At 38.0% G+C, this 288,358-nt stretch overlaps 1 protein-coding gene across 2 annotated transcripts; it reads right to left on the reverse strand.

Annotated features, from left to right (window-relative positions):
• Window positions 1-13,163: 13,163 nt before the first annotated feature.
• COL15A1 (collagen type XV alpha 1 chain) lies at window positions 13,164-218,572 on the reverse strand. Of its 2 annotated transcripts, XM_020995603.2 has the most exons (39): window positions 218,238-218,572; window positions 218,064-218,146; window positions 148,164-148,711; window positions 138,210-138,284; window positions 135,947-136,027; window positions 131,775-131,976; window positions 129,057-129,169; window positions 126,108-126,245; window positions 113,298-113,351; window positions 110,403-110,480; window positions 108,315-108,425; window positions 106,510-106,635; window positions 102,967-103,029; window positions 100,822-100,857; window positions 100,205-100,336; window positions 95,265-95,333; window positions 90,947-90,982; window positions 90,730-90,831; window positions 86,671-86,736; window positions 82,657-82,692; window positions 78,029-78,082; window positions 75,461-75,529; window positions 74,201-74,236; window positions 70,677-70,730; window positions 70,514-70,573; window positions 59,518-59,586; window positions 59,363-59,404; window positions 48,088-48,133; window positions 44,906-44,995; window positions 44,588-44,637; window positions 44,362-44,463; window positions 35,949-36,093; window positions 30,934-30,998; window positions 23,253-23,381; window positions 22,793-22,852; window positions 19,743-19,802; window positions 19,101-19,286; window positions 15,466-15,581; window positions 13,164-14,594 (listed from the first exon to the last, which is right to left on the reverse strand). In XM_020995603.2, the coding sequence occupies exons 1-39, from the start codon at window positions 218,246-218,248 to the stop codon at window positions 14,381-14,383; spliced, it is 3,807 nt and encodes a 1,268-aa protein (XP_020851262.1). In that variant the 5' UTR covers window positions 218,249-218,572; the 3' UTR covers window positions 13,164-14,380. The 2 variants fall into 2 exon arrangements, with proteins under 2 accessions (XP_020851262.1, XP_078008787.1); XM_078152661.1 differs by lacking the exon at window positions 74,201-74,236.
• Between the last annotated feature and the right edge of the window lie 69,786 nt (window positions 218,573-288,358).

Raw genomic sequence — 288,358 nt, forward strand, 5'->3', positions numbered from 1 at the left:
AGGAAATCAGGTTTTCTTTCTTTTCCATCTTAGGCGACTTGAGTGGAAGATATGTGCAAAAGGAACAAACAAAAAAGGATTTAAAATTTATATTGCACTTTAGACCTAAAAACAAAGTAGAGAAAGACAAGTAAATTTCATTTCAATGTAAAGGAACACTTTCAAACAGTTATAGTCCACTATATCTAAGCAAGACCAGAACAACTGCCTCCTTCCCTACCCTACCTCTACTCTCCTTTCCACATCTTGCTTTGGGCAGAGTATTCAAATCAATACTACTTTCTAGGTTGGGCATGAACACTGATTGTCTTATGAATCAAATTACCTTCCTAGAGTCCCCAGTTCAACACATCCCTTCCTTGAGGGTAGGGATTCTCATTTTTGTATTTCTATTCTCAGTACTTAACACAATTCCTGGCACAAAGTGAGTGCTTAATAATTTTTTCATTCATTCATTCATGCATTTGGACACTTGTCCAATGGGGAAAGGATTTTTTTTGTCTTTTTTTTTTTAGGAGGTATTAAGTTTCCCTTATCTAGAGGCTTCAACCAATAACTCACTTCATAGAGGGATTTGTGCTATTGTGTGGTGCTTTCTATCTCTAATATTCTAAGTCTCCAGGACCCTACCCTTCAGAGGAAAGGCAGCATATTGTAGAGGAAGGAGTATTATGTTTGGAGTCTAAGACAATGGCCTCCAAATGTTTTGATAGGGGATTTTTATCAGTAATTTTTTCCTTTGGTGGGTATGTTTGGGAAGGGTAAGGAGGGAAAAGGGGAAATTTCTCCATTACACCTTCCCAGCTAACTCCATGGCTACCCAAGTCTGAGTTCTCTTATATTTGCCCAGAGAGAATGACTTCTGACTTAGAAGTTCAAAAGCTTGCATGATGGGAGGTTGTGGAGTGGAAAAGTATTGGGGCATAATGGGTGAAGATTGGAGCTGTGGTTGGCTGTATTGGAGATAAAGCCCATGATTGGCTATTACAGGAAGGGTAGGGAGCAACCAATATGCCCTCTGTTCATCACATACCTTTTGAAGTCATGCCAATCTTCTCCTTTTCCCTAGATCACACTTTGAAGATCATTGGTCTTGAGGATATTAATTCAAATCTCAGCTCCCTTTGTGACTTACCTTGGGCCTAGTCATTTAATAGTCAAGCATTTATTAAGCACAAAATATGTGCTGGACAATGTGGTGAGCAATGAAGATACCAAAAATGTCAAAAACATAGTCCCCACCCTCTCTCAAGGATCTCACATTCTAATTAGGGAGAAAACATGTAAATATCTATATGTATCCAATATATATACAGAGTAGATAAAAGTTAATCTTAGAAGGAAGTCACTGAGGGCCTTCCTTACCTTTCCAATTTTATCATGCCTTTTTGTTGTTATTCAGTTGTATCTGACCCTTCATGACTCCATTTGGAATTTTCTTAGCAAAGATACTGGAGTAGTTTGCCATTTCCTTCTCCAGCTCATATGAAAGATGAGGAAACTAGGTAAATGGGGTTAAGTGATTTGCCCAGGGTCACACAGCTATACGAGGCAGAATTTGAACTCAGGTCTTCCTAACTCCAAGCCTAGCACTCTATCCACTGAGCCACCTAGCTGCCCCTTATTACACATTACTCCCCATCAGTGTACTCAGTGACACTGGCTTCCTTGTTCTTCATTCTAGCCACAACATCTTTCTGCCCTTGCTGAGGGGAAGGTGGGGGGGGGGAATAGGGGGCAAATAGCACTGGCTGTCCCCTATGCTTTGGAATACTCTTCTCCCCCACCTCTGCCTCCTGGTATTCCCAGCTTCAGGTCCCAGCTCAAGTACCCACTTTTGTAAGAAATCTTTCCTCAAATCCCTTAATGCTAAGGCCTTCCCTCTAAGATTATCTCTAATTTATCTAGTCTATACCCTCTTTGTACATTATATGTTGTCTCTCCATTAGACTGTGAGCTCCTTGTGAGCAGGTACCAGGTTTTGTTTTGTTTTTTTCATTTCTTTGCATCCTCAGTGCTTAACACAGCACTCTGGTACATAGTAGGCACTTAATAAAAGTTTGTTGCCTGAATTGATCTGAGTCAGTCAAGTCAGCTTTACTCATCTGTATAATGAGTTTAGACAAAGTGAATCTAAGATACCTTCCTGTACATACATGAGGGGGCCATCTCCAGTTGTCCTGACCTATATTTTGCCACTAGACCCAGATGGCTCTGGAGGAGAAAGTGAGGCTTTTCGCCTTTTCCCTCCTTACCCTTCCCAAACATACCCACCAAAGGAAAAAAAAATGCTGATAAAAATCCACTATCAAAGCATTTGGAGGCCATTGTCTTAGACTCCAAACATAATACTCCTTCCACTACAATATGCTGCCTTTCCTCTGAAGGGTAGGATCCTGGAGACTTAGAATATTAGAGATAGAAAGCACCACACAATAGCACAGCCCTCCCTCACTTAAATCCAATTCACTTGCAAGTCATGGCATCACCTTCCTGATGTCATGGTCCTCTTTGAGAATGAAGGACAAACAACAATACTTACATAATAAGAAAAGGTATTCTCCAGGAGTCCTAATGGGAACCTCCTTGTAGATCTATATTTGTCCTTTAGCAAAGTCCCATATTTCTGAAGATTTATCTTACTTACTTCCATGCACGTTGAAAGAATTATGCCATTCCCTTAGTGTTCTTCCTGCACCTTTCTCCTGACCTTTTCTTCTTTTAATAGAGGTTGGGAAAGATTCACTATAATGACAAAAGAGAGGTTTTGGAAGGAGAAAGTATCTTTACATGCCACAACTGGGCTCTATTACTTCATTTTCTTGTTCCCTTATATTTTTGTATTGTCCTTTTTGTTTTACCACCAAAACTAATAAGGAGGATGTATAACATTTCAAATGCCATCCTTCAAATATCGATTTCACCCCTGGGATACAGGATATTTAACAGGCTTTGCTGCTGCTGCTGCTACTGCTGCTATTATTATATCTGATCCCTGGTTATTTTATGTGAGTCAGTTTTGGGAAGATTTTTTTAAATAACTATTATGAAGAGCTAGAGCCATATTTTATAGTATATTATAACACATACAACAAACCTTTAGGAGAAAGTATGCTTTTCTGAGCTAGTGGCTGCCAACTCTAGTGCTTCCCCATACTTTTCTTCATCTAAGATGTGTTCCTCTTATCCAAGGTGGAGCATTCTGAGACTTCCCTGGGCCTGAGAGGTCACCATATATATCAAGGCAGCTGTAGCCATCTAGTTCTAGTCATGCTTCACAGTCATATTCCTGCATTGCCACACTCTATATATACTCTTCCCCTCCCCCTTCCACTTCCTACTCTGGGCACAGTAATCAAGCCAGTACCGCCATTGCTCCTGGAAAGGACATGTGAATCAGTCACCCCTGGATCAACTCATCCTCTCTGATTCCCCAGACAGAAACTCCCTTTCCTACTCATCATCCCCCTATATGTTTTGCCTCCCCCTATTAAAATGTAATTTCCTTTAGAGGAGGAATAACTGTCTCTTGTATGTGTGTGTATGTATCTATCTATCTTTCAGTGCCTGGCACATAGTAAGTGCTTAAGTGCTATTCGTTCATTAGTTCATAAGTTATATGAGTGCAGGTGGTAGTGCGGGAGCATCTAATACATACACATACTTCTATATCTGTATTTAATGGTCTGTCTTTTCCAGAAGTTTCTCCAGATGCAAGTGCTAGATCAAAAGAATAGGATAGAGTTGAGCTCCTTTACTTGTCTATGGCTATAGATTACCACTCAAAAGTCTACTCCTTGCCTGTTTCTCAACTTCTTTTGATGGGCTACAAAGAGGTCCTCTCTCAAAGTGTGTCTCAAACAAACTAAAATAAGTACTTTCTTCACTCAATCAGTGTTATGGCTCAGCATTTTCTCATCCAATCAGGAAACATGTCCATACATATCATCCTCGGAAAACCTATCCCAGGCTTGGGTGGAAGTGAGATTAGACATTTAGTTATTCATTCATTTTAGAGTTTTTGGTACACAAGGAGAAAAACACTAGGCTGAGGCTGGAACTATTGTGGAGTAACCAGGAGTTTGTCCCAGTTATCATCATATACAATTACATATTGTAGTAGAGGAGATCCTTCCTCACCCCAACAGGCCTACTCCCTCCTTAATTCCTCTAATGGACTCAGGCTACCAAACTCCAGGGATCTGTGGCTATCATTGAGGATAGAGGTGTAAGGATATCTTATAAACTGTCATGAGAGGACACCTAGAAGGTCTTCTGTCTGGGTGAGGCACATTTTCCCAGGCATAAACTAGCCTGAGGACACACTCCACTCTCGGACTCCTGGGATTAGCCCATAATCAACTTCTGGGATCTGTGGCAATGGGTGGGGGTGGGGGACACGGGATATTCTGCTTCTACCTGCTGCTATTCTTCCCTCCTCCTTTCAGTTCCCCAGCTATTGTTGTTTGTCCATTTTTGAAGGGGTGCAATGACATCTAGGGTGATGTCTTGACTTTCATATGAATTGGATCTTAGTGAGGCAAAGTTAACACAAAGTCCTCAGACTCATTCTCTCTTCCTGAATCATTGAAGTCCACTGGCAGGACAAAAAGCAAGACAACTGGTGATGGCCCAGAATGTAGTGCACGACCTTGGCATCTTCGGTGTCTGACAAAGCTCTAAGCACTTCACAGTGCCTGCTTCAGCTACCATAATGGCCATTGGAACAAATTGTTCTTAGCTGCTTATTCTGCTGTGGAAAGTCCTAATGTGCTTGAGGTACACATCCCCCTAATTCACCTACAGATTTGAGGTCCGTCAGTTACCCTCAACCTGGTTTAGCCAATCTACTAGATAATTTTAGCAGGATGTGGCCACTGTGCATACTACAGCTTCTTGGACCTACAGGTCAGATGGATGGTGGATGGTGGATGAGGAGCCCTGAAAAAGACTTGGCAAGCCCTTACACTAGAGGTACTAGTCCTCCCTAAATACTCTGGTAAACCTTGCACTAACTCTTCCCAGTCCTTTGATCTCCATTTTCTTTGTGCCATCTGGATAGCAATTGTGCACTAGGAAAAAGAAATCACTATATTTTGAGTCAGACATCTGAGTCCGGATCATTATTCTTTCCCTTGAGATCTTGTTCAAGTTATTTTATCTCTCTGGGCCTCAGTTTCCTCCAAGGAATTTAGACCAGATGACCTAAAAGTTTCTGCCTAGCTCAATCTATGATCCTGTGATCCCAGATTTTTTCCTCTCTAATTCCTTACATCTTCTGGTGCTCACTGAAACCTAGTTTTTTCCTTAAGACAACACAACCTTTTGTACCTTCTCCAGGGCTGGTTGCTCCTTCTTTCATACTTCCTTATACACATACAGGGGAAGGACTTGGCATACATACTGCTTACTCCTCAGCACCACTTTCAGACTTCCCCTCTACCACCATTACCTGATAGTCACCTCTCCTCTAAACTTCACTCCATCCTGCAGGAATCCTTGTTGTTATCATCTGTGGACTTTCATATTACTCTCTCTTCATCCTAACATGTACAGTACCTGAATCACAGTCTTTTTTATTCAGACCTCTGCCCTGAACTATGCTGATGGGCTGCAAAGAGGTTTCACCAGACTCTACCCCTCTCTCCTCCCTTGTGTCTTCACTTACCTACAATAAAATAGGTTAGCCTTAACAACAGCCTAGAGGTCTCTCTCCTACCCTGAGGCTACCAGTAACCAGCATAAAAGCAGGAAAAGTTTAGGCTTATTAGGGCTATAGACAGCAGCTACTTCTTTCTTGTCCCAACAGAGAGACTAAAGGCGTGTACATAAGAAACTCTAAATTAAGTATGTAGGAGAGTTAAATCAGAATAACCAATCCTTTCAAGATGGAGAGAATCAGGGAAGGCTTCATGGAAGAGATGGTACCAAAATTGGGCCTGGAAGGAAACAATTTTAACAGATGGTCTGCATATTGAAGTAGGGAGTTTTGATAAGGAGGAAGAGTACCCATTAAAGTCATGGGGTAAAATATGTACATATGCTCCAAAGTGGGAAAGGTCAAAATGGGATTAGGGAATGACAAGTAGTCAAGTTTGTAAAAGGACTTAGTATGAAAGATCTAGAAAGGTAGGTCAGAGCCAAATTATTCAGTGCCTTGAATGTCAGAGTACAGAGTTTGTACTGAAGACTATTGATGGGCCAAAGATTTATGGTGCATCTCAACTACTGAGTGCTGATAGAGCCATACTGGTCAGTAATAAGGACATGATCCTGGAGAGATGAGTTGAATACTTCTATAGTGTTCAATGATGACAGACTGTCAAAAACCAATGCTGAAGTCATTGATAGGATACCTCCCAATGAAGACTTTTGAGCAAGGGATGACACAATTAGATCTTTTTCTTTTTGCTGTTGATGGTAACAGTTTAGTTTTGGTTAGGAACTGTAATACATAATGAATCTGGGGAACTCCTGGAGTGGGGACTCCCTCTATTAACGCAGATTGGTTTATTCATCTGAAACTTAACAGTCTTAGAGAGTTGCCAAGGACTGGGAGAGGTTAAGCGATTCCCCATGGCCACTTAACTAGTGTGCATCAGAGGGAGGGTTCCTATCTCCAAGACCAGCTTTCTATGGAGAATTTAAAAGTCACCCAAAACTTCAGTAATGAGGGGAATACCATAAAGAATTATTATCTGACACTGACTTCCTCCTTCATGAACACTTTGTAAGTAGCACTTACTATGGAACATACTGGTATCAGAAAGAAATTAGAGCTTTCTTTGTACGTAATAGGAAGAAGAAATTTGGGTTAGTTTCTTGTAACTGATTCTGTTACACAAATGTAATAAAAAAAACCAAACATTTCTTTTTATATAAGTGTAAACAAAACCCATGTGCTTTAAGGCACAAAAGGTCCAGTTTAATTTTTTGGGGGGGTGGGGTGATCAGGGTTAAGTGACTTGCCCAAGGTCACACAGCTATTGTGTCAAGTGTCTAAGGCTGGATTTGAACTCAGGTCCCCCTGACTCCAGGGCTGGTGCTCTATCCACTGCATCACCCTAGTTGCCCCTAAGGTTAATTTTATTCTTTGGTCAGGGAGAGGTGAGGAGAGAAAAGGAGTGTCACATTTCTTTAGCTTGAGCTGCCAATGAGAAACCTGGGGGTGGGGGGAGAAAACACCAAAAACCTTTAATTGGATGACCTAGTTATAGCAGCAACAACTCCATACTTGCAAACATGTTGGCAATACTATACATTTTTTTTTGGTAAGTGCCATCTGTATAACTTAAAACACAAATAGCTTCAACTGGAAAAAAATATATATATGTATAAAATAAAAACCCTAAACCTATCCGCCTGTTATGTAAAACTGTGTCTGTTGTTGAGAGAGAAAATTGGAGAACGTAAGATAAATGACCCTAGAGTGTGACAGGATCCTTCATGGAAAAGTTTGAAAGGGTTCTGTCCTCTAAGGAGGACTGAGTAATGATTGATCAAAGGTCAATGGGACACAACTATCTTGTCACCCTAGAACTAAGGAATGTCCTAGCTTCCTTCTGAAACTAGAGGTATGTTCTCTAGTTTAAGGTAAATGGCCAATATGAAATTCCTTTCTTTTTCTTAAAGAAAAAACATTAACATTTGCTTTTTTGCTGCACTCTAAGAGCCATGAAACTTTTCCATCTGAATCGGAGCTGAAACCTTCCACATGGTGTTATCTCTCCCATTAGAAAGTGAACTCATTGAAAGCATAGACTATCATTTCTTCTTCTATCCCTAGATAGCACTTAGCAGAGTGTTTTGTACATATAAAGTAAGCACTTGATAAATGCTATGTTCACTTAATCTCAGTCTCAATCTTTCTCTTTCTCTCTGTTTTTAGTTTTTTCTCTGTTACTCTGTCTCTGTCTCTCCATCTTTTTCTTTCTCCATCTCTCTTAGGCAAGATAATATTTGTGTAACTATTGTATATTGTGTATTGCACAGTGCTCGGCACATGGTGGATGCTACATATAAGCTATCATCATCATCATCATCATCATTATTATTATTATCCACTTCTATCTCTGTCTCTTTGTCTCTCAGTTAAATAAGCTAATGTTTCATTGCTTTCACTGGTCTTTCAAAAAAATAACTCAATCAGTTTTCCTTTTGCTTTTAGGTTTTTTCTCATTTCTCCTTTGATTTATCAATTTCTTCTTTTGATCTTATTTAATTTGATTTTTCTATATTTCAATTGTAAACCCAAATCATTAATCTTTTTTCTTTATTATTGTTGTTGTTAGGCAGTTAGGAGGCACAATAGATAGAGCTTTGGGCCTGGAGTCAGAAAGTACCGAGTTCAAATATGACCACAGAGTCTTACTACCAAGGTGGCTCTGGGCAAATCACTTTACCTGTTTTTGCCTCAGTTTCTTCAACTTTAAAATGGGGGTAATAATGATGCCTATCTTGCAGGTTGTTGTGGAGATCATATGAGATGTTTGTAAAAAGCATCTAGCATAGTACCTGGCACATAGTAAGGCCTATATAAATGCTTATTCCCTTCCCTTCCTCCTATTATAAGCAGTTAGGTAAATCAATTTGTCTCTAAGAACTGCTTTAGCTGCATCCCATACATTTTGATATGTTATACTATTGACATTATTTTTAATATCATTTTTATCATTTTCATTATTTAAAGTTTGACTCATTCTTTAACAAATAATGTCTTAATCCCCATTAAGGCATATTTTTTTTTGTCTGTGAAGGCAATCAGGGTTAAGTGACTTGCTCAGGGTCACACAGCTAGTAAGTTTCTGAGGCCAAATTTAAACATAGGTCTTCCTGACTACAGACCTAGCACTGGATCCAGTATGTTACCAGCTGGTTCTAGGAAGGCTTTCACAGATGATATTCTATAGTAGACCATACGTTAAGCCAGATATAATTGTCCAAAAGGTATAGAGCAGTATATTTATTGTTTGTTGCCCGTAGAAAGTATTTGATTTGATAGAGTATAACTCTGCTTTAAGGGCTCTCCTAAAACAAGGTGTTTACCCTGAATATTAAGAACACGCAAAAAAAATTTCATAGATACTACAATAAATGTAACTTTATTCAACTACCCTTTAGTTATTACTATATTAAAATGGAAGTAGATCCTTGGTTCTTTGGACTTTCATTTATGGTTTGATCAATTCAATTTTCTGAGATCACATTTAGATTCTCTTTCTGTTTTGTTAACTTGGGCATTTTATATTCTTTTGTAAATAGTTATCCATTTCATTAAATTTTCAATTTTGTTGGCATATAATTGATACAGTAATTTCTGATCATTTTTGTTTTTTATCTCCATTTTTTGTGAATCTTATTTTTTATTTTAATAACTTGATTTTTCTTTCTCTTTAAACAAAATTTATATTAGCTAATGGTTGGTCAATTTTATTGGTCTTTTATGAAACCAGTGGTTAAGCTCAGTAGCCTTTTCATTTTAAATATTATTTATCTCTTCTTTAATTTAAAATATTTACTTTTTTGACTAGTTTGAGGATTAATTATTCATTGATTTTCCATGGTTTTAATAGTTGCATGTTCAATTCAATGAATATAAATTTCAGTCAGAAATTTTCTTCTAAGAATTGCATTAGCTGTTAGCTAAATTAGCAATTAGCTAAATTGCATTTAGTATACTACCAGTTTTGGTATGTTATTTCATTGTTATACTTTCTTTAATCTAACTATTTATTATTTCTATTATTTTTCTTTGACTCTTTCAGAACAGTATTAGTTACTGTCCATTGAGACTTGTGTTTCTTGTTCTTATTTGTCTCTTGATTATACTATTTTTGTATTAAGGTCTTTAAAGGATGCATTTCATATTACTGCCTTTCTGAATATATTTCTAAATTATTTATGCACTAGAATATGATGCTGAAAATAGTTATAATCCCAAAAAGCTATTCAATAATTTTAAGAGATCTAGTATAAAATTACAAAATTCTACTTAGAACTCTATTGTATTATATATCTGTTCAATTTTAAGTCCAAAAATGCTATATTGAGGTCACCAAAAACTCTTCCCTTGCTTTCTAGGTCTTTTTACATTTCAGTTAGCTTTTCCTTTAAGTACATTTATCAGAGGTTACCAAACAGGGGTACGTATATTTTCAAGAGAAGCTTATCAAAGAGAGCACAGGGAATATTTCATAAATAACTTTTTGCTTCTTGCAATACTCCTACAGTAACAGTTTTAATGAAAAAAATTTTTTTGGATGTAAGAGAGAAGGTTGAGGAGATGGGAACAGAGTGGGAATGAGAAGAAACATAATGCATTTGGAAATTTTGAAAGAGACAAAAAAGTAATATCTGCTGATCAAAACCAAACAGATATGGTGAGAATATAAAACTCTTAATAGTAAGCTAGGAAAAAATATGCAATGATGGCCTAGTAAAAAAAATGAGGTCTACAATAATCAGAAACTTCAAATTGATTTCCAGCTATTGAAATTACACAATTTTTTGTGTATCATTGGAGAAGCATATCCCATTCTTACTAAAAGTGTTCATAAGGCTTAAATTCTGTTTATAACAACTTATCTCTGTGAATCAGGATTCTCAGTCCCAGTCTCAATAAAATATAAAGCAAGAAATAAACCAGAGACTGAATATGAAATGCTGGTATCTCTTTTAAAGAGAAAACTGTTACATGATAAGAAACAGAATCAAGGGTCTCACTAATTTATTTGACTGTGTTAAAATAAATATTTAGCAACTTTATGAAGCTAAAATGTTATTATGTACCAAATAAAGTTTTTTTTTAAAGAATCTTTTTTGTGTGCATATACATGGTAAGCTCTGGAATTTATTTCCTTTTATATTGAAGAGAGGATATGGGAAATTTACTGAAAGCCAAAGGGTAGATAATTTTAAATAATTCAAAAAGTCTAGGTAATTACCAGTGGTTTGATAATGAAAGAGGGAGAAAAGGCCATAGTTTCCCTCTACTCTTACTTAAGAGTCATCAAGGTAAAAGACCTAGCCTAGGTTTTCAAAAACAAAACTAGTACTTGTTGTAATTTGGGCACCATAAGTAAAGGTCATTCAATCATAGAAGTGAGGAGTGGGAGGAAGAAGGAACCTCATCTTTCCCTGGGCTGAAAAAGGGATGGCTAAAAAAGAAAAAAAAATAGCAACAGAAATACAATAAAATAAACAGAGGACTGGGATGTGATGGAAAAGGAGAGAAAAAAGAGATAGAGGGTGAAATTGAAGAGGGGACTTCATATGAAAGGAATTAAACTAATTATAGGGCTGATTAGAAGGTGAAAAGTAGGTGTGGGTTGAAGCAAGACTGAGTGATTTGGCTTTATTCTGGAAAGGGAAGGGGAATTGGAAGGATAAAGACTGGGATCAGATGGTTCCAAATGATAAAATCTGCAGATACCTAGTGTTGTTTGCTTGGCGCTCTCTCTCTCTCTCTCTCTTCTCTCTCTCTCTCTCTCCTCTCTCTCTCTCTCTCTCTAAGAAAAAATATAAAGGGATTTGATAGAAGGAAAAGTGAACGTAGCAATAAAAATCAATTTGAATGGGATAAACTAGCCTATGAAACAAGAAAGTTGCACAATGTACTAGAAAGCAAAATCCACCAATCTGTTGTAGGTGAGGTGGGAGATTGACATACATGCTTCGAATGTCCAGAATGAGTCCAGGGGACGAAACATAGAAAGTGGAGCAATTACTTGACTCACAGTCAATATATGCAAGTGGGCTTTAAAAGAGGACCCGACAAGTGGTTATATACTCCCACAATAAGCTTTCATCATACTATCACTCTGAGTCCTTTTTCTATTGTCCATAACTAACCACTGACCAAATCTATGAAATATCTAATACACCTGTCCCTTTGTCACTTGCAACACCTAACACAGTACTAAGCATATAGTAGGAATTCAGTACTATTTGCTCATTGATTTTAGGTACACAATTGGAGAAAGGCATAAAGAAATGGACATGAGGCACATTATGGGTAGAATCCACCTCCTAGAAGAAGTGGAAATACAGGAATCAGCCAACAGGACTGGAGCTAGAAAGAATGTAAGAAGTAAAATGGTAATGGAAAAGATGGATTTTGAAGGAGTCTTTGAAAAACCAATTCAATTTGCTCAAGCGGTCAAGCTCAGCGGAAAGTAAGAATATATGATATGATTAATAGGAAAACAAGGTAAAGAAAAACAATTTTAAGGGAAGTACTAATAAATGGACTAGATATTACAATATAATGGTTAGGGTGTTGAACTTGGAATAAGGAAGAAGTGGGTTTAAATCCTGTCTCTGACACTTTTTAGCCATGTGTTCATGGGTAATCACTGAGCCTCAGTTTTTTCATCTGTAAAATGGGCATGATAATAATAGCTGTAGAAACTGCTTCACAGGATTATTATGAGATTTAAATAATATAATTTATATAAAGCATTTTGCAGACTTTAAAGTGCTATAAAAATGTAGGAAGAGGCTTAATAAAAATAAGGGCTTGTTTAAAATTTTACCAGGATGGATGATAGAGTCACTCACTAACATCCCATGTGAATGAATCTATCAGATGCTTTATTCTGGGCAGCCTGAGTGAACTGGGTACCTTGTTGATCGACTGACTTTGGATGGGGGCAGGGGAGGGAGTACTGAAGTGAAGAAAAGGAAGTAGAAAGAGGAAATGTGGGGAGCCTTAGGTAACATTCTTCATAATTTCACCTTTCTAAACAATGCTCATGGAGGAAGCTGGCATTGAGAGGCCTTCAAATATGTGGGCAGTTGCAGAGACATTTTCTAGGAAGACAAGTTTGAGTAGAATTTCCAGGAGTTTTGCTTCCTCCTTCATCTTGTTCTCTATTTCTTTAGCCACTAATCTTTGTTTAGCAGAAAACCATTAGAACTGGAGATACCTTTTTCATCTCAGTGAGTCCTAAGCAGGGGAAATCCCAAGAGAATTAGAGAAATGCAGTGGGCTGAAAGTCATGAGACACTAAAGACGCCAAAAAATTCTAATGTTTACCAGTGTATGGTGAATACAGTATGTAACAAAATTGGAAGTATCAATAAGAACTGGAGTAAATGCATGATCAAAAAAGATGATAGTCTAGTTACATAGTTAAAATAGAGAATAAGTGATAGGCAACCTGTGTGTTCCATTGGTATAATTGTGATATTGGGAGAAATGCTCCCAGTATGTTGGAGTGTTCTCACAGGCAGAACTCATGGGACAATGTGGACACATAGCATAGGTGGGCATGGATGGGTTGTGAGCTGCATAGATGGAAGGAATACACATCTGAAGGAGATAAGATATCTACTTGAGTTTTTGCACTCTGGGATTCTTTTACTCTCCAAGTATACAGTTCTATATGGTTTGAAAACCCCTCAAAAGTTTATTTCCACATCATAACAATGAAAATATGATATTTGGAGAGAACATAGGATAATCTTGGAAAAATGTTTTTATGTTAATTCAGATGGAAAAATAAAACAGTATTTTATATATCTATATGTGCATGTATGTTTACCAGCAAAGTAATTTGTATGGAAATTCTCATTTCGCTAAAAGTATTACAATTCAAGAGTTGTCAAATACAAGTCACAAAATCATTTTTAAAAGGAGGAAGGCAACATCTATTTATAGTCACATTTCTCATTCAAGATGCTTTGGAATTTCAACTTTTCCAGCAAGTCAGTTCGGTTATGGTACATGAACAAATGCCACACTAAGCTATGATTATTTTAAAAAGTAAGCCTGCTAAAATATGATGGCAAATCGGTAATTCTGTTGAAGAAAATGAACACTTACTGATAGCATTTAAGAATAAAAATTAGCTAACTTTTAGGGGTTTTCCCCCCTCTTTGTGAACAATAGCAATTATAAATGATGGATGCATGATAAGGAATGAAACATTTGGTTCACATATAACTTAAAATGGGATAATGTTGCTAAAATTTTGTTAAGAAAACATGAAGAGTATCTGACACTCAGCAGAGACAGTTACAATGAGAAAACAATTTTCTTGAGGAGACAGTGGCATGAAAGCAGCTGTGTTATTGCATGGGCACATTTCTGGGCCTACATTGATTTGCACACTTATTTTTGATGTGTGCAAGAATGTTTTCTTGTCACACCACTTGGGGAATCCTTGCAGATCCTAGCACCAAAGTATAAATCAGATTTTGTCTTTTATCTGAGTTCTTTCTATGTTTTTAGTACTGAGTGTACTGAGGTATGTTTTCTTTGGTTACTTTAGTAATAAATGTGCAATTAAAACACAATATATACATCATTAAAATCAAATTTCAGTGTCCACTTTTTAGGTAATAAAATTGTCAATTTCTTCAGTAGGGTAGATGGTTATCATTTTCTTACATCAGTCATAAAGCTGTTTTCAATACATAAAACAATGAGCTTATTAGCACAACTATAGGTTTTTTGATCCAAGATTTTTCCTGTGCTCAGTGGTGATGCGTTTCCTGTTACAGCTGTATCTGCTGTTCTCCAGGCTTCACAGTAGTTGCTTACCAGTCGAATTCCATTTGTGTTGGAGCCATGCCATATTACCTTCTGAGGCCTACAGGAGAATTTTGTACAGTTATTTCTAGAAATGGTGCTTTATCAGTGAATTGACATCTTGAAGGCTAAGGCAAAGCTATATTAAATTCTCTACTATCCATATGTATATATGTATATGTATACTCTATACACGTATATATACAATGGATTTCTATGAGGATTAGCAATTTTCAAAAGATTAGCATTTCATCAAATACATGGGACTAAAACCATGTTGAATATACTACATTTTGTTAATCCAAATATAGGCTTCCCGAGAAGAAAGGCTGCCTGCCCCACTTAAATGAAGGGAAAATAGTTTTAGACAAAAAAGGAAATCATTATTTAAAAGTATTTAATGCAAAATATTTTAAAACATTATTATCAATTCATTTTAAGGTGTTTCAGCCATTTTTAGTATCATGGTGCTCTTTGTTTTTCTCACTTTAATTGTTATTGTCATCTATGGCAGTAAGAGTGTAATTATAGACCCACTTGAGTAAAATTTACAAATGAAATGTAATCTAATTAGGACCAACATGGTGGTTTTTTTTCTTTTAATCAACTCACTGAGATCTTGCAGTATTTGGTGTGGTGCAGAGAAGAGATTTAATTTAATAACTGAGGATTTGTGTTCAAATACTGGTTCTGCTATTCACTATCCTGAGTAAGCCATTGAATCTTTTTGGGACTCAGTTTCCTCTTCTGCAAAATGAGGAAGACTTTCAACCCTACAGTTTAAAATCTATGATTGTCTTTATCAGCATCACTTGTCCTTGTACCAGACAAACTCCAAAGTGCTAACTGATAGAGCTGTCCAATTGATTGAATGCCAGATAAAATAGCATTTAATGTATTTGTTAGGGCTTCTCAGTATAAAAAGCACTTACCATGATGGGTCTGTCATAACATTCCGGCCATCAAAGGAATATATTGGAACGTTGTTATTGAATTGACCTCCATGGCCAGAAAAAATGGACTCCCAATTATTGAAAAGTATTTCTCCCTGCGGAAATCAAAAGCAATATTTTAACATTTGGAGCTTAACTTTGAGTTTTAATAGCATGGTATAAGGATTGAATTAATTTTCAGCTCTCAAGGTACTCAAGGTACAGTGCAGAAACAAACTATGATCTGTTTCTAATAAGATTTTGAGTTATTTAGATTTGAAGGATACTAGAGGGTCCTGTTTGTCTAAAACTTTCTTTCACCAACCTGTCAAGATGTGGCTTCTAGTGCTCCCTGGAAGGCTTATCTCTCTTGCTCTGATATAGTCTGGAGTGACTGTCTGGAATGCTCTTTCTCCTCAGCTCTGTCTACTGGCTTTCCTGGCTTCCTTCAAGATTCAGCTCAAATCCTACCTTCTGCAAGGGGCCTTCCCCTCAGCCCTCCCATCCTCATTGTTTTCCCTCCTCCTTCCTCTACTTCCTCTACTTTGAATATCTCTTGTAGGTATACAATGTTTGTATGCTGTCTACCTCATTAAAATGCGGCCTTTTTGAGAGTAGGCACAGTGTATTTGTCTCTCCTACGTATCTCCAACTGCTTACTTGGCACATAGTAAGTGTTTAATAGATGTTTGTTGACTGACTGATTAAAAATATATACCTTGTTAGTCATTGACTGTTCACAGCACAGTATATCTTCTGGTAAGAGAAGAATTCTCCTAGCCACCCACTTCTTCCTTATTTGTGCTAATTTCTAATTTGTGCTAATTGCTAAACCCTACCTAGTCATTGTTTGATGGCTCAGAGTGAATGTGAATAGAAACTTTCTATTTTGGGCACAAACCCTGAGGGTCTTTCCCTTCCAGATTTTTTTTTCCCCACTAGGCAAAAGTGGCCATTCTTTACCTCATTTCTTTACCTAGTCTTAATCATTGAATGGGTGTTGCCTCAGTCAAACTAAGACCTGTTAAAGACCTTAGCTTAAAAAGGCCAAGGTCTCCTACTGCATCAGGGACCATCTCCAGTCTTGCTGATCTATACCTTGCCACAGGATTCAGATGGCTCTGGAGGAGAAAGTGAGTCTGGTGACTTTGCACAGCCCTTCCTCACTTAAATTCAATTCACTTTCATGTCAAGGTCCTCAAGACAAAGAACAGCAACAACATCTTCAGGGCAGAGGATAAAGGATTCTCCTACTCACCCACTTCCTCCCTATTTGTGCTTATTTCCTGGACTTCTGCTTCTCCTCATGAACTTGATGGGTTTTGAACTCCTTTTCTACACTACTTCATAATAACCCAAATATATAGAATTTTAGTTGACAATGAACTTTGCTTACAACAGTTTCTTGAGATAAATAGTTTGTGCTCTTATCTTCAATTTACAGATGAAGAATCAAAGACTCATAGAGGGTGAGGGACATGCCCAGTGTCACATAGCTAATAAATGTTATAGCTGAGACTTAAACTTGAGACACCTAATTCCAAGTCTATTATTCTTCCCATTATTCCACATTCCCTCACCATCCAGGACTCTTGGCTATTCAGATGCTTGAAATCAATATGATACCAGTCACTCCTGTGATTATTCTTTTCATAACTCCTAGGTAGGGGTTGTCTTATTTGGAGTTCTATAACCTATACATTTTTGTGCCAACAAATGCAGGGGAAAATATGTTAATTGTGCAAATCGGCTATTTAAACTGGAGCTTATTGGCCTCCTTGGTCCTACACAAAAGGGCTAAAATTTTAAGTAGAAAATTTTATTGTAAATTAATCCATTTAAAAAAGACTTTTTGTTCTTTTGAATTTAAAGTTGATTATTGTTCTTGTTAAAAAATTAAAAAAAATAAAACTAGAAATTAAAAAAAACCTGAGGGGCCACATATATCTTTTTGGTGACAGAATAGCTTCTTTACCCTTATGTAACCCAATTTAGAGTCAACTTTTACCCCTATACTAATTGAACCCAGAAAATGGAATACAGTATGGATGGGAAGTACTTCCTGGCAAAAAACTGAGAAGTACTGTTCATAAAATCACAGATTTAGAGCAAGAAGGGACCTCAGAGATTTTTGAGTACAAATCCCCTATTTTTAATGTAACTCAGGGCTCAATTCCATTTGCATAAGACTCTTCTAATTGATGGAGAAGGATTCTCTACACTCCAGGCCTGCATGAAAGTTACCTCTAAGGTGGCTTCTTCCAGGATTCTTTCTCTTCCTTTAGAGAATTTGGAATCTTTTGTGTCCTTTCTCAAAGCTGGAAGCTTTATGATTTCTCCTTTCTCAACCTCTTACAAATTCCAGCCCTCAGAGCATCAAAGTCATCATTCTTTACCAATGAGTAGAGTCTTAGGCAAATAGGCTTGAACACTGATTTACAAAAAGATAAGGAAACTGAGTCTGAAATAGGTCAAATGACTTGCCTGGTCTCAGAAAGCTAACGAGTGTTTGAGAGGGATTTGAACTCAGGCTTTCTGATTCCATGTCCAGGGCTCTGCCCACTACACTTTACTGCCTTGCTTCTTGGTTTCTTTGGGAGGCTCTTGAAAAAAAAAATGCCTTTTCTCTGGTGTTCCTCTTTCTTGTGAAACATCTCCAACCCACCTGGGCTGGAGCACCCAGGTCACAAGGCTGGGACTTGTCCTCAGAAAAACTCAAGGGGATGGCGGTGTTGTTGCATTTGTGCCTTTTTTTACTTCGGTGTGCCACCCCCAAAGGGAGTCAGAGTGTCTGTGATCATGCTTGGAGTGTGAATTTACTCCTTCAAAGATTTTTTTTTAACAGTTATTTTGCATTGCTCAAAGAGCTCTGAATTCCCACTCACTTTCCTACTGAGGTTGAAGGGGCCAGAAATATGACTGGCTAGCTTCCTCAGACAGGGTCAAACAACAACAAAGACCATCTCTAAATTTATAAAAACTCTACCATCTTAAGCACCATAGATTACTTTGGCCTGTTTTACAATTTCTATTCATTGCTTTGTCCTGAGTTGAATTAAAGGAAGGCGGACTGGCTGAAATACCAGCCAAACTGGACTTTCAGCTCTTCCCTGATTCTGTCCTTCATCATTCCACCTCTGTCTGTACATGCTGTCCAAACTCCATGCCTGCATTGCATCCCCTCTCATGTCAAATCTTCTTTCTTTCAAGGGCTAACTCAGGTGCCACCTCCTCTACAAAATCTTTCCTGATTCCCTTGAGGAAAATGATTTCTCTCCTCTTAAATTTTCTTGCTAGTACCCTGCTCTTATGTACTTATCATATTTTACATTGCATTATACTTGTGTATGTGTCATATTCTTTCCCTCCCCACCTTCTAATGGATTATAAGCTCCTTGAGAACATGGACTGTAATATTTTTTTTCTATCTTCATATTTCCAGAACCTGGCACAAAGAAGGTGCTTGGTAAATGTTGAATTGAATTGTCCAATTAAATCTGGGATTTAGGTGCAGGATTAGTGGGGTGGGAGGGTACACAAGAGAGAAAATAAAAGAAACTTTCTGGGACAGCAGTTTTGAGGTTTAGTGGCAAAGATTTTATAGAAACAATTGACAAAAAGAAGTTCAGTCTTACCTTAAGGTTAACTATTGGCAGGTTGTAGCTGTCTGCTTTTCTCACAATTGTGGACAGATCTTGTAAATGGGATGATAAGAAAGCTCTATAAGTGGACAATAAACCAGCAGCCTGGGCCTGCTGAAAGCACTGGAAATCGGCTCTAATGTCCCCAGAAAAGGGCATATTCAAAGCAACTAGGCGGAGCTGAAAAGCCAAAAGGAAATTTGAGCTTAGAACATGGACAGCTGGGCTCTGGTACTGACAGCCACGTGTTTTATTCCTTTAAAAATGCAGGTCAACTTTTTGCTCTTGATTGTGAGACCTGGAACTGACTGTACGGGCTGTGGAAACATTCATTAAAGTTAGATTTCCTTTCAGAATCCTCTCTCTTCACAGTATTTCAATTCTGACTTATAATATTTCCATTATTTTATTCCAGGCTCTTCAGGGCCAAGCTTGGCATTTGCATACAACCAGGGGTGACACTATTGAATTGATTTCATTTATGTTTTAGCAGAAGTGTAAAAGGAGAGCCATGCTGAATTGCCATTATATTTGTTCTATTGTTGGAAAGGAAATGGAGTCATCTCAAGATGGCAGTGGGAAAAAAGCTATGTCATGGATACACCAAGCCGACAGTTCTCAAACACACATACTTACTGCTGGTTTCTCATAATTGGTATTTGAAGCTGGAATTGGTGGAGGCAGAGGTTGCTGAACCTGTCATTTAAAAGATGAAAATAAATGTTTTTGTATCATTATTTTGTCATATATTTTTGAAGAGTTTTATTGATTTTAAAATAATTTTACACGAATCATTTCCCCTTTACTCTGCTTCTGCATTCTCATTGTCAACAGATAATGCTTGATTACATCTGATAGATTACTCTATATTCCATATTGTTAAGAGGAACAGTTATATGACTTGCCTAAGACCACACAGATGGAGTTGAGATTTGAACCCATATCCCATGACTATAGAATTCATGTTCATGTGCTGGACCATGCTGCTCTACTGTCTTTATCTTTGTACCTCTAGTATTAAAAAATAATATGCATTGGAATCCAGTGGCAAGACATAGGTCAGGACAGCTGGTAATGGTCTTGGATGCAGTGGGAGACCTTGGCCTTTTTAAGCCAAAGTCTTTCCCCGGCCTCAATTTGTCTGAGGTAACACCCATTCAGTGGTTAAGGCCAGGTAAGAATTAACTTGGACTCCACTGGACTCCAATGACTCTGGAGAAGGGAGTGAGGCTGGTGACTTTGCACAGCTCTGCCTCACTTAAATCCAAGTCAAGACATCATCCTTCTGATGTCATTAGTTCTCTTTGAGAATGAAGGCCTAATAACAACAAACAAGTATGCATATAATAAATGTGTGTTTAATTAAATCAAATAACACTTTATCAATCCTAGATTCTCTTCTCCAGATTTGCTCGGGTTTATCAATGTCTCTCTTCAAATGTGGTAATCAGAACTGAAAATTGCAGATGTGAGCTGATAAATACCTGTCAAGTAAATGAATGAGTGGCCATATAATGTATATGTTACTTTGGGACATAGTGATCTCTAGACTTGTGATTAATATTAAACAATAATAACAGAGAAGAGGTGATTGTGGAAATTTAAGATAATATAATGTTGGATATATAGTAGGTGCTCACTTAACACTAGATGGACAGATTTATAACCATCTCAAACCCATGTCCAAACAGAACTCATTGGCTTAAAAAAACCTTCCCTGCTTTCTAATTTTCCCTATTACTGTTGGGGAGGTGGGGTTGTATAAAGGAAGGCAAAAAACATGGTGTGTACCCTCAGGAAACTTGCAGTCTAATAAGGGCACCACCATCCTTCCAGTCAACCAGGCTTGCAAACTTGGTGTCATCTTCAACCCCTGACTCACACTCCCTCCACATAACCAATCTGTTGTAAAATCTTGTCAATTCTATGTTTAAAGCATCTCCCATATATGTCCTCTACTCATATACCCTGGTATAGGTTTTCATCACCTCTCATAAGGACTATTGTAATAGCCTTTTGATTGGTCTCCTCCTCCTATGATTTTTCTAAAACACAGGTTGGACCATGACATCTCTTTCTACTCAATAGATTCCAGTAATTCCCTGTTAGTCTTAGGATCAAACAAGCTGGCACAAGCTGGTCCCTTCCCATCTGTCCACTCTTTCATTTTACACCCTTGTACATTCTTGTACCCTTTTACTCTATGATACAACTATACCGGCTACTTGCTGCTCCTTACATACAATTTCATATCCTGACTCCATGCCTCTGCATTAGCTGTTCTCCATGCCTGGAATGCTATTCCTCCTCACCTCCCATCTCTTTACAATTTAGCTCAAATAGTGCCTTTTTCAGAAAGCTTTTCATGGTCTTCCTCCCACTTCCCTCCCTTCCTTCATCCCTAACCCTCAGACCTCTGAGATTATCTTCTAGTTTTACTTTATATATCTTGTATGTACAGTCATCTGAATATCATTTCCCTTATTAGATTATAAGCTGGGGGGGGCAGCGTGGCACAAATAGCTTTTTCTTTTTTTGCCTTTCTTTGTATCCTCATAATTAACATAATATCTGGTACCTATTACGTGTTTATTAAATGCTTTACTGGCTATCAATGAAAAGAAATGATGCATATGAATAATTTGGCAAACCAAAGCACTATATAAATAAATATGAGTTAGCATGAGGATGAAGAAGAATGTAAAGCTTCCCCTGTTTGGAGGGAGTGTAGTGAACTATGACAATGCTATGAGAGACAGCATTAGTGTGGAGGTTAAAGGGCCCACCCTAAAAGTCAAAAAGACTTAGATTCAAGCCCTATCTCTGAGATGCACACACACACACACACACACACACACACACACACACATTTACTGTGTAACTATGACAAACAACTTAATTTTTCAGTGCCCCAAATAGTACCTTAAATTACAGACTGTTTTACATTGGTAGAGTGAGGTTTCCATGCCAGAAGCTCTCTACACCAATGAAATTACATATTGCCCTTCCCCCAAACAAATGAACAAGTAACTAGTTATAGTGGAATGACCATTAGATTTGGAGTCAGAAGTTGTTGCTGTTCAGTCATTTTCAGTCATGCCCACCTCTTCATGACTCCATTTGGGGTCTTCTTAGCAAAGATACTAGAGTAGTTGCCATTTCCTTCACCAACTCATTTTTACAGATGGGGAAACTGAGGCAAACAGGGTTAGGTGACTTACCCAGGGTCACATATCTAGTAGGTGTCTGAGGCTAGATTTGAACTCAGGAAGATGAGTCTTCCTGCTTCCAGACTGGTACTCTATCCACTGCACTACCTAGCTTGGGGTCTGTTCCCTACTGCCACTCTCTGTGTGACCTTGGGCAAATAATTTTTACTTTTTTGAATCTCAACTCTTTTATTTGTAAAATGAAGGGGTTGGATTAGATGATCTCTTAGGTCCCTTCCAGTTCTAATATTGTTTCTCCAAAGTTCCAGTTCTAGGTGATTTGATGGACACTCAACTGTCCATGGCACATCTAACTCAGTTCTTTTCAGTTGTATTCATGACCATGTTCTGCATAATCAAATAAGCCATAAACTAAACCATATAACTGGAAAGACTGCAATATGGTGACTCAATGCTTATTTATCTATATCTGTATCTATGTTTATTTCTGTATTATCACCAACTATTTATACTTACATTGCTGGAAAATGCAGGAGGTGGTGGGCTATCAGCAGGAATGGGAATAAGCTCTCCAAGCTGAAACAGAAATAATGAAGGAAATAATTAAAACAAAATGAAAACTATACATGTGCATGTGTGTACAGGGATAGGGAATGGTGATTTCACTGGCACAGGGAAATTCTAGATGAGAAAATCCTTCTAACAAGTCAAATTGGGCCCTTCTTTTCAATGGACAGCCTTGGTGCATTGCCTAGGGTACTAAAATATTCAATCACTTGCATCACATAGATATTACATGTCAGAGGCAGGATGTGAACCCAGGTCCTTTTCACTTCAAGGCTAACTCTCTATCCACTAGACTATGCTGCCTTTCTATTAAAAAGGTTACAAGTAAAATTCGCAGGACCATCATTTTAGATGATAGGCATTGTAACTATTTCATTGAAAGGAAAATGGGAAGCATAAAAATAATTACCTGTAATTTTTTCCATCCATTTCTTACACGTATAAAAAAGTCTGCACTTTCACTTAAATAGATTAGCGTGCCTTCTATCACCAAATGAGCATTTTGCATCATACTTTCAATATTTCCGAATGTTGTAACCTGTAAGACATTAGAAGAAACCATGTTAAACAGTAATAACCACATTCTTCTATAAAATTTGAGATTATATATGAAAGAATGAAATCATCACTTATTTTTCTTTTATTTTATTTTTGGTGAGGCAATTGGGGTGAAGTGACTTGCCCAGGGTCACACAGCTAGTAAGTGTCAAGTGTCTGAGGCTGGATTTGAACTCAGGTCCTCTTGACTCCAAGGCTGGAGCTCTATCCACTTATCTGCCCCAAAACAAGCATTGAGCAATTTCTATGTTGGAGTTCACATTCTAATGTGGGAGATAGCACATATGGAAGATTTCAGCTACAAGTCAAATGGAAAAGTCCTGTAGACCTTTGGGTGCAGCAGCAAAGCAGGTGTTAGTGCCTTTTCCTTAATGTCATTTCCACTGGTAGAATCTCATCAATTTCTAATAGATTTTTATTTCTACTCTAGAGATATTGAGGTACTATATAGTTATTAAGCTCTATGAACAATGTTATTACTGAACACTTCTAAACACATTAAAGTTGAAATTAGCAAGAATAGTGTGATTATCAGGGAAATGCAACAGAGAAGAAAAACACAAAGAAATATAAAAAAGAAAAAGATACTTAGGGATAGGAACCTAAAGAAGGCCTATGATAGGGAAAAGAGCCAAAGATATTTAAATGCTAATTCTCAAAGTCCTAGAAACTGTTGATAACCTGGAAGAAGCAGTTAAAAGTCTGTTGTTATTGAGGCCTTGCTTCCCAGGCCTACTACCTGTAGTTACCTGCCATTCAATATTTCTCTGGCCTAAGGCCTGCACTGAGAGGTCAAGTGTACAGAACCTTAGATAAGGAAGGGCCCATAGTATAACTTTTCACTCTGTGCAGGAATTCTGATACCTATCCACAAGATCTCTTTCCTGAGTCTCCTACTTGGTAGGTAGTGCTTTTTCCTTCTCTCCTAAAATAATTTGTATCAATTTATCTCTACATGTGTATATGATAACCCCCCCCATGTAAGTTCTTTGAGAGATGGGACTGGGTTTTTTTTGGGGGGGAAGAAGGGGGTGGCTTCATATTCTTAGCATCAAAAGAATATTTTGACATAGTAGGTGATTAGTAAATGCCGAATTGAATTGAATGTTTGGAAAGAACACTTAAGTAGAAGGTTTTAAATTCAGCTCTGCCAATAACTAGATAAGTGCATCATTTAACCTCCCCTTCTATTTACTCATACGTAAAATGGTGACAGAATTGCCTTCTTTCCCTATTTCATAAGACTATTTATTATATGGATCAAAGGAGACATTATAGCACTATAAAAATATGAGGTATGATGATGATAATGATGAGGAGGATGTTTCATAGAAACAGGTTTGGGTGGGGGAGCAAGCAATTTTGGCAGATTATTGAGTGGGAGATGGAAAACAAAGCAAACCCTAGAAAGGTGGGGCTGGTCCATAAAGAGTATTGTGGATAGTTAGAAGATATTTGTCAAAAGAAAAAGAATGCTGTCTTAGACTAAATTAATAGAAATACAATGTCTCTATCACATTGGGCCTTGTATTGGGCAGTTACCCCTTCTGGGTTACTGTTTCCAGTTTAGGATACTAAATTACAAGCAGGACTTTAACACACTGGATTGGATTCATAGAAGGAGGGTCAGTATGGCAACCCATGCTATATAAGAGATAGCTAAAGTAGGGACATTGGGCTTGGAGAAGAAAAGATACAGGGGTGGGGGGGCAGAGATATGGCTGCTGTCTTTATAGGGAGGAGCTTTATCCTTTTTTTTTTTTGCTACGGAGGACGGAATTAGGACCAACAAATATAAGTTACATTGAAGCCATTTCAGTTCAGTATAAGGAATAATTTTGCAACAATAAAAACTATCCAACAATAGCATTATCTGCCTTTCCAAACTAGTGACAAACCTGTTATTGGAAGAGTTTAAGCAGAAGAATGTTATCAAGAGGATTGTGCATCTGGTAGAAGGTTAGACTACATGGATAAGGACATTTCCAACTTTGCCATTTTATGATTCTAAAATCATAAAATTTATGATTCGCCTCTTTTTCCATTCAATGTTTTTCCTTCCCTGTCTCTTGGTTGACTTGGTTACCAAGCCCTTTTTCTTCCTCTATTTCTGTGACATTTCAATAGAATTCAAGTACACTTTCTCATATTATTTTACATATTGGATGAAGTTTTATGTTTCCTGTTCTAAATTTAGAAAAATCATTACATTGAAACTTTTTTTCTATTTTTTTCCAAATGCATTTGCTGCTGCCTTCAAAATAGCCATAAGGAAATTAAATTGTATGGTCCTTATTAAATTTTTTTTTTTTTACTGTGGGACAATGATTCTTCATTGAAAAAAGTTTATTTACCCCTAATTTATACCGAGAGTATAGTACAGGCGTATTTAACTTAAGGATCAGGTTTCTGATCATAGAATCATAATTCTGAAGCTGAAAAGGAGCTCAGAATTCATTTAATATAATCATCTCATCTTATTGATGAGGAAAATGAAGCCTACAAAGGAGAAACGATTATGCTCTAGTTAACACAGGTAGCAAGTTAGCAGAGCTGGCATTTAAATCCCAGGCCTTTGATTCCAAATGCAGAGTTTTTTTTTTCCATTCTGTCTCCCAAGACTTAAGCTCACAGAATAGCAGTGATTCAAAAGTTTAAAAAAAAAGCCATCATCTCTGGCAGCAAAGAAAGTATGCCTGAGCAGCAAGGCAACTTGAAACTAGTCAAGAAGAGCCAAAGACCTGATGAGTCCATCTGACATTTTGTTTGTTGACCTCAAGGAAGGATGCATCACTGTAGTGTGATGGCTGTGAAAGTCAAGCCTCTGACTCCAAAAACCCCAAACCAAACCAAAACAACAACAGAAATGTCACTGCCCGCCAGAAAAATAGAGAAGGAACCAAAAAATAAAAAAAGGAGATAGAAAATTTAAGCAAGAAGAAAAATAGGAAATCAGAGAGGAAAGAGTGAGCCAAATACCAGAAGCCCCACACAGCAGAAGCCTGGGCAAAGATTAGAAATGGGAATTGAGGCAGCAGGCACTCTGACAGCCGAGGAGAGAAGAAGCTGGGAGATAGAATTTTTTTTTTTTTAAAAAGCTAGAACAGCTTGGCAGTATACGTATGGGCAACTACCTGAATACACCTAAGTAATCTCTAAGAATATCACTGTGTCACACTAAAGGACACCTCTGCAGCATCTGGGAATGGAGGCTTTTAGTGAAGGGCACTCAAATCTTATTGCATTCAATAGTTTCAGAGAACATTATTCCATTCTGGTGATACCTCGCTGAAGTCATGCCAAACAGCCTAGTACGATGATTCTCAAGGGTTCAAGGGCATTCTCTGAAATGCAGAAATAGACTAGACCAAAACAGATTATATTTCTGTAGCATGTAAAAAATGTATGTATACAAAATATGACATTAAAGCATCTACAAACAGAAGATCTGACTCACGTGTTAATTACTGACAGCCATTTAACTCTAATCTAGTGAAAGGTAAAGTGTAGAAGGTTAAGAAAGTTTTTCTAAAACTTAGAAGAGAAAATGAAGATCTATACATGGCTTCAAAAGGGCAAGCATAAAAAATGTTAATGAATCAGTACAATACTGCTTCATTTATACTATGGCATCATAGAATAGTAGATTTAGAACTGAAATGGAACCTTGGAGAACATTGGATCCAACCCTTCTCATTTTATGGATGAGGAAACTGAGGAGGCTGAGACCATTTAAGTGACTTGCCCAGGGTCACAGAGTGTCTAAGGTAGGATTTGAATTTGGGTCTTACTGACTGCAAGCCCAACACTCCAGTGTTCCATTAAACCATCTGACTGCCTCTTACAAGAATTCTTGGTCAAATTCACTACTTCTTCTGCTGAGAAATCCTGGGCAGGAAATGGACCTAAGTTAGAGTACCTAGACCAGATTTTATTTGCATTGTTCTAGCAAAAGATCTGAGGGTAACTCTATGGCCAGCCCCATCCAAACTGAGAAAGTAAAAGATAAGTAAATGTAGGACTGAGCCATGTATATTTTTGACAGACTGGCTTTGCCACTTCAAATTGAGATGGCACTGGAAAGCAATCAACCAATCCCCAAACTTTAGTATAATGTTGTGGCTTTTAAAGAGAACTCATTTGTGAACAAAGTTTATCTCTGAACACTTTTATAATGCTGATGAAACTGGTCTCATCTGGTAATGTTTCTCCCATTACAAGTGCTCCTCCTGAGTTTAACAAACCAAGTGCGAACAAATCAGCTGTTCTGTATGCAACAGATGTTCCTAAAGTGATTAGAAAGTTTCAATGTCCTAGAAGCTTTTAAAGTTGCACATGTTTACTTCTTGCTCTTATAGAGTACACCAATGCATAGATGAACCAAGATCTCTTTCCTTCTCCTCCTCCTACTCCAGAGTTTTTTTTTCATGGTCTTTGGAGGTGGCTAGATCATTTCAGGCAGATATGACCCGAGGGCTTGCCAGAAAACAGACTGGGAAGCCATTCTATTAAGTTCCTCTGTAGAAGGCAGGATTAATGGCTGGTAATTAACAGCAGGGCAGCTAGGGGATGCAGTGGATAAGACTGCTGAGCCTGGAGTCAGAAAGACTCATCTTCCTGAGTTCAAATGTGATCTCAGACCTTACTAGCTGAGGGATTCTGCGCAAGTCACTCAACCCTGTTTGCCTCAGTTTTCCTCATCTGCAAAATGAGTTGGAGAAGGAAATGGCAAACTACTCTGGTATCTTTGCCAAGAAAACCCCAAACGTAGTCATGGAGAGTCAGACATGACTGAACAACAACAAATGAACTGTGGGAGGTGGTGTGGTAGAGTGAAAGATTGGCTCTAATCTCAGAGTAGCTGGGTTCAAATCCTGTTTCTGATGCTACTACCCGTGTGATTTTAGAAAGTCATGGAATCTGCCTAAGTCGTAGTTGTCTCACACAAACAATGAAGGATTCTCATCAATGACCTCTGCGGTGTCCTCCAGCTCTGGAGTGATGGCTGTATTTTTGCTCTCTTCCCATCTCCTAGTGTTACTGAGCTCCTTGAGAGCAGGGATTGTTTTCACCTTCTTTGTCTCCCTGGCACCTAGCAAGCCCTTAGTAAATGCTTGTTGACTGACTGAGTGTTTCTACTTGTGGCCCAGAGTGTCATATGAAATATGGCCCAGAGTGTTATATGAAATATCTTTACAGAAATCAGTTCTTTAGGAAACTGATTTATTACACAAACACTATTCAAAAATTTTAATCTCATTATAGCATTTAAGATATAACTTTTGATGTTTATGCCTGGAGTTGTGTTAATAATAGAATATTAAGGAAAGCTGATGTAAATTGAGATCTGGTGTCATGCACAGAGAAGTACCATAAACAATATATAGGTTTGGGACTATGTTCTTCTTAAGAATCTTAGTACAAATTCTCGAAATGGTGAGTCATATTCCTTCTGAATCTATCAGCAAAGTCAACACAAATGAAGTATAAGGATGGCATAAACTGATAAGAAGAGGTCTATGGTCAACAGTGTTGGTGATGCAGAAATCATAATGTTTTGTATGTTGCCACTAAGCTGAAGGACATTGATAACAACATCAAAGGAGAAGCTTTTCTGCAGAGAGAGAAAAGGTTGCTTGGGGAAGGTTGCTTCAAGCCTGTGAGCCTGTCATGAAGACAGAAGAACCTTGAGAAGCAGTGTAGCAGTTAGAACAAGACACTAGGTATCAGAAGACCTAGATTCACCTTCTGGCCTTATTTACTAGCTTTGTACTTTGGAACAGGTCACTCAACCACAATCATTCTAACTTTCAAAATCTGAGAAATGGAAATAGCAATATTTTTCCTGTCTTCTTCACAGAATCAAATGAAATAGTCTATACAAAATTGTGTGGTAATTGCAAAGATCTATTAAAATTATTATGCATTATGGATACAAGACTAAATCCTTCTTTTTGTTATTGCATTTAATGTAATTCTTTCCACAGGCTATTTCAATGTAGGTCTGCTTTCATTTTTTTTGTTTGTTTATACTGTGCTTACATGGAAATTCCAGCAATGTATTAATTGAAATAATATTCTACTACAACATAACAATTTATAAGCTTCATGGGCTTGTAGCAACAGAGTGATACTATGGTACATGGTGCAATGTAAAGAATAATGGCTTAAAGTCAAAAGACCTGAGTTCAAATCCTATCTCTGTCACAAACTAGCTGTGTTACCCTAGGCAAATCAATTCATCCCACTTTTCTCATCTTTAAGATGACAGGAGTGGACTCAATGGCTTCTAACATCCATTTCAGTTCTAAATCTATGACCTTATGACCTTCTTGGACCTTGGTTATCTCATCTGTAAAATGAGGGGGTTGGTCCATAAAAGGATTTGTTCTGTGAAGTTTAGATTCAGTCAAAGGGCTGCACCTGAAGACTTAGAGGGCCACATGTGGCCTCAAGGCCACAGGTTCCCTACCCCTAGCCTAGACAGATCACATTTAAGCTCAAAATCTTTGACCTTGTTCGCTACCAGGATCCTGTGAATCTCTCTTTTTCAGAAGTACATTTTCTTCTTTCTCTCTCACTCTCAGCCACTTTTGGTCCATGATATAAAGATGGCTAAGTTTAAGAACCATGTCATCCATAACCAGTCACAAAAATGACATGGAAATGGCAGCATAAAACCTATCTCACAGTGTCTCTGAAAGGGCCTCAGGTTTCTGAGATACATGCACATTGCCAAGAAACACAATAAGAAGGGGCTGAAGAAGATGCAGGTCAACAACACCAAAGCCATCAAGGTTCAAGCAGAGGCCATCAAATCCCTGAGCACCAAGGCCTCCAAGGTCAAATTCCTTAGGCCCAAGATTCCCGAGGTCAATGTCTGGCACACCAGTCCCAAGATGGTACCAAGCATGTAGGATTGGTACCAAATGTCCGTACCCTAGTATCATGAAATCTAAGGTCACCAGAACCACTAACTGAAGGCTGCCAAGCCCACTGACCTCACGGTCACAAAGTCTGACACCAAGGTCACAAGTCTGGTTGTAAAGCCACCACATCTGATTCTAAGGTCATAAAGCCCAGAGATTACAAGGCTGCTAAGCCTACTGACCCCAAGTCTGCCGAGTCCACCAGCCCTAAAGGTGCCAAACCCAAAGATGCTGGGGCTAAAGCTACCAGTTCCAAGTCTTCAGAATAGATGCTTCAGGACAGAACTACTTGTTTAAACCCTAAACCACCATTTTTTTTTCAGTCAGGGTATGATTATTCACTATTTTCTACAAATAAAGGAAATGGTGAGTCATTAAATAAAAAAGAAGTCCATTATCTCTAGAAATCAACAAAATAGCCAGGAAATAAGTCACAGTCATGAGAAGATAACTTTAGAACTCTGGGAACTTCTGGTCCTTTTATCATCAAGTAGATTCATGTTCTTGACATTCTTCAATAGTAATCATTCTCAATATAATCCCATTGATAAAAAAAAAATTAAAACACAGTTTTTCTCATTGATTACATAAATGTTAACTGACCAGGTTTCTGGATCCTGGAAGTCCTGGCTGGCCTGGAGGGCCAGGTGGGCCTGGAAGTGCCACAGCTGAAATAAAACAGAAAGTTTATATTACATTTCTCTCCTCTTCCTCTCTCTCTCCCCTTTCTCTTCCTCCCCTCTCTCTCTAAGCCTTTAGTTTAAGTGTCGGGGGCCTCATGGGATTGAAATTTGTCACGTTATTCTAAGCATGCTCCATAAGATACAAATATCCCATCAACATTCTGATGGTTCTTTCCACATCAACTCTGTGGAGGGAAACAAGAACAGTACAAAGAAAAATATCTTAATGGATCATTCCAAATTAAATTGCAAACATTCAGGAAAGATTATTTTCTGGATAATTGTCAATGAGACTTTGAGAAGAACAACTTATCATTACTATTAAGACTTTCTTCTATGACATGTTAAAAATGACTTGAGGCCAGGTCAAATAAATCATCTGAAGGAACTGGGAATGTGTATTCTGAAGAAAAGAACATCGATGGGGAGAATGACTACTGTCTTCAAATTTCTAAAGGGTTGTTAAATTGGAAGAAGGATTAAAGTCAGCAAGTATTCATTAAGCACTTACTATGGGCCAGGCATGGGACTAAACACCAGAGATACACAGATACAAAAGAAAAGCAAAAACCCAGTTTCTGCCCTCAAGGAGCTCCCATTCTAATGGAAGGGAACACGTGGGAACAACTATATACCTACAAGGTATACAAAGGGGAAGTGATTCTGTTTGCCTCCTCCTCTGACTAGTGAGTGGTTCCTCAAAAACTCCATTTGAGGAAGTCCCTTGCCCTGTGTTTACTTGCTAACCTGGCTCAGAACCTGACTCTGCAGAATACTTCTCCACCTTGTTCACAAACTTCCTCTTCTTATGTTTCCCTATTTGAATGTAAGAGAATAGAGAACATCTCTTTTTATTTTTATTTATCTATCTATCTATCTATCTATCTATCTATCTATCTATCTATCTATCTATTCATTCATTTATTCATCCATCCATCTATTCATTCATTCATTTATTCACTTATTCATTCATTCATCTATTCATTCATTCATTCATTCATTTATCTATCTATCTATCTATCTATCTATCTATCTATCTATCTATCTATCTATCTATCTATCTATCTATCTATCTATTTATTTATTTATTTATTGGTGAAGCAGTTGGGGTTAAGTGACTTCCCTAGGGTCACACAGCTAATAAATGTCATGTGTCTAAGGTCATATTTGAACTCAGGTCCTCCTGACTCCAAGACTGGCACTGTATCCACTGCACCACCTAGCTGCCCCTGGAACTATCTTTTTTGCTTGTGTTGTGTTCTTAGTGCTTAGCACAGTGCCTGTAACTGCTTAATAAATGCTCTCTTTCTGTCTCAATCTCTCTCTTTGTCTCTCTGTTTCTGTCTCTGTCTGCTCTCTGTATTCCTCTCTGTCTCCATCTATCTATCCATCCAGAAGGCAGAACAAGAACCAGAAGATAAAAATTTCAGTGGCAGAGACAGAACATAAGAAAAAAATATTCTTGCAGTTGGAGCTAGTAAAAACAAAAAGACAAAAACAAAAACAAAAAACACAAACCAAGAACAGATTGCCTTGGGAGGCAGAGTTCACTGTCACTAGCAGTTTTCAAGTGGAGGCTGTAGGACAAGTTATTGGGGATATGTACATGTCACATAGCCATATAATATAAATACAAAGTAAGTTAGGGGAGAGAGGCAATAACAGCTTCGGGGATCAGGAAAGGCTTGATGTATAAGGTGTCATTTAAACCGAATTCTGGATGAGGCAAAGGGTTCTAAGAGTCAGAGGTGAAGAGGGAACGCATTCCAGGCATGCAGGACAGCTAGTGTGAAAGCATGGAGATAGGAGAAGCTATGTCACATGTGATGAACAGCCAGAAGTTTGGCTGGGTAGGGATGGTATAAAGGAGATTCTGAGCTCCTATTGGAATGGCCCATACCATGACTACTTCTCTTTCCTTTTCATCTATCATTCTCTTCCAGAAACACATTGAAAAGATCTGCAGTTTCCTCTCTGTTATTAATGAGGCATCTACAGAGTAAGGAAAGCCGGCAGCTGAAAGGAAGGAGAAGTGTGGCTATCATGGAAAAGGCTGTCAAATTGCTTCCTTTATCCTTCTCCTCTGACTTCTGGCTTCTGTTCCTTTGTGGAAAAAAAACATGAAGTAGGGTTTGGGACATCAAAAGCTCCTAGTTTGATTAGTTATGAAGACAGACAGAGAACCTCCAACTGAGAGGACATACCAGGATGTCAGTAGTTGCAACACAGGTAAGGAAAATTCACGTTTAGGGCAGATGCCATTTTTTAAAAGGTGTGGTTTGTTTGCAATTTTTTAATAAATAAGCACTGGTCTCTTGGCAGGAACTTTTTTGTGCATATTTTCCTAGGCTAACACTGCTTGGGCCTAATACTGAAGACTCCCACGGATATGAAAAGGGGAACTGGGTGTTGAGGATGACAAGAGGGAAGACAGTAAACACATCCTGCTGGCACCCTGCATTTTGCCTGGTGTTTGAGTTCATGGAAAAATGGTACTGTAAACAAAGCCCATCACATGAACTCATCTTTTTCTCAAGGAGCGATGGGGTAATCTGCTGGGATAGTTTCTGTCAAGGGCACCACCATCCTGCTAGGCCCCCAGATTCACAATGTCAACATTTCCCTGGACTTGCCACTCTCCCTTCACTTCACATATCCAACCAGCTACCCAATATTGTTTCTTTCTCCACAATATTCCTTGCATCTGCCCCTTTCTCTTCACTCATTCAGACCACACTAATTTGGGTTCTCACCTAGACTGTTATGGCAATCTTCTGATTGGCCTCTCAAGCTTCAAATCTTTCTTTGCTCCAATCTATCTTCCGCCCAATTGCTAAAGTGACTTTCCTAAAATATAGGTCACTGTTCTGCTTAATGAACTCCAGAAATGCTCGAGTATCTCCAGGATCAAATATTCTCTAATGTGTTTGGCTTTTAAAGCCCTTCACAATGTCACCTCAACCTATTTTTCCAAGTTTGTCATATACATCATTCCCCTTCTTAAACTCTATAGTCCAGCCAGACTTCTCATTCCTCACATGTGACATACCCTCTCTGATTTCCATACTTTCTCACTAGCTTTCCTCCTCCATGGCTGGGGTGCATCTCATCCTCACCTCTGACTCTTAGAACCCTTCACCTCAAGATTTTCCTGACCCTCCCAGCTGTTTGTGCCCCTCTCCCTGAACTCATTTTGAATTTATTTTATATAATTATGTGATCCTGGACGAGTCACCTAGACCTCCCTCATCCTTAGTTTTCTTATTGGCAAAAAAAGATATGAGCACCCTCCTCACGGGATACTTGTGAGGATCAAATGAGATAACATAATGTAAAGCATTTTGAAAACATTAACATGCTATATAAATGCTAGTTATTATTATTATTATTTTAATATACATATATGTTATCTCCCCCGATAGATGTAAGCTCCTTGAGGGCAGGGATTGTTCAATTTTTGTCTTTTATCCCCAGCACCTAGCACAGTGCCTGACATATAGTAGACTCTTTTTGTTTTGTTTTGGTTTTGGAGGTAATGGGGGTTAAGTGACTTACCCAGGGTCACACAGCTAGTAAGTATCTGAGATCAGATTAGAATTTGAATCCTTCTGACTCTAGGCCTGGCATTCTATCCACTGCACCACCTACTGCCCATAATAGACTCTTAATAAATGATTGACTGACTGATATTAGAAATTGGAAAAGCAATCTGTTTTTCAAAGTCACTTCTAAATCTAAGATTCTTTTAGCCTATGAAGTTGCAGAAGACTTCATTGAGTACCTACTCTGTGCTGTGGGGATACACAAAGAAATATAACAAACAACCTTTACTTTGTGAGAAGCTAATAGTAGTGAATAGAGAGCTGGCCTGGGAGTCATAAGGGATACAGCTTCAAATCATTCCTCTGACACATACTGTGTGACTCTAAGAAAGTTCTTCCAGTGCCCCCCAGGTTACACTCTAAAGCAGAGAAGGTGCCCTTCTTCACCGGTAGAAGTCTTCCTTACTGGGAATAATTTATACCAAAGAAATCATAGGTCCAGTTTCCCTCCCCCCCCCCCAAATTGTCTGATTTGGAGAAGAAAGTTATAAGTACTTGAAACAATTGGATAATAAGTGGATGTATAATAACTTAAGTTATCTGGAAATAGTGAAATTCAATAGGAATTTGAAAAAAGAAGATAAATCAAAAAAATTATATTTACATAGTACTTTACAAAAAATGTTTTTCTCAAAATAGACGAGTGAGCTGAGTAGTGTATTATTATACTGTTTATAAAGTCCTAGTGCAAACTGCACTTGAGCCCTGAGCTCTGAGCCACAGTTTGTTAAAGAGGAAGTGGCTGGGTCATCTTTGCGGTTTACTTAATGGTTGATATTACTTTTGTTTATTATTTTCGTTTTCATTTTTATTTCTATAACTTAAAGAACGGTATCTAGACACAAAGACAGGAAGTCTAAGATATCTATAAACTGCTAAAAAAAGGGAAGTTAAGAGTGTGCTCTACATTATGTAAATGTGTGTATACACAAATGTCTGGAGAGAAAAAAAATGGTATTTAAACCGTCAGGCAAAAGGTTATATGTTATCAATTGATTCATGTTCCACTGATGTTTTTCACTCCAAACCAACTCTAAGCTGAAGATTAATTGAAATAGCCAGAGAAGACGTAGTTTTTATTGCTAATATTTGCATAAAATATGAAATTATTCTAAGATCTGTATATATGAATCCTTTGTTCATAACAATATGACTGTCCATGATAGAATGGAGTTTTTAATCCACCTGTGACTATAAGAGTGACATTAACAAAGATAACACAGGCAGAACATCCATTAAATAGCACGAGCATTTATTAAATACCTATTGTGTTCTAGGCATCCGTGATGCAAAGACCAAATGAACCATAAATGAAGTGATGACTTTTACAAACCTGATCCCAATATTGCTGGAGGTCCTGGTGGACCTGGAGGTCCTGGAGGTCCTGGGGGTCCATGAGCTCCATAGCCAGGAGGCCCAGGCAAACCTGGGGCCCCAGGGGGGCCTCTGGGTCCAATGACAGCATCACCTTTCTGGCCCTAATATGGCAAACCCACAGTGACAGAGGAAAGGACACAATTAATCACCTTGACATTTTGATTTCTGAAGTAACTCATCTTTTAAGGAAACTGTTTTAAATTTCTCACTTGAAAACTTCTATTTCCCACAAGAAACGTGGTAATCAAACATTCACTAATGACCTCATGAATATTTTTTTCCCTCCACCGTGACAGTGGTCAAACACCATCCGAGGCACCTGTATTAATTAGGGCTAACGTGACCGTCCAACGAGTCTGAAGAGGCGGTAACAGGAGGTATAGCACATGTTAGCAAAAAAATTCAATTGAGTTGTTACGTTTGTACGGGAGCTTGTCACGCGCAGTGCGCATGCTCAGATCCCTTAACACGGAGGCTCCCTATTTCCTGATGCTCCCTCTAAGACGTGGCAGGGGGGTCAGGCCTGATTGAAATGGTTGCTTTCTTTCTTGGGCACTCCTTTCTGCTACATCCAAGGAGTGAAGACGCAGTTCACTCTCGGGCGTCACTGTGAACTGAACTAGGAGTCACTTAATCCCAATTGCCTCCAAAAACAAAACACAACAAAAAGAGGGGTATCCAGGTATAAGTGAGCGCCCTTTCCTCACTTTTACTCTGGTTCTGAGAAATGGACTGGGTGTTTGTCCTGCTTGGCTTATCCTTCTTGGTTTTAGACGCTGGAGATAAACCCCACCAGACTGAGGAGTTCAAGCTCTGCTGACCCTGGAGCCAGAACTGCAGGCAAGGTGGTACAGGCAGACGGGCCAGCAGGAAAGCCCCTAGAAGTCAGGGTGCCTGCGACTGGAGCCCAAATTGGTTTTGGGATTTGAAACTGGGACTATGACTTATAGGAACTAAGCTATGCTATTTGTATATTTGTTGTTATGCCTTTTGAAGTAAATATTCCTTTCTAAAAACTAATCTGACAGTTAGAGGCTACATGAAACCAGGGTATAAGGGACCACCCCAGCCCTTGGGGAATGTCCACTGGTAGGGGCTGAAATGATTTGCAGAGAATCTCAACACCCTCAGTCCCCCTAAAGGGTACCAGAGAACAAGGAGAGGGGCAAAATGTAACACACCTGGCTTCCAGGCAGTGGGGGCCAGAGCGTCAGTGTTACGTGTTACAGAAAACATGGTAGAGTAAAAAAAGAGGAACTGAAAGCAATACATACACACTGACTCTAACTTGGTAAGTGAAAGCAACAACACTTGACAAGAGCTGAGACTCATGTTCAATAGCTAGGGGTTTTTTTTGTCTACACTTGTGATTTCATTGGTATAAGGAATGCCAGACAAAGAAATTTTCTCTACCAAAGCCACTGGTTTGTGATTTAGAGCTTTGGAAGTTTGCTTGGATCATTGGAAGGTTAAGTGATATGTCTGAGGTCTCCCAGGCAGAAGTAGGACTTTTTCTAAGCCTTCTGATTTGGAGGGCAGCTTTCAATCCAGTAGGCCACATTAGTACACTCCATTGTTTCTTTCTTTCTTTCTTTCTTTCTTTCTTTCTTTCTTTCTTTCTTTCTTTCTTTCTTTCTTTCTTTCTTTCTTTCTTTCTTTCTTTCTTTCTTTCTTTCTTTCTTTCTTTCTTCCTTCCTTGGTTTAGGCAGTGGGGTTAAGTGACTTGCCCAAGGTTGTGACAGCTAGTGAATGTTATGTGTTTGAGGCCAGATTTGAACTCAGGTCCTCCTGAATCTAGGGCCAGTACTCTATGAACCATGTCACCTAGCTGCCCTATTGTTTCTACATTATTAAATGAACATTCATAGCTTTTGTTTCATTTAACAATGAGGACGTAATGGAAGTATTTGGTTTTATATGCAATTGCAATCACTTTTGCATGTTATTTCCCCGAATTGTTTTAATTTTTTTGTGTGTATGTTTTCTTTTGTTCTTGTTTATATCTATGAGTGCTTACACACTTGTCACTGGAAGTTAAAACAATTAATTAAAAAAAAGAAACTGTAGCACTTTCTTAACCCCATCAGAGAATGATGGATAATTTTTAAAAAAACTTTAAAGTTCTCTGCTGTGCAATAGAAGCTCTTGATTTAAGAGTCTCTTTAAAAACAATTGGCTTAAGAAGACAGAATCATAATTCACTTTAGGGCTAAACAAAAGAAGAAATATTTGTGTTCTTTAGCTTTTGATTCTCACCCAAGAAGAAGCATTTCTCTTATGAAACTGTTGAAAAATGTAGTTTGGGGAAAACTTTCTTTAGGTAATTAATGGACCAGTTAGGAACCTGAAGCACCCACAAGAATAAACAATTATGGATACTTAACTTGACAGTGAAGAGAGGAATGAGTCAGCTTGCCACCCCCCCCAACTTCTTTTCACTCTCAGTGGAATCAAAAGAAGTTATTTTGAGGAACCATCCCAGTTATAAGCCTGTTTATACAAGAGGTAATAATTTATCTGTCAAATTACATGAGTTGCAGTCTCTTATGAACATTTTATTTACTTATCAGCAATATTAGATGTCAAAAATAATGACACAAAATGAGAATGTGTAGCAACGCATCTATTTAATGATATACTCTTCAATCTTTACTAAATTCAAAATAGGAACAGGGACAGGATAGACTACTGGAAATAAATATGTCCTCTTCAATCTCTAATTAGATAATGCATACAAATACAATAGAATCATGGAAAGATCTTTGCTTCTATCACTGTAAGGATCTCTTGGGGTTGAAAATTCCAGGTAGATACAGACTGTAATCCATCTTTGACTTCACAGATAAATCCTAGGAAGTTGCCAGAGGCATATCAAGGTTAAATAACTTGCCTAGGGTCTTGTATCCAGTAAATGTCTGAGGCATGATTTGAACCCAGGTCTTTCTGACTCCAAGCCCAGAACTCTATCCGCTGTGCCACTAACTCAATAGATGATGGGTAATTATGCAAAATTATTTTATCTAATTTCAAAAGACCAGTTATGTCGGTCAATTCTCCAGATACCAAGGCTTGCAAAGACTTGAAGAGTCAAGATGCTTACATCACCTATTAGAGGAGTGTAGCCACGAAGTCTTGAGTTCAAGACCTACCTTTGCCCCACATTGGCTAAGTAACTGTTGGCAAGTCATTGGACATCTTGGAGCTCTAAGCAATTGTCCAAGGCTACAAGCTTCAGAAAAGGCACTGAGCTTCCTCACCTAGGAGTTTGTTAGACCAGTAAAATCACAAGTCAAGTTTCTATCCCCTATACTGCCCATGATTTCTTATGATATTACATGAGAACCACTAAAATCCATATTATATCATTTACAAGAAATTACAGTTTTATATGGGGCAACCAACTATCAATGAATTCTATGAGATGCAACTCCAACAAGGGGATTCTTAACCTCAGAAGTTACATGTTTTCATTATGTTAACCCTACATGAGCTATCTTAAGATGGCTAAAAGGAGGTGGTATGTTTAATTGGCCAGCTAGGGAAGCTCAACAAGCAAGTGATTTTCTGCTGCAAGGAATCAGCATGGCAACACAAAAGGAAAGGCACAGTTGGATAATGTTAAATTCATTTCACACGTCTATACTAAATGTTTGGTCCTCATAAACCCAGCTCTCAACTAGCTAGAAATGTGAAGGAATTTCGTGTTTCAGATTTGTGTTGGATTAGATGATTTCTGAAATAATTTTCAGCTCTAAAATTCTGTCAGCTCTCTCAGTGGAGGTCTTGATTACTCCTTAGGACTTGGTAGGCTCTAATCAAAGTCTGTGTATCTGCCTAGTAAAGGGCTATCCTCATTGGTATCTGGTATTGCTTGTCTGGCAGCATGTTCAGTGACAGGTTTAATAAAGAACTCATTTTAAGGCAATTGACAGGAAATACTTCTGGCTGGAGGTCCACATAATTGTAGATAGATTAGGAAACTGGGTATCACCTCCATCTTGCCTTTGAATTTGTTCAGAAGACTGATGGGTCAAATGGCTAGGCCCAGGTGAAGTAAAGGAGGCATGGGCTAGCCTGAAATCTTATTTAAGAGTTAAGTTTTCTATTGAAGAATTCAGCCTGGACCTACAGGGTGCCATTTTTCTCAGTTAATTGCTGGCAGTTAGTTGCTATTAATTACATTTAATTGTTGCCAGGTCATATTGGCAAGATGGAAATTTTCTCATAAGGTTTTCTGCCTGAAAGGCATGTTAAGAGGCCATAATACTCTCTAAGTGTGCAAGGACTGTTCTTTTAATCCAAATTGTAGTATATTGAAATCACTGGAGATGCTAGCATTTAATTGGGCTTTTGAGAAACGGTCCCACAGCTGAGGCCCACTTAAAGGCAGTAGAGATGGAAGCAACAGGCCTTTTATCCAGGCAGAGTCTCAGGAGGAAGGGAAGTTGACTACCAGAAATCCTTTACAATGTAGATACAGATCACATAAGGTCGCCAATGAGCCGAGTTATTTCTCAATATCGAGGTAAGTAAAGTGAGAAGGGATAAGAAGATAACTAAGCTGTGGAAAAGATCCAAGAGGGGGAAACCAAAAAGCCAGTTAGGGTCTGGCAGAGAGTGAGTTGCCTTGAAGGGAACAATAACAATAGCAATAATAATTATAATAGTAGCTAATATATATATGTATGTATATAGTGCTTTAAAGTTTGTAAATCACTTTACATGTGTTAGCTCATTTTTTTTTTGATCATGTGGTGCAAAGAAATCAGAGAGACAGATGGAGATGGATATTCCTTGGCAGGTTCAGCTGCCTTTTAACAACCCTAGGCAGCTCTTGGATCCTGTCTGCTTGGTGTTTAAAGGGACATGAGCCTTAGTACCTGGCTGGATTTTGAAGACTCTGCCCTAGGGCTGATCTGATCTGATTAGTGAGGAAGTATAGCTCACTCTACCTAGCCAGACCCAGAACAGACCATATTTCACATCCCAGTCTATTCCAGGCATTTTCCTGCTATCTACTCTGTACCCTTTTGGTATTGTGGAAAAAGCCCTGGCTTTGAAGCCAAAGTAGCTGAGTTTCCCTATTAATCGTGCCTCTGACACTTATTGCCCTTATGATCATGGGCAAGTTAACCTCCCTAAGGTATGATTTCCTCATCTATAAAATGAGGACTATATGGCCTCGGAGGTCCTTTCCATCTCTAGCTGTAGGATTTTATGATCAATCTCCCACTTTGAGGACAGTAAGAAAATCAGTAATAACATTGTATATGGAAAGAGGATGTCAATCAACTACCCTATGCCTTCACTTACTATCCTTGTGACTTTCTAGACCAAAGCACCTTTCCTTGGCCTTTACTCCTTATATGTTTTCTCACTTTTTTAGAGTGTAAATTCCTTGAGGGTAGGAACTATGCTTTTCTATTTGCACCCCTACATTTAATCCAATGTCTGGCATGTAGTAAGCAGTTATTAAATGAGTTTCATTCATTCACTCCTGCCGGCTGCTGTAGCAATAATTGGGCATGCCGCTGATTTGGGACTTAGCAGATACTACCTAGTATTGTCATTTCCTTTATCTATGAGTCCTGTGTCTCCAGTTGGAATGTAAACTCGTTGTGGACAGAAACCCATCTTATTTATCTTTTCCAGAAAATAGCAATGGTATCTTGTATGTTGCAGATGTTTAAATGAATATTTGATGATCATTATTACATCTTGAATTATAAGTAACTGCAGAAGTCCCTAAGCTTTGTGAATCATTCTAAATCATATGTATAAATTTTGTGAATACTTTCACAATGATAATGTTGACATTTTGAAACTAAAAAGGCAAACCACTAACTTGATTGTATTATATCTTCACAATTATGGTTTTTTTTTTGCTGGATTTGGCAGCGTGGACCCAGATTTGGAAAGTGATTGCTCCTTTTCAGTTTCCCTAATTGGCCAGGCACCCCATAACTCCTCTATTAAAAAAAAGCATAGAATCTCAGCTCATAAAGGGACCTTAAAGGCCATCTAGTTCCAACCCATACCCACACAGGGATCTCCTATATATAATCTTCAACACGATATCATCCATTCCCTATTTGGTGACCAACTTGTGGGACCATGCTGGGGGACACACAGACAAGGCAAACCACCATTTTAAGGAGAGTAGGAGAAAAGGACTCAACAACTTTTTAAATGTGAGCATATATAATGATATTTATGTGTTGCTCCCTTTAAAATGAGAAGGGCTAGCAACATTTTCAACAGTTTGGATCCTGTTTCATTGTCATCCACAAATCAACCTGTATTTGTTGAATGCTAATTATGCTCAGCACCGTCTTAGGTCATCTCCTGCTTTTGCTACATAATTGGCCCACTTCCTGTTATGACATATTGCAAAATATGTTTTTTAGGCTGCTTCTTGTGAAATAAGTCATTAGTGGCAATATGCTACAGTCAGTCTTCTTATATCCACCATGTATCTTTTCATTGTTCTTTGTGTTATCTTTAGTTTGAGTTCTTCTGAAACCAATGTATTACATGATTTGTGGCTATGTGGCATTATTAAGGATAATATGGGTTTTTTGTTGGAGAGCACATTGAATCACTGACAGTCTGTGCAACTTTTTTGATGTAATCCAGCCCCCTCTTTTCCTATTCAATTCCAGACCCATTTTATTGTCTTTTTGCAATGTCTGTCCAGTTCATAATGAGGAATAATAGATTCACTCGCTGGGGTATCTATCTGTTCAATTGCATCTCATTATCTGGGCAATATGCATTTGTTGCCTACTTTTGAATGTGGATTAATGCTATTAGTAACAGTAAATTTGGGTATTTTGCCACCATTCCCTTCTAGAGTAAGTGAATGACATTTTAAAATATTACATGATAGTTTATCTTTTATAGGTTTCTCACAGTCAGAATTTTGCCTTACACTCTATGTATCTGAAGGAGGCTTTCTGATGGCCCAGAAAATAGCGATAAGATAGTGTTGAAACTACCTAGCAAACCTAGGTGACTAAAGCATGGGATAAGGTTAGAGAGAATGGTGGGGCCTCATAAATCACATAGTAAGTAATCAAAAAGAGGAAGCCTATCAGTTTTGGTCTAGACTCTGCTGTCTAGTTTCTGTTTGACACAGTTATTTAGTCTAGTTCCTTTTGGGAAAATGATTCCTGTTTTGTATCTAGAAGTTCTATTTAACTAGAAATTCTATCACTATGGAATAACTACTTACACAGTATTGAGCCCTCCAACCCCCCCCCCCACTTTTTTTGCAACTAGTCTGACATTATATTTGAATTTTTTTCATCCTAATTGACTTCCTTTGGGTTAAAGTGTTTTACTTTTGTTTATCATATAGAGTTCTGATTTGGGGGCTCATTAGTTTCCCCAAAATCAATAATACTAAACCACTTGCCCTTTTTTTTTTCAAACCACCATTATTCTCAAGGTCATGGCTACATTGTTGGGAATCATGAGACACCACAATTTCAGAAGAAGAAAAATTTCAGAGGACACAAAAGGCAATGGAGAAATGCATAGTGGGTATAAATGACCCATAGCACATTACCAGGTCTTGGTTTGTGTGCTGGAAGTGACCTAAAACATATTATTGAAGACATGTGTGACCAGAAGAGGAGGTAAACTGGTTATGTGATGAAACTGATGGATACAAAACACTGCACTAGGTCCACAAAACAGTGAAAAGAGCATTAGACCTAGAGTTAGAGGATCTAGGTTCGAAAGCTGACTCTGCAAGTTGTTATACACATGACCTTGGACAAGTCATGTAGGCTGTTTTGTGCTGTTCAGCTGTTTCACAGTCATGAATGACTCTTTGTAACTGCATTTGGGATTTTCTTGGCAAAGATACTGGAGTGGTTTGCTATTTCTTTTTCCAGCTCATTTTCCAGATAAGGAAACTGAGGCAAACAGGGTTAAGTGACTTGCTCAGGGTCACACAGCTAGTAAAGTACCTGAAAGCTGGATTTGAACTCAGGAAGAATTTAAGTCATATAACCATCTGTAAAATGAGGGCACAGTCTCTAAGATCCCTTCCAGCTCTAAATTTATTATCCTATAATTCTATGATATTAAGAGAACTGTAGTGAAGTTTCTGGGGCATTAGGTAAATCCTCTATGGAAGATTTACAGAAAGACAACAGAATAAGAAAACATGGACCATTATTATCTGCATTATCCATTATTATCCATTATCTGCACAGATGGAAAAGATATTTCACACTAAAGAGATTGTGAATCTATTGAGGTATTTGCCTAATTTCTAATTATTACTAATATGATATATTGTTTCCAATGAGAAAATTGACTTCATCATGGGAATATGATCTTCAAGGGATATTACTTACCATTTGTCCAGGACTTCCTGGCAGTCCGGGGGGGCCGGGCATAAAAAATCCGCCATTGGAGTCTCCTTTTTCACCTTTGATCCCTTTGTTTCCAGACTCACCCTCAAAGAAACACCATTGAGAAATTTAAGGATAAAGAATAAAATGAGTGAAATCTCATAAGCCCAGTGACTCTTAAGTAATGGTAGTTAGGCAGAGAGCAAATATTAAGTGAAGAAATAAGTACCTTCATTCTATCCATAAAGTGTTTCAAGTATGTAACAGGAATTGGGGGACCTGAAAAAAAACATCAAAAAAGACAATTTGTATTTCATTTCTAATTTTTCTATTTTTTTTCTATTTTTTTCTAAAATTTCTATTTTAGAAATACTAAAAATAAATCTAGTAGGTAACATTTTAATTTTTTGTAGTTTGTATACCACTAGAATGTAATATCAGCCTTAACATTAAGGGTTAATAGTGGTTGCAATCTCAGCTCTAGCTCAGTTGCATTTCTCAAAAAATGAGAATAAAATAACATAGTCTAGGATAACACTTAAAATACCTGGTGGTCCTGGTTCACCTTCATCTCCTTTTTCACCCTTTGGGCCTGGTTGCCCAGGTAGGCCCCAGGAGCCTTTTTCTCCTTTAACACCTGACATTTAAAAACATGCAGAAAATAACTTTAATTCTCTGTGAAATAGTCACAGAATATGGTGGGGTTTTCAAAAAGGGGATCATAAGCAGGTGCCCATTGATTGAGATCTGGCTAAAAAATTTCATTGCATGAATGTCATGGATTATTACTCTAACATTAGAAATAACAAATATGAAGAGTTCAGAGGCTAAGCCAAGAAATCAATATAAACAATGTCTATAACAATATAAATGGAAAGAACAAAGAAAATAGATTGAACAATAACAACAATAATATAATGACCAAGCTTATCCTTCTCCCTCTTCTACCTCCCCCCCATTAGAAAATTCTTCGAAATGAGGGGAGGGTGGAAAGAGAGAGAGGTTATATGTATAGAATATTGCATATATGTATTTTCTGGTTTGGTTGATAAGTTTTGTTGAGGTACCTTTTTTCCTTCTCTATCACAATTTTTTAAATTTTTGTCATAACAGATAAGCTAGGTTGGGAAAAGTGGGGGAGAGGAGGAGAGGATATATTTAGAAATTTAGATATGAAAACAAAAGATACCAATAAGAAAGAAAACAAAAAAATGGCACCTACATATATATAAAACAAAGTTTTCTTTGTATATGAAAGTCTGGATTTACAAAAATAAAACCCAAAAAAATTAAGTGTGGTTTAGTGGGGAAAAGCCCTAGAAAAATTCAGAATTCTTCTATCATTTATTATGTGAGCTTATCCCTGTCATATTACCACTTAAAGTTTTCATTTCTTCACCTAATTTGCAATTCATGAAATAATGAATGCGTGCAAAATGCTGTGATTATTGTTATGCTGATGTTGTTACTGAGTAATTCTTCTGTTTAGGGAATAGTTCTCTATGGGATCCTTTTCTACAATCAGCTTCCATAATGCACAATATGATGATTTACAAAAGTTGAGTCCACATAAAACTTTTCAAGAGCACTATAGAGATAGGTCATAGGAAGGACTGCTTAGACGTCATCCACTCAAATCTCCTGACTTTGCAGAGAAGGAAACTGAGGCTTGAAGAGATGAAATGACTTGCCCAAGGTCACAGAAAATGATCTGTCACAGAGCTGGTTTATGAATCCAGGTCCTGCAACTCCAGCTCCTGTATTCCTCTAAATGGAATTCTCAGTCATAGTTTCCATTTTCATTAACATTTTAAGTTGCTCAGAGAATGATTTATTTTAGGTCATGGATCTATTTAAGTGTTTATCCATGTACAGAGCAGAAATAGGTAAGAGATTACAGTTTGCATTGAACAGTGTAATTTCAATACTTCATTTGGTTGAACACTAGTGTGAGTTGACTTGCAATGGAATTGTTTTAGAGGAAATATTTATGCTTTAGTTTTGAGATAAAGAATAGTGCTTTTGAAAATATTGAACCATTTAAAAATGTTGATGGATTGGTTGAGTGCACGTATCTCTAGATAAATTTAAATGAGTTCATTCTGCTTTGTATTCATAGATATTGCCACCCTTTGAGCAAATGGGCATTGCCCATTTTGTCTCTTTACCCAATGGAAAAAAATAGAATTGGTCTCTTGGAGACTTTTAACATAGGTTCCATGACAAGAGTTAGTTTATTCTCCTTAGTGTTTGTTGCTGGCATATTTTCAGTTTCATTATCTACCGTTATTCAGTATCCCATCCTCTCATTAACTCTGTGCCTTGAATGTAATCTTTCCTTCTTCACCTTAGAATCCTTAGCTTCCTTCAAAACTCAGCTCTACAACTACTTCCTATGTGAGGCTTTTCCTGATCTCAGCAGCTGCTAGTTCCAACTTCTCCCATAATACATACACACATACACGCATACACACATGTGTGTTTATACACACATACATATATACATGTTGCTGTTCAGTTGTTACATCCAACTCTTCATGACCCCATTTGGAGTATTCTTGACAAATATACTGTGTTAGTTTGCCATTTCCTTCTCCAACTCATTTTACAGATGAGGAAACTGAGACAAACAGGGTTAAATGGTTTGCTCAGGATCACACAGCTAGTGAGTGTCTGAGGCCAGATTTGAATTCCAGGCCCAACACTCTATCCACTGTGCCACAAAGCTGCCCAGATACAAACACACACACACACACACACACACACACACACACACACGTGTGTGTGTGTTGTGTGTAGATATATGTGTAAGCTTATATGTCTACATGTTGTCTCCTCTCCTAGAATGTAAGCTTTTTAAAGGAAGAGGTGTTTCATCTTTGTCTTTGTATTCTAAGTGCCTGGCACCTAGTTCAAGAATGCTTATTAATTGATTGATTCATTATTATTTTGAAGAATAACAAAAGAGTGTTGACAGGAATCCACTGGGGAAAGTTTTGAAGATTCATCCTGATAATGAAGGTACCTACTGGTAAACCAAGCCAAAAAAATGAACTCAGATAATCAGACCTAGTGTGGAACAAACAATAGATACGAGCAATTCATCCTACTGCAACACAGAACTGAATATGACCATAAATATAATCTATTTTTTTTTGCTTTGTCCCAGTCATTATGTGCTTTGTTTCTTTGTGTTATATTGCCTCCCACTTAGCAATTTCCTCAATGGCCCCACTATCAACGTATATTTATCATTCAATCAATAAGCGTTTATTAAGCACCTGCTCTGGTCTAGCTAGCATTGTGCTGAACCTTGGGGATAGAAATACAAAGAATGAGGCAATGTTTCCTCTCAAGGAATTTACGTTCTGACAGGAGAGATGACAAGTATATACAAAGTATATGTAGAATAAATGTATAGGGATTTTATACAAATACATACAAGGTAGTTCAATACAAAGTAATTTGGGAACAAGACCACTCGCAGTTGGGGACAATCAGGAAAGGTTTCCTGTAGAAGGTAGACCTTGAGCTGTGTTTTGAAAGGAGAGGAATGTGTTATAATTGCTTGGAAATGGTATGTGGTTTCCCCCTAAGGAGACCTTTGAAATACATAGTCATTCACTGAATTCCTTCTAGATGCATTGAACAAACAGAAACACTCTTTCTCTTAGCTATTGAAGGCTAACACATACATGACAAATATAAAATGGATAAAAAAGTGAGTACCATGGAAAGTTATTAGTTCTTGATTCCCAGGATGAGTAGGATTGACCTAAAGAGAGAGAAGAAGGAAGCACTTTATATTCAAGATAGATCTTTACTTAGTGTAATGTTATTGTACATCTGCAGAAGTAGATTAAGTTCAGCAAACATTTAAAACTTCATTCATATCAAACTAAATGCTGTTCACATGCACAGCCAACCTCATAGTTTGAGTTATTGTGCTAGGTGAATCCTCAGGGATTCACCCAGAAACCTGCACTCTCTGTCACATGCCATGCTCTCAGTAAAAGGACATATCATGCAAAGTGACACCCTGTGACATCCAGGTTTATTGTTCAAGGGATTGAGCAAAGGGGAACCTGGAAGCTTTTAGATAATAGATCTTTTTTTTTTCTTAAATCAAATCTGGTCATTATGCTTTTCTTTTTAAAATGGATTGGATATAGCTGAGAGTTCTGCCAGTTCTCAAGAATTTTTCATCAAATTATTTAGCACTGTCTTCTTCATCTTGACATAGAGAAAGAGACATTTGGAGATAGCCATAACATAGTTTCTTGACTGAGCCCCTGGTTTTCTGTTCAGATAGCTTTCCGCTCCTTTGTTTTCAGAGTAACCTACATACTATGGATTGGTTCTGGCCCAATGAAAAGCAACCAGTCTGCAGAGTAGAAATATATCCAGAAATGACAGTGATAGGAGAAAAACCTCTTTTATTCCTTGCTGAGTTATATTTTAAACCTCCATAAAGTTCTCATTCTCTCATTGTCAAACATCTTATATCATTCCTAGACTGCAGTGAGTTTCTTAGATGAGACTTTTCTGAGTCAATCAGCATCTCCACATAACAATGCTAACTTTTCCTTCAAGAAACATTTTACCTTTGCCTTTTTATTAATAGGCATTTTAATGGCATTTGCTTCTCCTGTATGACTCCTGAAGGGAAAAGTAGTATATGATATTTGCACAATTGCAAAATGCGCATCTAAGTAGTTATATTGGATATTATATCAAAGTACATTGAGTATCACATCTCCTCCCACTTACCCTCTTCCATAAGAGGCCTACTGGCTATATTCAACTCCTTGCCAAATTTGGACTGCATGGTTAAACTCAGAGTTGCCCTCAGCATCCTAGATGCTCATATCCACTTTGATCATCTTTGTCAGTCAAACCAAGATCAAGCCAAATCCTGTTTGATTTCTCTGTGTGGAAGAAAGCAATAGAAGCAAGAATGGGAACAGCTACTCTGACTCTATTTCATACCAACTAGGAGGATGTGGTTGATGAAGTAGAAGCAATGGGAACCACGGGGAAAAGTTACCGTGTTACTCCAGAATTTGTGGTAGTCAAAAAGGAACCACTGGTTATAGGTATACGTATACCCTGGGCTTAAGTTTTTTTTTAACTTCAGAAAAATAATACAGATGATTATATGGCCTGAGAGTCTAAAAGCAAAGCTGGCATAAGGGATATAGGAGGCTCTCAGGAAAAAAAAATGACAGTAGAAAACAGAAATGACCACAAGAAGAAAGAAAAGGAAGAGGTATCTCATGAATATAAGGAGTGAACGTCTCATCTAATGAATTTAGATTATAAAAAAGTATATACAAAAAATGGAAAGAGAGGCACTTAATCAGAGATATATATTAAAAAGTGGTATAGAATCAAAGAATTTTAGAATCTCAGGGGTAGAAGAGACCTGAAAGGTCATCTTGTCCACTGTTATATCTAATGCATTGATGCCTCTACAATGCTGCCTATGTAGCACTCCCTCAAAGACTGCTTCCAGCTTATATTCACAGGTGACTAACCCTAGGTTCAAGTTACCCTGTGAGCCTGCATTCCTAAAAATAGGATTCATGAGCCCCCACCAGTATACTTACCCTTAACAGACAGTCAATAGACACAAACAGCTTAAAGCAGAGGTATATACTAAGATGAGATCCTAAGAATAATATTAACAAAACACTTTCCCCATTAGCCTGAGATGTACCATTCTGCCATTACATGTAGCATATGTGGAGAATATTGGGCATACACAAAGAGCATACTGTTACTCTAGTACTAGTACATTAGTTGAGAGGCACACATGTAGGAAACATGTGTGATCCAGACAACTCAGAACTCTCACTAAAGGATGCCAATGTCCTTTCCCTTCTCATGGCGTCTTTATACTTCCACCTCTAGATATAGCCTTTCTGCTGGATAGGTCACTCAGCTCAGCTCGCTGAGCCTGTTTTCCTCTGTAACTCAACTTTGAAGGCCAAGACTAGTTCTTTTCTCAACTCACAGAGCTCATACTCCTCAAATCTGTGGCTGGGCTGTATCTGCTTCTTGCTAGGTATAGCTTCTCCTACTCGGCAAATAACTTCATTGCAAGGCATGCAGTTCCAGATTTTCTTCAGGGAGAAGCCTCTGAAGGGATGGAAAGACTCTGGGAAGAAGCCATGCAGAGGAGTTGGTATCTTGGTCATGTCTTTGTGTCTAGCTTATCACAGTAGAGACTTCAGTGATTCCTCTTGGGCAAGATCTGGAACTTTCTCTCTTAGTTGATCTAAGATACCTCTCTTTCAGGTAGAGATAATTTAGTCTGTGTATTGTTGAGTATATTCTCATGGGTTTATTTATTGTTCTCTATGTATGATCTTTGTCTAACTGGCATTTGATGGGAAGGGAGTCAATCCATGGATATGTAGATTGGGGCACTCCTTCCCTGTGAAGGGATACTGATGAAGAGCACTGCTTGAACCTAAAATGATTTTACCTAGACTAATAATATTTAGAAAGTGAATAGATATATTCACTCGGTGAATATATGTCAGTACTCCCTTTCAGAGGAGAGCAGATTGGTTAGCCTTATAGCCTTGATCTTCTGCTTCCCTTCCTGGAAGGAATTAAAGCCTCCCTTGGAAAGGTGAATGGAAGAGACTTTAGAAACATCTATTTACATCTCCCTGCAGGTTCCACCTAAATAGACTTATGTGGACATATATAACCTATGCAGACAACACACATACACAGACACATTTTACATCAGAAAGATATTTAAATACATTTTTAAGTTGTATATGGACAGCTGCCCTTTTCCTTTCCTTTCTCCTCTGTGTAACACTTCCACTCTGCAACATCCCAATAAGAGTTGGTCATATTTTCCCTTCTCCATCTTAGATCTTGTAGAGTTTTTTTTTTTCTTTTCATTGAAACTTTGTTTTTGTTTCCTTTAGGAATACTTCTCATTGCCCCTAACTACCTGGATTATGGAAAGGCACTCTTCAAGTCTCTTTACCTTCTTTTCAAGAATCTACACTTGGAACACAGAAAATAGTCACTTGGCTGTGGTAGAAAGCAAATATCAAGGGCAGCTAAGTGGTACAGCCATGGTCTTGGAGTCAGGAGGATTTGAATTCAAATCCGGACTCAGACACTTACTAGCTGTGTGACCCTGGGCAAGTCACTTAACACCCTTGCCTCCAAAAAAAGGAAAAGAAATATAAATATTTAATTGATGCAAATAATTGTATCAATTTTCCCTGTGTTCCAAATTCACTTATTGGATTGAAATCTGTCCCCTTTTAACTTCTAACTTTTGGGTTCAATGCTCTCTAGAGCTACCAAAAAATAATAAAATCCCCCTTTGATGTGACTTTGGTTCATTTCACTCCCCACCTTAATAGCAAAGTCTCTAGCATTCTTCTTTGTTGGGTCATGGTGAATAAATACCATCTGCCTTTTCTCTGCTCCAGAATTCAGATTGTGTGTCCCCATATACAGCCCACAACTCTTACTGAGTTTTCTTAGGACTGGAGATAAACATATGAACTGTGTTTCATTTTTATTTTCAACTTCCAACATGCCTCCAGGCAGCTAGCATCTAGTTCAGGCTAATTGCATTAAACCTTGAAACTTGGGCCTCTCTCAGGCACTTAAAAACACTGTAGGAGGAGGGTGATTATTGTCCTGCATTCCTGCCATCAGGACAAAAATTTCCTGGCCTCATTTTATATCATTTGAAGCATTTGCCTTCCTCCTTTTGAAAATCAGGACAAATCTTTGACCATCTGCAATCTTCTGCTACCTCTCTCATTCTCAATGTTTTCTGATTAAATCACTGACAGTTCAGTAATCACATCTTCATATTTCTTCAGTATGTAATTCATCTAGGTCAAATGACTGGAATTTATTTAGAGCAAACAGGTATTCTCTTACTATCTTTTCACTAACCTTATGTTTCAACTGTTTTATAATCATCCTTCATTTGACTTTTTTAATTATAAAGAGCATTCCTCCAGATAGGAAAAGGTAAAAGCAAAATAGATGTGTTTCTGCTTTCTCTTATTTATTAATATCATCCACCTGACCTCAAGCAGTGAACCTATCAACAACTTCATTAGATTTAGCTCGGAATGTCTTTTGAACATTTAAAACTTAAATGTACCCTCAAATAATTGAAGTATATCAAGCAATCAATAACTAGATCAATAAGCATTTATTAAGCAATCAAAGAGATATGACAGATTTTCCAAAATTTCTGAGAAAATTCTGACTAATACCAGTATCACTTGGCAGTTAGGTGAAGCAGCAAATAGAGCACTGGGCCTGCAGCCAGGAAGACCTGAGTTCAAATTCTGTTTTAGATGCTTACTAGCTATGTGACCCTAGGCAAGTCACCTAATCTCTATTTGCCTCAGCTTCCTCAACTGTAATATGGGGATAATAACAGCACCTATCTTGCAGGGTTGTTGCAAAGATCAAAGGAGATGATATTTGTAAAGCACTCAGCATAGTGTCTGGTATGTAGTAAGCACTATATAAATGCTTCTTCCTTTTCTTTCCACCTCACCTCCACTGGAGTGTGTGAGAATCTTTGGTTGTTGTTGTTGTTGTTGTTGTTTTAGGCAATTAGGGTTAAGTGACTTGCCCAGGGTCACACAGCTAGTAAGTGTCAAGTATTTGGTCTGAGGCTGGATTTGAACTCAGGTCCTCCTGACTTCGGGGCCGGTGCTCTACCCATTGCACCACCTAGCTGCCCCAAGTGTGTGAGAATCTTCAGGGGTGAATAACTCAAAGTAATAGAACTCATTCGATTATGAGTTTTGGTTTGTTTCTGGAAGGTAGGTCACTGTGACTTGTATTTCCCATCTTTGATTTGCTCTTTCTTTTCCTTACTTTATTTCCCAAGACAGCACATGTGTAACTAGGTACCCTAAATGAGGATTGATATTTAGTTGTTTATAACATCTTGAGATTGTCTTTGACTGAGATGTCCCGATGGCAAAGAGATCCAGATGTGCTGAAATATCAGCTAAGAATTGCCAGAGATGTTAGGAGTCTGCTTGTTTATCTATCATTGGAAATAGCGTAATTATCAACTGGCACTTTTAAAAAATCACAGAATCTCAGAGGCCATGTAGTAAAGTTCAAAGTGCAACAAAAATCCACTCCACAATATGCCAGATATATTTATGTATCAATAGATATGTATGTGTGTATCTACATCTATCCCCAATAATTTATATATCCCATATATCTAGTATATATTAAATGTATTTATATTTATCACTAGTATACCTATATATTACATATATTTATTTATAGATATCCAGTATATTTATATGCATCTATTATATTTGTATATTTTATATATGCATATAGGTATATTTACCTATTCAATGTATTTATACATATTCAGAATATTTATATATATATATATATATATATATATATATATATATATCCCATACGTGTATACCCAGTGTATTTATATATATAATATATTTATTTATCTCAGTATATATACATATACATATACATATATAATCTATATATCTATATCTATATCTATATCTGGTATTTTTATATTGTTCTTTAGTCATTTTTCAGTCATGTCTGACTCTTTGTGACCCCTTCTGGGGTTTCTTGGTAAAGATGCTGGAGTGATTTGACATTTCCTTCTCCATATAGTTTTATGCATACCCAACATACTTACGTATATCTAATATATATACATACATACACAAATATACACACATGCATACATATCCAGTACATAATATTGGATATTCCTTCATAATAACATTCTTCGATAATATGCTGGAGTAAGGAGGGACACACTAGCTCCCTGGGCAGCCAATTCTAATTTTGGGTGGCTCTGGTTGTTAGGAATTTTTTCATTACATTGGGCTGAAGTCTGTCACTTTGCAACTCCCATCACTGCTCCTAATTCTGCCCTCTGGCACCAAAGAGTTCAAATCTCATCTCTCTTCTGCATAGCATGCCTTTAAGTATAGCTATCATTTCATACCTGTCTTCTTTTTCTAGGCTAATATCCTTGATTTCTTCAACCAATTGTCATATGGCATGAACTGGAGATTTTGTTTTTTTTTAAGCCACATTTGTCACATGGCTCTGTATATGCATCCACTTACTATCAATGTCCTTCCCAAAATACAGTACCCAGAACTGAATACAGCACTCCAAAAGTGATCTGACCAGGGCAAAGTTCAGTGGGACCATCTTCTCCCTTTATTAACTCAGATCGGATTGATTAGTTCTCTGTGCAAACACATTGGTCTGCTTAACCCATTTTCCCCTTTCCACCCCATATGAATAATGTGTCTTCAGAATTTTATTCTTGAGAGCTGACTTCCATGTAAAAATTTTGCTCACAGAATCTTCTCTGCCCTTTCTCAGTATCCTTTAAAATCTGTTCTCTCAAAATATAGAATATATGACTATTCCTGGCTCTTCTCTCACAAATTCTTAGATGAAACTGTCACTTCCTTGCAAGGTCCCAATCATCTCCATCCTAGCAGATAGTTTTTGCTTGCCAATGAGAATCAATCCAGAATAATAGTTTTCCCATTTCTTACTCCATTTTTGAAGGATCAATCATTTTTAAGGCAAGCCAAGAAATTATTAGCTGCTATGCTCTTGACAAAAAGAGAGCTCTAGTAGGTACTGAGATAATTTGAGTCCTCAATCATTACTCTATCATGCCTCCATTTCAAGGCTGTGATCTATTTCCCAAACTCTTCATCTCTTATTTCAGACCAAGTGATCTGTACCACTTTCTGATGACAATATTGCACCAGTTTCTGTCTCCTTCGATTTTCACTCAAATGCTTTCTATCATACTACCCTTTGTCCCTTCTAGTTTCTGGATGTTCTCATGTGAGGATATATTCTTAAAATACAATGCCACTTCTCATCCTCCTCACCCTTGCTCCACCTACTCTATTGAATGATGTCTGAGCCACATTGCAGGCATAGGTTCTATCCCAATAAATCTTAGGGATACCTATGAAGTTAAATTTGTCTGTTATACTCTCTAGTTCATTTTGTTATCTATACTTTGTGCATTTAAAAATAGTTTATCAATTTTTTTAGATGTCATCTCCTATGAATTTCTGGGCATCTCTACTGTTAATCTTTTCCTTATATTGTTACTACTTTGTATGGTGGATGATACATAGGCAATTTCCTTCCTCCCTTTTAATTTTTAGTTTCTATTTGATTTTCAAGACTCCAAATAACTATTTTTTTTTTAGCTAACACTTGTTAGATGCACTCCATCACTATCTAAGAACCTATCATCTTATATTTTAAGCCACGGTCCAGAAATACAAAATCTGTTCTCAGATAGAATTTTCTTAACCAACTGTTCACTTCCCAAATCTGCCTTTCTGTTCTGAAGTACTTGGTCTTCAATGGGTAGCAATGATGAAAATGCTACCTATGTGCCTAAAGCCTTCACTTTTTTTTTTTATGACTTTATAATCCTTAGCAATGCATTCTAAATTCCTTCTGGCAGTATGGGCTTGTGCCTAAGTGTATTGTAGATATGGACAGTAGTTGTCAGATGTGACAAGCCTTGGGATGTCTTTTGTTTCATCCTGGATACACATTCTGGAAAGATGTCAAGCCTCTCTATGTAAGGTTACCTTGTTATCTTTTAGCTATTTGGGATAGTCATATGATAATCTGCACCTAAATTCTAGCCAGAGCTTTAGGTATTGGGTAAATAGGCAGCAAAAAACCATGTGATTGAATTGAAATGATGGCTTTTTATTGTAACTTCTTTGTTTCAACATGTCAAAAACCTTCAATAGCTTCCTGATGCATTTGCAATAAGTAGCTATTAGTTTCTTTAATGAAGAACCCATCAAAATTGTCCCAAAGTGTCACAGAGTGTATCAGGAGACAGAACATCCTTCATCACTGGTGGTCTTTAAGCAGAGTCTGGTTCAGTGGTGTCAGACTCAAAAAAATACATCCCTGTAGGCCGTATTATTGACTTAGAAAACCACTAATGAACATTATCTATGTTGTAGTGCATTTTTATTTATTTTGTTAAACACTTCCCAATTATATTTTGATCTAGTACAGGATGGATTTAGGAGTTTTGTGGGCTGTGAATTTGATACCTCTGGTCTAGATAACCATTTGTCCATAATATTCTAGAAAAAATTCCTGTTCATACATGGGTTGGACTATATATCATCTGATATTCCTTCCATTTTGAGATTCTGTTATTCTATGCAGTTAAAATTAACCAGAAGTGCCTGACTCATGTCCTGTGGGTTGCAGAATTCCCTAATATGGCTTGAGCCAGATTAAAATTAATTAAGAAATGTTTAACAAAACAAATAGAAATGCAACATAAATGATATTAATTTGTACTTTGCTTAGTCAATGTGCCACTGTAGAGATCTATTCCTATTTGAGTTTGACTCCACTGAACTATATTCTTCTTGACTTGCTATCTATGAAAAAAAAAGAATCTAATTGGCTATATTTCTCTCTTCCAGACAAGAGCCAAAAAATGAATATGGGCAAACTTTGCTTTTATAAGAAGCCTGAATTCTAACCATCTGAGTCTGGATCTATTTTAGGGTAAGAAAAGTTCATGTTGTAATTCACAAATCCCATTTCTTACCTCTTAAACCCAATCTGTCCCAAAGTCACCAAATGTAATTTCTAGCTTTGATAAACACTTTAGTTTTCCCAAAACATCTCTTTTCCACTTCCTGACCCTAAACTCTACTTTCAGGGAATCTCCTTAAGTAGAACTTCAAATGTTTACTAGATTTCAAGCTCCTTACTCATTCACATCCTGTGAGGCAGGGACGAAAGAGAGGAATCTGGATCCTGGTATGTATGACGATCTTTCCTTTCTACCATAACAAGCCTTGATAATCATCAATCTTAAAAGGTAATGAAAATAGCTGATTTCAACAACACTATGAGATAGTTAATTCAAATAGCATCATCCTCATTTTACAGATGTGAGACTGAGGTAGAAAGAGGTAAAAGTGACTTGCCCAAGATCATACAACTAGGAAATGCCTCCAAGCTGAGATACAAACTAAAGTCTGATTTCTAGATCAGTATGTTTTCCATTACATGATATCTTATGTGATGCCATTAGAGTTAGGAGGGAATGGTGAAAGAATACGGTGGTGTTGTAGTTACCCAAGCGTGGAGGTACCCAAATTTCTAGCTTTGCCCTAAATAAAGCTATGACTTAACCCACAAATATTTATTAAATACCTCCCAGGCACATAGCTCACTGCCTTGCTAAAGCATGGTCTAAAACAGTGGTGGGGAGCCTGTGGCCTCGAGGCCACATGTGGCCCTTTAGGTCCTCAAGGGTGGCCTTTTGACCACACTTGATCTTTGACCTTAAGGATTTGTTCTGTGAAGTTTGGATTCAGCCAAAGGGCCATCCTTGAGGACCTAGAGGTCACTTGTGGCCTTGAGGCCACAAATTTCCCACCCTGAAATTTATGTATGGGGAATTGTATGGCTTGTCACTGAAGGACTTATTGTTCAGTCATGTCTGACTCTTTGTGACGCCATTTAAGGTTTTCTTGGCAAAGATATCAGATAGGTTTGCCATTTCTTTCTCCAGCTTATTTCATAGATAAGGGAGGAAACTGAGGCAAACAGGGTTAAGTGATTTGCCCAGGCCCACATAGCTAGTAAGTGTCTGAGGCCAGATTTGAACTCATGAATGGGAGTGCTCTTGACTCTAGACCTGGCACTCTATCCACTGTGCCACCTAGCTTCCCTCACTGAAAGACTTGTGCTCCGACAAAGCAATATACCTCATGAAGATTCAGTTTCCAGAACAATTTGCTGAGAGTATCTATATTACTCTGAACAGGAAAGCACGGGCATGTGTTTGAGGAGCCCCAGGTTGTTAACACACCCATGTTTACTGTGAAAGCTTCTCTGCCATTTGCTCCCCATTCTCTATTTCGACTAGGTTTGGGAGGCTTGATGACCTCAATGGAAGCCTAAGGGAGTAGAGAGAGAGACAGACACAGACAGACAGACAGACAGACTGGAGTCACTCCCTTTCTAAGATCCACTGTCAGCTCTTTCAGCAGAGTGGCCAATTAGGGGAATATTTCAGTCATTTCCAAGCACAAATCCTTTAGCACTGAGCCATACAGACCTAAACCCACACATGCTCCATGGGGTGTGGCCCTCATTACATTTTATAAAATTTGTACAGCACAACTCTGGCATAAAAAGGAAAAGCATTCCTTCCATTTATTAAGCACAACTCGTGGCAGTTTATATTTCCACACTGAGGAAATCATGGATCATTGCATGAGTGCTGAAAATGGGCACTGAAGCACCATGTCCTTTCCTAAGTTCCCTGGTATTTTATGAAGTATATACCTGTGACAAGGCCATTCATTTAAATCACGGACTGGTCTGTAAAATCAAACAAGCACTCTGCTATTTGATATATAGACAATCTTTACTATTTAGCTGGTTTATAGATATTTATGAACTTAAAGCAATGAGATGGAACCAAATAGCCAAGATTTTTGTCTTATTTTAAGAGGGAAAATGTCCAAATTTGTGATCATCCTCCCTAATCTTTTTATTTGGCTTCTTTATGGTGGAAAGTAAAAGGAGACAGTACAATGAACTGTGAAATTTTGCTTTAAAGCTCCTGATGTAAAATATATCTGCTAAGATTTTTGTGTTGGTTTTAAAATCTTTTTTTGGCAGTACTTGCACATATATAAAATTATATATGCATAAATGCCATTTTATATTATCTTAAAAGCTTCTTGCTGCTTAAAGATACATACTGGATGCAAAACATTTTTGAGGTAGACTCCAAATCAAAAAAGACAGTGAAATAAAGCATAAGAGGACTGAGCTATAAGCATGGAGCATGCCATTTCTGCATTTTTTGAGGGGGGATGGAATTCATGCATGGTCAATGCCTGTGGTTAAATGAGGTGGGTCAACTTACTGGTGTTTTGCAGTGAGGTCTGGGAGAAATTGGGAAAACCGTCTGTTTGAGATTGAGAGGAAAGATAATTCAATAAATACATGTAAATATGCAATGTATGTTCTGCTTTAATAAAAGTCAAGGGAGAAGCCAAGTGATCTGGTGGAAGTACTCACTCCTTTGATGTTAATCACAGCTCCAGGTGGTCCAGGAGGCCCTGGAGGCCCAGGCAAACCAGGTGGGCCCTAAGGAATAAAAGGAAAGGAAGCTGATTATTCAAAAACCTCTGGGAAGGGAGGAAGGGGTTTCTAAAAAATAAAAATAACAAACAAAAGAAGGGGAATCATTGCTGAAGAAGGACTAGAACCAACGAATCTTCCTTATGACCAGGCGTAGATTACAATTTAGGAGAGCTGAGGAACTGTCCCTGCACTATGTCGATAACCTTTGAATCGGTTTCCTAGCCTTTGGTCTCTCCTCCCTAGAGCAAAAGTCTGGCTATGGCGTTTCTTTGTTCAAGAAGTATCAATGGCTCCCTGCTACTTCTAAGATAAGATCCTAGAATTATAGACCTAGGGCTGAAAGAAACCTCAGGGGACATTTAGTCCACCCCCCCTCATTTTACAGATGAGGAAACTGAGACTCAGATCCTTGACAAAGTTTCACACAGGTGGCAGAAGTGAGATTTGAACCATAGTCATTTGATTCCAAATCTACTGATTTATTGAACATATTGGATAGAATACAAACTCCTCTTTCTGGTACTTAGAGCCTTCACCATCTGTCCCCTACCTATGGATTTTAAAGTCTTCATCATCTATCTCCAACCTGGTTTTGTAGACTGATTTCATGTTAATCACTCATCTAGCTGAGTTAGTCTATTTCCTGCTTCCCATACAAGGCAATTGATCTCCCTCCCTCTCCTATACCTTTGCATAGGTTGTCCTGTTCTCAGTGTCTGGAATGATCTCCCTCTTCGTTTCTGGCTTTTGGAATCTTTAGTTAATTCAATTCAACAGAAAGCATTTAATCAAGATTCAACTCAAGTGCTGCCATCTTGATCCTCTCATTTTTTTTTGTGCTTTCCTGTCACTATGAAATTTATTTGTATATATTTTGCAATGATCTATATGTGTCCGTATTGTTTCCCTCCTGTGGAACATAAACCCCTTGAGGGCAGGGACTTTAAAAAATGCATTTGTATCTCTAGTATAGTTCCTGTTAATAAATACTTTTTGAATGGCTAATATGGAAATATGTTTTGCATAACTTCACCTGTGTAATGGGTATTGTATTGCTTGCCTTCTCAATGAATGGGAGAGGAGCTGGAGGGAGAAAGAAAATTTGGAATTCAAAATTAAAAAAAAATGAATGTTAGTAAATGAATTAATGAAGGCTTATGGAATGAATGATTAGATGATCAAGAAATGAAGGTCCCTTGGGAACTATTCAAGTTTCTAGGTGTGGGACTGTCCAAACTTGGCGAGCTGGAATGTTTTAGGTTCTGTGTATGTTCATATTAAATGTGAACAGTTACAAATCTGCCCAGATCAAAATTACGAACTGTAGGTTTTTATTTTGGAAAAAAAATAGGCCTTTGAAATATAAAATCTATGTGTAACAAATTTCTCTGAAATCTGCTAAAATAATTAAAAATATGGAGGAAGCTTCATTGAAACCTGTGAAAAGTGATTGAAAATACGGCTAATGCAGAGCTTTTATTAGTTTTCATTTTGTTACAAAATGTCCAGAAATTATTTATTTCTTAAGCTCCATTGATGTTCTCCCCTTCTAACCATTAATTTGCCTCAAGTCTTAGAATTCTTGGCAAATATATGGTATTATTCCTATGGTGTTATTTCTAATATCTATCCATTTCCTTGACATTTATAGTGGAAGCTGTTTTGACAAGGTCCAGATTTATTTTGCTTCTTTATAACTGCACAAGAGGATTGCACCGACAAGAATAAGTGAAGAAAAGATTAAAGGAAATTTAATTCATCCTCTAATTAAAATAATACAGGGAAATCCGGCTAATTTTTGGAGTGATTGGTTTTGGGAATAAACATTAATTTTAAAAGGAGTTTAGTGCAAGAGAAAAAAATTTTTAAGGCAACTTAGATCTTAAAATGAGAAACAGAGGTAACTTCTAGTGTAGGATTCCCCAAAGGGCAACGGGGCTTTTACCTCATGGTTTCTGGGGAAACCTGGACTTTTCAGACCAAGGTGTGGGTGTGTCTGGAGAGTGGAGGAGAGAAAAGAAGATGAAAAAGGCATTGAGCAACAGTGGCCTTGGGCTCCTGGAAACATAGCCTAGTGACCCAGCATCGTGGGAATTTTCTAGAGTTGTGTGTGGGTGTGTTTTCACATGCATAGAATGAGGGGGAGGGCAGAGGAGGGAAACAAGGGAAGAGGGGAGAACAGCAGTGACCTACCAACCCTGGAAAAACCATTTAGTACCTTGGCATCATGATTATTTTCTGAGTGGTTTTTTTATTTGTTTGTTTTTGCAGTGTTTGCCTCTGATTATTTCTTATGTAAAGATCACTGGGGAAGAAAATAATTTTTAAAATGCATGTAAGCAATTTAGTCAAGTTTATATGAGAAATATTTTTTATAGATGAATTAACCCGAAGAAACTGATACAGCCTCTTAACACATAGAGGTAGACTATCAGGGTTCTTCAAGGAAGTAGGCTGGTCTGGCAAGTGACTTGTCAGTGCTCACAAGGGTCTATCTGTGGAAGAATAAGAATACCTAAACATTTAAATAGTGCTTTTAGTGTCTGAGGTAGAATTCAAACTCAGATCTTCCTGATCCCAAGTCTATACTATCCACTGCACCCATCTAGCTGCCTATGTAGGAGAAGGTAGGAAGAAGGGATTTTCATTCGCATTTAGGGCCCCTAAGTATTTTACTCTCTGCTGCTGGTTTGCTGGAGTAGCGGTCTCTAAGGTAGGGATGGGGTATACCTTAGTCTCCAGCCGGCCATAGTTTGATCCAAAGGGGTGGGTTATCAATCAGAGAGGGGAAAGATAAGTCATACCCTCCTTCCTTCTCCTCAAACACTCCACCCAGCTGTGGAATTGTCTCCAACATTAAGTATACTACTTCCTTCAATCCAATCATTCACCTACCATATTTGGCTTTCCATGGCTATGCTGAGCAAGGGCACCTAAGGACAGGAAGGCTGCCAATGCTGCTTCCCAGACATAAACAGACCCTTTGTAAGTATTATTAAGTAAACAATGAAGTCCAAGTGCTGGGTGGTGGAAAAAGTCAGCAGATGTGAACTCTAGTTCCAGCTCTGGAACTACCTGTATGCCCTTGGGCAAGTCAATTAATTGTTGGAGGTCTTAGTGTCTTCATCTTTATAATGAAGGTGATGACCACATTGCTAATTAAGCTCAGTTTAGTGCTAATGTCTATGAAATTAATAAGTATATTTGTTATCTAATTATTTTCATTTAAATTTAATTTTATTCTAGAAACTGTGAAAGAGAAATATGGCCCCCAACAAGATCTAATAAATTTCAATTTCAGGGGATCCATAGGTACACCAATGGAAGCTTCAGTCAATTTGTCATCCTTGATATATGAAATTAATACAGAATCCCATACTACATTACACACTGTGGTCATTTTAAGGGGGTAACATTCTGAATGTATGCAACTTAAAACAGTACATAGATCTTCCACCAATTTTCTCTGTATAAATATAAATGTTTTCTAATTTTGATAAAAGATCAGGCAGAAATCAAAGGACAATGGACTTTAAAAAATATGACAAATCAGTATCACTTCATGAGAATCCTTTTCTAATGCCTCATAATGCTATATATAACATAGATAATATATAACTATATATACTATATATAACACATGTAATATACATATTATATATTATATATAATATATAAAACAGGGCACAAGCAGAATCAAATATTCTGACATTGGAAAGATTTCAGTAAGCCCACCAATGGACTACTTGTCTATTATCTGAGGACCAATTCAAGGCAAGTCAACAAGTATTTTTAATTATTGATTAGTGAAGACTAGTCTCACCAAATTCAGACACTGTGTTGGCTATAGGGATTTTTTTGGTCATAAAAACTTTCAAAGATTGTCTACCAAGTTGTGGAGGAATTGAGATTTGCATTAGTTGGGGGTGGGGGTGGGGGGCAAGGGAAGGGGTAGGATGGGAGGGAGAATCCCTGAGCAGAATTCCTTGAAATACAAACCTGTTCCATCAATTGTGTTCTTCCTCTCATTTAGAAATCTGTCCTGATGTGTCTGTCTATAAAGGTCAGATTGAACTGCTAACATTATAAGACCTATATAAAACCAATTTAAACCACTAGGATTATTAATTATTATCTGAACTAAGCAGATTAAATAAACATATTCAAAGAAGAATTAGTTTGCTGCCTTTCCAAGCCATACATAGAATCATAGGATCGTAGATTTAGTGTGACAAGGGACCTTAGAAGCTATCATGTCTAATCTCTTCATTTCACACATGAGGAAACTGTGGCCCAAAGAGATAAAGAGATTTCCCCAGTCTTATTTACCTTTTAAGTGTCTGAGGCAGTATTTGAACTCGTGACTCCCTGAGTCCTATAGTGTCCTATCCATTATGCCATAACTGCCTCTCAAAAAAGAGTCCTTAAAGTTTAGGTGCTTTCTACTGGGTCACTGATTTATTTATTCCGTTTAGAATAATTGAGAAGTAAATTGAACTCTCACTCTAAATCACACCCTTTCAGAGTGTGTTGACTTTTCAGTGGGTTTCTAATTCATTCGTTTGACAACCACTTATGTGCAAAGCACTAGAAAAGGAACTGAAAGGAGATTCGTAGCTAGAAAATGAACCCTGTGTTGAGCTTACAATCTAGCATGGAAGATGTAAGACATAAACCAAGATGCATTATTATAAAGGCACAGTGCTACTGTAGAAGGGACGCTGGACTCAGAAGCTCAAACACAGAGTTCCAGTCCTGTCTCTGCCACTCACTAGTGTGTGGCCTTGAAAAAGTCACTTCCTTTCTCTGGGCCTCATCTTTCTAATCTGTAAAAGGAGAGTGTTTGGCTAAGTGACTGTAAGGTAGGGTTTAATGAGGGTCTTCTCTAGGGTGTTGGCAGTAGGAATAGAGATGGGAGTGGGGTGGTGGTGGACAGATGTGAATTTCTCTTGTGGGCACATTAAACTACCTTAGATTCAACAACAACAACAACAACTAGGGGCAGTTAGGTGGTGCGGTGAATATCCATCCTCAGACACATAACACTTACTAACTGTGTGACTCTGGGCAAGTTATTTAACTCCAATTGCCTCACACACAAAAAAAACCCCAACAAAAAACCCAACAACAATAATATAAAAACACTATAATGATATAATATAGAATTATTATCAACACACAATTATACTAATATATCAATTAATAATTACCACATATTACAAAAAATTATGATAATTATAATATATAGATAATATAAATACACTATAATTATAACATAATTATAATTCTTTAATAATGTACCATATTAGATACTTATCATTGTAATAATATAATTGTGTGTTGATAAATATGATGCAATTATAATATCTATTATTGTTAATTATTAGTATTAAATAATCTAAGGTCACTTAATGTGTCCAAAAGAGAAATTCACATCTGTCTACCCTCCTACTCCCATCTTTATTCTCACTGCTGACACCCTATTCAAAATAATCATAATTACTATAAAAATAAACATTTATATAGTGCTTACTTTGTGCTAGGCACTATACAAAGTGCTCTACAAATAGCATCTCATTTGATCCTCAGAACAACTCTGGAAGGTAGGTGCTATTTTTTTTATTATTCATGTTTCACAAATAAGGAAACTGAGGCAAACAGGATTAAGTGACTTGTCTAGGGTCACACAGCTAGTGAGTGTCTGAGCTGAATTTGAACTCGGGTCTTCCTGACTCTAGGCTCAACACTTCATCCATTGGGCCAAAATACAGCAAGAAAAAGAGGATTGAAGCTCAGCGTGGCAGAGATCATTCAATGTATTATCCTGGACTAATGTCTTCACTGAGTGTATTATCAAGTAAATTAGATACAACATTAAGACCTCAAGTAAAGACTAAAGACCTCAAGGTCTGAATTCTTATTAAAGAAGCATAACATATGAAATGTGTTTAAAATATAACTTCAAAATTTGCTGAGCAATTATCTGGCTATAATGAAAGCTGTTAACCAAGTTCTTGAACCTGAAATACAGTTTGGTTAATATATGTATATACTAGGTAATGAAGCTATTTTCAAGGTATATGACAGTTTCAATAACTTCCAGGGTGCACCTTCAAGATGGAGAAGCCGCTTAGGATTCTGGAAAGCTCATTGGGTTTGAAGTTTGATGACCTGGCTCTGCTTCTTTCTGGCCATATGACCTAGAATAGGTTACTTAAGCTCTGTAATTCTCATTTTCCTCCCCTGTAGAATGAGTTGGCTTAGATGATTTCTGAGCTCCTTTCTGCCCCTGAATTTATGTTCTACAAAAGTAGGAAAGAACAAATGAGTTCAGACTATTAAAATAGTCATTTGAAGGTAAAACCTAATGTAAGACCACAGATTTAGAGCTAGAAGGGACCCCCTTTACTTCAGAGATGAGAAAAGAGGCCCAGAGAAATTAATTGCCTTGTCCTAAGTCATATAGGTAATAAATAGGAGACCTGGGATTTGAACCTATGTCCTTTGACTTCCTTCCATTACTCTTTCTAGTAGACTACTAATCCTTACATACTTTATAGTATGTAATGGAATAATTGAAGTCTCCTTCAGATACCATTTGGGATCAAAACAACAGTTTCTTATTTGCATTGTTACTCAAGTATTTTCTGGCACAGAATTTACTGGAGAAGAATCATAGAATACTAGAACTATAAAGGATCTTGGAACTTGTTTTGATTAATACTATCCATTTTTAGTTGGGATCTATGACATCAGTCATACTTTCCATTTTATACATCAATAATCAATTAATCAAACATTTATTAAGTGCCTTCTACATGCCAGGTACTGTGCAGTAGGCACTGTGGATACAAATCAGAGATGACATCGTCCTGCTTTCAAGAAGTTTACGTTCTACTAAGGAGAGGTTAAATACACACACAGTAAATAGATAAGTAAATGTAGTATGTATGCAAAATAAAATAATGATGAAGTTGGGATGCAGAGGACTGAAATAATTTACCAGATGTCACTGGTACATTAACAAGAATCAGGACTCAGATAAGCACTTATGATTCGAGTTGCTAAGTCCTCTCAAAAGTTATCAAATATGTTGCAGTAACTTAGAAAAGAGTGAAATTCGTTTTTAATGGAACTGACTATTGTTTTAAATTGGCTCAGGGTGTTATACTATGCTATGTATCATCCCAGTTAGACCTAATTGTCTGAATGGAAATGTTCTAACCTCAGGGAACCTGAGAGTATAGGGATTGACAGGAGCCAGGAGGGCAAAGAGCTGATTTTTTTTTTACCAGAACCAGCAGAGGGCAGCAGAGAGCTACCTGAATCAGGGTATAAATGAAGGCCAACCTTGTTCTTACTGTGGGCAAACTCTTGACTGGGGTCATGGTAAAACAGAAATCAGTAGACTAGTGATGCTGGGAATCTGGATAGCTGGAAAGAAGTGGGGTATTGCTCTGAGTCAGCAAAGCCAAGAAGAAGGTCCAAAGAGTGAAATTTGGCCGAGGCCCAAGCGGAAGCAATGAGAATAAGTTATCGAGTGGGCAACACAATTAAAACTGACGAAATTCCTGCAGGTGGTTTGTTGGCATCAACCACTCTGCTCTTTAAAAGGACATCTCCCAGCTGGCTCCTGATACATAGCCAGGTTCTGACAGGTACTAAATAGGGCCCTTTTCGCTAACCTAGAATGACTAGGTTATTTATGGTTAGAATAATCCAAGGTGAAGAATGCCAAAGCCAACCCAGTGAGCTATGACTTGTAGCCAAAAAATAAAAAATAATAATTTGGCAAAACTAAACTATAAACCATCAAGAGGAAATTAGGCATTGGAATCAAGTGACCAATTTGGTGTCAACAAATGCAGGCATCAGGATTTGAGGGGGAAAAGAATCAGATTATCAAGAAAAAGCTAGGAACATAGGAATCAAGAGGAGCTGGGGAATGGACTTGGAATTGGGTAATGAATGCAGGAAATCAGGTCCCCACTAGACAGAAAATACTTGGAAGCCTTTATTCCCTGGTTCTACCTGGTGGAACATTGTATATCCCGAGGATAATTAATTTTTACTCAGCATCCCTAACAGCTGAAACATCTAAGCGGCCAGATAGAGTTCATAATGCAGATTAAATACACACTGAAAGAAAGCAGAGGGAAGGTACTCTACGTTTTTTTTTTAAACTATGTTATACCTGATAGATGAGGCAAAAGGGGCTTTGCTATTAGAAAGCTCTTCTGTCTATCTTTGGGTAACATCAACTCTTCTACTCTCTTCAAAGAAATACGGAGCCATGAGCTTCTCTGTTATGTGTTTGGAAGTAGGTTCACTGGATCCATTTCTCTTTAGACACTTATTACTGTGTGACCCTGGACAAGTCACTTAATCCCTGTTTGCCTCAGTTTCCTCATCTATAAAATGAGCTGGAGTAGGAAATGGCAAACCACTTTAGTTTTTTTGCCAAGAGAAGCCCAAGAAGGTGTCATGAAGATTCAGACATGACTGGAAATGATGAAACAATAACAGACCTTGGAGTGCTACAGGAAATATTCGGTGGCTAGAACCCAGACAAACAACTTTGCTGAAGCTGTGAGGGTGTTGAATGAAGTTAGTGAGTATGCATGGAGTTATTTGAAGGTCACAGACAAGAGTTTCTGAGCTTAGGAGCTTTAATAAGATACAGAGGAGAAGGTAGCTAGTACCACTGCACCGGTCCCCACTCTGAAGTGCATCTTCAAGAAGAACTTAACTTTTGTAAAGAATAGGATCTTTAAGTTCTGATGCTATTTATTTGCAAGCCCTTCTACTAGACTAAGTTCCTTGAGGGCAAGGGCTGGGTTTAAAAAAAATCAGTCTTGTTATCCTGAGAGAGGCAGAATCACTTAGTAGATAGAGGTATGGCCTTGGATTCTGGAAGACCTGGGTTCAAGTCCTGCCTCAGAAACAAACACATTTTGTTACCATAAGTAAGTCACTTAACCTCTCAATGTCCCAAGAAACTTTCTAAGATTTTTAAGCTGCAGGTGAGAGGAAAAAGTTTTGGCATTCACAGTCTTCTCCCCCCTCCCATCCCTACTTCTTCCCCTCACAGTGTAACCCCATGAATGTGTTAAGTTTGAGGAGACACATATATGTATACATATGCATATATATGTATACATATATATGTATACATATGCATATATATGTATACACACATGTATGCCTTCAAACCTAACACAGTGCACTGCACATAGTAGACACTTAATATATGTTTGTTGAATTAGTCAAACTCATTGAGCACATACAATCTGTAAATCACTGGACTAGGCAATGGGGGGGTACAGTGGGAATACAAAGAAGAAATGTATAATCTCTGGCCTCAAGGATCTTAGAGTGCTGATGGGGAGAAAGGGTATACATTCATTTAAATGTCTTCTTTACCACAACCTTACCTAAACCCTGGCCCGCTTGTCCAAGCTTTTCACTGAAATTCACCCTCAAACTGGCCCCACCACCCTCATATGGGGAGAAAGCATTAGAGATCTATCATGAGGCAGTGGAGGTGGTGCAGTGATAGGGTGCTAGGGCTGGAGGAAGGAGAACTTATTTTGAATCCAGCCTCATTCACGTACTAGCTGTGTAACCCTGGGCAAGTCTCACAACCTTTATCTGCCTCAGTGTCCTGATCTGAAAAATGGGGATAATAATAACACCTTACCTCCCAGAGTCGTTGCGAGGATGAAATGAGATAGGACTTGCAAGGCATTTTGTAAATCTGAAATGCTAGTTGTTATTATTGCTTTGAACAAGACAGTTCCAGAAATATGCTGAGAATAAAAAATAACATGCCAAGGTGGTAGGAGTGAGTAAACAATGAGGAGACAGACACGAGCTAACATAGATCACTGGCTTAAGAAGTTCGACAGCAAAAAGAATGAGAGATAAGAAATAGCTTGAGCGATATAGGGTCAAGTGAAAGATTTTTCAAGATAGGGGAGATTGGAGCATATTTGAAGACAGCAGAACAAGAGCCAGTTTTGGGGGGCATTGTTCAGTCATTTCAGTCATGTCTGAATGGGGTCTTCTTGACCCCATTTGGAGTGTTCTTGGCAAAGACACTGGAGTGGCTTTGCCATTTTCTTCTCCAACTCATTTTACAGAGGAGGAAACCAAGGTAAACAGTTAAATTCTAGTGTCTGAGATCAGATTTGAATCTGATCAGGAAGATGATTCCAAGCCCAGTGCTCCATCCACTGAGTCACTTATAATTCAAAGGGACTGTATAGAGAGGGGGTATTTGATGGAAGGCAATTTTGGAGGGAGGAGTTATGAAAATAAGGAAGAACATTGATTTAAAGTTGGAACACACCTTAGGAATCATCTGAAGTACAACCACCTCATTTTACAGATGAGGAAACTGAGACTCAGAGAAACTAAATGATTTGTCTATGATTATACAGAAAGTAAGTGGACCAGCTGCTATTCAAACTCAGATTCTCTAACTCCAAGTGTAGTACTTTTCCACTTTTCAGCCTTAGAAAGGAAAAATACATCTCCTTTGAGAGAGGAAGAAATAAAGACAGGCTTGATGTAGCTATAGAGATATTCTGAAGTGGAATGGAAGGCCAGTGGGGGAAATTCATCTCTTAAATCTTGAGTCGTCTTTAGTCTTTATTCTTCTAGGTAGGGTAGTGAGAAGATCTGTCTGCTAAAGGTGAGGCAGGAGGGAAGCATTGATGCTTGAAAAATATAGAATAGGTTTGGAAAAATCACTGTGGGGGAATAAGCTAAGGAATGAGCAAGGGGCACATAAAGGCACTGACAAGTAGCAGTGAGGGTCTAGTTGAACTGGCATATCATGTCTTTGAGACAGAGTTCTCATTCCATAAAGACTGGCTTAGTGAGATAAAGTCTCATCACGTAAGAAATAGTACCCAGAGGTACTTACTAATAGCACTACTCCACGTTCTCCTTTGGCACCTTTCAGTCCATTTAGTCCAGGCCTTCCCTGAAATTTAGAAAATGGGGTTTTAGCATGTACTTTTCTTTTAATTATGTCTACATTCACAATAATTGTCACAGACTTAAGTTTGTGAAATACTGATACTTACTGGTCGCCCTGGGAAACCGAACTCTCCCTTATGTCCAGGCGGTCCTTTGGGCCCCTGTGGTCAAAGTAAAATGCATTATTCGTTAAGAACAGAACTTACATTTTGTGGCACATTACTCACCTACAGAAACTAAGGCTGACGTTTCACTTGTAGACAAAGGGGCAAAGAAAGAAAAAATCCACTAAACTCTAAAAAGTTAGTATCCATATAAAAGATGGAAAGGATAGAGGATTGTCTTTGAGGGGAAAGAGGAAGCTAAAGAGAAAAGAAATAATGAAGAGAAAATGTGAAGATACCCTCTTGGGACATGAAATCCATTCCAAAACACACACACACACACACACACACACACACACACACACACACACACACACTGTTACTGACTGGGTTCTCATGATCAGTAAGTTTGACCTCTGGTCCCCAAATTAGTACAGGGCATGAAATATTAGTATCCATAATTCTCAGTTAATTTACAAGTTTTAAGTAGATGAATAAAAAATATATAATTGGTTCTGACATGTCATTTCATCAATATAAGGAACTTTTGAGTATGGAAACCCCCTTTACTGATAGGCTCATTCAGTCCTCTATTACTTTCAATTTTAGGCCATTGCCTGGGACACAAAAAGTTTAAGTGACTTACCCTTAGTCATATATAGTTAGACAATATTAGTCTAACTATATTAGTGATAGTACTTAAACCTAGGGCTTCCTGACTCCTATTTATGATGCCATGCTGCCTCCGTGAAATGAAAATTACCCATTACCTATTCTGAGATTACACTTATTTAGACTATTCATAAATTTATTACATTGAAAAATCATACATAATTCATGAAAGATGAGCCAGTCTACCCATGATCAATGCTCAGAATACAAATCACAATTATGTAAAAAGCTAGTTTAGACAGACACGCAATCTGAGGAAAATTTCCAAGACAAAACAAGCAGTTACTGGATAAATGTGGAGGCCAAGAGTTTCCGTGGGTAAAAAATCTTTCCTCTAGGAAGCACAAGCAAATTCTCAGAACCATGTGGAGGCTTCTCATTATGGCCAGAATCATGGCACATGATCTAAATTCTAGTCTAAATCATGATGGAATGGAGAAGGTGGGTCAGTCAAGGCTTTTAGTTCGCTATAGCTGAGGAACTTTTCACCTTGTGAAGGATTTACCAAGGTCAAAGAGAAAGAATGAAGTTAATTGGTTCCCCTACGTTGCCATGTGGTAAGCATCACCTCAGCCAGGCTCCAATAAAATGAAGCTGTACCAGCATTTGGAATGCAAGCATGTGGACAAGCTATTTCTAGCTTGGACCTGTTGCTTGGATGTTTTGTCATCAACACAAAGCTGTCTGAATTCAAATTAATCTGCCCCTCTACCCCATCTGATGCCTCCAATGTGATGCCCCCTCCCCCTCCCCCAACTCACTTCCCTATTTCTATTAAAGAAAAGGTAAAAGGTTAGTATGTATTGCTTATCTCCCCACTGCATTGGAAGCTCCTAGAAGGGAGGCATCAATCTTATTTCTCTTCTTATCTCCCTCAGAGCCTAGCCCAATGTTTTACATAGAGTTTGGCACTTAAGGTGCTATGACTTGATTTGGTTTGAATTAACTTGAGGTAAGGTAAGAGAAGTCAAGAGTATCAGTTGGGAAGGAAGCACCAAAGCTTTGGCAATTTGGTATCAACGTCCCTTGGCCTCTCAGTTCCTCCCATAAGGAGGAATCTTTTCTGATTACTCTTTCTGCTTCAAGGCCCAGGGATGGGTGAGTGGCCTCAGAACATGTTCTCAGAAATTTTCTGTGGACTAAAGTGAAGCCAGCTCTCATCAGTGGCCACTAAACCTGAGCTGAACTGACCATCTTAGAGCGTGCCTCCCATTCCCTTTGGCCACATAGAAGTTCATGCAAACAAGCATGAACCTATAAAGATGGCCTTCTCTCCAAGATGGCAATCGAAAGCATCGGCACACAAAGCAACACAAATATTCACAACGCAAAGGAAGAGCAGACTCAGCCACCAGACCCTGCAGAATGGCCTTCTGTATAGGATGATAGGAGATAGAACTCTGAACTTTCTACCAGATGGCGGACTAGTTTCTCTCTAATTGGCACTAAGAGTTTGTGTTGATTCCTCTAGAAAAGAGACCTGTGACCAAGAAGTCTGAGAACTTCTTATCAACTGTAGCCACAGTTAGATGACAGAAAGGGAGTTACACCTACAGGTATTGTATTTGTATCCACAATGCTTAGCACTGGGCCTGGCACATAATAAACCCTTAGTAAATGCTCTGTCTCCCTGCCTATCCATAGGTAATAAGTCATGTGTTGGCTTTTAACACAATGAGAGCATTATCATTTAGATCCTACAAGGAAGCTAGTTGACTTTGGTGCCAATATTGGCATTGAGACCCAGGCCAGACTAAAGGTCAAAGGGTCTAGCCCTTTTTTACCAACGAGACCTGAGTCTCCCATTAATATCACATATCCATTCTTGAACAATTCAATCAACATCCTCTATGGATATGACTAAAGTATTGGCAGAAAGGCTCATCCAGAGGGAGGCACAGGAGCACAGTCAGTCTACTCCCACAGAAGTGGTGTTCACTGGAGTGTAACATCCCTCCCTGCCCCTCCCTGCCCCCCCCCTCCCAATGCTGGACACACACAGAAATGGGTGACATCAGGGGATCAAAGCTGCTACAGGGCAGGGAAAGAGAGCAGCAGGAAGCAGAGACAGCAGATAAACTCACTGGAGTGAAGCTTCAAGCAATGCAGTATAGCAGAGGCAGGCTGGCTGGCAAATCAGCCCAGGGGATGGCAATAAGGTATGGGGTGACGTTTGCAAGCAAAGGCTTCCATTCGGCTCTGAATCTCAGGAACTGAGTGAAAACACAGTGACAGTCCACACTGCCATAGCTGAAAATCAAAGGTCGGCGTTTAATGTAGAAAGGCCAGTTGGTTTTTTCACTCTCTCTCTCTCTTTGTCTCTCACTCTCTCTCTCTCTCTCTCTCTCTCTCTCTGTCTTCCTTTCTCCATCCCCCACTTCACACACACACACACACACACACACACACACACACACTCTTATTCTTTTCAGCCTCATCCATACGCAAACAGTGATCACTAGCAGAAATATTATCTTTGAATTTGAAGGACAGCATTTTCTAAGTTAATGTTCAATTCCAGCAAGAGGCTGATGTTTAAAAGGAATCACTTAGCTTCTTATTCCACTGTCCTTCTGTATGGGCCTAGATGAATTATTTAAGAAATATAGCAGCTTTAGGAGATGCTAGTTCTCACTGGGGATGTTTGCATAACAAGAGCATTTATGTTGGAAACAAAAGTAAAGACCAGTGAGATTTAGCACCTGCTTTAAGTATTAATACTTTTGATGAACATTTAGGTTGTTACAAATATACTCTTGAGTCTTTGTGAATGATAAAGGCTCATCAACAATTCAGCTACATTGGGAATGATGTTTGAAATACTGTCATACAGTTCACTAAATGTTTTCTCATACCATTGGCCCTGGTGGTCCCTGAATTCCATTTTCACCCTGAAAAAAAAGCTTGAGTTAATCATTCCATTCCATTTAGCCAGCATATATTGGACATATACGATGAGTCAGGTACTGGGCTAGCTAGGTGCTGGGGAGTCAAAGAGAAAACAAAAAAGGCCTTGCCCTTAGGGAGCTTATATTCCACTAGATAATATAGCAAATGCTCAGATAAATATATGCAAAATAATAATATGCAAAGGAATAGGAAATGCAAAGTAATGGGGGTAGGACAAGGTGAAGGAATCAGGAGAGGCCTACTATAGAAGGTGGCATTTGAAGGAAGCCAGGGATTCCACAAAGTGCAGGCACAGATCCAGGAGATGTACTATCATTATAACATGGCCTTTTGCAGCATGAACCATTAAATGGGCAAGTTTGGCAGGAGTGTAGAGTGAATGAAGGGGAGTAATGTGCAACCAGTCTGGAAAGACTGGCTAGAGCCAGATGGTGAAAGACTTTGAAGGCCAAACAGAGGAGCTTGAAATTCACCCTAGAGTCAATAGAAAGCCACTGAGGCTTCTTGAGCAGGTGAATGACATTGTTGAACCTACCTCTTATAATTTTTGCAGAATATAAATTTTGTAGAATTGGGGGGGTACATTGGATAAGGGAAATACTGAAGATAAGGAGTAAATTAAGAGGATATTATAATAGTCCCAGCAAAAGGTGATTAGGGACTGAACTAGGATGGTCGTCCTATGAGTGGGTAGAAGGGGATAGATTCTATAGATGTTGAGGAAGTAAAATCAGTGGGAGTTGGCAAGATGGGAGAGGGGTGGAGAGGGTAAGGAAGAGGAGCTGAGGATGACTATGAAGCTGTAAACTTGGGCGATGGCCTCAACAGAAATAGAGAAATTAGGAAAAGGGGGGAGGTTGAGTGGTTTGGTGTGAAAATATTGAACACTTTGAATTTCAGATGCCTATGTGACATCTAAGTATAGATGTCCAGCAGGAAGTTGGGGATGTGGGATTGCCACTCAGGAGACAGATGAGAATGTATGTGTAAATTTAGAAGTCATCTTCATAAAGATGGTACTTGAACTCTGTTGAAATCATCAAAAGAAAAGACAGAAGAGGGCCTAGGACAGGCATCAAAAGGGATATGGCAGCAAAGCAGACTGAGGGGAAAATTTCCTTCGGAGAAGCTTTATTTAAAACACCAACAAAAGACAGTCAACTCAAATGCCCATGTAAAGTCAATAAATCTGGTGAGACCTTTACCTTTTTCCACATCAACCTCTCAAGGGGAATATCGCCAGCAAGAATGGTTCCTGGTTCGCCCTTCTCACCCTGAAATGCAGAGAACTTTGTGAGGAAGCCGCTTGGGTCATTAAAAAAAATATTTACCTCACACAGTTCACATAACCAATGGCAGGCTCCAATATGTATAACATCTTTTTTTAAAAAAATTATTGATGTGTTTTGTTTCTACATTATAAACCTTTACTAATTATTGTCACTCCATGAGAAGTCTCTTGTAACGAAATAAAACAATTAAGCAAAACCAACAAGATAATGATTTCATCTGAAAGTGCTTATAACACTACATATCTGTAACTACCCCATTTCTGTATTTTAAAAATTGTTTAAAAAAAAACTTGACAGAAATTTATTTCCTCTCCCTCCTGTCCTCTGCCAAAATAAAAGAAGAAAAAAAAATTCCTTGTAACAAATATGCATGATGTATGATACTATTTTGATTTTTAAAAATTAAAATTTTCTCCCAGACAGCCCTTAATCTCATGTCCGTTTGAGGAAGTTGGTTTCTTCCACTTGGCTGCATAGAAATGGAGGAAAAGGAATTTAAGGTTTCTGCTTCATTTTCTTCCTTTCTGCCTTTCTCTTCTACTTAGCATTAGACTTTAATTAGATTTTAAGCAAATTCACTAATGATTATTTTAAATTTCTACCACTGAATTAAGAAAGGATGCTTATTTCCCCCCTGCTCTATTTATTATTTGTTTGAAAATGCTTGATTTAGCAAATAATGCTTCTCCAGATTCTGTTTTCTTCTTTATAGATCTAGAGCTAGAAGGAGACTTATAGTCCATCAAGTATATCCCCTACATTTTACAGAAGAGGACTGAGGCATGGAGAGGTGAGATGACTTGCCCAGGGTCACACATCTTGTCAAAGTCAAATAGGATTTGAACCTAGTTCTCCCTGATATAAAGAATGGGCCCAATCCATTCTGTCACCTGTCTTCCTTAACAAGTGGTGTTTTGACTCACTGGAGTTGATTATTCAACAGATGGCATCACAAAAATTTATAATACCTAGGAATTCAGGAAAATGTTGCATGTTTTTCTCCAGTATCTCTTAAACAACTTGTTTGTAGTCTTTTCTATTCTGTTTTACTTCCTGACTCTCCTTCCCATGTGTACATGGCTTTCATAGGTTTCTCTTTTCTCGCCCTTCTCAAAACTTAATAAATAATAATAAATGTTTAATAAATTTGTTGTAATTGATAAACATTTCATTATAATAAATATATTATTAATAGATATCAATTAATTGATTGAAAGCCATTGTCATGAAGGAATTTGATACCAGTTATACTAAGATATAAATGGTAAATAAAGTATAATATATTGTTTCTTTCAGGGGTATTTATTCATTTTAGTTTTAAATATGAAACCAATCAATAAAGAATATGGAACCTAAGTTATCAATTGATGTTAAAGGGCAGTATAGTACAGTGGACAGACAAAGCAAGGGAGATCTGAATTAAAATTCCACCTCTGACACGTACCATCTGTGTGACCCTGGACACCTGTCTATGCTCTAGATAGTTTTATAAGTTTCAGAGAAGGTGCCAGCTTGCATTGGTAGAGGGAGATTTTTCATCTGGGAGTTCCTTAGGCAAAGGAATTCACAGGTCCAGTTCCAGTCACTAAACAAAGACAAAGCTGGTGGGGGAGGCTTTGGGAGTCAAGCTACACTGCATTCTTTTTATGACTGCACCATGACTACTTCTAAGGTTGACTCTGACACTACCCCATAGAATGACAGTCATATCTTCCTCACTTAGATGTTAACTCCCTCCCCAGTCTTTTCCTTCTGTTTTCTTTTGGTTTTCAGAAGAATGAAATTAGCAAGGAAGGAGGGCACCTCTATGCACTCTGGGCATTGAGGGCATTCCAAAGCCTGGTAGATGCCTGGCCAGGGCCGCTTCAGAAGCTAGCAAATTCCTTGTCCCTGGACATCGTCAGCTGGAGGCAAAAGAATTGCTTTGCAATGATGCTTAAGAAAAGGTTGTGCTTCAACATGAATAAAATGGAAATATGTTTTACATGACTGCACATACATAATCTATATCAAATTATTTGCCTTCTCAGTGAGGGAGGGAGGGGGAAATTTTGGGTCTCAAAATTTTAGAAAAGTGAATGCTAAAAATTGTTTTTACATGTAATGGGAAAAAATAAAATATTAAATCATTGTGGGGGAAAAAGGGAATAAGAAAGAAGAAAGATTTGCACTTAAAAGTAGGAACTGGACTAAATGACCTCAGGAGTCTCAATGCCACTTTTCTATGAATTTATAACAACAGCGCTATCAAACTCTAGACAGGGCTATAATGAATGAACATTAACATTCAAGGTAATAACGTCTGGGTAAATGACTGCTTGTTATATTACTCATTCTATTATCCATTTGCTTTCAAAACTATAAGACCATTAGTACGACAAGATTGGAAAAATGGAAAATAATAGATGATTTCAACTAATTTTGGATTATCTTACAAATTCCTGAGAACAGCCATAACTTCTGCCTCTATTTCCTTCTTACCTTTTCTCCTGGCAACCCTGGAAATCCAGTGTCACCTTTTGGTCCCTTTGGGCCCTGTAAAGATATTATAAAAGGAAATTAATATCCTTTAACTATCTGGAAATAATTTGTCGAAAGTAGAAAAAAAAAGAAAAAAGATCATCAATCATATGAAAGCTTGGGAAAATTATAGTATTATTTTGATTTTAAACTGGATTTTGGAGGAAAGAGTTCTAGACTAGGAGTCAAGAGAGATCAGTTCTGGTCCTGATGTTGCCAATAATTAGCTGTGTGTACTTGGCTTGTCAAAGTCTAAGAGCCTTATTTATTTATCTATAAAATTAGGGGATTGCGTTGTCTACCTCCTAATAAAGAATTGATAAATTGGGGCAGCTAGGTGGCGCAGTGGATAGAGTACTGGCTCTGGACTCAGGAGGACCTGAGTTGAAATTCAGCCTCAGACACATAACACTGTGTGACCCTGGACAAGTCACTTAACCCCATTGCCTAGACAAAAAAAAAAGAATTGATGGATTCAGAGTATAGGTTGAAACTCTTTTCCTTTCTTTCCTTTCTTTATTTCACATGACTAATGCAATAATTTTTTTCATGACTATGCATATTTGTAATGAGTTTTGTTTTTCTTGCCTTCTCGATGAATGGGGAGGGGGAAGAGAGAGAATTTGGAACTGAAAACAAAATAAAAATTGAATTTTTAAAAATGAGGGGATTGGATTAAATGGTCTCTTGGGTCCTTCCATTTCAAATGTGCCACTATTGTAAAAAAAATCTATTGAGGAAGTAGAGTTTGGAAGTATTGCATCTGATCATGACAACCACATTAGCTTTTGAGATGGCATTAAATTTGAATTGTATTTAGTTCTAAAAGTCTATATTTTGCTAAAGATCATCATACTACTAAGAGCTACTTAGTACATAAGTGTTAAGAATATAATTTTGATGATAGGATTATAGACCCAGAAGAGACCTTAGAGGTTATTTAGAAAAAGTTCCTCATTTTAGAGATGAACAACTTGTCATCATTCAGAGAAGTTAAATGACTCTGCCCCAAGTCTCACAGGTAGAGTCAGGATTTGAATTCAGGGCCTGTGACTCCAAGGTCAATGCCCTTTCCACCTCATCATCTTTGCTGATAAAATTGTGGTTTCAGTAATGATGATGACGATGATGACTAGTTTCAAGGTTTGTAAAGCACTTTTTAAATATTATATAATTTTATCCGCACAACCCTGGGTGTGGTTGCTCATTCCACTAGTGGAGAGCACAACCATATCTTCTTATCCTCTGTGATCCTCAACTATAATCTTTCAGTAAGTATTCCACAGATGATTTAGGCAGTGTGCTGGAGGCCCTTTTTCTGGTTCTTTTAATACTAGAAGGGTTTCAGAGCATCATGTAGCCTGCTTTCATTTTCATTTTGTGACTGTCCCACCTTTTCCAGCCCTATTTACTGTTGTTCAGTCATTTCAGTCGTGTCCAGCTCTTGGTGACCCCATTTAGGGTTTTCTTGGCAAAGATACTGGACTGGTTTGCCATTTCTTTCTCTAGCTCATTTTACAGATGAGGAAACTGAGGCAAATAGGGTTTAGTGGCTTGCCCAGAGTCACACAGCTGGTAAATGTCTGAGGTCAGATTTGAACTCAGGAAGATGAGTCTTCCTATCGGAAGGCCCTGTACTCTATCTACTATGCCACCTAACTGTCTGATAGGTCTTTGATAATGACTTCCATGCTACTCCTTACAGACAGAGACAATATGATGCAACATTTTAAACTTCATCTTTCTAATGCACTTTGGCCATTTACAATTCTAACTCATTTGGGTCTATGGTGTACATGATTCCCAGTGACAAAACATCATTGAGGAAGTACTGCACTTAGAGATAGACTTCACACTCTCATTACTATCCTCAGTTGCCTCTGTCCCTGTGATTGTAGGGGTAAAGGGCAGAGCAGGGTAAAAAGCAAGTCCCAAAGCTTCCCTTTAAAGTCAGCTCTTCATTTCCCTCCAGTTGCAATGCTTGGTTATGCCCTAATGCTAGACATCTTCTTGCCCCTCTATTCTTTCCATCTTCCTTTTGAGCATTGTCTTTCTCCATTAGATTGTAAGCTCTTTGAGGGCAAGGACTGTCTTCCTTTTTCTTATTTGTGTACCCAACACTTAGCATAGTGCCTGGCACACAGCAGGTACTTAATAAACATGCATTGCATTGTATTGTATTGTCTCCCTATCTGTTGGTTCCTTCCTTCCCTAATGCCTAGAATATACCCAAATTTCCCTCATCCATTAAAACAAAACAAAACAAAACCTTCCCTAAACTCTGCCTTCCCCCACAGTTATCATCCTATATTCTCATCTTCTCAGCTAAACTCCTTGAAAAAAAAAAACATTTGCACTCAGTGCCTCTACTTTTTCTTCTCTCACTGAATTTTAAACCCTCATCATTCAACTGGAACTGCCTTCTCTGAAAAGACCTATTATCTAACTGCCAAATTTAATGACCTTTTCCCAGTCTTATTCTTTCTGGACCTCTCTGCAGCATTCCATACTGCTGACCACCTTGTCATCCTAGATAGTCACTTCAACACAGATGCTCCTTGGTTCTCCTACATTTCTGACCCTTTCTCAGTGTTCTTTGCTGGCAGGTAAACTACTGCCAATGGTCCAAATTTGCTGCATCTGTTTTTGAATAGCCCTAGCTAAGAATGGTTTTTACAAGTTTAAATAATGTGTTATCGTATTTTAAAATGTAGAAACCACCTGAGCTCTCTGCTGTACAAAGACAGATAAGGGGGGTTGGTTTTTGCCCCCCAGCCTATAGTTTGCTCACCCCTGATTTGTATTACACACACTAATTCTTTCCTACTAAGGTGGACAGAAGGGAACAGATGTAGGTGGGGCCAACTATTAACTCTCAAAATAGAAATAAACCTCATTTGGCCCCGCTTAGTCTGAGTGAATTCAAAAGTGACTCCTTTTTGGATCACTCCATTCTTTTTAAAATTCTCACAAAATATCTATTTATTAATCTGTCCTAGAATTTTGCTGGGTATTATCCTTGTCAAGGTTACTAGCCCATAGTTTATGAACTACATCTCATTTTTCTTTTGGAAAATCAGGGCAACTTTTGCCTGTAGCTAGTCTTTACCACCTCTTCCCTGTTCCACAGTTTCTTACAGATGATCAGCACTGGCTTTGAGGTCACATCTCCAAGTTCTCTGAATTTCCTGGAGTATAATTCATCTGAGTTTAGAGACTTGAATTTGTTTAAAGCAGCTAAATGTTCGCTTACTATTTTTTCATCTGTCTTGGACTTTAATTCTCTTTGAGAGAGAAGCCGCTTTATTCTTTAGAATTTGAAGATCCTTATACTTGCTGAATACAAAGAACTAGTTTTGCCTCCTCTATGTTACCTATTGCATGGTCAGTTTTTTGGGCACCTAACCTTTCTTTGGTCCCCATTTTGTTCCTGACACCTCTTCAAAAGCTCTACGCCCCTATACCTTTTTCTTTCTTTTCAAATAATTCTTAGCTCATTCATTCTAAGCTTTAGCCTTCATGACATTCTTACAGGACACTGACACTTTGTTGTTTTTATACTATTAGAACACAATTATATCACAAACTTAAGAATTGGAAAGTACCTCAAAGATCATCTAGTCAAACCCCTATCTGAATCATCTCTCTGTTCTCTTGCAATTTCTATGCTTATCTTGGATTTAATTACATGGTAATCCAAGTCCCCCTTTCTTCATCTGTAAAATGGGGCTTTCTTCATCTGTAGTACTTGTCTTGTAGGGTTCTTGTGAGGCTCAAAGAAGCTAATATAGCATATCCCAAAAGTCTTAGGGCAAATGTAAGCTTCAATAAGCTTATTAATTTAATAAACCAAATAATAATTATATAATAAAATCATATAACTTAATAATAACAATTTCATAAGCTTATCAAAGCTTGAATTTGTCTTAAGACTTTTGGGACATGCTATTTATGTAAATCACTTTATAACCTTAAAACATTAGGATGAATAAATGTCTATCAATATAGCTATTATCATTATCATAGTTATTATTGATATAGTTGATAATGTATATAAAACACTTTGCAAATCTTAAAGTCCTAGAAAAATTATTAATTCTTAAATATTATAAAATAAACATATATTTTTATTACATAGTTAATGATGTATGTTAAATATAATGTATGTAAAGCACTTTGCAAAGCTTAAAACACTATACAAACTTTATTATTAGCCTTTAAATTTATGTAATAAAATATATTATTAAATAGTTAATAAAGTAAAAGATAATGTATAAAACACTGCAAACCTTAACATCTATAAGTTAATATTAGCCCTTAAATAGATATAATAAATATAGATTATATTTATTAATATATTAATAATGCATGTAAAAGACATATGTATAACACTTTGCAAACCTTAAAACACTATACAAAACATTATTATTAACCCTTAAATATTATACAAAAACATATTATTACATAGTTGATAATGTATATAAAAGATAATGTATGCATAAAACATTCTGTAAATTTTAAAATATAAGACAAAGGCTTTTGTTATTTTAGTTAATTATTAGTTCAAATTTAAGGGTCATAATGCTTACTGGGAATCCTGGCAGACCCGGCTTTCCCTGTGGTCCCTGCAATACACCAAAAAGAAATATGTTACAGGATTTTCTAGGACTAAGAAGCGAAGCCATTCTCATTCTGTTCATAGCCTTGATTATATCTTAAAAAAAACTGTTACATTATTAGCAATGTTATCAACAGAAGCTGAAAGAAAAATAGTCTGGGAAGGGGTGATGACATGGGTGCAGAGGACAATCCAATATATGTACAGTTTATGTCAGAAGGGATGGACTATTTTTCAGTGAGTGCCAGCCATGACTCCAAACCAGCAGGAAGGTTGGGGACCTTAGGAATGGGATTCCCTGGTGATAAGACTTCAGGGTAGGCATGAATGAAGATGTGGGGTCACACTAGACTGCAGAGGCCAAGGGAGGAAGCACATTGTTTAAAATTGATACCCTTAAACTAACTACAAAGGACCTAGGAAGGAAGATGCTGTACACCACCAGAGAAAGAACTGATAAATAAGATATATGTATAGTATGGTTTTACATGCACACATATGTATGTCTGTATGTCTGTGTGTATATAGACACACACACACATATATATACACACACATACATATATACATATTTATTTGTGTTTATTTGTAGCCTCTAGGGTAGAAAGGGGAAGGTGGGAGAAAAAAAATAATAAAAGGTGCATAACAGAGAACAGAAAACTTAAAAGGAAGCACAGAAAAGTAGGGTAGCTTTGAAAACAATATGTAAGATTTGTTACATAGTTTTTTTTTTAAGTAAACAGTCTGAAAGGAAAATTCATCATTTTACATTGAATCCTCTGTCTATGTTGTGCTGTGTACATGGAAATGTTCTTTTTAATTTTGTCTTCTTATATTTAAGTTCAAAATGAATAAAATTTTAAAAAAAAATTTGTACTTTAAGTTGACCTCAAGTATAAGTACCTCTGTGTACAAACTGGATATTAATGCTAATTAAAGAGTCCAATATCCTTTGGGATACAAACTCGTATTAAAGTAGGTAAGAGATGTAAATTATTCTAATAAGCACAGGTGGGACTGGGATGATCCACTTTCCACATGAACATGAATGCCATTCTAGCTTAACTAAGAAAGTGGTCATGATTTGAAGGAAAGTATGGATAAATAAGGTTAATTCACTGGGAATATAGCTATGGTGATTCAGATCTGATTGTTCACTGCCAAATACTCAGAGATGTTTCTCAAATCACTTTGGGGATGATATATGACACGGAGTGAAAATTGTCAGATATGAATAATAGTCAGCCCTTCAACTCTCTTTTCTTCCTAGCTACTATGCATTTAACTACATAGTATTTATCCTCCATTTATGCATGTACTAGTTTCCAATTACAATATGAATTCCTAGTTTTTGGTTTTCTGAAGAGAATTATGGTGATTGGTAACAATAAGAGGTTCATCCGTTTTCGAAGAAAGATTGGTATGATGTCAATATTTGCATACTGGCAAGACACTGGTCACAAAGACTCAAGAAATGAAAAATTTCTCTGATTGTCTCGAGGATCATGAGCCTTGGTGATCAGCAGAATAAGATTGCCTTTTGTAAGTTCAAGTTGACTGCTGAAGATATTTAAGATTAGAAAATGAATCATTTCCACAGAAAAAATGTTACTGGGGACAAGGTATACTCCGTTATAAAAAAAAGAGCAGACCATGTGTGAAACACATGTTGAGGTCATAACTGCTGATGGCTAGTTTATCCACATCTTTTGTGCTGGTCTTAGCAAAGAACGCAACATCCAGATCCATATGACTTCTTTGCCTAGTACCAACAAGTTTTTCCAATTTGTAAGAAAATTATGGAGATCATAATTTGGGACATGCAGACAAATAATTTGAAAGAAGTTGTCAATAAACTGATTCCAGATAACATTGGAAAAGACATATGAAAGACCTGACAGACTATTTACCCTCTCTGGAATGTACTGTATTTGTTTAGCAAAAGAAAAGCTCAAATTTAAATAGGGAAAAATAATGGAATTTTTATGGGGAAGGTAGTGGATCTAAAAAAAAAACCTTCTGGAGATGAAATAGGCAGGAAAGCTGAGGAATATAAGCACCCAATTCAAGAATCTGTCTAAAATAACTTCTAAAAGTTGAAAAATAAAAGTTTATGCTGCAAAACCAACAAAAGAATACAAATTCCTTAAGAGTAGGAATTGTTTCATTCTTTGTTTTTGTATCCCCAGTGCCTAGAACAGGACCTGGAACATAGTAGTAAGTGCTTACTAATTGATTACATCTCAAGATTATGACTTACAGCAATAAAGAGTGTGAATATCACCACCACCAGAAATCTCCATTGTGTGTTAAAGGAGAGAGAAGAAGCTGTTCTATGAAGTGGCTTTTTCCATTGCTTTTGACTCTCCTATCCTCTAAATGTGTCTCTGCTTCTCTTTCCATTTCCTGCTGAAAAATTCAGCCAGATTTTCAGGCATTCAGCAAGTACTTATTAAGTATGTACTATTTGTCAGGCACTGCGCTGCTTCCCAAGAATACAAAGACAAAAGTGAAATAGAACCTGCCCTCAAGGAACATATTGGTCTCTCTCAATTTACAATTTGCTATGTAATAGACATGGTATACTTTTTCAATAATGGCCAATGGGTACTTTAAGGATATTTCCATAATGTCAGATAAGACATTAATAATACTCAGAATAATTTGCATTTTGAATAGGAATCTGAAACTGTCATTTAAAAATGAAGCTTTTTTTACATCCTTCTTTACTATTTGGTTTTGTCTAATTTTTCTTTTTGACTATACCTTGAACTTCTAAAAGGATTTCATGCAAACTAATCTACTGATATACTGGGTTAAATAGCCTCTCCCACAGAGATTATGAATATGTTACTATATTTTAAGAGGGATCTTTGAAGAGTGTGATCAGACTAACAGTTTAAATGTGATTCTGGAGTTTGATAACTATGATAGCTGGAGAGAGACTGGATGAGACACAGAGATAAGGAGCTAAGAGAATTTCTTTCCTGAGAGACTGAGTTAATATTCAAGGAGAAACAAGTCTGAAGAGGCATTTCCTGAGAGCAGTGAGTTTCAGTCTTATCTTGAGAAGAAACATGATGAAGAGAATCCTTGAGTGATTTTGGCTATTATCCTGAGAAAGCTCAATGGTTGGCTGTGTTTCCAGTATTTAAAAGTCAGCAATAACAGTAATGATTAAAGTAAAGTAAAGAATGCAAATAATGATTTCTTTTTTGTTATTTGTTATGCTGTTCATAAATTATATAATAGTAACCGTGATGGTCTGGCTGGGAAATTAGGGAATCTGATGTCTGTCTGTCTGTTTCTCTCTCTCTCTTTCTCTCTGTCTCTCTCTCTCTCTCTCTCTCTCTCTCTATATATATATATATATATATATGTATATATATATATATGTATATATATATATATATATATATACACACACACACACACATATACATATTATATATACATACACATATATGTGTGTGTATACGTATATGTATACATACATATACTGTTAATAAATTATATAGTAGTAACCATGATGGCCTAGCTAGGAAATTAGGGAATCATACACACACACACACACACACACACACACAAACACACATACACACATTATATATACATATACATGTATATATGTATATGTATGTATTGATATATGAAAGCTCATGGGAAAAGATGTTTATTTTTTATTTAACAATATTTAAAAACTGGAATGGGAGCTGAGTTGAATAATTAATTAGAGATTTTGCAATCTTAGTAATTTATAAGGAAATATCAAAATATACTCTTTGATTGCCTTAATGTCTAGGTAAAGAATGAATAAGATAACAAGTCAAGTTTCAGGTAAATAGGGATAATGATCTCAATTAGGCCACATGTGGCTGATCAGTCCTAAAACTCTGTTATATTTGAGGGTCTTAAGTCCTGGTACATTACATTGAGTATGAGCATCTAAACATGAATGTTGAATTTTGTAGTTTTTTATACTTACCGGTGGGCCAATTAGTTCAGGAAGTTCAGCCATATTCTTCATTCCATCAGTGTCATTGAGAATTGCCTAAAAAAGAAAAGTAGAGTGGATAAGAATATGTTACATTTTTCTTTTTTTTGTTAATAAGAATAATGACTAATGTTTATATTGTACTTTGTGGTTTGTGAAGCCCTTTACATTGATTATCTCACTATCTCACCTCACAACAACACTATGAATTGTGTACTATTATTATCTGCATTTTACAGATTAGAAAACTGGGGCCCAGAGAAGTTAAGTTACTCAGGATCCTAGAGCTAATAAGTGCCCAAAGCAAGATTCAAACTAAGGTCTTTCTGACTCCACATTTAAAACTCTATCCAGTATGCTACCTAGCTACCTCTTTTTGCTAAATTCAATTAAAAAAAAAAGACAGGCTTTCAATAATATACCATAAGTCACTGCCAATTCATTGATGCCACCTGATTATTTTAAACAATTCAGGTATTCCATTTTCATAAATTTCTTCTCATGAATTTTTCATTCACTCTTATTTAATTACATTTAAGTCCTGATTTGTGCAAACAATGAATCCTATGAAGTGGCCTCATTATTTGAATTCTCACCATATGAAATTACAATTATATGTAAAATGTTATCATTGTTCCAGAGCAATATAATGAAAATTTTTTAAAATAAAATTTTATCTGTTTATTAATGTAATATAATAGCAAAGTATTTCTGATTCACTTATAATGAAGTCATAATATTTATAGAAAACAGTTTTTAAATTAAAAAATTTAAAATTACTGAATACTTAAAGATAAAACTACACTGAGAATAAGATGAAAACATCATTATTGTCATGCCATGTCAGCATAAGCTGAACTGTCTTTTCTTTTCTTTCTTTAAATCTTCATATTTACTGGTGTGTACATCCACATCTTGGTAAATTTACATTTTCAAATTCCTATACAATGAACCGAGTAAAATTGGATGACCTGGGCATTATCTAAAATCAGCAATGCTTTAAACTTGATATTGCTGTCCTTGCAATAGATTTCAATAGCTGGGCCAAAATTACTAGAAGACCAACTTTCAAAAATAATTTTAATCACCCATGGTTTCTTATTTGACCCCAGAGAACTAGAAGTAATCCGTATGCCTCACAGCATAAGGATTTCAAGACTGATAAGCAAGACTTTCTTTTTTAAATTTAAAATGCCTTTTCTCTCAATAAAACCATTAAATACTTTAAATCCATTTTGAGGTTTTTCTCTAGAAATATAAGTTCTGGAAAACATCTTTTTCTGGAATAAGCCTGTTTTATCCACATTAAAAGTTTGTTGATCAACGTGTCAATTTTTTCTTATTAAAACATCAAGACATTTACCTGCCATCTATAATGTTCACCTCTCTGGTAATAATAATAGTAATATAGCAATAATACAGTAGTAATAGTAATAATAGTAGTAAATAGTAAGGATTAAATAGTAAAATAATAATAATAGTAATAATAATGACTAACATTTATATAGCAAGTCATTACATGCTAGATACTATGCTAAGTGCTTTACGATTATTATCTCATTTGATCCTTACAACAACCTTGGTGGTAGGTACTATTATAAACTGCATTTTGCAGATAAGCAAACTGAGGCAAGCACAGGTTAAGTGACTTGCCCTGGATCACACACCTAGTAGGTATCTGAGGCTTGATTCGCAAATAAGTCTTTCAGGCCCAGCACTCTTTTCACTGTGACACCTAGAATGTTAATTCTAACATTATACAATTGAACTCGATTTTTAGAAATTGATTGAACCAACCAACACTTGCTGTAACAATTTCTTCATTACCCATTTCACTTCAATTTTCTTTCACTCTCTTAAATAAATTTGATGCTTTTGTCTGAATGGCAGCTCTGCTAAGAGGAATGCACTCTTGGTTATAGTCCTCAATCCATACATCTAAAGAATGGTCCATTTCTATCACTGTAATATTTTCATTCCTCATGGTTGTTTGTAAACCACAAAAAAGCTGATGCAACTGTCTTTTTCTTTTGTTTCAGCTGTATGTTGTACATTATTCTGCACCACAAATTTAGTCATTCCAACATCTCAGTTTATTTAGAGTTCCTATGCCATGGGTTTATGTTATTCAATTACAATACATTTTTGTTTTAATGTAATAAAAAGCCTCTTCTTTTCTGCACACAATATATCCATCTGAAATATTTTCTTCTTTGTCTATTTTGTGAAGGGTTTTAAAATTAACATGATCCCATTCAGACAAAATGTTAGGCAAGTGCAGATTGATGCTAGATACTAAGCATGTTAAAACTCTAAACTAACACACACACATGTCACATTAACCAAATTTTGGCTTGCCTTAAATGTGACCTGGCATAATTTTATAATTCACACTAAATCAAATTTTGCATTATTCAAAATAGCATTGGTCTTGACATAGCTGTATTTTGTTTTTGTCTGTTTCATCTCTCCCATGGTAACTCCATTGTTATTCTAGTAGTCATTGTTAGCTTAGGAATTTTATTTATCTTAATGTCATAAGGTAGAAAACACTCTGTAAAATATGAAGTAAGATATGTAGATATCAATACATATGGAATTATTTATAATTGTATCTATTCAAGTTATTCCACTTTACCTACTTCTTGGCACATCATTTGGTCATCTGAAATATTGAGTAAACTCCTCCATCAGTTTCCACTCCATCATTTTTTTCCATTTGTGACTTTATATTTTAGTAGAGGATAGAAAGGTGGACTCAGAGTCAGGAAGATTTAGGTTCAAATTCTGCCTGTGACATATACTGACTGTGTGACCCTGGGTAAGTCACATAACTTCTACATGCCTCAGGACAATCTCTAAAAGCATAAGTTGCTGAGCAGGGACTGATAATACTTATTGGTAGGGGATGCTTCCCCACAAGGAGTTCGCTAAACCAATAACATTATGGGTTTGATCCAAATAGTACCTTAGACGTGTTCTGTGAATGTTTTAAAATTTGATTCTGAAACAACATGCTCAATTCTCTCCTTAATATCCATCCATTCATTCCTTTATTAAATAGACACTGTGATGGGTATAGATCTCTTGGTTGTATTTCTCCATTGTATCTTGGAGATTTGGGTGTTTGTGGACTCACCTCTAAGAGAACTGTTTTCACCAGAGAGGTCCCTTAGGTTATAGCGAATCAAAGAGATTACCCCAGGGCTTATGCAGTTACAATGTGACAGACTGCTGATAATGCATGCTAAAGATGATAAAAAAAAAAGATTCTTTTCTTTTTGCTACACTGAAAATAAAGATGTAATTTTTTCCCCCATCTAAGTTCATGGACTCCTTCCCTGCCCTCCCCAAAATCTATCCAAGCATCTGTGGACTCCAGGTTAAGATAGAAGAACGGAAGATAACAATGGAGGGAAGGCAGAAGTATGTCTTGACTTTTGCTGGTTGGGTGGTGGGAGTACTCATCAGGGAGTGTTAAATTTTATTAAAGATGAGATGAGAGCACTATGGTTCAGTGAAGAACAGCATATAGTATTATCTGTATAATTCTGTTCAGCTCCCTTTCTTTCCTTTTCCTTTATTGTTCTCATATTTTTGTTACTTTTCACCCAACCTGTCATATCCCCACCCCTGGCACACTACTTTCCTTTCTCTATAGCTTATCTCCTTTCTTCTTTCAAGTGTTTTTCAATCCTGGTCGAAGAATCCAACTAGCCAGAAGATCCAAAGCTCAAGAATGGAAATAGATGGCCTGGGCGTGGTTTTGCTTTTCTTCTTTCCACCACCCTACTACCCCAAAAAGAGTGAAGGGAAGTGAGAGGGAGAGAAAATACATGCATGTTAATTTTTTAAAAAATAATTTTAAAGAATAGGCAAAAAGATACTGAATAACAGATGGCTTCAGAATGTCTTCTTGCCAAAGGTAGAAAGCCCATGCTCAATGAATACTTAATCAATGAATGAATAAATTTTTTTTTAAAAACCTTTGCTTACTTCAGTATGTATTAAATGAAGGAAAACATCATGTGAAGAGGCTGAGATACTCACTGTGGTCACAGCAACAGTCTTTCCTGGTGGTCCTGGTGGCCCAGGTGGCCCAGGTGGCCCAGGTGGCCCTTTTAAGCTATCTCCATCACGCCCCTTTTCACCCTGGTTCCCAAAAGAAAGGATGTCAGAGAAAATAGTCATTGACTTCACATTTGCATAATGTAAATCAAAATGATAGCCAGAATTAAATCTAACCCTTTGGGACCCGTGAACTTACCTTAGGCCCTTGGTCCCCTTTTTCTCCTTTTGGTCCCTGTAGAAAATAAAAAAAATAAATTTATTGAAAGCTTTTCTGAGACCTGTTATTCTTTCCTCCTTCACCCCTCTATTTGAGGGCCTCATTACCTTTCTTCTGGAGTATGGAAATATCATTCAAATATCTAACATGAGATCTCCTCTTCACAATCCATCCTACCTGTACCTACCAAAATAATCTTCCTAATATATGTGTCTGTCTAGTTCCTTCCATGGATCAAAAACCTTCAATGATTCCCCATTGGCTATAAGACAAATATAAACAACTTAAGCTTGGTGTTTAAGGCTTCATCAGCCCATATGTAGTGTACTTTTCCAGGTCTACCCTTATGCCATCTACACTCCAGCCAAATTAGTTGTTTAATGATCTTGTCTTGCCCCTTCCCATGAGACAATTTGTGTGACCTCTCTCACATTAGAAGCAATCAAGCAAAGCTGGATGATCATTTTTTCCTAGATTTTGGCTTCTACTTTGACTGGGAGGTTAGATAAGATTACATCTTCTAGCACTAAGATTTTATGGTTCTATTTCTATGGTTCTGAGTCCATAATTAAACCTATTTATCTTTACTCCCAAACTAGGTCCTCTCTACCCAAAGGTGGCAAAAGCCAATTATTAAATTTTCAGCATGAGCATTTATACCTAAGAAATAAACAAAGAGTACAAATGAGGGCTTGATTTATTAATTAATTGGTTGTCTAAACTTAAGAAAGTAATGGAGAAAATGTTAATAATGAAATTTAAACTTGAAAGTGTGTCATATACTTTTTTTTTTCTTCACAGAGCTGGTTGTTAAATATTATCAAGGTGCACCCCTTTCTCTACCTTTTCCGTTTCCATCAATGACTATATCATTCTCCAAATTCTACAGACTCAAAACTTTGGAATCATTTTTTATTTTTTGCCTTTGTCTGTTTTTGCCTTTCTTCATATTGCCAGAACTGAGCAGTGTGTCTGGCACATAGCAGGTGCTTATTAAATGCTTATTGACTTGATTTGACTTGAAGTGTCTTTGATATCTCTTCCTTTCCATTCCTAGTTATCACCCTAGCATAGGTCTTCATAGCCTTATGCCAAAATTTATTGCAATATTCTCCAAACCAATCTCCTTTCCCAATCTCTTTTTTCTTTAATCCACATAAACATTGACCTAAATAAATATTCCCTTAAAATAATTTCATCAAGTCTATCTTTTATTAATTAAAAAAAGTCTAATGGCTTTCTATCTCCTCTATTGAATCAAAATACAGGATTTTGGATTTAAATCCATTATATTTCATCTTGTTAGTTTTGTCTCTTTGTTGTCCTGTAGAAATCTTTCAGAAATTAGATATTCAAGGCTATCCACAATATAGCCTCACTCTCTCTATCACCCGATAGTTCCCAATGTGAACATTCATCTCCAGCTAATGTTGTTTACTTGCCTTCACACAAATAGGCCATTCTTATCTCTGCCCCTTGGTTCATGGTATTCTCTTTGTCTTTCCCTTTCTATCTGCCTCTATCTCACCTCATCCTCCGACCCTAATCTCCAATTTTAGCTTGTTTCATGAAGTTTCCTCTGATCACTCCAGCTTGTAGTGATTTCTGAATTTGAATGACACAATTTGTATAAATCATTCTGCAGATGATCCAAAGATGAGAAGAAGAGCTGATATGTTTGATCACAGAATTAACAGTAATAGTATACATTTTATAGTGCCTTAATATTTACAAAGCTCTGGGAAATGACTGACAGAGATAAAATATAATAAGGGGTAAACTAAAAAATCATATATTATGGTTCAAATAATCAGTTGTAAGATGGAGGAGACCTGACAATAGCAGCTTATGTTTTGGAGGTTTTTTTGGTTTGTTTGTTTGTTTTGGTGGTGGTGGAACATTAAGGATGTGACAAATTCTGCTTTTCTCCAAGCTTGTTCTAGCTTTAAATATGGCTTGTGACTAAGAACTGTGATATTCAGGACCAGCCTAGTCTTCGATCTCCAGTGACTGGACCATTTTAAGACCTGTCTCTTAATCTCTATAGCCCCAGTCAGTAGCTTCCTATCAAAATATCGCACAGGGAGCCCACTAACTCACAAGTCACTGTACATTGTTGGACAGTGTTAATTGTCATAAACGAGTTCCATATTGGTTTTTTATTGGACCTGTGATTTCATCAGTACAGGGAGTTCCTAGTTAGGGACTTCCCCTACCAATGCGGATTACAGTCATTCTCTTTAACTCATAGCCCCTAATTGAGAAGTTAAGTGAATTTGCTCTAGGGTCACATAGCCAGTATATGTCAGAGATGGGACTGAAACCCAGGTTTTGCTGACCCCAAGGCCAGCTCTCTTGTGACTATATTATGATGTCTCTTCCTTTTTTCTTTCTTTTAAAAATTTTTATTTTATTTTTAATTTATGGAATATAACAAGCATTTCCATAACATGAAACTGCAAATCCATTATGTACAACTTGCTATTCCTTTTAAATATATCATGAAGATACCATGTAAATTTCTTCCCCACCCCCCTTCCCCTCCTTTTTCTTTTATTAGAATGAAACCTGTAACTTCCATCCTATGGTTCTAGTTTGATTCTTTGGAGCCACAGATGGGATGTCTCATTTCCTTTCTACACAACAGCTCTTTAAACATTTAAAGCAAGGAATATGTTCTTCTAAAGCCTTCTCTTTTCAGGCTAAACAGTATCTAAACCCTCAGAGTTCAGGACCTGGCCAGGAGAGAGAGGTGTATATTTACCACACTGAAAAGGGATGGAAGGACTAGTCAGTAGATAATGTCAGGACAATGTTCCTTGGGAAGACTGCTCTGTGAAGAATGTTCATATCCTCAACTGACTGCTCTGAAGGGAATTTCCCGAAGGTAAGATAGGGAAGGAGTTAGTCAAAATGGCCAACAAAGGGCCCTGAACTTTTTGCTGAGATTTTAAGGAAGCGGTGATATAGGTCCCCTACCCAATGAATGGAATGGCCGTTCCACTGAATTGCTTCAGGTATTTATGCTGGGGTTGATTAACTGTTTATTAACTCTTCCAGATGCAAAAAAAAAAAAGTTCTTAGCCACTTGCTAGCAGCTTTATTAACTCTGCTGAATCAGACTAATGACAACTCTTGAGATTAGCTTCTTAGCTCAGAAACCCTACCTGATTGTGGGGCCTCTTCTTAGATCATCTCTTTTGTGTGGCTAGAAATGAGGAATCCCAGATGAGAAAGAGAAAAACAAAAAAGAGAAAAGGCCTGCCTGTCTCAGGACTCAGGAAAATTATCAGGTCTGATCTATGAGTGTCTGATCTAAGGGGCATCAATCCAGGTCAGTTATCCAGGGGCACTTAAAATAAGCACTTAAATTTTACTAGCTCATGTCTGCTTTTCAGGAGACAGATACATCATAGACAGTTTCTAAAGCAGCCCAGACTATGAGCTTGGGAGACATTTCTGAACTAAAGGGTCAGATCAAATGACAGGATTGTTTAATTAACATTTATGAGCTGGGGATGTTTATAAGCAATTCCTGGTGGTTTCCCCCCCCAATTAGAAAATAGCTAGGTGATGGTAGAGTTATCAGGAAAGCAATTGACCAATATGGGTGTGAGTTTCTTGAGGGTCTACAAGCCACAGGTACTGTTTACATGGTTTTTCCCCTGGGGGCAGAAGGAGTGACAAGGACCAGTAAACTCCGCTTTGTAGTTTACCATGAAAATTGGCCTTCTCTGCTTTATGGAGGTCATAAATCCCTCCTGGCAGTTACCAGTGCCTACATCCTTGTATTCTGCACTGTCATTCTTCTTCCAATAATATTTAATAACCTCAATAAAAGGGCAAGTATATTAAATATGAGAGTAAACTCTGGGAAAATAGAAACTAAAAGCAGCTGGTTCACTGAATATGGTTTTCACCTTGAAAAGCACTTCATTTAATTCCTGCAGACAGAGCAGTATTTTTTTTTTGGCTAGAGTATGTTTTAGATAATCTACCCATCATAAATTAGATGGTACCTTCCATTTAGGATTTCAAAGTTCTATGGATTCTTATCCCATAAATAATAATAGTGCCTTTATGAGGTAGTAGTAGGCATTATGGAAATTACGCAGATGGGAAAGTAGAGGCATAAAATAGGCAAGTTATTTACAATAACTAGTGAATTATGGATAAAGCCAAGGCTTCTCCCTTCTCTTGCCAGCTTCCTGTCTACAACTCTCAAGTACTATGCACAGAGATCCTATTTCTGAAGAGATCAGGTCACTTAGAGTTCTGATTTTCAAAATAAACTTACAGTTGGCACTGTTGGTCCTGCAGTTTTGGGTTCACTCAACAATCTAATGCTTCCAGAGCCTTCTATATCCTAGGAAAAGAGAAAGAATGATATATGATCAAACAATAAAAACTGCTTATCAGTTAGGCCTACAATTTTTCCAAAATTGTCTTGCCTGGGACAGCTAAACAGTGACAGCCACCAGTTCTGGTGACCAGCCCTGGAATGTGGAGGGCACATGACATAGTAGATAGAGAGCAGTCCTTAAATCCCAGAAGGCCTGGGTTTTAGTTCTCCAACACACACTAGTTATGAGGCCCTAGGTAAGTGATTTAACCTTTCAGTGCTTTAGGTAACTCTCTAAACTATATATTACAGCGAAGATGTGGCCCTGCATTGGCATTGGTTTGTTCCTTATACCAATGAAATCAAAAGTCTAATGCCTATACATATCCTTGTATCACTCAATTGAGTCATTCACCAAAGGAAAAAACTGGGATATTGTTGAAAGTTTAGGATAGAAAGGCTGCTGGAGACAGAATGTGGAGAGCCTTAAATGTTACATTAAAAAAAAAAGTTATTTATTTGGTAGGTACAGGGGAGCCCCTGAAAGTTTTAGAGCAAATAAATGAGATGGTGAGCCCCATGGGCCCTTGGAGGGGTGTGTGTGTGTGTGCACGTGTACATGTATGTGTGTGCATTTGTGCATGCATGTATGTACACACACGTACACATGATGTCCAGAAATATCAGTAACATGAAAATAAAAGGCAGTAATAAAACTCATTAAAATAAAGATGATTAGGTCTTTGTCGTGAAGGATGATTGGACAGGGAAGAGAGATTAGAAAGAAGCAGTTATAAATAGTTAAGAACCTTATTACCAACATGAAGGCCAGGAATCATTTTACTCCCCATCGTAGCTGGTCTGTTCTGTCCTACCATTACTGGCCGACAAGGGGAATGTAGAGCAGGAATATTTGTTAGAGAAGAAAAGCTCCTGCTGTCAAGTAGTCAATTAGACTAATAATAAAGTGAATAAAGCACCTTACTTGGAGTCAGGAAGACCTGATTTGGAAGCCTGCTTCAGACCCTGGCTAGCCGAATGACTCAAGGCAATTGACCTCTCTCCTCTCAGGTTCAGTTTCACTTGTAAAATGAGGTGGTTTGGACTTGGCCTCTGAGGTTCCTTTCAGCGTTAAATCTATGATCTTATGACTGGGGAACCCTCTGGCAGATTCGGTGATTTGCAAAAAAAAAAAAAAAGATTCAGACCCAGGTAAGGGCATTGATGCAATATTTACTGTTCCCAGGAGACTCCTCAGATGTGGGGATGTCTGTGTATTCCTCCAGATGCAGATCTGTGGAAAGGTGCCCAGGATGATGTGTGTAGTGTCTGTTTCCCTTTCCTGTCATGCATTGCGTATGATGCTATGGATATGCATATAGTACCTTGCTTGTGGCTGGGGGTCAGATAATAGCACAAACAAGTCTGTGACTTTGAGGCTTCAAGCTGATAAATTTTGAGCTAGAAGAGCCTGTGGGGTGGGTACCTGGTTGGAGATAGGCAATGAATAACTAAAAATCCACAACTAGAGTTGAAGTAATAGAACAAGATCAGATATGTAAATTTAGGAGTCGTTTGCATAGGAGCAATAACTGAAATTATAATAACTCATATTTATGTTGATTTTGGAGACTGAATGTCAGCTATCCTTGGCAATATCATGGTTAATAATAATAATAACAGGTAGCATTTATGGCATCCTTTGAAATTTGTGAAGGGCTTTACAAGAGGTAGGTGACATTATTATCCCCATTTCTCAGATGAGGAAACTGAGGCAGACAGCATAAGCAACTTACTTGCCTAAGATCACACAGATAGTGAGACTTAAGCTGGATTTGAATTCAATTCTTCCTGACTCCAGGTCCAGTTCTCTATCCACTGCACCACCAAGTTACCTTCTAAGTGTTCTGAAATGTGCATGCGTGTGTGTGTGTGTGTGTGTGTGTGTGTGTGTTTTGTCATCTTTGATATTATGTCAAGAGAACTAGAAGAAAGCTCCCACTAAGCACATTGGGTGGTCCTTCTGTGGAGTATATGTGAGGAAGATGGGAAGGTATGGATAAGAATTACTCAGAATGAGTAGGCGTGGATGGGTTGTGATATCCATTAGAGAAAGGAGTTGTCACACTGATGACATCTCAATCTGTCATGTACTGAAGTTGACTTTGGGATGTCTAAAAGGTGAAGGTATCAATGTAACTGTCAACATAGGGATCGGGCAAAACTGTAGAGTGGGGATAGATGCACTGAATACTCCAGGTAAGGGATTGGAATGGCCTCTTTTATTCCAAATAAACCATTAGATCAAACATTTGTACCAATGAGAAAAATCATAGGCCACTATTTAATTCCCTCTTAGCTACATAGAAAAGTGGGTAGAGTATTGGACTTGGAGTCATGAAGATTGGAATTAAAATCCTCCTTCAGATGTTTAGTTAGCTGTGTAACCCTGGGCAAGTCCTTTAAATTTTCCTAGCCTCAATTTCCTTATCTGTAAATCCTCAGAATCCTGTTCTGAAGATTAAATGAGAAAATATGTGTAAAGCCCTTCCCAAACCTTAAAGAGCTATGTAAATGCTAAGTGACAATATTATTAATAAAAACAATTAGGCAAACAGTCCTTTGTTTAAATCTAGAATAAGCAGAAGCATGTGGATGAGGCAACTTTTTCCAGCCTCTCCCTGCCTTCTCTTTCCAATCTCCTTCCTTCTCTTGGCAATATGGGGGCTATTTGGGTGATGTTTGTGGTTGAGGTTGATTAGGCAGCATATACAGTATAATAGCAACAGCAATGATAACAGCTAGTAATAATATTCAATTCAATTTAATATACATTTATTAAGCATGTATTACATGTGAGGCACTATATAAGACGCTAAGAGTACAAAGACAAAAATGAAATACTACTAGTATTTATTCCTGGTTTGAAAAATACTGTTCTTAAAATAACTCTATGAAGTTGGTACTACAAATACTATTGTCCCCATTTTTAAGATGAGGAAACTGAGGTTCAGAGATGTTAAATGATTTGCCCAAGATCAAGTGTAGTAGTGTCAGAGGTAGGGGTTGAACCCAGATTTTTCGATTCTATTATTCTGCAGAGAAAGGTACCCTAGACAGCCCCTTTATGGCTCTGTCTCTTGCTAACCCTGGTACTCATATGTTCCTTGTACTATTTTGTCAGACTAAAGTGGGGTAAGGACATGGTTCAGTCCCATTCTTCTATGCCCTTAATCAAACCCAGGTTTGAACAGGTTTAAAAAACTCTTGTCCATGATACCATTAGATGGAAGTTATTAGTCATGGAAGACTCATGGGAATAGTATCCTGTTCTTAAGTCTAATCATGATATAATAACAGGCTAAAGGATGGATGCCTAAGGAGAAGTAGAGGAAAAGAAAGGAAATGATTCTCATTTCTGCATTATCCTTGCAGGAGAGGCACAAGGGAATTGCTCTGGACTTATTGATGCTTCAAGAATTCATGTGTTATTCATCTGCATCTTACATCCCTTGATGCAGACTGGAGCACCTAACTCTAAGACTGAGTAGACAGTTTCATAAATGGCTGTGTCCAAAAACCAAACACTTTATGACCTGGGTGATAACATAGTGACAAATCTCTCCAGCTTTAACCAAGCTATTCCTCAGATGAGAGACGTGCAATCCGTCAGCAGGACCATAATCCAAGTTCACCTGGTTTGTGCTACTTCTTAGAGCTTACATTCAAATTGCATAGCCTTGGAGAAACCAGAGTCTACTTCTATGCCACAATGTGCATTAGAAGAAGATTTCAATATCCTGTTACACAGTACATAATTTAATTAAAGGGCCCACAACAACAACAATAATAATGATAATAGCTGGGATTTATCTAAATATTTTATGGTTTGCAAAGCTCTTTATATATAATTTGATCCTCAGCACAACTTTGGAAGGTAGATGCTACTATTAGCCCCATTTTAGAGATGACAAAATTGAGGCAGACAAAGGTTAAGTGACCTGCCCAGAGTCACATAGTTAGCAAGAGTCTGAGGGAGGATTCAAACTCTAGTCTTCATGATTTCAAGTCCAATACTTTATCCCCTGTCCCACCTCATTGCCTCAAGTTACCATAACAGAACAATATGCTTATTCTCATAAGGTGAATGAACACTTCCTTTTAAAGTAGTTTTTCATATCTCAAATAAGCTGACCAACCACAGATAAAAAGAATCTAGAAAGCACTTAGTTTTTACAATTGATATCCTATTTCAACTTTAATCCAACTAGTTTCAGGGAAGACTGCAATGACAAAATCCACAAATATTGTGTTCCCAAAGATTACTTTTTCTATACATAACAGTAGTTAATTGGTGGCATAAATAGTTGACTGGCAGATTTTTAATCTGTAAATTAAGAAAACCTAACAGAATCTGAATAGCAGAATGTGTACAATTAGTCACACAAAAAAGCAATGCTAGTGGGGACATTTCACTCCATGTGAACACATGAATGGAGCAGAGCTGGCGGAGCCTTCCTACAGTCAGATCATGCTATAATCCATGAAGAGATTAGGGGTTAGGTGTGGGAAGGGCTCAGAGATAAAACTGGAGCTAATTTGGAGATGGCTTCAGGCAACTGGCCTAATGCCCAAATCGGGATTTGGGGACATTATAGAATCTTGTATACAGTATGTGCTTAATAAATACTTGTTGAATTAGCTGATGAGGTTTGAAGATGATCACAAAATGACTAACCAGAGCTTTGGTTAGGGAGCAAGACCTAGGGAAAATGAAATCCTACTCCAGTTAGTACTAGTACACCAGAAGTGAGAAAAGAGAGTGGGTGAAATCAATCTTGTTTATTAAATTTCATCATTCTTTCATGCATATATAATTAAAAAAGAAAGATTACCTCAAATCCAAGGCCCACTCCACAGCTGGCTCCAGGGGGCCCAGGAGGACCAGGGAGGCCAGGGGGGCCAGGCTCCCCAGCAACCCCATCTTTCCCTGGGGGGCCTGGTAATCCTCTTTTTCCAGAGTCACCCTGGAAGGCAAAGATTGATTACACTGAAAGGAGCTTAAATCAGTTGCTGAAACCATATAATATTTGCCTGGCTTGAAAAATTATTCCTTGACTTAATTAAGTTGACAAATTGTATTATAGCTGTTTCCTAATTTTATAGAATATCTGAATTGTTCTTCCCATGTTCACTGGTAGACAAACTTGTAAACTAACTTGAATACATTTGTGGAAGAAATGGCAAGGAAACTATGTAAATATTTGTGACAAGTTTTTCTGTGATTTTTGTTTTCAGTGCTTGGGATGTCTTTCTATGCTACTCTACATGGATGGGTTACAATTTGCATGGTTATTAGGAACTCCTGAATCAGTGAGATCACAGATTCGTTTGAACAGTTGAGTCCATTATATTTGACATTCATACTCATGATACATATGCAATTATATCCTGAACATATGACAATTTTATAAAATATCGGAATTAGACTATAAAGATATCCCTCTTTTACCTTTTCACCAATGGAGCCATTAGGACCTTTTTCACCCTGAAAAATAAAAGGATTCCAATTAAGTCAACATTAATAAAAGAATGAGTTGCTATGAATTTTTGAGGATTTATAACTAAGTTCCCACTGAATGAAGACCATCCACTTTTATAATATCCCTGAAAAAGAGTCATCCAATTTCAGATTCAACAATAAGGAAGGGGAGGGAAAAGGAACAATCATTTATTAAGCACCTACTATACGCCAGGTACTGTGTTAAACGCGTCATAAATTTTATCTCATCTGAACTTTATAACAACCCTGTGAAGTAGGTACTATAATTACCTCCATTTTACAGTTAAAGAAACTGAGGCAGACAGAGGTTAAGTGAGTTGCCCACCGTCATACAGCTAATGCATATTTGAGACCACATCTGAACTCAGATCTTCCTGACTTCATCATCAAGAAACTCTGGGAAATTCAAGATAATCCACCTAGCTGTGGTAGAGTACAGTGAAAAGAATAGTGGATTGGGGCCATGGACCATGATGTAGAGTGCTGGTCCTGGTGTCAGGAAGATCTGGATTCAAATGTTGACTCTGCGCTTACTAGTTTGTAGTCATGGGCAAGTCACTTAATGTCTCTTTTTAGTTTCATCGTCTGAAAATGGGGAGTATCCCATAACACATATCTCACATGGTTGTCATGGGAGGCTAGGGAATTCATGCAGGTAAAGAGGTTTTTTTTCAAATCTTTAAGGGATATAGGTGTCAGATAATATTACTCAAGTTTCCTATTACAAAATGACTGAATTTAATAGCAAGTCACTTTTTTTGTTTAGCACTTTATAGTTTATGTAATACTTTCCTTGGAATAACCCTGTAAAGTAGTCAAGTACCATTTTCTCTAAGGTAGAGATGAGAAAACTAGGACTTACTGAGATGAGAAGACTTGCTCAAGGTCACGTTGTCAGAGAGTAGAGGCTCAGATTCTTTAAATCGAGAACTCTTTTGTATTCACTTGTATTAGAAAAAGTCTCTTCAAAAATCACTTAAGGCTACCTTTTAAAGATCTCAGTACAAGGACATAGATAGGGCAAGAGATTTAATGCTGAAAGAGAACTTAGTGGTCATCTAGTCTAGGGCTTTTAAAACTTTTTCCAGTCACAACCCCTCCAGTACTTCTTAAACTGTGGGTCACAATCTTATTTCTAGTCCAATGTCCTAATTTTATAGAAAAGACTGAGCTTCAGAGAGGTGAAATGAGTTGCTTAGGGCAAACAGTGGTGCCAGGAGAGAGATGAGAAGGGAGAGGGGAAAAGAGAGAGGGGTGAGAGAGAGGAGAGTGGGAAGAGAAAAGACAGAGGGAAAAGGAGACAGAAAAAAGAGAGAGAGAGAGAGAGAGAGAGAAGGAGACAGAGGGAAGAAGAGAGAGAGAAAGAGAGAGAGGAGAGAGGGAGAGAAAGAAGAGAGAGAGAGAGGGTAACAGAAAGAAACAAAGAGAGGGAGGGATGTAGGAAGAGAGAGAGAGAGAGAGAGAGAGAGAGAGAGAGAGAGAGAGAGAGAGAAAGAGAGAGAGAGAGAGAGAGAGAGAAACAGAGACACAGGGAGAGGATGGGTTGAGAGAGGGGAGAGGAAGAGAGGGAGAGAAAGAAGTGGAAGAGAGAGAAACAGAGAGAGAGAAAAAGGAAGAGGGAGAGGAGGGAGGAAACAATGTGTGCATTTAGGAGGTGGAAAGATAGCATTTAGCTCATAAAAGTTCTATTTATTTTACAGGAAAAAATATGGTATTTATGAAGTCAGTTCTACAAAATCAGACAACTTTTTTCTTTTTACTCCTGAAAACTTAAATTTTCATGAAAACAGAGTTGATTTAACTTTTAAAAAACCACATTCAGAGCTTCCATATATAGGCATCATGGAACAGAGTTGATAGTACCTCTCACAAGTAGTCTCCATCTGCTCTGATCTTATATGGTGTTCTTTTGGTTTGTAGCGCCTACACCTCTCGCAGTTGCTAAGAGGAAGGCATTTTGTAAACTTCCAAGCCTGAAGAAATATGAATTACTATATTTGTTATTACAGGCAAGACTATTGCCAAATTCCCAACATTTGGAAGCCTCCTTTGTTTTCAGTTTTATTTGTATTCACCCTTTGATCACAAGCTTACCTTTTCTCCTTTCATGCCTGGAAGGCCAGCAGCTCCATTAAGTCCTGGATGACCATCAGGACCCTATTGAATCAAAATAATTTATGAGACCAAATCATCCCTTATAAAATAAATGAATCATTGTGATCAGACCTAAAACAGGCTTTGAGATCAGTTAACCTGCCAAGGTATTTGATGTCTTCAATGCTGTATTTTAATGTTTTGCCTGTAGGGGCCTTAATCATTAAATCACTGTAAGAGACCTTACCAATGGTATATAGTTCAACAGATGAAGACCTAGAGAGATGAAGAAACTCATCCAAGTTCACCTAGATAAGAAGCAGCTAAGTTGAGATTTAAACCTAGGACCTTTAACCACAAATCTAGTCTCTTTCCACCGTACAACGTTGCTTTTTGCTACTCTGTTTTTATTTCCACAATAATAACAGCCACATCTACAGTAGGTGGAGCCACTGGCTAAAAGGTTTTAAATAAAAATATCGCTTTGGTGACTTTATACAACAGTAAAAAAAAAATAGTTTGGAGGCAAATGTACAGTTTGTGAGATGGGTAGTTCTCTATCCTGAAAACAGCTGATTCAACAGGTCTCTTTGGGTACTGAGCAAAATGTGGAATCTCAGAAGAAAAACCTTGAAGTTAAACCTTAACCATTTTTTAAAAAAGAAAATCAACAATTCCTTATAAAGATAGTTATCTCTTTGTGATCTGCTATACCTTTTTATCAGTTTGGTTATGACTCAGACTTAGGGGGCTCTTCCAGATGGGGAAATACAGTCAATAGAGTTCAGTTGTCTTAAGGCAACTTAGTCTTTGGTTTTTACTTGAAAACAAGCGAAAAAAAATCTTGGGATTGGGACATCAATAACATACAAAAAAAATCACATAATGCCCCCATTTTTCTCCTTTCAGAACATTTTAGATCTTTGTCATAAACACTGTCAACTCTAATACCATCTGTAAATGGAGTAATTTCTTATTGCTTTTCAGCTCCTTTCTGTTTTTCTTGGTTGTGTTGCAAAATAGCTTTGTTTCATTTAAAAAAAATCCAGTTGTAAAATACTGGGTCATGTAGCTTCAGATGCCAGTACTCATTAAAACGCTGAGTCATGTGACATTAGTTCACTCAGAGTGGATTAATTAGAATCAGCTGGGGAAGAGGCAGTACCAGTATGTGTTGTTGGTATAAAAAATGGATCATAAGCTCTGATTAAAAAGGGTCAAAGAGGAGGAGATTGTTTTGGAAAATTAGAAAGAGCTGAAAGTTATACAGAAGCTGGTTGCTCTACAAAGTAACAAAAGTATGGATAAACTGCTGAGACAATGTTTTGCCATGTAAATAGGAAGGAAATATTAATATGATGGCTTACAATAGGATTAGCTTTTCCAGAATTCAGGATAAGCTGGGACTGATAACACCAAAACCAAAGAGAAGTCCAAGGAAATATGAAGATAAACAAGCAAACATTTGAAACTGAAGTTTAACGTTGTGGTATATGTTTGTGATAAAATACATGGTGAGAAGGATGGTTTCAGAAAAACCTAGGAAGACTTACATGACCTGATGCAAAGTGATGTGGGCAGAACCAGGAGAAACACTGCATACTGTAATAGCAATGTTATAATGATCGACTGTGAAAGAATTAGCTATTCTGGTCAATACAATGATCCAAGACAATTCTGAAGGACTCATGATCCACCTCCAGAGAGAGAATTGATGAATCTCTGAGTGCAAATTGAAGTATAATTTTTTCACTTCCTTTATTTTTCTTGCTTTTCTTTTTGCAACATGGATAATCTAGAAATATTTTTCATGTATAATTGATATTATATGGCTTGCCTTTTCAATGAGTGGGGGAGGGGCTAAAGGCAGGGAATTTAAAACTCAATTTTTTTTAAACGTATGTCAAAAATCAATAATTAATAAAAATTTTAAAAATCTGGAATTTAATCACAGTTGATAATACCCTATCCTTTTTACTCAGTTCTTTTCACTTATTGTAGGTGGCATTACCTAGTTATGAAGAAATAAATCAAATTCCTTGATCAATCAGCAATATTTGGAGTGTTATAAAAAGAGGGAAATGCCTACCTCTTTAAGACTGCAAACATTAGCCATGAAAATATTTATCCTTGTTCTTCTAAAGATAAGCCAATCTGAAAATTGGGATATGGCAGCTGGTTGCTTAAGGAGGAAGGCATTCTGGGTTGGCTAAGGGACCTTAGTCTGAAGATTTTATAACAGAGTGAATATTAGAAAAATCAAAATGAAAGAAAGGCAATAAGAATGGTCTAGGCTAGACTAACTGGGAATAAGTACAAAGGGAATTAATTTGAGGTATATGGAATCCTAGAATGTCAGAGCTAGAAGGAGCCTTGAAAATCGACTGATTGAACCCACCGATACTGAAACCAATAAAAGAAGTTACCTGGACAATATTACATAGCCAATTAGTGACAAAACTAGAACCATTAAGCCAGGGTTCTTTCCAATCATACCATATGGCCAAGAGGGCTCATCAACAAATTTAAAGTACTCTATTAATCTGAATAACAAAGTAAATTAGATAACAAGTAGAAAACTTGTAAGAGAGCAGCTAGCTGCCTTTGATCAGTGAAGATGAACTACATGCCATAGTACTGATAAATTAGTGAATAGAATTGCTAGGTCAACATTAGTGATAACCTGAGAAAGTATGAAGAAGAGCAGAAGAATTTCAAAAATGGAAAAGAGCAACTGTCCCAATTTTCTAAAAATGGACAGGAATTGAGTCTGAAAAGCATAGGCCAATGAATTTATTCCTGGAAAAATTCTAGACCACAATATTAAAGGGATAGTTAGGGAACATTTAGAAAAGGAAGCAATGATTGCAAAGATCCATCACAGATTCAACAAGAAAAGTCATGGCAAACTAAACATATTTCATTCGCTAATAGAGTTACTAAATCAGCTGGGCTTAGAGCATGCTATAGTTAGAATTTTAACCTGGATTTTATTATCATAACTTTTACTTTTGTTATTCTGAGTTAGATAAATGTCAACAAATACGAATTTTCATATACAAAGAATGGAAAAAAGAGGATTATATGTAATGTATGGATTTCTGTTCCATACAGCTTGTATTTTTAAAAAAGTGTATGATAAATATGACACCATCTCAATGCTGCCCTGCTTGTCTGTGTATTACTATGAACTTTGTTATATTCTTTGCATTCTTAATGCTCGAATGATATTCTTTTCTTTCTTTTCTCCTTAATTTTTTGGCATCACCAGCCCTAGCACTCCTCTCTCCCCCAATACGTGCCCCACCCCTCATAACAAATGGACATAGGCAAGGAAAAAAGAAACAACCTGCACATTGACCATGTTTCATTCTGAACCTAGATCAACTAACTCCTTGTACAATGCTTGTTTCAAGAACATCACAATCCCTTCTATCTCTTATTTTCACCAGGTAATCTAGAAATTCATCAAGTAATCTAGAAATGACTTAAGGTGCTGAATCAACTGAAAGAAAGCATGTGTGTGTGATTTCTTATACTCACTGGGGGACCTGGTTCACCAGTTGGTCCATCTTCTCCAGGTGAACCAGGGGGTCCTATATATAATTCAGATCCTGGTTCTCCTGGAAGACCTGGTGATCCTGGTGGCCCAGGTGGTCCAGGAGGGCCCTGAAAAAACAACAACAACAACAGCAACAACAGAAATAATAGTAGAGAGTTGCTCATCAGTTATTTCAGTCATGTCTGACTCTGTGACACCATTTGGGGTTTTTGTGGCAAATGTATTGAAGTAGTTTGCCATATCCTTCTCCAGCTCATTTTACAGATAAGTAACTAAGGCAAACAGGGTTAGGTGACTTGCCCAGGGTCACACAGCTAGTTAGTGTATGAAGCCAGTTTTAAACTCAGGAAGGTAAGTCTTCCTGATTCCAAGTCCAGTGCTCTATCCACTGTGTCACCTAGCTGTCCCTATTAGAGAGCATCGAACAATTTTTAAAAAAATCAATTAACCCAAATGGTCAGGGCATGAAAAGCTCTGGTTAATTACATTTTAACTTTCATAGAGTCAGCATTTTTTGTTTGAGCTATTGTCAATGAAAATCTTTCTAAAATATAGTAGTCAGCTATAGGGATAATCAGAAAGTAAAGAAATAGGTGGAGCAGAAAAGGCAAAGAATCTGGAAGGTGGCCTTGTACCTGAGATGAGAATAACTTTACATTACGAGATCTAGCAGCCAACTGAGCAGGGGGTGGGGGAGGATAGTTCTGGGATGTCAAGGAACTCCACTTAGAAGCTAGGACTGGAGGAAAGTCAAAATTGTAGAGAGAGATTTGAGAGTTGTTTCTGAATTGAGGTGATAATTTAAATTCCAAAAGTTAATGAGGTAGTTTATAAAAAGAGAGGAAAAAAAAGCAAAAGACTAAGCCTTGATGAAAACTCACATTTAGAACACAGAAGAAAGAAGAGATAGAGTAAAAGAATAGTAATAATATATAATAATAGTATAATAAATAATATCATACATCATAATATATAATATACATTATATTGCATGTTATATTATGATATATTAATAATATATAATAAAAGCATAATATTAATAATAACAGAAGTAAATATAGCTACTGTTTACTTTAAGGTTTACAAATAATATCTCATTATTCTCACCCTGGGAGGCAAGTGCTATTTTTACCCCCATTTTACAGATGAGGAAACTGAGGCAGATTATAGTTAAGTGACTTGACCAGGGTCACACAGCTAGCCTGAGGTCACATTTGAATTTAGGTTTTCTAGGTATCAGGACTAACACTCTACTGCACAACCTAGCCACCCTGAAAAACCAGAATAATATATCATCTCAGCAGATAAATGGAGAGAGAGGGTTTATCAGAACATAGATTTAGAGCTGCAAGAGACCTTTGAGGTCACTGAGTTCTCATTTGCAAAATAAGGAAGCTGACAAACAGGGCGGATAGGTGACTTGTCCTCTGAGGACAAATCCACTGTTCTTTCTACTTTACTACAATAGATCCAATAAAGTTTCAATAAGGGGACAGGGTTAACAAATGCTACAGGGAGACCAAGGCAAATGAGACTTGGTCCTGATATGGAGATATCTATTGCAAGAGAGTGGAGGAGAAGAAGCCAGATTGTAAGAGAGTAAGAGAAACAGTAGATCATGAAGAATTAGCCTACTTCATTGGAGAAGTTTGTGAGGGGCGAGAAACAGAAATGCTAACAAGTAATGCATGTCATGTTTTTATCAGTTTAAGTTTCATATACTAATATTGCATAAAGGCTTGGTTTAGTCAATCCGTATTTGTGTATAATTTGGATTCATACTTACTCTTAGCAACTCTCCACTGCCTTCAAAGTGAACAGAGCTGGAGTCAGAACCAGAACCGGAGCCAGAACCAGAGCCAGAACCAAAGCCAGAACCATCAATCTCCATTATACCCTGTGACCAAGAGAAAGTATTTTAAAAACTTGGATAAAATCAGTACTTTGTAAGATTGCTTATGCTTCTGAAAAAAAAAAACAACACTTGGGTCATTTCGATATTTAGACAACCATCTAAAAAAGAAACCAGAACTTTAACAACAACTTATTGATATTTTACTTTTTTTTAATTTTTAGGCAATTGGGGTTAAGTGACTTGCCTAGGGGGTCACATAGCTAGTAAGTGACAAGTGTTTGGTCTGACACCGGATTTGAACTCAGGTCCTCCTGACTTCAGGGCCAGTGCTTTATCCACTGTACCACCTAGCTGCCTTTGATATTTTACTTAATAACGATAAAAAGCATCACTTTGAAGCACTAATAGGAAGGCAAGTCTTATTTAGTTATTCGGTAACTATTTATTAAACTCCTACTATGGACAAGTAGCTATGGAGTACCCCAAGGAGTTAAGTCTGGAAGCAGTCTTGAATCAGAATATCTTCCCTTCCCTGGCACAAGACAAAGTGTTACATGATGCCAGAAGAAGATACCTACTGACAAGATACACTGAGGAAGACTTCACGGAAGAGGAAGCATTTGAACTTGACTGAATAGTTAAGTCACACAGCCAGTAATCTCACTGGCTGTACTTTGCTTTCCACAGAAGTCCTGGTTATATCTACTTTTGTAGGAATGATTTTTTTTTGCTCTCATATTAATAGTAAATTGTTAAAATTGGGGAGATCCTAGGTTTTTCCCCCTGTCTTATTTCCTTGTCCAATTTCTCAAGGACAGGGCTGATGGAAGATAGGCTTAATATTCTCCCCATTCTGGGTACTCCTACTTTTACCCAACTAGCTCAGGCATGGCTGGGGGATATAGATTCTTTGTCTAGATTGCCCAAGGCTGGGGGTACTCTACTCTGAGTATAGGGATAGTCACTCTGGCCAGGAGTGAAATAACATCATTCTCGGCCCTCATAGGAGTGAACTCACTTCTCTTTGTAAAGGCCATCTCTCATTAATTGTTATAACCAATCAGAGTTGATTGTCACCCTCAGGAACACCTCTCTTCCATTGCATATAAGCTGTAAGTCCTGCCACCATGATTGTCTTTGGCATTTGAGAATTGATCCTTAATAAAAATGCTGGCATTATTAATAAAATGATTAAATTACCTGGAAATTATGTCTCTTGAACTTTTCAAATGCCACACACTTTGATTTGTCTAGTATCCTTTAATGTGGAACTCTGTCAATCTTAACACCATCTGGAAGTCTTAATGTACTATTTGCCATGCCTCCTTCTTGTACTCATGTAAGCACTTAATAAATGTTCCATCTACTTATCTATCTACCATGTTTATTTCTTCCCTCAAAGTCTTTAATAAATTATTTTCTCTTATGATAAACATATTATTCTTTCCTCATTAGATTTTCCTGCTAAAGTGTTCAATGATTTGACCATTCATTATGAATTTCATGAATATGCTTTTAAGAAGTAAAACAATTTACAATTCTCAAGATATTGTATATAATACACAAATAAAGATGTGTACAAATGCATATGTATATACATTTATAAAGGTATACTTCATCCTCAAAACATTTCTTTAAGAAAATTAAACAGATTCCAAAGATTTATGAATACATGCTAGATCTAGCTATATATCTATGTATTTCTCATATATGGAAGATATGATATAATATGATATAATCTCAAGAAGCTGTAATTAGTCTTTTTTTTGGCGTGTGTGAGGCAATTGGGGTTAAGTGACTTGTCCAAAGTCACACAGTCAGTGAGTGTTATGTGCCTCAGGCCAGATTTGAACTCAGGTCCTCCTGACTCCAAGGCTGGTGCTCTATCTACTGCACCACCTAGCTGCCCCTGCAGTCAGTCTTAAAGGCAGATACATGGAGTTGATCAAGAAACTCTTCATTCTTCCCTTCTTTTACTTTCATGATAATTACAGAATACAACACAGATAAGAACCTCACCAATGTTCCAGGAGGCCCAGATGGTCCAAGGGAACCTGGAAACCCAGGAAGACCTTGTTGTCCTTCGCCAGGATCACCCTAAAGGGAAGGAAAGTCAACAGAGTTTAGACTTCTTCCACTTTCCCAGTCTTTCATTTAGACACTTCATCTTCAGAAAGGGACTAGTATTCAGGTATTACAGATCCTCAGGCAAGAATCTCTCCTAAGTTTTGTCAATTCTGCCTACTGACTGCCTTCCCTCAAACCTAGAACTGACCCTTATCATCACTAACTCTTCCAATTACTTATTTGAAAAGAATGGAGAAAAGAAAACAGATAAAAACCATTATCCCAGAATGCTTTAGGACTGTTCATAACAGATAATATGGACTGAGAGTTGCTTTCATGGCGCTCCCTTAACTTCCTAACTCTTGCCCCACATAACTTTACTTTTTTTTTTTCTCCACATCGCTTTGTTATACTTCTTGGATTCCTGCCAGTTAGGGATTCATTTGTGTTAACAAGCAAGAGCAGACAGGGAGGTCAAAAAAATAGCAATGACCAACTTCATGCATTTAAAAATTTTGGCCAGGGCTATTTACTTATTTGTGTATTTGGCTAAGTAGTTATTTACCAGAGAAAGTGAGAAGAAAGTTCTATTTTTTTCTCTGCTTTTTTAGGGTGAAACCTTGACAAAGACTATCTGAAAATCTAGCTATATTAGAATCATTCCTCTTCTTTGCCCTCTGACACCAGCATGATGAAGTCAGGCTAAGACTATTAGTTCAATATGCTCAGCCACATTATAGGTTAAGTAAGTTTTGGTCAGGTAATCAGATAATTTTTCATTACTTTTACCTTTAGGTTCCAGAACATATTTTTCCCCATAGAAATAAAATCCCTACTTACAAATGAACTTTTGACAAAACTAGTTTGTGTGCTGGGGACTCACTAAAGTTCTACAAGACACGAGCTTATAGACCTTTGTTGTATAGAAAGGACTCCTCCATCCTATACATGCCCAACTGATGATTTGAACCTAAATGCTGGACTTTAAATTTTTGCCTATTCAATTTCACCTTGTTGGTTTTACTTGTGGGGTGGCTTTTTTGGGGCCTATTTAATTATGACTGCTGAGATTCATTTCATAGTGTCTGGTTTGTGGTTTTCATGACCCTTCTAATTATGTGTATAAGGATATGTCTGTTTCTTAGAATTTTGTAACTGCAAGTGTTATCTTTCCTCACTGAAGAATGTAAATGAAATGATATTGCTTATAAGAAAACATATGCATACACCCATTTCTATACTGCCAAATTGATCGTTGAGGCCTTTCTCCCTCTGCCCCTCCCTTGTTGGGATTTTAGTGTATTAGAAGTTTATTTCCATTTCCTCCTTTGATACTCATTTGAGACAACAACCCAAGAATGGTCTCCAGGCACTGACCAGACAATTTAAGAGGCAGTACTCCTGGGAAGGCCCTTCTGCTCATAATAATTGGTTGTCCTGTAATTTTATTTGCTTCTTGCTTTCTTCTGTTTTTACCCCAGAAATCAGCTGAGGTTGCCTTCTGTTTCTCCAATTTTACCTCCATAGATATGTGTCTATTTGGGTCTAAACATCTCATAGCATCTAGGATCATAGATCAGGTCCTCCACATGCCCCTTGTTATCTGACTCTGAGGAAATGAAGAAACATTCCAATCTCATACTCTCATTTCACTCAACCGGTTGAGCTCCCAAAGTGTAGGTTTGAAAGCAGAGGAAATAGATAATACCTCATTCCCCAGCCATCACCATCCTAAACCAGGTGGAGCAGAAACCACTGAAAAGTGGGGAAATATCTCTAACACGTGACAGAATTGTAACTTCTCCTATACAAAAGGGAAAGCTGGGAAGCTGTCTTGAGGGTGCTGCTGGATCATCTACCCCCATCTAAGTGCAGTTATGAAGGTCCACTTTTTGTTTGGACATATAAGTCCTGTTCCTGTTCCCCTCTCTAGGGCAAATACTAAATTATAACATAAATCTCTCATTTGGAGAGGTATTTACCAACTATAGGAATCAAAATGGGTAGGAGAAACTGATCATGACCTCTTCCCATGTTAAAAATCTTTTACAGAAACTCACCCCAGAAGCTCTCCTAACAATTGTTTCAGTGAGTGGCTCTAATTTAGTTGCACAGAGATGTCATCCTGCTTCTTCTTTGTTTCACTTGTTGTTGTTTGTCCTTCATTCTAGAAGAGGACCATGACATCAGGAAGGTGATGCCATGAATTGCAAGTAAATTGGATTTAAGTGAGGGACAGCTGTGCCAAGTCACCAGTCTCACTTTTTCCTCTAGGAACCATCTGGGTCCAGTGGCAAGATATAGATCAGCAGGACTGGAGATGGCCCTGATGCAGTGGGAGACCTTGTTTTTTTTAAGCTAAAGTCTTTCCCAGATCTCAGTTTGACTGAGGTAACACCGGTTCAGTGATTAAGGCTAGATAAGAAATGAGACAAAGAACAGCCTCTTTTACCTAGTCAGAAAAAAAAAAGACCCTCAGGGTTTCTGGCCACAACAGAAATAATTACTATTTACATTCACTCAGAGCAACCAGGGCCCCAACAATAGTCTTGGCTTGGGCTGGGACCTATTGTTGGCCCATCAGTGAGAGCCAGAGTGATTTGAATTTAAGACATGGTCCTTAAGAAAGTGAAGTTTCACTGATCAAAATTTACTTTCCTTTGGGCACAGGGTCTGCAGGTAAAGGTATGACACCCTATGTAGAAAGAGGGAGAGGAAGGAGGAGACAGGAGAGGAGAGAAAGAATTATGAATTTGGATGAAGTTCATTAAATTGATATTTGAAAAAGCTCAAGGCAAAAAACTCAAAGCAACTTCATTTTTCAACACCAGCTCCACACACACATACCTTTTCCCCTTTAGCGCCAGCCTGTCCTTTAGGTCCCGGGAGCCCTCTTTCACCCTAAAATCAAATTGCTTTATTAAAATGTTGAATTCAACCCAACTGAAGTTCATTAATCTCTGTAGTGCTCAGTAAGAGGATAAGAGAGAGAAAATTTCAGGTCTGGTCTTTGTGTAGAAGGAGTAACAGTACCTCATCCTTCCAGAATGTCACCCTTAGGAGAATCAGAGCAATTAAGTTACGTGGAGGGCAAGTTTGGGGGGCAAGAAGGCATAATAGCAACAATAGCTCCAAGTTATATTGTACTTTTATACTTTATGTTTTGCAAAACAATATCCTTCAGCTATCCTGAGAAATAGACCATACAAGAATTATTATCCCTAATTTATGACTGAGGAAATTGTCATTTAGAGTGGTGAAGAGACTATCCTGAGGTCACACAAGTGGGAAAGCAAGGATTCCAACCCAAACTGCAGAGGCACAGTGTTACTGTTGAAAAGTATTGTCTTTGGACTCAGAGGACCTGGGTTCCAAAACTGACTCTATCTCTTACTACTTATGAAATTGATCACATCACTAATCCTCTCTGGGCTTCAGATTTCCTCAGCTATAAGAAAGGGCTTGGATTAGATGGCTTTTGAGGTCCCTTCCAGCTCTAAAGCTACTGTCCTAGGATTTCAGGTCGTTAGAGCTCTGGATTTGAAGTCAGGAAGACCTAAATTCAATTTTTGTTTCAGGCTCTTCCTAGCTGTGTGATACTAAGTGAGTCACTTAATCTCATTGAGGTTCAGTTTCCTCATCTGTAAAATGGGGATAGTAACATCACTTTCCTCCCAAGGTTGTTGCAAAGCGCAATTGAGATACCATACACTACTATAAATTACTAGTTATTTATTGTCGTAATTCTTTCTGTTTTCACATCCACATCAAAAAAACCCTGAATGGTCAATTTATTTTTTATCTTAAACCTTTTAGGAGAGCATTGTGGCTATGGAAAGAGTCTGTCATTCAGCCAACCAGCATTTATTAAATTGTCTACTATGTGCCAGGTTTTGTGTTAAATGCTGGCTTAGTAAAATTAAATTCTAAGTATCTGCATTGCAAAAATCCCTGAAAATATAACAGTGTACAAATGCATTTACACTATTGTGTAAATCACGTTGTTGGTGGAAGCAGTAACTGTAACTGTCATGGAAAATAAATTATTGAGATAACAGAATATAAATTTATAGCTTGAATTCAAAGGATTCCTTAGATCTATAATGAGCTTCTTATTCCATTGGCCTGATTTGGCAGAGTGCAATGGAGGTTGTTTGACAAAATTTTGTTGTTTGGTTGTTTCAGTTGTATCTGTCTCTTCATGAGTCCATTTGGAGTTTTCTTGTCAAAGATACTGGAGTGGTTTGCCATTTTTTTCTCCAGCTCATTTCACAGATGAGGAGCTGAGTTAGAGTTATACAGCTATTAAGTATCAGAGGCTGGATTTGAACTCAGGTCTTCCTGACTTCAGCCTGGTACTCTATCTACTGCGCTGCCTAGCTTCCCTGATCAACAAATGCCTAACTTTAACAATTCCTTCCACAATCTTACATTTGCCTGAAGAAGTATCTAGGGATGGGATAGTGGGGAGGAAATGATAGATGGCTGGAGAAGGGACAAAAGAAAACAGTAAAAACCATTCCCTATCTAATGGCATGTGTTGGGCAAACCATTTAATCCATGGACCTCAATTTCCTCATTTGAAAATGAGGGTGCTGGAGATAGTTTCTTAGGTCCTTTCCAGCTCTAAATCTATGATTCTGTAAGAATATAAATCAGAAATGTTGTCTAATTATTATTATTACTATTATGACTGCATATTTTGGAGTGGGAAGTAGAGTTTGTTGTTTTCTTCAGTATATATCCATATAACAGAATCAATGTGTTGCTGTATATCCATAGAAAAGAATATTAGGGAAAGATGAATCCTGGATTAGCAGATGACCTAGCTAGTCGTCTGAATAGGTAGTGTGGAACAATGAGATGCCAGGCACCTTTACTCACACAGAAATATCATTGATACCTGGCAGGAACACTTGAGGACTCAGAGCAGAGTAATGACCACTTCCCTGTGCTGACTACCACTCTTTGTTCCCTTTGTTGGACTCTGTTCTTAATCTCTTTCCTGATCTTATTCCTGAGCAGTCCTTCACATGTCTCCCACATAATTCTTACCTGCAAGTTTATAGCCTTAAGCTCTGCAAATGGTCAATAGATCTATTCAGTATTACACTGACCATTATTAGTTTTGTAAATTTGTTATCTGCATAAGTATACTGTCAATCTATCAACAAACATTTATTAAACACCTATGATATACCAGGCACTGGGCTAGGTAAGGGACTTACTTTCACCTTATATTCCCTTACTTTCACCAATTCCATTTTTTATATCTATAGCCCTAACTTATTTAAAGCACCCTATCGAGTAAGCTAAATATTTCAACTTGGAGAAACCATCAGAAAAGCCCCAGACAATCCTGTTCTGCTAGGAATTTCATGAAAATTTTTATGTTGATAAAACGAGAACACAACACAGAATAAAGCAGCATTTTTACGTCCTTGCTTTGCACTAATGTTTATTCAGCTTATAGAATCATAGAATATTAGAGTTCGGATCTCAGAGATCATCTGATTTTACAGATGAAAAAAATTATGATAAATCAACTTTCCCAAGGTGAAGCAGTAGATCTGTGGCAAAGATGAGACTAGATGCCAGGTCTCCTGATTGTAGGCTGATGCTTTGTGCCTTCCTCTCAAAATAATTATGCCCCCTGAATTGCCTGAATTTCATGTTTTGATGAATCCAAATATTTTATCAATTGTATTTTATTCATTCACCCATTCATTCATTTATTTATTTATTTTTTGAAGGAAAATCAAGGTAAACTCTAGGACCTGAGAGCAATGATTTTTTTCTTATATTAATAACCAATTATTAAATTAAGATTAAGTTTTTCTCTTCCTATTTCCTCATTCAGAAACCAAGGTCTCTGAAGGACATTGCTGACGGATAAGATTGCCCAAATCCTTGCAGTATATGCTTTTGATATTGGGTGGGACCTCACTCAACTAGACATTACAAAGAGAATCTTATCTAGGTGGAATTCTTACTCCACCATTGCTCATTGTTCACAGACTGGCTTGAGATGGATGCCTTTGTCCAGATAGGATGAGGCAGCTGAGCCTCATCATGTCCTTAGCAGGAGGAGCTTAAGGCTTTTAGCCCAGCTACTTGTCCACCCACTTTAACCAATCAGAGTTGATTTCCACCCTCAGATACATCTCTTTCCCCAAAGACTTTTAAAGCATTCAACATTCCTCAAGGTTTGTCTTTGGTTTATGACAGAAAGCCAATGACCATTAATCTATTAATTATTTGCTAGCCATAATTAATAAATGGATTAATTACATATAAATTATGTTTTTTGGAGTTTTCATCTGTCACTGACCACACCTCAAGACTCTGGAAGATCATATCTCAACTCTCTTTCTTTGTAATTTAAAGGATTTGGTTCTAAAAATTGCCTTTATACTTCCATTACTGAAACTGTTGATAATAAATATAATAACTGACTTTACCTAGTGATATAAATACATGCTGTCATTTGAACTTCACCACAACCCTGTGAGGTAGGTACTATGGTTATTATAAAGCTCATTTTTCAAAGGAAGAAACAGAGGCTCAGAGAGGTTAGTTTAGCTCTCCATAATCACCAATGGAAGGAGGTTATTTGTTCTGCCATGTTTAGAGACTGTATTCCTTACTCTTGAAAAAATGTCTTTGAATTGGACCTTTACTTCTCAAACATAGAAAGTACACTAACTTTATTCTTTCTGAGAGTGTTTGTAAGCATGGTTTCCTGATGTGAACTCCAGCAGCCTGGCATTTGACAGAGAAAGGTGCCTTGCACCATTCTTTTCATCAAGAGTCTGAGCCTTGTATCTTAGATTGATCTCTAATCCCTCATTTAACCAATAAACATTTTTAAAGCACCTACAACATGCTGGACTTCTGCCAAGTACTGGGGATACAAAGAAAGGTAAAAGATAATTCCTGATCTCAAGGAGCTCACAGTTTAATTAGGGAGAAAACATGAAAACAATTATGTACAACTAAAATATATACAGAATAAATAAGAGATAATCTACAGGGAGAAGGCATCAACATTAAGGAGTAAAGGAAAAAGGCTTCTTATAGAAGATGATATTTTCCCTGGGTCTTTTTTTTTTGATTTTAAAAAAATGTTAAGCTTAAATACTAAAACTGAAATACAAGATAAGAAAATAAAAAGAAACATTTTAAACTTAAATACAAAAAATTAAATATAAAATAAGAACAGAAAAAAGATTGTCATGTGTACAGCAGATGATAAGAGAGGATTCAAAATATAAAGCAATAAATTTCCAATTCAAGAAAGTCTATGTAATAAATACTACATGTTGTATTCAGAGATGTCCATCTTTTCTCTGCTTCCTTGTAGGTTTTCTTTTGTTCTCTGCTGTGCACTTTTAAATTTTTATTTATTTATTTATTTTTGCTTTTTGGTGAGGCAATTGGGGTTAAGTGACTTGGCCAGGGTCACACAGCTACTAAGTGCTGTGTACTTTTTACCTTGTTTTTTTTCCCCTTCCCCACCCCCCCCAGGTTACAATTAAGTGTGGCTATACATACATATATGTATGTATGTATACATACATATACACAATATATACACATAACACACATATACTTACATATACATACAAATATGTGGATATCTATAATCATACACATATGTACAAATATATATATATATATGTATTCATATGCATCTATGGAAGAACGTACCATGCTTGTTTGTCCTCGGTTTCTGTGAAATTGCATAATATCATTCATTCATTGGTCCAGGTCTTTCCATATTTTTCTAAATCTACAAACTCATCATTTTCTACACCACAGTAATATTCCAACCTTATACTGTCTAGTTATTTTAAATAGTCTAAAACAATATTGATTAATATGGCTGACTATAGCATAGTTTTCTATTTTTCTCTTTTGATTAAATCTATTTTAGCTTTGTCTGAGACATGATGACTACCCTTGCTTTTTTTACCTAATAAATTCTACTCCTGACCTTTATTTTATGTTTGTATTTATCTCTTATTTCCTATCTCACCTGACCCCTCTGCTTTACTTCTACCTGCTATCTTGCCCTCCTATTACTTAATAACCCCCTCCTTCCCCAAGATCCCTCCCTTATCTTCTTCTCCCTATCCCCTTAGCCTTTTATTTCTTTATGAGTTTTGAAGACATTTATGCCCTTTTAGATATATAGGTATTGTTCCCTCTTTAACCCATTCCTGGTGAGAGTAGGGTTCTGGAACCCTACTTTTTACCTTTTCCTAGATGATTTACTTTTTAGTATCACATCATACTCAGCTCTACCCCAATCTTTCTTTCAAATTGCCCAATTACTAATAATCGTAGACATGCGATTTACATTTCCTCGTATAAAAAAAACAGTCTATCCTTATTGAGTCCCTTGCAATTAGTCTTTGATGTTCACCTTACATTTCTCTTGGTTCTCATATGTCAAATTTTCTATTGATTTCAGGTCTTTTTGCAATAAAATCCAGAAAGATGGAAAATTCATTGAATTTCCATTTTTTTTTCATTCAGGATTATGCTTAGCTTTGCTGGGTATGATAATTTTGGCTGTAACCCCTATTCTTTTGCTCTTTAATATATAGTATTCTAAGACCTGTGGTCTTTTAGTATAGCCGCCACCAGGTCTTAGGTGATTCTAATTGTGGATCTGCCATATTTGAATTGTTTTTTTCTTATTGTTCATAATATTTTCTCCTTGAGCTGGGAATTTCAGAATCTACCTATGATATTCCTGCAGGTTTTCCTCATAGTATCTCTTTCAGGTGATGCTCGGTAGATTTTTTTTTTCTATTTCTACTTTCCCCTCTTGTTCCAACAGTTCAGGACAGTTTCCTTTAACTATTTCTTATATTATGGTATCAAGAATCTTTTTTTGATCATAGCTTTCAGGTAGTCCAATTATTCTTACATTTTCTTTTCTTGATCTGTTCCCCTGATCAGTTATTTTTCTTATGAGGTGTTTCACTTTTCTATTTTTTTCATTTTTTATATTTTGTTTTGTTATTTCTTGGTTTCTTACAACTTTGCTGGCTTCTACTTGCCCAGGGTTGAGGAACCTGTGGCCTTGAGGCCACAAGTGGCCCTCTAGGTCCTCAGATATGGCCTTTTGACTGAGTCCAAGTTTTACAGAACAAATCATTTTATTAAGGGGATTTGTTTTGTGAAGTTTGAATTCAGTAAAAGGGCTGCACTTGAGGACCTAGAAGCCACGGGTTCCCTACCCCTGCCCTTGCTCAATTCTAATTTCCAAGGAGTTGTTTTTTTCCTTAAGATTCTGGATCTGCTTTTCTAGTTAGTTGACTTTCTTTTCATGATCTATTGGTTTTTCTTAGCTTAAAAAAAATTCTTTTTCTTCAATCTCATTTGATTTTTAAAGTCTTTTTAAAGTTCCTCTATGAATTCTTTTTGGACAGGTGACCATTATACATTACGCTCTGAGATAGGAAAGGGTTTTTTTTTTTGCTTCAATTCCCTCCTCTGAAGTAAACCATGATCTCTATTCCTGTAACAACTTTCTATGCTTGGGTTCTTTCTTCTTTGCCTGCTCATTTAAAAAAAATTTCTTTATAGCAGCTTATTTATTGTAATCATCTCTAGTCCTGGGTATGGGGGATGGTGTCTCTGGCCTCAGAACTTCCTTCAGTTCTCCCCTCTGGCCTGAAACTGAAACCAAAATCTCTGCCCTGCAGTAAGTGCCCACAGCCAGGGGCATCCCCGCCCCACTGCTTCTACATTCATTGGGCTTATTCTGGTTCCTTCTCGCCCAGGGCTGTGTTTCAGCAGCACAGCTGGGCCTGACATTCCTTATCAGCAGAGGTTCCCTCAATCTTCCCCTGCTCAGATACAGGACTCCCCATAGTGTCTGGGAAGTGAAAAATCTTGTGGCTGGGGCCGAGGCTGTCTCCCAATCCTGCTAGCCCCAGAGTTCTCTGCTTGTTGTTTCAGTGGAACTAGCCTGGAGGTGTTTACACTTCCTGGGGACCAAACCTCTGTATCCTCCCAGGAGGAACACTGTTCTGCCCTAACTCTTGTTTATTTTTATCACTCTACATTCATCCTGAGGTGCTATTTTGTCTTATTTGTGGGGGAATCTTGAGAGCTAGGAATTTTTTGACCTACTACACCATGTTCTCAGAATCCTCTCCTTTCCCTGATCTTGAAGGGAGCAGAGAGGCTAGAGGCAGAGATGCAGAGAGATTCCAGGAATGGGGGACAGCTATTAAAAATGCCAGAGGAGGATATGGAGTATCTTGTGTAAAGAACAGCAAGGAGGACAGTGTCCCGTGATTGCAGAGAGAGAGTGTGTGTGTGTGTGTGTGTTAAATTACAGTGTAAGAAGACTGGAAAATTGGGGGGGGGTTATGAAAGTCTTTAAATGCCAAGTAGAGGATTTTATATTTAACCCTAGAGGTGATAGGTTTGAGTAGGTGGGTTAGGGACATAATCAGACCTGCTCTCTAAAATCATCTTTAAAATTTTGGCAGCTGAGTGAAGAATAGACTGGAGTGGAAAGAAACTTGTGGCAGGGACCAGCAGGTTATTGCAATAGTCTAAGGTATGAAATAATGAGAGCTTGCACCATAATGATGGCAGTGTCAGAAGAGGGGAGGGGGGTATACCCAAAAGATGTTATGGAGGTAAAATCAATAGGCCTTAGCAACAGATTGGACATAGGGGGTGAGGGAGAGTGAAGAGTTGAGGATGACAACTAGGTTTTGAGCTTGGTACCTGGGAGGTTGGTGGTATCCTTGACAGGAATAGGGAAGTTAGGAGAAGGGGAGGGTTTGGGGGTAAAGATAAGGAGTTCTCTTTTAGACAAACTGATTTTAACAGGTCTAGAAGACATCCAGTTCAAGATTCCATGTTCTTGAATTTATTTTTTCCACATTAAATATGCTTTTTGTTTACATTAATCAAAGTAAGACCCTCTTGGACCTCATATTCTCACTTCCCAAATATTCCTTCCCTTCCCCTTCCCCTGCAATCATCCCTGGCTTATAACAAAGCAGTATAGTTGGGCTAAACAGATCAACACATTGATGGACCTGAATTTCCATCCACCCCATTCCTTAGTTATTTTATACAGATTCCTGATTCTTGCATTCAAGATATAAATCCCTTATATTTGAGGTAATGTTTAGTTGTTTTACACACACCAAAGGGAAAGAATCAGTTGGATAAGAAAGGCTTTGAATAGAAATTGAGGTAGAGAAAGAGCAATGTTTGGATTTCTATGCATTCTTAAGTAACAGGTTTCTCAGTACATTCATTCTCACCAATACCTTGACCTTAATGTGACCTATCTATCAGCTTTTTTATCAGCCCATTCATAGCACTTCAGCAAGTGCTATGGACAGAAAATATGTCCTTGCAAATTAATGTTTTTCATTACTTCTGGAGGTAATTTGCCTGCTTACAGGATTAGATTTTGGTTACTGTAAAATTCTTTTGTGATACTTGACACACAAGAGAGTCGAGAACCTAATACCACAACCAAATTGCTTGACAAAAATATAACCTTGGATATGTCAAAGCCTGGAAGAAAGCAATCTAACATGTACCCCATAAGCAAAACCGTTATGAAATAGCCATACATGCTTCCTTTACTACTTTTGCATAATTGAAATACAATTATTTTAAAAATTAAAGTTTTATGTATTTCAAAGAAATGTTCCATAATCTGTAGCTTTCATATTGCTTTTAGTCAATGATACAGCAACACAGGTAGAGAAAGAATAGTGCTCAAAGTAAAAAGAGGCTTTTTTTCTTATGCATTTGTTAAAAATCTGAAATGTCCTAAGGAATGGAATGAATGAGTCGTTTTGTTGAGGTTTAGGGGTTTAAGGGTGCTGGGACCCCAAAATCATGACACACAGGTCCTGCCCAAAAGAATTCTACTCAAGCCTTCTTTCAGTCAAAACAAGGGTTATTAAAGATCCACCATATTAGCCAGACTCTGAAGGAATCTGAGCACCTGTGAGCTATTAGTTAGACTGTAAAAATCTTCGCAGTGGCTATGATGGGGTGCTTGGGTGCTGGTGCTTGGACCCCAATTTCTTCCTAGCCTCAGAAGCACTATCCCTGACAGTTTCTCCCCAGCCCAAGGACACTGTGCCTAGCAATTACTCATGAGTGGGCCCCAGCAAGATCCTTATCTCTTTCCCTAGTGCAGTTACAAGCAGCACCTGAAGGAATTATTAGTTTGAACTGGCTTTGCACTGGGTCATAAAGACATTCTTACCCACTGGACTATCTATACTACTGCCCTGCCTCATTATGTACATCCTGGACTCCTCATTAACTGTATTCTAGACTCAAGACATATGTATACTCCGTACATCTATCTTGTCAAACAAGACGTTGATTGGTGGCAGACTGGACAACTCTCAGTTACCCCTGAACTCTAGTTAACTTAGTGACATAGCAGGCCTAAAACCACACCTCCATGTGGCCCCCCCTTGTGGGCTTTTCCTAGTGAACTCTGGGAAAAAACCTGTGCAGTAGTACAAGAAGTACACGTTCTTTTAAGAACTGACCACTCCTTAACCACTCCTTAATCCCACCCTGAATCACCTAGTTAGCATATTTGGCACATGTTTTATTATATTTTATCCTATATAAACTTTAATTGTACCCCTCTAAGATTGTAGGATCCTTGCCCGCTGAAAAGCGTAACAATAAACTTTTTGCCAACTTGACTTAAAGAATGCTTGAGTCTGTGAATTCATTCTAGATGACCCATTGAGTATTCCAGTCTTTGAGGGGTCACAACCTCTCAGACCACAACATTTAGATTATAAGAATTTGAGCACCTTAATGAAGACGAGATGGACCTTATATACAGAAAGGATCTAGGGAAAGAGGGATCTAGGAGTGGCCAAGTAGTTTGGGATGACTAGGATGCCTGGGACCTGGACCACATGGCCAAGGGAGAATGAAGCCTAGCTAATATTAAGGCTGGGAAATGACCAGGGGCCATAGGGAGGTAAAACGATGGAGGGATGTAGCCACAATGAAAGGCCAGTTGATGGGATTATAGCCTCAGGCAAAAGCCAGAGATTTGGCCATGTGGGAAAGTCCAGGGTTTTTTTTGGGGGGGTCTAGCTCCCATCATCATCAGTTTAACATCAGGGTCCATGAACAGAATTTGTTTTATGAAAAATTTATTTAGGGAGACTGGATCTTTGATTTCATCATTATGGGAAGCTCCCTCCTGTTGAGGGACTTCTTTATAACTGAAGTTCTGTATTTTCTGTGTGATTACAATCTTACAGACTTGCCTATAGTAGTGAAAAGTGAAGTGACCTGTCTGAGGCAACACTTGAACCCAGATCTTCCTAACCCCAATGTCAGCTCTAAACCCTGTGCCAGAATATTGAGAGGAAAATGACTTTTTTTTAAAGGATTCTCTCTAGTAAATTTTTAAATAATAGAGTCTCATTAGTTAATTGATCAATTTAAGTTAAATAATTTCTTCCTAAATAAGCATAAATTGGGGACCTGTTTTTTTTAAACAGGTATGCCCTAAAAGGAAATGTCAAGAGTTATAGAAGAAAGATTATAACACCTAAAGGGGAAAAAATTCTCTATTTTTTCTCCTAGCCAAGACCTAGCTATTTAAAAGGTGTTTGTATTTTAGCTCTGTGTATGTACTTTAGGGAGAAGAACATAGTCAAACAGAAAGCTGTGAATAGAAATGTAGGCTGTCTGTCACTTGTATTTCTTCCTCTCTCTAGTTTTGTCACCATGGATAAATCACACTTACCTAGTGGGCCCACGATTCCCAAACCTCCCCACTTAGGGCACAGAGGTAATACTGTAGAATGATCTGAGAAAATGAGATTGCAACAAAGTGTTTAGAAATAAATAAGCATGAACATGCCCACATGAAGGAACCACTGGTACCTCTTCAATCGGATTGTCATTAACCATGTGGTTGGTCTACTGGGTCTTTCCTTCACATTTGAGTTTCCTTTTATTTGTATAGTTAACAATTCCAAGGGCTCCAAAAATGCTAACTATTCGCTAGTTAATGAAAGACCCAGATTTTCAAAGCTAACTAGTGTTAGAACTTTTTTCTTTCCTCTAACAATATTCAAATGTAAAATGGTTATATCATTCATTCACCTCTTCAACTTGTTCATTTGAAAAAGTCACTGAATACCCATCATGTGTGTGATAGCGCCCCCTGCCTCCTACCTGTGAGACATGTTCAGCCATCACTGCCCAAGGAGGGCTGCACAAACTCACTATTTCTAAAGGAAGTAATGAAAGCAGATAATATTAAGTAACAAAATAGATATAATTTATACCAGCAGTAGACATTTGAATAAATGATCCTTGAGGGACCCACCAACTCTAAGATTCTTGAGTCTATGAATTCATATTTATTTAGACATGCCAACATTCTGGTGTAGGCCCTCATGACTTCATGCCTGGACTATTTCCGTAGCCTGCTGGTGGGTCTGCCTACCTCAAGTCTCTCCCCACTCCAATCCCTCCTCCATTTAGCCATTAATGTAATTTCCTTAAAGTAGGTCCAACCATGAAACACCCTACTCAATAAACTCTAGGGGCTCCCTAAAGCCTCCAGAATCAAATACAAAAAAATCCTCTGCTTGGTGTTCAAAGCCCTTCATAACCTGACTCCTGCCTACTTTTCCAGTCTTCTTACACCTTCCTCCCCATGACGTACTCTTTGATCCAGTAACATTGGTCTCCACTGTTCCATGAATAAGACACTCCATTTCTCTGCTCCAGACATTTTCTCTGGCTGTGGTCCACATGTGTAATGTTCTCCTTTCTCATTTGTACCCCTTGGCTTTTCTGCTTCCTTTAAGTCCCAACTAAAATTTATTCTTCTACTGGAAGCCTTTCCCAAATCCTCTTAATTCTAGCACTTCTCTTTTGTTAATTATTTCCTAATTATCCCATATATAGCTTGTTTGCATATATCTGTTTCTTTGTTGTCTTCCCTATGAGATTTTGAGCTCCTTGAGGGTAGGTACTGTCTTTTACCTCTTTTTGTATCCCTTGCACAGAGTAGGCATTTAGTAAATGCTTATTTCTTGATTGAATGATTGATTGCTATACATCTCAAAATATAGTGGACTGCATTTTCTTTACTAAGATGAAGATAACTTTAAAAGACTAAGAATTGCTTGTGCGTGCACGCACACACACACACACACACACACACACACAGAGCATAGCTAGGTGGTGCAGTGGATAGAGAACCAGGCTTGGAGTCCAGGAAGGTTCATCTTCAGTTCAAATCTGGCCACTTACTAGCTGTGTAACCCTGGGCAAGTCACTTAACCCTGTTTGCTTCAGTTTCCTTATCTGTAAAATGAGCCAGAAAAGAAAATGGCAAACCACTCCAGTATCTTTGCCAAGAAAAGCCCAAATGGAGTCATGAAGAAACTGAATTGGTATTGTTCAGTATATACACATTTACGTATATGTATATATACATATATACACACATATCTTTCTATATATGTACACACATACACATACATATATAAATGTAGAGAGAGACAGAGAGACAGACACAGAAAAGAAACACACACTTTTTTTTTTTGATAAACATTATTCTAGCCAAAGGAAGCATTTGATTTGTCTTACCAAGTTGTCACCTTTTTCAGGCTGTACTGTTGGCACAGGTTGACTTGGACCATAAGTTGGAAGATTATTTTCTTCTTCTTTTACAGGAGATCTGGTAGGTGCCTGTGTTCCTGTTGAACCTTCTTCATCTGTTGTATCCTGAAAAAAAGAAGTAATTGTGATCACTCATTGTATCTAGTGCATTGCCACGCTGTATGGATACAAGTCATGGTATATCACAATCTGTGAAGAATTCAAGTTAATGGTTAGAAACAAGGAATTGCACAGGAGGAATGACATAAAGTATGTCATCAGAGAGGTGAGAAAGAGAGAGAGAGAGAGAGAAAGAGAGAGAGAGAGAGAGAGAGAGAGAGAGAGAGAGAGAGAGAGAAAGAAAGAAAGAAAAAAGAAAGAAAGAAAGAAAGAAGAAAAAAAGAAAGAAAGAAAGAGAGAAAGAAAAAAGAAAGAAAGAAAAAGAAAGAAAGAAAGAAAGAAAGAAAGAAAAAAAAAGAAAGAAAGAAAGAAAGAAAGAAAGAAAGAAAGAAAGAAAGAAAGAAAGAAAGAAAAAGATTGAGGAGCCAAGAGGATACCCATCAATTGGGGAATGGCCGAACAAGTTGGGGTGTATGAATGTAACGGAATACTACTGTGCTATAAGAAATAATGAACCGGCTGACTTCAGAAAAACCTGGAAAGACTTGTATGGTCTGATGCTGAGTGAAATGAGCAGAACCAAGAGAACGTTGTACACAATAATAGCCACATTGTGCGATGACTAATATTGATAAACTTAACTCTTCCCAGCAATACAAAGATCTAAGACATCTCCAAAGGCTTCGTGATGGAAAATGCTATTTACATCCAAAGAAAGAACTATGAAGTTTGAATGCAGATTGGAGCGTGCTATTTGCTATTTTTTTTCTTCTGTTGTGTTTTGTTTCCTCTTTCTGGTGGTTCCTCCTATTGGTTCTAATTCTTACTTATAACATCATTAATGTGAAAATATGTTTAATAGGAATGTATATGTATAGCCTATATCAGATTGTGTACTGTCTTGGGGAGGGTGGTGGGGAGGACAGGGGAGAAAAATTTTAAACTCAAAAGCATATGGAAATGATTGTTGATAAATCAAAATAAATTAATTTTAAAAAAGAGAAAAAAAAAGAAAGATGGTCCAGTCTGGTCCAGTTACATAGTGAGAGTAAGGGATAACCAGTGGTATTGACTCAGTATCAAGGGCCTCAGTATGTTGGCTGGATCCTTTGTGGTAGATGAAGAGGACATAGATACAAGAGTCACATGGGATAGGTAGGTATAGATGGCTTGTGAACTATGTTGTGAAAGGGAGTACCTAAATTGATGAGATCATAGATCCAGTGTAATACTGAAGTATAAGTTGCCATGATTCTAAATCAAGAAAAGTCAGCAAGCATTTACTTAGTACCTACTGTGTGCCAGTCACTGAGCTAATGAAATTAGTATAAAATTGGGGCATATCTAACAATTTCCATTTTAATAATAACATTATTTTCATTTTATCCTCACAATATCCCCTTGATGAAGGAAACCATGGGCATTATTATCTTTTTGGATAATGGAAAAAATGAAAGACACATTCAAGCTTGGTCTTTGTGTTGCCATCAAGTGGATCATTTATTGTCAATTTAAAAAAAATTTCTAGGCCAGCTATGAAGCAATGAAATACTTGACATTCAATGGGTCTACTTGTGCATTTATAATAACCTGGATAAGTGAACTGACAATTTTGAATTGTTATTTTATCGGGTTGGCAGTGGTATTGACTTAGTTGAATAAATCTCATGATAATCAATTGCTCATTGGTAAGCCTATAGCTAATCAGCTGAGTCTACCAGGAAGATGGCTCGAGTCCCTGGCCCTGTTTAAAATGACCTAATTTGGGTGAGTGGCAGTAGAATACAATGGGAAGAAAATTGGCCCTAGAGACCAAAAATTCAAATCCTACCTCTGACACACACTGGCTGTGTGATATTGGGCAAATTAATTAATCTCTCAGTGCTTCAGGCAACTCTTTAATACCCTAAATTACAGAACAGCTGCTGATTTATATTGGTAAAGGGAGTTCCCTTACCAGGGAAACCTACAACAATGGAATCATAGGTCCTAGACAAAAAAGATAATAATAATGATGATGATAATGATACATGTTCCTGGTTCCAATAGGTGTTGAGAGCTTGAGGGAAGGATGATGGGGGGAGGATACAAACACAGATCACTACAATCCACAGCATTAGATGAAAAGTTCATTAGAAAGTAAAGTATAATTTGAAGTTTGACAGAGGGAAGTTTATGCTCAGAAATTAAATTATTAGTCATTTATATGAATCTATAATGGCTAAATTCAAGTACAGATGAACTTACAAATCTAGTAAAAACATTTGTTATCTGTTTGGCAGCCCAGAGACAGAGCACAGTATGGTTCTCAATTACTCTGTACTGTACTCAGTTCAGAGCTATAAGTAATTCTTTGACACCTTCAAAAATCTATGATTTTCTGGGCATGGATATTCACTTCCTCCATCATCACAGATCATGTTTTTGAATGTTTTATGTATTGCCAACTAAGCTGCCATACCCCCAAAAACTTCATCACTGGTGGCCAACCTTCTGGCAATGATCATCGTACCCCACCCCCACAATCTTGCCCTCACACAGCTCTTACATGTTCCATCACTCAGTGCAGAGTTGGAGTTTTTCTGTCTTAGTAGAACCTTCCAAAGATTGTGCCTCATTAGTATAGCCTTCAAGGACTGAGACAGAGTCATCTGCAGTCATGAGGAAGCATCAGAGTAGGTTATTAAGGGAAATATGAACGAATAGACATAATTTTTTTTTGGTGATGGCATACTTAATAAAAAAAGTCACTATTAAACTTGAAATAAGCAAATGAGGTGCTCCCTACTGAACTGACATATTTGATTTATTACATACCGTTTCTCCACTTATTTCAAGGAGCTCTTCATTTCCTGAACCAATGTCTTCTTTTTGGTCACTGTCGGTAACATTGTCCCTTTCTTGTGTGTCATGAACAGAGTCACCAGATCCTAAATTGAAGGAAGGGTCATTCTATTATATTATAAAGACTAGGTGAAAATGAGATTACCATCACCCATGGAACATGCATTCACATACATACACTCTGACAGGCTCAAGAAGTCTAGTTGACTGGTTAGCCATCAGGTTGCCTGGAGGCTTCACTGTCCACCACTGGCTTTATTCTTATCCATAAAAGGTTGTCAACCACTAGAGAGTGCTTGTGGCCAGCTGGCTCCCTATTTCACCAGGTCTCATTTAACTAGTAAAAAGCGGGACTTGGGCTATGAGGGTATTCTTGCTGCTTAAATCACAGGATTTGGGAGTTGGAAGGAATTTTAGAGCTTATCCAGTCCAACTGCCTCATTCCACAGATAATAAAACCAAAGCCAAAGAGGGAGGAAGTGATTTGGCCAGGGTCACCTGCTTCTAGGTCCAGCAAATAATTCTTCTCCCATTAATTCTTCTACCATCTTTTCCCAGAGTACAGAACATTAATATAACTTGTTGAAAGGTGAAAATTTCAGTCAGAATACTTTTTTTGGGGGGTGTGGGGAGGACTGATGGGTGTGGAGCCAATTACATAATGTCAAATAATTGGTTTAACTGGTTCACCAAAATGACCAGTCACTTTGGCATCTAATGGCCTTAATTTAGTCCCTAACTCTTCAATCCACGTGATCAACACTGACAGGATTAATGTCTCTCTTCATGTAGGAGACACTAAATCAATTGCCCGCCAAATCTCTGTTCATCTTATTTATTCACCAAACATTTATTGAACATTAAACTGAGGAAACCTCAAAGATTAAATAAAAACTAGTCCCTGACTGCATGGAGCTTAAGGGGAAAAGAAATGTAAGTGCATAGATACATCTTACACAGACTGGAATGTGAGTGCTTACAGATGTACAAAGTGCTATAGAAAAGAGATAGAAATCCTTTCCTATTGGGGAGTGGGACAAGAAGTAGGGAAAGAAAGCTTAATAGAGCAGATCTCATTTGAGCAAAACCTTGAAGGATGGTAAGGTGTGACCAGGGGAAAATGGGAATGGGGTGGGGATGGAGGTCAAGGAAGGTCTTCCAGGCACAGGGAACAATATGAATAAAGTACAGAGATGGCAATAATAATAACAACAACAACAAAAACAACTAGCATTTATACAAGGTATCACAAAAATCTTAGAGAAGTTTAAGCTACTAGCTTATAGCTTAGTAACTAATAGCTTAAAATCCACTAAGACTTTAGAGACACCTTTTGTAAATATTAGTTATTATTATTATTGTTATTATTATTAATCACCAGGGTTGTATAGTATACAAAAGTCTCAGTGAAGTTTGAAGCTAATAGCTTATAGCTTAATAACTAATAGCTTAAAATTTCACTAAGACTTTGGAGATACTTTGTATAAATGCTAGCTATTATTATTATTACTATAGAATTATGAGGATTGCATAATACATAAAAGTCTTAGTGAAGTTTTAAGCTGATACCCTTTATATAAATTTATATGAATACATTTTATATCTAATAGTTTAATAACTAATAGCTTAAAACTTCACTAAGGCTTTGGGGACATTTTGTATAAATGCTAGTTATTATTATTGTTATAGTATTCTGACGGTTGCAAAGCACTTAACATATGTTCACTCATTTGATCTTCACAACAACCCTATAAGGCAGACCCTATTATTATGTCCATTTTACAGATGAGGGAACCAAGACTGAGAGAGCCTCAAGTGACTTGCCCAGGATTACTTCAGCATCTGGAGTAGAATTTGAACCTAGGTCTTCAAACTCCAAATCCAAGGCTCTATCCACTGCTTCATCTAGCAGCTGGGTCCCATGTGCATGGATAAAGCAGGGGATAGATAAGAAAAGGCTGGGAAGATAGATACAGGCCAGAAAGTGGAGGGTCTTGAAGGCCAGACTAAGAATATAGACTTTAATCTGTAGGTACTGGGGAGGATATTTAGATATTAATTTGGTTATGATTTTATGGAAATGTTTCAAAATATATTTTCTCTTCACAACTGTATCTCCTTGTGTGATCTTGGGCAAATCATTTAATATCCTTGGGGCCTCAGTTTTCTCATCTGTAAAATGGGACTAGGGACTAGGCACTCAGAGGTCTCTTCCAGGTCCAGATCTCTTTCCTTATGTTCCTTTGGTCCCTACTTTCTATTTTTCTAGGCTTCTTCATGCATTAAATTCCAATTTGAGTTCAAAATATTCTACCTCTAGGAAAGTTGGGTAATATCAGGATTGAATCATTGGCCCTAAACTTGAACAAATCAATTCTGCTCTCAGAGATTGAGTTTCATCATTTGTAAAAGGATGGGTCTAGGTTAGATGGTCTCTAAAGCCTCTTCCAGATCCAAATCCTATTAATTAATTATGAATTAATGATTATTATAAATTATACTTTTATTAACTATAAATTATTACAAATTACTTAATTACAAATCCTGTAATTGCTCTATAGAAGAATTCCAACTGATTAAGAGTTTGAGTAACTATATCTTAAATACTACCAGATTTCAATTTGTCACTGGGAAGGATTCTTTGTAATAAAGAAAAAAGCCTCAAAGTACAAAACGAGTCAAGGAACCGACCTTGTTCTGAGTTGCTGGGGTCTGTGTGACTGGTGTTGGTGATCTCAGGGCTATCCTCAGCTTTAGGGCTATCCTCAGCCTTAGGGCCATCCTCAGTCTCAGGACCATCATCAGTCTCAGCATCACCTGAGAGTTCCATTTCCTTAGACTCAGATGGTGATGTTGGAGGTGCTTCTACTGGCTCTGATTTTGTTTCTTCAGGCTAAAAAAAAATCTAAAATTATTTTCTTAGCAATAGGCAAAGGAAATGTCTTTGAATAGTTTGGAAAAGGAAAATATACCCACAAAGTACCAAATAAGCTAAGAGTAATCTTGTTCACCTCCAAAGGGGGAATATTAGAAAAGAGATTTTTATGAAGACCTGGAACAATTGAAGATAGACTTGGTTTTCTTCCAAAGAGCCTCATTTAAGAATCTGTTCTTTTTAATATATTCAAATGATTGTCAATGTCCTATTTACCACTGCAAAAATTGTCTGGCAATAAAGTTAATGTTTAGAACCAGATGGCATCTTTGGGGATAAAGTAAGTCAATGCCAGACTCATCCACCTTATTCTATGAAGCAGTGTGTGAGAATGTGCTTTATAAATTATAAAGTATCAATTATAGAAATGTTTTGTTGTTGTTAAGTCATTGCAGTTGCGTCTGATTCTTTGTGACCCTATTTGGGGTTTTCTTGGCAAAGATACTGCAGTGGTTTGCCATTTCTTCCTCCAGTTCATTTTATAGATGATGAAACTAAGGTAAAAAGTGTTAAGCAACGTGCCTAGGGTCACTGTAAGTATCTGAAGCTGGATTTGAACTCAGGTCCTCTTGATTCCAGGGCTGGCTGTCTACCCACTGTGCCACCTAGCTTCCTTTTATAGAAACATAACATATATTTATTGTTACATAACTATTTTATTAGAAGGAGTTTCCTCACTCCAAAGCTCTGTATACCAGTGAAATCACAGGTCCAGTTCCTTTCCTTATCCCCTTAGGAATCAATACCCTTTTAATAAATATTTGTTGACTGACTCACTCTGCCAAAATAGTGACAGAACTCAATGGCATAAGGAAAGTCATAGTTGTAACGTCAGTGTTATCCTCTGCCCTTCACTCTCCCTCACCCCACATGCCCAATCAATTGCTAAATATCATGGTTTATATTTCCACAACATTTCTCACATCCAAGATTGTGCTAGCAAATGTTTAACAAGCAGCTGTCCAAAAACATGGCACACTCTACATTATTAACATTTTTAGTCACTTTCCTAAGTCTAGATAATCAATAAATCAAGCCCCAATTTGTAGCATTTGTCTGTTTCTATGTTGTAAATGCTCACACTGAAAATTTAACAATCAGCTTTTGAGAGCCAGTAAGAACCAGCTCCAGCACACTCTTGCATTCAACCCCTTTTCATGACTCACAAAGCCATGCCTTGGTTCAGATTCTCATCACCACTTGCTTGGACTACTACAACAGACTCCTAATTAGTTTCCCCGACTCAAGTCTCTCCACTCTGATCTATCCTCTGCACAGCTACCAAAGTAATTTTCCTTAAGGGAAAGTCTGACCATGTCACTCCCCCATTCAATTAAATTCCAGTGACTTTCTATTGCCTCTAGGATAAAATACAACCCCCTGTTTGCCTTTAAAACCCATCACAATCTGGATACTCCAAATATCTTTCTGGCCTCATTATATATTACTCTGCTTCCATTACTCTACAGTCAAATGACCTGACCATTATACTGTTCCTCATACACTTTTCAATCTCCTATCTCTGTGCCATTATTGTGGCTATTTGGCATGCCTGGAACATACTCCCTCCTCATCTTTGCCTCTTAGAATCCCTTCTTTCTTCCAATATTAGACTCAAACAGCACCTGAATGAAGCCTTTACTGATCCTCCAATATCCTAATGCCTTCTCTCCAAATACTACCTTCAATTTACATATATACATGCAAAATACAATGTGCATATATATGTATATTCTCTGTATCTCTCTCTCTCCCTCCTACCATCCCTCTCCCCTACTGAACAAAAGACCTTGTCTTCATTATCACCATATGCCAACATTAATTTTTCTTCTGTGTTTCTGTTCTCTAAAATAGGGAAAAGGAATACCTCAGAAAACATTTCTCACATAGTCACTAGCCAACAAGGACTTGGGTCAATTCTCTGATGAGGAAATTCCTGTAGTAATCTACTAAACTCTGAATGATTTCAATTTTACCCCAGAATCACCTTCCCCTACCCTCCTAAAACCAGCAAACTTCCATTGGAGATTTCCACTTTTCTAAAGGTCAGACAGACTCAATTTCACATTCTACCTCCCCACCCCCAACAGATTTCCATGTAGGAAACCACAAGGAGCCATACGTAACTCACTCACAAGGGGAGTCAAGGAGGAATCATATACTACCATGGATAGGGAAGATACTTTGATCCCTTCATCTCAACCCAACATCTACAAAATGTACCCAATGATGCCATACGATTCTTTTTGTCTCTATCTCTCTCTCTCCCCTTCCTATCCCCACCCTATTCTCTCCATCACCCCAGCCCCCACACCTACTGAAACCCTGGAAGTATTGATATTGTAATCATGGAGTCAAGGGAAGAAATCTTGTGGAAACCATGAAAATACCAGTACCTTTTTTCAGTGAGGCTCAGTAGTCCTAGAGCAGGAATAGAGAAATCAGATGATGGGCATTACCTAGGGATAGTGATTCATGGGCAGAATGGAAGATGGAAGAGAGGGGGGAAAAGGGTAAGACAAATAAGGAATTCTAGGTTAGTAGCTACTGAAACATGAAAATGGCAAATCATGGCTCAAGGCTGGGAAATGGAGCCAAAGTGGGAAAGATGAGCTAAGAGAAAAGGGATGGGAAAGTAGACTAAATGTCGTGATTAGGGCAAACAATGTTTAATGCATGTGAGAAAGTCAGAGAAATGGAAGAACAGCAGGTTGTGGTCAGACAGTGGAATTTCAGAACAGTAGGAGGTAGCAACGCCCTTTTCTTCCTCTCTCAGTATTGGACAAAGGCACAAGAAGAAATGAGTGTGTTTGTCTGTCTATCTGTCTTAGTTTTGACCTGAAATGGCCTTGTGGCCTTGTCTCAAGGCAGGTCCAATTAGGCCCAGGAGTCAAAATCTAATTCTGTTGTGTTAATTATTGTGTGTCTTTATCTTTAGGGCTACTGCTACAAAATATAGCCTCTATTTATAGAAATTGTTTTTGTGGATTTTCATATTTATGCTGAGTTAGAAAATGTCCCTCAATTTCCATATGCTTCCAAGTCCCCACTAAGGGACAGATGAGAAGATTGAACTCTTCTGACAGGAATTCATTTCCTCTCTTTTTGTTCTTACCATCATCAGCCTCTGTTTCTGCCATACCTCTGTTCATAAAGAAGGATCCTTACTACTCACTAAAGCTGATCTCTCACCTGTATCTTTGATCTCATTTCCTCTTGCCCCCTCCAAGATCTTGCTCCAGTGAATGTCCTCTCTCTCTCATTCATTTTCAGTCTTACCACTGATTCTTTCCCATATGCCTATAAACATATCCAATGCTCCCCAATCCAACAAAAATATTTTGCTTGCTCTTTCCATCTTGTCCAGCTACCACCTTTTCTCTCTGTTCCCCTTCACTATTAAATTGAGCCTCCCTCCCCACTATCTCACTGCCCACTTTCTCCTAGAACTGAATTTCCTTCTCCAACATTCTACTGAAACTACTCTCTCAAATACTTCATGGGACAAGGGACATTGAAACTGGGATGCATAGAATTTTGACAGCCATCAATGGGCATAGGCAAGACTTTCCAGATAGAATGGCATGAGCAAAAGAACAGAGGTAGCAAAGAAGGTACTTGGTACACAAGAGTTTTGTGTGAGTGATTTGAGTCCTTTTTCTTAGGACTTGATTGTCTTTGGCTGATATGACCACTAAGGATCCCACTGCTTAAGCACAATGCCTGACACATAGTAGGTGCTTGATAAGTGCTTATTGACCAAGTGACTGATAGTTCAGAAGTGAAGTGGGGAAAAACCCAAGACCCTGAAGTATAGTGATCCTGTCAAGGTACAAGAGGATTTGCAGCCCAGTCAAAATAAACTTATTTACCATTAGTGCAAACTAATGATGTATCAGTAAAACAATTAATTAATTCAGCCACTTACAGGGGATTGAGTGTATATGATGGCCTCTTGTATTTCAGCAACATCTTCTGCTTCCTGAAGACCACTGGTCTCTCCAGATGCCTAGGCAAAAACAAATCAAACTTATACACCTCATACATCATATGAAAGAGAAATAATTTACATGAGTTAATGACAACTATATCTGCCTTAAAAGATCAAGCTTGATTAAGAAGCAATAGCCTGGTTGGTACTCTAAGGTGATGTACTGTTAAAAAGTCATTTTTTTTTAAACAATCAACTTGAACAACTGGTTTGAGAGAATATTTCACTTCTAAACCATTTTTTTTTCATATTTAGTCTGTAAATAAATAAAAGAATTTAAAATGAAAGGAGAAGAAAAATCAGTGCCTTTCAGTTGTTTTTATTAATTCTCATTAACAAAGCATAAAGGATTAATTAATTTAGGTTAATTCTTACATGAACATATGTGCATTGTATCTATTATTATTTTTTTTAATTCTAAAATCTAGTTGCCCTTTTTTCATGGCCCTGGGGAAGATGGAAGGAAAATATACTATTGCTAGGCATCAGCTGGAAGAATCTAGGATCTTAAAAAAATGCAGAGGTCATATGTTTCAACCCCATCCAAAGTAAAAACACCCACCATAACATTCTTGACAAATGGTCACTTCTGCCTGGAGACCTTTAGGGACAGAGAACTCATTGCCCTCCAAAGCAGTTCATTCTAGTTTCAGACAACTCAAAATCTTAGTAAATTTTTCCTTATATTGAACTGAAATCTCCCTCTCTCTAATTTCCAACCATTGGTTCTTGTTCCATCCAGTGGAGCCAAGTAAAACAAGCCTAGTCCCTCTTCCCCACAACAAGTCTTAAACAATTTGAAAAATTCTATTATTTACCTCCTAAGTATTCTCTTCTGCAAGCTAAATACATCAAGACTCTCCAACAAATCCTTGGGAGATACAATTGCAAGACACTCTTTTCTTCTGGATACATTCCAGGCTATTGATGTCTTCTCTAAAATGTAGTTATTAGGAGCCTACTTACTTAGCTCTCTTTGGCAACATCATGACTTTCTATTGATACATCATTTCTTTCTACCTATTTGGAATCAGGGGAGGTATAATAACTTAGCTTCTGTCTCCTACCCACACTCCACATCTCAGTTTCAGCAGAACAATAGATCTTGGATAAGGGATAGCAACGAATCATGTAACTGGACTAAAGAGACAGCTTCCTGTTTTTAACAAAGTAGGACCTCCTTGATTCAAACTGATCTGTCCATTAAAAGGTGGCAATTCTCTCTGTGAACCTTCAAATTTGACATAGAACTTGGAATGCTGTACATTTTTGCTTCCAAAACTCAGGAGATGCTGAGAAGCAGACTATAAAAACTCTAGTAAGAAGGCAATGACTAGACTGGAAGTAATGGGAAGAAAGACTTAAAAATTAGACAGGTTTTCTGCTTGGTCAGGTCTTTAGCCCTCTCTCCCAAGAGAAAGGAGGAATGGCATATTACAGTGGTTCCTTCTTTTTGACAGACAGAACAGCAATTGGTAGCAATGTCCTTCTTTCCCTTTTCTCTCTATTGGACAAAGGTGCAAGAGGCAATGGGTGTCTGTCTGTTTATCTTAGTTTTGACTTGGGATGACCTTATGGTCTTGTCCCAAGGCAAGCCCAATTAGGCCCAGGAGATATCATCTAATTCCATTTTATTTACAATTATGCGTCTGTATTGCTAGGGCTACTGCTACAAAATGCATCCTCTATTTATAGAAGTTGTTTTCATGGATTTTCATGTTTAAACAGACAGAAAATTTCCCCCAATTTCCATATGTTTGCAAGTCCTCATTAAATATATGTTTTCCCCTCTTGAACAAAGTTGTTTCTGTTTATTTGGTGGGGTTCAGCCAGCTTCATATACCATCTTTCACTGCTTAAAGATACTCGGAGGCTCTGGCTTGCAGAAGCTTCATCGTGTCCCCATTCTTACAGCAATACCCACCAAAATTTAACAGAGAACATAGGTATGGAGTCTTCAGAGGTGGTAGTGTCCTGTCTATGGTATCCAGAACTGATTCAACAAACCAACAAAATCATTAAAGTCCTGCAAAAACACCTGAAATAGAATTTGGGCCAAACCAAATGCAGAATTTTCAGAGGGTTTCAAATTTTTTATAATGTGAGTGATTACATCATGGAAATTGATCAGCTAGAAAATCAACCTTTGTCTGTGGCAGCAGCTTGATTAGAGTTGAATTAGAAATCTTAGAGTACTCACATATGGGTCATCATCTTCACATTGGTCCTTGGACGGGTGAGGATCTGGCTGAATGGTTAATTGTTGCATTGAGCCCTAAGTGAAAAGAGAATTGGTGAATGACTCAACATAAAGGAACCAAAGGATAAATGTAGTTTCTGGTTCTTGCCTCACATAACAGACATTTAAAAGATTTACATGAATTTTTATGTGATTTACTTGGACCAAGAGGATGTTTTTGCTTAATTGTTTCCTTGTCACAAGGGAGAGTTTAATTTGGAGAGAGTGAGAAATAAATGTAATGTAAAAAAAATGACATTCATAACAGATATTTTCAAAAACAAAATTAATTTCCCAGGACACATGAAAGAAACTTCAAAGTATTTAAAAGTAAGTTCTATGATGCTAAACCTTGCATTAGCTAACCAAAGGATGATCAAGCAGGCTGCACAGGGCTCATGTCTTCTTTGATAGTATGATTAGAAATATGTACTTAGGGGAACTTTTTGTTCCTTTTGTGATGATTTATTAAGATGATTTATGATTTTATTCAGGTTTTTTATACCTTATAAGGGCTACAATATTTTGTAGCTATATAAAGGAATAATTCTGAAAACTTATAAACACATCCTAGACTGAAATCTTTTTCTGGAATGGGGTGGGCAGAGCCAAGATGGCAGTGTGAAAGCAGTGACTTGCTTGAGCTCTCCCCCAAACCCCTCCAAATACCCATTAAAAAAATGGCTCTAAACAAATTCTAAAGCAGCAGAACCCACAAAAAGACAGAATAAAACAAATTTCCAGCCCAAGACAGCCTGGATGGTTGATCAGAAAGGCATATCGGGCCGGGAGGGTGAGGAGCTCAGTTTGGCATGGGTGCGCAGGCTGCAGCGAACCTAGAGCAGGCCTCAGAGGACTGAATCACGGGCAGCTAAGGCAGCTTCCAGACTCCTCAATCCACGAATGCCAAAGACAACTTAGAAGGTCAGTGGGAAAAGTCTGTTTTTGCTGTGAGAGAAGAGCTAGGTCAGAGCCCGTTCCAGAGCACAGAGTGCAGAGTGGGGATGCCGGGGCAGTGGCTGTGTTCAGAGCTTTTGGTCCACAGACTGAGGGGGAATCAAGTGACTGATCAGAGGGGGACTGCAGGGATCTCTTTGCTGGTGCTGAGGCAGGAATCTCTTGCTTTGACCATGCTTGGATCTGGGTCACAGTTCTGGGTGGTGGTCCTGGGGTGAGGAGGAGTGCTGGTTCGGTGGAGCTTGTAGTGGCAGTGGAGTAGAAACCCTCCTCACAGTTCCAAGAGAGAAAAGACTGCTTGTGGCCAGTCACTCAAAGACCAGAGCTCAGTCCAGGAAAAGAGTAAACACCTTGACCCTTATCATACCACCTTGGAAGAACTGAAAATTTACAGGTCCCTACAAGTATCTCTGAAAACAGCTATACAAACCCCTGAAGCTTGGGACAGTACATTTTCCTTATTGGAAGCAGACTTTTACCTTAACAAAGAGTTTAAAACTCAAGTAGTTGGCTGGGATCATGAGCAAACCTCGCAAAAAGAGTCAGGCTATATTGTCTTACTTTGGTGAAAAAGAAGATCAAAACATACAACCAGAAGAAGACAACAAAGTCAAAGCTCCTACATCCAAAGCCTCCAAGAAAAATATGAATCAGTCCCAGGCCTTGGAAGAGCTCAAAAGGGATTTTGAGAAGCAAGTAAGAGAAGTAGAGGAAAAACTGGGAAGAGAAATGAGAGTGATGCAAGAAAATCATGAAAAAGTCAACAGCTTGCTAAAGGAGACCCAAAAAATACTGAAGAAAATAACACCTTAAAAAATAGCCTAACCCAAATGGCAAAAGAGGTCCAAAAAGCCAATGAGGAGAAGAATGCCCTAAAAAGAAAAATTGGCCAAATGGAAAAGGAAGTCCAAAAGATTACTGAAGAAAATACTTCCTTAAAAATTAGAATAGAGCAATTGGAAGATAGTGACTTTATGAGAAATCACGACACAGTAGAACAAATCCAAAAGAATGAAAAATTAGAAAACAATGTGAAATATCTCATTGGAAAAACTGACCTGGAAAATAGATCCAGGAGAGAGAATTTAAAAATTATTGGACTATCTGAAAGCCATGATCAAAAAAAGAGCCTAGACATCATCTTTCAAGAAATTATCAAGGAAAACTGCCCTGATATTTAGAACCAGAGGGCAAAATAGAAACTGAAAGAATCCATAGATCTCCCTCAGAAAGAGATCCCCAAAGGAAAACTCCCAGGAATATTGTAGCCAAGTTCCAGAGTTCCCAGGTCAAGGAGAAAATATTACAAGCAGCCAGAAAGAAACAATTCAAGTATGTGGAAACACAATCAGGATAACACAAGATTTAGCAGCTTCTACATTAAAGGACGCAGGGCATGGAATATAATATTCCGAGGGCAAAGGAGATAGGATTACAACCAAGAATCACCTACCCAGCAAAACTGAGTATAATCCTTCAGGGGAAAAAATGATAATTCAGTGAAATAGAGGACTTTCAAGCATTCTTGATGAAAAGACCAGAGCTGAATAGAAAATTTGACTTTCAAATACAAGACTCAAGTGGAACATGAAGAGGTAAACAGGAAAGAGAAATCATAAGAGACTTACTAAGGCTGAACTGTTTACATTCCTGCATAGAAAGATGATATTTATAACTTATGAGACCTTTGTCAGTATTAGGGTAGTGGGAAGGGAAAAATTATATGTATGTATGTATAGATAGATAGAAGGCACAGGGTGAGTTGAAGATGAAGGGGTGATATCTGGAGAATAAAATTAAGGGATGAGAGAGGATTATACTAGGATAAGGAGAAAGGGAGAGCTAGAATGGGGTACATTATCTTGCACAAAACAGACAAGAAAAGGTTCTTACAGTGGAGGGGAAACAGGGAAAGGTGAGAGGAAATGAGGGAATCTTATTCTCATAGGATTTGGCTTAAGGAGGAAATAACATACACAGTCAATTGGGCACGGAAATCTGCCTTACCCTACAGGAAAATAGGGGAGGAAGGGACAAGAGAGCAGGGGGATGATAGAGAGAAGGGCAGATTGGGAAAGGGGTAATCAGAAAGAAGTACTTCTGAGGAGTGAAAGGGTCAAAAGAAAGAATAGAACAAATTGGGGGGGTAGGATAGGATTAAGGGAAATAGAGTTAGTTTTTCACAACATGTCTACTATGGAAGTGTTTTGCATATAACTGCACATGTATGGCCTGTATTGACTCGTTTGACTTTTCAGTGAGGGTGGGTGGGGTGGGAGGAAAGGAGAAATTTTGGAACCCAAAATTTTAAAAATACATGTTTTAAAAAAATGTTTACACATGCAACTGGGAAATAAGAAATATAGGAAATGAGGTACAGAAATCTATCCTGCCCTACAGGAAAATAGAAGAGGAAGGGGATGAGAGAAGGGGAGGAGAGAGATAGAAGGGAGGTCCAACTAGGAGAAGGGGTATTCAGAATGCATGCTATCTTGGGGTGGGGGAGGGGCAAGATGGGGTGAAAATATGGAATTCAAAATCTTGTGGAAGTAAATGTTGAAAACTAAAAATAAATAAATTTATATGAAAAGAAATAAAATCTTATTCTGTTGATTTATCATAGTGTAGAGCTGACCTTGTGTTCTCCATAGCTTTGCAGGCATGACTTACCTGGTCACCCTCTTGCTGCTCCCCTCCCCTTGCTAGTGCCTTTCTTCTGAGGTTACCTCTAATTTATCCTGTACTTATCTTGTATGTTTGTATGTTATCTCCCTGATTAGAATGGGAGCTCCTTGAGGGCAGGGACTCTTTTTTTTTCTTAAAGTATTTTTTTCCCAATTACACGTAAAGACAGTTTTCAACATTCACTTTTATAAGATTTTGAGTTCCAATTTTTTTTTTCCTTCCCTCTCCTCTCCCCTCTCCAAGACAGCAAGCAATCTGATATAGGCTATATATGTACAATCATATTAAATATATTTCCACATTAGTTATATTGTGAAAGAAGAATCAGAACAACAGGGAAAAAGACCACAAGAAAGAAAAACCAAAAAAAATAGTATGCTTCGATCTGCATTCAGACTCCATAGTTCTTTTTCTGCATGTGGATACCATTTTTCACCATGAGTCTTTTGGAATTGTCTTAGATCATTGCATTGGTGGGAAGAGCTAAGTCTATCAAAGTTGATCATCGCACAATGTTGCTGTTACTGTCTACAATCTTCTCCTGGCTCTGTCTACTTCAGTCAGCATCAGTTCCTGTAAGTCTCTCCAGGTTTTTCTGAAATCCAGGGCTGAGACTGTTTTTGCCTTTCTTTGTAACCCCAGCAGTCAGCACAGTGCCTGGCCCACAATAATTACTTAATAAATGTTTGATGGTGATGGTAATGATGATACTGGTGTTCCACCGTCTTCCTAGCAACAGACTACCCTGTCCTACTACCCCATTTAAAGATTTCCCTAATTACTGGCATGTGCTGTTTTTCTCTTAGTTAGTTAATTAGACAACTAGTCATTTCAGGCATCTAAAAATACAGAGAATCTGAAGAACTTTTAAAATTTAAAGTTAGTCTTTCAAAAGTAAAGGGATAGAAGACCTGAGTTCAAATTTGACCTCAGACACAGCTGTGTGACCCTGGGCAAGTCACTTTACCGCAATTGTCTCCAAAAACAAACAAACAAAAAAAGTAAAGGGATAGGAACTGGACCTGGATTTTAATTCATATAGGGAACAACCAGGTGAGGAAATTTTCTCTACTGATGCAGACTGGAAACTTCTATGTAATTTATAGTCTTATGGAGTTACCCAGAGAACTAAGAGGTTAAGTGTCTGTATTATTAGAGGTGGGACTTTTGAACCTAAGTCAATAAATAGGGTGAGAGCTGATTGTTACCTCCCAAATCAGCAATTGCTACAGATCTGGCTTTGATGTATTGTGTAATTAATTGTCTAGAGTTAAGAAAGGATGAAGAAATGTAAATATTGCTGATTAAACTTAAAAGTATGTCTTGCATATACTTCCCCCTCACCTCCAACAGAGAGTCAATTATTAAATATTTACCAACACACGCCTGCCCTAAGTCTTCCTAGCTCTGAGGCTACCTCTCTGTACGTTATACCATGTTGCTTTAAGCTTTTCAAAATGATATGAAAATAGGTCAGTGAAAACTCGTCTTTATTGTTTAGTCATTTTTAAGTCATGTCTGACTCTTTGTGACCCCATTTGGGGTTTTCTTGGCAAAGATACTGGAGTGCTTTGCCATTTTCTTCTTTAGCTCATTTTACAGGTGAGGAAACTGAGGTAAACATGGTTAGATGATTTGCCCAGGGTCACCTAGCTACTGAGTGTTTGAGGCCAGATTTTAACTCAAGAAGAGAAATCTTCCTGACTCCAGACCTAGCATTCCATCCACTGTACCACCTAGCTGCTTCATACTATACATGCATACACCCATATGTATGTGTGTATGTATGTATGTGCGTGTGTGCTTTATACACATTTTATATATAATCTCATTTGAACATAGTATCTCATTGAATAATTAGCTCTATTATTATCATCTCCATTTTGCAGATGAGGAAAGAAAAGGCTAGAGAGGTTAAGTGACTTGTCCAGGATCACATTGTTAGTAAACATCTGATGGAGGATTGGAACTCAGGTCTTCCTGATGCTATATCCAATATTCACTCTACCCACCATGCCACATGACTTCTTATGTAGCTTGCTGCTGCCTATGCTCCCAGTGCTTATGGTCCAGTTCACTCTGTGTCTTCTGTTGCTTCTCCACCTACCAAACTTTCTTGCTGAAGTTGTGCTGAAAAGACAGCTGAAAATACCTTTCAAATTTCAATAGTTTTTTTTCTTTTGCATGTCTCAGCTTAACCTTATCTTTAGCCTTGCTATCTGTCATGCTCATGCTACTCTTTTATATTCATCTTTATTTAGGAGCTTCTCATTCCATCTTTTGTAGATCTGCTTTCTAAAAGAGAGCCCTCAGCCACAGTCACGCCTTTAGATCCCTTTGACTTTTATTCCTTATTGGAATTATGATGCCATTGCCAGAATTTCAATTTTTAGATTCTCAATTCTTCTATCCCTCTTGAATCCTTCATATACTTGAGTCACAATAGAAGTGTCCTTCCCTGAAGACTTCACGACCTCAATTTTGTTCATCTTTCTGTATAGTTCTTTCACAATCTTTAAATGTCTGCTCTATCCAAGTTTTGATCTCTCTCCACGTCTCCCAAACTTTCTTTAGTTGCAAAGGCTAGATCTAGACAGTAGTAGAGTCAGACCTTACTTTCTTTACTCCTGCTTAGACACCTACTTTTGTGTGTAGTTCGGTTTTTTCGATGACAGCACTTACAAGCTGACTCATAGACTGCTTGTTCTCCGAGATGCTGACACTCTCTTGTTGAAAAAAGCAGGATATGGTCTCAGTTAAAGAAAAAGAAAATCTCAGCTCTGCTGTTCACTACCTTGCACAGTCCACTCAGAGTCTGTCTGAACCTCAATCTCCTCATCTGTAAAATGCCTGAGTTCAGTTAGATAACCTGTAAAATCCTATGCAGCTCTAGAAACCATGAAAGTGAGAGAGAATGTAAGAAGTCTCCACTTTTTACTTCTTTCTATTTTGTGGCTTCTCTCTTAAGAGGTTGCCTAATGAATTTCCAACATCCTTGATTCTCACTGCCTACCATTGGGTCCTTATGAAGATCAAATGAGAAAGAATTCTGAACTCTCTAAAGAATATCACTTATGCCATAGGATTGTAGGATCGTAGATTTAGAGCCAGAAGGCTTGGGGTCATTTTTACAGGTGAGGAAACTGAGACTTAAGAAGGTTAAGTGAGTTGTCCAAAGTCACCTAGGAATAAGTGGCTGTTAGGATTTGAACCCAGGTATCCTGAAGCTAAATCTAATACTCTTTCCACTGTACCGCACTGGTTGATTATATTGTTATTCTTGTGATTTCTCTGTGAATTGGACTGTTTTGGCCAGTTCCTGAAGAAAGCAGCTCACGTGCAGTATACACTGTTTTGGGATGATCTTAGCAATAGCATGAGAGATGTTTTGATGTTCTTTTGGAAAAGTACATGCTGGTATTGTATTCCAAAGTTGTTAATAATACATGTGTGTAAAAAAAAACCTATATTGGATTATTCTTTTTATGATATGGGAAAGGAGGTACCATAGTATCATAGACCAAAGCTGGATGGAACATCAGAGACTCTAGTCCAATATTCTCAGTCAATCAATAAATCAATAAGCATTTACTGAGCACAAAGCATAACAGGTACTGTGCTAAGCACTGGGGTGGAAAAGGAAAAAAAGGGAATATATATATGTGTATATATATACACACATACACACACATATATGTATATACATACATACATATACATATGCACATATACACATGTATATAATTAGTTATGACACACATATACACATACATACACACATACACACAAATATATGTGTGTATATATGTGTGTATATGTGTGTGTGTGTGTGTGTGTGTGTGTGTGTGTGTGTGTGTATACTGTAGAGAGATGAACCCTTTGGAACTGATGAGGCGTCAAGTAAGAAAGTGGAGAGAAAAAAGAGAAAAGTGCCCAGGACTGATACCTTGAGGGATACCCACAGTTAGTGGATGTGACTATGATGAATCAGAAAAGAAGACTTAGAAATAGCAATGAGACAAGAAGGAGGGGAACCAAGAGAGAAAAATGTCATGAAAACCAGAAAGGAAAGAATGCACAGGAGAAGAATATGGTAAGCAGTGTCAAATATTGCAGAGGGGTCAAGAAGGATGAAGACTGAGAGGATGCTGCTACATTTGGCAATTAAAAGATCATTTCCATCTTTGGTGAAAGCAGATAACAAAACAGAGGATCAAGGAGGTCAAACAGACATATAAGATTGTGAATCTGAGCTGGAAGAGGAAAAGGCCATCTAGTTCAACTCTTATTTACCAATGGGGTAACTGAGGTACAATACCGTGTTTAACCCTGTCATCATTTGGGGAATTGCCAAAGAAATGGTGACATATTAATGTAATGGAGTATTATCATGTCAAAAGAAACAATGAATGTGAAGAATTCAGAAAACCATGGGAAGATTTTCAAGTGCAGAATGAGGTAAATGGCAACAGAAGAACCATCTGCACAATAGTGTGAAAACAACAACAATAAAAACAAAGAAAAAAATTAGCATATACACTGTAATTACAGTCACCAAACATGATTCTGGAGGAGAGGAAGAAATGTACTTCCCTCCCTTCTTTGAAGAGATAGACAGCTAGGAATTTAGAACGTTGCCTATTAGGTTGATTTGATGGTTAATTTTGTTGACCTGATTTTCCCCTTTCTTTTTATTCTTTGTTATAAGGGATATCTGTATAGAGAGGTGAGAGGAAGAGATATATTTGGAAATGGAAGTGATGTTAAAAACAAAATATCAGAGGAATTTTGTTTTATGGTTTAGAAGCATAGAAGCAATGAATATGTATATTACAGTTTTGAAGGACAAATCAAGAAGAAGAAATCTCAGAAATAGTAAAGCCCAAAAGAAATGTCAAAAAAGAAAGGATTAAGCACAAAAACATCAGGAAAATTTCTAAGAACTACAGAAAACAAGTAAGACTTTAAATTAAAAAAAGCCATAGAATTTCAATATGAAGAAACTTAAAATTCAACTCACTCAGGCATCTCAACATTAAACCTCAAAGCTATATCAATAAAGAAAAAAAACATTTCTTCAAGCTTCCAGAAAGATTTTATGTGTAAACATTCAATCATAACTCACCAGACTTTCATGCAAAACAAGAAATTATCAAGTATATTGGAAGCCAATATATACATATATAGCCTTTCATCCTACAGTTAGTTTCTCGGAAAATCTAATCATTCTATTTAAGAGTAAACAATAGATATTGGAAGCCAAAAGGACCTCAAAAATATTTCATGAAGAAAAATGGACTCTGGAGACTAGCTAGAAGAGGTATCCCAGAGAGTTAAGTAGATAAATGATACTTTAAAAGGAATTAATAACAAAAAAACACAAAATCCTACTCTAACACCTGTCCAACAACATTGATTGTCCTTGAAACAGAAAAAAAAATCAATTTTCGGTGGGCAACTTAGTATTAAGGAGAATCTATGGGTTTAGCTGGACAGATCATTGGGTAAAAGACACATGGTCTCTTACCTGGTCTACCCTTGAACCTCCACTCCACTGGCATTCTACTAACTTTTAGGGGAGTAAACACATCCACATTGAGATAACACAATGGTTGCATAGTGTTGGTTAATTACTGAATAATACACTTAGGCTTAAGAAAGGGGAAAAAAGAATTAAACTGAGTGAGAAGTAACTTACTCAAAGCCACATAGATAATAAAGAGCAGGTTTGAGCTTATGCTCTTTGATTCCAGGTCCAGAATTCTTTCTGTTACTGCAATGGATCCTCGATCTCATTAGTGTGGGCATGTCTCAAGTCACATTTGAACCCATTCACAATCTACATCATAGATTTCTAGATGGAAGAACTTAGAAATCATGTAGTCCAATCACCTAATTTTGCAGATGAAGAGACTGAGGCCCAGGAAGTTTAATCAACTCCCTACTCCCAGCTTAAAGATGGAGGAAAATGGGGGTCAAGGGAGTGAAATGACTTGTCCTAGGTCACATAGGCTGGATCTGAACCCAGTGTATCAACTCCCTGGGTTCTTTTTTATGTCATCTTTTGTCTTTTTCTTTTCATAAATCCTTCATAGGGAGTCTATCTGTTGACCCTGAAGACTTTGTCTGGTTCTTTTAATTTGTCTCATATAATATTTACTGAAGCTCATTTATCTTCCAAGTCAGGGGAAAGCTAATCCAATATAATTCAAGGATATAGTTGTGACTTTTATTAATTTTACTTATATATGACCATGACTCTTTGATACTTACAGTGAATCTTTCCAGCCCTGTGGCTCCTGCATTTCCAACAAATATGCCTGAGCTGGACTCAAATCTCAAGGCTTGGGATGACCTCAGAAACTGAACTCGGTTATGTTCCTCACAGTCTATAAGGAGAATTACATCTCCTCCTTCGATGATAACTGTAAACCGGTTCCATTTATTAGTCATTACTGGAACTTTAAATGAGGCAGCCTCTTGGGAAACATGGGAGCCAGGCTCAGTATAATACAGTATTATCCTCTGGGTGCCATCTTGAATTTGTGAGATCCTCAGTCCCAGGTAAATAATTTTCTGAAATGCATCTGTTATTGCAAATAGTACACCTCCATGGTTACTATCAGGTTTTACAGTAACACTGATGGCAAAATCACTGTAGAACGTCTCAGGAATTAAAGTTCTTGTAGGTCGGCCAATGTTGGCACCTGGTGCAAAACTATAAGCTGGGAATCCTCCATATCCAGTGATGAAGGAGACAGATGAAGGCAGTGGGACGCCAATTAGCTCTGTGAGATCAAGGTGGCCCTTAGATCTTTGTTCTGTAATAGGAGAGAGAAAGAAAGGTTACTTTTTTCAAGTATATTTTACTATACAGGAAAGGGATTCTAGAGATAGCCTGGAACAGTGGATAGAGAGATGATCTTGTAGTCAGGAAGAGCCAAGTTCAAATCCTGCTGCTGACACATACTAGCTGAGGGACTCTAGGCAAGTTACTTAACCTCTTTGTGTATCAGGATTCTCTACTATAGCATAGATTGGCTGCAGTCTGTATTGGTGAAGGAAATTCCCCATTTTGATAAAATTCTCAATCATTTCAGTCAATCAACAAATATTTATTATGCACCTATTATATACCAGGCACTGGGAGTTAAATGAGGGTACAAAGATAGTGTTTTTTTTTTAAATTTGGTTAGGCAATGGAGTTAAGAGACTTGTCCAGGGTCACACAACTAATAAGTGTTATGTGTCTGAGGTCAGATTTGAACTTAGGTCCTCCTGAATTCAGGGCCAGTGTTCTATCCACTGCACCGCCTAGCTGCCCCACAAAGATAGTTTGAGGTCAGGTTGTGAAGGGCTTTAAAAGCTAAATTCATTATAGTTTATGAAGTAGAGATACAGTCAAATCTGTGATTAAGGAGGTCACTTTGGCAGCTATATGTGGAGGATAGACTAGAATGCGGAGTGACTTCAGGCAGGGACAGCAGGCAGGAAGTTATTGAAATAGGTCAAACAAGAGCCTGAACTAAGGTGATAGTTGTGTGAATAGACAGGGAGGTCAGATATGAAAAATGCTGTGGAAATAGAAATGAAAAGATCTGGCAACTTCCTGAATATTTAGGGTGAGGGAGAGGGGAAATTGAGAATAATATTGAAATTAGCAGATTGGAAGGATGATGGTGTTTTTGAAAGAATAAAGGAAGTTCAGAAAAGGGGTGAATCTAGGGGAGAAACAAGTTCTGTTTTAAGTATTTTGGGTTTGACATATCCCTGGGATGTCTAGTTTGAAATGTCCAATAGGCAATTAGTGAAGCCACAGCTGAAGTTCAGGAGAGAGATGTGGGCTGGGTATATAGATTCATAAGCCATCTGCATAAAGATGATAATTAAACCTGTGGGAGCTAATGAAATCAACAAGAGGGAGAATGTAGAGAGAAGAAAAGAGAGCCCAGGACAGAACCTCAGGTAACACTCTTTCTACTATGCTAGATGTTATATAGTTTATACTACCAGATGAGAAAGGACCTTGGACCAGGAGTGCTCTTTCTAAGCATGAGTATCTTACAGTTCTTTGACTGAAGTCCAGTCACCTCCATTTCCATCCCACTTTTGTGACCCATCTTCATGGTTTTATGGGCATGAGCTTAATGATTAATGTGTTGAAATGGAAAGAAAAACATATTTGGAGTTTGAGGTCCTAGGTCCTGCGTCCTGGGTTTGAATCCTGGCTATGCTTCTCTTACTACTTTGTGTCCTTGGGATGAAACCTCTCTAGGCTTCAGTTCTCTCCTCTGTAAAATAATGGGGTTAGACCAGATAACCTCTCTTGTCCCTTCCAGTTATAAATCCAGTACGTGTTCATAATTGTAACCATAAGCTAAAATCAGTGCTGAATTACTAAACCAATCAGCTATTGTTGTAGCTAGCTCATAGAATTGTAACAACTGATTATATTAATAGATAAACAAGAAACCATGAGAAATATGTTAAAATCTGACAAACTAACACAACAAATATATTGGTTTGTAGAGAAGTTATTTGAGAAAAACACTTTCTACACAATTATCCAAAGACAGTTTGGCATGGTAGGTGGAGGGCTGACTTCAAGATCAGGAAGACTTGGGCTCCAGTACTACTTCTGACACTTACTGATTTTGTGATCATGGGCAAACATCTGAGCCTCTTGCTGCCCCCAGGCAAGTCTCTAAAACTCTGTTATGAGGGTTGCCAACATGCATCAGTGGAGGGAGTTTCCATAGCAGGAATTCCCCACATCATTCTCCTCAATGAAATCAGAGGTTTGATACAACAACAACAATAAAAGCAATCACAACAGAGTTACCAGAAAATAAAAGGCTGAAAAGCGTACTTAATTAAGAACAGAGTACACCCAGTTTAGAAAGATCCTAGCTGGAAAAAAATCCATCATGGCAGATGACACATAGGACAACCTAACTCCATCTGGAATAAATAATACTTCCACAGTGGATAATGACTCCACTCCAGACATCTTTATCCCAAAGTAAAATAGGTGAGTGTTTTAGGGGTGGGGTGAGAGGAAGGTGACATCAGCAGCTTGCTTAACAAAGCAAGATGGAGGTTCAATAAAGCAAATTTTGGGATTTTTTTAAAATCTAGAATCTCATAAATTAGGTTCTTTTTGGGGGGCAGGAGAAAAATTTAAAGGATACATACCAAGAAGTTGCTAAATACTTTGCAAACCCCCTGTACTTCTGCAGGCATTACCAGGACCTTACCCCTTTGTAGGAATTTATCACTGGTACTATGGATTAAATGCATATCAATGTGTTAATACATGAATAAAGACCTGAGTGTACATCTGTGGATGTCTCTGCATATGTTTGCTAGGAGGACAAAGCCTTTTCACTAAATTGCTGCTAGTTAAATATTTTCTGAGAATCAGGATTCAGTACAAATTGATTTGCTCTAATTGCTTCCTTTTCTGGTCTTGTATATTTAGTCACATATCCATAATTTGGAGGCATTCTGAACACAATAACAGCTGCAATTTAGACCTCTTTGTCAGCTGAAACTATGCCACCTCTGAGATCCTGAACTCTGAAACTCTCCCCTCTGACCACGACTTCTTATCTCTCTGTCTCGTCTGTGCCATATCTTCTGATCAGCCTTCTGTTCATCTCTAATGTGACCTCTAGATGCTTGACCCTTCAGTATTCTTTTATCCATCACTCAAGTTCTGATGACACTTACCTCTCTACAAAGCCCAGACTCTACGATCAGTTTTTTAGTGACTTCTTGACCCTCATCCTTCAGTCCCTTCCTTCTTGTTTGAACATTGCTCCTTCTACTAATTCAAGAGATGTTAGCAATGGTATGGCAATGTTGGACAAGACAATTAGCCTGAGATCAGAAATTTAGAGATAATACAGGGAACCTTTGCCTATGTGAGGGTTATCCCTGGTTGGGGCACATTCTTAATAAGTTTTGGAAGTGGGTATCATGATTACTATGGAAGTGTTTTGCATGACTACACATGCATAATCTGTATCGAGTTCCTTGCCATCTCAGTGAGGGTGGGAGGGAGGGAGGAAGGGAGAGAATTTGGGACCCTAAGCTTTAAAAACAAATGTTGAAAACTGTTTTCACATGCAACTGGGAAATAAGATATACAGACAATGGGGTATATAAATCTATCCTGCCTACAGGAAAATAGAAGGGGGGGTGATAGAAAGGAGGGCAGATTAGGGGAAGGGGTATTCAGAATGCATGCCACCTTGGAGTAGGGGGAGGGGGTGAGATGGGGAGAAAATTTGGAAATCAAAATCTTGTGTAAGTGAATGTTGAAAACTAAAAATAAGCAAAATGTCTTTGGTGATAGTTTATTAAATAAAAAAAGAGGTTGGTATCACTGAAAAATGACTATATCTCACTGTATATTCCAACCAAGGGCCAGCCTACCCAAGGTTGTAGAGGATCTTCTCCAGCCAGTAGGCTATTAAGTGATGACTTCTTTTACCATGGCAACCCATGAAACTGGTACATGGTGGATTCTTTCCAAATGTTTGTTTGTGTGATGTGTGATTCCCCTTCTTGGAAAGTATGTGGAGATAGTCAATTGGTAAGAGGTCTATGGCTTCATTTCTGGTGGTCTAAATTTGTTCTAGGATACCAGCTCCTCATAGATCTCACACAAATATCCCATTTTATTTGCAGAAATGGTGATTCCCTGACTTTTCCCCCTCAACCACTCCCAAAAAGTCAGTTCTCCAATTCTACTTAATTCATTCATCAGTGGAGAGGGAGTCAGATATCATGAACTCCATTTGCAATTTCAAAAAGAAAAAAATCCTCAAATGAAAGAATTGTACTAATTTTATGAAGATGATATAAATACTACCTACCAATTAATAATTTACCTACCAATAATAATTCACAATATATTAACAATGACAATATATTAACAAAACAATTAATCAATAATGAAATGGACTGGATCAGTGATTTCTTGATATAGAGAATGGCTGGGTGAGGAAACTTCCTCTACCAATGCAAATAGGCACCTTTTCTGCAGCTTACATTCTTAAAGAGTTGCTTGGGGGCCCTGAGAAATTAAGCAATTTACCCTGGGTCACACAGACATTATGTGTCATGTATTTCAAACCCATGTTTTTCTGGTTTAAAGACCAGTTCCCACAATGCCAGTGGTTCCTAAAGTCTTTGTTCCACAAGTCTCTTCAACAACAACAACAACAAAGTGTTGCAAACCTCCAAGATAACTTATATACCACTTGTAATATTCCTTTAGATTTATTTATTCTTTTGCTTAAGTGCTTATAATAACTATAATAACTCTTGCTCAAAAAGGGTCCAAATTAAATTTACATTATTTAATTAATAATTATAAAAATAAAAAATGCACATGCTTGTCATCATAGAGGAAAAATACATTTGTAACATAATTAGATAATCATTTACTGCTTTATGTAAAGAATTCTTAGTACACACCCCTTGCACCATCACTATGAACCCTAATGGCAAATCACTAAAACAACCATCGGCAGTCCGTATCCTAATAGAAGGTAATTTAATATAAATTGGGAAAGATGGCAAAATAAATACAAGAGAGCCACTATGGAATGAATGAAATGAGAGCTAGCTTGGAAGCCAGGAAACCTGCATTTAAGTCTTTCCTCTGATACATGTATGACCTCGAAAAAGTCACTTAACTTCTCATTGCTCTCAGGCCACTCTTAAGTTGCAGTTAAGATGCTAACTTATTTTGGAAGAGGGAGTTTTTTTTTACCTGGAAGTTCTCTATACCAATAAAATTACAGATTCAGTCCCTATCCTAAATATAAGACAGTCAATGTGTATTAGAGAGGCGTGGCAAGTGAAAGATGAAATGACTGAGGAAACAAAGGTTCCGTCTTCCAAACATACCAATTTATGAAGCAATGCATGCTAATTGCCTAACAACTTGGGACTAGAACTCCTCAACTTAGGCCAGGACCTCAAATACAGGGGGAGACAAGATTTTTACACATTAAAAACAATTAATCAAATAAGACCAATTAATCAAAAGGCAATGATACATTAGGTAATCTGATTTCTAATTGGAGGAAAGATTAAGAACTTTCCGAGTTGGGAGGGGGAGAGCGAACAGGTGCAATTCCCTGCATTCAGAAAAAGAGGTGTCCCACTTCCCCCAAGTTGTCTGTAAATAATCAAAGGAACATGGAAACAATAATTAATTGATCAGCAGGAGCCAGTTTTTAGATAAGACATGTGGATTGCTTGAGATGTATAATTGTGAGAAATCTCTTTGCATCAAACTTTGAATCTGACTTTTTTTTGTTGTTTTTGTTTTTGTTTTTGTTTTTGTGAGGCAATTGGAGTTAAGTGACTTACTTGCCCAGAGTTGCACAGCTAGTGAGTGTTATGTGTCTGAGGCCAGATTTGAACTCAGGTCCTTCTGACTCAGGGCCGGTGCTCTATCCACTGCACCACCTATCTGCCCTCTGACTGGGTTCCTGGTCAGCATTACCTAGGTCACGGGTGAGGAACCTGTGACCTTGAGACCACATGTGGCCCTCTATGTCCTCAAGTGTGGCCCTTTGACTGAATCCAAGTCAAGTGTGGCCTTGAGGCAGCAGGTTCCCTACCCCTGAGCTAGGTCCTTAGTTAAAGGCCTCTAAGCAATAGGTCGAGGTGGTCTGGTTTCTCTGCCACATAGAGCTAGGTTCAAGCAATGCAACAAGGTTTTCTCTCAATCCCCACGTTGAATAGAGTTTTCTCACAGGATAGAAGTTGGACTAGACCTCAATTGAATAGAAAGGGAACAGAGCTAGCTCCAGAACTGAGTGATAAGATGGAGTCAATGTGGTTCACTCAATTCTCACAATTAACCACTTGCTGTCCTGATCCCCTCAATTGCCTCAGATAGAGAGAGCACTAGTGTTTTTTTTGGGGGGGGGTCAGAAAAGGCTTTGTCAGAAAGCATTGGCCTATCTATAAGAAACCAGTGAAGGGGCCACCTGGAGAAACTTCAAAGACCACCAGCCATCCTCAAGACCACACAGGGGCAACTCCTGCTCTTTAAAAAAAATGGCAGCTCCTTTAGGTGTGGTCCTGGCAGGAAGCAAAAGGAGGAGACAAACAGGAAAACAAGATGACTTCTTTAGGTTTTTCCCAATCCAGCTACCACGTTATAATTCCATGTGGTTGTTATTAAAACCTCCTAAGGGCACAACAGGCATGCCAAGTCTTTTCCTGTCCAGCCGGCCACCAGGAGAGCTTTGAGACATTCCCAGACAGAAGGACAAGTGTAGGCAGCATAAAGGAACTGCTTCAGGAATAATTACCCCAGGCCACAGTTAAAAGCTCCTTCTAGCCCAATCTGGCTTGTTGCTGAGCCTTCTAGTTCTTGAACCCTGGCTCCTGTTACCTGGTGATGATTTTCCTTGTATTGACTTTTGGATGGATCTCCATGGCAACAGCCTGGCTTTGAACTTGACCAAGAACCAGAGGGACCAGAATTTTGCTTCAGGCTCTTGACTGAGATGCTACCTCCAGTCTACCTGCCTACTCACACCAATTAACACCTAAAGGGCCACTCTTCAGCTGTTTTCTTCATTGGGAAATTAGACATTTGAAAATAAAAGGAATTTAAATTAGAGAAAAAAAGGGAGGCTTTGTTTGTTATCTTAACTTTTCACCATGTTAGCCATCGTAGGTTATTTTCCCTAACGTTTCTTTCTTATTTTGCCCTTGACGACAACTGCTGAAATAACAAATCTCTGGCATTCATGGGCTGGTTGTCTGTGTGCCAGGAAACTTCCTTGGAGCTCAAGCAGAGAATGGACACTAGGTCTGGTTTGTGTACGATCCTATCTAACATCAGAGACTCAATTCGAAGCTCTCTAGTCACCTCACCCTTACAAACTTCTCTAATGCTGTTCTTGTTCAGTCATTTTGATTGTGTCTGACTCTTCATGACCCCATTTGGGGTTTTCTTAGAAGAGATACCAGACTGGTTTGCCGTTTCCTTCTCCAGCTCATTTTACAGATGAAGAAACTGGGATAAACAGGGTTAAGTGACTTGCCCAGGGTCACACAGCTAGTAAGTATCTGAGGCCAGATCTGAACCCAGGTTTTCCTGATTCCAAGCCTGGAGCTCTATCCTCTGTAATGTACATGTCCAGATCAGCTTATATTTTGAGCCTTCCTCTCCTCCCCCATTTGCTTTAGTAGGATAAGAGGACTTATATTATTATCTAGTTCAACCCCCTCATTTTATAGTTGAGGAAACTGAGGCCTAGACAAGTGAAATGATTTGTCCAAGGTCTGTCACACAAATAGTAAATAGCAGAGTGGGGATTTGAACCTGACTCCTTTGGTGATTGCTTTGCTAAAAGTGATCCTTAACTTGATTTTCCGAGGCCACTCTGTTAAATACTTCCTATGAGCTTAATAATTTTCTAACTTGTATTATGGTTCTCTGTGAACTTGCATTACCACTTTACTCAGTTGTACACTCCTTGAGGGCAGAAACCTTCCCAATTTTTTTCTTGTAATGTCAGTGTCTTACACGTAATAGTCATTCAAAATTATTTGTTTCATGATTAGTGAATTCCCCTATTCTGAAGTAATCTCTATAAACTCTCATAATCTTTATCTATACTCTTAGGACATTTTCATATTCGATTCTGTATTGCCATGGTTTGTGTCTATGTCATATTTCTCCTACTAGACTGTAAGGTACCTGGGGGCAAGAACCATGGGTCTCATGCATTTTTGCATCCTTCCTCCCCAATCCCATGTCTGCCTGCCATTGTCTTAAATACCACCTTGTAAGGGGTACTTAATAAATACTTAATGAATTAATGGATAAATGCTGAATAGTTGATCATATAGAGGATAAATTGCCATGTGTACACACCTGCTGACTTTTCCATGTGGCAGAGAAGAACCCAATAAATTCATAGGCAGAATATAGTATGTGGCAAAGAAGCCAACTTTGGTTTATATTATATTCTCTTTCCCAAACCCTGGCATATGCATGGGCTGGTTGGCTCAGAAGTACCCTATTTGTGCTCTAGGAAACTTGCCCAGTGCTTAGGCAGAGAAAGGAGTCTGGGTCTGGTTTGTGTATAATACTGTCTAACACCAGATACTAAATCTGGATTTGTCTACTTGCCTACCCACCCTTGTATGACTATGCAGTATATACAGCTGTGCTTGGCACACATTTCGTTTTCTTCTTTTCATCATCATGGCTCATAAATTGATAATGGAATCTCCCCTTTTTATTGGATAATCATAATCATAAGTCACCTTTCTATGCAGATTTGCAAAATTTGCATTTTTCTCATAATAACCCTGTGAGTTTGATAGTGCCTATATTCCTGTCCCCATTTACAAATGAGAGAATTGAGACTTGGAGAAGCAAAGCAACTTGCCAAACCAGGACTAGAACCAAGGTCTTTTAACCCCAAATTGAGTGCTCTTTCTACTCCCACAGAATTGTACCTACAGACAAAGCAGACATTTTGAGGAGCACCACAAAATCCCCTTTGTCCAAAACTCTCTTCTAATTGCCTTCCAAAGTGGCAGACCTTGTCAGCATTAGAGATATTCTTTTGGGTTGATGCATTGTCTTAAGGAGCATGAGTTTAGCTGCGTGGCTGAATACAGAATCGACAATCAGAAGAGGGTTACTTGGGTCCAAGAATTGTTTTCCCCACTTTCTCCTCCACAAACCACTTTTGCCTGAAAGGGGAGAATCCACTAGAAGTCAATACCCAATTCCAGAATTTGTGTCAATCTCAGGCAGATGAGGATAAATCAGTTCTGTTTTAAAAGTTCCTCCAAGAGGAAGATGGCAGTGAAAATTCTGAAGGGATTATATTTTAGTGTATGACATCATTATATTCTTTCTGTGGGTCTGATGTCTGTTTCCTTGGAAACTGGAGGAATGATGATAATAAAGAGATGGCAACTGAGAGGAGGCATACTAGGTCAACTTTTCTTTCCATAGAGATGACACGGAGTTGAGAAAATAAGGAGAAGGTACTAATTTTTGAGCCTCTCTGTACCTTGTTTCCATGCATCTAACCTTTATTTCCATGGAAACTCTGCCCAAAGTCAGATGGCTGCCTCCAGTAAGGGCTCCTTTTCCCTCTAGGTTGCTGAGCAATTCTGCATTAGCTTATAGTTATAACATTTAACAGGAGAGACAACATACACTGGGGCAGAAACAAAAAGAGGGGTTTTTTTTGTTGTTGTTGTTCTTTTCCTAACTGACTGGAGTAATGGCTTCTAACAAGCAGACTAGCTAGCTCTTCATAAGTCATCTGTGTACTGCGCTCCTGGGAGGTGATTCTGAGTCATATTAAAAACTACTCACAAATTTACTTAATAAATACTTATTAAAGACATACTACCTTCTAGGCACTATGGAGGATGCAAGAACATTTGTTTTCATGAAAGCTTAAAATCCATCTGGGGAATTAGACATATGTGCTTAAAATCCATGGTCTCAGATATCTACATAAAAACTCGCAGTAATACGGTGCAGCTAGATTGTTCAATGGATAGAACACTGGGCCTGGAAGGAAGACCTGAGTTCGAATCTGGCTGCAGACACTTACTAGCTGTGTGACTGTGGACAAGTCACTTAACTTCAGTTTGCCTTAATCTACTGGAGAAGAAAATGGCAAACCACTCCAGGGTCTTTGCCAAGAAAAACTCCCATGGACAATATGAACAACAAATAGTTAATAATCAGATAAATCGCAAGGGGCTAAATATGACCTCAGAGGAATCACCGACACTTGGCTTATGAGGGGGTCAATGAGAAGAATAGAGGTTACAAAACAGAGGAGTTGACAAATTCTTAAATTTCCTTGATGTTGCCTTTATTATGCAAAAAAGTATAGGAGCAATGAGAGGGATTATTTGCAATCTGATATTGACCAATAAGGAAGATCCACAGGATCTGGAGTGAGAAGTGACCTTCATGTCAATCAGTTCAAATCTCTCTTATACATCAAGAAACTAAGTCAGGAAAGTTAAATAATTTTAAATGTTGTTGTTCGTCCTTTGTTTTCAAAGAGGACCAATGACACCACAAGAGTAATGTCTTGATTTGTTCATGAATAAGTGAGGCAGAATTGTAGGCAAAGTGTTTAGCCTCACCCTCTCCTCCAGAGTCATGGAAGTCCAGGGGCAAAACAAAGGTCAAAATGATTGGTGATGGCCTGGGATGCCTTAACTTTAAATAACTTGCCCAAGGTCACACAAGTAGTAAATAGCAGGATTACAATTTAAACACTGGTCCTGAATCCAAATTCAGTGTGCATAACACTATACAACTGATGTTTTTGTTTATTTAAAAGGAATCAATCAACAAACATTTATCAGATGTTTATTATGTGTAACTGTCCTCCTCGGTGGAAATAATGAAGTGGCCATAATGAAACTAAGTCAAAACGTCAATTGAAGAAACATTTAGTAAGCACCTGCAATGTGCTGGATTCTGTTCTAAGTCCTGAGGATACAAAAAAGGCAAAAGTAGTCTTTGACCTCACAATCACTTGACCTCACAAAGAACTCACAATCTAATGGTCGTAGTCTTATTTGAATCCTAGATTTAGAGGAGAAATAGGGTCCTATTGTCTAAAATTCTACAGGGAAGTCAGCTTAAGGCCATGGAAGGGTCTCTTTAATGTAATTGTTATAATATAAATGCAACTACAGTGAAAAAAAGATCAAAGCACATGGAAGTGTTTGGTCAATTGCCATTTTTGAAAGTCAAGTAAACTATGGAAGCCAGGGCTATAGAGGATGAATACAGAAGAGTAGCAAAATCCTGGAAAAACAATATCAGGAACAACACAGTTCAGAATTAGCTGAGGGGGATGATAAAGGGATGGTAAATGTTGAGGCCACCACTACCACCACCACCACCAACAACAACCCTTAAACGCCATTTTCAAGGTAGTAGGACGTTTACAGAAGGGATCGCAGGGCTCCTTGGAAGGGATAGGCCTATGATAATGAACAAGAGGCATAAGATCAGAGACTTAGAACTGGCAAGGCCTTTAGAGGCCAAGTCCAAAACCCTCATTTTATAGCTGAACAAGAGCTACTCAGCTCATAATTTACTGTTATGCTGTGCTGTGTTTTCCCCTGCTAATGGCGATGATATGTTGATTGGAAGGATAAGAAAAAAAAAGGTTTAGGAGATAATACAAACCCAAGTGAGTGTGAGAGGTTTCCCTTAATGAATTCAAGTCACCCAAATGAATTATATTCCAGGGTCCTAAAGGAATTGGCTAATGTTATTGCTGAGCCTGTCAAAGATCATTGAAAAATCAAGGGGTTTCACGGGACTGAAGACAGGCAAATATTCTGATTTTCAAATGGGGAAAAGGGTGGAGTTTGTAAACTACTGGCCAGTGAATTCAGCTTCAATTCCTGGCAAATTTTTAAGACATGCTATTAAAAGCACAGTTTATGAACATTTAGAGAGGGCAGTGGTGATGCCTATGTGCCAGCATGACTTCATCCATGACAGCTCATGCCAGACTAAATTTTCTTCTGACAGTTACTAGACTGGTAGATCACAAAAATCACATGGTATGCCTTGCATTTCATAAAGCGTTCTGATAAAGTCTCTCACAGTTTTTTTCTGAGTTACGGTGCAGAGAGAGAGGCTAAAAACCAGTATATTCAGAAGGATTCTGTAGTGATTGAATGCTCTGTGCCAACCACTGGGATAAGTCCTGGAGGATACAAATGCAAAAGCAGAGTCAATGCCTTCCCCTAAGATACATTCTAATGGGAAAGACAACACATGTGAGGAGTGATAGTCAGGGAACTTGGTCGTAAAATCTACAGGGATATTGAGTAGGGCCACAGGGAAGTAGATTGCTACATTCCATTCATTGACAAAAACAGAACTGGATGAAATTTAATTAGGATGAATTAGCACCTATTTGGATTTTTAAAAGCCAACTTCACAAGTACAAGAAGGAATTGAGGGAGTTTACCCTAAAGAAGAAAAAACTTTATTTACTTTATTTGTCTACTAGATACCAGTGGTGAAGTCAGGAAGATAAAAAGGGTTTTAGAAAGTAGAACTAGTCCTTAGCCACTCCCCACCCCCACCCTTATATTGCCCTAGGCCACACAAGCCAATTGGTGTCTGAAGCAGGTTTCAAACTCCTATATCCTGACTCCAAACTTCTTGTGCCACATTGGTGTTACTAAGGATAGTAGACTCACGTTGTTGTTCAGAAGATTCAGTCATATCCAACTCTTCATGACCCAATTTGTGGTTTTCTTGGCAAAGATACTAGACTGGTTTGCCATTTCCCTCTCCAGCTCATTTTAAAGATGAGGAATTGAGGCAAACAGGGTTAAATGACTTGACCAGGGTCACACAGTTAGTAAATGTCTGAGGCCAGATTTGAACTCAGGAAGATGAGTCTTCCTGATTCCAGGCCCTGTATTCTATCCATTGTGCCACCTAGCTGCCCCAGTAGACACAGAGCAGGTGCTTAATAAATGTTTAATTGATCAATTCTATCATTAAAGTAATACAGGTATATAAACTGCTCTAATGGTCATAGTAGAGAAAAGTGATGATGTAGTAATCCATTTGTAAAACTGGTTAGGGCCTCAGTTGCTTCACCTGTAAAATTAAGGCATTAGACTAAACGGTCTCTAAGGCTCTTTCCAGTTTCAGTATAAATTCGTTTGTTTAATCAGCTCACATCCCTGACATTAAGAAAACTGACATTAGCATATCTTTTCAGCTGGTGTGTGTGTATAAGACCTGTGTTGGACGACGGTTGGACCTGAAGATACTTCTTTCCCTCTTATTAGACATCTTACTGCCATAAAACTGAAGAGCTTTAACATGTGTAAACTAACATGTTGGTTTTGGATTGAAAGATTTCCAATAGAACGTTCCCTCTTACTGAGTATGATGTGGCACCCTCTCTCCTTTCTGTTCCTGGACCTCACTCTCATCAGCATGTGTAATATATGAGCAAAACTTCTCTTATGTTGATTTTCTCTTTGGTGATTGCAACATTTTGAATTTCTTTTAACCTGTGGAATTTTGGGTAAAGTAATTTCTCTGCATCTTTCCAGGATGGCTTTCTCACTTCCCTTAGAGTTTATTCCCTTGAGGGCAGGAAGTCATGAAACATCAGCTTTGATCCCCAAACATTTTTTTTGGTGTGTGTGTGGTTTCCCTTTTCATTTCTGGTCCTGAGGACTGGGAGATTGAAGAGGTATGCAGCTGTTTCAAAATGGGAGTTTTGGAACCCCACCCTTTCCACAAGGGAAGTAGCATGATATGATAAATAGGGTACTAGACTTGGAATCAGGAAGAGTTGGGTACTGTTTTAAGAACAACTTTGAGTGACTAAGTCATTTTGACAATTATAAATAACCGAATTAATTACAAAGTACGTATGAAAGATATCTGTATCCAGAGAAAGGCATGTATCTATCTGTCTATATCTATACATACATATTTGCATTTAATGGAAGCCATTTCTAGGGCAGGTGGGAAAGAAGGAAAAAAGGGGAGAATTTTACATGATAACTTTATTATATATATTTAAAAGGAATAGCAAGTTGTACATAATAGATTTGTAGTTTCATGTACAAAAAATATTACATATCTTAAAAAAATAAAAACATTAATTTTTTAGGTAGATGGTATTTTATTTTTTCCAATTACATGTAAAAATAGTTTTCAACATTCATTTTTTTTAAAGATTTTGAGTTTCAATTTTTTTTTCTCCCTCTCTCCCAATCCCCCCTCCCGAAGATAGCAAGCAGTCTGATACAGGTTATATGTGTGCAATCATGTAAACATATTTCCATGTTAGTCATGAAAAACACTATTCTTTATGCCAAAAAAAACCCCAATTAATTCCCCCCCAAAAAAATCCCAGTTGAAATCCTTTAATGAGCTTGTAACCTATTTTTGGAGACATGATTCATACCCATGAAACAGTTATCAAACAGAAAAACATCTAGTGCAAACTATGTGATATGAGTGATGTGGTCAAAGGAATTCAGAGAAAGTGTGAGATCAGTTGATAACTAGACTAGACAAGAAAAGCTTCATTCTGGTAGCAGACCTTGAATTGGGACCAGTAATATTCAGACTAAAGGAGGACATTTCAGGCAGAGTGAACAACATGAGCAAATAACTAGCTCAAGGAATGAGTATGATGTATTTTAGTAAGGCAGGAGGAAACCAGACTATTCTGGAACTAAGCATTCCTGTGGGGACATAGGTTGGGACAAAATGATAGGGATCCTTGAATGCTAGGCAGAGGAGCTTAGTCTTGAAGTAGCAGGCAGTATGTAGGGTGGCATTATAAGTCTTGGAATAATTCATGAATAAAGTATAAGAGCAGTGTTAAAGGAAAATGGGTCTGGCAAATATCCAGGAGAGAAGAGAGAGATTAGAGTTGACCAGTCTAGAACCAAGGTTAATTCTACATTGGCAAAATTGTGAAGGACTGAAAGACTCTCTTTGGTAATCTTGTACCTATTTTATATGCCCTCTCCCCTAATCTTGTGCTCCAAATCTCTCCCACTGAGTCCTTTGGTCCAAAGGCCTTTCTTGCACGGCATTACTCACAGTTGGAGACTAGGTATTCCTTATAGAACATTGATATAATGGAAAAACTCTAGCTTTGACTTCAAGAGTACTAGGTTCTAGTCTCAGTGATGCCACTAACTGGCTAGGTGATTAGCAAATTTCCTTCCCTGGGTCTCAGTTTTCTCAACCCTGTAAAGAGTTAAGACTTGAACTTGGCTTGGACATAAGAGTATTAGACTGAAGTCACCTCTATCTCTGACATTTTGTTATAAGACCCCTTTCAGTTCTAAAATTCCATGTTCTAAGGTCTTTTTCTGCTCTAAGATTCTATTTTCTAATGCTGTTTCCCTTCTAAATCTATCTGATTCTGTTTTAGCTTCATTTTTCCTCCCAAGAGTATTTACAATATAAAAGGGAATTTTTTTAAAAAGCCCTCAAAACCCAGAGGGATAAACAATTTTCTAATTGCAGAATTTAAGACACATAAGGACATTGGGATGCAAATCTTTTGGTAAATGACTCCACCTTAGTGCTTCTCAAATCACAATTAAAAAAAAAGCTTAGAAATAAAGTAGGTACTCTTCAGTTGGGATGAAAAAAAATCTTGTTTGTGAATGTAGTGAAATAAAGAAACTATAAATGTGAGGAATTCAGAGAAACATTGGAAGACCTATATAAATTGATGTGAGAAGCAAGCAGCACAAGGAGAACATGACACATGATGCCAATCATGTGAATGAAACTAACACTGAAAGGTGGCTAAACTCTGATTATTTGTAATGACCAGTCTTTCTCGGATCCAGAGAATACATGATGAGAAACATCTTTCTCCTTTTTTTTTTAATTTCAGCAAAGATTTGGGAGATTACAGATGCATAGTGTTGCAGACTCACTCCCTTTGTTGGTTCATTTTCTTTAGTAATTTTCTTTTCTAAGTGTAAAAGTGTAAGGCAGCTGGAGATAATTAATATCACAGGCAAACCAGCTATTTCCTTTTTAGCTAGTCCGTACCTTCAGAATGTGGACAGCAACACTCTTTTCCAATTCTTCCCTTAGCCCACCCCAAGGAATAACTTTTCTTGGGTCAACACCTACTTTACCTCTCACTCCAGTAGAGGAGGGAATTCTTTGAAGTGAGTAGCTGGGAGAGGACAATTGTGAGGGTTGGGGGCTTGCCCTGAACTAATTACTTCTGAGGGAAGCATTCTCCACTTTGCCAAGTCTCCTACCATTTAACTATGATTACTCATTGCTCAGCATTATCTTTGGTTACTGTTCCAGATTTATGTACTTTTTTTTTTGCTGCTATTCAGAAGCTTATAAATTATGAATAAATCAAAATTCTTTGGGATTCTTTCTCAAGCCTCCAGCCAGGATAGAAACCTAGTACGGTACTTAGGACAGAGGTTCAAAAGATAGCACTCTTTGTATCTCTATGGCAATCTCAGACATTCACTTGCTCTGTTTATCTATCTATCTATCTGTCTATCTATCTATCTATCTATCTATCTATCTATCTATCTATCTATCTATCTATCTATCTATCTATCTATCTATCTATCTATTTGTCTATCTATCCATCCATCCATTCATTCATTTATTGCATCTCACTGTCTGCAAATGAAGTGGGGAAAGGTAGATCTTCATTTGTAAATAAAATGCAATTTAAAAAATAAAAAAAAAAGTTGGATTTTATCTATCTGGCAAAAATTCAAATATCTTCAACAGATATCAGAAAGGTAATTTTATAGAATAGAATGTGCTTTGGAATTAACTTTACCCCCACCCAGGCAAAGAGGAATAGAGGAAGGGGAGACCATATTTCACAGTCTGATAACTATTTTCCTGGATGGAAAGTTGTTAATCACCAGCAGCTCAGACACTTAGACCTCTGTGTCTTTAAGTGTCCCGTTCTGTCCACTAAATTCAATTAACATTTATTAAGCTCCTACTATGTGCAGGCACTGTGCTAAGTGCCAGGGATATAAAAAGTGGCAAAAGACAGTCCCTGCCATCAAGGAGCTTAAATTTAATGTGGGGGAGACAATGTGCAAACAAATATATACAAAGTAAGCTATATACAGGATAGATACTAAGTTATTTACAGATGGTAGGTATTAGAATTAAGAGGGGTTGGGGAAGGCTTCCAGTAAAAGATGGGATTTTAGTTGGGACTTAAAGGAAGCCAGGGAGGTCAACTGATGGAACAGGGAAGGGAGAGCAGTTCAGGCATAGGGGACCATCAGAGAAAATGCCAAGAGGAGAGAGATGGAGTATCTTGCTCATGGAACAACCAGGAGGCCAGTGTTACTAAATAGAAGAGTATGGGTGGACAAGTAAGGTCTAAGAAGATTGGAAAAGTCGGAAGGCTTTGAATGCCAAACAGAACATTTTCTATTTGATCTTGGAGGTACTAGGGAGCCCTTGGAGTTTATTGAGTAAGGGGGTGATAGGATCACATCTGCATTTTAGGAAAAAAAAGTTTAGTAGCTGAATGGAGGATAGACTGGAGTGAGGAGAAAGTTGAGGCAGGCTGAGGCATCAGCGGGCCATTGTGAGGTGATGAGGGCCTGCACTAGAGTGGTGAACAGCTGACGTAGTCAGACTCCCACTTCTCAGTTTCCCAGTCTCTAGATACATATTAGAAAACACCTGCTGCATTTCCTCTTGCAGACTTCCATTCAAAATGTCATTCTGCCAGTCTTATCCTGAAATTGACAATCTACTATACAAACTCACAGGTAGGTCAGAGCTCCCAACATTCTATCCCTCCCAGAATAGAGGGAAGATGCTGGACTACATGTCCCATAATTTCCCACAAATAGTCCCTGATAACTTTTCTCTGCCTGCAAGGTCTGTCCCCAAAAGTCTATTAACAATGGGTAAGGTTATATTGTTTGTGCAAGTGGGGGCAGTGCATATCAGGAAAAGAATGTGTTGTAAAAACAAAAGGCATCAATAAAATATAAAACACACTCCCACACATTTTTTTTCTTAAAGTGAAGGTTTGACCTTATTACCCCCTCTACTCAAATAAATTGCTGTGGCCCTCTATTTTGTTCAGTCAACCTGTCTGACTTTTTGTGACTGCATTTAGGGTTTTCCTGGCAAAGATGTGGGAGTGGTTTACAATTTCCTTCTCCAGCTCATTTACATATGAGCAGTTGAGGCAAATAGGGTTAAGTGACTTGCCTAGGGTCACACAGCTAGTAAGTGTCTGAGGCGAGATTTGAACTCACAAAGATGAGTCTTCCTGCTTTCAGGTAGATGCTCTATCCATTGTACATCCTAACTGCCCTATTACTTCAAATATAAAACCATCTGTCAGGTTATCAAAACCTTTTACAACCTCTTCTCATCTTTCCAATCTCCTTATACCTTATACTCCTCAACATACTCTAAGATCCCGTGAGTTCAGCTCTTTGGAACACAACATAAAAAATGTAATTTGACACAGTATGTATATATGTATAATCAATTTCAACATTCCCATGTTTAATTTTTATGACTTCAAGTATTCTCATGATTTTATTAGTAACCACATTTTCACTTTCACATTGGCAACCAAGGCTATGCATAATAGGGGAAAAAATGAGAGGCTGTAATATGCACAAGTTTGTAGAGTAGGTCCTATCCTATCAGGAGCTTCATTAGTCTTGTTCACCCTACCATTGAGAGTAAAAATCTCCCCAACCATACATTGCACATTTTCGTTGTTTGCCTATAAAACTCAAATTTTGTATCACAATTATTCCCCGAAAGCATAGTGCCAGTCCTTTGGGCTCTAAGCCCAAATGTGCAAAGTCAGTGATATTGCTTAGTGAGAAGATAAAGATGTTATATAAACTTCATGCAGGAATGTCTGCAGCTGCTATTGGCCATAATTTTGATGTTAATGAATTGATGATTTGCATATATAATTATTTATGGTACTGTAGATTTCATGTGTTATGACAAGTGAATATTGTCTGAAATCAGTGTTGTTTTGTTTTTATTGAGATGTTAGCACAAAAGGTCACAGAATTCTAGGGAATCACTAGTGAGAAAAAATGTTTTGCACGTTGCCAGTTTTATTTTGTTTACTGCATTTTATGGGTTATTCCATGGTTGCTGTGTTAGGAAAAGTGAACATTACTAGAATTAATGTCTTATTACAAGAATCGTATGTAGAAATGTCTTTTTTCAGCAATCTCTAGCTAAAGATTACAGTTTTTGGTGGTCACAGGAACCTAATTCCCCATTTCACATAGGTTTAGTGTATCAACATTTATGTTTTTTACTTTAGTGTCATTTTCCTTTTTTCAATTTTCAATTTTATTTTAAACTTAAATACAAAATAAGAAAAGAAAAAAAAGCATTGCCACATACACAGCAGAACATAAGAGAGCATTCAATACAAAGCAATAAATTTTCATTTCAAGAAAACCTATATAATAAATACTATGCATTATTTTCAAAACTGTCCAACTTTTCTTTGCTTCCTTGTATGTTTTCTTTTGTCCTCTTCTGTGCACTTTTTACTTTATTTTTTCCCTCCTTTCCAAGAAGGCTACAAATAAGCATGAACATAACTATCTATCTATCTATCTATCTATCTATCTATCTATCTATCTATCTATCTATCATCTATCTATCTATACACACATATATATACATATTTATATACATTCACACACATATATATACACACATATCTATATATATATACATATATTATACACACATATATCACACACACACATATATATGTATATACATACACATGCATAGATACCCATAAAATATACATATATACACATATACACTCAAACGCATGTATGTAAGACTGGATTATGCTTATTTCCACTTGTCAGCTGTTTCTCTGAAGGTGGATAGCATCTTCCTTCATAAGTGCACATTTTTCTAAATCCACTAGCTCATCATTCCTACATCACAACAATATTCTGACCCAATCACGTTGTATCTGAGAGACTGTCCATGAGAGTTTTTCCCCATTTTTCTGCATTCCCTCTATTCTTAGCTACATAGGTTTTATTTATACAGGAAAATTTTAATTTAAAATAATCAGAATTATCCATTTTACACTTCAACATGGCTCTCACCTCACAATATGGCTTTAGCATCATTTTCTAAGAACATTACCACCATGAAAGTTGAGGATTGACTATATCTGACATATCCTGTCCAGAGATTTTTTTTCAAAGATTACTACTATGCCTAATAATATAATATCTGAAGAAAAAGACTCAAATTGAGTATACATAGTATGCTATCCTTCTCCCTTAACTTGAGGCATCATTCTGCATATTTAGAAGAGTAGGGCCATCAGGGAGTTGGAACAGCAACTGTCGTTCCCATCAAAATCGCAAATAAACTCCAAAGCTGCACCTGGGTTGCACTTTCATGAAAGAACCCATTTTCTAAACCACACACAGGACAACATTTTTCTTCATGTCAGCTTCTAATTGCTCCTTCACTTTTTAGGTTTTCATGCATATGTATACACATCATAGGAATTTACTTCACTGCCTATGCTGGTCAATGAAGTTACTGTTTGCAATCTATCGGTCTAGATCTTTCTATGTGAAAAGATGTTTTTCTATGTGGCTGCCTGTAAAGAATACCTGCTATGTTCTAACAATATGTTACTTCTGCAGTTATCCATCACCTACCTCTAGCCTTATGGGCAGTCAATGAGGAGATACAGTGGACATTTTACCAGGGCTGTGGCCCAGAGACTAAGATAATTGACATCATTGAAATCTACAGAGAGTTCACTCAAATTGGCTTAATGCTTTAATAGTTTGAAAAGGAAAGTATAGAAGATTCCAGGCCTAAGACAGATCCTCCATATCACTCGCATGAACTATTTCCATAGCCTTCTAACCAATTTCCCTGTCTCCTGTCTCTCTCTTTGCCTCTGCTTATCTAAGCCTTCCCTAAAATATGGTGCCCCAGAAAGAACATAGTTCTGCAGATATGCCCTGGCCACAGTGGAGTATACCTCCACTATATGCCTCTCTTCATGTAGCAACATCATGTTAGCATTTATGGATGTCATGTGATACTGTTGACTTTAGCTTGCAGACAGTCTTCTTTTCATTTTCCTTGGCATTCACTGCAAGGCTTAACTTGCTGTGGGCATCAACACTGTTAAAAATATTCTTATAGAACCCTACCATTCTTTTTATAGTCATTCTCAGTCAATTGCCCTTTCTTTAGTCTTCTGTGTATGTTAATCTCAATCAATTGATGAATTCCTTATGCAACCATATTTATCTTTAGACAGTTCCTCCTCTACTTTCTCATAAGTGTCACCATATTTGTGTCACCAATATTTTGTGCTTGAGACCATCCCATCCTTCTTGAGCTGATTTTCTCTGTAATATCTCGTGCCAAGAAATCTGTCTATTCTTTTCCCAAACACTTTGAAATCTATTTCCTCTCAAAGTTTAGGGTATATGCATGACTAAACATTACCTTCCACTTTTCTGTATCTCTTACAGATTCTAAGATGAAGTGAAACTTTCCAAGGTTCCAATCATTTGAAAATTCATTTTCTTTTTATAATCATAAATTTAACAGATGTGAGAATTCAATAAACAATAAAATAAAGTAATTGTATATGAAACTGTGACCCTCTATCATGTAGTTTGTAGGTATATATTAAACTTAAACTGATAGTAACAAAATTACCTTGTTTATGTGTAAAACTTCTGAACTTCTTTTTTGCTTTTTTCTGTGTATTTTAAAAAATGTTTCATTAATATTCTTTTCTTCTATTTTTTTATCCCTATCACTACCCACCCATTCCCATTGAATACACACACACACACACACACACACACACACACACACACAACTTGGGAACTAAACTAGAACTTGTAAACTTGGATCTAGTTCCAAACTGCTTTACAGAATGGTTGAAACAATTTACAGCTCTACCAGCAGGGTTTGATTATGCCTGTTCTCCCACAGCCCTTCCAAAAATAGTCATTCTCTTTTTTTATCATCTTTACCCATCTGATGGGTGTGAGGTAGAAACTCAAAATTGCTTTAATTTGTATTTCTCTTATTACTAGTCATTTGAAGCAGTCTCATACGGTTGTGGATAGCTTTCATTTCTTATTTAAAAAAATATTTCCTGTTTATACCATTGACCAAAATTTATCTGGGGGAATAGCTCTAGTCCTTATGTATTTATATCAATTCCCTAAATATTTATAATATCAAGCTTTTATCAGAAAAATATTGTAAATATTTTCCCTGGTTAACTGCTTCCCTTTTAATTCTAAGTACATTGATTTTTTTGTGTGTGCGCAAAGGCTTTTAAAAATATTATATAATTAAAGTTGTCATTTTATCTTTTGTGATCATCTCTATCTTTCCTTTAGTTGATAATCCTCCCTCTTTCTATAGTTGTGAAAGGTATCTCTTCTTTTCCTCTAATTTGTTTATAATATTTAAGTGATGTATCTGTTGAAAGTTTATCATGGTGTATGGTATGAGATGTTGATCTACTCTAAATCTGATTTCTGTCAGATTGTTTTTCAGTTTTCCAAATAGTTTCTATGAAATGAGGACTCCTCACCTCCATATTATGTGGACTTGCTTTTATCAAACACTATACTATTATGTTTGATTGTCACTGGGCCTTAGGTACCTAAACAGTTCCATTCACCATATTTTCTATTTTTCAGCCAGTACCAAATAATTTTGTTGATCACCGCTTTGTAACATCATTTGAGATCCAGCCTGCTAGGCCTTCTTCCTTCCCACTCTTTTCATTATTTCCTTAGAGATTCTTTTGTTTCTATAGATGAATTTGGGTTTTTTTAATTGGTAATTTTATCTAACTCTCTAAGGTAACTTTTTGGAAGTTTGGTACAGCACCAAGTTTGTAGAATATTTAATATTGACATTTTTATTACATTAGTATGTCTCAAACATGAGAAGTTACTGTATCTCCATCTTTAAGGTCTGTTTTTATAAAACTAAAGAGTAGTTTATCTTTTCAGGTCTCTTTATTTTTGTAAAAATAAACAACGGTTTGTGTTGTCAGGTCTGTTTACTTTTACAAAAATAGACAGTAGTTTGTAGATTTGTTCATATAATTCTCAGATAACTTATAATGCTTAGTTATGTTGAATAGAATTTGCCTTACTGCCCTTTCTCAATGAAATTTCTCATGTTATTGTTTTTCTATCCTTGTTTTTCTATTTTTTCAGTTGCATACCTAATTCATTGTTGTTGTTTGCTTTTTTCTGTGTATTTTAAAAAATGTTTCATTAATCAAAGCATTTGAAGATATGTTTTCCCCTATGGACTTTGGCTGAAGTTTAAGTTTTGATATTTTGTCTCATTGTCATTTTCTTGGACGAAATTTTCTACTGATGGTATGATTTGTTCTTTGACCCATATATTATTTAGGATATTATTTATACGTTTAAGTTGATTCCTATCATTTTCACTTCTTCAATCAGTTTCTCTCTATTGGTCTATATCAGGCCTAGGATAATAACATGAGATAGTGGTTTCCCTCACTACTTCCTCCAACTTCTGAAGAATACACTTACTCAGAAGGAAGAATTCATCAGCTGCTTTGATTTTTTAAAGGGAATAAAGATGACCATGCAGGCAGCAAGTGTCTGGATAATGTCAATATTCCAATACCATTATTTCCAACATCCATTCAGCTTTTTGATCTGCCTTCAGAATTGGTCAACTAATCCCTCCCTCTGGCTGGGTCATCTTGACCTTCATCATAATACTCCTTTTGTTTTAACCTCCTTTGATCCTTAACAAAATGCTCTCCAACATGCTTCCTACCTCCAACTCATGGCTTTCCACATAAAAGTATTCCTTCTTCATATATAACATTACCTTACATACCCTTTTAATCTAATTTCAAAAATAAGATATATGCTCTTCCATTGTGTTATACTAATCATGGGTCACATGCCATCATGTCTTAATCATACTTAGGAGGTCAAACTTACCTCCTTACAAATAAGTTCATTAGTTTGCACTTTATTACCTACACTCTGTGCATTTGTGTATAGATATCTGAGGCTACCCTCCTTCTCAGAATCAAAATTTACCAATGTTCCTTGACGCTGAACAGTCCTTTCCATATTAACTATGCTTTTCAACCCCTAGTTGTCTTGCAAAAGACACTTCAAGCTATGAAAGTCACATACAGATATAGAGTCACAAGAATGGGACCCCTCCCCCATACACATAGGGTATCAGGTACGTCTGAGCCCATCAAACTTCCAGGCTCTTGAAGAAGCCCCTTTGTCATCATTTAAGTGACCTATCTTTAGGACTCATGGACTCAGCATAGTTTTACCCAGTCTTCCCCTGACCTAGTTACAACAAACATTTAGATTCTGCCCTTATGTCTCTTAAATCTTTATCTATCCCTATTAAAGTGCAAGGATTCCACATCAAACACATTTTAGAAGCACAAAGGCACTTCTAGTCAATTTAGTCCATCATCAACGATTTTGAAGAAAGATTATCTTCCATTATCTTGCATGTAACTCGTCATTTATATATCTCCCATTATGTTGTAGTAATCTCTAGGAGGGGAAGGACTATGTTTGTTCTTTTATCACCAGCACTTAGCACAGTACCTGGCACATAGCAAGTGTTTAATAAATGCTTGTGGACTGATTGATCTATGTAGTAGCATATCAACTTCATGTCCTCAAATTGATGTAAGCTTATGCTAACCCACCAAGTTCCAGTTCCTTGAGTGGAGGAATGGTGCCTACCGCTGCAAAGACACTTATTTTCTAGAGGGAAAACACCAATAGTGGCCAGGAACTTTCCATTTCCAAAAGCTCCTTCAAAGTAGCAAGCAGGGCAGGTCTAGCTTAAAACAACTGGGTTTAAAACAGGTATATACTCTCACCTTACTGAATATGATCAATGAATTTCTTGATCAAGCTTACTGAATACCAGGTGTCTTTTTATGTTAATTTGCTGTCAGACTGTTTCTTGTTCATCCTTTGGATCTTGTTGGCTGTGCATTACCCATAATTCTTTAAGTTTTCCTACATGGCTCCTATTTTAAGTCCCATCCCACTTTGATTTTGTGCTCATCATTCTAGTTCATTAGATTTTCTACTTCATATGACTGACCTCTTGCTTCTGACCCCATATGCACTGAAACTTTACAGGTTTAGACCTTCCCAGGGAGAGGATGGTTTATCCCATAGACAGTGTTCAGTTTTTTAGTATTTCCATTTACAGTAACTATCCCTTCCTCTTCACTTATACAGCCCTCATACCTTTTTCCCTAAGCTCCCTCTCTCCCTTTGATTGGAGACATGGAGAATAGAGAGAGGGGAGAGGAGAGTTCATTCCAGATTCTCCATTTAAGGAAGAAAGGAGTGCATCCAGACCAGTCATCTCTTCATTTTCCACTGGACTGCATGGCTCTAGACTTTATCATACCTCCTCACTGGGTGAACTTTCCTTTTCAGCTTCTTTTTATATGTCTTTCCTAATTAGATTGTGAGCTCCTTGAGGTCAGGGACTGTCTTTTGCCTTCTTTATATCCCCAGTAGTTAGCACAGTGTCTGGTACATAGAACTAAATGTTTATTGAGTGAGGGAGTATTTCAATAACCTTATGTTTAACTGCCCTGCTTCAAATCTCTCCCAACTTCAATCTGCCCCACAACTACCTTAAGTACAGATCAGACCATGTCATTGCCTTACTCAATAAATTTCAGTGGGATCTCCATTACCTTCAGGATAATATATAAACTATTTTGTATGGTGTCTAAAGTCCTTCACAACTTGGCCCCAACCTACCTTTTCCAGCTTTATTAAGCATTACTCTCATATGCACACTATGGTTTGGCCTCACTATTCCTCAATGCTTTTGCATTGGCTTTCTCTCATGCCTGGAATGAACTTCCTTCTCACCTTTGCCTCACAGAATCCCTAGTTTCCTTCAAGGAATCTTCAAAGGAATTCTACACAATATACTTGAGAAAGATATTATCAACTGGATGGATTGTAATAAAGTTAAATGGATTCAGAAATTACCCAAAGAGTACTCATTATTGAGTCTGTAGGTCAAAAGAGATAATGTAAATAAAATACTTTTCAAGTCTTAAAGTGATAGGGGAATGAATGAGGTAATCAGGGTCCTACCCTACCTCTATCTCTTCCAACACATAACCTACTGGAGTATGCATCGGCTGAGTTTTCCTGGTCATTTTGGGGGGGGGACAGAAGGGGTAGCATATGTTCAGTGGAGCAGCTAGGGGGCACAATAGATAGAGTGCTGGTCCTGGATTCAGGAAGACCTCAGTTCAAATTTGGATTCAGACACTTACTAGTTGTGTGATCCTAGGCAAGTCTCCTGTTTGCCTCAATTTCCTCATCTGCAAAATGAGCTGGAGAAGGAAATAGCAAATCACTTCAGTATCTTTGCCAAGAAAACCCCAAATGGGGTCATGAAGGGTCAGACATGACTGAAAAATAACTGAATTGAATATGTTCAGCACTGAAGCATTTTGGAATAACGCAGACAATTCCCCAGTCCCAGTGAAGGGAGCAAAAAGAAGGGGGGCCACATGAAAGAAGATAGTCCACTGAGCCAGGAAGAGCAGTCCACTCAGTAGACTTTAAGAGAAGTGACTTTGTCCTTCGGAATTCTTTTTCTTCTCATCTGCTGAGTGCATAGGGTCTATACAAGTGAAAGCTCTCTCAGCCAATGGGAAGTCTGAGAGAATTTACATAGGAGAGAAAAACATGGCCTGAAGCTTTATGTCTAGACTGCAATTTGTTTAAGTGCTAGGTCCCTGCGACATCTGAATTTTATATGTCTCCCCCAGCTTATCCAACACCTCCATACTCACAGAGTATGTTAGACCACCTCCATACTCACAGAGATCAGAATCTATCCTAGATCTCTCTTTTTCTTTCTTTTCCCATTGGCACCACCCTAAAACAAACCCCCCTTACACACTTTTGGATTATAGGAATAGCTTCCTAACCATGTCTTCCTTCTTCCACATTCCCTACCACACCGTCCTTTACACCCCTGGGAAACAAATCTTTTTACACATGAAATTGGTCACTTTAAACCTTTGCCCAAAAATATTTGTAGTGTCCCATTGGGCACATAAGTATTATTTTACCTGGCATTCAATGCCTCCTATAATGCACCACATTACCTTTATAATTTTATTTATTATTACTCTCTATACTCTAGCCAAACCAGACTGTTCTACACATCCTAAACATACTTTGTACTATCCTACTTCCATGCTTTTTTTTCATGCTCCTTCCCTAGGCCTTGAAAGTCCTCTCCTTCCCTTCATCTGTTGAATGCCTACCCAACTTTTAAAATCTAACTCAAAAATCGCTCCCTTCATGAAATCTTCTGTATATACTGTCCAAACAATCTTCCCCCTTAAAGAGTGTACATACAGCACTGAGTTTTGTACCTGTTTAATATCTGCATTATTTTATATCATAGCTGCGTTTGTATCTTATTTCATCTTTTTCCACCCACCTCACTGCCATAGATGGTAAGCCTCTTGAGAAGAGGGACTGTTTATTTCTATGATCTAACTGTTGCAATTCTCCCATTGCCTTGCACACAGCAATAAGTACTTTATAAATTTTGCACTGGAATGAGTAGTCAAGTAGCGGCATCTTCAGGAATAAAAAAGTACTATGGATACTTTTTCCATCTCCTCCCATTTCCTCCCACTTCCATTGCAGACAGAGCAGCTCAGCCCCATCTTCTAACATTCAAGTACTTCTCTTCTTTTCTTCTCTCATTGTCCTTGGTGAAAAGAAACTCCAAAGGGAAGAACTGTGTGAACAGATGCAAAGTGAAGAGAGCAGAGCCAGGAGAACCAGATACACAATGACCATAATAACATAAATGAGATGACACCGAAAGGCAGTTGAACTCAGACTGAATGCAGTGACCATTTGTGGTCCCATAGACTAAGAGATGAAAAACACTTTGTTCTGTTGGAAGGAAGTAGGGAGACTGTGCGTATGGAATGTTATACACACCATCAGACACAGTCATGGTGACATTTTGTTTTGTGTAACTATTTGTTTTTTTGTTTCCATCTCTCATCTATGGATGAGAAGGGTGGTATATCAGAAAATGGCCACAATGTGGAAAAAGCAAAAATCACAAATTAAAAAATTTTAATGAATATGTGAAAAGAAAAGAAAACTAGGGAAAAACCATAGTAACAACAATTCTGGCTCATTGCCACCCTATCAGGATAAAATTCACTCTAGCTTCTACTCACAGATTTATCCCTCAAATGCAATATTAGGCATCTGATAGAAGTTGTTCAAAGATGGTAACCCAGCATACACATTAGTATCATGATTATAGCAGCCTACCATAACGATGCTTAAAAACATATGAAACGTTTTACATATATAATCTTGTTTGGTTCTTACAACAACCTTGTGAAATATGTAAGTGCTATTATCATCTTCATTTTACAGCTGAGGAAAGTGAAGCTCAGAGAGATCAAGTGACTTGCCCAGGGTCACGTATCTAGGAAGTATCTGAGGCAGTATTCAAACCATTTCTTCCTGATTACAAGCTCAACATTATATCCACTATGATATGGAGACTTTGTCCTTTTTTTCTCAATACTTCTCAACATATTTTGAGGATATGATCCCTTCCAACTCTAAGATTGTACAATTCTAAATTTAAAGACATTTACACAGTAGTTTATTCATACACATAGAATAAATCATTCTTTATAACCAAATTTTAAAACAGTCACTGTATTCCTGGCCCTTCTCCACCCACTATGCCCCAGTCTGAATATACTCACAGAATCAGCATTGAAAAGGACTTAGAGTCCATCTGGCACAACTCCCCACTCACTATGGGAATCTCTTCCTTTATGTCCCTGGCATATGTATATATTCTAGTGAAGGTGAGCAGGCTACATTCCAGAAGTGGTTAGCTCTAATTATTTGAATGTCTTTAGCTCCTTGAGAGTGGGGTTTTTTAGTTGTTTGTATTTGTATTCACTAGCACAGTGACTGACACATAGTAGGAGCTTCATAAATGTTTGCTGTTTGATTGAGTCTTTTTTATATTGAGGAAAGATGGATCCTAGTTTTGCCTTCTATAATAGTACAGGACCAGTCTCCTTCCTCTGCCATATGATGCTTCTTCAGATATTTGAAAAGAATCATAATGTCTCAGCTTTCAGACATAGCCAATGTGGGAATTCATTTTGCTTGACTAGGAATATTTATTACAAAGGTTTTTATTTTTTTTCTTTCAGTTTGGATGGGGAGAGAAAAGGAAGGAGACATATTGGGGAACGGAAGGGAAAGGAAGGGAAAGGGAGGGAAAGGAAAAGGAAAAAGAAAAGAGACAGGAAAAGGAAAAGGGAAGGGAAGGAGTCACTGAAGCATGGTATTAAATGCACAGAACAGAAAGAAGGCCACTAGAAGGAATCACAGTCAAGCAGGAAAGATTTGAAAACTACATATTGAATTTATTATATATGTAAAAAGAAAAGCAAGATGTACATATATAATAAAGATTCATAGTTTTATTTGCCACCCTCTCTGTTCTACCATTATATGGAAGTGCTCATTTTAGCTGAACTTCGTTTGGCCCAGAATTTTTGTGAAAAAATAAAAGCAAAAAAACCAAAACACACAAAAAAGAATGATTATACCTCCCTGTTGTCTTCTTTCTCCAGGATAAACACCTTTAGTCTCTTTAACAATTTCTCAAACAACATGCTTTCCTGCCCATGCTATTTGATCAGGCCTTTTCCAGGCCTCTGTAGTCACCTTCTTGTAAGTAGACTATAGAGGATTTAGCTTCTCTCAAAGTATGGTACCCATAGCAGAACAAAGAACGCTAGATATTTGTGAAGTGTCTGCTGCGCACAGAACACAGTGCTAGGCACCAGGAGAGACAAGTCACCACTTCAACCAATCAAGCTCATTTTGAATCTCAGTTCTTCCATCCATTATACCAAGATCTGCTGCCAGCTCTGTGACATCTGCAGGCTGACAAGCATGATTTGCCTTCATCTGAGTTACTGATAGAAAATGGTAACCAAGATAGGGGTAGGTAGAGCTCTGAGGCGTTCCAATATACACATCCCTCTGAGGCGACACCCATCCAATAATTAACGTGCTTTGGGCTTGGTATTTTGAGCAACTGCGCTATTATTTGGTCCATAGTGATCTGTTTGCTCCCAGCTTTTGCCTCACTTCAATTGTCATAGTTGAAATTGTATACTTAGCACACATTAGCTTTTGAGATTAATCCAGGTTCTAGGTAAAGGAAAAGTAAAGATCCAAGGTTTCTGTCTTTGAATGCTTAGCATCTTCAGCCTTGCTGCTTCTACTATCATATTGTAAACAAATTTTAGTAACAGGGGATTTGCCTTGTTTCCTATAACCAGCTTCTCGCTGGGTTGTTGTTGTTCAGTCATTTTTCAGTGGTGTCGGACTCTTTGTGACCCCGTTTGTGGTTTTCTTGGCAAAGACACTAGAATGGTTTGCCATCTCCTTCTCCAGCTCATTTTACAGATGAGGAAATGGAGGCAAAGTTAAGTGACTTGCCTAGGGGCGCACAGCTAGTGAGTCTCTGAGGCCGAATTTGAACTCAGGTCCTCCTGACTCTGGGCCAAGTGCTCTATCCTCTGAGCCACCTAGCTCCAGGGGTACCCTACCTAATAACCCAGTTTTTCTGGAACCAGAACCAGGCTTTCTTCTTGCCATTCTTTTGAGGACCTAGGGTCCTGCCCCAGAATCCAAGAACCCAAAGTGAGGTGCCTACCACCTGCTGCCAATCCTACCCTAACCCTGACTTTAATCTACTGCTTGCCACCAGACATTGCTGATGTTCCGCCCCTCTGCAGTACCTGCCTCCAGACACCCACCAGTGACAACTACAGGATCTTCCTGAAATTCACCACCTGCCTTTTTAGACCTTTACTTGCTCCCTTTTGCCAAAGCCTTCTGACTCTGACACACGTCTAAATTTCCTCTTACTACTTAGAGAGAGGACCTTACTGGAGCACCGGCCCCATTTGGGGATCTTTCTAGGTTCTCATCATCATCATTCCTGGTCTGGTCAGCCACTGGCTACCCAAGTACTGGCAACACAAACCACATTTCACCATTTTATCAACAAAGATATCGGAAATCAAGCCATTCTATCTTTGTTACTCCTCTAACCTATCAATTTAGGATTAACTGCTAATGAAAATAAAATTATGTTAGGTAGGGTTTTTTTTTTCTTTAGTAAATCCATACCGGTGTTTTTATGAACACAAAGTTCTTTTACAAACGTTTATAAATCACCCATTCAATAATCATCTGTTAATAATAATAATAATAATAATAATAGCTAATATGTGTATAGTATTTTAAGATCTGTAAAGTAATATAAGTATATTATTTAATTTTATCCTCACAATAACTTTAAGAGAAATGCTATTATCATCCCCGTTTCAGGGATGAGAAAACTGAGATTGAAGGAGTTTGAGTGACTGGCTCAGGGTCAATCACATAACTAGTCAGTGTCTTCTGTGGTGAGATCTGAATCTAGCTCTTCCTGACTCCAAGTCTAAGAGTCTAAATACTCTATCCACTATACCACCTACCTGCTATTAATATCTGTAGAACTGAATCTGTTCTAGAATGTTGCCCGGGACTTTCATCAGTCTTATCAGCCTACAATTTCTGGAATCTATTTGAAAATTCAGACAAATGTCCCCATCTCCATGTTCTGGAATTCTCCCTGTTCTTCTGATTTCATATGCATGTGTGTTTTTAATCCTGTGAGGCAGGTACTTTAAAAATACCCATTTTCCATATGAGGAAACTGAGATATAGATAGATAAAACAGCATATTCAAGGTCATGAATATAGCTACAAAACCAATATTGAACCCAGGTTTCCTATCAGTAAGGTGAGCATACTTTGCACTACTTTTTGTGCCCTGTCCAATGATTTACTGGGCAGCTAGGTGGTGCAGTGAGTAGAATGCTGAGCCTGAAGTCAAGAAGATCTGAATTCAAATTTGGCCTCAGACTCTTACTACCTATGTAACCCTGGGCAAGTCACTTAACCTTATTTGTCTCGGTTTCCTCACCTGTAAAACGAGCTGGAGGAAGAAATAGCAAACCACTCTAGTATGTCTGCCAAGAAAACCCAAAATGAAGTCACAGAGAGTCAGACATGACTGAAATGATTGAACAGCAACATGATTTACCAAATATTTATTTACCAAGCTCCCCAGTGGGGTAATTTTATCTACCAATACAGATTTACAACTCCTTTGCAATTTATCTTAGAGAATCATCTATGTTCAATGAGAGGTTAAATGACTTGTCCAGGGTCACAAAGCCAGTATGGGTGAGAGGTTGGACTTGAACCTAGGTTTTACTGAATCTGAGTCTGTCCACTATACCACACTACCTCTTTCTACTATACCACATATCTTTCCTATGATATCTCACAAGAGGTAAATCCTTTGAAATGAAAGCACCTTGGGATGGAAAGTTGAATGAACTAGATATTTTCTTACCATATTCTCACCATCTTAGTTTCCATTTCCACAAAGATTGTTCTATATATCCTTTCCAGATAAAAGCCCATTCTCACTGGAGGAAATGGAACAAAATTGGGATTGAATGGCTTTAATTCTTCTGTAATCTATAATGATAATAGTAATTTTTCATAAACACTACATCTACTCTTTGCTTATTCTTTCTCCAGATATAAGTTTACCAGCTTTTAAAAATGTTTTCTTAATTTTTAAATAAACTTCTGCTCAATCTACTCAACTGATGTGATCTGATTTCTTGACCTTTAAGAACGTTGTTTAAATTGGCTTCTAATGAATTTGTGGTGGGTTGTTGCTATTGACATCTCATTTTTATGAATAGATTAAATTTGGGTTAGGTGGTCCTGACCACTAGTGACAAAACTGCCTTGTGAGAAGATTCCCATCAAAGAAATTCCTACTAAATAAAATCCAACATGGTGAAGTCAAGATAACGGCTTGTGCTTGTTGTTGTTATTTCATGTCTGACTCTTTGTGCCCATTGGGAATTTTCTTGGCAAATATACTGGAGTGGTTTGCCATTTCCTTCTCCAGCTCATTTTACAGATGAGGAAACTGAGGCAAAGTTAAGTGACTTGCTCAGAGTCACACAGCTGGTAACTGTATGAGGCTACATTTGAACTCAGGTCTTCCTGACTCCAGGCCTTGAGTTCTATCCATTGCACTACCTATCTGCCCCAGGATAATGGCTACTCAGTGAAAACGAAGGATGTGCCTTGAAGCAGGAGAAGCTAGGTCTACATATACCAGTTCACGAAATAAAAACCATAGAAGAATTCTTTATTGAAAAACTGCTGATCAGAATATCAGGAACTTCAAGACACTGGGAAAGACACATGGAGAAGAAGTGGTCAAAGTTACAAGAGGTTTGTTCCATGCCAGAAGTAAAAGACTGACATTTTGATTGATTAAATTACGTGAAGGTGTGACATCAACTAAAAGCTGTTCCTAACCTGCCATCTTTGGATGGAATGACTTTTAGCTATGTGAATTTACTGGTGCACTGAGAAATTCATGAGTAATAAACCCAAGGGAAAGTATATATATATTCAAGGTGACATTAGGGTTTTGAGGTAACATTAGGGTACGGCTAAATTTTAAAGGGGCTGGTGCAAAAAAAAAAAGTTGTATTCACTTCAAAATGTCCATGACCTGTTCAGAAAATTAGCAGTTCAGGGATAGCTAGGTAGCAGAGTGGGTAGAGCTCCAGCATCGGAGTCAGGAGGACCTGAGTTCAAATATGACCTCAGACACTTGGCACTTTGCTAGCTGTGTGACCCTGGGCAAGTCACTTAATCCTGATTGCCTCACTGAAAAGCAAAAAAAAAAAAAAGCAAAAAAAAAAAGAAATTAGCAGTTCAGCATTTAAACAAGAAATGTTAAAAATTATCTAGATAATTGTTAACAGCAGATTGTCTTTGTGTCCTATTTTAATCCTTGGCAATTTGTTTCTGGTTCAAAATTTAAAATCTTCTTATTACACTTTCCAGTTTTTTTTACTTGGCCTTTTGTTTTACTTCATGGAAGATTCCTACCATGCTGTCTCATAAGCCATCCTTTAGTGTTAAGATCAGAATCGGAATACTGCAGTGATTAGGCCAAGGGTCTCAACCACAATGTAAATTCTGATGTGTCATGTTCTTCATGATCTTTTATTTTTCTAAATCAACTCATTAGAGCTGCCTGGATGCTACTTCACAGAGAACATTTGATAAGTGGGCACTATTGAAAAGAGTCTGACTTGAAAAAATAGCTCTTTGAGGTTAGGAATTGTCTTGCTCATCTTTGTAACCCTCAACTACTTGGTACAATGTCTTGCCATGTAGTGCGTACCCAATAAAGGAATGATGAGCCAGTTATTTTGAAATAAATATTCATGATTTAGAATACTAGAATGTTAGAGCAAGAACTTTATCTCTTAGCAGTCATTACTTCCTAGCTCTTCATCTTACAGGTGAGGGAAATGAGATACAGAATAGTGTAGAGACTTGTCCAAGAATATGCAGGAAGCTAATGGCATAATCAGAGCCCTGGCCCACGTCTCCTTGACTCCTTATCTGATCTGGTGCTCTTTGCACTCCACCCAGGTGTCCTCTTCTGGACTTCTCCATCATGACCCAGAACCTCTTTATCCTATAAGACTACTTCAGCCCTGGAAGTACCTCATCAGTCTCTTTGATTGGTTGGTGGAAAGTTTCTCCCAGAATCTCCATTTAAGGAGGGGGCCCAGGCCAGCCAACTTTTAATTTCCTCCCTAGATGCACTCCTCTTGACTTCTCTGTTAGGCCCCTGCTATGAATACCTTCCCTCCCCCATCACCTTTCAGTTTCCTTTCTGTGTGTTGTCTTTGCCCGCTAGACTGTAATCTCCTTGGGGGCAAGGACTGTCTTTGGTTTTCACATTTGTATTCTCAGTGCTTAGCACAGCACCTGGCACACAGTAAGTACTATATAAATCCCTCCCTTCTATGAAGATCTATATTCTGCCACCATATTATTCAGCCTCCATCCAGATTAGTTGTGGTACCCAGTTATTTGATTGTAACGTTAATTCTTCACTCAGCTGGGGTGGTTAAGATGACCTCTTAGTCTTATATCTTTTGTTATTGTTCAGTCATTTCAGATGTGTCCAATTCTTCATGACCCCATTTGGAATTGTCTTGGTAGAGATACTGGAGTGGTTTGCCATTTCCTTCTCCAGCTCATTTTACAGATGAGGAAACAGAGGCAAACTGAGTTAAGTGCCCCAGGTCACACAGCTAGTAAGTGTATGAAGCCAGGTTTGAACTTAGGTTTTCCTGACTCCAGGTCCAGTGCTCTATCCACTGTGCCATCTAGCTACCCAACATATCTTTTACTCAGTAACAACTATTTGGAAGGTAGAGAAATCTAATTAGTCACCATAATAGTTCAATTAATAATTCATTCATTTCTTCACTCCATCATTCAACCAGTACATTCTAAGCACTTGTAGAGTTCTTTGGCATTATGCTGGACACTATTCCAGTTTCCTGTGTTGAGGAGTAATTTCTCCTTCTTCCCCAAATGATTAATAATATTGGGCAAAGAAGTGGGGGTAGGGGTAGGGTGGGGAATCTAAATTCTTTGCCTCCATTGGTGACTGGATGCCTAATATTGGAAGATATGACTTTGGAGCCAACATCAAAGGTTTTGTTTTTCTACCAATGCAAAGAGGCCAAAAATAACTGTCTAAAGAATATGTGCTTGTGGACAGGCATCACTGATGTGTGTTCTCTCAAAAGTTACATTAGCAGGATATTTCATAGGGTTTCTAAGGATTGGGAGTCAGAAAGCCTGTGTGCAAGGCCTAGCTTTGCCACTAACTAGCTGTATAACCTCAGACAAAATGTTTTCTTTCTCTGGGCCTCAGTCTCCCCATGAGATGGTTGAATTATATGACCTCTAAGGTTCCCTCCAAGTCTGACATTCTACGGTTCTCAAACAGCCTAACTACACTGATCTAAAGAGGAAAGTTTTTATAACAAAGGAACTACTGAAAATGGATGTGTCTAGACTCCACTTTTTAAAATGGCAGAAATATTTATTGATTTTCTTCATTCAGTCCTAATCAAGAGACAAAAAGCCTCTGGAACATACTGCTGTAAGACAGTGGTGGCCAATAATCCCCTAAATTTTAGATCCTTCGGATCCTTCGTACAGCTTTTCGACAGAGTTGTATTGGCTTTATGTAAAATTTATGGTTAATCGTCTGGTGCTTCTAAGCTGAATAAATCACATTATGACAGAACCTAACCTAAGGGAGTATGTAAGTGTTGAAAGAGAGCATGGTATAGCGGATAGAGCATTGAATTTAGAATCAGGAAAATGTGGGTTAAAATTCTACCTCAGACACTTAACTAGCTCTGAACAAATCACTCAGCATCTCTGTGCCTCAGTTTCCTCATCTGTGAAATGTGAAGATTGAACTTCATGGTATTGAAGGTTCCCTCCAGGTAAGTCTCTGGTTATTTGATTCTATATTAAGGGATTTCTTATAGGGCACAGACATTTAAAGGTTTAAAAATTTGCACCAGGTGAGCTCCCAGCCTTGCATTTGTGAACTCCCAGCCCACTCTGTTATTCTCCAGATGACAGTCTTCTCAGCATCTGCCTCACAAAATCCCAGAGTCTCTCCACACAGGGCCAATGTCAGAGTCTTCTCCCTCCCTTCCTATCTCCCTCCCCTACCATTCTTGATTCAAAGACATATTTAGTTCTACTTGCCTTGGGTGCTAAAATGGCTAGTTATGGCTCTGCTGGAAGATATCTTCAGTCATAGCCTCAGACTGGAGTGGGCTGGAGATACTAATATTTAGAATGTAACCAAAATTAACAGCTACAATTCAAACAAACTGAGTGCCAAGTACAAGCTTCTGTCTCTGTATGTCTATCTCTATATGTGTATATATGTGTATAGTATTCTAAATCTATGTTAACATTTTATAGAATTCCCTTTCTATTTATGGAACAAAGACTCATTGAATCTATGTTGAGCCATTTGAAATCCTAAGAATTACATCAACAGAAATGAGTCATGACACCCACAACCGTTCCAAGTTCCATTTCTGGAAGCATTTAAGCAAAAAACGGACTCTTGGAAAATCAGCACTATAGAGGGAAGGCTTGTCAGGTGCTTGTGAGTGTAGCTCTGGAAGGTTTTTGAATTTTATGTTCTTTGGGATTTCACACCTCCTAAATTGGGTCAATCAGGCTGATAATGATTTCAGTCAGCCAGTGTGATTTTTAAGACACTGGTGATAGTAAGCTTAGGGAGTAAATGCTTAGAGATCAAGATTTTTATAGTTCTTTGCCTTGAATATGGGTTCTGGTTTCCCTTGTCCAAGTGTGCTTTCTGGGCATTTCTCTTTCCCCACTTACTAGCTGTAACTATGGCCAAGTGGCTCTCATCTCAGTGCCTCAGTTTCCCCATCTATAAAATGAAAGAGTTGGACTTGATGGTCTTTTTGGTCTCTTCCAACTCTAAACCTATGATTCTATAAGCTGCACTCTGTCCCACCATGACTATGAAATCTTTCAACTAGAGGATAATGTGCCATCTCTTATATAGTGTTAGATCTAGTCAAATACTATAGGTCTTCCTAACTCTAATTCTTACTCTATTGACTCTGTTACACAGTGCTACCTCTCAGAATTACTTTCAAACAACTAGAATGCTATATCTCACCATGCAAATTTAAAGAGGAAAATGAGAAGTCATGTAAGAGAAGGATTCAGCAGAATCAGTATTAGTTAAATGTGGATTCACTGTAGAATTATAGTGAGAATCAGAAGACTTAGAATGAGAAGGAACTTAGAGATTACCTATTCTTTATTTTACCGATAGGGAAACTGAGGTGCAGAAAGGTGATATGATTTATTTAATCTCACAAAGGAGTAAGCAATAGAGCCTAGATTCCAAACCAGACTGTCTCCAGATTTAATGCCTCTTCCCTCCCCATGATTGTGTTGCATCATAACTTGAAAGTTCTCCACGAATGTATTTATCTGAATTAAACTTCATTGGCAATTGTAGCAGAGGAAGTGGTCAGTGGAGAAGATGGGAGTGTAATGCCAAGGATTTTGAGTTCATTGTGGTCAAAAAGGGTGGGGAGTAGACATTGCTACAGAAAGAAGTTGGACAAGGAAGGAAAAGAGGGATACTTCTTTTGGTCGAAAATGAAGAGTTTTATAAAATGAAGATCTGGGCTTCTATCCAACCAGCTTGAAACTTTGAAGAGTGCCCTACCACAGTTCCACATGGTTGGTATGTGGCTGGGACTTTTGTCACTGACCCCTTTACAAAAAGAGTTACATCTATGGTTCAGAAATTTTAGGAAAAGAAGAGGTTCCTCCCAAGTGATAGGCAGAAAAGGGTTTGGGTTTAACTCATTTATTATTCAAGACTAGGACTCCCTCTCTTGCCCAGTTTGGAAGTACAGTGGCTACTGAAGGGCCTGATACCTCCGCTGATTAGCAAAAGAGACTTAACCTGCTCCATTCCAAACTGGACTGGTCTGTCCTTCCTTTGGAAGCTTGTTGACATCCAGGGCTCACAGTATTGGTACCAGAATTAGTTTGAACATCCAATTTGCTTTAGTGCTGCTACAGCTCAGAACTCCTGGACATAAGCAATCCACCAGCCTTAGCCTCCCTAGAAACAAGGATCACAGGCATAGTCACCATGCCTGGCACTCCATTTTTAAAGACACGTTGGACTTTATTCATGGTTTCCTCAAGGGTAGAATTCAGAAATTGTTATGAATCTAGGATCCGTTGGCTTTTTGCAGTTTGGTTTCTCACTTTTTCTGGTAGAATAGAGATTCAATGATATTCAACTGCCTGCAGTTTTAAAAGGTGTGAGATTCCAAATCTGAGGCTCCTTTGACAGGCTTCCAAATGACTTGAGAAGCTTTCATCTTTTGTCCACAGGCTTCAGAAAGGTTTTACATGGATGTTATGAAAAGAGGAAATGGTAGGGGAGCATCTAGCTGCCTCTGAGGGGTTTATGTCCTCTAACTACATCCTCAGGGACTTGGTGGATGCAATGGCTACACTGCTGTCAGTGAACATGTGAGTTACTGCAGGACTGAAGATGTCCCAGTTTTCAAAACAAAGGAAAGACAATAGAATCTGCCTTAGAGTGTCTTCTTGAGGATCAAAAGAGATAATACACATGGGGTCACTTTGTAAAACCTTCCATCAATATATGGCTTTATTTATTGTTCCATCCAGAGGGAAGTTTACCCAAATAAGCCTGACTTTTTATTGTCCAGTCTGCCTTCTGAACTGGGTTGGAAGGAAACTGTCCTTTGCCCTTTGGTTAGCTAACTTTCTAAAATGAATCAAAGTTTCATAAAACCCCTTTTATTGTGGAGGCTGTATGCATATCTATCTATATCTATATCTATCTGTTTATATGGTCTCTACTCCTCCTAAGGAGTTTTTGGTTTTGGGGGGCAATCAGGGTTAAGTGACTTGCCCAGGGTCACACAGCTAGTAAGTGTCTGAGGCTAGATTTGAACTCATATCCTCCTGACTACAGGGCCAGCGCTTTATCCACTGAGCCACCTAGTTGCCCATTCCTGAAGTCATTGGTCCTCTTTAAGAGCAAAGGACAAGCCACAACAATATTTATCTATATCTTTATGTCTATTTTTATCTAGCTAGCCCTAGTTGTTTAGTCATTTTTCAGTCTGACTCTCTGTGACCCCATCTGGGGTTTTCTTGGCAAAGATACTGGAGTAGTTTGCCATTTCCTTCTCCAGCTCATTTCATAGATGAGGAAACTGAGACAAACAGGGTTACATGACTTGCCCAGGGTCACACAGCTAATAAGTGTCTGAGGTCAGATTTGAACTCAGAAAGATGAGTCTTCCTGACTTCAGGCCTGGCACTCTACCCACTGTACCACTTAGCTGCCTCAAATTCATTCACTCTGGACATCTCACCATTGACCACCTCTCCCCACCTAGAAAGAACAGCACTTTTCAGGTTAGACCTCCAGACACCACATGCCCCTTCCTAGGGGAGTTAATCCAGGCATCTTTGGAACTTCATCCTGAGGCCAAGTCGTGGAGGCTCACCTAATTCAATACAACAATTACTTCTGGAAAGGATGTTACAATCAACCTTCCTTTGACTCCATTCACTATTCTTGTTGCTCTTCATACCAAAACTCCCTCTCTGGCCATCATTCCCCTATATATGTTCTCTCCCTCTATTAAAACAGAACCGTCTTGAAGTGAGGAACGGTCATTTTTGCAGTTATATCCCCAATGCCTAGGTCAGTGACTGATATGTAATAGGGCTAAATAAAGACTTTTTCATCATTCATTCATTCACTCCAGGTCAATCAGTCAATCAATCAATAAGTATTTATTAAATCTCTTTTGGCACTCTTCTAAGAAGGGGGAATAGAAATAAAAAAATCAAACAGTCCCTGCCTTTAATTGTTAGCCAATGAGCTTGATTTGGATTCCTATCAAAATTCCAGATCATACTATTAAAGAGTTAGGGAACATTTAGATAGGGAAGCTGATCACAGAGAGTTACTATGGCTTCATTAAGAACAGGTTGGGGCAAACTAACTTATTTTCTTTTTTTAGAGATTGATGAAACTATTACATCAAGGCAAGGATATCACTATAGTTCACCCAGATTTTAGCGAGACATTTGATTAAGTTCCTTATGCTGTTGTAGAAAAGATGGAAAGATATGTACAAGAGGACAATGAAATTAGGGGCCTTCAGAGCTGGTTGAATTGTTGGAGCCAAAGAGTAATAATTAGTAATGACTCAACATCGGTTTGGAAGAAGGTCTCTAGAAGAGTGCCCCAGGGATCTATGCCTGGTCTTGAGTACTTTTACCAACGAATTGGATAAAGGCATAAATAATATTCTTATCAAATCTGCAATTGATACAAAGCTGGGAGGGATAGCTGATATATTGGATTTCAGGTACAGGATAAAAAGAGAACTAGAATAGGTTAGAAATGTTGAGCTGGGTAGAATGAGATGCAATTTAATAGGAAAAATATGGTCTTAAATGTGGCCTTAAGTTTAATAAGTAGAGGATAGGAGGGAGGGCATGGTAAGATAAGATCATTTCATTTGAAAAAGAACTGAGGGACTGAGCACATTGCAAGCTCAACATGATGCAATAATGTGATGTGGCATCCAAGAAAACCCCAAATTCTATCTTGTGTTATACTGTCATGGTGTCTAGGAACCAAGAGCTGATCGTCTCTCTGTACTCTGCCACTGTCAAAAGACATATGGGATATTGTGTTGCTTTCTGCAAAAATGTTTGGAAGTTAGAAAACATTTAAAGTAAGGGAATCAGAATGGCAAAGGCTATAAGCTCATGCCATGTGAAGATCACTGGGATGAGAGAAGACTGGGTGGAGGCAGGGAGAGACAAGAGAGCTGACATCAAATATTTGGAGAGATGCCATGTAGAAGAGAAATTTGACTTTTTCTGATTTGCCCTAGAGGGTAAAACTAGAAGCAAAGGGTGGAAATTGCAAAGAGGCAATTTTGGACTCAATATAAAGAAAAGTCTCCTAACAATTAGAGCTAACCAAAATTGAAATGAGTTCCCTAGGGAAGCAGTGATTTCCCACTCTTTGAAGGTCTTTAAGTAAAGGCTGGATAATTATTTGTCAGGGATATTGGAAGGACCTCACGGCAAGATATATTGGAGAAAGGAGCATCAAAGGACAGATTGGATAGTTCTTGGGGGTAGATGACTATAATGGATGACAGAGAGAATGCAGAGTTGCTCAATCCTCATTTTGCTTGTTTTTTTTTCTGCCAAAGAGAAAAAGCCTCTGGACTAAAATAGGTTATGATTGATTAACCTCATTTCTTTTTTTGGTGGAGTTACTAAAGCAGTAGATTGGGGAATATTAAAAATATAGTTTACCTATAAATCTTAGATCAGGGGTGGGGAACCTGTGGCCTCAAGGACTGCCTTAGATTTCACCTCAGAACAATCAAATTGAAAAATGAATATTTTCTGAAAATACCTTTAAGAAAAAAAAAAACAACTAAGCAGACAAGGATAGACATAGAAATGCAATAGGAAGAGATTTAGAATTGGAGTCAGGAGACATGAGATCATGTCCTAGCTTTGACACACTTTCTTGCTGAACGACCTTGAGCAAAACATTGAACTCTAGAGTCTGGTTTATTCATTTGCAAAAGGAAAGAGTTCAACTAAATGGTTTTTGAAGGTGCTTCTTATTCTCTATGGTTCTGATTCTAAGTCACTTCTCTGAACCTCATTTCCTTCTTCTGCCTCACTCCCCCTACCAGGTACTTGGCAATAGTGACACTGGCTTCCTTGGCATTTTTCACATAAGACACTCTATCTCTCAACTCCAGGTGTTTTCACTGGCTAACACCCAATGCCTGGAATTCTCTCCTTCCTTGGCTCCATCTCCTGACCTCTCTGTCTTCCTTCAAGTCCTAACCAAAATCCCATCTTCTACCAAAAGCTTTTCTTGAGATCCTAAATTAATGTTGTGCTTGTTTTCTTTTGATAATCTCCAATTTATCCTGTACATATCTTGTTTGTACACATTATTTGCACATTGTATGTAAACTTCTTGAAAACCTTTAATTGCTTTGCTTTATACCCTTAGCATTTAACTTAGTACCTATCATATAAGCACTTAATAGTTGCCTGGTGACTATTAGAAGACAGGCTTTGAATGGATCCCAACTATGGAAATCAATTTGAAATTAATCAAGAAAAAAATCAGTAAGGCATTTGTACCTTTTGCCCTTGTGATAATGTTAGTGGGTATCTATACTCCAAAAGATCAAAGACGAGGGGAAAAGTTCCATATATACCAAAATATTCAGAGGAATGCTTTTCTTGGTAACAAAAAAATAGAAGCAAAATGAGAGGACCCATAGACTAGGAATGGTCGAACAAATTGTGGTACATGAATAAAATGTAATCCTATCGTGTCATAAGAAATTACATGTTGTTTTGGTTTTTTTTCCCATGGTTTTTTTCTTTCTTTCTTTCTTTCATTTGTTTTTTAGGTACAGATAATTTTGATTCATTTCCTGGCTGTATACTGGAATTGTTATTCCAGTGAGCATTCTGGAAAAGACCTATTTACTCCCAATTTTTAAAGAAAATTAGCATAGGTGTATCTAGAAGTATTTTCAGACTAGCTTGGCCTCTGATAACCTATCCACTGGTCACATAAAACTATTGTTACGTATTATGTCTCTTGATGAATTTCATTTATGTACTATATGTTATGCCCATTGTATACACAATGATTTGCTATATGTAGGTACATGAAAAGGTGTGTGGAACTGTTTTCATGATTTTAATTCTTTCATGTTACTTTGATATTACATTATTTTTGTATAGTATATTAATTGTTTAGGGCTCTGTAATAACAATAATAGCTAAAATTAATATAGTGCATAGGGTTTTCAAAGAGCTTTCAAGCCTTAAAGCATTAAATAAATGCAAGTTTTATTTGCTTTAATATTATAAACTCTTATTGCTTAAATGAAAATTTGAAGCATGAATGATGTTATGTGGCACAATCTTTTAAAAAATGGGAACTGAAGCAGTTAAGTTGTCCCAAATTTTGTTTGAAAACAACATTCATTTATTTTAATCATGTCTGACTCTTTCTGAACCCATTTGGAGTTTTCTTGGCAGAGATCCTGGAGTGGTTTGCCATGTCCTTCTCCAGCTCCTTTTACAGATGAGGAAACTGAGGCAGACAGGGTTAAGTGGCTTACTCAGGGCCACATAGCTACTAAGTGTCTGAGGCTAGATTTGAACTCAATGAAGATGAGTCTTCCTGACTCTAGGAGCATCACTGTATTCCACATGCTACCAAAGCTGACCTTTGAAAACTCTAGAGACCCCCTAGTATTAGGTGTAGTTTCAGATTTTGGGGGATAAAGATATTTTAAGAATATTGCATAGGCAGGTAAAAGATTTAGAAGATTATATAGCTAAAGAGATTAACATAAAAAGCAATGCTGCAATTTGAGTATTTTTTCTGGTATTACCTGAGGCTTTCCAGAAGAAATGTTTAGCTGAGGAATTGACTATAGGAGTTTCTATCTGAGAGTTTCATAGCAGTTCATTCTCTGAGGGAGAAGAGCTCCTTAAAAGTCTGGGATTTAGACTAAGCAAAGAAGGCTTTCTCATAGTGAAAGAGAATGTCTCATTAAATTCCAAAGTGTCACTGCATCTATAGAAAGGGCTAAGAGCAACCCCACTGTGGTAGATGGCTACTGTGTTTCCAAATCTGGCAACTTTTGACAGGAACCATGTCCCAGAAAAAATAGGAGTGGGAGGCCTGGGTTGGGCAGACTTCCCTGACACTACAACTGTGGAATGCAAATAGGCCAGAAAAAATGGTAAGGTTGATGGTCTCAGTGGTACAGTTTTTGCCTCCACTCCTCTTCAGTACAAGAGAGCCTGGAGTCACCTGGTGGTATTGTTTGCAAAAAATAACTCAATACAATGAATGCAAAACATCACAGGAGTCATATTTTATCTTTCCTGCTAAAACTATTCAGCACATTGAAGAAAGGCCTTCTGATTTCATCCTCAGAGTCGACTGTCTTGCCACTGGACTTTGGTGACTGTGAAGAGAGAGTGAGGCTGATGCCTTTGGGCATCTCTGCCTCACTTAAATCCAATTTGCACACCAGTCAAGAATCATTTCATGATGTCATTGGTTCACTTCAAATACAAAAGACAAACAAACAACAACAACAACAACCACAACAGCCCCTAGAGAGATTTCAGCAGAAGCACAATGATGCCTGAGAAAAGACAGAACAAGCAAGAAAAGAAATGTTGCATCACCCTGCCCTATTCCAGATCACCTCTACTATGCTGACGCAGAGGCCACTGCCAATATTCTCTGAGGTAAGAGACATCCTCTTGCACGTGAAACATCAGACTGATACGAAATCTCAGCTGGTCTGGGACCCTCTTGTCCAGTGTGGGCCACAGCAGCAAAGTTTGGGAATCCCACCACGAGTTCTGAGCTGCACATACAGGTCCGAAGACAATGAGGTAAGAGAGGTAATAGTACACAAAATTATTCTTCTTGGAGAGGTGGAGGAATTTAGGTACAAAGACCTTACACTAGAATATGTTCATCGGGTCATTACTAGAGTAACAACCCTTACTTTCTTGCTGTTAGTATTGCACATTAGATGACTATACACATATGTATATGCTAGGAGAGAGAATGCAGCCTTGGTCTTGGAGAAGTTAAAATCTTCTGATCCAGCTTCAGGCAACCATGGAGAAGATCCTCCAGGATCCCAAGGACAATCACCTGACCTCATCATCAATTCCTTATGGGTCTATTCTACCTAAATTTATAAGAGTCTATGCAGAGTTGATGGCACAAATTGAGAACAGGATTACTTTGCCATTTTGGACAATGGATCTCAGGTTAACATCATTTCCCCAATCATTCCATAAGACATTTGAAAAAAAAATACCTTTACCATCTATGATAGGGCTTGGCAGATTGAATATGAGACATCTAGGTGAGGCAGTGGATAGAGCTCTGGGCCTGGAGTTAGGGAGACGTTAGTTGAAATCTGGCCCCAGATACCTAGTAGTTGTGTGACCCTGGGCAAGTCACTATTTGCTTCAGTTTCCTCATATTTACAATAATAATAACAATGGCACTTATCTTTCGTGGTCATTGGTCTCAGAGGGACAGCTCTGAGGGACATTCCATCAAAATGAGTAAAGTGCTTAACATAATGCCTGGCGCATAGTAAACATTATACAAATGATTGCTATCATCATCATTATTATTTATTAGCTATTCACATCTGGGCTACATCACAGTGAGCTTGAGATCCCCTGAGGAAGTTGTTAGTGTCAACAGGAAAATGTGCACTGTGACTCTGGTATGTCCAGACTCACCAACACCCATTTGAATCTCAGCACTGATTGTAGCCAATTCCACTTTATTAAAATTTTTAGCAGGATACTGCAAGCAACAAGCTGGGATTTAATACTTGCACAGGTTAATTAACCATCCAGCCAGACTGTGTAGAGGCTTAAGAGATGATAGAGAGAAAAGGTGCTAATGAATAATGCAGGAATGCTGACTTTTCAAATTCTGGTCTGCATCCTGAGGCATTTGACTTAGAGGACTCCTGAGTACCAGGAGTGCGGAAGTTCCCCCTGACACTCAACCTTATTCCCTTTATGTGGAACACACTTCAGCTCTATTATATGTATCCTGTTGTAATTCTTTATCAATGTACACTTGTGAGTTGTTGTGTTTAGCATTTCTTTTGTGTGGAGGAAGTAAATAGCTATCCCATTCCTGATTCATATTGTAAATTGAGGACCTTTCTACCTCCCCCTTTGGAGAGACTGTAGATATGAGCCAAACCAATGCTGAACATATTTGCCCCAGGTATCTGGAATGGGAATATAAAGAAACACCAAGACAAAAGATTACTACCCGTCTCTTTGAAGATTGAGCTCCCTCCAGTACTGAACCCAGTCTGTCTGCATACAAGCAGATGGTGCAGTGTCCTAGATCTCATGGTACTCTCATAAGTAATTGTTTATTGATAGACTTATATGTGTATGTATTCTCTCTCCAATTAGAATAATCTCCTTGAGGGCTGGGTCTATTTTACTTTTGTCTTCCTTTCAGTACCTAGGAAAGGGCCCAACACATTCTAGGCCCTTAATAAATGATTGGTGATTGACAGCTAGCTCAATATTCCATTCTCTAGCTAAAATTTAAAAAAAAATCCCCTCTGTCTCCATTTTGTCAAAAGGACTGTTTCCTGGAAAATGGCCCTAGTTCTGCCCAAGGAAGTAGGCTCTAAAGTAGCTGTTTTACCATGAAAATTTCTGAAACACACAGCTGCTTCTGATAGTGACTCCATTTAGCCTCGCCATTTCACTTCCCCACCGAAGTTCAATTTTCTCCCAGTGTGGAATGCAGAGCATTTTGCATCTTTCCCTAAGGTAATATTAATGGGGGGGGGGTGTTGTCAAAGGGGTGGAGAGGTAGGAAGTAGTAGGGATGGGAGGCACCAGGAAGCGAGGCCTCTTAACCAGAGTAGGGAATGTAGCTTGTAGCAGAAATGACATTAAAAAAAATTAAGCAGATATGGACAGTCATGAAATGCAGTAGAAAGAGATCTAGACTTGGAGTCTAGAGGCGTGAGACTATATCCTATCTCTGATATACTTCTTAGCCATGTAACCTCAGGCAACTCTTCTCTTCAGGACAAAACGCTTTCCATGCATTGAACCACCTCCAAGAAGTATACATAATAGCTGTGCCTCCTGCTTCTGTCATTAAAGTGATGTAGCTACTGTCCCAAGCTTTTCCTGACCATGGGCGGCATTCCAGGCAACCCAGAGCAAAAATGTAAAGTAGGACAATGGTGAAAAAAGACATTATAACACAGAGCAACACTAGATTTGGAGGCAGTGGACCTGTGTTAAAGTCCTATATCTGTCACAGCCTGTGGGACACCGAGTTTTTAAATAATACTGCCTTGCACATGATAATTCTTTAACAAATGTTGAAGTGTATTATTGATACAACTGTTGTTATTATAAATAAGAAGAGCTAACAATAATAGCTAACATTTATATGGTGCTTACTGTGTGCCAGAAACTGTGCTAAGCACTTTACATTATCTCACTTGATCTTCACAACAACTCTGGGAAGTAGGCATTATTATTATCACCGTTTTTACAGATGAGGAAACTGAGGCAAACAGAAGTTAAGGGACTTGTCCAGGGTCCCAGATGTTTGGTATAATGCAAAGAAGACAGAATTTGGATTCAGAGGACGTGGATCTGAATCTTGGTTCTGACATAGCTGTGTGACTTTAACCATGTTAAACAACATGGGCTTCAGTTTCCTTATCCATAAAATGAGGAGGTTAGACTCCTTGGAACCTAAGTTTTCTCTTCTCCCTCACTCTAAACCTACGATTCTATAATAATAAAATAATCAGAATTTCCCCTTACTGCTTAAATTAATTCCTAGCAATAAGTTCTACCCTTAGAGGCACTTGAAACTTGGTAAGCGACCAAGACAAGAGGCACGGGAACTTGACAAGTGACTAGGACAACATGACATATTGCTGAATCTGTTGAACCTGATGGTACCCTATCATCCCCACCAGAAGGTCTGACGCTAGGGAAGTGCATTAACTTATGCAACCTTGGAGCAACCAGCTTCCTCTTGGGGCAGCTTGTGCTCAGCATGAAGGGAGTCCAGGAACTGGCTGGATGGAAAGTATTGCCACATCTGAGCTGTCAGATGCATGCACACTCTGGCGATTCCACCTTGCCCCAGCCATGGTTGAGTTCCAGGCACTCCATGCTCCACTTGGACTGGGAACCTAGAAAAATATGGACTGCAATGCCGCCGTCCCATTACAGGATTGTGCATGAGTGTGGTTGAGAAATTGTAATTGTTCCTCATCTATGCTAAGCCAGTAGGAGAAACTGAGAGCCTGCTTATGCTGTTCTTATCCCACTCTCAGTCCCCACCCGGGACAAGGGAGGAATGAACCTGACAGTACTTACCCCATGTGGGTTTTAACTGTCTTAAGACCAGTCAAAGCAAACAGTAGAGTTGTATGTCCCTCCCAATGATTTTGAAAGAAAATCATTGTAAAACCCTAGGATTATTAGGGATCTTAGAGACCATCTGTTACAACTCCACTTCCACCATGCAGAAATTCCCTTTGCACCATGCCCCAAAGTGGTCATCCAGTTTGTTTTTGAATGTTTTCAGGGATGAGGGTATCATTACCTTGTAAGGATAGCTCTAATTAATAGAAACTTCTTTATTTTGAGTCAAAATCTGTCACCTTCCAGTATTTACCCACTGGTCCTAGTTTTTCCTTCAAAAATAACAGGTAGGTCTAATCTCTCAAAGGTGAGCCCCTCAAATATCTGAAGACAGCTATCATATCTCCTTTAAGTCTTCTATTCTCTGGGCTAAACATCCCTAGTTCCTTCCCAAAGCCCTAGTGCTGGACACTTCCTGTATCATCCTGGTCCCCTTCCTTCAGATTCTCCAATTTGCCAATCTCATGTACACACCACAAATTGGGACAAGGGGGAGGAGTAAATTTGCAGAGTCTGAGTCTTTTGGACTGCTTATCTACCCTGCCCGAGTTTATGGAGTAGTTGCTCAATTTGCTGCCAGACAGATTGATCCTAAGGGATCCCTCATTACACTTAGATAACAGCTGTCTTGGGTAAGGATCCTTTCTACTATTCCCTTTGCCAGTCCTGTCCACATCTCTAAATGCTAGACACTTCACCTCCTAGGAGAGATTTCCTCCATAGGAAAAGGCTTTAAAAAACTGCACTGATCTCACCTTCCTTGACCTGTCTTAAGGTATACTGGAAATAGCAGTAGCAGTAAGTCTTGTCACTTACAAGTTGTATGGCCTTGGGCAAGTCACTTAACCACATATGAGCCTTAGTCTTCTTATCAGTACAATGGGGTCATAATACTTTTCTGTCCTATCTCCTACTGTTGGTCTGAGAAACGAAAAAATCCTATATAAATGTTAGGTACTATTATTTTCTGTTATATTTAATCTAAGTTCAGCTCCTCTTCATTACTGACGAGGGGATTGGGGAATATGTAACAGACAATGCCATGAAATTAAATCCTGGGTCCCCACACAAAACTTTGGAAAGGATTCTCCTTACCCACTATTGACCATGGGAATGCCATTACATTCTACCTTGTTTAGAAATGGGGTAAAGTGTGGAACTGATACTCTATGGAATAACAGAGAAAGGAGCTCATATTTCTCACTTATCTGCTAATAGTTCCACATGTATACCATTTCCTCCCTCTAATTAAACAAAGAGACAGTATAGTGCAGTGGCAAGAATTTTGGCCCTGAAGGCAGGGGAATTGGGTTCAAATCTTACCTCTCACATTTACTTTTGCAACCTTGAGCAAGCCACTTAACCTTCTGGGGCCTCAGTTTCCTCATCTGTAAAATAAAGGTTCAGGAATAGATGGCCTCTGGTGTGACTCAGCTCTAGACTTATGAATCTATGGTAATAATAATAAATTCTATTGCCATTGAGGACAAAGACTATCTTTTTGCATCACTTAGCACCATCCTATAAAGGTTCAACAACTTCTTGTTGATGAGAACTTCTATTTTATTCCCTGTTGTCTTAGATATAGTTATTACCCAAGCAGCCTTTGTATTTCTTAAAAACAATAAAAGAAGAGGGTCCTTTCCCCATCACCCCCTAAAGATCCTCCCCCTCCCCCCGCCCACCATACAAGGTCTAATGCAATGGAATTCCCATGGTCAACAGTGGGTAAGGAGAATCCTTTTCAAAGTTTTATTTGCAGACCCAGGATTTAATTTCATGGCATTGCCTGTTATATTATCCCCAAATCCCCTCATCAGCAATGCAAATGATCTAAACTTAGATTAGGAATGCAATGTGAAAGTGGTCATTCTGGCAACTGAAAGGGACATACTTTTCCTAAATCTTTTCTAATTTGGCAGGTATACCCAGAACAAATCTTGTGAATGAGCCTCAAGACATCTAAACAGATGTGCATGTGTCGGGGCGCCAAGACACAAGATAGACAGAAAAGTGTGAAATGAGGTCATGCAATTTCAGCTTGCAAGATGCTGAGGCAAAATTTGTTCTTTACCAAAGCCAGCAACAGCCGCCGCTGATGCATCTGAGTGTGGCAAATTTTGAGGGACAAAAGACGAGGCTATAAATTAAGTCATTTAGCAAATATGTTGTTTGCAGCAGTCCAAAGTTATTGTTTATGCATAGTGACTTAAATAAAGCTGGAGAGAAACAAAAGACTTCAGAAACTTGTTCTACACCTGTTACCAAATATTTCCATACAGATCATCCTTCTCAGTGCTATGGTGTCAAAGCAAATTGGGTCTGTTTTGTATTCTGAATATAGTCCACCAGCTAGGACATCGGAATGGACTTGATGGTAACAGTGTTTGCAGCAGTTAATACCCCAAAGCCATATTTTGAAATATGTTATGTCTTATTTAATTTAGAATGAAGCACAGTTTGAAAATATACAAATATTCCTTTTGGGATTGGACTGTAGGCATCAAGGCTAATTGCAAGGGATAATTGGATTTTTCAGAGCATGTCTCTGATAGTACTGACCATATTTTTCACACAGTTGAGTTCAGTCTGAGAAATGAAAAAAATAGCCATCTGCTCTTCATATTTCCACCAGTCTGTGAGGCACCATGGTGTGATGGGATGAGTGCTGAACCTGGAGTTAGAAGACTTGGGTTCAAGCATTGATTCTCACACTATGATTAAGTCATTTAATCTCTTTTACCTCAGTTTTGTCAACTCTAAAATGGAGACACCATGTACTACCTATTTAACAGTATTGTGAGATGGGGCTTTTATAAACTTTAAAAGAGTTAAGTGAATCAGTAGAGTCAAAGCATCATTGAACTACATAAAATCATAAAGGGTATGAATATGGATTGCCTCATCTGGTTACCCCTTAATAATGAAACTATTTTCCCTAATCCTCCTGAAAAGAGGTGATTTGGGGGTAAATGTTCCTTTCTACAGCAGGTAGGAAATATACACAGCTCATCCCAAAAATCTTCTTGGCCCTTGAGAACACAGCTTGACCAAAGTGAAAGAACCAGAACTAAGTTTTAATCTTTCCTGTAGTCCTTAGCATTCCTTGTCTATGGAAATGACTTTGCATTTTGTGGCATCGACTTAGTACTTATTTGCTTCTGTACATGTTTATATCTACAGTAGTAGATTGTAAGCTCCCTGAGATCAGGGATTATTTCTTTATTGTTTTTGTATTCCCAGTACCTAGCACAATATCTTATATAGAGTATATGCTTGATAAATATTTGTTGACTCACATATTTGTTGAATTGAAAGTATATTGGTAAGAACAGAGACTCTACTGAAGAGAGCTGGTCAGTGGACTGTTCCTCAGTTCTCTCTTTGGATGTTTCCCACATTTTATCAATGATTTTGGTGAAGTCATAGCGACTTGTTTATCAAATTTGCAGAGGATGTGAAGATAGAAGGGAGAGTTGCTGCATGAGATAACAGAATCTTGATTCAATATGACCATGACAGCCAGGTGGAAGCTAATAAGATAAAATTCAATTGAGATAAATATGAAGTTCTCCACTTGGATTAAAAACAAAAAGAAAACAAATGACTGCACTAGTATAGGACAGGGTAGATACTGCTAGAAGGAAGTTCATATGAACAAATATCTAGGGGTTCCAATGGACTGAAGGCTCAATATGAGCTAGAAGTATAATGTGGCAGCCAAAACAGCTAATGCAGTCTTACAACAGGGTTGTACAACTCTGTAACTCAGAGTTACAACAATAGAAGGGAGTATAGTCAATCCATTCTAGTATGTTCTCTTCATTTTTGTGTGTCACATTTTGACTTCTCAAAGGTCGATAATAGCTTCCTGATTACCAGATAAATGACTTCTCTGTTCCCACCTTCTTCTGCAGCGTTTGACTGTATGGACCTCAAAACTTTCTCTTGCCTTGGCCACACCATCACTTTTGCCCCTCCATTTGACAACTCTTTCTCAATTTCCTACATTGTTCAGCCCACAATTTTCTATCTATAGGCATCCCTTGTAGAGGGCAGAAGCTCAATCCTCAGCTTCTTTTTCTTTCTATGCTTTCTGCCTCAATGATGTCTTCTACTTCTATGTCTTCAATTATCATCTCTATACAGATGACTCCAAAATCTATTTTTCCAGGATGACATCTGTCAGAGTCACTAGATCATATTCTCAACTGCTTTATGTAATATCATCTGAATCCTTCACAGATTTCATTGTGTTAATTGCACAATGTCCTGGAATATAACAAATCCTCCTCAGTGGACCAGTACTGTGGATTTCCACAGTAATGGGGAAGGGATCAGTCTCACCACACACTATAAAAATAAAGTGGATAAAAATGCTTATTGCAGATTATAAGTTTATTTCCCATTTCTTCCTCTCCTATATTCTATGTTTAAATCTAGCCTGTTTTATACTTGCTATCTTCTGAAATCAGCATTCCACGTCTTACCTATTTGCTTCTTTTACCCATTCTTAAAATGCACTCCCTCCACATTTAGGCCTCATAAAATTCCTTGATTCCTTCAAGGATTAGCTGAGGTGACACCTCACATAGAAGTCTTTCCCAGTCTCCTCAGTTGCCAGTACTTTCTGCCTTTCCTTCAAACTTTCATAGTATCTCCTCAGTAGATTGGTTGTAAGCTACCTAAGAGCACACTGGTTTTCCTTTTGCCATTGTATCTCCTGCCCCTTGCACAGAATAAGAGCTTAATAAGTACGTGGTGGGTTGGATTGCTCTGGGGGGTATGCCCTGTGCTTTTACTGATCTCCAGCTGCTGCCCCAAAAGCCCTTCTCTTAAACATTAATATTCTTCTTATGATGCCAGTTGGCTACAAATCAAGGAACAGTGAATTATGAATAACCTAATGGTTAATATAAGTCTGAAGAATGGGGCATAAGCAGGTTCATGTTACCAAGGACCTGGACAAGACAAATAGTATCAAAGACATCATCGAAGCCATGTGTAATTACAAAAGGGCTGGGAGGCCATGCAGTAAGAATGGGGTGGTAGACGGACATGTGTAGAGGAGAAGAAGAAAAGGGGACAAGCATTTATTAAATACCTACTATGTACTAGCATACTACGTCCTTTAAGTGTTTTATGAGCGCCTTATAGATATTACCTCATTTGATCCTCACAACAACCTAGGTATTTAGGTACTATTATTATCCCCATTTTACAGCTGAGAAAATCAATGCAAAGAGTAGTTAAGTACCTACCCAGGGTTGCACATCTAGGAAGTGTCTGAGGCCAGATTTGAATTCATGTCTTCCTAGCTGCAGGCTCAGTGCTCTCTCCATTGAGCCACCAAGCTGACATATATGCATATACATACATACATATATATATATATATATATATATATATATATATATATATACACACACACATATATACACATAATATGTGTGTGTATGTTACTAAAAGAACAAGCATACAGGCTCTAGTTTAGGAATTGGACCCTCTGTGGAGAATTCGTTGGAAAACATAAACATGAATTCCACCTTGAAGCAGTAGAGGAGTTACAACCTGCATGGGTGAAGAGAATACCCATTCTGTAAATATACATTATCCACATGATAAAATCTTGGATTCAGTTAGGTACTGATCCTACATTTCACAGTGAAAGACACTTATGCCTTTTCCATCGAAGTAAACTGATTGTTATTCCTGTTTGTCCTTCATTCTTGAAGAGGACCAATGATATTATGAGGCTGATATATTATACCTCATTTATGAGGGGCTTGGAAAACAAAACTCTTATGTCTCTTATTCTGTATAATAACAGATGAATTTATATAGCACTTTAAGGTTTGTAAAATGCTTTAAATACATATTCTCTTATTTGATCATTACAACAACCCCATGAGGTAGATACTATTATCATTCCCATTTTTATAGATAAGGAAACTGGGACTTAGAGCTTGTTAGGTGACTTATCCAGCAACATATAGCCAGTAAGTGTCTGAGGTAAGATTCAAACAGTGGTCATCTTAATTCCAAGTCTAAGATTCTATTCACTATACCAAACAAAGGCCAATGTGTGTATGTATTTGCTTTTTTTCAACTATTTCTAAACATGTTCCTTATATAAGGCATGGATTGTGAAGACTTCCCAATGGTACAAATCATCGAGTCTGTTAGGGAAATCATGGAATTCTATGTAAATATAAAAATATTCCTTAGTACTATCTGGTATTATTTAGTAACAAATAATGACCACTCGATCGGGGTGTGTGTGTGTGTTGGGGCAGAACCCTTCCTAACAATAAGAACTATCCTAAAGTAGGAGGGGCTGCCTCAGAAGGTAGTAGGCTCTCCCCTCTTTGGAAGTTTCTGACTAAAGTTTGGGTAACCACTTGTCAGGAATGTTGAGGAAATCTCTGGTCAAGTTTAGACATCCTCTGAGATTCCTTCCAATTCTGTGATTCTGGGTTCCTGGAATGCTATTTGTAAAGAGATTCATAAATTGGATGGAGAGTTAGGACTAGGTGACCTTTCACATCCCTTCCAACCCCAAATTCTGGTATTCTTATGTTCTTTATGTATATGCAATTCTCCTTCCCAAATATACTTATTCATTCAACAAACATTTATTAAGTACCTACAGAACACTGTACACCCATCCAATACTTCTACACTGGTAGAAATTCAAAGACTAGATATTATATTAAAGGAAGCATGAAGTAATAGATAGAGAGCTCACCTTAGAGTGAGAACAAACTGGATTCAAGTCTTGCCTCAAATACATTCTGTCTATGTGTCCCTGGAGAAGTCATATAACCTCTAAATACTCTATGCAACTCTCTAAATACTATAAGTTTATGAATAGTTGCAGATGTGTAATAAGTAGAGGCATTTTGCTCAGCAACGAATTTCCTATAGTACGTTCTTAAAAATCAGGATCCAGACCAGAAAAAAAAAAAGATAATATGCTGTTCCTGTTCATACTGGGGGGAGGTTAAACTCAGTGGGGGAACAAAATACAAACACAACTAATAGTAACTAACCTTAGATGCTAAGTACATTGGAATGTTGCAAAACAAGTAGCTACATGATATTTTGAGGGGAGGTCATACATAGACATTGCATTACTAGTCATTTAAATGAATTTGCAATGACCGAAATGAACATAGAAATCCTTTTTCATCTAATATGAAGCCAAAAGCATCAGGTTGGGATGTAAGAGACAGCATTGCCCAAGAGCTTTATTCTGCCTGTGAGCCAGCAACCTCAGTCACATAACTCAGACTTTAAATCCTTTCTGGCATCAGGCTCCTTTATCATTAATGCCAGAATTCATTTATATGTTTATCAAAGAAAACTGAAACTGCTCACTTGGGGACTTGTGTCTTCAGCACACTTATTACTAAAAATCACTACTCTCTTACACTCTCTTTGTTTTGTGGTTATCCAGTGGAGCGCATGATAAGGCACACTTAAATACCCATGGAGCTTCCAACTACGTTGAAGCAATGAGCTTACTTAGTTGCATAGTCTGAAAGACATGGTCAGATGACCCCATTGTAAATAAATATCACTCTATATGAAAATTAGAAAAGAAAACTGCATCCTTGGCTTCAATAAAGTATAGATCAAGCGCCTGATGAATCAGAGACAGGAAGAGCTATAAGGGAACCCTTATAGCCTTACTCAGGAACTGTTACCTGACCAAGACTCTTAGGCTTGAGATTTTTTTTTTCAAGTTGGTTTTGTTTTGTTTTTGAAACTGAGTATATATTGCTGAGACTGGAAGTGTAGCAGCCACTCATGGGCCCAATCCTGCTGCTGATTGGTGTGGAAGCTTTGACCTGCTTCATTTCTGAACAAGGTCAGTTCACCGCCTTATTGAGTAGCCTAGCGGCTCCTTCTTTGCTGGGGCCCACCATATTGGTGTCAAACTCAGTGGGGATCCCTGATCAACTTTAGGCCTCTTGTGGTTCAGAACCCCCCAACTTCAGCAGTCCAGTAATCCCAGCCTCCCCTAGTAACAGGGATTACAGGTATCAGGTGCCCCACCCATCCTCTGTAGAACCTTACCATAGATTTGAACATTAACATAGACTCCCATAATGATTAAAAATATGCTTCTGTTGATGTACATTACCCACATTAGTGGATTAGACTGGCGGCATAGAATATCCCAAAGTCATTTCTAATGGGATTGAAATACAACACAGAATTTTTTTTTTATTGGGCTTAGTTTCCTAATTATGTTTGACTTGGACTACTACTTAGGCAGTTTGTGTTCCCTGAGCAAAAGTATTTTGGCTGATAGACAGAGAAAATAGCCAAGAAAATGTCTGGGAGGAAAACCAGCCTGGGAGTTAATATTTTCTGAAGATTATACATTAAGTAGATAATTAACCTATGGCTAATTGAAAATTAGCTAAGTGCCAATAGAGTGGAGGGCCTGGAGTAAGGAAGACCTGAGTTCAAATCTGTCCTCAGACACTTACTAGCTGTGTGACCCCGGCCATGACACTTAATCCTGTTTGCCTCAGTTTCCTCACCTGTAAAATGAGTTGGAGAAGGAAATGGCAAACCACTCCAGCCTCTTTGCCAAGAAAACTCCAAATACGATCACAAAGAGTTGGACACAACTGAAACAACTGAAAAATTGAAAACTGACCATAAACCAGACAGAAATGCTTTAGATCTTCAAGAATTCAGGATTTCTTTGGCAAATATTAACGATTACTGTGCCTCAGGAGACAGCCTTCGTGAGTTTTTATGGCCAAAATCAATCATCACCTGTTAGTGAACCTTTCCAAATATAGTTAGATAATGGTTTAAAGTTTGCAAAGTGCTTGCTGCCCATTATCTCCTTTGAGCCTCACAAAAACCCTAAAAGGCACAATAGTTAGTACAGGTATTATTAACCTCATTTTACAGATGAGGCAACTGAAGCTCAGATTTTCAAAGAGGAAGGGATTTTAGCTTCAAAAGTAAAGAGACTAGTAAAATTAAGAGAAGCGATTTGAATCTAGCTCTTCCTGACATGGACCCAACAGGACCCTGATGTGTCAACCACTACATCACGCTGCTCGCTTTAGCTAGTCTGGTCCTCAGACAACCTATCAACAAGTCACTGCCAGACCTATTCGAAGTCTTTCTAGTTTGGTAGGACTTACTGGCATTCACAGGCCACTAGAATAGTCTCAAAGAATTCTAAATTGCCTTTATAACATAAGAAAGCATCACAGCAGGGCTTTTGTGGCAGAAGCAAAAGTAAATTAGCTAAAAACCATCACAAAAGCAATGAATACAACTTGTTCAAAGCAATCCTCAGTTGTGGCTTCTAAGATTCTTAGATAGCTCCATACAAAACGGAGAGAAAACTGTAGTTTAATTATCATTAAATGCCAGTATACAATCAGAAACCTCAGATGAATCAAAATAATTTTGCTTCTCAAACTGGTAGCTCATATCCTGATGCATGGGGAAAATTAAACACGAAAGGGAACTACCCACTAAAGGCATTTAAACCTGAAATTAAATTTAAAAGTATGTGTCATCTGAAAAAGCTGCACCGAGAGAGGCTTCCTATGTGGAATATTAACTAGTTCATCATGTTTGCTTGAGAGAAGAAAAGCAGTCACTTCTCTGTTGTGTAACAAAGACCAAATATTTGTCAATCACCATTTGGTATCATAACTCATGCAGGGTGCCATATAATCATGACAGAATCGAGTGCAGGATTTGAGGCACTAGTGTTAGGGATGGATGCCAAGTCATAGCAGTGTCTTTTGAAGCTATTTGGCCAAAATGGGTGATCTCAACTTGCTGAAGATATGGCTCGCTCAGCAACTTACAACCTCAGGGCTTCCTATCACATTTTACTTCTGGACAGTTTTAGCCACTGCTAGGACCTTTTCTCTCCCCTCTTCATCGCCCTTTTCACCCAAATTTCATGGAGTCTCCTAAAGGAGTACATGCTAAAGGACTTAGAGAATGCATATTTTCTCACCTCCTCTACCTTAATAAAGTAAATAGCAACAGCCTTGAATGAGTTAAGTAATCCCTTCTAAGTGCCTACGGGAGATTCTTCATTTTTTAAGAAAGATAACTAGCTTCAGAGAAACATGGGAAGACTTAAATGAGTTGATTAAGAGTGAAGTAAGCAGAAGCAGGAAAATAATGTACACACACAATGACTGCAACAATTTAAGCAGAAATATAAATGAAATGAAACTGAACACTATGCAATTATAATGACAAATCTTTGTCCTGGGGAAGAGATGAAAAAAGAGGCTTCTTTCCTTTCCTTAGAGAAATGTATTATTATAGCTATGGAATGGTGTTGATACTATTATTACATTGATTTATTGGTTGATTTTGCTGAACTGTGGCTTTTCTTTTAAGTATTTGTTACAAGGAAAGGCCAGGTACAGGGATAGAGGTAAAGGGAGGGGGTATATTTGGGAATTAATGTTTTATAAAAGTAAAAAGGTGTCAATCATTTTTTTGAAAAAATATAATTAGGGAGAAGTTGGTATGTCTCACTTTGTTCCCAAACAAGTGCCTCTTCAGAATGGGAGGTGAACTCTCTGCCAAGTGTCAGAGGTAGAGTCTTTGGATTCTATCTCATCATCAGTCATCAATCTTTGGAATCACCGTACCTGAACGCGGAGTTTTTGACGTGGACTTTCCCGAAGTTGTAAAGCAACAAGTCTGAAGTAAGGAAGACCTGAGTTCAAATATGCCCTCAAACAATTACTAGCTGTATAACCCCAGGCAAGTCATTCCCTGGACACGCTTTTGGCAGTTTAGAAGTTAGCTCATGTGATGCAAAAGACCACTAGTTCCATTAAAAAAAGGCCCTTAGTTCTTTTTTTTTTAATATAAATTTATTTATTTTTAGTTTTCAATATTCACTTCCACAAGTTTTTGAGTTCCAAATTTCTCACCCCTCCCCCCACCCCAAGATGGCATGCATTCTGAATACCCCTTCCCCTGTCTCCTTCTCTTCTATCTCCCCCCTCCCTTCTCTTATCCCCTTCCCCTTCTATTTTCCTGTAGAGCAGGATAGACTTCTGTACCCCATTTCCTGTATTTCTTATTTCCCAGTTGCATGTGAAAACATTTTTTTAAAACATGTGTTTTTAAAACTTTGAGCTTCAAATTTTCTCCCTTCCTCCCTCCCCACCACCCCCATTGAAAAGGCAAGCAACTCAATATAGGTTATACATGTGCAGTTATGCAAAACACTTCCTTAGTAGACATGTTGTAAAAACTAACTCTATTTCCCTTAATCCTATCCTGCCCTCCCATTTATTCTATTCTTTCTTTTGACCCTGTCCCTCCTCAGAAGTATTTGCTTCTGATTACCCTCTTTCCCAATCTGCCCTCCTCTCTATCACCCCCCTCTCTTGTCCCCTTCTCCCCCTATTTTCCTGTAGGGTAAGACAGATTTCCATACCCAATTGAATGTGTATGTTATTCTCTCCTTAAGCCAAATCCTATGAGAATAAGATTCCCTCATTCCCTCTCACCTTCCCCTGTTTCCCCTCCACTGTGAGAGACTTTTCTTTCTTTTTTTTTTGTGAGATAATTTACCCCATTCTACCTCTCCCTTTCTTCTCCGAGTATCATCCTCTCTCATTCCTTAATTTTATTCTCCAGATATGACCCCTTAATCTTCAACTCACCCTGTGCCCTCTATCTATCTATATATACATATACAATTTTTTTCCTTCAACTACCCTAATACTGACAAAGTTCTCATGAGTTACAAATATCATCTTTCCATGCAGGAATGTAAACAGTTCAATCTTAATAAGTCTCTTATGATTTCTCTTTCCTGTTTACCTCTTCATGTTCCACTGGAGTCCTGTATTTGAAAGTCAAATTTTCTGTTTAGCTCTGGTCTTTTCATCAGGAATGATTGAAAGTCCTCTATTTCACTGAATGACCATTGTTTCCCCTGAAGGATTATACTCAGTTTTGCTGGGTAGGTGATTCTTGGTTGTAATCCTATCTCCTTTGCCCTCGGAATATTATATTCCATGCCCTGCAGTCCTTTAATGTAGAAGCTGCTAAATCTTGTGTTATCCTGATTGTGTTTCCACAGTACTTGAATTGTTTCCTTCTGGCAGCTTGTAATATTTTCTCCTTGACCTGGGAACTCTGGAATTTGGCTACAATATTCCTAGGAGTTTTCCTTTGGGGATCTCTTTCAGGAGGAGATCTGTGGATTCTTTCAATTTCTATTTTGCCCTCTGGTTCTAAATATCAGGGCAGTTTTCCTTGATAATTTCTTGAAAGATGATGTCTAGGCTCTTTTTTTGATCATGGCTTTCAGATAGTCCAATAATTTTTAAATTCTCTCTCCTGGATCTATTTTCCAGGTCAGTTGTTTTTCCAATGAGATATTTCACATTGTTTTCTAATTTTTCATTCTTTTGGATTTGTTTTACAGTGTCTTGATTTCTCATAAAGTCACTGTCTTCCAATTGCTCTATTCTAATTTTTAAGGAAGTATTTTCTTCAGTAATCTTTTGGACTTCCTTTTCCATTTGGCCAATTTTTCTTTTTAGGGCATTTTTCTCCTCATTGGCTTTTTGGACCTCTTTTGCCATTTGGGTTAGGCTATTTTTTAAGGTGTTATTTTCTTCAGTATTTTTTTGGGTCTCCTTTAGCAAGCTGTTGACTTGTTTTTCATGATTTTCTTGCATCACTCTCATTTCTCTTCCCAGTTTTTCCTCTACTTCCCTTACTTGCTTCTCAAAATCCCTTTTGAGCTCTTCCAAGGCCTGGGACTGATTCATATTTTTCTTGGAGGCTTTGGATGTAGGAGCTTTGACTTTGTTGTCTTCTTCTGGTTGTATTTTGATCTTCTTTTTCACCAAAGTAAGATAATATAGTCTGACTCTTTTTGCTGCTTGCTCATGATCCCAGCCAATTACTTGAGTTTTAAACTCTTTGTTAAGGTAAGAGTCTGCTTCCAATGTGGAGAGTGTACTGTCCCAAGCTTCAGGGGTTTGTGTAGCTGTTTTCAGAGATACTTGTAGGGACCTGTAAATTTTCAGTTCTTCCAAGGTGGTATGATAAGGGGCAAGGTGTTTACTCCTTTCCTGGCCTGTGACCACAAGTATTGCTTTCTGTCCCGTAACTGTGAGGAGGGGTTCCTCTCCACAGCTACTACAAGCTCTACCACTCCAGTGTTCCTCCTTACCCCAGCACTGCTGCCCAGAACTGTGACCCAGATCCACACACGGGCAAAGCAAGAGATTCCTGCCTCAGCACTGGCAAAGAGATCCCTGCAGTCCCTCTCTGATCAGCCACCGGTTTCCCCCTCAGTCTGTGGGCCAGAAGCTCGGGAAGCAGCTGCCGCCCCCCCACCCGCCAGGCTTTTGGGGAATGGAGCTGAGACCCCGCCTTCCTCTCTGACCACCGACAGAAACAGACCTTTCCCACTGACCTTCTAAGTTGTTTTGGCATTCGTGGATTGAGGAGTCTGGAAACCTCCACAGCTGTCTGCGATTCAGTCCTCTGAGGCCTGCTCCAGGTTTGCTGCGGCCTGCGCACCCACCCTGCGCTGCGCTGTGCTCCCAGCCTGGCGCAATACACCTTTCTGATCAATCATCCAGGTTGTCTTGGGATGGAAATTTGTTTCCCTCTGTCTTTTTGTGGGTTCTGCTGCTTCAGAATTTGTTTAGAGCCATTTTTTATGAGTATTTGGAGGGGTTTGGGGGAGAGCTCAAGCAAGTCACTGCTTTCACTCCGCCATCTTGGCTCCGCCCCCAAAGGCCCTTAGTTCTAAGGAGGCAATGCTGCACTATAATGGACCAAGAACTTTATCTCCTGACAGACAATATGAACCCGGAGGCCTTCTCTTCCATGGTGGCCAACACTTCACCCAACAACTAAAGAAGATTTGCTAAGCAGCGATGGACATCCACAATGGGAAGAAGCACTTGACACTTTGTGGTCAGAGTGACATAGGACTGCCAGAGAAGCCAGAAAGGGCTTACAGGGGATGCCCCATCTGACAACACCTGAGGGGAGCAGCACGTTGGAAGATGAACAGTAATGACAGTAACACTATGACTGAGAATCAATAAAGACCTCGAGGACAGAGTTGCTTATGAGAAAGAGGGGAGGGGGCAGGCTTTGTTCTCCAAAGGTTCTGTTAGGCATTTGTTTTATTTTCTTTTTTCAAGATTTCAATAAAACTACCTGTCTTTCACTCTGTGAATTGTACACTTGTATTGGGGCGGGTAAGAGCAAAAGGGGTGGTGTCACATAATGATTTGCCAAGATTATCTGAGTGAGGACTAGGAACGAGAAAACTGAGAACTCTCCCAAAATGACCTGGACCCTAGCTGTCTGGATGCCCCTTGACAGAGTTACACAAGTCAGAAGATCCCAAAGTAGAACTCTGAGGCAACTCATCCGCTAATATTACAAATGTCAGAAAATTTTATATAATATGGGCTTATAGTACAAAAGCATGGATCATCCTCAGCCTGGAAGGAAGGCAAAGGTGTCATTTTGATGGACTTAAGGCTTCCGTAGGGGTTCCTCACAAATTTCTTTTGAACTTTTAACCTTTAGGTCACAAACTTATCTCTGAATCTCTAGTATCTAAATGCAAACATTTACATTTTAAGAGAACTCCATGATATGTACAACAATTTTTTTTCAGATTCCGTGGCAAATATAAAACTATTGTCATATACAAAATTCTACTATGTCCTATGGAAAATAGGCTTGACATTCATGTTGACTATTACAATATTCCCTGTTCATTACTAGAAACAGCCAGATGTTTTCTATTTTCCAACTTGAACAAATATTTCCCAAGCATCTACTATTCAAAAAGTATTATGTTAAGCACTGGGAATAAAATTAATCAATTAATCAAAATGCATTTATTAAATATCTACTATGTGCCGTGTACTAGGCTTTGGGAAGACGAGTTCAAAGAACAAAACAATATCACACTCACAAGGAGCTTACATCATAAAATCACAAAATGGAGCATATATATATGTATATATATATATATATACATATATATATATACACATATATAATAAACATGAAGTGAATAAATACAAAAAAACTCAAAGAAGTTGATTGCAAGGTAGTTTGGGAGGGAGGGCACTACTAGTTAAGGGATCAGGAAAAGCTTCATTCTGAAGACAGTTCTTGAGCTATGTCTTAAAGAAGATAAAAGATATGACACTGAACCTGATCTCAAGAAACTTACAATTTAATGGTGGGAGGGAGTGATGATATTAGTACATTAAGATACAGAAAGAGAGATAAGGGCAAAGGAGCTGTCCAGACAAAGTGCTATCAGAAATTAGATGATGGAAAACCCACTTTCACATAGGATAGTTGGGGATGGCTTCAAAAAAGAATGTACCACTTGAATTGGGCATTGAACAACAGGAAAGACTTCAAAAGAAAGCAAGGAAAGTTGGTTTTGGTTATTGAGAATAGAAGCAAGGAGACAGGAGAGAGTAGGGAAAGAATAAGGTGTGGAAAGGAGTATGGAGTGGGTGCAACGTAGGTTAGAAAAGGATGAAAAAAGATCGTGAAGAGCCTCAAATGCCAGCTTCAGTAGTCTATAATATATTCATTAGGGAACAAGGAGTCACTGAATTTTAAGGGGAGAGCAATATATTCTATTGATAGATCTATTGATCTATTGGTCTATTGATAGGATCATAGTCTTCAAGCTGGAAGGGACCTCAGAGGTCATTTAGTCTAACCCATTTATTTCATAGCTGAGGAAAGTAAGCCCCAGAAACACTAACTGATTTGCCCAAGATCACACAGTTGTAAGTAGTAGATCCAGGAGTCTAATTTAGGTCCACTGAACTATGTTGCCTAGAAAATGACATGAAGGATGGACTAGAGAAGGGTTAAACCCAGAAGCTGGATAATCAGATAGGAGACTACAGCAATGGTGTCATCAAGAAAAGATGAGGGCCTGAACTAAGGATGGTTGCAATAGGAGTGGAAAGATGGAGATCAAATTGCGACTTATTGGTAAGGCTGAATTGGTGAGATGTGGTAACAGATTGGACATGGTGTGTGTGTGGGGGGATAGAGATACACAGATAGAGAGACAGAGGGGTCAAAGATGACTGAGGGCTTGGAGCACCCATCAACAGAAACAGGGATGTTAAGGTAGATCAGGTTTTGAGGAGAAGGCAAGAAGTTCAGTTATGGAATATCAGGTTTGTGTGCCACCCAGCCTTGAAATACAGGAGAAAATAATTAGCAAGCAGTAAGAACTAATGGATTGTACCTCAGAGAAAAGATAGGTAGAGATATAGGTTTGCAAATAATCTGCAGAGGTGATAATTGACTTCTTGGGAATGGATGAGATAACCAAGGGAGAAAATCTAGATGGGGAGAGGAGAGAAAATGAAGGAGAGGAAGGAAAAGGGGAAAGGAAAAGAGAAAAAAATTAAAGGATAGGAGGGGAAAGGAGGAGTGGAAAAGGAGTGGAGGAGAAAAGAGGTCCATGTTTTAGGAGAAGGATAAGAATGAGGAACCAGCAAAGACAACAGAAGCAGTGATCAGAGGAAGGTGGAGAATCATGTGAGTAGCATCATGTAAGCAAAGAGAAGAGAGACTGTTAAGAAGCATAAGGTCCTCAGTAAAGTCAAATACTACACAGACATCAAGAAAGAGGAATATGGCAATAATGGCTCACATCTGAATACTACTTAATGATTTAAAGATACTTTGCACACATTCTTTTATTTGAGCCCAAGGAAAAAAAAAGTTGGGGATGTTAAATAACTTGCCCGAGTTAAGTGGTGGAACTAGGGTTTAAAGCTAACTGTTCTTTCTGCTGAATTTACTACTTCTATTTCTACTATTCTACCCATAGGCATAAAAATACCCCAGGCATTTGGGTTTAGCAATAAGGAGGACATTATTGTCTTTGAAGAAAGCTATGTTTTATTAGAGTGGTTGGGAAAGAAGTCAAATTGCAACAGGTAGAGGAATAAGGTAATAGAGTCAAGCAAGTTTGGACTGTTTCTTCTAGAAGTTTGGCAGGAGAAGAGAAAATGGACAACAGCTTTAGGAAGCAGTGGGGTTAATGGATGATTTTTTTAGAACTGGGAAAATCCAGGCATGTTTGTAGTCTGAATTAAAGGAAGGAGGGACAAAAGGGAAGGAGGGAGGAAAAAGAAAGGAGAGAGAGAGACAGAGAAAGAGAAAGAAAGACAGACAGAGAAAGAGACACGGAGAGAGAGAGAGAGAGAGAGAGAGAGAGAGAGAGAGAGAGAGAGAGAGAGAGAGAGAGAGAGAGAGAGAGAGAGAGAGAGAGAGAGAGAATACTTATGGAGGGAAATGGGACTGAGAGTACAGACAGAAGAGCTAGCCTTGGAAAGAATGTAGGTCACCTCTTCCTCTGAGACTATAGTAAAGGAGGATGGATGAAGATAGCAGAAGGTTTGTAGGAAGTTAAAGAGCTCATATGGGAGGGCATGACTTTTCTTAGAAAAGTAAGAGGTAAGGTGGTCTGACAGGAAAAGGCAGAGAGAATAGAGTTAGAGGCTTAAGGAAAGAAGAGAACATTTTGAGTATTTGTCAGACATATTCAAATGTCAAGAGGAGAAAGGATTTAAGCATGGAAGAGATGACATTACTGAAAAGACTGCTCAGAGTGAAGATTGGCTGAGAAGAAAGCAAGATATTGAGGACTGAGGCCTTCCCAACACCACTTTGGAGTGTGAGCATGGGCCCTCTATGTAAGGGAGATTGGCCATCTGCCAGGGGTTAGAAATGTCAGTCCTGGCTTGAGAATCAGGGGCTTGCTGGGACCCTAGTGTCCCTGCTTTGTTGTTCCTTCCTCTCACTCCCTTAGGTGTCTATGTTTAAGCGATGTGAATTCCTTTTTTGGACCTTCTCTAAAAGATAAAAAGCCCATTGTCTTTAACACTGTCTTTTACAATTTGTCTATGAAAGTCCTTTAGTCTCATCAAATGATACCGAAGGAAGGTCACAATAAGAATAAAGAACTAGTATAGAAGATGTAAGGTACAGAAGAGGTGAAGAGACAAGAAACTGTAGTTAGAGAAATTTCAGGTCTTGGAGATGAAATATTTTTGAGTGATGGAAAGAGCTAAAGTATGACCATCCTGGTGGGTAGCTGAAATAGAATGGAGTTAGAAATCATAGGCCATCAAAAACTGTGAGGATCACTTTCCTAGAAAGATCACTAATGGAGATATTGAAATCTTCACATGTGATTTCAGGGGAAGAGGTAGAAAGAAAGATTCCAAGCTAGGGGCCAATATCTTAGAAGGAATTCAAGGGTGTTAAGGTATGACAACTTCAGAGGACATCAGTTGCTAGATAGTGGTAACAGAGCATGGATGTGGAAGTGGCAATGGTCAGTGATTAAGAAAGCAAAATGTTAACAGTACCTCCAGCCTGTGTGAGGGAAGGACAGAACTGAGATGGTTTCTGGAGATATGAAATCCTTAAAAGTTAGAAGTTTCCAAGTTTAAGAAGATAAGGATATTATGAAGACCCTATATAAGAAAAGGTACAACTGGGTGGTGCAGTGGATAGAGCACTGGGCCAAGTCAAGTCTGACTTCAGACACTTACTAGCTGTGTGACCCTGGGCAAGTCACTTAACCCTATTTGCCTTAATTTTCTCACCTGTAAAATGAACTGGAGAAGGAAATGGCAAATCACTCCAGTATCTTTGCTAAGAAAACACGATAAAGAGTCAGATACGACTGAACAACAAAATGTAAGAAAAAGGTATCAGGCCTGAAACATTTTGAGAAAAGGGTGAAAAATCCAAGCATTTAGAGTTTTTATAAAAAATGTAATGTAATTTAGCAAGCCTGATGTTATAGTTCTTATACAGGTTTTATTTCCTGGAGAGAAGCCACATGGCATAGTAGAAAGAGAGCTGACCTCAGAATCAGGATGACTCAGATTTTAACCCTTAACAACTGAGAGATCCCAGGCAAAACTCTTAACCTCTCAGACCCACAGACAACCCCCCAACATTCTTGAGTTCCAGAAAAGGTGCTTACCCACCTAGCAGAGGGAGTTTCCTCACTTGGGAATTCCGCTTATCAACAAAATCATAGGTCCCATCTCTATCCCTGGTCGGTAGGTGTCATGTCTTATACAACTCTGAGTCACCTAAAGCATCTAGCATTGAGCTAAGAAAAGTAAATGTCGAATGGATAAATGAATGAATGTGTCTTGAACTGGGGGAATAGATTCATGGGCTTGCTAAATTACATGAAACTTTTTTTTTGCAAAAATTCTAAGTGCCTGGATTTTTTTGGTCTTATTTTTAAAAGGAAGAAAAAAAGGGAATTTTTGCTATTTACCCAGGATCACACAGTGTCAAGAGGTGGAATCTGAACCCAGGTACTTTTCACTGTACCATTCTGTCCTCAGGATAGAATAATTTCACATTCTATTCACAAACAGGTCATTAGGGAAACTGTCCTTGAGCTACCCAAAATGGAATGGGCTGTCATTACAAATATCTGCTTTATAGTAGGGTCATACACAAGAATCCCCTCTTCCCCATTACCACTTTGGGAGCTTCTTCCAGGAGAGTTGTTGTTCTCTTATACCCCCTCTTTCCAAATACTATAGTTATCATCCCTTACCTTTCCTGGCCTGCTGGAGACCCCAAATACACTTATTCCATTGTAAGAGCAGCTGATGATACCCTCCAGTCTCAAAACCCACCAGTTCCCACTGAGATTGTTGCCTACTCTAGAGAGAGAGAATTACTTTAGGATATTCTAAAATGAGTGTATATTGTAGAAACCTGTTCGAACTCCTCTGAGAAACAGTATTATTTGACCTACTCATCAGCAAAAATTCCCCAAAGCTCAAGAGTTGGAGAGATCCTCCCTCAGAGGTAATCTTGTCCAACTTCTGCTTGAGCTGTGAAATCTGTCTACCACATCTCTAACAGGTGGTCCTCTTGCCTTAGCCAGAAAACCTCCAGTGACAGGAACCTCCCTCCAGAGGCAGCCGAGTCCACTTCGGGACACAGTTAACTATTAGGACGGTTTCTTAACAATTATCCACAGAATAGACCACCAGAATTATTCCCCCTTGAATTAAAACACATTGCCTTTTAGAGATGTGCGCATTGGTAAGGCACACCCCAAAAAGCAAAGCCTACACTGTGGACATTATAAAAAGGAAACTACTTCACATGTGGAAAGGGAAATTTTTTCTCCACAAATTTATTTTCATTTTAATTCTTTCCATTTTACCCGCTGAGATCATCTAATGGCATTCAATAGTCATACTCATTTGGAGCATCAATTTGGAGCTGGGCATATGTATATATACCCCACCCAACTCTACTGCAATATTCCAAGCATCCATCTTCACCAGTCCTTATTATAGCTTTTCCCCTCCTGTTTGCGTCTCTTCATCAATGTATTTTGTAAGCCTCAATGTACTTCATGAACTGGTAGTACACTTCTATGTTACACTGCGATCTGCCAGTGAATAATTTCATAACAAGCTCTCTTATGCAGAAAGATCACTTTCTCCTTCTCCATTTATGTTCAGGAATGAAGAGCATTTGCAGCCTGTAACTTTTACCAAATTCCTTAAGGAACAACTGTTAACAAGTACCGTTAGATTTTCTACAATCACCATCCTGCTGTTTGGGACATCATTTATTTCCCCTGATTTTATCTGAAAATTATTAGGGTCAGGGTGTGGAAGGGGTAAGATTTCTTACCTTCCGTGTTCTGAGCGAGGATGCCAGCAGAAATCAGTGCTTGCCAGAGCAGGACAAACAAACCCCAGGACCCCCATTTCTGCCTGGAAGAGTTTGTCAAGGAAAAGGAATAGGTTAAGATGGAAAGTATGTGACAAGCTGCTTCAGGAGAAAGAATAAAAATAGAACTCGTACCTTGCAAGCATTTTTGAAAAGTTTGCTGAAAGAGCCCAAGTGAACAAACTCTGGTTGCATGAGCTTGCACTTAGGCAAGGGAGAGAGGAAAAAAGTCGCAACAAGTTGAAATACGCTGTCTCTCGGTCTGCATCGGGAGGAGAATGAAACAAAGGCAGCTCTCAGGGTCTCTGGCTCTTTAGTGACTCATTGCAATCAGTGCTGCAACTCTGAAATCTGATCCCTTCCAGCATTGCCTTTCAGACCACCGCCCTGAACTCCTTAACTGTCTCTCCCACCTTATTAACTTAAATGTACTTTCTTCCTATCTTTTCCCCATGTTCTCACTATAGTCAGGATATGGTGTGCTACATATAGTCTCTCCACACCCTTTTTCTTCCGGTGACACCTTCACGCCCCTTTCCAATAAAATATGACCTTCAATATCCTTCTTGTATTCAAGCAGCATTATGTAACACTGCATTAAATGCCAAAGTTTTACGGTTAGGCTTCAAAAGTAAATTTTGCCCCTCTGTAACTTAGGTATACTTCAATTTGAATGGGATACATAAAGATCAAAGCCAAAGACAAAATTCTCTGTCTACATAGGAAGAGGAACATGGATCAGACCTCTGATTTCACTGGTATAGGTGAGAGGTGTCAAGGGGTAGTTGACAGAGTTGACCTTAAAGCCAGGAAGATCTGGGTTCAAGATCCTGCTTTTGACAAATACTGGCTCTGTCATTCTGGGCAAATCACTTAACCTCTCAGTGCCCAGGCAGCTTTCAATGACTAAAAGTTGCAAAGAAGGCCCCAAACTGAAATGATAAAGTGAGTTTCCTCATCTGGGAAGTCTAAATAAATTACTGGTTTTTAGGATTTTGGTGGTATGAGCCAATGGAAATGCATAATGGTCACCAGACTTGTCTTGCTAGGTGATGATGTCCATGTAAAATATTCTCACTTTAGATAGCTAGGTTTTATTTAAAATTTTGAAGATTTTGGATACAGATACAGCAGGTTATTTTGTACCAGGTACAGCCTTGGTCAAATCACTTAATCGTTCCTTTGAAATTCAAGCTTTTCATTCATTCATTCATTCATTCATTTCAATCAATCAGCATTTACCTACTATCTACCAGACACTACAGTAGGTAGCAGAGATACAAAGACAAAAGTACAACAGTCCCTGCCCTTACAAGTTATCTGGGAGAAGCAATAATAGTAGCTAGCATTTGTATAGCATTTTAAGCATTTAAGCATGATCTTATACATATATGCATATATACATATATATCAAATGAGACTTTATATATATAAAATCAAATGAAGAGAAAATGAGATTATATTTATATATATCAAATGATATTTATATATGATACAAATGTGTATATATTTCATTTAGTCATCATTTGATTTTATATATATAAATTTTCATTTGATATATACACGTATATATATATATAGTACTATATAATTTCATATAATATATAGACATATATGCATATAGTGCTTTTCAAACCTAATATACAAAATACATATGTGTATACATATATATGTGTGTATATAATTCTTCACATATATTATACATTGTATATATATGTATATGTGTATATATATAATTACACAATCTATTATACATATGTATATATAATCTCAAGTGAGATTATATAGATACATACACATACATATGTATATATAATATATACTCTACATAATCTCTTTTATATAAACATATACATACATATGTGTATGTGTACATATATATGTATATGGGTATGTGTGTTAGTGCACACACACACATGTAATCTCTTTTGATCCTTACCTCAACTCTAGGAGGTAGATATTATCCCTATTTTATACTTGAGGAAATTGGCAAACAGAGGTTAAGTGATTTGCCCAGGGCCACACAGCTAGTACTTGCTTGAGTTGAGGATTCATACTCAGGTTTTCCTGACTCCAGGCCCATAACCCCCAGCACCAAATTGACAAAACAATATCTATCTATCTATCTACAAAATAGACACTAGGTGAACTTAGATAGAAGGCCATAGTTACTGGAGAAAACCAGGAAAGATTGTCTGTGGAATGAGGCCCTTGAACTTACCTTGAAACAACTACAGAGTCTTAAAAAGTAAAGTTGAGGAAATATAGACCAAGCATGGGTGACAGCCAGGGCAAAGGCATGCAGATGCATAAAATGACAACATTTCTACTGCCTATATCAGAAAATTCTAAGATAAGGACTTGATAAACCCTATAATTGGGACATAGCCTTTGAGAACCCAAGGTCATCTCCAGGCCACAATAAAGCACTGGAGAACTTTATTCATAGTTTATGCTCAGTAAAAACTTGCTGAATTGTGTGGAGTTATGCCACAATTTGATTCTGTACTCAAAGGTGTAAACTCACTGATTTGGAAGTTTCTTCCAGCTATGAACTTATTCATACCTGCTCTCTCTGTCTCTCTCTCTCTCTCTCTGTGTCTCTCTGTCTCTCTTTCTCTCTTCCTCCAATTACCACTTCCAATTGAGAAGAAAAGAAAAACAAAACCCCTATTACAAACATATATAGTTGATCAAAACAAATGTCTGCATTATCCATGTCACTATACATGTATAATATTCTCACACATGTATATGTTCACAGCCACATGTGTGCATATACACGCTGTGCATATGTACATATGCACATACATATATACTTACGTGTGTATACACACACACTTGTGTAGGCACTCTGAATCTTTAACTTCTCTATCAGAGATGGGAAGCATATTTTTTCATTAGTCTTCTAGAGTCATTGCTGGTCATTTCACTGATCAGAATTTCTAATTCTTTCACATTTGTTTGTCTTTACCATTATGTTGTTGTTGTGTAAATTGTTCTGCTTCGGTTCACTTCACTCTGCATCAGTTTATATGACTCTTCCTAGGCTTCTCTGAAACCATTCCCTTCTTCACTTTTTTATAGCACATTTGTATTGTATCACATTTACATGACGTTAACTTGTTTAGCCATTCCCCGTTTCATGGGCACCCTCTTAGTTTCTCATTCTTTGCCATATCAAAATGAGTTCTAAGTATCTTTGTATATCTTTAGGTAGAGCTTGTTTTTCTTAGGACTAATCTCTCACTTAATCTACCTTCTAATTTCATCTTCTCCTTTCACTTCTTTCTCTCTTATTTCCCTTGCTAAGTGAAATGTATTTCTGTACCCAATTATATGTGTTTATTCTTCTCTCCTTTGTCCAGTTCGAATGACAGTAAAGTTCAAGTGTAAAACATTCTCCTCCACTCCTTCCTCATCCTTCAACTCCCTGATTATGTGAGATAATTTCCCCTAACTTTCTTTTCCCTCCCCTCTTTAGTCTACTCCTCTCTTTCCATTCTCCTCTTAAGAACAAGTCATAACAGGACCACTTTCTTATCTAATTAGATTTCCCTTAAGACTTCTGATGATGTTAAGCTTCAGAGAGGACACATGCACCATCCCTCATATTTGAATGTAAGCAATTTATTCTTGTATAGTCCTTTATGATTGTTCACTCATACTTATCTTTTCATGTTTCTCATAACTACTGTTTCTGAACTTTGAAGTTCCTGTGTAGCACTGGTAGCATGAGGAATACTTGGAAATCCTTGATTTAATTAAACGTCCATTTTTCACTGTGGAACAGAATGCCAACCCACAGTTCAGGAACCTGCCTCAGTCTGCCCTAAATCAGTGACCTGGAACTGGGTAGTGACAAAGCTGCCAGTTGGCCTCTGTTCTTGTCATGATACCCTGGACCACTGGTAGCATTATATTCACTTTTCCTGAACTATTCTCAGCTATAAGCTTGTATCGTTTGCCTTCTAGAATATTGTATTTTCAACCTCTCTGGTCTTTCATAGTGGTGGCTATTAATTCACGTGGGGTCCTCACTGTGGATTCTCAGTATTTGAATGTTTTCTTTCAGGATGCTTGCAGGAATTTTTACTTGACCTGAAGCCTGTGACTTTGAATTATACTATTTCTGGAGTTTTCATTTTGGGGTTTCTTTCAGAAGAAGAATTTTTTCTGTTTTCACTTTGCCTCTGTCTCTAATAGATTGAAGCAATTCCTTTTAAGATTTCTTGAAATATGTTTGTGTTCTTTTTGTTTTTAGTCATGGCTTTTCAGTATTCCAATGATCCTTAAATTTTTTCTCCTCAATATGTTTTCTAGGCCAGTTGTTTTTGCTGTGACATACCTCATATTTTCTTTCATTTTTTTCAGTCTTTTGACTTTTTTTTTTAACATTTCTTGTCTCATGCAGCCTCTAATTTCTATTTGGTCCATCATAATTTTTCTGAAGCTTGTTGCATCAGCAAGGTTTTCTAACTCTTGTCATGCTGATAATTCCCTTTCCAATTCTTTCTTCCATAGCTCTCATTTCTTTTCCATTTTCACCTTTAGCATTCTAATTTCACTTACTTAAAAATTTTTTTTAACACTTTTTAAAACTCTTGCATTATCTGTCCCACACATTCTAGTTGAATTTGTGTCCATGTTATGTTTTTCTTTAAGGTTTTGCTAATAGATGTTTTGGAGTTGTTGTCTTTTTCCAGATTTATGTCTTGAATGTACCTATTACTATAATAGATTTTTATGATGAAATTATTTTTTTCCCTCATTCCTCTAGCCAACTCCCTATCTTAAGACTTGATGTTAGGACTAGGATCTGCTGTGCTTCCAGAAGAAAGGTCTAGATTAGACCTGTTGTTGCTTTCTTAGGGTATAAGTGCCATTTTATTCCGGGATCTCAGGCACAGCTCAGGCTGGAGGCCTGCAAGCTTTCAGTGCTCCCAAAGTAATCTGACTAAGGGCAAAGCCTGATCACTGACTCCCTGTTCTAAGCTCTTCAAGTTCCTCACCTGAGTTTAGGTAAGAGCAACAATAGATTGCTGCCAGACTCAGCTATGAGGTTTTTCTGGTATATAGTGACAAACTTCAGGCCTTCCCTTTGGTTTGGGAATTCTCGTCCTGATTGCTACTCCTCAGGCTTCAGACTGAACTAGCAGCTGGAAAGAAGACTCCACTCTACTCCTGGGGTCTGAGCCACACAGCTGCTGTGAATGGCTTCTAAACCTGTTCCTCTCTCTGTTTACTACATAGTGTTTCTTATCCCAGAACAGAATAGAATGTAAACCCACAGTTCAGGTACCTTCCTCAATCTGCCCTGGTTCTGTGACCCAGAACTAGGTAGTGAATGACAAAGCTGCCAGTTTGCAGCCATTACTGTTGCAATACCCTAGTATGGGTCTGGGACCTCTTCTTGCCCTGGTGCATGATGTCTCATTGCCATAGAGTGCTCTTGGCAGCCACTCATGGCCAGACCTCAACCGCACTGTTCACAGACCTCTCATATCCCTGTGACAACCTGGGCTGGAAAAATGATTTATTATGACTTTTTTTTTCTTGGATTTTCCATCGAGATTCAGTCTGGTACATTTTCTAGATTTGTTTAGAGGAATTTTTTTTGAAGGTGTAGGGGCCAGGGAGAGGCTCACTGTAAAGCTTCCTGCTGCTCTACCGCCATCTTAACTCTCCCACTAGTCCAGGACTTCTAAACCTAGTTTCTATGAACCCCCAAAAAAGGTGCATGGCTAGATTTCAGGGGATCAATGAATTGGATGGGAAAAATTTACATCTTTATTTTTTACTAACCTTTCACTGTATAATTTCCTTCAATTACTTAAACATATTATTCTAAGAAAGGATCCACAGGCTTCACTAGACTGCTGTGATGCATAAAAGGTGAAGAACCTTTGATCTAGTCCAACTCATTCATTCTACATATGAGGAAGACAAAGCCCAGCAAGATTATATACTTGTTCAAGGTCACATAGCTATTGTCAGAGTTGGAATTTGAATTCAAGTTTTCTCAATCTAGAGCCACTGGTCTTTCTATGGTACCATGCTGCCATTCATAGAACTAGAGAGATGCCTAGAGCAGCAAGAGCTTGAATGATTTCTCAAGGATCACAAGGCCAATATGTGTCAGAGGCAGGACTTTAAGTTTCCTTGCCTCCAAGACCAGTCCTGTATCCACTATACCACACTGCTCACAAATCACTGATATACTATTGAGAAATCCCGTAATTCAATCAACCTATTGTGAGATTTTGTTTATATTCATCTAAAATTCCCAAACCTGATTAGCATAAAACCATGAAGTCAATAATAACATAAGACATTATATGATGGCATGTTAAAATGACAGGAAATATAAACTAAGCAAGATTAAAGAAAAGAATTGAAGACTGGAATAGCTGGAAATAACTTTCTAAAGGAGGTAACATTCAAACTTGGCCCTGAAGGATAGATAGGATTCGGAAAAGACAGAGAGGAAGGGAGAAGGGATTCTAGACCAGGAAGGAGTATGAACAAAGTGATAGATGTGGAAATGAGCACAGTATACTCAGAGAACAATGTGATTACTTGACCTGAGGTATCAAGGGGGGAGGATTTATTTAACATACTAATAGGAGGCAGGTAGGAAGTAATGGAAATAACTCATAAGAATGGTTCAGTTCTCCAAATAATATAAAAGGAAAAAAGCAGAGACCCAAAAGTTAAGCATTGGGGGTTAACTTATAGTTCAGAGACTGGAAGAGAAAGAGTTCACACCTCTCTCCAAAACATATATACATATATATACTATAAGAATGAGAAAGAACAGATGACAGATGAAGAGGTAGGAAGAAAACTCGTGGTTTATCCTTCGTTCTTGAAGAGGAGGGACATGACATCAGGGAGACGATGGCATGACTTACAATTGACTTTGATTTGAGTGAGGGAGATCTGTGCAAAGTCACCAACCTCACTTTCTTCTCTAGAACCATGTGGGTCCAGTGGCCAGATATTCATCAGGATGACTGGAGATGGCATAGGTTGCAGTGAGAGACCTAAACCCTTTAGGCCAAGGTCTTTTCAAGTTCTCATTTTGAGTGAGGCAACGCCCACTCACTTCTCTTTAAGAAGTGAGTCAAGGGATGGCCCCTTTAATTAAAAAAAAATCAAACTAGGGACTTAAATGTGATTAGAGAAACACCATGGTCTAGTGGTAATGGACTAGAAATCAGAAGATGGGTTCAATTTCTGGTTTTGATACATTCCTTGTATTACTTTGAGCAAATCATTTCACCTCTCTGTGAACTCCAGTTTCCTCACCTGTAAAATGGGGTGGGGAGAAGGGGAAAGAAATGCAGGACCTACTTTGTGAGTGCTTTGTTATCATTAAAGTTCTATAGAAAGGGCTCTTCCCCTCCCAGAGGATTGGGTCTTATGATGAAAATAAAAAAGAAGGGCAAATAGATAAACAAATTAAGAACATTTAAAAAAATTGATACTAAATACAGTGTTCCATACCTGTGCTCATATCCTTTCCTGTGCAAAATCTTTTCCTCCTTCTTCCTTGGAGTCAAGCTTAGTCATTATAATTTTGAGGCATTCAATTTTAATTATAGCCAGTGTGTCTATGGTTTTCACGGTTCTGCTCACTGCACTTTGCACTGGTTTATGTAAGTCTTCCAAATACTTTCAATATTGGAGTGCCATGGATTGTGGAAGTCCTTCAAATAGAAGGTAAGGCATTTAAATTTGTAGTCAATAAGGTGTCATTAAAGGTTTTTGAGTGATATGAAGAAAAAGCAAAATGATCTGTGGGTTGGATCAGAAGAGAGAGAAAAATACAGGAAAATTATTGAAGTAATCCAGACATGAAGAGATGAAAGCTGATAGACATGGAAACTGATTTTAGAGACATTTAAAGACATTTCAAAGAAAGAATAAAAAGGACTTGGTAACTTGCCTACATGAGCTGAACCAGACAGTCAACAAGCATTTATTAAGTACTTACTGTGTGCAAGGCACTATGCCAAGAGCTGGGAATACAAAGAAAGGGAAGAACCCTAGCCCTGACATCAAGAAACTTATAAGCTAATGTGAGAGACAGCATGTAGATCACTATATACACATAAGATATATACAGAACAGATAAAATAGGGGGAAAGTCAGAGATTTCTCCAAGGACTTGGATGTTGAATATTGTCTTGTCTAAGTTTCTCATTTTATAGTTGAGGAAACTGAGTAGCTAAATGATTTGTTCAAGATTATGCAAATAATAAGAAGCAGTGTGAATTAGAATCCAGATCCTCTGACTTTTAACCCTGTGCTTCTTCCATAGCACCAAGCTGTAGCTTATCATTTTATCTGTGTCTCTGTTTCACATCATTTTTCATGTTTCACAAAATATACATTCAGGATTTTCAGGAACCCCTGAAAAATGATCCATACTGTGAGTTTAAGTAAACTGTACTTTTTTCTTCCTAAAGTCAACAGAAGGGGCCCCTTTTTTCACTGAGGGACCCGCCTTCTGTCAGACAAAGTACCAAGTCTTGTGCTACTTTCCTCCTTCCCAACATCAAGGAGCTATGGAAACCACAAGAGGAAGCTGACCTTCAGAATCTGGCCCATAGCTTTTGCCCACACTGTCAGCACAACCTGCTGCATTAAGACTCAGGTTTCATACCAAAGAAACTAGTTCTTCCATATTTGAACAGCTTTATGCAGACAGGAACATTATCTTCATCCTGAAAATTACAGTTCTGGTCATGTCAGAGTTAGATTAATGAAGCAAGTAGAAGTGTGGTCCTGCCCCCTACGACTTGTGTCTCTATCCTTCCTCTCCTCTGATTAATCTCTAGTTTCAAAGCCAGATTTAGGCCAAATTACAAAATCAGCAAAAGTTGACTTGTGTATACTTTGGATTCCCTTCTGGGATCCTCTCAGTTGCTTTTGCCCTCCCTCCCCCAGAAATTACTCTGTTTTTGGATATATTTTTTGGACTTTATACTATGCAATTTGTTTGGAAATATTTTATTTATCTTTACTTCCTAATAAATATTTTTATTAATTTATTTTTTCAATTATCAAGCACTTTTTTTTTTGTTCTCTCCTACCATTACTGCCTGGAAAAAAAGGAAGAAGAAAGTGAATCTCTTTATAAGATAGTAGAGTCAGGCAAAATGTATTCCCACATTGGTCACATCCAAAAATACATTTTTTATTTGGCATATTGGTGCTTTTGTCATTTGGATATATTTTGTATTTATTTATCTATATATGTTTTCCCCTAAAGAATGTAAGTTCCTTGAAGGCAGAAACTATGGTTTGTTTGGGGGTTTGTTTGTTTTTTTTGTCTTTGTATGCCCATCATTAGGAATATCATGGTATAGTAGGCAGACAACTAGTTGACTGGCTGATTCACAACCCTATGAATCAGATAAACAGTGAAAGTATTATTCTATTATTCCACAGACAGGGAAACCAATGCTTAGAAATGCTAAATGACTTGCCCCAGGTCACAGGGCTAGTCTGAGTTGGAACTTAACTGAGTTCTTCTGACTGCAAGACAAATATTCTTTCCACTACCCCATTGCCTCTCCCAACTAAAAGGCTTTGACTCCTCTTATTTCAGGGTATTAGCCAGCAGTCTCCAGAGCAGGGATTTATTCCAATACCAGAGTGCTCTGCCTACCCATTTTTCCATTAATCCACAGGGCAAAAAAAAAAAAAAAACAACTCTAGAGAGGCTAGAAAACCCAATTTAAGCCCAAATCTGCATCTTCAAGGAAAATAGGAGATGATTTTTTTTCTTAGAAAAAATTTACCCATTAAACATGAGCAAACATGAATGATCTAGTTTCATCACATGTATCAAATGATACTTTGTTTCTAATATCTACCTTTTCGTTCTTTGGTCTTTGCCATTTTTCTTCTTCAAATATAGCTACACACCAATATGTATTCACAATTCTTTTTCTGGTCAGGTTACAAGGATTTCCCTTTGTAACTACTGAGGAGGTGCCTCAATCATCAGAGAGCCATTTTGTGGAATGCTTTAAGACTGAACTTACTACAACAACCCAGCCCAAACTGAGTTCCTTCAAAATAAGCATGAAAGGTGAGAAACTGCCAGATTGAAGGCATATAAGAAAAAACATTCACACAAATATCTTATTTTACTAGGAAATGCATTACCCAAGGGCAGAAAATCAATTACATTGCTGCTCCAGCCTACGGTTGTTAAAGGGTATCTATCATTCACAGAAAACATACACATTGATAGTTGCAAAGTTGTTTGTTTGCCAAACCTTTGAAAATTAAAGATCTAAATAATTTACCATGTTCTCTTCTCTCTCTCTCTCTCTCTCTCTCTCTCTCTCTCTCTCTCTCTCTCTCTCTCTCTCTCTCTTTTATAAAAAGGAAACTTTAATGATCAGGAATATATGAGTAAATACTTCTAAAATCTGTACTTACAGTATTTTCATGGTTACTACCTAAGACTTGAAAGCACAGGTTTTTGGGTAAATATGGGGCTTTCTCTCCATTTTACTTTTCAATTCAATTAATTGAGCATTTATTAAGCACTTGCTATTTGAGAAACACTATGCTAGGCACTGGGGATAATACACACACAGACACAAATAAAAAATGGCTCCTGCCCTCACAGAGCTTAAAGGTTCCTGGGGATATAACAACATTTACACAGGTAAATACAAGATAATTTAAGAGGGAAAGAAAGCACACTTAGGAAGAAGAGGACCAAGGTCCTGGAGGAAAAGATACTGAAGTTGAGCCTTAAAGATAATTAAGGATTTCAAAAGGAGTAAGGTGAGGAGGGAGTGTATTCCAGTTTTTTAGGCCAACCTATGGAAAGACACTGAGGCAGGTGACAAGATGCTAAGTTTGGGGAACAGCAAGTACACCAGTTTGACTGGAATGTGCAGACTAAAGAAAAGTACAATGTCACATAAAGTCAGAGAGGTGAGGTGGTGCCAGATCAAGAAGGACCCTACATGCTAAACTGTATTTTATCCATATGGCAATAAGGAGAAGGATTTCTGAACAGGAGAGTGACAAGGTCAGACATGTGCATTAGGCAGATTATTTTAGCAGTTTTGTGGGTCTTGGTCTGGAAAGGGAGGAGTTGAAGCAGGGAAAGCAATTTGGTAGCTATTGCAAAAGTCCAGGACAGAGGTATTGAGAGCCAAAAACTAGAGTAGAGATAAGGAGACCAGCTGTGTAGGATGTTGTGGATGTAAAATTGATAGGAGTTGGCAGCTGTCATTAAGGCATGGGAAGGGACAGGGAGGGAGAGCAAAGAATCTAATATGCTTGACTACAAGGTCATGAATCTGTGTGACTGGAAACTATGGAAATAGGGAGGAGGAGTGAAAGATGAGTTTGGGCATGATGATCTATAAGGTTCCTTTTGGCTCTCAATCTTCTGTCTGCCATGGTCACAGATAACAATAACACGAGGTAGAACAGTTTAAAGTGCAGAGGCAATGGCCCTGTGAATATGTGTTCCCTTTTTAAGCAAAGGGAAACTTGTCTTGACTTATATGGACCTGAGAAAGTGGCAATCCCTTGTAGCCATCTGCTTGTCTTACTTACAGATGGTCATGTTGCTACTGGGGCTGAGTGCTAATTAATGAGAGTTAATCTCAGTCAAATTCATAGACTGTTGTCTGAGAATATGTTCCTGAGGCCCCATTGGTGTCTAGATATAAAGACTAATGAGAGAAAGTGTAATATGTTCAGCTTGTAAGACCGTATGATCATTGATCATATCATAATGCCTAGGTATTTTGACTCTTGGGCCAATATTTATTCACTATGCCATTCCTAGGCCACAATACCATTAAGTCTAAACTCTTTACCCTACATCAATGTGCCTATTTTTCCACAGTCCCTCTAAAATTTCTCATTTTCTTTTTTTGTCATCTTTGTCATTTTGATGGTAGAATCTCAAAAATTATTCAATTTGCACTTCTCTAATTAGTAGTGATTTGGAGCATTTTTTAATATGATTATAGATCACCTGAGTTTCTTCCCCTGAGAACTTCCTCTTCTTAGCCTTAGGTGATTTATCAGTGGAGAACTAGGTGTTATTCTTAAAAATTGGAATCAGTTCCTTATGGAATCTTGGAAATGAGATCTTCAGAGAATGGAGGCAATCTGTAAATATTTGTAATGTCAGAAGAAAAGACATCAATAAAAATTTAATTAAAAAAAACCCCAAACCTCTTACATTGACATTCAGGAACTTCTATGCTCTGGTCTCAAACTGAACTCTCGTAAAATTCTTTGTGTGTACCTATGATCCGACTGTGCTGGTCTACTTTAAGTTCCTAGACTCTATCACTCCATCTGCCTGTCTCTGTGTCTTTGCACTGGCTGTTCCAGATGTCTGGAAAGACCTTTTCTAGTCCCCCCAGCTGCTAATGCCTTGCCCTTTCAGATTGTTGTTGTTATTGTTGTTGAGTCATTTCAGTCTTGTTCAACTCTCCATGACTCCATTTGAGCTTTTCTTGGCAAAGATATTGGCAAAGATACCTTGGTTTTTCTCCAGCTCATTTTAGAGATGAAGAACTAAGGCAAACAGTGTTAAATGACTTGCCCAGGGACACACAGCTAGTAAGTGTCCAAGGCCAGATTTGAACTCAGGTCCTCCTGACTCCAGGGCCTACACTCTATCCACTATACTACTTAGCTGCCTTATCAGGTTACCTTCCAACTATTATTGAAAAGCCTATAGAAGATAGGATTTGAGCTGAATCTTGAAGGAAACCAAGAGACAGGTGACAAAGGAGAACATTCCAAGCACAGGAGACAGCCATTGAAAAGGCAGAGAGTTGAGAGATGGAGTGTTCTGCTTGTGGACCGGCAAGAAGGCCAGTGCTGTTGGATTGTTGAACACTTGGAGAGTACAGTATAAGAAGATTACAAATGTAGTAAAGAGTCAGGTTATGAAGAATTTTAAATGCTAAGCAAAAGATTTGATATTTGATCCTGGAGGTAATAGAGAATGGCTGGAGCTTATTTGAGAGTGGTATGTGAAATATTCACTCCTGTACTTCAGGAAAATCACTTTGGCAGCTGAGATTGGGAAAGACAAGGCAGAGAAACCATTGAGAAAGCTACTGCAGTTGTCTAGACATGAGGTGATGAAGGCCTACCCATGGTGGTGACTATATGAATGGGAATAAAGGAATCAATGTGAGGGCTTGTAAAATGAAAAAACAAACAAACAAACTTGACAACAGATCAGATATGAGGAGTGAGTTCAAGTGAAGAGTAGAGAATGATGCCCAAGCTGCAAGCCTGGGTGACTAGGAGCATTCTGATTATGCCCTTCATAGTAATATGGAAGTTGGGAAGGAGGGGGGGAGGTTATAGGGAAAGATAATAAGTCTGTTTTGAACATGTTGAGTTTGAGACACTGACAAGACATAGTGCTCCTTGTTTTTATTTTCATTTATTTTATTTTTTATTTATGGAATAAACAAGCATTTTCATAACACAGTATAATAAAAATGATAGTATATGAAACTGCAAATCTATTATGTACAACTTGCTATTCCTTTTAAATATATAATAAAGTCATCCTGTAAATTTCTTTTTTTTCTTTTCTTTTCTTCCCTCCTTCCTCCTACCCCACACCTAGAGGTGGCAGCCATTAGACATAAATATGTGTATGTGTGTGTATATTATATATATGTAGATATATACACATATATGTAAAATCATTCTATATATACTTCTATTTATCAGTTTTTTCTGTGGATACAGATAGAATCTTTCTTCATATGTCTTTTGTAGTTAATTTGGGTATTAATAATAGTCAAAATGATCTATTCACTCAAAGATGTTCTTAAAACAATATTGCTGTTACTGTATACAAAGTTCTCTTGGTTCTGCTCATTTCGCTCCTTATTATTTCGTGCAATCCTATCCATATTTTTCTAAGACCATTCAGCTCATCATTTCTTATAGCACAGTAGTATTCCATCACAACAATATGCCACAGTCATATACTATTAGGCCGATTTCCAAAGATGATTAGAGAAAAAAGGAAAAGAACCTATGTGTTCTAAAATATTTATAGCAACTCTCTTTGTGGTGGCAAAGAACTGGAAATTGCAGGGATGCACATCAACTAGGGAATGACTGAACAAGTTTTGGTATATGATTGTGATGTTCCTTGGTTCAAGATGTTCAAAAGGCAGTTGGTGTTCAGGGAATAACAAGCCAATTTGGCTAAAACACAGAACATGTTAAGGAAAATAATATGATATCAATCTACAAAGGTAGGTTGGTGCCAGAGTGTGAGGTGCTTTAATCACCCACAGGGAAGTTTATAGCTTATTCTAGAGGAAATAGGGAACTTCTCTCACAGAGGGTAATGAGATCTAACTTCTGCTTTAGGAATATCAATTTGTCCCCTGTGTGGAGGAAGGGCTTGAGAGGAGAGAGACTGGAAGTAGTGAGAAAAATCAGAAAACTGCTGGAGAAATACAGGTGAGAAGTATGATGGTGGGCATGTAACTCAAGAGAAGAGGTTGGATGTGAGAGATATACAGGTAGAGCCAGCAGACTTTGTGTCTGCCCTGGAGGAGAAGGGATAGACAATTAGGATAACTATGATGGTATAAGAAAGACAAGAGCATCAACATTTTAACAAAAAGACTTGGTACCTGATTATATTTGTTAGAGTGAGATGGTGGAGGGGTGGGAGAGTAAAAGATCACTTCTAGGTTTCAAATTTGAATGACTAGAAAGACGGTGGTATCTTCCACAGAAAGAGAATTTGGGAAGATGAATGAGGCTTAGGGGAGGAGGATGAGTTCTGTTTTAGGAATGTTGAGTTTGAGATATCTATGGGATCTCCAAGTGGAGGACTAGCACTCAGGAGTGAAATGAGGGCTGTATACATAGATTTGTGAGTTATCAGCATAAATATCATAACTGAACGTCTGGAAACTGATGAGGTTTCTGAGAGAAAGTAGAGAGAAATAAGAAGACTCAGAGCCCTGTATCACCCAGGTGCATAGGTGAGAAATGAATGATGATTCAGCAAAGGAGATCAGAAAGGCATGGACACATAACTAAGAGGGAAGCCAGGAGCATTCTGTGCCATAACAATCCCCAGGAAGAGAGGCTACCTAGGAGGAGAGGGTGGTCAACAGTTTTAAATACCACAGAGAAATCTAGACAATAAGGATGGCAAAAGACCATTGGATTTGACAAGAAATCAGTGGTAAACTTAGAATAATTTCAGTTGAGCAGTAGGGTAAGAAACCTGATTTTAGGCACTTGAGGAGTGAATTAATGACACACAAAGACATGGAGTAAAAAACTATAGACAGCTTTTTTTTTTTTAACAGGAGTTTGGCTTTGAAAAGAGAGGGCAGATATAGGATTACAGCTTGAAAGGATAGCAGGGTCCAATGAAGGTTTTTGTTTGTTTGTTTGTTTTAGGATGGAGGAGATCTGGATATGTTTCTAGACATTAGGAAAAAAGCCACTGGATACAAAGATGCTGAAGGTAAAGAGAGAGAGAGAACAAATTCTCAGAGGGATGGGTTCAAGGGCAGAAGCGGAGAGGCTGGTCTTGGCAAAGAGTGCCACCTCTTCTTCTAAGACTATAGCAAAGAAGGTGAGACTAGTGAATGATAATGAGGGGATTTAAGGTATAGAATTGAGGTCAGAAGAGAAAGCCTCAATTTTTGGAAGTAAAGTATGAAACTAGACTCATATTGAGAGAAAAATTGAACATAATGTGATAGAGGAGTTTTAAGAAATAAAGAGAAGATTAGGAACAGATATAGTGAGGCACAGAATAGGAAATTGATCAGGGAAGAGTACAAAATTGTCGAGCAGCAGTGAGACCACAAGTTTGACATGACATGGCCTAAAATTTGTAGTGGACTTAATCGGTAGAGTCATGTGATTTTGTCCAGTAGCATTCAGCAGCTTGCAAGTAGGATCACAGAAGGAAGTATTAGGTAATCCAGTAGAAGTTTCAAAAAGGATGAACAGAGAAAGAAAAAGAGGACAAGAGATTTGAGGGTAGAAGGCATGAAACTGAAACATCTTGATTTCAAAGTGAGAAAAGTGAAGCCTGAGAAGGGGCAATATGCCAAAAAAAGCAGGGAGTGTTGGAATGATGAGGTTGAGATGAGAATGAGAAATAGGTTAAAGAGTGAAGAACAAAGAGAGATGCAGAAATGATAAGTCCTATTTAGGTAGGGAATTTCAGAGCTCTGGATCTTATAATCTTACCTTTATTTGTGGGTGAGATGGAATGTCAATCCAGGTCATGACAGGTGATGAGAACTGAGAATGGAGAAGTAAGGGTATTTGAAGAGACACAGCATGCAGGTTAAAGTCCCTGAGTATAAGAAAAGTGCTTGGGGTAGAGAAAATGACTGCCAGCCAAGAACTGAACTTGAGAAAGGAGGGAGAATGATTTGGGGTCCGTTAGAGGATTGCCACCATCTTTCTCTTCCTTTAAAACAGTTCAGGCCTTTCTTGATTCTCCCAGCCACTAGTGTACTCCCTCCCGAACAACATTCTATTTAACTACTTTGTGTTTGTATTTATTCACTTTACATACATTAACATACACTTGTTATCTCTCCATTAGAATGGAAATGCCTTGTAAATAGAGATTGTTTCATTCTTTTTATTTGTATCCCAAGTGTCTGGCACATATCATGCACTCAATAAATATTTGTTGATTGATTGACTGAACTGATTAGAATAATGTGTCTGGATGGAGTGAACCTGAAGCAAGAGGAGAGTTGGGGGACATAAGTGAAGGTACAAACACATGAAGAGGGTCGCCAGAGATTCAGTGACTTCTGGAGGAAGTCAGGTTTCCATAATTGAAAGAAAATGATAGGGAGAGAACCAATATGAGGACAGATTGTTAACAATAGGACCAGGCATCCAGAAGGTGCAAGGGAAGGATAAACAGGACCAGATTGGGACATTGCAGGGGTAGGGCTGGTGAATGGGGTTAAGAAAACAGGGAGTGTAAGTACAACATAGGACTTTTCACCTTGGTAGCCTTTGACTTTGAATTATATAATATCTCATGCATCTAGTCCCTTCTGTCCACTGTCCTAATTCAGGCCTTCATTGCCACTCACTTTAACTATCACAATAGCCTCTGGATTGGTTTTGATAAGTGTAATTTTTCTCTTCTCTAATTCATCGTTTGCACAACTGTCAAAATAGTTTAAGAAACAGATATGACCATGTCACTCTGCTACTCAAAAACTGTCAGTGACTAGATATCTATTGCTTCTAGAATAAAATGCAAACTTCTTAGTCTGACATGTAGGAACTTCTATAACCTTGTTCTAATCTACCTTTTCAGCCTTAATTGATGCCTTTCTCCCTCATATACATTAACTTCCAGTCCAACTGGGTTACTAGTTATTCCTTGAATGTGAAAAGCAAACTTTCACATCCACGTATTTGCTCTAAAGCCTAAAATGTTTGAAACATTCACCCCTCAGAATTCTTAGTTTCTTTCAAGAGTAAGTGCAGATGCTATTGTTCTCTCCTTTAATTATTCCTAAAGTTCTTTGTCTGGAACTTTTCTTTTATCTTCTTTACTCTTGATCTGGTATTATTCTTGTCTGCATATATGTTTTATCTCTCAGTAGAATATAAACTCCTTTGAAGGACAGGAACAGTTTGATTTTTGTCTTTATACCTCCAGAACCTAGTAAAGTATCTCACACACAGAAGATGCTTCATAAATATCTAGGAAGAGCAGCTGCTTCCAGAGATCTTGGCCCACACATGCTAAGGGGTTTGGGTCAGAAGGAAATTTACAGGGGTCTCCTTGCTAGCACTGAAGCAGGACTTTGTTTCTTTGCCCATAGTCGATCTGAGTCAAATTTATAAAAATAAGAGCCATTCCCCAACTGATAAATGATGAAAACATATGAACAGTTTTCAGATGAAGTAATCAAAACCATCTATACCCATTCGAAAAACTGCTCTAAATCACTATTGATTGAGAGAAATGCAATTAAAATGATTCTGAGGTATTCATATTAGATTGGCTAATAGGACAGAAAAGGGAAATAACAAATGTTGGAGGGGAGGTGGGAAAAATGAAACATTAATGCATTGTTGGTGGAGTTGTGAACTGATTCAACCATTCTGGAGAGCAATTTGGAACTATGCCCAAAGGGCTATAAAACCACACGTACTCTTTGACCTAGCAATACCACTACTAGGTCTGTATCCCAAAAGAGTTTAAAATACAAAACCAAAAAGGAAAAGGACCTATGTGTCCAAAAAATTTACAGCAGCTATTTTCTGGTAGCAAAGAAATGGAAATTAAGGGGATGTCCATCAATTGGGCTGAACAAATTGTGGTATGTGATTATGATGAAATACTTTTATGCTATAAGAAATGATGAGCACGATGCTTCCAGAAAAACCTGGAAAGACTTATGTGAGCTGGTGCAAAGTGAAGTGTACTGTGTACAAAGTAACAGCAATATTGTAAGATGATCAGCTATGAATGACTTAGCTATTCTCAGCAATACAATGATCCAAGACAATTGTGAAGGACTTATGAAGAAAAATACTATCCATCCCCAAGGAAAGAACTAATGGTGTTTGACTACAGATTCAAGCATAGTTGTTTTACTTTTCTTTATTTTTCTTGAGGATTTTTTTGGGGTCTATGTTTTCTTTCACAATATGACTAATATGGAAATGTTTTGCAGGACTGCACTTCTATATAGTATATCGAATTGCTTGCTCCCCATTTTGGGGGGGGGGAAGGAGGAAGGGAGAGAATTTGGAACTCAAAGTTTTAAAAACAAATGTTAAAATTGCTTTTACATGTAACTGGGGAAAAATTAAATACTAAATTTAAAAAATCTACTGAATTGAATTGAATAATGAAGAGTTGGGTAACACCTTAGAGATCATGTATTTTGACCTCATTTTATAAATCACTGAGATTAAGAGGGGAATAATAATAAAAATAATAATTAATAATAACTAACTTATATAGTTCTTTAAGGTTTGCAAACACTACCTCATTTTTTTCCTTACAATAACCTGGAGTAGGGGGGAAGGATGGGTAGATGCAATTATTATCCCCATTTTACAGATGAGGAAATTCAGGCAGATAGAGGTTGAATAATTTGCCCAAGGGTCACATAAGTATCTTGGGCTGAATTTGAACAGCGGCCTTCCTGACTCCAAGTCCAAAGCCATAAAAACATCCAGTTCGGTATATCAGTAGAGTACAGAGACCTGAAAAACAGACAGTCTTACATAAAACTAGAGAAATATCTATCTTATGCAAAAGCCAATGATTTCTCCCCTCTAATACAGCTATTAAGTAACAGAGGACTAGGGACTCAGTTTGGGGTCTTAGACCAAAGAATTCACACTTTTCAAACTTGATACTATGCTAAAGAATAATTGTGGAGGTGATAAAGATCATAGAAGTAGATAAAAAACTTTTGCATTGAAATACAGCTAATGTGTTTCCGATCAATGCCATGCTGTAGAGCCATGGTCAATGGTTTTTTTTTTCCCCCTCTATTCAATAAATTAAATGAAATATGTGTTACACATGGATTAAGGACAGTGTTCTATGACAGAGAGCAGGTAAACAAAGACAGATAAAACACAGACCATGATCTCAAGGAATTTACATTGTAATGCAGAAAGGAGATACACAAAAGTAATTATGATACAAAAGAGAATCTGGATCAAGAATGTCAGTCTAATGTTTCTTTTGATATTCTCCTTTTAAGAGTTCTGTATTATATAGCAAAAGGGGCATCTACATGGTACAGTAAATAGAATGCCAGGCCTGGAGTCGGGAAGACCAGTCTTCCTGAGTTCAAATCTGGCCTCAGACACTTAGTAGCTATGTGACACTAGGCAAGTCACTTAACCTCAGTTTCCTCATCTGTAAAATGAACTGGAGGAGAAAATGTCAAACCACTTCAGTATCTCTGCTAAGAAAACCCCAAATGAGATCATGAAAAGTAGGAAATAACTGAAAATGACTGAACAATAACAAGCATATATAGTAACTTTAAAACAATTAGTTTCTGATGCTATAATGTGCAGTACTGATTATATGCCGGTCAGTGTAGATTTTCCATTTTAATAGATTAGAGCAACGGAATAGAGAATCTCAAAATAATTTCTACTGGGGGCTCAAATGCATAATATGGTTTTTTGTACTATTATTTGCTTTCTTGATTATGTTTAATTCAGGAAAATATTAGAGGAATTTGCATTGCTTGAGTAAACTCACACATAGATGGCTAGGGGAGAGGGGGAAAGAAACCTGGAGTTACTATATGCCAGGTAACATGTTAAATATTTTACAATTATTATTTTATTTGAGCCTCACAGCCAAATATGAGGCATTTGCTATTATTATTCCCAATTTACAGATAAGGAAACTGAGGCAAACAGAGGTTAAGTGACTTACCCCAAGTCACACAGCTAGTAAGTTAAGTGTCTGAGATCAGATTTGAACTCAGGTTTTTTCTGATTCTAGCCCCAATCCACCATGCCACCTAGCTGCCACCATCAAAAATTATTGTAGGATCAGAAATCTCATATGAGCCAAAACTTTTGACTTGATCAAATTCTCATGTATCTAGAAATGGAAGAGAACTCAAAAGCCATGTAGGCTGGGTTTTCTTAAACTTTTTCCACTCACAACCCCTCCAGAACCTTGGTCATGAATCCACTCATTTTATAGGTGAAGATACTGACATTCAGAGAGGTTACAGTAATTTACTCAAAATCACACAAGTAGTAAGCATCAGGGACAGGATTTGGGAAAAATTAAATATGAAATGGAACCATCTGTAATTAAATTAGCTCACGAGGAAGATCTGCAATGAAATGGGTTTTTAATGTGGGATGTAGCCAATTCAACATGTTCATTGAACAGGGTAAAGAGCAGCCACTGTCTCCGTTGTGTAACAAATAGCAACATTTGTTAATCATTGTTAATCTCAATGCCTGGGGTCATATAGTTATGAACAAATCAAGTTGGAAATTTGTTCAACCATGACATGGATCTTAGGGATGTTTGCCAAGATACACCAGTGTTGCACTGAGAAGCTTTTTGGCCCAGAGATGCAGTATTAGTTCTCTCAAAATTGTGGTCACTCTACTCAGAACCTCAGGGTTTCTATCCAAAATGTTTAGTCTGCTATTACCCTTTGCTTTTGAACAGGATAGGAGAACCTAATCTAAGTGACCTTGTATTTAGCTTGTACATACCTATGTATGTACACATTCCATTTACCTTGTATATTTTTTATATATTATATTTTTATATATTTATATATTACTATATATACACATACATATACATATACACATACATATACATATATACATGCATATATACACAAATACACACATATATACATATACATACATACATGCATATATATACAAACACACACACACATATATATATACATATATATATATATATATATATATATATATATATATATATATATGTTGTCTCCCTTACAGACTGTAAATTCCCTTAGAGCTAACACAGCTTTATTGTTGTCTTTGGCCCCCTAACACTTACCACAATGCCTAGTACGTAGTAGGTGCTTACTAAATACTTAATGATTAGCTCTCAAATGTAATTCCTTTGCAAATATTAAATATGATATACATGTCTTTTGCAAAGTATGTAGATAGTCTAAGAGTGTGGCATACCCTCAGGCTAGAGTGAAGGTAAAGTATCATTCTGATGCATTCTTGATTTGTATAGGGCACCATATGACATCTTCTGATTCCTCTTTTTCTTCTTTTAAGCCCTAGTTGTAAAATGTTAGAGGAAGAAAAGTCACAGACAGGGTCTTCATAAAGTCCTTGTGACCTTTTAAACTTGAAGTTTTGGGTGTGTAAGGGACGTGCCTCTAAATTTAGAATAATACATAAGAACAAGTGTTTAAAGATGGGACTGCTCTACGTAACAAGTGTATGCACTGTCTTTCTTCAGATGCTAACAGAGACAAAAATGGCTACTATAAAAAAGATAAACTATGTGCTATGGACGTAATTTGAAAGCTCAGGGCCTCAGTGACCTCATCTGCAAACTGAAGCAGTTGGATTAGCTGACCAGTTCCAGTTCTAAAACTCTTGACATCATATGATTGCTTGATATCCATGCTGGTTGAGAGGAAAATATTTCCTGCAGAGAGGCAGATTTTTTTTTCAATCATTCAAATCCAACAAGCACTTACTAAGCACCTACTTTTATTGTTGTTATTCATCCTTCGTTTTCAAAGAAGATCAAAGATATCACAAGGGTGACATCCTGACATGAACTTGAATTGGATTTAAGTCAGGTATGACCCACACCTGTAAAGCACTAGGAAGTATAGATAAAAAGGGAGATGAGATACAAACCCTGACACCAAAGAGAAAAAATATTTTCTCATTGCATTTTGATCTAATGTGGGCTGTGGGAGGGATAGATATACAAATAACTGCTAGAGAGAGGAGATTGAGATCCAGGCAAAGTGCTATGTGATAAGTGACGGAAGGCTTGGCTTCATCTGGAAAGGGGAGAGGAAGAGAAAAAGGAGACTGTGGAAAAAGGGACAATGCAGTGAGATCTCAGAGGGAGGGAGGGGATTTTCAGCAGGGAGGGTGAGAACATTCCGTTCCAGGAATGGGGGATAGCTAGAAGGCACAGAGAGGGAAGTGAATGGGGATGGCAATTGGTTAGGCTTAGATGAAACCTAGAATTCATAAAGGGGACACTGGAAAGATAGGTTGCAAACCAATTGTGAAGAGTTTTGAGTGCCATGATCAAGAGTTTATACTTTATTCAGTAGACAGAAGGGATCTACTGAAAGCTTTTTGAATAGAGGAACGATGTAATGGGATGTGATCAGAGATGAAGTGAAAGTTGTAACCGTTAATTCTTTAGAAGACTTTTGGCCTTGACCACCTCCAATTATGTAACCTTCTAGGGAGATTGTATGTTCCCCCTGTTTATTTTTAGTTTCAACTGCCTGGGGCCTCTCTACTTTGCCCTCTTTCAGAATACCTCTGGAATTCTGATATTGCTAGGAGCTCTTCTCTCCACTCACACAGCTGCCAACTTTGTTCAGGAATTCATTACCTCTCACTTAGATTATTGTTACAACCTCCTAATTCTCTGTGCCTCATCTTTTCCCACTCCAGTCTATTCTACACATTGCTAATGAAATAACTTTCTTAAAATACAAATCTGACCATGTCATTTACTTACTCAGTCCCTGATCTTCCTATTATCTCTAGGATAAAATATAAATAGCCCAATGCAAGCCAACACTTCCTATCTTGTTAGCTTCATTGAATACTACTCCCCTCAACCTCACACTGAAATCCAGCCAAACTGGCCTTCTCTCTCTTTTTCACACTCAATACTCTATCTCTTTTCTCATGGCCTTTAAGCTGGTCATCTCCCATGCCTGGAATGACTCTCTCCCTCCTTACTTCCATCTCATATTGTCCCTCTGTTCAAAAATCATCTTCTGGATGAACATTTTCCTGATCTCCCTGTTATTGCCCTCTTTTCCAAACTCCCTTGTATTTATCTACTTTTATTCTATATTTATATATATGTTTGTATCTATATTTACTTTCCATTAAATATATGCCGATATCTATATAACTATATCTATCTGTAACTAGATATCTACCTATCTGTCTTCCCCACCAGAATGTAAGTTCCTTGTGACAAAGGATTGTTCATTCTTTGGCCTTGTAACCCCAGAGCTAACACAGTACCGAGCACTTTATAGGTGCTTAATAAATACTTGTTGATTAACTGATTGAAAAAAAAGTCAGCATTCTTCTCCTTCTCCACCTTGTCTTCCTCATTTCTACACATCCCTTCTCTAAGCCAAGATCTAATCTTTGGAAGGTGATGTGACTTGCATATCCTGCTTCTCTTTGATTCTGGGCATCAGTCATTCCAAACAAAAATTGCTTTGAGAAATCATTCTCATAGAGTCACTGCTAAAGATTTAGAGCTTTAAGGGACCTCAGAGATGAAGTTTTACAGAATCAATGAAGGAATTAATGAATAGAAAAGCATTTATTAAGCCCTTAGTGTGTGCAAAGTGCTGTGCTAAGTGCTGGAGATGCAAATAGGAAAGCAAAAAACGGTCCTTGCTTTCAAGGAGCTTACACTCTAATGGAGGACACAGGCAACACATAGCAGAGGTTTCAGAAGCAAGTCACACGGGAAGGTCCCATAGTCCTTAGGGTACAGTTGCAAAGCACATGGCAATACCTCAAACTTCCATTGATAAAAATTTGCTTCTGATGTTGAACCATTTAACAGTACCAAGGTAATAAGGCCTTTCCTTCCCAGTTCTTCAGTAGCTGTGGAAGGTGAGGAGGCAGCAGGTGCAGTGCCCATAGAAACAAGGGTTTGGGTGCATCTCCAAAAGGATTGCTTCCCTGGACTTTGGCTGTAAAGGCTAGGTTGCAGTTAGGGCCAGGTGTAGGGTTCTGCTATTCCCAGGGTTCTGCGGATCAGAGTATTATTGTGCTACGGTGGGGGCAGGGGTTGAGGTGTTAGTTGTGATTTGACTTACTGGGCACGTACTACATCCTGTCTGTCCCCATGGGTGACTTGCTGCTGACCTATGTACATCAGTTGGTAGGCATGGCTTGCCCCTTCTCCACGGGGCTGCTCCTATTGATAATGGCTGTGGGGGAGCTGGGCTAGAAAATGAGCCAGATGGTGATGGCTGTCGAATTGTTAAAATTATTAATTGTTAATTATTAAAATTTCAGCGTTAGCATTTATACTTCATAAATCAGCAAATGCTACAAATTATGGCTTGATTCATTGTTTTGTTTATTGTCCGTAAGAAAATGACAGACATGGGTAGCTAGGTGGTGCAGTGGATAGAGCACCAGCCCTGGAGTCAGGAAGACCTGAGTTCAAATCCAGCCTTAGACACTTACAGGTTGTGTGTCCCTGGGCAAGTCACTTAACCCTTACTGCTTCCCCCACTCCCACAAAAAGGAAAGAAGGAAAATGGTAGATAAAATGTTATTAAGACAGATTAAATTTAAAAGGGTGGGACACACACTGTTTTGTTTTCTTTCATTTTAACGGCTGTCAAAACATTCACCAGCACATCACTGTCCAGGGAGAATGAGGTGAACTGCTATTCCAATGATCCTTGGGCTTCTGTGACCATCAGACAGTGGGTCAGCTTTTGGTGTTGGTGAGGGTGAGGATGGTGGGTCCATTCTCCACAGGAGTGTTCCCCTCAGAAGTAGGAACTGAGCTACAAAGAGGTTAAGCAGTTTGCTTAAAGTCACCTGGGGACTATTTAGCAGAAGCAGGATTTGAACCCAGGTCCTCTGATTTCAGAGTTACTGCACTTTCCTCTGTATCACACTGCTCCCTATATAGCTGATAATGGAGTGGAATGGAAAGAGTATTGGCCTTGGAGTTCCATGATCCTATGAGTTCAAGTTCCAGGTGTCCCATTTACTAGGTGTGCTGTCTTCGTCCATATTGTTCTATCTCTTTAAGATTCAATTTCCTCAATTGTAAAATGGGAATAATAATACCATGCCTATCTCACTGTGCTCTTGTGAAGAAACTATTCTATAAACATTATGTAAATGTGAGCTATTTAATACGGAAATATGTTTTGCATGACCCCACAGGCATAGCATATTGCTTGCCCTCTCAAGAGTTGGGGGAAAGTCGGGAAGGAGGGAGAAAATTTGGAACTCAAAATTTAAAAAAATAAATAAATTTTAAAAAATTTTGTACATGTGATTGGGAAATATTTAATGAAATAAATAAAAATATTTTTAAAAAAATTAATGTGAACCATTATTATCCTAGCTAACCTACTGTCCAGCTTTTCTTGCCCTCTTGCACTCCTGGCTAGGTAGTAGGCTACTGCATAGAACCATGAGACCTAAAGCACCCTTCCCATTCCTCTTCATCATTCTAACAGAGGGTTCAAATTTTGTCTCCCAAAGTAAGGGAAATATTGGGCAGAGCACCTATCAAGTTCTGCAGATCCTCATGCAAGCTAATTGGGAGCTAATTAATTCTTTAGCAACTCTATCAGGTTAAAAGAGAGTTCACTGCCCAATTACATGTCAGTAAAACTGACAACTTAAATGACATGGATGAATATTTACAAGTGCTCAGATTAGCAGAACAAGAAATAGAGAATTTAAATAACCCAATCTAAGAAAAATAAATTGAACAGGCCGTAAATGAACTCCCAAAGGAAAAAAACAAAAACAAAACCCAAGACCAGATGGATTCAGAAACAAATTCTATCAAATATTCAAAGAACAATTAATTCTGTTCTGATACTATATTAACCGTCTGCAAAAATAGTAGAAGAGATCCTGGCAAATTCCTTCTATAATAATACCTAAACCCAGAAGAGTCAAAACAGAAACGAAAACTATAGACCAGTATCCCTAATGAATACTGATTTTAAAAGTTTAAATTAAAATATTAGCAAAGAAGTTTCAGCAACGTAACAAAAAGATTATACATTAAGGTCAGGTTGGATTCATTCCAGAAATGTACATTTGATTTTATATTGAGGAAACTATATATATAAAAGATCACATGATCATATAAATCAATATTGAAAAGGCTTTTGACGAAATGCAATACCCATTTGTGTTTAAAAAAAATGCACTAGAAAATACAGGAATAAGCAGGTTGTTTCCTTAATATGGTAAGGAAGATCTATGTGAAATGCAGAGGTAGCGTTTTAGGTAATAGGGATAAACTAATGGACTTTCCAATGAGATCAAGCAAAGGTGTCTATTATCACTACCACTATTTGATATAGTTCTAGAAATGCTACCTATAGCAATGCGACAAGAAAAAGAAATCAAGGAAATTATCCTAGGCAAAGAGAAAACAAAATTATAATTTTTACAAGATAATATGATGTTTTATTTAGAGAACCTCAGTTAACTGCAAAATTATTGAACTATTTTCAGCAAAGTCACAGGATATAAAATAAATCCACAGAGATCATCAGCATTTCCATATGTTAACAACAAAACCCAGTTGGAAGAGATAGAAATAAACATTGTTTAAATATAGGATGTATGCAGGATGTATAAAGTATTTGGGAGTCTCCCCACCAACAAACACATAAATACACAGACATGAACTTTATGAATACAGTTATAAAACACCTTTCAAAGAAATATAGGGCAGCTAAGTGGTGCAGTGGACAGAGCACTGGCGCTGGAGTCAGGAGGACCTGAGTTCAAATCCAACCTCAGACACATAACATTCACTAGCTGTGCGACTCTGGGCAAGTCACTTAACCCCAATTCCCTCAAAACCCCCCCCACTAAATTCCTAAATAATTGGAGGAATATTAATTGCTCATGGGTAGGCCAAGGCAACATAATAAAAATGACAATAGTACCTAAATTAATTTTCTTATTCAGTGACATAAAAATAAAATGACCAAAGGATTATTTTACAAAACTGAAAAAATTAAAATGAAATGCATATGGGGGAGCCAATGGTTAGGAATGTCAAGGGAAATAACAGGGGGGAAAATGAAAGAAAGGGGCCTAGTGATATGAGATTTTGAAATATACTATGAAGCAGTAATGATCAAAAAGATTTGGTACTGATTTTTAAAAAGAAAGAAGGATTAATCAATCAAATAGATTTGATACACAACATTTAGAAGTAAACAAATTCAACAGCTGAGTGTTTCATAAATCCAAAGAGCCTAGTTACTGAAGTACTCACTATTTCTCAAAAATATCCAGGAAAACTGGAAAACAAACTGATAGAAATTAGATTTAGACCAACAACTCATATCATACACCAAAATAAGCACTAAATGTATACATGACCTTGATAAATGGTCACATTGCAAACAAATTAGAAGGACCAGAAAGTTATGGATTGGGAAAAAGGTTGTGGTTAAACAAGTAATAGAAAGGAACACAAAAGATAAAATGGACAATTTTGATTACATAAAATTGAATGGCTTTTGCACAAACAAAACCAATGTAACTAAAATTAGAAGGGAAAAAATTAACTGAGGAAAATATTTGGAGCAAGTTTTCCTGATGAAAGTGTCATTTACAAAATAAGTATAAGGAATTGATTCAAAATTACAAGAATAAGAGCTATTTCTCAAATGATAGCCAAAGGATATAAACAGGAAACTCTGAAAGAAAGGTACCCAAGCTACAACGACCATATGAAAAAAAGTTCCAAATCACTATTAGAGAAATGTTAATTAAAGTAACTCTGAGGTTCTACATCATACCCATCAGATTGTCAAAGATAGTTAAAAAAAAAAGAAAATGGTAAGTGCTGGAGTGGCTCCAATAGGCACATTAATGTTTTTTGGCAGAGTTGTAAAATGGTCTTAGCATTCTGGAAAGCAATTTGGAACTATGAACAAAAAGTCACTAAACTGTATATACCCTTTGGCCCAGAAATGCCTAGGTCAATACCCCAAAGTGATAAAATAAAGAGGAACAGGATCCATATGTACAAAAAAAAATACTCATAATAAGTCTGTTTGTACTGGCAAGGAACTGGAAACTAAAGGAGAGACCATCAGCTGGAAAATTGTTGAACAAATTATGAATGGTATATGAATGTTAGGTATACATAAGAAATGATGAAAGGAACAGGTTCAGAGAAGCTTGGGAAGGCTTGTATAAATTGATAAAGTGTGACGTGGACAGAACCAGGAGAACAATTTCTATAATAACATTATAAAGAAAAACAATTCTGAAAGATTTAAGAACTCGAATGACCAACCATGGCTCGAGAAGAATGATAATTACCTATGCTACCTACCTCCTGGCCGAGAAGTAATGGATTCACGATGCAGAACGAGATCTACATTTTTGGACATGGGCAATAAAGGAATTTGTTTTGCTTAACTGAATATTTGTCATAGGGATTTTGTTTTTGTCTTAAATTGGAGGGAAGGATTATTGGAAAAGAAAGAAAATAAGTATTTGTTCATTGAAAACCAAAATAAAACAAAAGGAGACAGTTCTTTCTCACCACCTGTCATACAGGAGAGGGCAGCACTGTTAGTTTCAGAGTTCATTCTTATTTGAATCAAGGGTCTTTTAAGACCCTCCAGGAAAATGACCTCATCTGTTAATGAAGGCTGTGATCTGTACTGCCAGAAGGCATAAATACCAAAAACTACCCAACTCGAAGCCCAGCTCCACCCTATACTGCCAGGATTCCAAGAGTAAAAATCATACTCTCAAGCATAGTTTTTGCCTTCAAGGGCAAAATCAAAAAAGGTCTCCTTTTTTCCCTAACCCCCATCCAAGTCCATCTCTTTTACAAAGCTCAGTTGTTTAGGCCCCCAGGCTTCCATACAGGTCAAATAACATATCCCTAATTATGATTCTATTAACAAAATCAGATTTGGAATGCTGTTACAAGTCTTTGTGGTCAGAAATTTATGCTTTGTGTTACTCTGTATCTCATAAAGTTATTGGGAGTTTTATTATATTTTGATATTATTGTTCTGAAAATTTTGCATTGGCCTTTGTCTAAACACATTAAGATACTTGACATACTAAGTCTGTTGTTATTTTAACCTGATATTGATGCTCAAAAATAAATTAGAAAATATTTTAAAATGTATTTTAGTATACTTGGAAAAATCCATTTTGTAATATTGGGGACATGTATTGCACAGAAAGCCTCCTTTCAGAATAAATGTCAGACATTCTTTTTAGATGAATAAACCCACAGAAGGCTACTAACCACAGCTCCACTAACGTCTTATTCAGTTAGAAAGATTTATAATGATTTTGTCCATTCTAGACAAGGCATTTTGGAACAGAGTTTCAAGAATCAAGCACATGTAGGGGTTTCATCAGAAAGCTTTTTTTTTTCTAGCTTGTGAAACTCTATGCCTAATTTTCCCTTTCTTAGCCTGAAGGAAGTGTCTCTCTCCCTGATTCTTCTATTCTTCCACTGTATTTCCATATTCCCTATTACAGTTCCCTTGTAACCAGGAACTAATAAACAAAGTTCTGAGTGGAACCCAGAGCTCATTCTATCTTTTAATATTCTTAACACTATTCATGTGCCTCAATTTGTTTAGCCATCCCCCAATAGTTGAGCATCTACTCTGTTTCTATTTCCATTTCTTTGCTACAAAAGTGTAGTTATAAATATTTTGAGACAGAAAGAGACAGCGGGACAGAGACAGACAAAGACAGAGAGAGGAGCTTTCTTTATGGCAAAATATTCTTTGGAGCACGTGTCTAGCAGTGGTGTGGACATTTTAGCTACTTTATTTGCATAATTCCAAATTGCTTTCCATAATGGTTATACTAATTCACAGTTCATTCAACTGTGCATTAGTGTTCCTGTCCGATACAATTGCTCCACCATTGATTTCTTCCACTGCCATCTTTCATCTTTGCTAATTTATTGGGTGTGAAGTGAAACATCAGGATTGTTTTGATTGCATTTTTCTTATCATTAGTTTGTCAATATTTTGCAAATCTTTATCTGAGAACTATTTCTTCATATCCTTTAACCACTTATTTATTAGAAATGATATTTGGTCTTGCTTATTTCAATGAACCATATAGCTTAGATACCAAACCCTTAGCAGAGATATGTGGTACAAGGATTTTTTTTTCCAGTTGACTGTTTTTCTTTCTTGACCTAGATGCATTTTCTTTGTGTCGAATTTTTTCTGTTTCATGTAACCAAAATTATCTGTTTTATCTTTTGTAATTGGATTTATTTTTTGTTTGGTTAAGAATTCATCTCTTACCCATAACTATGAAAGGTATGTAATCTTCTGATCTTCTAATTTTGCATGATATTATTTTTAATATTCATATCCTGTATCTATTTTAGATTTATTGTGCAATATGATATAAGATGTTGGTCTAAGCTTAATTTCTGCTAGAATGCTGTCCAGTTTTTCCAGCAATTCCTATAAAAAAGGCAGTTCTTTCCTAGGTAATTTATGAATTGGAGATTATTGAGTTCCATTATTTTAGATTCTCTAGTCTAGTCTGTTCTTTTGATCTACCTTGTTCATGACTTTTAAAAATATAAGTTGGTTAAGGGGCAGCTAGGTGGCACAGGGGATAGAGCACCGGCCCTGAAGTCAGGAGTACCTGAGTTCAAATCCGGCCTCAGCTCAAACACTTGACACACTTACTAGCCGTGTGACCCTGGGCAAGTCACTTAATCCCAATTGCCTTTATATATATATATATATATATATATATATATGTTGGTTGGAGAGTTCCCTGTGTATCCACATTAGTCCCTTTAGGTAACTCTCCCTCTTTTACTTTGCTCAAAATATTTCTCTTTATGTATTCAAATTTTCTTTCTTAAGAGTTTCCCTCTTTTTTTTTTCCTGCACTGATTTTTTTCTGTAGTTCATGGCACTTTTGTTTTCTCTGAACCAATTGAAATCTGTTATCAAAAAATCCACACCATTTCAATTTAACATTTTTAATTGGTACTATGCCCAGCTTTCCCCTCCTTTATCATGAATTCTAAGATGGAACAACAAGATTTCCATCATTCCCATGTTAGCAATGAGTTCATTCTGGGTGGTGATAATTAGGTCTAGAATTGCAGTGCCTCTTATTAGTTTCCCCAATTTTGAAGGAGGACATTATTAACACAAATCAGAGATTTGTGAATTGCTTTGCTTCTTGCAGAAAGAAACCTCCAACAAATACCCAGTGAATAAAGTGCTAGACTTGGAGTCAGGAAGCCCCAAGTTAAAATTCAGACTCAGATACTTACTAGCTATGTGACCCCAGGTAAGGATTTGTGAGAGGTATGATTAGATAGGTAGGGCAGGGTCATCTTGTATAGGACTTTGAACACTAGACTGGGGTTTACAAGGGTTAGTTCTCCCCTATTCCATCATCAAAATTACTTTGTTTGTTTTGTACATATTTGACATTCATTTATCACTGTATTCATTGATTTCCTCCAAAAGACTGTAAGCTTCTTAAAGGCAAAGACTATTTGGTATTTGTTTTTGTGGTTCCAGAGTCCAGCACAGCACTTGAAATATAGTTGATATTTAATAAATGCTTAGTGAATTGAATCTAATAGCTTCAATAGAAGGAAGAACTTTCCTATAACTAAAGAATGTCCTATAATTAAAATTATGTGCCAAAATATAGTGAGGGTGTTAAACTTCCCATCCTTGGGAATGTTCAAGACCTAGATGGCCATCTGTCATTACAGAGGGATATTCAATAAAGGAGTCCTATCATTATGTTTGAAGTTAGACAAGATGACTTCTAAGTCTGATTCTATGATTCTAATACTATGATTACATCATGTAGCCAATAGGAAACCCCTGGAGATTTTTTTAGCAGGTGTCAAAACTATCTTCTTCTGCAATTTCAGACCCTGTGAGAAAAGTGCTTCTCCTCTTAGTACTTTTGGGATGCCATTACTAACTGGTTGTGGTGTGTCATGGTCACTTGGTCCAAGGTGAAAGCCAAGAATTTTCCTTAAGATTCAAGATGCTGGCTCTCTGCTTGAGAACACCCTATTGATTTATAACTGGATTTCCAGAGTTTTATCCAGAGTACATCCCTTTATTTTTTCCCATTTAACAGTATTTTATTTTTTCCAATTTCATGTAAAGGTAGTTTTCAACATTCACTTTTATAAGATTTTGAGTTCCAAATTTTTTCTCCCTCCCTCTCTTCTCTTCCCCCCTCCCCAAGACAATAAACAATCTGATATAGGTTATACAAGTACATCCCTATAGTAAAAGAAATAAACTTTAGATCATACCACTTTTTGAAACAATTTATCAAGCAAATAAACTCTAAGGCCAGGTATCTTGCCTCACTGATTCTTAACTCTTACACTATTTTAGTAATTTTCCTTTTTTTAATCTGGTTCTTGATTTTAAAGGGGTAAAAATATTGTCTTCCAAGCTGGCCACTTGTTTCTCAGCTTTAGCATGTAGGTTTTGGCTTAGAAATCATCTCTACTTCCTCTTTCGCAATCAGTTTCTGAGGTCATTTCGGGAGAAAGTTTCAGATCTATTCAGCTATTTCCTTTCCCATCTCCTTTCCTTGAGGAAAAAAAGAAACAAGAGATGCAATGGAATCTTGGGGTGTCAATTCCATGGCTTCTCCTTCAGAGAAGACCTAGAAAGTCTGTATCCTCCTACAGGCTCCTCTCTGGCTGAAGTTGGATCCAGTGGTCCATTTTGCAAGTACCACATCGTTAGCTACTTTTCAAGAATTTGTCTTGCCAGACCCTTCAGATCTGATTTCAGAAACAGGTGACTTTTCAGAAGTACGAGACAGAAAAGGAACAGAAAATACTGAGCAAGTCTTAACTAGTTTTTATCACAGCAGGAAAGAGACATGATGGAAACCATGTGTGTAGCTGGGGAAAGAACATTAGCCTGCAAATAACATGCAAGAGAGTTTGGAGAAAGGAACAACTAATGGCCAGGGGAATGGTTAGGAAGCTGTTTTAGGCATGAAATTGTGAGGGTTTGGACAAAAGTAATAGTGATAGATGGGAAATAATCATGTGAATATGAGAAAAAAATTTTAAGTTTTATTGCCACCTTTGTTTTTATATCACAGTCACTTGTATGTATACATACCCTATCTTATCCCTCCATTTGAATCCTCTTTTGTGAAACAGAAACACAAGCAAAACCCAACAACATAGCTACCTTGTCTGAAGCATATGCAGCAATCTGCTCCTGTAGTCTCCTACTTTTCTACCAAAGATAAGGAAACATCTCATCATCTGTTCTTTGGGGGCACTATTTATCATTACAATTTATCAGAGCTAGACAGTCTTCCAGCGTTACTCATACTGACTTCATTGTAATTATCATGCCTGTTGTCTTCTTGATTGTGTTTACTTCTCTCTGCTAAAGTTCAAACAGGTCCTTCCATGCTTCTCAAGAGAGTCATTGGAAGAAGAAATGATAGGGTCTAATCAGATACACCAACATCCGACAGTTTCCACAAGTTTGTCAACTAGTAGGGCTATTATTTGGTAAACCTGAAAGTTCCATAGCAATGTGAATTATAATCATCGATATTGCCATCACCACCACCACCACCATCACTAAATAGAGGGGCAAAAGGCACAGTCACAGATGACCTTCACGTTCTGAATCTGGGAGACAAAGACAGTACAATTAGCCAAGAAGTCAAAAGTCCTGCAAACTTTTTAGTGAGTATGGGAAGGAAGAAAGAAATCAAGCATCTGTTTAGCACATACTATATGACAGGTACTGTCCTAAGTGCTTTACAAATATTTGATTCTCACAACAAATTTGGGAAATAGGTGCTATTATTAACCTCATTTAAAAATTGAAGAAACTGAAAGGTTAAGTGACCTGTCCAGGGTCACACAGCTAGTAAGTGTCTGAGGCTGGATGTTAACTCAGGTCTTCCTGACTTCAGGGAAAGCATTCTATCCACTGTGCTACCTAGCTGCTTCAGACAGATGTTTCAAGGCCCACATGCACCCCACAACACTTTCCAGTATAGTCTAAACCAGGTTCAAATGTACCTGGGAAGTATTTAGAAAATAATTTAAAAATGCAATAAAACATAGGTCATATTACGTTTTAAAACTAAGTCAATATATAGCCTTCAGGGCTTATGTTTGGATTAGTGGCCCCTGTTTCTATTTGATTTTGACACCACTGTTTGGATCCTGAGGGTACCTGCTTGGCTTACTTTTTCTTAGAGTTAGTTATATTTTAGAAGAGTTCACTATTTTTCTGATAAATGACCTGGAAAAGAAAGTGCTCGCCACCAAAGTCCTTGGCACTCTCAAAAGATGCAGCATCAGAAACTGCTATGATTTTATCAGTGGAAATAACAGTTTAAAAAAGAGGCATTAAATGAACATCTGCTTTGCTGCTGTATCCTAAAGAAAATGGGACCTTTTTCATCTGTCTTGTAGGTGAAACTTTCCAAATATTTTGTCTCCCTTCCCTGTAATGAGAGTTCCTTGGGACCAGAGGCTTTCTAATTTTCTGTTTTCATCCCAAGTGCTTAGAATTAGTGCTTTTCAAATAGTAAGCACTTAATAAATGCTTCATTCGTTCATAATAATAACTCCCAGTTACATGGCTCATTTGCATTGCTGATCAAGCAGCAAGCATTTGTTGAACATTACAAAGAACTTTATATACTATATATCATATCCGTTGATCCTAGCCTATTTCTGAATTCCAGCCCTTCATCATCAGCTGCCGATTAGACGTTCCAAACTGGATGCCCTATAGGCATCTCAAATTCAACTCATCTAAAACAAAATTCATTAGTTTTCCCCCTAAAAACCACCCTGCTACCAAATTGCCCGCTTTCTAGTGCACCACCACCTTCCTAGGCACAATCTTCCTGGGTTCACAATCTCCAAGTTATTCTTGATTCCTCACATTCCCACATCACATGCAGCCAATCAGCAACCACGTTTGTTGATAACACCTCCACATCTCTCACATTCATCAGCTTCACTCTCGTATAACCTACATCCTACTTCAAATCCTCACCACCTCTTGCCTGGACTATAGAAATAGTTGATTAGCCTCTTGGACTGAAGTTTCTTCCCTCTCCAATCCATCTACCACATACCTACCAAAGTTATTTGCCTAATGCACAGGTCTGACTCCACTACCCAATAAATTCCAATAGCTCCCTGTTGCTAATATAATATATGATATGACATATAATAAATATGATATAATATATGATAAATATAACAATATAAACTTTTCTGTTCGTCACTTAAAGCCCTTCAAAGCCTGGCTGCAGCCCATCTTTCTATCATTCAAACAACATTACTCTATCCAATGTCATTAATGATCTCTTAATCACCAAATCTAATGGCATGTTCTTAATCTTCATCCTTTCTGACCTCTCTGAAGCCTTTGACACTGTCAATAATCCTCTTTTCCTCAATACTTTCTTATCTAAAGGTTTTTGTGATGCCACTCTCCCCTGGTTCTTGTCATACCCACCTTACTGCTCTTTCCCAATCTCCTTTGCTGGAGCTTCATCCAGGTCACCCTGTGTCCTTTGGGGTCCTATACTGGGCTCTCTTCTCTTTTCCCTCTACATTCTGGTGATCTCATCAGTTCTCATGGATTCAATTATCTCTAAGCAGATGATTCTCAAGTTTACTTATCCAGCCTTAATCTCTCTATTCACCTCTAGTCTCACATGTCTAAGTCCCTATTGGACATCTTGATTTAGATATCTTGCATCTATCTTAAACCTAAAATTCCCCAAATTAAACTCATCATCTTCCCCTCCCCCCCAACTCTTACAAATCATTCCCTCTCCCTAACTTACTTATCATTCTTTAGGGTACAACAATCCTACCAGTCACCCAGGCTCACAACCTAGGTACTATCCTTAACTCACCACTTTCTCACCCTCAATATATCACTAAGGTCTATCAATTTTTACCTTGGTAACCTATCTGATATAAACCCCCTTCTCTCCTCTGACACTGCCACAAGACCAATGCATGCCTTCATCACTTCATGCATAGATTGTTGTAGCCTAATGGTTGATCTCTCTGCCACAAATCTCTCCTGGTATCAGATGATCTTCTAATCTGTTTTTAAAGTGATCTTCCTAAAAACTGAGTCTGACCATGTCATTCCTCTACTCAATAAACTTCAGTGACTCCCTGTCTTCTCCATGATCAAATATAAAATTTTCTGTTTATCCTTTAAAGCCTGAGATCCTCAAGTGCAGTGTTCTTTCCAAAATGTCATATTGCTTCTAGTAGACTGTATCCAGTTTGGAAACTAAGATGTTTGACAGTAAAAGAAAATAATAAATGTTGGAGGGGATGTGGGAAAATTGGGACACCAATGCACTGTTGGTGGAGTTGAGAATTGACCCAACCATCTGGAGAGCAATTTGAAACTATATCTAAATAGCTATAAAACTGTGCATACCCTTTGATCCAGCAATACAACTACTAGGTCTGGTAGTGGTATCCCAAAGAAATTTTTTTTAAAAGGAGGGGGGAACCTATTTGTACAAAAATATTTGTAGAGTTCTCTTTGTAATGGCAATGAATTAGAAATTGAGGGGATACCCATCAATTAGGGAATGGCTGAACAAGTTGTGGCATATGATTGTAAGGGAATGTTACCGTGCTTTAAGAAATGATGAGCAGGCAGATTTCAGAAAAACCTGGAAAGACTTGTATGAATTAACTACAAAGTGAAGTGAGCAGAACCAGGAGAACATTGTACACAATAATAGCAATACTGTATGATGATCAACTGTAAATGACAGCTATTCTCATCAATACAGTGATCCAAGATAGTTTCAAAGGATTTGTGAAGAAAAATGCTATCTGCCTCCAGAGAAAGAATTGTTGGAGTCTGAATGCAAATCAAAGCATACTATTTTTCACTTCCTGTATTTTTTCATGTTTTTTTTTCTTTTAAGTCCATGTCTTCTTTCACAACAAGACTAATAAGGAATGTGATTTATATGATTGAACATGTGTAACTGATATTAAATTGCTATCTCAGAGAGGGAGAGAGAAAATTTGGAACTCAAAAAAAATTTTTTAAATGAATGTTAAAAATTGTCTTTACATGCAACTGAGGGAAAATTTTTTTTTTAAAAAAAGAATAAACTACAAAAAAGAAACTAAGACATTTCCAGGTCTAATGGGACTAATATCTACCAGGGTTCTCCTTTCTATCCCCACACCCACATGAGTTAGGTTCTAAAAGTTGACAAAGCCTTGACTGGTGCTGGGGTGGGGCAAGGCTCAAGCTATGTCTCCCATGACTCAGCTTCCCCACTAGCCTCTGGCTGTGTTGCTATGGCTTCCTGGGTACCTAGGGACATAAAAGGTCCCACCCATGTGGAATCAGTGCCCTTCTGACTTGGTAAATGCCAGGAGACCATATGAGTCACCACACCCTACCCTGCTGAACAGATTAATTTCCATATGAAGACTAGGGTTAGGAGAGGGGTTAGAAAACGAAGTGTTTCTGTATCTTTGTTGTACATCCTTGCTATATTATGGTTACGAAAACCTTTTGTTAACTGCTCAATGATCTACAAGTGCCACATTTCATTCCAATATCAAACCTGAACTAATGGGATGCCGCCATCAGGCCTATGCTTAATACAATACAAAGGCATAAGCTTATTTCTCTCTCGTAGTAAATTTTTAAATGCCACAGAATAGTGAAGTATTAAGTCTGTCATTGTTCATATTTGAAGATAGTGCTACTGACTGATTAATGTCTGTGCCAAGGAGAAAGTGAAAAGCTTGATATATGACTAGTGGTCGTTCTCTTGGCTCACTTTGGTTTAAAATATCAATTACTGCCTTACATGGACGAGAGTATTATTGGCAACTCTAGCTATTTGACTCATCATTTTTCCAAAGCCTTTGGGGAAGGAAAAAAAAAGTCACTTTGGATGGTTGCCCACCATGCTGGTCTGATACTCCCAGCATTGGGAGTCATGCCACATCGCTAGAGGCTATAATTCAATTTGTTTCCAAATAATTTCTTCTGCCCTCTTTGCTTGTGATTATCTTCTCTCCTGTCATCTGTTCTGCACATACATTTAGCTCTGGAGAGTTATACTGCAATGAATGTGGTTTCAGTACCTCTCATATGCTTAATATGCTCTGCAAAGCATTTTTCTTTAGGGATAGGAATTTGCAATTCAGTTCATCCCATCCAGCTCAGACAGGTGGCTCCTACCTCAATCTGTCCAGTTGCCATACAATTATAGGGTGACACATCTGGAGCAAAAGGGGATCTCAGAGGCCATTTAGTTCAAACTCTTCATTTTCCAGGTAAGAATATGAAACGGGGAGGCTATGTGAATTGATCAATATTACACAGGTACTCAGGATCAGAGACAGAATTTGAACCCAATTCCTCTGACCCCAGAGTCAAAATAAGAGCACTTTCCACTATACCATTAACATTTTGTGTGTGGAATTGGAGAAGCATAAACCAAGACCTAGAATATCCTATACAGAACCATATGATCCACAGACCCATATGATATCCTTACACTCACACATATCTACCTGTGAGCACCTTACTCTTCACAATGATGGCATGAGATAAAGATATACTATCGAACTAAACAGAGCCCATCCACACTGAGGCTGTACCGCTTCTCCCAGTTTCAACAGGTTTCATCACATCCCCTACACTCACCTCCTTCTTATCCTCACCACCATGAGATGGGCTGACCCCTTCCCACACTCAGGTTCCTTCACATATCTTACATACATACATACAAACATATATACCATCCATACATAAGGAGTGTCAGTATCATCACTCTATACTCCAGGTTTCTAACCTAGCCTGTATTTTTATCTTTGCCCCTTCATGGGGCTCCATTTTCTCCACTAGACCAATCTCAGCATTAGATAAGACATGTTCTATGATGACAATAGGAGACACTGTGCTATTCAATAAGAATTGTGGGTAATTCAATTTCACAAACATTCATTAAGAGCTACTATGCAGTGGGTACTGGGCTCAGTATTGGGGGTAAAAAAAACAAAAATGGGCACAGTATGTACCCTAAAAGAGTTTACATTTTACTGAGTGGGGGAAGGATACAACATATCCCCTAACAGGAGAAATAAATACAGGATAATCTGAGGAGAGAGAGAACACCAAAAATTGTGATGAGGATGGCGAGGATCAAGAAAGACATTAGAGGGAGTCTACAATGATGGCATGGTAACAGGAGATGAAATATAGTTTGTGAAGAAGTAAGTGTGACAGTTGGCCTGGAATGAAAGAGAGCATGAAGCAGGGAGATATAAAAGAGGGTACTATGGTGGAAAAAATGCTGGCTTTGGATTCAAAGTACCCCATTTCAAGTCCTTATTCTAATAATTGCTCCCCTTTTGACCTTGGGCAGGTCATTTAACCTCCTAGGCCTCAATGTTCCCATCTGTAAAATGAGGGCATTGGAGCAGACAGCTTCTGAAGTCCCTATCAACTCTAGAGCTATGATTCTATGTGCCAGTCCTCGCCTTCAAGAAGTTTCTATCTCATAGGGGTCAGGAAGGGGTGTGTATGTGTAAGAGGATATGTGTAAGTACATATAACAGTAGATATGTGTACACGTATATGTCTATTTATAAGGCTGTAGATATATTTGTATATACACATACACATAGATATATAAAAAAGTATCGTGCATATATTAAGGTATATACACATACGTGTATATATCAAAGTGTATATATATGTGTATACATGTGTAAGGAGATCTATATACGTTTGTATGTACGTGTATGTATATACATTATATGTATTTCCTTTTGTATATACACCCCCTTCCTGCCCCACCATAGGATGTAAATTTCTCTAAGCCAAGTACCGTCAAACTTTTGGTTTTATACCCCCAAGGCCTGACACATAGATCTATGAAAGGGACCTCAAAGGTCATCTGGTCCAATCATCTCATTTTACAGATGAAAACACTAAGGCCCAGGGAGGTTAAGTGACCTACCCAAGGTCATACCAGTAGTAAATGTGTGTGAGTATGTGTGTAATATATATGCATACATATAGACCCATACAAATATGTGGACAGATATAGAGATAGATATAGATTGTCATTCAGATAAAACTTGGCCTGATTGACTGTTAGATATATCAAGTAAGCATCAGATAGATTGGATTTGGGAGGGAGGGGTTAACTAGCAGTTGGAAGGGATCAGGAAGGTTTCAAATCAAAAATGACATTTAAGCTGAGTTCTGAAGGAAACTTGGGATTCCAAGGAGCAGACGTATGGAAGACCAGGCCCAGGTCACAGGCCATGCAAAAAGACACCATGATGGAGAGTTGTGTGTCCTGAACTGCACATGTGTGGGGAACAAGAGAAGTTTAGATAGACTGTACATGCGGGAAAAGGAGTAAGGTAAAATAAGGCTAGAAAGGTAGATTGGGATCAGGTTGTAAAGTGCTTTAAATGATGAGCAGTGGTGTTTGTACATGATTCAAGAGGTAATAGGGAGCCATTGGTATTTATAGAGTGGGAGAGTAGCATGATCAGACTTGTTCTTTTGAAAAATACTCACTTTGCAGGATGGATTTGGAGAGGGAAGAGGCAAGGCAGGGGGGCTGGCTAGGAGGTGCTTAATAAATGCTTGTTGAATTAAATCGAATGAAATTAAAGAGGGGAGCAACTATAAGCAAAAAGAGCAATTTAAAAAGTATTGGGATAGTCCCATAGAAGGGTAATGAAGTCCCGAACCAGAGTAATAGCTGTGTGATTGGAGAGAAGAGTGTGGAGATGTGATCAGTAAGACTTGGTAATTGAATGGATATAGGGGATGAGGGAGACCAAAAATTGCAGGATATATCTAAGACAACAAACATAGGTGACTGGAAGTATGGCAGGCCCTCAACAAAAATATGAACATTATGAGTTCTGTTTTAGACACCGTGTAATTTGAGATGCTGATGGGATATCTATGTGACAATGCCCAGTAAACATTTGGAAATGGAGTATTAGAGTTCAGAGAAGAGGCCAGGGCTAGATACACAGTTTTGAAGTCCATTTGTAGAGAGACACATTTAAACAGAGAATAACTGAATCCATAGAAGTGGATGAGATTATCAAGACAGGGTTAATAGCAAGAAGAGTTAACAATGCTAGAAGCTATGAAGAGGTCAAGTAGAATGAAGACTCAGAAAAGGTCATCAAAATTGTAGCCAAGAGATCTTGGCAATCTTGAGAGGTGCTCCTCAGTCAAGTGGTGGGATTAGAAACCAGACTGTGAAGGAGTAAGAAGTAAAGGGATGAAACTATCAATAACCATTTGAAAAAAAAAATGTTCTGAATAACTAAGAATTAGAGAAATGCAAATTAAAGCAACTCTAAAGTTTAACCCCACACCCATCAGATTGGCAATGCTGGCAAAAAGAAAAAAGACAAATGTTGAAAGGACTGCAAGAAAACTGTCAGTATAGTGGAGCTGTGGATTTTCCAGCCATTCCAAAACAATTTGGAACCATGTCCAAAATGTCACTAAACTAATGAATACCCTTTAACACAGAATGTGAGGTAGAACCTCAGAGTTGATTTAATTTGCATTGCATCATATAAATTTTTTAGCTCCTTTCACCACTAATTATTATGAAATGAATGCATAAATTAGAGTAAAATGAAAAGACAATAACCCTCCCAAGGGCAATTATATCACCCTCCAGGGTGATTTCTCCCTCGTTAAACAACTCATAGCCATTTTCTAAGACCTGTCATTTGTATTATAGTTAATTGAATATTTGTTTGTCATATCCATTAAATTGTAGGCTCCCTAAGAATGGGGTCTGTGTTCTATTTTTGTATACCCCACACTTAGCATAGTACATCAGGGATATAACTAGGGTGGGATAATCAGGGCTTTGGTTCAGGACACCAGAATTCAGAGTGCTTCAAAATCTAACATCATTATACTACCTAATTCCCCTTCTCATGCAACTGCTTGTCTTATTCAACTGTTTTGACTATTGTCCCATCATGAATCACAAAGTTGATTTAAAGGGCAAATACTGTGCTTGCTCTTGGTTAAAACACACTTTTTGCTACTTGCCTAACACACCATTTTGTGTTAACTGGCCTAGGTGGGCATGTTTCATTTGCTCCGGTTGCCAAAATTGCTAGTTATAGTTCTGAAGTACATTGCATTACTGACTTTAAAAAGTATTTGTTGAATGAAGTTGAATGAAGGAGCTTCTCCACAAAATGTCAACTGCTATTCATCCTTGATAATTTAACCTTGATTTTCTTTTACCAGGACTAAAGAGAAAACAACCTTCGATAAACAATGAACTGTTTCTTAGGATATAAAGCTTTCTGGGGCTATATTCACTCTGGCCCTTCTCTAGCAGCTCTTAGAACTTGCTAATAGCCTTTGAGTATTTACCTGCTCACAACTTATCAGAAAGGAAACATTGCCCTTTCTGGCTAATAATCCAATCCCTCCCTATCTCTTTTTTGCAGTGAACTGGCCCTTGCTGCCTCCCTGGGGGCTTGCTTTATCCAATGTGGTTTTGGTTTCCATCCGGAAAACTGAAGCATGATACCAACAATCACAATCTTTGCCAACTTTTCAACATTTGTCTGTGTTCTGAAAGTCTTAGGCCCTTTTTTTCTCTAGTTTTGGTTACCTATCTTGCTTCCTTCCTGCACAGCTCCCAAATTAGTATTGACCAGACTAAGTGTAACATTTTCTATCACTTTAGGGTTATCTTGAATTCTGACATTCCTTTTTAGGATCACACCACCCCACTCCTTCCATCTCTCCCTCATGTCTGCACCATGGCCTTTGGGGCTTTTCTCTATCCTACCAGTCCATCATCTCTCATTTTCTTTCCTTTATGGTCTAGATCTTATTAAGCATACACACAAATAAAGAGAGAACTATATATATATATATATATATATATATATATATATATATATATATATATATATATCATATATATGAGAGAGAGAGAGAGAGAGAGAGAGAGAGAGAGAGAGAGAGAGAGAGAGAGAACTATACTTGGCACATAGTAAACACTTAATAAATGCTTCCTTCCTTCCTTCTATCATTCATCAGTACAGATACACACCATCTTCTATCCTTGAATTCTTTGCCTCCTTCTCCTGTCACCACTCCACACATATTTTGCCAAGTCCCAATCTAGGTTTACCTTGACATCTTTGGGTTGCTTTTCCATTTAGTTTTTTTTTTCTGTCACTTCTCAGATTATCTAAGTGTTGAATTGAATGTCACTCAAGTGTTGCAATTTTGCAGCTTTTCTGCTTCATTTTCCTAAAACCAGAACCTATCACACACTAGGAAGTGCCCCATTCCCCAGTAGGACAATCTTAGAATCATGAAGAAACTAGAATTCCAGGGAACTTAGCAGGATGCCAATTTATTTATTGTCTGTCAAAATGTACACTCGCATTTCTACACATTTTTCCATGCCTGAAAATATATACCTGGGAGAGACTTCACAGGAAGGACAGAGGATGAACCTGACAGTCAACCAAGGGGCCAGATAATAAAAATTAAGAAGAAAATAAAGAGAAACCTGTATCTTTAGGTTGCAAAAAAAAAAAAAAGCTTACAGGGAAGGCAGAAAATATCGCTTTGGAGGAAGACTTAGGCTGCCAAGTTTTCCCATCTAATATGTTGACACATGGATGACCAATAAGTGGATTGCAGCCTAAGCATTTTGCAATTCGCTGACCTTTTACTATATTCAAGCATGTCTTAATCATCAGTTTCTCCCTGGCTCTCAATAGTCTCTATTTTCTGATATGTTTTGATTATTTTTAACAATTCTTTTTCTTTTTTTAAACAAAATTATAAGTTTACTTTTTGGAAAAGTTGACTTAACCTAAAAGTTTGAATGTAAGCTCCCTGAGGACAGGGATAATTATCCATTTTGTCTTTTTATACCTAACACCTAGAACAATGACTTACAGAGCATTTGCTTAATAAATACTTGTTGAAATAAAATGAACTCATTGAATTGTGGCATGACGGTATTGTATGGACTCAGGCTCAACCCCTTCCTTTGATGCTTACTGTCTGTGTGACCCTGGGCAAATCACATTCTCTCTGGGCCTCGTTTTCCCACCTATAAAATGAAGGGGTTGGACTAAATGACCTCTGAGGTCCCTTCCAGATCTAGATCTATGATAATCACATTACTTATTAAACTAGGATATAATGTGGACAGATTTAGTTTTAAAACATTGAGGAAAGATTTTGAATAGTTAAATTGTTAAGAATCGGCAAGAGTCCAGAGAGAGGAACTAGAACCACACAAAGTAAAAGTCTAAAAGGCCCTAGAGGACTGATGACTATCTACAGGACCCATCTCCTGCCAGAGAGGTGATGGATTCAAGATGCAGGATGAATCATTTATTTTTGTCTATGGCATATGTGAGAATTTGTTTTGCTTAAACATATTTGTTGCAAGAAATTTGTTTTTTCTTGTAATCTGGGTGAGGAGAGGGAAGGAAAAATAAATGCTCATTAATTAAAAAAGAAAAGAAAGGGAAATTGAGTTAGAAAGACAGGAAACTTTATTCGACATTCTGGCAATTTCATATGTAGTGACCTTTAGGCAAATTGTGTGAGGAATATGAAACATTTTGCAAATGGAACTAAAAGAAAAGCTTCTGCAAGCTGGAATATTGTGGGTAGCCTTTCTCAAAATGAAATGAGCCTGAACCAGAGAGGAATGCAATAACTGGAAAGAGAAAAAAAATCAGGGAGGAGATAAAGAAAGGAAGCAATAAACACAGAATCAGACATCAAAATTAATGAGGTTTCTTAATTGGAGGTAGAAAGGCAGCCCAGTTAGAAATCATGAAATCATTTGAAAGGAGAAAAATATAGTGTTAAAAAATTGTCAGTAGACCAGAAAGGAATTAAATCAATTAAACCAATACTGAAAGAAATAGTCTAATATGCAACAGAGATAGGCTAAATTACAAAAGGCACAAACAACTAGAGATACTGCAAACTGCCTGTGAGGTCCAAAAGTAATACTTAAAATCAGAATCCAAGTGACTTAAATGAGATTTTGGAGCAGGATAGCATAATTTAAAACTCAGTTGAACGTCAGTAAAAAGACTGAAAGAGACACTGGATGTCAGAGGAGGGCCACAATAAATTCAAGTCAGAAACAGAAAAAGCTACTGGTCGTATGCCAAGACTTAAATGGTGCTAGACTCACTGATCTACCTACCATGGAAGAATCTCACAATATTCTATGAGGAGTCCCAACCCAAATGAATATAACTAACCAGATTATCTAAACCCTCATTTATCAGGTGAGAATACCTATTTGATTGAATTACAGAATTAGCTGATGTAAAATAGATCAAAGGAATCAATTAAGTGGGAAGGGGAGGAATCTTTAATTAATTTGGAGGCAGTAAAATGTTTTGAGCCACTGGTTCAAGTGAGATGATGCTACAGAGAAAGTGTATTGGGATTGGTTGAAGAGAATCAATCATCACACTCAGTGGGGCTTGATTAAAAAGCAAGTCAGTTGGGAATCAAGTATTCTAATAGCAAATCAGCCTTGCGGTGGAGCAGCTTAAGCCAAGCCTCAGAGATGGAATTTCTTGGGGAAAAGGGGGGAGGGCGCAGAGGGGAGTATCTCACTGCTTGCTTCCTTTGATCAGAAGATGACCTTTTTTTGAACTTTAAAAAGTCAGCTGATTTGGACTTCCCTTTGGAGTTCTAGCAGTGTCCCTGAAATTACAGTGGCTAACAAGTATATGCATCAAAAGCCAATGACAAATTAGACACATTAAGGACACACAGCTTCAGGACTCTACAAGGATCCAAAAAGAAAATAGCTAAGGGATTACCCTGACAACTCTGAAGAGTTGGAAAAGAGTTTCTAGTATTATTACTCAGAAGCCTCCACTGGGGTGCTCCCTAAAGATGAACAATTAGCCAGAGTTTATTAGCTTTTAGAAATAATCATTTGTGGATGTCTAGTAAATTAGTCATGTCAGACACTTCATGACCCCATTTGGGGTTTTCTTGGCAAAGATACCAGAGTGGTTTGCCATTTTCTTCTCCAGCTCATTTTACAGATGAGGAAACTGAGGCAAACAGGGATAAATTACTTTCCCAGGGTTAACATAGGTAGTAAGTGTCTGAGACCAGATTTGAATTAAGGAAGCTGTCTTCCTGACTCCAGTACCAGAACTCTATCCATTGTATTACTTAGCTGCCTGATTATTTACAAGGGTGATACAGTGAGAAGAGTAAGTTCAGAGCATTCCCCCAAACTGAGGACAGAGTACAGGGCAAAGTGAGGTCAAGTGTAGAAAGCTTGTATGACAAAAGAAGAAACTCACAGGAAATCTCGTTTTTGCTTCATGGAATCTTCATGAAGTTCCCTTTAGGTATAGCTCTTGATAAGAGAATAGTAGTTTGGGTGGTGGAAATGGCAATAGCAGTTTAAGAAGCCTCTTAGATCATGTTAGAATTTTAGGAGAATTCTGAGCAGTGCCCAGAAGACTAGAACAGTTATGCGTATAGATCCATGAATTTTGACTGGAGAAGATCATGTTATTCGGTCATTTTCAATTGTGTTTCACTCTTCATGACCCCATTTTGGATTTTCTTGACAAAGATACTGGAGTGGTTTGCAATTTCCTCCTCCAGGTCATTTTATAGATGAGAAAACTGAGGCAAACAGTTAAGTGACTTGCCCAGGGTCACACAACTAGTAAGTGTTTGAGGATAGATTTAAACCCAGGAAGATGAGTCTTCCTGACCCCAGGCCTGACTGGAGAAGTGCCTGTTATTAATGTTGAGTGCTTCAATCACAAAAGAAAAATAAATTTCACTTAGAGCCATAACCAGGATAAAGTGATATGGTATTTGCCCCATGGTGCTAAAATTTACAGGATTTTTAAAAATAACTGTAGAGAACTCTACAATTTAAAATTTTCTTACATTTACATTTTGACAGACATTGTCACTCTTTCTGTGATCTAGAAACTAATCAGTAAGAAAATTAAACCAGAAAAGTACCATACAGCTATCTTCCTCCTGCAGTTGGCTGCACACAAACTGAGTTCCCCATGCCTGTTCCTGCCCTACATCTTCTCTCCCATAACCTTCTCAGTGCTCTGGAGTCTCCCACAGTGGATTTGAAGGTACTATTTAATGTTTTCCACATGTGCCAGACTAACTCGGTTTGAGCTCCATTAGTGATAAATGACAATTACAAACACAGCAAGAGCTCAACCAGAATTCAAGAGCCAAAAGGCAAGAATCTTGGACAGAATGAAAGAGAATAGTCACTAAACTAAAGAAAGAGATATCTCATGTGTGATCAAAATTGTCCAGAGGCTGGTTCCATTTAATTGCAATGTTTTTAGTATTGGGAGCAAGAAAACATATCATCTAAAATACAACTGTCTGGGGAAGGAAACTATTTTGAAGAGAAGTTCTTTCCCAGGAGTCTCCCCAGGGAAAACTTCTAATGATTGTCTAGCTTAATTTCACAGATGCTTGGATGCTACTGTTATCTTTGGAAAATTTGTTGGAACAACCATCCTGGAGGAATTAGATTCATTTTTGCAAGAGACTTGATGCCATCCTCTGGAAAAAGAATAATGTGGTATTCCATCTGGCATTTCAGATTTGACCAATTTGAATGTACAGATATTATAGAACTGATGTATGTCAAAATATAGTAGGATGAAAATTGTATTGAAATCTAATAAGATATATCAATCTATTATTTGAGAATGTTATACAGTGTAAGCTCCTTGAGGTCAGGGACTGTTTGACTCTTGCCTTTTTATCTCCAGCATCTAGCACAGAACTGGCAATGTAATAGGTCTTTGATAGATGCTTGTTGTTGGATTTACCGATATTCAATAGAGAAAATTATTTATCTATCCTATATTTGACCTTAGTTATTGATAGTATTTTGAATCATTGGACAACTCTTGCTTGAAGGTCACAGTCACGTCATCCTCTTCCTCAACTATGCCTCTGAGAACTCCAAGCTTCCTTCAAAGCTCTGCTCAACACCACCTCCTTCATGAATCCTTTCCTAATTCTTCACCTTCAGGTGCTAGTACATCACCCCCAATTGAAGTCACCTTGTATTTGCTTTTAATATAGTTTGTATATATTTATATGTGTAAATGCAGTTTCCTCAAATAGAGTATAAGTTGCTTAGGATAGGAACTGTTTAATTTCTGTCTTTGTATTTCCAATTAGTAGAATAAGTACTTATTAAGTACCTATTGATCAACTGATAGGTTCTAGAATCTGGGTTGGAAGGAATCCTTAAAGGTCAACTAGTACGGCCAATATCTAAGGAAGAATTTGTAATACCCCCAACAAATACTCATAAAGACTCTACTTGAACACCTCTAATGATGTGGACCTCATTGTTTCCCAAAGTGGCCCATTCTACTTTGGACAATCTTAATTATCAGGAAGTCCTTCTTTACAGGGATCTGAAAACTGCCTCTCTGAAATGCTCCTAGTTCTGTCTTACGAGACCAGATAAACCAAGTCTATTTCATCTTCCGCATGACCCCTTAAAAATTTGGATATGTGTCCTCCCTATAGAATATGCAGAAGCATAGGGTCTCAGAGCTGGAATGGACCTCAGAGGCTTCTAATACAGCCAGTTCTTATACAACAAGGAGAAAAACAAAAGCACAACTAGTCAGTCAGTCAACTGGTGTTATTAAACACATGCTAAATGACAGGTATTGTGGATACAGAAAAAGCCAACACAGTTGCTGCCCTCAAAATATTTGCATTCCAATGACAGCCTCATCACATAAATAAATATTATACAAAATACATAGAGTAAATGGAAGGATCCTTAGAAAAGAAGGGACCTATAGTGGGGACAATTAGGAAAGGCCTCCTAAGAAGGTGGGATTCAAGCTGAATCTTGAAGGGGCCAGTGATTCAAAGAGTTAGAGATGTAAAGAGAGAACATCTAAGGCATTGGTGACAGCCAATGCAAAGGCATGGAAGTGGAAAATGGAGTTTCATGAGCAAAGAACACCAAGTAGCAGAATTGTAGAGTTTGTGGAGGGGAGTAAAGTAAAAGAAAAATGAAAGGGCAAGAGGAGGACAGTTTGTTAAAGAGTTTTAAATGCCAAAACAGTCAAATCCCTCTTTGACATAACAATTCTCCAAATACCTAAAGACAGCTATGTTGTTCTCTCTAATACTTCTATTCCCTAGGACAGATATCTCAAATTCTTTGAACTGATCTTTGTATAACAAAGACTGTAGTTCCTTCACCACTTTAGTTGTCCTTTACTAGACATGATCTGCTGTGTTGTTGTTATCCAGTAGTTTCAGTCATGTCTGACTCTTCATGACTCTATTTAGGGTTTTGTTGGCAAGGATGCTGGAATGGTTTGCCATTTCCTTCTCCAGCTCATTTTACAGATGAGGAAACTAAGGCAAACAGGGTTAAGTGACTTGCCCAGAATCACACAGCTATTAAGTGTCTGTGGCTAGATTTGAACTCAGGTCTTCTTAACTCCAAACCTGGGGCTCTATGCACTATGCCATCCACCTGCTGTGTCAGTGTTCTTTAAATGTTGCATCCAGTACTGAACACAGTTCACCAGATGTGTTCTGACCAAGACAGAACACAATGGGAATATCTCCTCCTATACAGTTTGGACACTATACCTCTATGATGAAGCCCAAGGTGATGTTGACTTTTTTGGCTATTGTGTTATTCTGTTAATTTATTTTGAGCTTCCAGTCCACTAAAAACCTCAGATCATTTTGACTTGAAATTATTATGGAATCACTTCTCTTCTTGTACTTTTTCAGCTGATTTTTTTTTGGAGGGGGAGAAATTTAGATTTAATTCTTATAAATTCCTTTATATTAGACCTGGCCACTCATTCTAGCTAGGGCTTTTGCTGCTAGACTCTCATGACAATTTTGGCTTTGCTTTTATCCATATATTATGCATCAGTCCTAAATTAGACGAGTTCATTCCATTTGGGGATTAAAGTGCAGTAAGAGACATTCATGGATCATGAAATGCAATTTAAACCAACTTTACTAAGAAGAAATCAAAAGACTCTATTTAAAAGGCTACAAGGTGAAAATAAAGCACTACTTCCTCCTCTTCCTTCTCCTCCTTCTTCTTCTACTCCTTCAGTGTCAGCACAGAGGACAGTCAGCTAGACCAGGAAGGCATTTCCCAGAAGGCATTTCCAACAGGAGCTTGGGTGAAGCTTCTGACAACAATTCTCACTTCTCTGGGTCTTTTAGACCTCAAATGGTAAAGGCATCAAAGAATCTCCCTAAAGTACCAACCCATCACTTGCAACAGACCGACTTGATATGTAAAGTGGGAGCAGAGCTGCTAAGGAAGGGAGGGAAGAGCAGAAAAGGGGACTCTAGTCAAGGTCACAGCCTTAGAATTGGACAGTCTATAACAGTCTAGTTGTCACCCAGTGCTGGCCCCAGTTTCTCACATACCCTTGGCACAGCCACCAAAAACAGCAGCAAGATAAGCAGGGCAGCAGCGGGACAAAACATGTTTCCATCATACCAAGCCATTGATTTTTTTTTTAAGTTTTTGAATGAAATGGCAGAAGACATATCATTCCACTTATAAACTTGACTCCACTTTGACACAGATCCACTAATCCAATAACTCTTTGGGTTAAATCATCCAATTAGTTCTGAATCCTGCTATCTATATACCATCTAGCTTATACCTCTCCAGCTTATCCACAAAGATTGCATAATGTATGTCTCTTGAAGAACATAGTAGGAACTTAATAAAATAGAACATCAGGCCTCAAACCCATTGATATTGGACTCTCTCCTCATTGGTGGAAATGAATGTCATGCTTGGCTCTGCATGAAGAGTAGGATAGATTTGGTAAGAGCAGGAGAAAATGGAGCTCTTCAGTTTTGTCCATGCCTTGTCAAGTTTCAAGTCTCCTTCCAGTCACAGTTCGAGTCTCTTTGAGCACTTCTAACTTCTGGCTTCAAGAGAGAAGATGGAAGAAACAAACCTGCTTCAGGTTGCTGAAGAAAAAGGCAATAGAAATAAACTGACATGATGAAGATTGCTAGTCTGCTCCACCCTTCATATAGGACAGGGCATTCATCTCCACCAGTGAGGACAGTGTCATATACCATTGGACTTTAGGACTGGGGTTACACATGTTCATCAAACTGAATTGGGTTTAGAGACTTTCCCAAATGTATTGTTGAAATCGGAGTTTACTGTGTTGAGGGCATACATTTTAGTTGGTATAATTGTTGTTTCCCTGATCTGCCAGTCTATTAATCCTGTCAAAAAGGGAAATGAAATTAGTTAGGCAAGAGCTGTTTTGGATAAAGTCACTCTGACTCAATGATTACTGCATCCTTTTCAAAATGCTTAGATGTCATCCTTTTGTTGATGCCTTTTAGAACTTATCTAGAGATCGAAGTCAAACTTGATGACCCAAAGTTTAAAGATTTTCTAATTCTAAGATTTTTTTAAAGATCACAGTAGCTCAGCAATCATTTTCTCTGATTCCTTCATTACATTAAGGGGTGGCTGGCCCAAGTCTAAGTTCTTTAACTCAATGAGAGCATCTAGGTACTCCCTCATTTATCTCTGATTTCTACTCCTTGTTAACTTTTTTTTTCTTGGCTTTATTGTCCTGAGCCTAAAGATTATTTCTTAGGGGGAGAAAAAAGAAGTATTGAAGAAAAAACATTAATACTAATAATGTACTCTGTGATTTAGGCTCAAGTCTGCTAGAAATAATTCTGTTGAAAACACACATACACATACACACACACAGACTCATGTCATTCCTAGCTTGGAGAGAGAGATGTCCAAACCAGCATAACCCCCTATATCTTTTGTCATGACTCTACCCCAAGAAGGTTTAGGTAACATTTCGAGAAATCTAGAATAAGGAAAAGATCACTATTTGTTAAAATACAGTTTGGGATTAATATACCAGAATAGTCACCATTCAGATCCTTCCTAGACGATTTGCCCTTTAGAGTTCCTTTCTATGGTCAATATCTTAACTTTGAATGTCAAAAGAAGACAAACATTGTCCTTTGGTCAGTCCTAACACCAATTATTGCAGGTGTGTGTGGGGGAATCATATTAATTAGATAAGAGTTAAATTTTGTTATAACCCTTACTCCATTTCAGAGGAAAAACTTAGCTTTTGTTCTTCCCACTTTCCTAAAGGGAAAGACCTGGAAAGGGCTTTTTGGCTGGAAAAACACTGTTTCCTAATATTTCTTTTTTTTAAAAGCTTTGACAAAAGTAACAGATGAGCAGTTCTGCCTTCTCAATGTCATCCACTGTCATTGTTCCATCCACCCAAACCACCAGTCTTGTCCTATTCCTTTTATGGTCTTCATCTTGGGCCTAACATAGCTTCAAAAGAATACTTAGCAGTCATCACCAGCCTAAGCTTATTATATACTTTAGCAACTATTCCTACAGAATTGTGCCACACTTCTACATTCATCCTGCTACTTACCTCACCCCAGTATTCTGTACATAGCTTTAGAAAATCTAACCTGGTCGATGAATTCCCTGTGTATCTTCATTAGAAAGTTCCTTCTTTTCTTTTCTATTGGAATCATTTCTATTTGTATTTTCAAAATTTCACTCTTAAGAGTTTTCCATCTTTCCTGGACTGACCACCTTTAGAATTTTAGATCATTAGATATTCTCTATCCTTTGTATAACTGTTCTTTGAAATCAGTCTTCCAAAATCTAGGGTGACAACTTCATGTTCAACTTTCCTCTATTTGTCATGACCTGGAAGATGGATTGGTCTCTTTCCCTCAAAGTTCCCATTTTCTCCACTTCAGTAATCAGTTTCTCCTTATTGGTCAGAATTGTTTCTAGAAAATCACTTCTCATCACTTCCTCTAGCTCAAGAATAATGAAATTATGATTAAAACAATTAAAGAATATATCAGTTGATGTGCCTTTCGCAAAGTTAGTCTTCAGCAATTGTCCAGATATTTGAAATCTTCTGTTTGTTGTTCATTATGCTCTTACTTTCTATTTGTGATACATTTCCTGAACATATAATTTATTTTTTCTGGGTTAGTGTGCAAAATACATTCATTAATAGTATCACTTCTATTTCTTCCTGCATTGATCTTGACCAAATATTCTCTACCATTCTCTTGTCCTTTAACTCCTGGATTTCCTTGCTTGAGTCTTCTTAATAGATGACTCTACTACATAATCTATTGCGTCCATTTTGGGAAAATGTGTCCTTCTTGATGAGTCCCTTCCAGTTATTAGTCTCATCCCAGAAATTCTCATGGATACCTAGGAGGCAGATTTTCCCTATTTATGTTATGATCTCTAGTACACCCACTCTTTGCGTATAGGCATCTGAGAGCATGGGTTTTTATTGTTGTCTCCTTTAGATATTGTTACCTGTGCATTATTGCTCCTCTCTGCTGACAGTCTTCTCATGTTATAACAGCTACTCACTCTGGTATGTGACTTGGTAGATATGCATGGACAGTTCTTCCCAATCTTCCACTTTCCTTTCAGTTTAGGTCTCTCCTGATCAGATTTATAAGACGATACCCAGAAGCATCAAATTTTAAATATATTTATCTAATACTTTCAATCTCTGACAAATGTTTAATTTTAAATTATAGTTGGCATTTGAGATTAGTTCAGATAAGTTTCTAATTTAAATACAGTTTGATGATAATGTAATTGGATATGATATACTATTAGGTAATGCATGTAGTTGGTAATATTGGTTGAAAATATTATTCATGGCATATTTGTGGATAATAATTAGCAGACAATTGTGCCACACCTTTGTAGCTGTGAAATTAATATTGAAATTTATACTCTATGGTGTTTTTTTTTAATTTAAGTAATATAGAATGCCCTAACTGGTGGTCATTTGAACAGAATATTTTATCCATGTAGATAATCCAAACAATACATTCAACTGGGATAGCTTTACAGAATAGAAAGGAAAATAATGCTTTTGTTTTAATGACAGCTGGGTATATAGTGGATAAAGTGCCAGCCCTGGAGGCAGGGAAACCTGTGTTCACTTCTAGCCCCAGACACTTCCTAGTTGTCTGACCCTGAACTTAACCATTGTTGACCTCAGTTTCCTCATCCGTATAATGGGGATAATAATAGTATTTAGCTTTTAACATTGTGATGAGGATAAAATGAGATAATATTTATAAAGTACTTTGTAAACTTTAAAGTGCAATATAAATGCTAGCTATTATTAGCTATTATCATTAAAGGTGTATGTTTGGAAGAGGTAGCACAAAGTAGTAGATAGTGTATTGGGCTTGTAATGAGGAAGAGCTAGATTCAGTTCCTGCCTCTGATACTTATTATGTGCATGACCTGGGGCAGGTCTTTTAACCTTGATATACCTCAGGCAACTGTAGACTAGTTGTGATATGTTATCACTGAGAGTAATTCCCCACTCTAACAAAACCACAATATTTTATGGAATATTTTGACTGTACAGTATTATCTTGATTTTGATGTTAGAATTTACTTGTGTAGTGCCTTTTAGAGCTAATTGATGTTTACATTAAGGCCAAACTGTTGTATTCTTATAAGTTCTCTAGAACTTAAAATAATGAAATGTATGAGAAATAAGAGATAGAAATGTCTCCTCCTCTCTTTCCCTCCCTACTCTTCCCCCCACCCCCCTGGCTGGATTTAGAGGTTGGCAAGACTAGCTATGGAGGCGACACATGAGCAAGAATGATCATAGATACCATCAACACCTTAAGAAAATGTCCACATATGTAACTGTTGAAGAAACTTAGGAATTTGTCATGTGTCTATTTTGTCACATTAAGAACACTGCTGACAGTGAGAATTTTGACAGCCACAAAGACCTGGGAAATGGATATAATAATTTCAACTGGAGAGAGGCAGCAGCCTGAGGACACAGTCAGGGAGATGCCAGTTATCTAGGAAGCTGGAAGTTTCTAGCTTAAGAAATTCAAAGTACAGAAAATTCCAAATGTGTATATAGGGGTATGTGTGTAGAAAGTGGACAGAACAGAAGAAAGGGGGGAGGCAGTGTGTATGCAGATAAATATTTAATAACCAGCTCTCAAGGGAAAAATAAAAAAGACACACTTTTAAGTTTTATTTTCATTAACATTATCTTTATCACTTTCTTAAGTCTAGACAACCAACAAAACAATAAATCAAGCCCTGATTTGTAGCATTTGACAATTTTTGAGGTATATGTGCCCACACTGAAAATTTAACTATTGGCTCTCTTGAGCCTATACAAGCTGATTCTAGCAAGTCCCTGGAAGAGGTTAACAAAGAGACAAGGGGTTGTGGCAAAGGCATAAAATATTTGCTAGACAGAGAAAGATTAGCTGTTCTGATTCAAAAATGGAAATTTTTTTTTTAATATAAAAGCTTCTTAGGTGCCTTCAAATGGGAAAAGAAAAAAATAGCCATGTAGAGTCCATTAAAGTTCTAAGTAATTCTAGGTATGATGGTGTTATGTGTTGTGATTGAGATCAAAGTAAACTGAGACACAAAGTTCTGAGAACATTAATTTTATTGGTAAGGCTAGCAATTATCAATAAAATAGTTCTTTCAGCTTTTCAGTAGGCCAAAAGACCAGGAGGCAGGGCTAACCAGGCTTCATATGATTTTGGGAAATACAAGAGAACAAAGAACAGGAAGTGTCACAGATGGAAAAAATATATGATTGGTTATGAAGTCTGAAGCATCATAGATGATGGAAAACAATATGATTGGATGGAAGGCTGGAATTTGGGGCTAACAACAACCCTTTACTCCATCTTGTTGCTATAGAAAGCTCATTAGTGTCCACCTGCATAGCTAGTTGGTGTCCCAGCGATAACAGACCAGGCTTTCTTGAAGGATTGTCAGTGTTGCAGAGTTGAGAATTCCTGGTGCCACGTGCATCTTCCAAGGCCTGTTAGCAAGATAACAGGTCTCTCTTAATTATTCATGGGCAGTAAGATATGTAGAGACAATATATTTCTTTGAATTTAGGTGGTTTATGGAACAACTTAGCTCAGAGAGGAAAGCTAAACTTAGAAACCTGGCTTAGACAGTTACAGAACAGAATCAATTACAGAATGGAATCAAATATAAGAGGAAAAATCAGTATTTGATTTTCTCATATGAAATGCTGCAAATGCAATTTATAAAAGAAGGATCAAGCCCAGTCTCCCAACCACTTGGTTATCTTTGTACTGGATCAACTAGGAGATCAGAGTTCCTTTTCTAAAATCTCTGGAATCAACTGATTTTCCTGAGTGTTTTCTTGTGTTATTTCTCTCCCACAGTATCTTCTATCCCACAGTACACACTGGGTGATAACTATTCAAAATGCCAATGGTACTTTATTTCAGAGGTGTCGAACACTGCTAGCAACATTCCCAAGTTGATCAGAACCAGATCAAAATGTAATTGGGAAATATTTAATAAAATAAATAAAAATACAATAGAATACAGACAATATTAGTGTATAGTTGTCTAGGTCAATGGACTTCAGGGATTCTTCAGTATGAATGAGTGGCCTCCCATTTCTACTTGAGTTTAACTTCGTTGCTTTAGTTCATAATTTAGGATTCATTAGTGCTACAGGGTATGGAGACTTTTGAGGGTGCAAATTATATCAATCAAGTAGATCTACAAGTTCATATCCAATCCAATGGCCCACCCTGGCCATCTTGCCATCAGCCCTACCACTGTATCTTTCTCCATGCCTAAAAAACCAACATGTGAACTGGACCACAAATGATGCCATCTGCCCCTGGGGAAATTAAACTTTAGAACCCACAGCTCTGGGGCTGACTTGTCCTGAAAGTGAGTGAATTAGTGCCAACTCACCTTGCTCACTCTAGCCAGCCCCAGATCAGACCATTCTCAATATCTTGTGTTGGTCCACCCCAGTTATCTATCTTATTCATATGGACCCCACCATCCCTATTTTCCTTCTCACTGCCTTGAACAGTATCTGACAGATAGTGGGCACTTAGTAAATGCTTGTTGGTTGATTGCAATGGGCAGAGTAATTGAACCAATACGACTACTACATCCAGAAAAAGCATGTCAGTTGATTGCCCTAGCAATCAACACCCTATCCCTGTGACTTCCCTCACTAGAACTCCCTTGACCAGCTTCCATTCATCTATGTGTTATTTCCCTTGTTTTAGAATGTAAGCTCCTTGAGGACAGGCACTGTCTCATATTTGTATTTGTATCTCTAGTGCTCAGTATATGTCAATATAGGCAGCTAGGTAGATCAATGTAGTGAGTGCTGAGCCTGGAATCAAGAAGTCCTGAGTTCAAGTGACCTTGGGCAAGCCATTTAACCACTGTTTTGCCTCAGTTTTCTCAACTGCCAAATGTGAATAATAACAACTTCTACCTTGCAGGGCTGTTGTGAGGATAAAGTTAGAGAATATTTGTAAAGAGCTCATTAGCACAGTGCCAGACAAATGGTAGGTGCCATATAAATGCTTATTCTCTTCCCTCTTACTAAATGTAATCTTCAGTAAACTCATGCTTAGCCTTAGGAATGCCATATCTGCAGTGTCTGATGGACAGCTCCTCCACCACCATCACCACCACCACCACTACCCACTTCTCATAGCATTTATAATCATATGATAACAGATACAGTTTTGGAAAAGAACTTTGAGGTCATCTATTCCACTGATTCCTAACATTTTTTGTTCTATAAACCCCTTTCAACCACAATGAAAAAAAGAACTGTTGTAAACCCCTAGGTAAATTTAATATATGATTCATAATATTCATACGCAATTATTTACTGCTTAAGATCCCATTAAATGATTTTTAAAGCAAACCCCAAGGACCATCATTGTGAATCCCCAAGAGATTTCTCAAACTGCTAAATGGACATCACTCATCTATTCTAATCCCTTAATTTTATAGATGAGGACACTGAGGGTCACTCTGCCTTCTGGCTTCCCCGGCTCCCATCAAGTGCCAACTAAATCCTTCCATTTTATCATGTATATGACTTATGTAAAAATACGTTTGCTTGTTGTCTCCCCCCCTTAGATTGCAAGCTCCTTGAAGGCAGAGATTGTCTTGTGCCTCTTTTTGTATTTGCACAGGGCCTATCACATAGGATGCACTTAATAAATATTCACTGACTAATTGACCAAAAGGTTAAATGATTTCCCCAGTTTTTACAGATGATTAAGGGTGTTCTGCCCAAAGGAAGGTCATTTTGATGGCTGAAAGCTGCCTACTTATCTTGGGGTTTACTGGCTAGATTTTTCTCTCAAACACTAAACCTTAAACCCAATTCACTCTGGAGCTCATAGACTGGACAACAATAGGTCCCTGTGCAAGGACCACTTGATGGCTATTTTTTGGGCCCTCCTGGCTCCGAGTGAATGTAAATAGTAATTGCTTCCCATCCCAGTTTGTTTGTTTTTTTAATTGATTTGATTAAAGGGGTCATCTCTTGACTCACTTCTTAAAGAGACTTATTCACTGAATGGGTGTTGCCTCAGTCAAACTGAGGTCTGGGGAAGACCTTAGCTTAAAAGGGCCAAGGTCTCCCACTGCATCCTGGGCCATCTCTAGTCATCCTGATCTATATCTTGCCACTGGACCCAGATGGCTCTGGAGGGGAAAGTGAGGCTGGTGACTTTGCATAGCCCTCCCTCCCTCAAATCAAAGTTAATTGCAAGTCATGTCACTAACTCCCTGATGTCATGGTCCTCTTCAAGAATGAAGGACAAACACAACAATAAGTACCAGGGCTGGAATTTAAACTGAGGTTCTCAGACTCTTAAATCCAACAGTGAAATACAAACAGGAGACATTATATTCAATCACAAATAACTTTTATTTAAGCAACACTAATCACAGCAGAGGTTGTCTGACTCTTTCATGTGGGGAAATTGATTAAGGTTGAAAGCAACCCAGGGCCATTAACAGTGATAACCATTAATCCCCAAATAATAACCTCTTCTTTGGTCATATGAATCATACAAAAATGAAAAGTGAATTAAATACAATTTCTAGTCACAGTTACATTTTGTAATTTTATCGAGAATTGTCATGCATTATATTGTCAATTTTTAAAAATGTATCATTTGGTTTTACTGATATTTTTTCTTCTTATTTTTCTTTTAAAAATTCTTTATTAGAAAGGATGACATTCTGGGAGGGGAGCAGGGATATAGGAAGAAATGAAAGTAATATAAAGGTAAAAGATGCTGGGCTAGTGGATAGAACACTGGCCCTAGAGTCAGGAGAAAATGAGTTCAAATCCAGCCTCAGACACTTACTAGCTGTGTGACCTTAGGCAGGTCACTTAGCCATTTTTGCCTCAGTTCTTCATCTATAAAATGAGCTGGAGAAAGAAATGGTAAATCACTCCAGTGGTTTCTTGGTTTGCCAAAACAAACAAACAAACAACAACAACAACAAAAATGGGGGTCACTAAGAGTCAGACATGACCGAAATAACTCAACAAAAAAGCCAAAATATATCAACTAAATTTTATTTTGTAAGAATTATCACATGCAAAGTACATGTTGGGAAAAAGTATTCACATGTTTCATTGCGGAAAAAATTATGTTTTCTTAGAGGCAGCTAAATGGCTCAATGAATGATAGAGTACTAGACTTTAGAGTTAGGAAGACTTGAATTCAAATCCAGCCTGAGACACTTAACAGTTGTATGACCCTAGACAAATTACAGTTTTACAATAGTAAAATGGGATATTAATAGCATATACCTCCCAAGGGCAGGATCAAATGAAAAGCAATATTTGTAAAGTCCTTAGCACTTAAAAAAACTTATTTCCTTTCTTCCAACCTTCTCTGGTCAGATGTAGCCTGACCTTATCCTTACCTGAAAACTTATCCTTGCCCCTGTCCTGGGATAAGGCCTTGCTTGGACAGAGGGTATATGAGGTCCTTGACTGAACCAGGTCAGCTTCACATCACTGTGTTCTTGACCTTCTTCCAGCCTGGATTCAGACCTTTCATTTACACTGCCCTCTGACACTCACTTGCCCTTAACTGGGGCTTAACATAGTCACATTCTTGACCACATGATCATTCCTTACCTTTGACTGCCAAATCCTTCAACAGAGGAAACTTAAGGTCATTTAAAATGACTTCAAGCTGCCAGGCTTAAATGAATCACATGCCAGGTTATTAAAAGAACTTGTAGATACGATCATAGAAACACAGTTTTTATATTAAAGAAAATATGCAGAACGGGAGAGGTCAGACGACTCGGCAAATATTATAGCCTCCATTTTTTTTTTGTGTGAGGGGAAATCCATGAATTACAAGAACTACAGATTGGTAAAACAGATGTCAATCACTTGCAAAGCTCTAGATTCTGTTTCCTGTGCATCCTCATTAGATATCTCCTTTTCTTATTGTAATTGCTTCTATTTATATGTTCAGAATTTCATTAAGCAAATGGCTTGTGAGGGGAAAGAACATGCATTTATTAAGCATCTAATATATGTCAGGTTAAGTTCTTTACAAGCATTGTCATTTGATCCTCACAACAACCTGGGAGGTAGGTGCGATTTTTATCCCCATTTTATATTTGAGGAAACTGAGACAGGCAAAGGTTAAGTGACTTACCCAGGGCCACACAACTATCAAGTATCTGAGGCTGGCTTTGAACTCAGTTCTTGTCTCTAGACCCAGTGTTATATCCACTAGTTGTCTCAGTATTGAAGTGACCACTTGGGAAAGAAAAAAAAAGAGACCTTGATTAGACTCTAAAAGGGTCCTGTATTTTCCTCCCAAATATCATTTATTTAGGATAAAATCTGCAGAGTCACAATACTATTAAGAAATGCTTGAAGTGTCCAAATAACAAAATCATTCCTTTAGCACATAGACCAGGAGAAACTCAGAACCACACTCCCAGATGAATGTTAAGTGAACTTAATTTGAAGCCAGTTTTCATCAGCCACTACCATTCTAAAACTTTTGTCAGCTTTTTCCCATCTGTTTTTTTCCCATTGCCACAGAGAAAGATTCAAGACACTCCCATTCTCCTAAGAATACAGAACAGTACATCAGCCATGATGAATATGCACTGCTAGAAATTTCACTAAGAATGAGCTCTGTTTCCATTTTGTGCAAAGATGCTAGGTGGGTAGATCAAGGAACTGCTGTAGACATTCATAGGATCATAGAATTTGGGACCTGGAAGGAAACTCAGAGATACTTTAATTCAAGCCTTTTGAATAAGTAGATTGGAAGCCAAAAAGAGAAAATAATTTGCCAAAGGGCACAGAACTTGGCAGAGTTGTGTTAGAGCAAAGACAAGAACCCAGGTCCCCTGATTTACAGGTCTTTGTCCTTTCCATTATGCTATCCCCAGTTCACAATATCAATAAGTCCAAACACCTTAGCTGGGCATTTAAGACCGTTTATGGCCCTAAATTACCTTTTCAAATATATCTAATAGTAATAATAACAATAACAACTAGCATTTATGTAACACTTTAAGGTTTGCAAAAGCAATTTGCAAACATCTCATTCGACCCTCACAACAACTCTGTAAGATAGATGCTAGTACTATCCCCATTTTACAGATAAAGAAACTGAAGCACACAGAAGTTAAATGACTTGCCCAGGATCACACAGCTAGTAAGTGTCAAAGGTTGTATATGAACTCAAATCTTCCCCACTCTAGCTACCTACACTTATTTTGTGCTTTAACTACCTCAACACTATTCCTGCCGAATTGTGTCACGTTTCTGTACTCATCTTGCTACTTTCACTTCCGACTTCTACACATAGTTTTAAAAAATCTTTATTGGTCAGTTTCCCATGCATACTCATTAGACATCTCCCCTTCTTTCTTATTGTAGTTGGAGAAGTTTTGAAAGCTTTGGGTAAGTTCACTTACCTTGGTAGTGTACTTTCGAGGGATGCACACATTGATAATGAGGTTGACACATGCATTGCCAGAGCTAGCTCAGTGTTTGGGAGGATCAGAAGGAAAGTATGAGAGAGAAGAGGCATTAGATTGACTACCAAACTGAAGGTCTACAGAACGGTTGTACTGACCTCATTGTTGTATGCCTGTGGAACCTGGACAATATACCAGTGCAATGCCAGGAAACCGAATTGCTTCCATTTGAATTGTTTTAGGAAGATCTTGAAAATCATCTGGTAGGATAAAATACCAGACAAGGTCCTTTCTCAAACTAAACTGCCAAGCATTCAAACTCTGCTTCAGAGAATGAAACTCTGATGGGCTGGCCACATTCAAACGCAAAACATAAGCTTGCCAAAAAGACTGTTTTATGGAGAACTCACACAGGGCAGGTGCTCACACGGTGGTCAGAAAAAGCAATAGAAGGATACTCTCAAAGTCTCTCTTAAGAACTTTAGAATTGATCGCGGAAGACGGGAGACATTGGCACAGGACCACTCAGCATGGTGTGCCCGCATCAGAGAAGGTGCTGTGCTCTATGAGCAAAGCAGAATTGAGGTAGCTCAAGAGAAACACAAGATGGGGCAGCTAGGTGGCGCAGTGTATAGAGTGCCAGCCCTGAAGTCAGGAGGACCTGAGCTCAAAACTGGCCTCGACTAAATACTTGACACTTACTTAGCTGTGTGACCCTGGACAAGTCACTTAACCCCAATTGCCTTAAAGAAAAAAAAGAGAGAAAGAGAAATATAAGATTTTCAAACTTAGAGAATCCACCCCAAATGTTCAAACGGACTATTTGTGCCCAACCTGTGGTAGAACATTTCAAGCTCATATTGATCTGATCAGCCATAGTCAAGACACATAAAAACTTGACTCTAGCATAGTGAGCATAGTGATGTCATTTTGGTCCTCTTCAAAAACAAGTGACCAGGGCAGCTAGGTGGCACAGTGGATAGAGCACTGGCCCTGGAGTCAGAAGGACCTGAGTTCAAATCCGGCCTCAGACACATGTTACTTACTAGCTGTGTGACCCTAAGCAAGTCACTTAATCCAGATTGCCTCTCCAAAAACAGCAACAAACAAACAAACAAAAACAACCAACCAAGCTTCATTTAAATCTTCAGAATTTTATTAGTCCCCTACATATGTTCCAGTCAAACCAAACTATTTGTTGTACTCCCACATACACCCAATGATTTCCCACCTTTCTGCTCTTCTCTTAACCTTGAATACATTCACCGCTATTTCCATCTGTTGAAGCCTTGCCAGCCCATTCTTTCAGCTCACAGCTCCCTTGCCACCTTGTTCACAATGCCTTTGGTGATTCATCCAATCAGTTGTGATCTCTTCCTCCTCTAATCTCCTATAGCACCCTCTCCATATCTGTCTTATATTCTGCTTTTCATTTGTTCAATGAATATTTACTATGTTCCTATTATGTGTCATCCACTGAAAAATACAAAGATACAATTTAAATATTCCCTGCCCTCAAAGAGCTTACATTCTATCAGAGGGAAACACAGAGATCTCAAGACAAAAAATGTAAGTAGTGAAGACAAAGTAATTAGGGATGAAGAGGGCAGAAACAACACGGGGACCCAGAAAAGAACTCATATGGAAGATAGCCCTTATGCACAGACTTAAATGAAGGGAATGAATCTAAGAGCCAGGGGTGAAGAAGGATCTCTTTGTCTTATTCCTTCTTCCTGACCCCTGCTGCTGCTACACTTTACATCTCTAAAATAAGCTCTGTGGGGTCTGCCACTGTCTTATTCATCTCAGTATCCCCTGTAACACAGAGGGTATGCTACGATTCATTACTTGTCCTTTGGAGTAAAGAATGTATTGGTTTAAGTTCTGATGTGTTTTAGTTCAATTGACTACTTGATGAATGAATGAGTTGACTGAATCTGTTCTGGTTAATTTGTAGGCAAAATGAAAAACTATGGGCTAGATTATAGTACAGCTAGTTAGATTTGTAGGTGACATAGTGAATAGAGCACTGGGCTTGGAATCAAGAAGACTCATCCTCCTGAGTTCAAATCTGGCCTCAGACACTTACTAGCTGTGTGACCCTGGGCAAGTCACTTAACCCTGTTTGCCTGTTCTGTCACCTGTAAAATGAACTGGAGAAGGACATGGCAAACCACCCCAGTATCTTTGCCAGGAAAACCTTGAATGGAATCATAAGAGTCAGATATGACTGAAACGAATCAAAACCAATTAGATTTGTAGCTGCTTAAATCTATAACTACTTAAAAATATTAAGAGATTATTAATTAATTCATTGACTAATGGATATCAACCTGGAGGAGGACTATGATGGGCACTAAACCTGGTCTTATCTTGTTTAGTATTTTAACCACTGACTTGGATGTAGAGATAGATGGCATGTTTATTAAAAGTACCAAGCATTGTTCTTTTTTGATCTGGGAAGAATAGCTAGTACCTTACACAACCAAGAAGTTTCCAAGCTTTTTTTTTTTCTTAAGGCTAGAAGAATGAGATCAAAATAAACAAAATGATACTTAACAGGGACAGATCTAAAGGTCTGCATTTAGGTTTCCAAATTCAAATGCACCAGTAGAGGAGGGAGGAGGGTTGATTTCTAGCAGTTAAAATTTTTTTTAGTAGAAGAATCAGATGATTTAATTGTCTAGAAACTCAATTTAAACCAACAGGACATAAGTACTAAGAGTTAATGTAATCACAATGTAAACTTAAACAATAGCACAATGTAGATTATACGCAAAGTCTAATCTTGGATTCAGAAAACTGAGAATGAAACATAATTCCCTCTTTTTGGTAGAAGGGTGATCAACTATGGGTGCCGATTGTTGCATATGCTGTTGCTTACAGACACAGTGTATGTTTGTTTTGTTTATCTGGGTTTTTTGTTATGGTGTTCTCTTGGGGCAGAGGGTTATTAGGAAGTTCTTTTATAGAGATATAAAACATAAGAAACATCAATGAAACATTTAAAAAGAAATTCAAAAGGGGACTACAACCTTTAATATCCTACTTATTTCTCTATTAAAGAAAAATTCTGCCTTCAAATAGAATAGTAATTTGTTGGTTCCCTTCTTAAGCACAGTATTATATTAGTGCAATACTCTCCATCTGGGCTTTACTTCGGGTTCTGGGTCTCTGTTTGGTTTCAATTAAGAGTTTAAAGATGGAAGAGGCAAAAGGAAGCCCAGCTCACTGTAACCAGTTCAATTTAGCTTCACTATAGGGTTTACTCTTCTCTTTCTTCCTTTCCCAAGGGAAACAGAAACAGCTCTTTATTTTTACTTTTCTCATACTTGTGCCAGCTATATGTTGTCTATCATATTTTCTGAAGCACAAAAGCAATTTTCTCATTTCTTCTGGAAAATATCGTTAAATCTCCTTGGTTTGTTACTTTCTACTAGCTGGCATCTTTTTTTCTTTGAACAGCACATTATTTCCCAATTGAACTGTAATTCCTTCCACTCCAAGTGCTTGAAAGGAAACATTGACTGAAGTCTGGGACATGTTAATATGTTCTCTATGACCTTTTCTTTTCATATATCCTCCTGCCTGTTCCTGTCATTTGAAATGCTCAGAAAATCTGTTCATTCCAGTCCCCTCAGAACCAACAGAGAATTTCTCTTTCTCTTATTCCATTCTTCTTTCCCCTCTCCCCCTTTTCTCACCTTCCCCCTCCCTCACTGCCTCTCCCCCTTTCTGTCTCTCTCCTTCCCCCTCCTTCTCACTCCCACTCACTCTTCTCTTCCCACTTCCACCCTCTCTCTCTCCCCCTTTCTCCCTTCCCTCTCCTCCTTCTCCTTTTTCCTTCAATTTTTCCCTTCCCCTCTCCCTCTCCTTTCTCTCCCACCCTCTCCCACATCTCTCCTTCTTCCCCTTCTCTTTCCTCTCTCTCTTCCTCCCTTTCCCTTCTCTCTTTCATTCATTTCCCCTCACTCCTTTCCCCACTTCCTTATCCCTCTCCTACCTCTCCCCATTCCCCCTTCTCCCTTTTCCTTCTCTCTCTCCCTCCCTTCCCTCTCTTCCTCTCTCCCCTCTCTCTCTCCCTTCTCCCCTCTTCTTCCTCCTTTCTCCCTCTCCCTTTCTCTCCTCTCTCTTCTTCTTCCCCTTCTCTCTCTCTCTCCCTCCTTTCTCTCTCTTCCTCTCTCCCCTCTCTCTCTCTCCCTTCTCCCTGTTCTTCCTCCTTCTCTCTCCCTCTTCCCCTTCTCTCCTTCTCTGTTTCTCTCCTCCCTCTCTCTTCCTCTTCCCCTTCTCTCTCTTTTCTCTCCCTCTCTCCTTCTCCTCCCTCTTACTCTCCCTGGCATGCATACCTCAGCAAATAGAGCAGTGAGAAGAGTACTGAACCATTAGTCAAGAAAACTCCGCTCTAGTTCTAGCTCTGGTTCTGATATTAACCAGCTGTGTGATTTTGGGGAAATCTCAATCTCTTTGGCCTCAGTTTCTTCCTCTTTAAAAAGAAGGAGTTGAGCTAGTTAATCTTTGAGCTTCTTTCTCCCTCCAACTTTCTACCAATATAACAAAAGCTTCTCTTATTAGTTTTCTGGACCATAAAACGTTAGTTAAGCTTAAGGATATTTTCATCTCAATGCTGGAACATTGGGATACTTAGCCAAGTCATCTAGACCTCCAGATCTTTAGAGACTCGACCACTGCCAGTTCCTATTCCCCCTTACCCCAGTGATAAGCCCATTTGGTATGCTCAGCAATTCAGATGATTACAGTGAGATTGCAACCACTTCAGGGATCTGGACTGTACTTTTCTTGCCAATCCAACTTCCTGGTTGCCATCCTAGCTGCCAGGTGGCCCTGGGCACTGGGCTGAGAGTCAAGAAGGCCTGAGCTCAAATCAAACCCCAAATATTTACTAGCTGTGTTACCCTGGGACTGTCATTTAACCTCTGTGTGCTTCAGTTTTCTCAACTGTAAAATGGTTATAATAATAGCTCCTACCTCCCAGTGTTGTTATTAAATGCTTGGTATGTGCTTAGCACTGTACTAAGTATTGGGGACACAAATAAAAAAGCAAGACAATCAGTGCTCACATTCTAGTGAGGGAGATAATATATAATGAAGGTTCCAGCTGCATGTCAAATGGAAAAGTCTCATGTCCTTCAGGGTACAGGGGCAAAGCAGATGTTAATTCTTCCTTCGTGCCCTCTTTTCCCTTCCTATGAAATAAAGCAGGCAGGGCCTGTGGAAGGCTGTCCTTCCCTGTGCAAACATGGAGGACATTCTTGCCCCAGTGTGTGCTTAGTGGAAAGGGTCAGTGTAGTAGGAATAACAGAATATTCAGCTTCTGCAGAATTCACTCCCAGCTAGGACTCAAAGAAAGCGAGAGAAGCTAGAAGGAAGGGGCAAGAGGGAAAGCATTCTAGGCATGTGTGCCAGGCAGTGAGAATACCTAGAGTTGGGAGAGGGAAAGTAATATGTAAAAACACTGGAAAGGTAGGAAGGAGACAGGTTATACAGGCCTTTAAAAGACAAACAGAGGATTTTATGTTTGATCCTGGATATATTATAGGGTGATAAGAAAATAAGGACAAGAATCTTTAGCAGTTTGCAAAGTGCTGACACAGCCTCTGTTTCCTTTAAGTCATAAACTTGTGAGGTAGACAGGGTAGATCCACTGCAAGATGAAGAAACTAAGGCTCACAAAGCCACCTGGCTACCTTCTTTGATGCAGGTACATTTCTCCATCATGCCCTTAGGAACCTCATCAGCCTTCACAATCACATCAGCCTTGGTACTCACACCTTCTCAGTTATCTTTCACCCTTCTGATTGGAGGGCAAAGCAAGGCACTCCCAAGGCCCCATTTCAGGAGAGTAGGCAGGCCAAAGATTTTTTCAGTTCCTAGTTGGCTGAAGTCCTTTTGAACTCTCCATCATTCTCTGCTCCAGGTATCCTTCCTCTCCTCTTTTCTTTTCAGCTTCTTTATCTGTGTTGTCTTCTGTCATCGGATTGGAAGCTCCTTGAGGGCAGAGATTACTCCCTATTTTTCCTTTGTGTGTCCATTATCTAGCACAGTTCCTAACACATGGTGGATGCTTAATAAATATTTGACAAAACAAATTAAATTGAATTGAGAACATCAAAAAGGAACCATTCTGTGCCTCTGATTCATGCAACCTAATGAGGGGATAGCAGGGTAATGAGTGGTAAATGCAGATCCATACCTTGCAACAAACAAACAAAAAAATTGCACAGTTCTGACTTTCATGAACTCAATCCAAAGCAAGAATAGCCCCCTTTGACCTACCACTTATCCTTATTAATGTAGCCAAGGAAATAACTTAGAAACTATATAGACATCTGCCCAAAGTGATGGAGCATATGAGGGCAATTGTAAGTACTGAAGGTGATAGGAATGGGCATCCATGTTTATGTTTATGTTCATCCATGAAGAAGTAAAAAAAGTGATAAGAGCCCTGCAACTCAGCATCCATTCTCCAATGATGGCATTACTGTGTTATTATATCATCATCAAAAGGTTATGGATGTGCCCTGAACATTCCCAAAGTCCCCCTAACTCAATATACAGTAAGTAGCTATGGCTCTCTCATCCTCTCGTCCTAACTCCCCCTGAAAATCAGTGGCAATGACAGAGAGTGAGACTCAGCTATCTTAAGGGACATCCATTAGAGTCAGAATCACAGTTATGGAGAGGGAGGAAATAAACAGAGAACTTTTCACTATAAATAGGACTATTGGTATGAACATTCTTGCCTTCCCCTTGGGCTGCTTCTAACTCAAAAGAGAGAGCTTGGCTTCTTGCCACTTGTAGGAAGGTTAGGACCTATGGTCAATGAATGATTTGTCCGGAAGAAGACCTCAGAACAGGGTTAGAGAGCTCAAATTCTCAGAAGTTTCAATCTAGATGAGCCATTCTAGAAGATGCTGCTGTGCTGGTCACTAGTATGTCATTGCCAAAGAGAACTCAGGAAGAAAGAAAGCAAACTGACCCAGCCACCATTCCCAGATTCACTCTAGAGTTTAACATTTCATAGAAAGTAAAACCATAGAAAAACATACTTTGTATAATCATGTACAACTGGATTCCTTTAAGTAAATTCACATATTTAATATCCTAGACATACCAATATTCACCTTCTAAGTAAAAACATACCAATAATTTTTTCAAGCACAGTTTTATACTCATTTGGAGCTCTATAAATATTCACTGATAATAAGGAGGATTGTTTTAGCTACAGACTATTGGGTTTAGTGTCTATTGTAGGTGATGGAGGACAGAATTCTATACAGACCTTGAACAAATGATGTACTGTGTGGGAAAATATTTTATTATTTATTAATGTTATTTGAACCCAGTTTTATGTGACCAGAAATTGTCTAACCTAAAGCTTACAATAGAGGTCAGGTAGAGGACAGGCTGAGCTCAGAGACACTCTGGAAAGCCAGATGGCTACAAGGGACTGCTTAGATTTCACCCAGGTCTTGTTTCAGGTCCACCCAAAGCTTGTGTTTTGGTCACCCCAAATTTGAATGTTTATACTTGCCTGCTGATATACAGCTCAAACTGTCCTACTGCCTTTCAGGCAAATGGATATCAGGAAAACTTCACAAAGACTAAGGGTAGAAGCCTCATTTTCCCTCCCAGCTCTCTCCTTTGCCAAATGACCCAAT

Source organism: Phascolarctos cinereus, unplaced genomic scaffold (assembly GCF_003287225.1).
Source record: "Phascolarctos cinereus isolate Bilbo 61053 unplaced genomic scaffold, phaCin_HiC Scaffold_4;HRSCAF=312, whole genome shotgun sequence".
NCBI classification, from domain to species: Eukaryota; Metazoa; Chordata; class Mammalia; order Diprotodontia; family Phascolarctidae; genus Phascolarctos; species Phascolarctos cinereus.

Excerpts from the sequence above, each read along its gene's own strand:
- COL15A1 (XM_020995603.2), bottom strand. Across the intron at positions 108,426-110,402 it reads CTGGGCCTCCTGGAACATTG|GGTATAATGGAGATTGATGG; the intron begins GTGAGGTTCTTA and ends TCTTGGTCACAG. Across the intron at positions 103,030-106,509 it reads CTGGTGAACCAGGTCCCCCA|GGTCCTGATGGTCATCCAGG; the intron begins GTGAGTATAAGA and ends TTGATTCAATAG.